This window comes from Seriola aureovittata, chromosome 23 (assembly GCF_021018895.1).
Source record: "Seriola aureovittata isolate HTS-2021-v1 ecotype China chromosome 23, ASM2101889v1, whole genome shotgun sequence".
NCBI lineage: Eukaryota > Metazoa > Chordata > Actinopteri > Carangiformes > Carangidae > Seriola > Seriola aureovittata.
In genome coordinates this window covers 12,774,879-13,020,551 of record NC_079386.1, presented here as the reverse complement: position 1 = coordinate 13,020,551, position 245,673 = coordinate 12,774,879, and the positions used below count along the sequence as shown (strand labels likewise).

The window sequence follows — 245,673 nt, the reverse complement described above, 5'->3', positions numbered from 1 at the left end:
CAATGTTTGGGGTCCGCGGGGCACCGGGGCCGTTTCCTGCTTTGCCTGACTTCGGTAATCTTGCGTTGATGTCTTTACACACACATCTGGACATACTGTACACCAGCACAAAAAGCAATTCATATACATGTCTGAATACACGTTTCGGATGCACAAAATGAAAGCTTTGCACTATCCAAACCAGCTGTGGTTTCCTCTCTGTGTCTCATTTTCTTTTTCTATTTGTTTGGGGTTTTTTTTACATTTCCTCGAGGAAGTGCAAAAGTTGATGACAAAAAACAGAAGAGAAAAAGAAAATGGGAGAGAAGAAGGGGACAACAAAACATTGAGGTCAAAGAAACGAGGAAGGAGATGAAGGAGAAAGAAAGGAGAGTTCAAATAAAGGAATAAAGAGCATTTTCAACAAGAAAGAAACCAGGAGCAGGCAAACTAATAAACAATAGGATCAGAAAGAAGGGAGAAAGATTCTACAGGATAGAGGGAGGAGGGAGGAGTGGGAGTAGGAGAGGGAGAGAGTAAGATGAGGAGGTCGTGTCTTGAGGCAGTGTGAACTGGATTCAGCCAGACTTCCATAAAAACAGCCTCAGCCAGGCAGCGCTGACAGTCGGGGAGGGGCTGGACCGAGCCGGGAAGAGGGAAATGAATATCACACACACACACACACACACACACAGACAGAGGCACACTTGCGAAAAAGAGGCTACTTCATTGCTTCGTGTGATTTTTAATATTTATCTGCACACATCCCTCTCGCTCTGAAAGAGGAAGTTGTGGTTATTGGGTTGTTTTACAAAAATCTACAAGAGCAGAAACACGCCCTGTCCTGTGATAAACTGAAGCTGCTGGCTCAGCTGATCAGGATTACTGCACATATCAAATCCCTTGTTATTGTCCAGGACTGCGTGCTTGTAGTTTTTGATACTGAAGGAAGAATAAAATTTAGAGTTTAGGCAGAAATCAACTATTTTACACTTAAATCTGTGTCACAACCGAGTAAATAGATATATTTTTTTTAAGCATGATTTTTTTCCAAGGAACTGTTTACACTGCAGTTTGATGTGCTTTTGTTCCAGTGTGACCCTGCCATGATGGCAATATTGATTCTCAAAGTCAACATTGATATCAGGGATGTGGGTAAACACAGAGCAGGATGAGAAACTTGAAGCGCGTCAGCTGTGGTGCAGTTTGAGGCGTAGCTCTGTGTGCGAGATGAGTGATAAGACGAGACACAGACAAGTTCAGACCGGCTCGAGTTTTGAGAAATCATGAACATGGATGGTGATGTTCTAACATTTACTTATGTACAGAAGGTGGGCCTGACCTACTATTTTATTTATAGCAGCCGATTGCCCGAAACAACTTTGTCAACATGCATATGAATACATGTGACGAGAACTTCCTAAACAAACAAGTAAACAGTCACACTGGCGTAGAAGGTAAAACAACCAGCAATAAGATTAGCTTTATGTAAACAGTAAACAGTAGCCCTGAAAGTGATAATCACCAGCCTCATTAATTATTTAATTCAGTAATACATCAATAACATCAAAACATTAACTGTGACACGAAATAAAATTAGCTGCACACTAATATGACAATTTTAATGACTATTTTTGTAAAGCCCTTTGTAACATTGTTAAGAGAAAAAAAACCTAAAGTTTAATATATTATTATAAGAGCAGGAGCAAAAACACCAACTGCTGACGTCAGAGTTGGCATTAGATTCTGTGACCTTTTAATCCATTATGCTTTTACTTTTAGAGGGTGATTAGTTTATATGGCATTTCCTGCACAGAAGAACACAACAAAACGGATTCTGAAAACTGGTCTGTAATTAGTAGTTTCCTGCTTGAGACGTTACACAAGTGTCTTTGCAAGTTTTAGCTACTTAATTACAAATCATAGATACCTTACAGTCTCAAACACACGCTGCACAGTTTCAGTGTTTATTGTGAATATCACGTTTATGTTGAATTATGTCAGTGTTTTTATTGGTGCATGATAATACAGTGATGTCATAACAACATTGTAAATTTGAGAACAGTTAATGAAGACTCGATGTTGCTCACTGCGATGAATTACGCAATTTAACGCTGCATTATTTATTTATTTATTGATTTATTTTTTGAACAATGGAGGCAACATTGACAATGGAAACCAATGAAGCATAAAACAGCAGACAAAATACATCAAAAATACTAAACATGTTTTGAAATGCCATGTATAGATCCCATTTTGAACGTTGACAAAGGAAAATGTTTTTTCTATCAAAATTACAGGCATTTTAAAACTGATTTAAAGTCAAGAAAAACACAAGAATAACCAGCCGTTACATCTCATGGATAATGAATAATAGATTTATTTTCGATTTCCTGTGTTCAGTCTCTCTTCAGCCTAAAACCAGGTACCAGAGTGAATCAGCTTGTTTGGGTCGTGATCTCAGCATGTTTTCGAACACATTGTCCCAGGAACTCATATGTTTCTTGGGACATGGTAAACACATGGCTCGAGTTACCATGTCCACTCCCATGCTCACACGCCCCCTTCACCACTGCTGCCCTCCTCCTCCTCCTCCTTTCCCCCAAACCTTCAATCCTGTCTTTCTATTCCTCTTTATTCTCTCCTCTTCTCTCCAACTCTAGCTGTAAATTTACACATTCCTCTCCTTCTCGCAGAGGTCACAAACTTCTTTGCTTTCCAAACATTCACACCCCCACAACCCACACTCCTCCTCTCCTACCTCCATCTCTCTCTCTTTCCTTACCCCCCCCCCCCCCCCGAGTTGTGTAACCCTATCTAATGTTTCTGTAAATAAGTGTTTATAGATATACATGTATAAATAAGCTGTACGTCACATCACTGACCCATATGCTGCTGAAGGAACATGTGCTCCTCCGGACTGGAAGACATGGACGTTTTCTAGGAAAACAATGGGCGGTGACATATCCACACGGGATATGTGCAGAAATAGGCTCTGCTCCTTATTTAGTGTTAATATACAAAGCAAAGGAACCATGCTGATGTCTAAAAACAAAACATCTGTCTACAGCACATGTGCACTGTACATGTGAAGGAACAAATTCCAGACGTTGCAGAAATACACTATTCCCTGTTTAACGAGCTGGAACTGTTTGAGTTTTTGGGTCTGAGCTGTTTGCTTGTTTTGTTATCCTGTGTTCCCTATGATAGATGGGAACTTTTTTGTTGTTGTGATGACTTAATGGCTATGCCTCCTCTCCTTCCTCTTCCTCCTCCTCTCCCTCCGCCTCCTCCCCTGACATCCTGTGGTTACCAGTGAATATTTGAGGTTGATCAGCGAATACCAGCGTAAAGGGCTTAATGTTGGAACACCTTTGTTCTTCTGCTCGCCACTCAAGTTACAGACGAGATCGGGTTTTACTGAGCGTACTGTGTGCAAATCTGCAACCAGTTTTTCAAGAATCTAATTAGGGTCGATCCTCCACCTGAGCAGCTGGAGAATGATATTTACTGTAACCAGAGGAAACTGTCATCAATCAACAATGTGCAGAGACTGAGTTAGATGAAAATAAAGAAAGGATGAAAAGGAAGATAAGGACATGCTAATGACCTTCTGTTAACTCTACCTGCCAATCTCATCAGATAAAACCATCACAGACGAACATCTCTGACCCGTTCATCAAACTTTAGTGATGAAAAGGCAACAGTGCCCTGATTAAATATGCACGTAATTAACAGCTGTTGTGCTGATGTGTCTTGTGATTTCCCAAATCAAACACTCCTTTATCCGCCTCTCAAAGAGCACAGTTAATAACTTAGAGGAAGGAATGTGACTTTAAAAAAAAAAAATGGTTGTACATCAGAAACCTAAACAGAAACCTAATTTTGAAACTGAGTCATTCCTCAGTATTGGATTTGGCCGTGTTTATCTGAGAGGCTCAAATGAACACACACATCATACTGTGCTTTTAACACTTCAGTGTCCTTTGGAACGAAACACATTTGTGCTTCTCTCTGATACAAAAACACCTACAATCACATTATAATGGGTATTAATTCACTGTATGCTGAGGTAAAGGGGAACCTTAATGAACTGACATGTTGAAAAAGAAACAGGCCCATGTGAGAGTGAGCAGAGAGCAGCAGAGCTCAGCTCAGCTTGGTGTGTTAGTGAGATGAACCGCCACGGCTCTGGCCCACTGCCAGGTTCTGTACTTAGAGGTTAACAGGACGTCAGCATAACTCTTCTCCCAGGTTTCCTCTGAAAGAATCTGGAAGAATGTGTGTCATTTGGTGTTTTAACCTGCAATAATCTATCCTCTTTCATCTCTCTTTTAATTGGCTTCTGCTGCGTCTGACCCAGTAAGACTCAGACAGCTCAGGGCATGAGTAATAGTCTTTGACTTAATCTCAGATTTCATCACATGATCACAATAAAGAAATGACTCAAAGCATTAAGTGTCAGTCAGTGAGAATAACAGTTTTTAACTTTAAAAACAACTCTACATTTCCTGTGTAGGTTTATCAGAGAGGAGTCCAGTATCTTGTCGAAAAGGAGATGGCTGCATTCTCCTCTTTGTATTCGAGGCATTTATTGAATCAGCTCATCAGACTAATGTTTCCGGCACCGTGACACCTACAGCATCAGTGAATTTAATTGAACAGCAGACGTGTTTCAGTGATATAGCATTATATTAGATGAGAGGATCGATTCCACTCTTCGTATGTGTTCGGTAAATGTATGGCTACTGCCAGCAACCACTTAGCTTAGCTTAGCAGAAAGACCAGGAACGGGGGGATAAAGAGAGAGACTGTCCAAAAAGTAACAAAATCCACCTACCAGCACATGTGAATCTCAGTGATTAACATGTTCATATCTTGTATCCTGTAATAAAACTGTACGAACGTCAGACGATGCCAGATGATTTCTTGGCCAGGAGGACTGTCCCACAGATGACCATGTGTTTTCTTATTTTTCATTAAATCTCTTTATACGCAAATTTGCGCTAGATACCTTAATCAATCTCTCTTAGTAAGTCTGTCTTTGAGATGCATTCTCACCCAAAGCCTGAGGACACAAGTCTGACACACCAGTGATTACTGTTGGAGACCTGCGTCTCCCGGCGGTCTGCCTGCCTGGCACCACGGCCATTACCTCCATGTTTGCATGTTATTGTTCCAATTTTCCAGCCACTGAGCAGCAAACAACCTGAAACAGCAGGGTTACTTATTAACAGCCTTATCTGGAGGATCTCCATGCCTTTCACTACCCGATCTGTCACCTGCCAGCCAGTTTGTGTGTATGTGTGTGCATGGACATATGTGATGTGTGTGTGTGTGTGTGTGTGTGTGCATATGTTAGAGAAGATTACGTCAGTCTCCATGTGATGGAAAGGTGGAGTGTGTGCGTGATATGTGAGGACCTGAAGAAAGGATGCAGACGTGTATGTGGTAATTAAAACTGCTTTTTGGTAACATAAGCCCAGTTAAGGTGATTTAAACATTTAATCAAACATTAATTTAAACACATCGTTCGTCTGTGGTGCTGAGAAAATCACACATCCTCAACTGAGAGAGAGAGTACAGGTATTGTTTGTGTCCCATGCACACATCCTTCACACACAGCTACGTCAAGGTGTGAGCCGCCATCAGAGTAAAGGCCCAGGGTCGGCTTTACCACGGTGATAAACTCCCTGTTACAGCTGACTCAGGACATGCTGTCAAAGTTCAAACTGCACTGCCACTCCTCCACATCTCCTCTGAAAACACTTGTCTTCCTTTTCTCCTCCAACATTTGTATTTCTTAGAATTTTCCCACAGACCATTAATCCCAACTCATCAAGACTCGGTGGTAAATGCCACCAAATATGCGGCTGTGCTTTGAGCTCCAGGCTAATGCCAGCCTGCTGATATGCTCCCAATGACAATGCTAACACGCTGATGTTTAGCAGGTTTAGTTATCTTAATGTTCACCATCTTACTTTATTGTGTTAGCAGACTAACATTTGCAGATTAGCACCAAACACAATGCGAAGTACAGCGGAGGCTAAATGGAGTGTCATCAGCTTTGCAGGTATTTAGTCATAAACCAAAGCACTGGACACATTTTGACCTGATGATGGCGCTAGCTGGAAAGTCAGGGGATCATGAGAGGTGGATGAAAAACACCCTCACATTAAAGCAGGAAGGTCAGCGCTGTCAGTTCTCCTTTTTAAATCTTCTGACTGTCTGGTATACACAGTATACATTAAGATGACTCATGTCTTGGCTCTGTCCTCCGTGTCCACCTCTCTCTCTCTCTCTGCACCCTGGTCTTCGTCAGAGTTTCCAGGGTTTTAGCACGCACCCTCAAGCCTTATCTTTTTGCTCAAACGGTCCAGCAAGCTGATGAAACATGCACACATACCCGTCCAATGAAACACAAGCCATTTATTGATGCGAATACCTGTGAACTCTGCAAATACTGACCTCTCCTTTAAGCTGCTAAGTGCTAACGGGCCACATGATGAGTAAAGTCAGTGGAATATTTCTGAGCTGAGGGGCTGGAGATACATATTGTCTTTCTAATTAGAGCTCTGTGAGTATCGTTACCAGCATGTTAGTGTGACATTCAGTAGCATTTCACAGCCTGTTGAAAAGGAAGGAGCCAGATAGAAAAATTGAAGATCGCTGCCATCAAACTGGGCTCATAGAAATTATGTTAAAGTTTTGTTGAATGTCAGTTTGATCAATCAGAAAGATATCGCTAGGGGTGTTGGGCTGGGACTGTAGCTCATTTCTTGAGAGTTTGTTGAGAGTTTTAGTTGTGTTTGACTGAATAAATGAAATGTGTTGGGGGAATTTGGACTTACCGCCTCAGTATTTCTGAAATCCTTCCTCTGTCTTGTGCCTAATCACATCATTTCCTCACCTAATCCCACCTTTCTCCAACTCAAATAAAAGTGATGCGGTCCATTTCCCCAAACGTATTACCTGTCATTATTTTATCAAAGCTCTTTATCCTGCTGTAATTGGACAGCAAACAATCTGATCTAATCAAGCAAACAATGCCGAATGAATGGAGAAGATGATCAGGCATGTCTTCCAACTCTGTAACCAAAACTATCAATACCATCAGAACCAAAACAATACGGGTCATTATGTTTGATCACAATGTCCACCTGTAAGGATACTGATCAACAGAGAATGGTGAAAATTTCCTGACACTAGATCAAAAGAGGACAACATCCATTTCCATCCCTTTGTGACATTTGAGTTAAAACTACTGTGTGTATGACTGTGTGATATTCTGTGATAACTGGATATAGCTTGTTCTTAACAGGGAAATACAGTGGTTGAAGGCCAATACTGAAACCATGCCATTACATTTTATAGTGTCAGTGACTTCATAAATATATAAAAATGCATTAACATCACATTTTCTTTTAGAATTTGTTTTGTTTTTTAATTTCTAACTTTAATTTCTTACACCTTAATCCTACATCCCTGCACATCATCATCATCATCAGGATGAAATAATGAAGTAAATAAAGATGTCAGCCTTGAATGATGCCACGATGATGGTTTACAGTGGTCGGCAGTTTTGACCGTCACATCAACAACACCACAACATGGTCATTCTTGTTGACCTACTAAAAATGCTCCGGATAGGTGCTGTACATCAGGAAAAAAAGTCAACAAACTGGTCCACTGACCTATTTCCTAATGGTGATGCATGTGAACTGTGAGTGAGCGGTATCACCACAGTGTGTTCCCTTTCTTGCTTCACTAAGTAAGTACGTTTAGAGTATTTTTTGACACTGCAGAGCCAAATGTTTCAGATCCACTCTGCATAGAGACACAGACAGGAATCTGGGTCAGAGGTAGCAGAGGTACAGCTCAGAGCAGAGCAGCATTTTAGTGTAGTCAGAATATATGCTGAGGTGATTCAGGTGACCTTGTTGTTCTGTCCACTCAGCAGAGAAACACTGGTTTGCCCAGTTTTGCAGAGATTAGTAGCTGTGTGTTATGTAACTCCTGCCTTTTTTGTTCTGCACTGGCAATCATGAGTCAACAGTTGTTCAGGAAGTGCGAGGGTCTCTCAGGTGAATCTAAGGTTTCCTGTAAAATCAAAGGACATGCTAATAAAGCAAAATATGTTAGACATTAACTGAAAGACTGTCTGCAAGCATCTTTCCTGCAGGAGTGTCCTTGGGCAAGGACACTGAATCCCAAACAGCTCCGGGGACGCTGCAGTCCAGTAGTGTTCGGAGCATAAAAACAAACTTCTAATGGTTATTTCAGAAGTGCATTGGATGGACTTTCAGTTCTTCGACCTTTAAAGAGACATGATCTTGTTATGCACAACAACAATATTCAGTAAAACGGAAGACTAAAAAAAAGCATCAATGCTCAGATGGAAAGAAGCATTTGCAAAATTAGTGTTAAACCAAAGTGTGCAAGACATGCGTATGAAGAAAAAGTCATTATTGCAAGTGTTGATACAGTAGATACATTAATTCTATGGTTTTACTGTAATAAAGTCAAACAACTATACTGAAAACTGCAATTCATATCTTGGCATCTTAACAAATGTGTCATCAAGAGGAAATAGCTTTTCCTCTTTGACAAAGTGTAGAAAGATGTTTTGACGAGCTATTTAAGGAAGTCAGAGGGGGATTTGCACCTACAAACGCATCATATCACATCGTTTCTGAGTGTAACAAGCATCTGTTTTGGCTTGTGCTCCATGTCACAGCACGGACAGTAGGCCCCAAAAAACATCTGCACGCACATCGGGGAGATAGTGAAGGACATAATAGGTAGGGAGCTGGGAGCAAACATTTGCATTCAGACAATGTTGGAGAATGGCGAGGTCATGAAACCAGACAGAGGACTCTCTCGTTCTCACACTGAAATGGCAGAAATGTTCTCTGTGCTGTTTTCATGATGTGGCGGGGAAACATTATCTTTCAAATCTTTATTAAACACTCAATTTTTTTGTTGTTGTCTTAGTGTAGGGACTTGGTCATAAATAGCCGGATTAGGAAATAACAACCTGCTACTACAGCAGCCACGCTTCTGACAACACTGTATAGAGAGTCTGGTTTCTCTGTCCTGTGCAGTGTGAGCACCCATATACAGGATGGAAACACACCAGCGCTCCTGCAGCATGCACAGCGAGGAGTGAGATGCATGAAGGGGCTAAATTTAGACTCTGGCTTCTGCTGCATGTTGGTGAATAATAAGTATGAATGAGTGAGAGTGAGTGTCTGCGCTGGAGAGAATAGACTGTGACAGTGAGGAAGTGGTCGAGACATAAGAAAGAAAGGCGGAGGCAGCGCGCTTGTAACCTAAACGTGTGTGTGGAAGGTCCACAGCGAAGAGGCAGGAGTGAATTTAAAATAACAGCTGATGGTTGGGGAGAAGAAGAAGAAAAAAAAACACAGATGGGAGGGTCCTGGAGAGGCTGAAAGAGGAAAAACAAGCCCATTGTCGGAGTAGGTGGGTGGGGGTGGGGGTTGGGGGGCAGAAAAGGAGGCGGCGCTACTGTACTCATATGAAGGAGAACGAAATGTGTATTTACTCAAATGCAACCTCTCCAGTTCAAGCTGAACACAGGTTGGATGTTTATGAGGCTGAACTGAGCGACTTTACAAGACTTTTTTTTTTTTTTTCTTTAACCGGAGCAGCTTGTGGTCTCGCACGCAGAGGATGCTTTTGTCTCTTCAGCTCACACCTGGAACAAGGAAACAGTGACGGCTTGTTGTTGTTATTATTGTTGTTTATATGAGCCTCATTGCTCACACAAGAATCAAAGTGAAGGACAAAGTTATCTCCTTTTTTTTTTTTTTTTTATGACATTGAAGGAATGCCATTGGAGTACGCGCTTTGGACCTGATGTGCGTGTAGACTGTGACCTGTAGCAACACCTGTGACACAAGAGACAGCGTGGTTTTGGCGGCTGCGCTCAGACTTTGAAGAAGCGATACTGGTCGCGCGGTGAAGGAAGGACACACAGGTCGCTGACTTTCCTCATCAGATAAAGTGCGGCACGTTTCAGCGAACGCGCAAAGGAAGACATTTGAGGCGCAGAGGCGAGACGAAGCGCACGGGCGGCGTCAGGTGCTTGCGAGGTGGTAGAGAAGGTAAAGAAAGGTAACCGATCCCGTCGAGCCAAGTCCAGCCATCACAATGACGGACGGTCCGAGACAACGAAGCAGCACAGCGGGCTCTGCCAAGGATGCTGCCGGTGAGAAGGAGTCCGGAGGAGGAGGAGTTGCGCTCAAGAAAGAAATCGGGCTTGTGAGCGCCTGTGGTATTATTGTAGGTAAGTGACCGTCACCGCAACTATACTAGACATGGTAACTGACATATGGTGCGAGGGGGTTGTCCAATTAACCTCACAACAGTTCAGCTTTCCCCCGCGCGTTAGTGCTTGCAGTTTAACAGCAGATGTGTGCGTCTGAGAAAGCATGGAAAGTGTGTTTGAGTGTGAGAGAAACAAAGAGAGACAGAGGGGTGAATAACAAATAAGGTGGAAAACACAGACTGTATTCAGGAGGGTACAAAAGCTGCACTAGGATCAGATTCCACCATTCAATAAAGGAGGTACAGTGAGGTCTAAAAGTCTGACACCCCTTTGACTTTTGGACCCCACTGTATATAAAGTTTAGGAGGCATATGTGTGTGTGTGTGTGTGTGTGTGGGGGGGGGGGGGGGGGGGTATTTTAGCACAGTAAGTGATATGTGATACTCAGACAGTATAGTTGATCCAAAGTGAACATGTGCTCACTCACACACACACACAGTCCTAAAGGCATATGCTTTCCCAAACTGGACTCGCTCTCACATGTGATGGCGACCTAAAAGGGTACACACTGGTGTGTTTGTAATTGAAACTCTGCAACTCATGGCAAAATGAAGTCAGGTGTTGCATCATGTCTCATGGCCCTTTACTGCTGTGGCTAATCAGCAAAGCTTTCATCATTTCTCTGTAACCCTGGCCAGTGCTGATGATGTCGTCACACTCACTCATCTCTGATGCTCGAGAGGATTTTGCCCATTCAGAGAAATTTGTAGGCTCACATGACTTAGCCTACTTGGACACAGTGAGATGGCAGGCTGGCATATTCTTATTAAAAATGAACACAGCACAGGTTTTGGTGACTTGGACAGAGAAATACAACTTTGAAGAGGCACTAAAGTCTGATAAAATTGTAGGAAATCTAGGAGCCAGTGTTTGTGTAGTTTGAAGCCAGGACATCTTGGCATCAACTGAGACCATTATTTCTCTAATCTGTCCCCTGAAAGCCTCTCAGCTTTGTGCTATTATACTAAAACTAAAGTACCAGCATTAATAGCTTGAGTAACCCTTTAATTGCATTTTAGAAGAGGCCACATGGCCCACCGAAGATCAATTTGTCTGCTTTTTTATCAAGGTAGAACAAAGTTTTCGGACTCTTTTCATATCCTGAGGCAACACAATAGTTTAAACTGATTGGTTCACATAGATATGGTCCATCCTAACTTTCTTAAAGTGGAGATACTGATGTTCACCAGGCAGCACGTGCTCACCGTTTGACCCGCATCTGCATAATTGTGATGTTTCATCAGTAGAATGAATTTATTTGCCAACTATGCTGGTGTACATGTAGACGTCATATACAATTCCAGCTCAACCTAAAACACCTAAAAACTACATCATACGTATATACTATGATATAAACTATTCGGTTAAAGGAGCTATTTGTAAGTTTTGCTATTGCTACATAGCTAGCGTCTATGTCATAATAGGGGTAAAAGGCAATACAGTGGCAGGCCAGTCAATACAGACAACAAGCAAGTAGAAATAAACGCCATCAGAACATACAGGGATGAAATATGGCACAAGTTGTGTCTGAGGAGTGTGTGGTCTTCGTGTTGACCTTGACAGGATGGAGAGAAGGGAGGGGATGACTCATTCATGCTTGTGTTTCCACGGTAACGGGAGGAGAGAAGCGTGTGTGTGTGTGTATGTGTGTGTGAACATGGGAATTCCCAAGAGGTTTTGCTGCAAGAGAGGGAGGAGAAAGACTAGGAAAAAGGAGGTCAGGAAAGAGACAGGAAGAGATGAAGAACAACCTTGTCACTAAAAATGTTGTTGAGACGACCTTGTTACTGCTCAGTTTATAACTTACTCCCTAAATCCCTGAGGTAGCTTTGGAAAGGCACTGCTGTAAGGAGCACAGAACCCAATTTGCACACATTTGTGTTCATGTTTTTACACCTTTCCAGAGTGATAATCGTGTTTCTGATGTGATTGCAAATCCTGACGGATCCTGCTTAGGCAAAAGATCCGTGTGCACGCTGCCAACATCTCTTCTCTTCAGCCCCACCCTTCAGCGTATCTTTGCACCGACATTTAGATCATCTAATCATTTAATTTATCACCCTCCAATCATCCACTTAAGAAACAGGCTGGCAGCATTGAGCCACATATGCCATCTTAGGCTTTTATGGCCGTCCAGAGTTCAGCGTAGTCACCAGACTCGTAATGGCCGGGGCTTTCGTCCTTGACCAAGTCATTCATTCATGCTCATTCAGCTCACATTGTCATGTGCGGGAGAGACGTGAGCTCAGGTGACTCGTCTGATCCTTTCACTGAGAACATGCCCCGCTGGGTTTCCATGAAAAGGGCCAAGCACACGAGTACATCAAACAGTTTTATGGCCTATTGTACAGTAAAGGCATTTATCAGCCACCCACCCACCCACTCTCTCTCACACACACACACACACACACACACACACACACACACACACACACACACACACACACACATATATAAATCCAAAAAACATGCAAAGCCAGGAATTGGAATTAGCTGTGAACTTTTGGCCACGTGGAAGAAAGCCCCGCCCTGATAATGCTGTTTTATTAGCTTGCCTGGCTTAGCGAAGTCTGAGCTGGACTCCAGTCTGTGTGCTTTGTAATAGAATTGCTGCATCGACTCTAATCCACATCGCTTTGATTAAATATCTAGTTTCAATTTTACCCTCTTGTCTTGTAAAATTGAATCGCGCTGCAGAGTCTAAATCCTTAATTGACAGAAATATAGATGAACCACGGTGAGATCCCAAAAAAAACAGGGTGACCACTAGTTTGTCTTCATATCTAATTGATCTAATTACTTTTATTACAACATTAGCCTTAGTGGTTCTGTCTCCTGTAAATTGCTTCAGTTTAATAATAGCTCACATGCATGGACACAGGCCTGCAGGGTCTGAGGGCCAAGCAGCAGGTTGCCTCGGCTTGGTGGCTGTTTGAACAGGGATTTAACGCTGGGAGGAAAAGCAAGAACTAATCTTACAGGGCTTTATAAAGGCTGATTAGTGTTATATCATAATGCTGCACAAACACATACACACTTGTTAATATGCATAGCCTGCTGTTAGTGCGAGTGGTGTTTGGCTGAGAGGTGGAATTCAATCATGTGCCATGGAGAGGCTCAATCAAGTAACACAACGGCTCATTTCTCTCTTTGGTTCCTGCATGTTTGGACTCCACTTAAGATAATCTTTGCAGGTTTAGCCTTTTCTTTAGCTTCATGAAATGTGTCTCCATGTATTCAGTTTCTGCAGCAAGTTTTCTAAGAAGAAATGTTCCAATGTGCCAATAATTGTTCATTTCAAACAGTAAAATCACAATATATGATCATACACTTTTTCATTTTCTCTATTCAGAGAAAGGAGTTACCTGCCCAAGATACTGCAGGTAACAATAATAATAAGTAGAGTTGAAGGAATCAGCTGTTAAATTGAAACTGATCAGCATCTGTTTTGATAATCAGTTAATCCTTTTTCTTTCTTTCTTTTATGTGACAATAAACTAATCGTTTTTGTGTGTTAGACAGTTTTAGACTGATTAAAGCAATTATAGCAAGCATTTTTAGACAAATGATTAGAACAAAAAAAACAAAGTAAGAACGTAAATAATATCATTAAATCACGATTAAAAGTCCTAATACAAAAAATATCATAAAAGATCACATCTTTCATCAACCTAGGAGCTGTCTAAGACCATCAAAATGAAGTCTGAAGTGGAGCCTCTGCCTGTTGCTGTCAGATGACATCAAACAATGTCCAAGAGGAACAGAAATGTGCTCAGAGAGCATGTCTTAGACCAAGCCTCTTCCTTTATGAGACAACAATTCAATAACGGTGCAGGATATCAAAGTATCCTGTGGTAAAAGAGGCTGAGTCCTGCAGCCAGTTGTACAAACAAGGAGATTTAGCTCAGAAATGTGAGAAAGAGACATGTACAAAGAGATACAACAGCTCCTAGTTTTTATACTCTGCTTCTTTAAGTTGATACGTCTAAGATCAGGGTCAAGAGACAGCCAGTGGTCTAGCAACAGCGCATTAAAAAGAAAAAAAAAAAAAAAAGATGTTCCCTCTTGGCCTGGTTGGAGACAAAAGGATGTAAAAACGATTGCGAGAACAGGAAACAGCAAGATTCCACGAGTCAGCATTAGTCTCTCAGTGGTGTGTGATGATGCACATGACACAAACACACAACATGCAAGCGTGCACATTTGCGAGTCTGCAACAGAGAAAAGTGCTTAGTCAGTGCACGGCTATTTTTTATTTCCTCGATGTCAAAGGTCACGCACCGAGGACCCCTTTTTACCTTTTACCTGCAATCGGAGTTACATAAGCGAGCGGCTGCCCTCGCCGCTCGCTCACATGATGCATGTGGATTCCGTTAATGTTGAACTAATTTGCATGTCCTCATGCTTCAGTTGAGCATCAGGGTTTGGCAAATGTTCAGATTTTAGTTTGGATTAAACTGATCTGAGAAAGCAGACACAGTTTTTTTTTTTTTTTTTTTGCAGACTGACAACTTTGAACCTCTTTAGCCATTTCCTCAAAGGACTGCTTATCGAGAACATGGGTAGTGTGTTGTTATTTGATTAATCTGATCATTTTGTTTAATCTATAGGTCTAGTCTATAGTAGTTTCCAGCCCTTTTGTCTTGTAGATCATTGAAATGAAGTTGTGTCTACCAGCTGCAAGTCATACACTGTGGACAAATGCAGATCAAACTCATCTAGTAGCTTATGATCTGCACACACCCAATCGCTGCACTTCATTTAACTCTCATGGCAGAATGTGACTTTATCATTCATACCTTTGACTTTTGTACTGTGAAGTGCCACTCGGCCTGTTACGATTCAAAACCTTCAACCTTTAGCCCTCATGCCTTTTTAATGGCCGCACATCCGGCTGAATCTGATTGGAGGCTCCTGACCTCTGACCGCGGCTTTGTCAGAGAAGTGAATCTTTTCATCTTGGACCGGAGCCCAATGATGCGTCCCGCCATCTTTCAGCTCCTGTGTAAACTGCCTGGCACGCTGATGCTCATTGAATATGTCAGGGCGTCCACCTCTCATCCCGCCTCCCTCTTTGCACTCTTTCAACCCGCTCTCTCTCTTGCTCCATCTCCTCTCAACTCTGCGCCTAGTCAGCAGATTACAGGTTCCCGCTTTCCCTGCTTCATCACCGCTCAAACTGTGCTCACTCTCTCATTTGTCTCTCACACTCTGTGCTCTCTCTCTCTCTCTGTCTCTCTTTGTACACATGACCTCATTCTTTTTCCTGTTCAGTTTGTCTTTTTCCTGTTCATTTCATCTGACTGACCACATCGCGTGCAGTCGAATTTACCCAGCAACCCGCAACAAGTGAACAGTTACATCAGTCGGCTGTTTTTACCATATTAAATACTATCATAGACAATTTTGAAAGTATGACACTAACACAAACTTAAAGAACCGTTCCAGTGTATTTGTTTTAGCTCATTAACTACAAATCATTTATACATTACTGGTTCATTCGCTTCAAAATCATATGGAAATTCAATCAGCAGACTCCCTCAATGTATCTTCATCTGTACATGAACAGAAATGCTGCTGTTGAAAATGACAGTTTGTGGTTTCAGGGGTTAGAGGTGTTAACAGTCTTGTTCAGTGAGTCTTGTCTCAGTGGGGTTTTACCAGGTTCGGCACAGTTACCTGAAACCTGTGAACACCTCACAGAAATGAGATACAAACATTTAACCTGTGAGATTAAGAGTTTGTCTGCAGGTGCATTTTTTCTTTACTTTGGCTGTTCGCCTCCGTTTCCAGTCTTTGAGAGTGGTAACGATTTTCTTATCTCTCATGAAAAAACAAACAAAACATATTTGTTATTTGTTTTAGTTGTTTCCATGTAGCACTGTTGGTGATGCAGTTTAAGTATTGATTGAAGTGCAAAGTCTGTTGGCTGATTTGAATATTGTACACAAAAATGCCTTCAAAATTTTTAAAACACATAAGTTAATGATTCGTTGAAAACATGCAAAAACCTCTGATATTTTCCTTTAAATGGAACAGTCTTCTTGGTACTCGTCAGCCATCGCTGACCCCATACAACACATTGTCGGCCTGGGTTTTGCTTCCCATGACGACTAAACTGGTCTTGATCAGTTTGTACTGAAACCTAACGCCTCTCCGTCCTCTGTCCCTTTCTTCCCCCAGGTAACATTATCGGCTCAGGTATCTTCGTCAGTCCGAAGGGAGTGATGGAGAACGCCAGCTCCGTGGGCGTGGCCCTGATCGTCTGGATCATCACTGGCGTCATCACTGCCATCGGAGCGCTGTGCTACGCGGAGCTGGGCGTCACCATCCCCAAGTCGGGAGGAGACTACTCCTACGTCAAGGACATCTTCGGGGGGCTGGCCGGGTGAGCAGACACTGCACATTCATGAAGACTTTCAGTCAGACAATGAAAAGGGACGTTCAACTGTAGTTTGATATGACACTTGAAGGTGTGGCCTTCGGAGTCAGTAATCATGATACATCAGGGGAGGCTGCGCTATACCAATAACAATTTGATTTAAAAAAGACTTGATTAAACATGTACAATAAGCAGGAAAAACAGGATTTCTTTTGGTTGATTTTTTTGTTTGTGTAGACTCTGAGTTCAGTAAGGTTTGATAACCCCCACCTCACCGTGCCCAGAAGTATTGTCTATTAAGTATATGACCCAGTTTTCGAGAAGATGGGGCCTCTCAAGCAAATGAAGTTAATTTGACAGGGATTTAGGTGAGCATACCGACATGTCTAGATTCCTCTCTTTATCCTGGTGGATGAGCTTTCCAATATAGGTCAGACATCTTGATCCAAAGCAGGGGGTCTTTAGCTTGTAGTCAAGTACAGAAATTAAAAAGTAAAAAAGATATTAAGACTCAAACTTAGTCATTGTACACATGCCCGCAGACAAAAGAAGAATCATAAACAGACTCAGAGATTTGGAAATGTCACGCTGCTGTGGGCGTGTTAACTTATTTTAAAATTCTTTCAACAGTCAGCCGCCTTCCATTCATCCATAAATGGTTAGGTTTAAGGTAACGCAGCTTACAGTAAATGCTTGGGAACCACGCTAAGTTAATTTCCTAGTAAAACAATATTGTTTGTTAGCGTAGATTTCACACACACTGTGCCTTTGCCCAGACTGTAAACACAGATTAGACCATTGTTTTTTTAACTATCAAAAGGTTGCATATTATCAGGCTGCTTTGGGAAAGGAATTCAAGCAGACAAAACAGCCAATGATTGTTTTTGTCCCTTTGTACAGCAGCTATCAATACACATCAATGAAGTTTTACCTCCAGAGACTTTGTAGTTCATTGCTTCAGATGCTCGGTTTGAAGTGTTGGGGCCACACCGTTTCCCTGTGCCCTCTGTCTAGGATAAATATACTGTGTTCAAGGGGCGTTTGTTTTTTGTTGTCCTGAGCTGCTTTTATCCCTATGTGTGTGTATGTGTGTGTGTGTGTGTGTGTGTGTGTAGGTGGGCGGGTGAGGGGTGGGGGTTGGCGGTGGGGGGTTGCAGTTGTGTTTGCATGTGCGCATAAGTCAATAACGGCAGTGGCGGAAATACTTACATCACCTTGTCGCAGCTGGATGAAGGCGGGCTCGTAGAAAAGAGGAAGCGCTCGTAAAGTTGTACGCTCAGAGACGACTTGATTGGACTGTGTTTAAAGTACAAAGGGCTCTTTGTTATGTCAGACTTATGAGGGTTGTGTTACACGCCTAAAGTGCAGTATAGAGACTATACTATACTAATATCTCCTTTGTGTCCTCCTGTATTAATTCTATGTCCCGTTATTCATATGTGTCTACGAGTGGAGGAAGACATTCGGGTCCTTTACTCAAATAAAACTAGTAGAAGGGAAACCAATATTTGCTGGTTTTCAGACAAAATAAACTATTTGAATATGCGGATTTAGCAAAAATAGTTGTTATTTAAAGCCCTAAAAAGTTGTAATACCACTAAATCCTTTGTTAGTCCCCCATTTGAATGACTAAAAGAGTATTTAAGTACAATTAGAGAGGAATTATTAGTCATATGTAATGAAGTGTTACAAGTAAAAGTATGTATTATGCAGAGGGCCTCCTGATCAGTGTGTTATCAGTTATTGATACATTCACCTGCAAGATGCATTTTAATGTTGTAGTTGGTCCAAAGTTGTTTCTACTTTAAACTACTATACTAGGACTTTTAGTTAGTTTAATACATAATTGTTTAGAGTTGATTATATTTTTAACATTTAAAAATTGTATATGCAGAACAAAAGTAGATTTTACTTTTAAAAAAATGAAGCGGAGTTAAAAATAAAACGTTGCACAAAATGTAAAACAAACAAGAAACACACACATACACACACACACACACACACACATTCCAGCGAGACACAATCCCGTTAACGCAGTCAGGTGTAATGATCCCTCCATAAGCTTTCGGAGAATTTCATGGAAATACCGCACGTCTGGTCTCTCCTGCTACACTCGGCTAAACCCCAGCTCCCCACCCCGCTCTCCTACATGTCATCTCACATCTGTACAACCCCCTCCGCTCCCATTAATGTTCCTACCTTGTATAGATATTCAGGTTAGTGTTGGTATCCTGCTTTTATCCATCATACATCAGTGTGAGCTTTTTTTGGCAGATAATACCATTAACTGACTTTTCCTTCCCTGATGTTCCTCCGTGACTGTAGCTACTTCAACAGACCGTCACAGTTTGACAGGCTGAGTGACTCACCTCGGTTAAACCAGCTGCCAAACGTAAATTTTATTAGTCTGGTTGTTCACCGCTGCTCGGTTCTAAACACTGTTTGACTGCGCTGAATTTTAACATTAACAATATTCAATTTACTGTGGTATAAAACAGAAGAAAGGCAGCAAGTCCTCCTCATACTGAGAGGCTGGAAAAATGAATAAATGACTCAAATGATAATTTCATTATCAGCAATAAATATAATGTTAATTGTTTTATTAAATAAATTACACATGTCTTTTATAGCCAAATGACCGTGGATTGTAATAGAGCCAATAGAGGCCAAGCATAGCGAGAAAGAGGATATACATTTTCTCAACCAAAAATAACCTGCTTTGAATGGGAATCTGTAAATGGAAGGATGTATATGTGGTGTATGTACCTCTGTGATGTGTTTCCTCCTGTTTATTCTCACCTGTTAGTGCTCCTACACACTGTATTTGATCCCAACACCCCGCTGTTTCTCACATGCCTCTGTGTTTGTAACCGCGCCCCAACCCCCCTCCCCTTCCTTTTTTGTTCCAGGTTCCTGCGTCTGTGGATCGCCGTGCTGGTCATCTACCCGACCAATCAGGCTGTGATCGCGCTGACGTTCTCCAACTACGTCCTGCAGCCTCTCTTCCCCACCTGCTTCCCCCCGGAGAACGGCCTGCGTCTGCTGGCTGCCGTCTGCCTCTGTGAGTAGCACGTCAGGTCTCACATTTGTGACGCTGTCATTTTTTATTTTTTCCTTATGTGATTTTGTCCTCAATGAAACCTGCAAGGTTAAACGTCTTAACACAGGGTAACACAGAGTCCCTGCTATGTACAAAACGGTGTGAAAAATTTAACCCTTTTTTATTTGCTTCAGCTGTATTTCTGTGAAGGGACATGCCCAACATGCTTTGACAACAATCTCAACTCACTGTGCTCAAACATGACAGTTCTGCCTGGTAGAGGTAGAAAAATGAAATAGAGAGGAAGGCACATTTAAGGAATAGTCTGACACTGACAGCTTTTTCACAGGTTGCATATACGTCTGTAAATTGAGAGCAGCGCAACCAACAAGTGATGCTCCCTTCTCAGATTGTTTCATTCAAATAGTTTTAGAGGCTTGATTAATAAAGTAGCAAATATTGTAAAAAAAAAAAAGTCTGAAACAAGCTGACCCCTCAGATTTATCCTGTAATCCCTTGCAGAAGAAGAAGATGTCATTTGATTAATGCAAACTGCAAAATGTCAATACTGCACACATCAATAAAATGTTCACTGACAACATATTTCACAAAATATCCAATTATCTGCTAAGAGCAACTACAGCAATATTAAACATTTTTTATGGCTATGTTTAACGGCGCTATCTGTAAGTCTTGCTAATTGCTACATAGCATTACGTAGCATTAACAGCTGTTTATATAGCAGCCTTGAAGAAATGTTGTGAGTTCAGTTTCAAACTTGCTACTTACTACTACGCCAAGGGTTGTCTCCAGCGGTGGAAAGCAACACCAATGTTAACTCTTGTCTCTATCACATCTTTCCTTCAACTGAAGTCCGCATGCTAACCAGCTAGCCACAGCCCGTCTCGTCACTTTCCTATAGCGACTCAATGCGGCCTCCAACCTGCCCTGAAGACGCAGCTCTGCTCAGAGAGATAGATAGATAGAGAGATACTTTATTTATCCCTTAGGGGAAATTCATGTAGAGGCTTGTATTATAACTTGTTCTCTTAGCTGAAGCTCTAGTCAAACAACAATCACTAACACCAGCTCCCGGCGAGAAACCACATTTGGGCGGCAGAAAAAACGTACAAAATAGCCCCTTTAGACAAATTTGGCCCTAGTGTGATGTAAAGGGTTGCACTTGGAAATGGATCATCATGTATGATAAACGTTTTACAATTTATAGACACTTTCTTCATCAGTGGTACATTTCCCTGGTGAACTAAATAAAAGCTGTGACTTCTCACTGACTCAGTTTTGATTATGCGGAGATAAAGGAGCAGGGACAGACTGAACGGACCAGTGGAGGGACATAACGTTCTCTGAGTGTGCTTGTTGAGACACAGGTTCAGAAGGTGAAAAACTGCCAATAAATCTAGGACTACACTATAAAATAAATAAATAAAAACAAATGGGAATCAATGTAATTCAGCAGAAGTAATTAGTGCACAAATGCTGACACAGTTAAAGCCAGGGCTGCTGGACAAAATGTAAAGGTAGCGTAGATCCTGCACAGTGCAGTGTGTGACAGTACGTTTCACATTAAAGCAAACTTTCCTCTCTGTTGGTTGTAGTTACATGATCAAATATGTCTATAATACACAAGTTATTTAAAGCAGTTTGGCTGAATTATGGTTTGATTTATCCAGTTTAGGTCCCATTCTCCTACCAGTATTTCCCCTTTCTCTCCGAATCTCTCCTGTCTCTTATCTACCTCTCTGTCAGAGGTCGTCCAAAAGGAGGGGAGAATAAAAGAGGTAGCAGAGCAGCTAGAGGACAGTAGCAGTGAGTAGTGAATGCGTGAAGACAAATAGGTGGATGTGTTTGGCGCTGACATGCCAGCGGTCGATTTCGAATCCTTCTACAAAGTTCACACTTGCTGGTCAAATACTGCAGGCAGCCTTCAGACGGAGAGAGAGAGACAGGGGTGGACGCAGAAGAAGACTATGTTTATTGTCCGTGTGTGTTATGAAGCAATCCTTGTGGGCTGATTACAAAACACGACTGTCCTCTGTTAAAATCCTAATCCCACATGTCAAGTAAACATCCCACTGTTCCATAATCGCCGGTTACTGTGGGAGCTGCGGTCTCACCTCGCCCCTGCAACTGCATCAGTGCAAATATTTGTTTACTCATCTCTTTGACGTCACTTAAATGTTTTTTTTTTTTGTTTGACGGGAGAAGGAAAACAACTATGTCCTTTTTTTTTTTTTTGCTTCCAAAAAACTTTGCTCTGAGCTCAACTGAAAACTGTTTTTTCAATTTTTCCTCCAACAGCAGGTGAGTGGTCAGGGTCAAATACAGAAAAACAGGAGCTGGTTGAACTGGAGAAACTGGAGCTGTTATGTCCAAATATCTGCAATTCAGCGTGTCACTGGGTTTGTGTTTGGCTTCTTCGGTAGAAAGGTGGAATCTCGTAGTCGCGGCTGTATTTAAATATTTCTTCTCCTTCAAACTGATCACCAAAGGGTTTTGTTTTCTTTTTTTTTTTTTCCTGGAGCTGGGAAGCACGGGGGAACATCCTGAGACACGCTGTTCACTGGCAGATGGGCTCAGTCGGCCGCTCTGTTCAGCCTGACAATGTGAAAACCTCGCTGTCGAAAAGCAGTGCGCAATAATACACATTTGTACTCAGTGAACCAAGAGATCCACTACTTCTGCCAAAAGAGTTGTGTTTTCAGTTTCACATGTCTGTTTGTTAGTCATCAGGAACTCTCAAAAACTGTTAAACAGATCTCATGTGTCGCCTGAATCATAATTCAGTCAGTGTTTTGGCAACAAGGAAAAATGGAAAAAAACGAAATGTCAAAACACAGCAGCAACTCTTTTCAGACTTCTCCAACAAATTTGGTAAAGTTTGGATGAAGGTCTGTTTAGGTGGAGTGGTAGAATGGATGAGGTCTACTCTGATAAATATTAGCTTAAGCAAGGAATTTAGAAAAACAACAGCGGCTGTTTTCAGGCCTCTCCAACAAACCAAACAAATTTGGTAAAATTAAGAAGAAATTTACAGGAGTAAGTTTAAAATAACATCAAAATATTATATTCAAACTTGCAGAAATCTTGTTTAGGGGATAACTACTTTGATCGCTATTTGTTAAAGGGGAATAGAAACAGTTCATATAAAACATGAAGTGCTTCATAAATTTACATCATAAGTTTTCATCAAAAAAAGTGGATGCCTTGTTTCTTTTGCACTTCTTTTCTTGTTTTGTTTTGGGTTTTTTTATATGTCATGCCGGCTAACAGCCTGAAAACCTCCTTGGCAGAGCTAATAATGAACTTTCAGGACAGTAAACCTTGGCAGAGCTCTGTGCTCTCTGAATACTTTTTTAGTGTTTTCGTTTTAATTACAGACACTGACCTACATTCACCTGTGTTTCTTGTCCCACTTCCATGAGTGCCTTGAGGCAAAATGTGCTCAGTTCTGACAGGAACTGCTAGCAGTCGTTTCATTGCCAAACTCTGGGTTGTTTTTAGCGAAACTGGTTTTGATTGGCTGAGCCAGCGGAGTGATGTAGCTTCTGTCTTTAGTCAGCTGAACAGATGTTGTCAGGCAGCTTTCAGCCAAAAAAAAAAAAAGAAACTTGAGTATTTTTGTAGAAATTTTATCCTTGTTTTGCAGTTGTTGTTTTTCAGGTGAAAAGTGTGTGAGAGGTTGGCTGTTTCCCCTCAACGCTGATGTCATCCTTGTTGTTTATAGGGCCATGATGAGTGTGTGTGTATCTGCTTGTGTGATTAGACATTTATGTGAAGTCTTAAATTTAAATTTAGCCCTTGCTGAATATTGTATAATAGTTTGCAGGATATAACCACATACTTATTTACCCACAAATCCATCCATAACAGGATTGAGTGACAGTCAAACCAGATGCCTCCAGCCGCGGACCGGTTCGCTCATTTCAATCAGCGGGGGGAAAAGCTTTTTCAAGGGGTACCGTTTCAAAATAAAATGCGGCGGGATTCTCCCTGGGGTCCGACTCTTCCTACAGATGCCAGAGTGCGAGGTCATAACTCTTGTCATGTTTTCCAGGTGGCTTGTAGTTAACTCAAGTTTCCACACACACACACACACATATATAAATGCATAACACATTTTGTATACTCAGCTTACAGACAGCTGAGCGGCCCCACAGCTCAATGATTCGGAGACTGTGTCTGCAGGTGTTTAATCGAATCCCGCTGATCTACAAAGAAGACTAGGAGGGGACGTGTGTGTTGTTACTGTAATGCAGTATGGTGGCAATAAGATCATCTGGTTCCTAAAACAACGCTGTTTACTGGTGGTTGAGTTAAGAGGTTTAAGATGTATTTAGTGGACCAGTCAGGGGTAGTTTATTATGTCTGTGTGTATACAGTACACAAATCAAGTCATAAGCTGAATTGTGTGTGTTTCATTTCCATTTTTTTTGTGGGTGGGAGTAGCAGCTACAGGTCTCCCGCTCACCACAACTGTTGCACATGCAGTTTAAGCCCTAACTTTCCCCGCCTTTAGACACACGCTCACTTACCTAATGGGAAACCTGAAAAACGTCTCAGCATAGGCAAATGAGCTCAGTCTGCAAACCACACTCTCCATCTGCAGTATGTTCATATCAGTGCAGAGGCATGCATGTCTGTTCATGTGCATCTGCCTTTGTTCCCTGCAGTGGCAGCTCAGCCCAGAGTTATTTAATGTGATGAACTTAATCCCACAGAGTCAACAGGCCTATTATTTAATGGCACCCTATTGGCCTGAACCCACTGGCCTGTTGTACCCAGCAGTACAGATCAAATCCATTATCTTTGTCTGTGTTAGCTCAGCCTCGAGTTGGAGTCAGTTGAACGGTATTTCCAAAAAGTTTTCCAAATCAACAAACCTAGTAAATGATTTTAAAAAATGGCAGGTTGAAAAAAAAATTTAAAAACCCAAAAGCTCTTACCCAAAATATATTGAATGTATCTGTCACTTCAATATATATGAATGGGGACAATGTACAATTGCATCTTAAAATCATTTTAAAAAACAGAATTAAAACATGCAAAAATAAAAACTGAGTGTAATATTTGTTATTTGGATAAAAAAAAAAAAATTTCAGTTGCATGAATGGGATTATTATAATTTCTTAAAATCACAGAAGGTAGAAAAAACCATTTGAATCACTGAAGCATGTGTGGATATGAAAGACTTGCAGTACTTCAAAAGAAAAAGACAAGTGCTGCAGAAGTGGAGGAGATAACGGCTGAAGTTCAATGTGATGATGCAGCAACAAAGTCTAAGGTCGCTGCTGCGTTTATGACACGTCACATACGTTCAAGTATGCAGCTTTTAATCTTTCTCCATTTAAATGACCTGAGATCAGTTCACGTACTAAGGTTATTGGCTTTATCAGTGACAATAACCACTTTCACAACTTCTTTTCTTGAGCAATTTTACGAGTACTGCTACTACAAACAATCCAGTGACAGTTTTTTTTTTTTACAACACCAATTAAATACTGAACACATAAACCAGTAACTGCGTGTTGCACAGAATGTAGCTCAGTATGATTTTCTTCTACTAATTTCTCTCCATGACCTTCAACTCACAATCACGATCATTTCCCAACATCTCAGAACAGTCAGTCCAAAGTCATATTGTGCATTGAAGACATTATTCAAACCAGCGGAAATTTGATTTATTTAAAATTCTTGTGGAGATTCAGAAGTTTCCAAAGATATCAAGATTTCAGGCTGATGCGCAGAACGATGCACAAGATCTGTAGAATAAAACTGTCCGTGGAAAGGCTGCAAGCTGATAAAGAAAATATAAACGTGATAATGTCAGAACACAAAGGGAAAACCGGATTTTAAGGGGTTAAAAAAAGAAGAAAACCTAACCATGTGTTTTATTGTCTTTTGTGTGTGTCTGTTCAGTGCTGCTGACATGGGTGAACTGCTCCAGCGTGAGGTGGGCCACCAGGGTGCAGGACATCTTCACCGCCGGCAAACTGCTGGCCCTCGCCCTCATCATCGTCATGGGCATCGTGCAGATCTGCAAGGGTAAGCTGTCTAATGCCATCTGTGCATCCATGAATGCATATGTCCATAGTACATTCCACCGGGTGGGTCCGCTGTCTGCGCACAAATACACACACTCGCGGTCACTGGGGACATCTTCAGTCATGTGGGACAGTATAGACTCCCCCACGGACGCCATAGGGGTCAGTAAGTTGCTGGGGCCCTTTTGGTTAAAACTCACATTGCTAACATCAGCACGCCTGGGTGGGTTTGCAATTCAAACATGGCTGAGGGCCAGTTATTACAGGGGCCACAGAGACTAGGCCCCTGAAACAACAAAATGGGGATTTCTGTGTGTGTGTTTGAAGATAATGAAGAGTTCAGTGGCTGACTTGACGGGAGACTTTATGTCATATATGAGAGAGCAGAGTAGAAACACTTTCATTCTCTCTGAAGGGATTTAAGGAAAAATATAATGACAATTAAAAAAAAAAAAAAAAAAAAAAGATTTATAAAGATTAATGATGATTTAGACATTTACCCCAAACAGAGAATTTGATAGTGTCTCATAATTTCAGGGGATCACAGTGGAATCACCGTGTGGAAAGACACTGATTGCATCAGACAATGGTTTTCAGCTGGATTTCCTCACAGCAAGCCCAAACCTTTGTGAAAATCCGTCTGTTTACGCCCTCAGCAAAACGACATTCACAAAACCAGAGTGAAATTATCAGGAAGAGAAGTACTTAGTTAGGTCATGTCATTCAACTTTACATACAATAAACATTACAATAAAGGAGGGGGTTTTAATTGAAAGGAGTGTGAAAATATTTCCTGACTGCTGCACCAAACTAAACATTGTACCTCTTGTTTTGCATTATCTTCTCCACATGTAGGAGAGTACTACTGGTTGGAGCCAGCCAATGCCTTTGAGCCCTTCCAGGACTATGATGTGGGTTTGATAGCCTTAGCTTTTCTACAAGGTTCCTTCGCCTATGGAGGGTGGAACTTCCTCAACTACGTCACAGAGGAGCTGGTGGACCCCTATGTGTAAGACACTTTACTCTGCCTCTCACATATCTAGAAATATTGTGCCGTTGAGGTTAGAAAACAACCTTTCCGCAGCACTGAATGGGTCATTGCCATAGGAATATAGCTGATTTAAAAGCTGCTTGTAGCTATTTCAGTGATTAGCAGTCGCATACCAAGTAAGCTTCCCACTTTAATCCCTGTTCCTTCTTGTTAAAGCTCTCTGAAATTTATTCAATTTAGCATGAAAGAAACTCTCGCTATCATTCCTAATGTCTGGCCACTAACCTAGAGTGATGTCTCAGTGTATGAAAAGGTTTATTTTTTAATTTCCTTTGCATTTTCTGTCTATCTTTTTTTCTTTTTAACAATCTCACATTTTTAATAACCTTGGTATCCATTGATACACCTTCCCTAAGGTACCACTTTTAATTTCCTGCTTCAAATCCCCCGCTTCTCCCCACTGTCAACTAAATACTGTTTTTTTATTGTCTCCATGCAGGAACCTTCCCCGTGCCATCTTCATCTCCATCCCCCTCGTGACCTTCGTTTACGTCTTCGCCAACATCGCCTACGTCACGGCTATGAGCCCCAAAGAGCTGCTTGCCTCAAACGCTGTTGCCGTGGTGAGTGGGGTCTGATTGTGATGCAGGGTGGTCTCGTGACTTCATTCAAAACACACACCTTGATAGTAGAATAACTATGTCGCCCTCTAGTGGTCCCTCTTGGTGAATGAAAGCCAAATGCATAGTTGCATGATAACATATTAAAAACATGTTTAAATAAGCGGCTAACCTGTCTGTCTGCTTTACTCCCCTGTCCCTCCGTCTCATCCAACCTCCATCCCAGACATTCGGTGAGAAGCTGCTGGGAGTCATGGCGTGGATCATGCCCATTTCTGTGGCTCTCTCCACCTTCGGGGGAGTCAACGGTTCCCTCTTTACCTCTTCAAGGTTTGTTGGCTCATTAAAAACCTCCACCGCTGGGTCAAACCATCTCTGTATATTTTTTTTCACTCTTTAACTCACATGTAACATATTTATAATGTGAAGGCAGAGTTGTGTTATATAAATATGAAATAACCTTTAAACAGTAAACATGTTCTATATAATCATTTTATTCTACATTATCTTATGCACATAATTCCCCAAAGTTCAGTCTGGTTTATTTTTACCATCTAGTTTAGATGACTGACCCAGTCTATCTTTTTTTTTTCACTGGATCTACTGTAGATGCTTTAACTGAATGTTTTTTTCCCACTATGTCTCTGTCTTTTATAGATTGTTCTTTGCTGGAGCCAGAGAAGGCCACCTCCCCAGTCTGCTGGCCATGATTCATGTAAAGCGCTGTACTCCCATCCCTGCTCTGCTCTTCACTGTGAGTTGTGCTCTCACTATTACATTCCTCAACATTATCTCCTTCAGATGAGTCAGTTTCAGTCTCTTGAGATACTAGACCCAAAAGTAGCAAACCACAAACTATCCCTCTTTTCCCACAGTGCCTGTCCACTCTGCTTATGCTGTGCACCAGTGACATGTACACTCTCATCAACTACGTGGGCTTCATCAACTACCTCTTCTATGGAGTCACTGTCGCTGGGCAGATTGTCCTGCGCATCAAGCAGCCCAACATGCACCGGCCAATCAAGGTTCGTTTATGTGTTTAATGTGTTTTTGCCTCATTTTAGCTTCGTCCTTTGGCTTCTTAATTATATATTTGCACTTTACTTATGAATGCACAAGAGTGTGTTTTCAGAAGAGGTTGTATTAACGAGGCAGGGGTGAAAGCCACTGGAAAAAACAGCCAGTCTGCAGGGAGACACTGATAATGTGCAGTAATTCTGCTTTCAAGCAGCCAGACACTTGTTTTTTTTTTAAAGCTGTTCTCTAGTGGAGGGAAAGGTGTACTATCAGAGAGCTGAGAGTTGAGACTGCCATATCAGTGGTAAATGTAACAGCAGTGGAAACTGACAAGCTGTGTGAAGTGAAATTTAAAGGATTAATGCAGAAGTGTTCTTCAAAACTAACATGTATGTTAGATACCAAAGTAAACTTTGTACTTGACTGTGAAAATGTGCTTCCTTTGCTCCCTCCTCCAGGTCAGCCTGATATGGCCGGTCATTTACCTCATCTTCTGGGCCTTCTTGCTCATCTTCTCCCTTTACTCCGAACCCGTGGTGTGCGGCATCGGCCTGGCCATCATGCTGACTGGCGTCCCCGTCTATTTCCTGGGAGTCTATTGGGACAACAAGCCACAGTGTTTTGACACCTTCGTTAGTAAGTTAGCTTATCCTGGGTCAATTTTATTTTTACATTTTACAACTTTTTGAAATAAATGTATTTAAGTCAAGTTTACAGAACAGGTGGTTGGTTAGCCTAGCTTAGCAACGACTGAAAGCTGGAGCTAGCCTGGCTCTGGCTGGAGAAAAACACACTTTCTTGTGCCTCTAAAACTCTATAGTTTTAGAGGGAGTTATGCGGTGTAGCTGTTTTTGTTTTCAACCTAGCTAGGCTAACTGGTTACCCCTGCTTGGAGTCTGACCTAAGCTAGGCTAATCACCTGCTCACTCTAGCTCTGTCCTGAACGCACAGATATGAGAGTGATATTGCTCTTTTCATCTAACTCTTGGCAAGAAAATTAAACTGAAGATTTCAAAGTGTCACTAAAATGTCATTATGTTAGCCAAAGTAGCCAAAATGTTAACATTTGAATCCCAAAAATCACATATCCAAGTAGACAGAAACAAACCCGCACATACTGTTAATACATAATTTGAAAGCACATCACTGGCCCTGCCCTAAAACATTTTGTTATTTTCTTCCAGACAAGATGACGTATGTGGGCCAGAAGTTCTGTGTGGTGGTTTATCCTGCCGGAAGCGATAGCAGCAGCGGGAGTGGAGAGGAAGGAGAGGAAATGATGGAGGCCAGGTCTCCTCTGTCCAAGGAGGACGGAGACAACCACAAGTCAGCGGACTGCTAAAGTGCACGTCTTTATCACCCACCTTCCCCAAAAGTAAACAGGCATAAACAGACGCACATGTGGGCGCACACATACACAAAGACACATGCAAACATACATCACAGTTTGTAGTGGAATTACTGATCAACACTTGTGCCCCCACGTCTTGTCTTCAATATTTTTTTATTTGGTTTTCAGCATCGTATCAATCAATAATTTCTGTGCCAAATATAGGATGAGATGTTTAGAGTAACACGACCTCAAGCTTTTCTATCTGGGGTCCTTCAAAAGTGCAATAAAGAAAGGTTAACGCCTTTCAACTCCTCAGCACATGCGTAAAGATCTACATTTAACTATTCACTACTCTTCGTCATCATCATCCTCATCATCATCAACATCATCATCATCATCATCACCCTGCTTCTGATCATCCCCTCTCCCCCTCCACACACTCTCTGCACACTCCCACTGTAAGAGCGACATTTTTTTTAGTGTTTTTATATTATTATCAAAAGACTCTTACTGTACTGTGATGGCTACGCAAACCGTTTTTTTTTTGTTTTTTTTTTGATGCCACATTGTTAATTTTTGCTTTGTCATACATTCAACACCAAAGCTGTATTTTGATTGTCAAAGCAGAAAATCAGATTCAGATCAAGTCATTTCATGTTGTGAAGTACACTAAGTACTGTTGTTTTGTTTTTAAAGGTGACTGTGATTCCGAAATGTTTCTCTCATTTTTTTTTTTGTAATTGTGATAATTGTTTATATCATTTGCCTTTGTTGTTATTTTAGTTTTAATATGTTAATTTCAGTTTTGTTTGATATTCTTTTTTTTCTATTTGACATCATATTCATCTGGGCCTATTTTTTACTCTTGAAACTGCAAAGGTGTATACGTGAAAGATGATGTGTGATCTGTACTTTGTATCGGTTAATGTGCTGGTAAATGATGCACAGTTCTTGTTAATTGCCTTAATTAGAATATATTCTGTACTTGGGTGCCATTGTAGCTGTGTTGTTTTGACTGAGGCAGAGAGATAATTTACCCATTCAAATTGCAGGTGCAGCATAGACTTAGACAACTAGAAAGAATAAATAGGCAAGACATGATAGTTTTCACCACCACATTTGCATCGTTAATGTGCAAATCCCTACACCGACACATGTGAATGCCCGTGTGAAAACAGTTTAAAAAAGGCATTGATTGTCTTTCATGTTTTACAGCAAAAGTATTTTTGTAGCTTGACATCTAGTTGTGGTTAGATTTTTCTTTTTGCTTTATTTAGGGTGTAGAAAAGATAGTTTTACATTAAAAAAAACATTTTTTGATTCATATAATTCAATAGAAATTATTTTATAGTGCAATATTAGTACAGGCACCAGCAAAAACTGAACATGCACCACTGAATGAACCCATTCTGTGTTGTCTGGTTATAGGTTATAGTTTCTACACTTATGCTGTATGTTATAGTTACAACACTCCTTCATACATAAACATACATTATATACTTTCATGTCTTCAGTCTTTCTAAAAACCTAGTGTCTCAGGGCATCCCCACTGCCTTCTCCTTACATACACTGCCTAAAACCTCCAGACCATGAAAACTCAACAGATCTGAATTCATTGCTTCTTTGAAATCCAGTCTGTTCGTGATAAATGTCTGTACTGGTGCTTTTAGATATTTATTTCCTCAGGAGTCTCAATTTTACAACCAACCCCCCCCTCCCAAAAAAAAAAAAAAAAAATTCACAGAGGATGTCAGGTGTTGAACAATTCTGACAACGAAAGTACCATTAAAATCGGGCAAAGGTTGCTCTTATTAAACTCTAAGGGGAACAGGGTGTCTTGGATGTCTTTACAAGTACAATGATTGTGTGTTGTGCCTGTACAGTTGTTGTGTATTTACAGTATGCACAGATGTCATGACAGTCTGTATTTTGTCTCTTAGTAAATAAAAACCACTGACTAATGTTTGAATTTGTAATTCAGGGCCTCATTTATATAAAAAACGCTCCCTGTCTTTATCCCATTGTTCGATCATTTGAAATAAGTTGATTAAATTCTTTTTACATTCAGTGCTTTCTATAATGAGAAGACATTTTAACAGACTTATTTTACTTTTTTTTTATCAAGACCCTTACTGTACATAAATGAGGCCTGAAAATGTTTCCACCTCAGAATTCAAATGCTGCAACTTTGCGTCATATGGCATCACAAGTTCAATCAAATCCTGTACGATGCATCGCTTAAAATCTCAAGGAAGCTCAACAGTGCTGATATTTCTGACTCATGTCTTAACTTCCTTGCTGCTCAAGGTTTCCTTATGAGCTGCAACCTCCACCTCCTGCTTTAATTCAGACCAAAAAAGGCCTTCAAAGCAGAGGAAATATAGTTTCCTATGTTGGTGATCTAAGTCATCCTTATCTTGGCAATACATCATCGCATTACAATACACCGCCTGGTGAGGATGTTCATTCTCAATCATTTTGTGTGTAATTTAAGTTTGCCTTTTGCAGTCTACCTACCATACTGAGAGCCATTTTCACTGATATCTCTCAAACTTGTGTCTATTTTTGTGTGTAAAAATGTAAATGTACATATTGGTGGTGTGTGTGTGGCAAGAATAAAAAATATACATAAATGAAAAAGACTTTTCATGCCTCTTTTGTTCAGTTGTATCAAACATTTTGGATGAATCCACACAGAAAGACAAAGGTGAGGCATTTTTAGCATCAACATAATTTTTATTCTCCTCACAAACTAATCCACAGCATAGGCCAGTTTCACACAACTGTGTGAATTTAAGTGGGGTGTGGGGGCAGCATATAGGTGCATACACAGCAATCCCAAAAGTTAACACTGCTTCTCTGAACATACAAACAAACCTAACAATATCCATGTAAACTGAAGCCATTGTCAGACAGGACCATAGTCAGCAAGCCCCTCGTCTTCTTGCAACAGTAAAAATATGCAATCGGCACAAAAACAAATTACTCTTAACAAATTAAATTCACATGAAATGTTATAAAACATTATCCTACTGAGTGGACATGCTCAGTCTGTTTATGAAGCAGGAGTAAAGCACACTATGTGGTAAATGATTTAAGTGGCAGGAGGTTTTCCTGACACACAAAGCACATAAAACACGTTTAGTTATTGTTTTCCCTTATAGGAACAGTTCGACATTTTGGGAAACATGCTTATTCACTTTCTGGTGTAGAGTTAATGCTAGATGATGAGATCAATGCCACTCTCATTTTCTTCCATTAAGGCTACGGCCAGTTAGGTTAGCACCTGAGCCGTTTGTTATCACAAAGATTGGAAACAGATTGTCTGGCTCCAATGGTGAGAAAATTCAACTATCAGCACCTCTGAAGCTCAGTAGTTAACACATTATATTCTGCTTCTTTAATCCTTACAAAAGAAAAAAGAAAAAGTTTAAAACGATAATTCCATTGGCGGGTTACACAGCAGACCGTTTGTTGCCTGGTAACTGCCGAGAACCAAGAAACAGTCCAGCATATAATCCTCCCTAAAGCATCTGACAGTAATTTTAAAGTTTTTTTTTGTATATATCAAACGAACAAATTACAACGTGGTTATCTGTTAACTTCAGAAGTGCTGAAAGGATTTTTTTGCGTTTGACAGCAAGTATGTGCATTTCCCTAAAGTGTAAAACTAAACTTTTAAGCACACTGTTGCACATCCTTCACAAATCTAACTGAGCTACATGGGAGCTTCACAAGAGAAATTAACTTTTGATATGTTGATGCAGTAGCTTCAGTAATTATACTACGTGAGTGGGGGCGATTTGTAGAGAGCATGCATGAAGCAGAACAAGTAAACCTTAGTTTGTGTCACACTCTGAAGGCAAAGACTGCAATCCAAATGAGTTTCCCTAAAGCATCTCTATGCTACCGTTATCTCTACTTCACTGTGGGTTAGTGGAACAAAGATAACATTTCTGCTTAAATGCTTTGGGAAACTTGGCTTTTCCTGCTTCAGAGCTTTAGATATAAACAGAAAACTCCATGTACATTTTCCATGGCAGCCAAATTACTTCTGGGTTGTGATTCTATAACCAACACTTGTTTAATTTTGAAAATAACTTTGTCTTCTCCACCAGCCTAGCTTTAACATGTGGAGTGTCTCGCCATAACAGTGGGGGGAAATGTTTGCAAAGCCAACACATTCTTGGCTGAAAGGAAGAGGCTGCCACAAACAGAACCTGATCTAACTCTTTCTACCAATGGCTCTGTGTTGCCTACAGCGCCACCAGGTGGCTCCGCAACTGGTGGCTGTGTGTCTTCAGTGTATCCTCTTAGTGTAGGCATTGCAAAAGCTAAGGCATGTTTTGTAGTGATGGCTACAATGCAGGCTTTGAGTAGAGGCATCTGGGAGAGCGGAGCACCTGGCCTCCACGCAAAGCGAGTACCAGATGGAGAACAGAGCCTCCCTGGATTTTATAGTCTGCAGCTGTTTTCTCGTCGTTCCTACGCAAAGAGAGTAAAGGGATGCAGAGCAGAGGACGTCAGGCAGCAGAAATGCCCCTTTTGAAAAACTGAACTTTACATATTGACAGCATGGTTAATGACAGGACGTCACAATGACATATCTTTCAGAAGCCATGTCACCAAAAAAACAAAAAACAAACATAAATTAGCATAAAATATAAAACATTCTTACAGATATAAAGATATGCAACTTTAATTTTCTTATTGTCAATTAATCCCTGGAAAATTTCAATTCTATTGTATCTTTCATGTATTTTATTATGTTTTATGTATCTTATACTTAAAGTCTGTGGGTTTTCTGTTTCAACTGGCTGCACAGAAAATTTGCCCCGCAGGGCACAATAAAGTTAATGTTGAACTGAAGTTAAATACTTTCCCACTTCCCTACCGTGTCTGTGGCACTCACTCCAAACACATTTGTTCCTATCAAAGATGTAAATCTTGAAAACAGGTCATAAATACATAGCTTCACTCTTAAGAATGGCTCAATAATTTCCAAAACAGCTGTTTAGTAGTTTTTAACAAATTGTTAGTGGGATAATTCATTGTTGGTTTTGGTCTTTTAACAGAACTTATTGACAATAAGAAAAATATACAGAATGTCTCCAACTTTACGCTTTAATTAAGAAAGTGTTTCTTTATCTTACATCTGTTTTCCACTGTAGATCAACCTCTGCTGTTGGGGAGGAATCCCCTCTTTCTCCTCCACCCTTTCTTTAATCCGCTCCACCTGGATGGAAATTAATGCAAAACACTCAATGCTCCAACACATACTGGACAACTAATCCTCGTATGTTATTATCAGCACAAAGCAAAAGAGAGGAAATAATAAATGATCATATACCTTATCTGTGGGCTCTATGTCGATCTCTATCTCCTTGCCAGTGAGCGTCTGTAATAAAGATACTTTTGTGTTATTGTTAAGAAATTTATGACAATAGATACAACTCAGTGACTCAGTAATAACAACTGTTCAAATGACTGGCTAACTGTTCAACCGGGCTAATCGTTATACTTGCTATGCCTTACCTTCACTTTTATCAGCATCTTTGTTGACTTGTTTTTCTAAAATTCACTGAAGCGGGATCAGTGGCGTTATTATATGTTAACTGAATCTATGATTTGACCAACTGCGGGTTGATAGATAATGTTAATGCGGTATTTTATGAAGAAACTCGATATTCCCTTCCAAAAAATTCAATGGGTGTTTCCTGTGTTTCTCGGCGATTCCCACCGCCCCTTTTTTCTGTATGTCGACGGTTCCGCTTTAGTTGATTTCGGACTTAGCATCAGCTTCATGTACCGTCGAAAAAGCTAACAAATTGTCCTAAAATGATCTTGCATTAGCGTGAGCAATGTACCAACAAAAACAAGCCGAAATGTGTTTTTCTAAATACCTAAAAAATAATGCTTAAGGCATCAGCACAACGTGTCGTAAAGCGTTTCTCGTATTTGTAGTTTTTGCCTACGTATTGCTTACACGATGAAGACCTTAAAGAACTACAAGGTGGCCGTCAGTTGGTGTCCGCCCCCGTAAAACTTCCCGCGTAAACAGTGGGAAAGGAAAGGAAGCTGCAGCACAGACAAAAAAATCAATCATACTTTTTTAAAGGTAAATCTTGTCTTTTGCTAAAGCTATAAGATAACCCATTCTTTGACTAACTGGTAACTTATGCTAAGGTAAAGGCCAGTTTGCAAGTGGATTCAATTATGATTCTTTCAACTGGTTGTAACCTTGAATTTTGACGTGGGGGCTGAAAAAGCGACGCTGTTCTGATCAGTCGTATGGTTTAGTGTAAATAGCATTAGCAGTAGCATTTCCAGCAGCGTGTAAGCTAGCTAAAATCGCCTTGTTACACTTAAACAGAGTAGTATGCACTGTTCTGGCTATTGTTGTTTTGTCTTTTGAATGCGAAAAAGATATTTGCTTTCAATGGGCTTTCAGACCATACAGCATGTTTGCTTGTAGTTATTGGCATTTAGTGACCATATGTGTGTGTATGATTTTATGAAGTGGAGTTAGAGAAAGTGCTCCTTTTTTATTTTTACAGATTCATATTCCAGGACAAACTGCTTCATTTCACATTGTTTCTCACACCATCTCCTGTTTCCAAAATGCCTCGCATTGAGAATGACATTAAGCTGGACTTCAAGGATGTGCTCCTCCGTCCAAAGCGAAGCACACTCAAGTCTCGGAGTGAGGTGGGTTTTTTCCCCCCACATGAAACCTGTCTGATTTAAATATAGATTATTCCAGTTCCTGAACTTTTAGTCATCTTTGAGTAATCACAGTTCAGAGAGAAAAAAAAATGTCAGCTCTTATTCACCTTGTGAGTGGAGTGACAAACCTGCATCTGTAAAATACAGGCTCCTGCCACTGTTCTGTGACTGTAGTAACATCTAGTGAATCATGATGAGAATAAATGGTTTCCCTTAGTAGTTGAACAAATCTATTAAACTATCAAGTACACTAAGTTCTTGTTTTTCTTCTTCTCTATTTCAGGTGGACCTGATGAGGAGTTTCACCTTCAGGAACTCTAAAGGCAGTTACAGAGGGATCCCCATCATCGCTGCTAACATGGACACTGTGGGGACCTTTGAGATGGCCCTGGCCTTGCACCAGGTAGGCTATGCATGTGGGGTCTACATCAATCACTTATTATTCCACAAAGTGCTTCACAGAGCAGATGTTGAAGTCTCAGTTATTTGTTTTGTGGGAATGGAAAGTGACAAAAGTAGTCCAAACAAATAAGTCTACGTAAATTTAATGTAAGCTGCCAACACTATAATGCCTACAATTTTACATAGCAGGCTGATAAATGAAGACAGGCCCTAGTTCTCTTACCCGCCCTTCTCCAACGACCAGATTAAAAACAAGAGGTGATCAAGTCCTTGCGATCATTGTTCCCATATGCCAGAACTTAAGCACAGGTGGCTTTTGTGTAGCATCTTTTTCTATGCCCTTGTAATGATAATGAATAACACACACTACTGTATTTAATTCAGGACCCTCCTGGCCTTTTTAGCCACAGTAAAATAATTCGTATCTGTTAGATTAAAAAAATATGCACACACAAAGTTAATTGTTTTGGTATTTCATTCATTTATCTATGCCTTTACTCAATGATAGTTATTAAACCTGCCCCTCGTTGCCATTAGATTTCATTGCACTGTCCACAGATGACAATGTGAACCAGAATTGTGTCCTGGAATATAAATGTCTGCATAAATTCATTAATGTGTTGTTCTTTGTCTCCTCCACTAGTTCACTCTCTTCACCACGGTTCATAAACATTACTCTATTGATGACTGGGTGGAGTTTGCAGCAAAGCATCCCGAATGCCTGCAGGTACTAAATTATTATGTACCCTTTTTATTTTAGAGAGTTTTATTAATGGTGGTGTTGGTGACACAGCTCTCTCTCTCTTCTCTGTTTATCTCCCAGAGTCTGGCAGTCAGCACAGGGACTGGTGAAAATGACTTTGAGAGGATTTCAGCCATCGTGGAGGCGGTGCCACAGCTGCAATACATCTGTGTCGACGTGGCAAACGGCTACTCTGAACACTTTGTCCACTTTGTCAAAGACGTCAGGCAAAAGTTCCCCTCACACACTATAATGGTTTGTAGATGTCTGTTCAATGACTTTAAACTGCAGTTTGTGGGGTTGTAAAAAGGAATGGATGTTCACTAGTTAACAATTCTTGGATAAGTAATGAATAAAACATTTTTTATTATCATTTTTATTTTGCTCAGGCAGGAAATGTGGTGACTGGAGAGATGGTGGAAGAGCTCATCCTGGCTGGCGCTGACATCATCAAAGTAGGCATCGGACCAGGTGATCACAGCGTAACACTTACTAACACATTTCAACATCAAGAGAGAACATCATCACCTCATCACCTCAAGATGTTAACCTTGAACTTTTGAATAGATCTCATTCTGTCACTTTCTTAACACAAAAAATTCATGACTATTGACACATTAACATTATTAACTTGTGAGTGCATCACATCATATATAAGAACACATTCAATTAACAGAGCTGTATTTGAAAATAACTTTCTTGGAGTAACACATGGGTATCAGGTCAATTCAGACTGTGTTATATAAGTGGACTGTAGACTAGAAATCGTAAGCCTCATCCTTTTGCCCCTGTGTCGTCCTCTGCAGGCTCCGTGTGCACCACCCGCAAGAAGACAGGGGTGGGGTACCCCCAGCTTAGTGCTGTGATTGAGTGTGCAGATGCAGCCCATGGACTGGGTGGCCACATCATCTCTGTAAGTGATTGTCTTCTATAGTTATTCTATAATCAGAAGTTCTACACAGTTCTGCTTGTGCAGATTTATGTTAAAGTAATAGTTTGACATTTTCAAAACTGGGCTTTTTCTCTTTTTTGAAGAGAGGTATTTTTTCTATGTGCGGGACTATTTCTTGGCTGGGTGCAGTAACTTATTGGAGGCTTGTTGTCACCATGGCAACACGCGGAGACTCCAGGAAATTACTGCAACAGACCAAGAAAGAGTCTGATACATAGTTAACTGTAAGACAACAAATTGTCGTTTTCACACTTTGTTCTTTGTACAGTTTACACAAACAAGATATTACATGGCAATTTGAGAGCTTCAGCGCTGTAGCTGTTTCTAACTGTGTCCAGTGTTTAAGCTAAACTAAGAGACTGTACACATGCAGCATGATAGTCACTCTCATCACATGTTTGTTTTGTCTTTTCCCCTCTCTTCTCTCTCACACAGGATGGGGGATGTACTTGCCCAGGGGATGTCTCAAAGGCTTTTGGTTAGTTGTTGTTTTTCTTAAGCTGAACTCAAATTCGAACCATAGCAAGAAATATTTCTGTTAAAACTTTGTTTGGCTCTTTAAATGCGACTCTCAGGTGCCGGAGCAGACTTCGTGATGCTGGGTGGTATGCTGGCAGGTCACTCAGAGAGTGGGGGCGAGATCATTGAGAAAAACGGCAAGAAATACAAGCTGTTCTATGGAATGAGCTCCGACACAGCGATGAAGAAACATGCAGGCGGTGTGGCTGAGTACAGGTCAGAGTCACAGAAGTGTCTTTCTTCTATGTTGCTGGGTGTTTTCCTATCAGTACTGATCACTAAACACACAGTGTGCATTGATGATTGTTATCAACACTGTCTCCTGAGGATAATGCTAGTATGTTGTTTGTTTTTTTATTTCCATCCAGAGCATCAGAGGGGAAGACAGTTGAAGTTCTTTACAAAGGCCCGGTGGACGTGACAATACGAGACGTCCTGGGCGGGGTCCGCTCCACCTGCACCTATGTTGGGGCAGCCAAGCTGAAGGAGCTGAGCCGCAGGACCACCTTCATCAGGGTCACCCAGCAGCTCAACACTGTCTTTGGCAATGACAGCTGAATGTGCCGATCCTGCTTCAGATTGAAGGATAAGTCTGCATCACTGCCTGTCTGACTCCCTACAAGCTGTTTGTGCATTAACCATGTGTACACACAAGTGAACAGACGTATATATTAATACTTAAATACTGTCATTTTTATCCTTTTTTTTAACACGAGGAGACATTTTCTTCAAGTTGGTATTTCAATGCAATTGTAGTATATTAAGCATGCAGACTCCGAGTCGCTTTACGCTCTGAAGGTTAACTTTTTCCTTACAATTCCCAGAGTGTTTCAGGTCTCAGTGTCTCTACACAGTAAGATCTAAACTACAGCAGTAACTCTTCATCTCCCTGTGTCTCTCATCATTCCAATGCAAGGTCCTTAGTTGTTCTCTTTACATGTATGCATATAAGTATCTGTCTATAAACAGTATCTACAACATGTCTCCGCTCTGTGCTGAGATACTGCCTTTGTCACCCACATATAAAACAATAGCAAATTATTTAGAAAGCCTAAATATGTATGTGATTGCTGTGGCTAATTGGGAAACTAAACTGTTTTTAAAAATGCAATCATTCCCTCACTCGTGATGTTTTGCACTTTAATGATTTGAGAGCCTAATATTTAGTTTCTGTTATTGTCTCATGGAAATGTTTTGACACTATTTCACCTACTACTGCATATGTATCTTGCATAATTACATTTCTTTTAATAGCAGGTGAATTAGATTAGAGAATTTCTATATGAACCAGTGGACGCTGAATGCGAGTACAGTATGAGGTCGCATGCAGTATGTAGTAATTGAAGACTGAATTCATAGCAGAAGTGTTATTCATTATAATGTGCCACTTTTCTGTTCTGTGGTCCTAGCTTCTCCTGATGCATAGCATACATGTTTGTGTGAGCCCACTGAATTTATGATTCATAGCCTTTAAAGCAAGTGGTCATTCCTTGAATTAGCCTTGGAAGTTTTGCACCGTAAGTATTGGGTATGGTGTCACCTCACACAGCATCTGGTCTGAAGTAAATCCATTTCAAGCTGTTCTTACATGATCTATGTTGTTTCATTTTGTATTGTCACATTGGTGCGGAAATGATGTTTTATGTTGGCAAAACATAAAATTAAAATGCAGTTTATCTTTCAATTTTTATCATTTCACCTTTTATCCAGTCAATAAAAACATTCCACATTTTAAAATTTTACTGGCTTTATTAATGATTGGATCATTCACAATGTGTATATGATACAAGAGCCACAGATTTCCATGTTGCATTTCACACTAAAGACCAAAGCGCTGGAAGAGCCTGTATATTTGAGAGCAATGACGCATTCACCACCAGTAGATGGAGACAAACATCTTAAACTGGCAGGCAGAAAAAAGTTGAGTTAAATCATAATATAACATATATATATATATATATATATATATATATATATATATATATAACATAACGTTGTGTACATTAGCAAGCAACACTCCAAACAAACTAATTAATATTGCTACGATTAAAAGATATTCAGCTCAAGATATTACATTGCCCATGGTGTATGATAAAAAAATCACCTCATGGGCTTATTACTGATACTTGCACTGACAGCACTATAATTTTCATTAGACATCAACTTAACACTAATCAGTGAGATTTATACTCATGCACTTCTTAGCTTTGTGTAATGATTAGCAATGATCAGTGAGGTCCCACGAATTACAGAAGCTCACAAACCACTTCTGTGATGAACCGGCCACCAATAATTTCTCCACAGGAACATTTAGGCCTCTGAGATTGCTGGGACATTGATTGGTTGTATCTATTGACATCCCTGTAATGACTTGTCCCACAGCGGCACCTCCATTGCTGATTGGACCAATCTCCGCTATTTTGGGCATTTTCTGGTCCCAGTTGAACAAAGGGGGCTAGGTCCCAGTTGTTAAGACCCATCTTAATTGTGAGTATTTCTTCCCTCTGGTGCTGTCTGGTTCTTCTGAAGAACGACAGTGAGGAAGGAAGAAAGCTCCAAAACACTTCCACCATTTCAGGTCGTGGTACGGCCTCATCTCCATTTCCCCCCTGATGTGTGATTAATGCAGAGGAAACCCTGTGTTGTTTCTCTGTTTCGGTGTTTTCTCCTGTCTGCATCCCAAAAGCTTTTGAATTGGATGATACATCACAATTATCTTCATACTCTGTCGTGAGAGAGCTGAGCTGGTTATCTTTGCAGCAAAGACCGTAGACAGGTCCACCCCTCAAGTTTCGTGCAGACTTTTTGTCACATAAACCGATGATCCAATCAGACTCTTTGGGAAGACTGACCAGCCACCTCTGATAGTTAGGAACCGATTGGGTGCTACGGATGAGGAAAGTGGCAGCGCATTGCCCCATCCAACTGTTGTAGAAAACCTTCCTGTTGTCTTTAGACAGTGAAATGCTGGGGCCAAAAATCTGCGGCTCAAAGATCAGGTCTGAACCAGTGGTGAAGAGCTCCTGGTGGTTTTCTGGATCAACCAGAGTCAACAAAGCTCCCCAGAACTGGCCTGCTTGCTTCACCATTTTTTCACCATTCTGCCTGATCTCCTGGACTAGTTTGTCACGATCGCTGCCAGGCTCCAGCCCTTTTCTCAGATCCACAGCCTTGGCCTTCTCCACATCCTGGTGTACCTGTGAATACATCTGCAGGAATCTGAAGGTATCCTTCTCGTTCTGCGCTGCTTGCATGCTGCTCTTGCTGGTTTTGATGGCCACCATACGAGCAGAGACTGAACTTTGGATGCTGGTCAGTGAAATATCACGCAGGTTAGTCACAGCCTCAATGAGACGCACACTACAACGACCCAGCTTCTCTCTTTCACTCTTCTCCCACTTTTCCAGACTCACATTCTTGTCATCAGTTTTCACCAGTAAGGCCTTCTTCTCACCTTCAAACTTTTTCATGAGATCTTTGTGGGCGGTGGAGAAGGTCTTCATATTGTGTAGGCGGTGCTGGTCTTCAATGGCACAGGAAACACAAACACAGGTCATGTCATCCAAGCAGTAGTACTCCAGGAGTTTTCCATGTTGGGGGCATTTAGTGGTGCCACATAAAGCCATAGGTTCAGTCAGAGGATGAGTTTGTAGTAACACAGGTGTGGTCAGGTGGGCCTGCAGGTGCTGGACACACATGGAGATCTCACATTTCATGCAGGTCTTTCGTGCTGGTTTCCTGTCCTCTATACACATGTCGCAGAGGATTACTTGGTCCTTTTGTTGATTGTCAGACATGTTTTCAAAAACCGGAAATCCTGATTTGAATTTACTTGAAAAAGCGTTGAAGAAAGTCCTCAGGATCCTAATTCTTGCTCTTTGGTTGACTGTCTGTTGGCAGAAAACTGAAAATGAAGTCTGATTTTGCTAAATTCAGGTGTTCAACCGTTTCTGATCTCTCAGTCTTTTGTCTGAACACTTGGCCACATCCGCACTTGCTCAACAGTTTCGCTTTCAGTTCTGTTTTCTTAGAAGGTAGTCACATGTTGATTTTATTAATAATATGTAAACACTCACGGGGTGGATTTACCTGCAGGCTAAGTTGAGTTCACTGTTAAGTTTCATTTAACATATTAGATAAATAGATCAAGCAGCTCATTAGTTATAATAATTGATAATTAATAATAAACAATAATAGTTAAATTACTCCAGTTCATAAGCCACTTCCTTTGGCTGAGGTGTAATATAGCCTGATGGCAGTGGGGACAAAGGATCTCCTAAACCGCTCTGTTCTGCAGCTCAGCGAGATGCGACCTTGGCTGCAGCCGCAGCTGCTTCTCTGTCCTGCCTGAATGTTTAGGAAAGGGGGGTTGGTATTGTCCAAGATGGCCTGCAACTTACATTGTATGCGTCTCTCAAGACTGTCCAGACTCCTGCCAAGCACCTGTCCACTCTCCTTTTGTTCATGTCTGATATGCAGCTGCATAAAAAAGGATACTGACACTGAAAGGATACTGATTACAATTTTCTGAGTAATAGAATTATTAGTATTAGTATTGGTATATTAGTAGGCCAATTATTTGTATTAGTGCATTAGACATTATTAACACCCATGGGATTAGTAAACACATGTTAGTATAATCCTCATAGATTTTATGAGATTACAGTAAATTTCATTCCTGCAGATGTAACTACTGACTTTACATTTTTTATTTTAAAGAAAAGAAAAGGAAAAAAGAAACTCCACTTCAAGCAAAGTTAACGTAACTGGATCCACCTCCACTCCGGTTTTTATATAAAGATATGGATTGAACAGCAGTCAGCAGAAAAAAAACAAAAACCGAATTGAAATATAATAAATAAATAAATAAATAAATAACATTTTAAAGGTAGGAAGTCGAAGCCTTTTCAATAAGTTAGTCATAATGTCTTAATACTAATTCGGAATATATTAATAATTATAGTTTAAGAGAAATTAGCTAAACGTGTTTCAAAACAGCTACTGACCAAGCTAACCCGTCCTGTGCACTGTTAGCTAACTGACGTGTTTACCATTAGCGCCAACGTTAGTCAGTCAATCAATCAAATAATCATTTAAAGTTGCTGTATGTTTGTCAATGGTAAGAACCAACGTGAGGTTGAACTTTAGCGCGAGTTTAGCTTAAGTTAGCTGGTAAGTCGATATGAATTTCTCCCTAAAATAATGCTAATTAAAAACTCGTGTTAAGGTTCTTCCTTCCGTGCTAACGTTGTGTGTTCAGTGTCTAAGTTAACATAAGTGAACACGAGGCAGTGTTTATGTACGTTATCCTTCTAGCTAGTTAACCTCTTTTATATGTAAAATTTTGTTTACTATCTGAGAGCTTCAATTCATTTCAGTTAATCCGATTTGACAAAACTTGTGCTTAAATGATAGTCTGCTGTTTTAGTGATATACAGCTTTGATTACAGTTGAATACAGATACCTAGCAGGTTGGTTTGGTGCACCTATACACGAGATAGTTCAGAACAAGGTGGAAATGTTTACACATTATTACCTTTCAATTTTTGTCTTTCAATAGTTTTTTAAAGAATTTGGGAATAGGCGTACTTATTTCCCCTGAAATGTATGATGTTTCTGGCATGAACCATTTCTGTTTGTCTGCTCTTTACAGGAGGAATTACAACAGATGAGGAAGATGAGGCATATAGCTGATGGAAAGCTCAGACAAAACACGGCTGACGCTTGTGGAGAGACTCCAACAGAAATTAACATCAACCCCGTGCCTTTCAACATGAACCAAAACAGTGCAGTGTGTCTCCCCCTGCTCTCTGAGAGTCAGAAGCTTATATGGGTGCATTCAAACCAGATCGACGTACAGCTGGATGGTGCAGCGGAGCTGGACAAGGCCTTCGACATGTTCCCGTACCTGACACAGAAAGAGACAGCTGCACTGGCGCAGCGCTGCTCCCTGCTCCCAGACCAAGTGAAGGTGTGGTTCATGGCACAGAGACTCCGCTATGGCATCAGCTGGGACTACAAAGACATCCGACAGGTTCAGAAGAAGTTCAAGTCAAGTGAGGGAAAGGCTCTGAGAAAGCAAGATCTGCAAAACGGGATAGGGGAAATGGTAAAAAAGAAAAGAAGAGAGAAGAAGAAAAAAAAGAGAGAGGTAAAAGAATCTGACGGGAAGAAGGAAGGAAAGGTCAGGGAGGAACAGGGTGCAAATGAGGGAAGGATGATGGGAGAAAGTGTTAGGGCTAATAAGCGATTGGAGAGAAACATGGTGCAGGAGCAACCGTTGAATAAAGACATAAAAGTGGCGAAAGTTGAGGGAGACAAAAGGAATACTCAGAAAAGGCGGAAAAGGATGGCAGTGCCCAACACAATGGGAAAGAAGAGGATGAGGCAAGGCAATGATGGTATTTTGGGGAGAGCTGGAGATGTAGAAAGAGGTGATCAAGTCGAGAGGGAAGCACAAAAATCCATCCAGTCAGAAAGAACACGTCCCACCAGAGCGAAGAAGGAAAAAGCAAACAAATTGATGTCTGTCAACGAGTGGCCTGCTGACAAGACCTTTGTGGTGCCCGATGAGCCCCTGGATGTGAGTCCTCTGCTCTTTAATGTACCTCCACTGAGTGACAAGCAGACAGAAGTGCTGGAAAGAGTTGATGTCATTCCCCCTCCCACCCGCTATACCGGTATGACCACTGTAAACAGCGGTTTTGAGGGGAAACCAGAAATGGAGACTAGGCTAGAGAGAGAAGTCAGTGCAGAGTTAACAAACAACATTTTCGTCACTGATGTTGGCAAACTGAAGGAGCTCCTGACCATTAGTCCTGTTGTCGACAGTTCATCCACCTGCAACCCACAGCAGGCCTCTCATGTGATAGACGCATGCACCCTTCACAGTCCGGTCCACTGCAGCGCAAAGTCGCAGAGTCAGTTGAGGATGATGAAGATTGCTTTTGCCCGCTGCCAGTATCCAAAGAGCGAGGACTACGACCGCCTGGCGATGTTGATCGGCGTCCCTCGGTACGTGTTGGTTAAGTGGTTCGGGGACATGCGCTATTATGTCAAGAAAGGGAAGCCCTCCTGGTTGAATCGGGAGCAGCACAGCCGGGCGCTGGCCAACATCAGGTACTGGCAGTATGTGAATGCGCTGGTAAAGGCACAGTCCAGTGAGGGCAGGAGAACCAGGAGGAAGAAGCCTGTGAGCAAAAGCTCTGGCAAGGATGAAAGTGTGAAGGTGCCTCTACAGTAGAAACGATGCCACAGCCTGTCCACCTAATATCCCACTAAAGGGAATGAAGACGAATCACCTCTTATCATTTGGAAAGATGCATCAGAAGCCATTAAATGTTTTACAATTTGTGCATTACTAGTATTTTAGGGTCAAGCTGTTTGGCACGCAGTTGAACTTTTTGAAGTGTTTGTTAAAAGTTTGCTAAGTTCCCTCCCTATGCTTTTATTTTGAATTTAGTGTTGTTTTACTGTTAGTTGTTGGTGATTACTTAACATGTTCGTTAACATACATGCACAGTATTTTCAAAAAGTGAGTCATTTGCAATCCAGATGCAGTTTTACATCAACAAGTCCTCTTTATGCTGTGCAGATGTTTTTATTGTCATTCAAGTAAAGCGCTTTCATTGCTTGTTGTTCGAACGTGACTCGTCTTATGATTAGTTACATCAAAACATTCACAAACTACAAAATGAACAACCTTTTTTTTTTGTTATATCAGTACATGAATATTTCATTTTTCAAAGGAGACGATGTTTCAGATCAAAATAACAATAACCACATAATTTTAGAGTGGTTTGTCTGTGATAGAAAGACAATCATAATCCACACCAAATGAACAAAGATATAGTACAATCCCAGGATATTATGTAGAATATATTGCACAAAAAATAGAAAAATAACTTTAATAGCTGTGACACTATCATTACTAAGCTCCCTCTGCTGTCACCAAAGACAGTCTTTGACACTAAAGATTTGTTAATATATTCTGTTCATAACATAAAGTGCAGGCGAAACATTAAAGGGTAGAATATGGTGCGCAGTCATATTCTCACATTATATAAAATTATCACTGTTGACATTTACAGATATTGCTTTAACATGTTCATGTGTTTTATCCTCATCTCAAGGAAAGTAAACATCAGATCAGTTAAACAATACAATGTCTACTGAAAGAGATGCTTAATGATAAGAATGAATTCAGTACATCTCAGACAAACCTACCAGTTCTTAAATCAACTATGATATCAGACCTGGGTCTCTCTCGGCTCCGTCAGTTCCAGTTGGCTGTGTACTCCGTCCTCTGTGGCTGCCAAAACTCAGCACCTTCAATAATGCGACGGATCATGGAGGCGGATGTGATGAGCAGGTGTCCAGCGGCCGTAAGGAGAGTGGAGGCCATGCGCAGGGCTTCCCTGAAAAATAGGACCGAGATAAACTGTCAAGAACATTTTCTACTGACACTGTGCTGCATTGGCTCCACCCAAGTCACATTCAATGTTAAAAAGTTGAGCTTTTAATCACTGGTATTGACTGCAAGTTGCTCTAAATTTGCATTGAGTTTATTCCCTTCTCTTCTGAGCAAAATTTTTTTTCTAAAAACAATATAAAATATATAGTTGTCAAAGATTAAACCAGTGGTTCTCTAACTTTTTGGCTTGTGACTCTATAAAAGTTGTTACATCCAGCAATGAGTCATTTCCACTCTAAACTTTTAAAGATTTTCAAAAAATTAATACAAATCTGTGTAGCAGAATGTTATTTTTTCTTCTTCTCTACCCCGTTAATCACGAGAATAGGTTCTTGGTTGGTTGTCATTGGACCAAACTACTTAACTATATATTTAGTAAAGTAGCTTCACCTCAAATAACTTCAACAGTCAAATACTGCCGAAAAACTGTACACAGGAGCCTTTATTCCACAGAACGAGTGCTTTTATTTTTGATACTTTAAGTACATAACGTCCTTTGCCCTTTTTCTGAATGAAAAACTTTTACTTGGAGTAATGGAGTATTTTTACAGAACTGTATTAGTACTTTTAACAAATGATCTGAATACTTCTGCCACTGAAAAAAGGACGTAGCAAACAGCCTATAACAGCAAGACAAGTGCCGATGAAACTGTCTTTACTTCATTAAGTTGTGTTTTCAGAATGTCTTTTCTATAATGAGATTCACCACTTTCCCTTTGCCTTACCTGAGGACTTTTTTGGGCCCCAGACACTGGAAGTCAGCGCTCACCGAGTACAGGCCTTGAAATGTGGCCTTCACACTCAGGGAGCCAAACAAATCCTTTGGGCTGATCTTGTAAAGGTCAAAGGTGACACGAGCTATGTCTCTCCCGGTCCGAGGCTTGTTGTGGTCTTGGGATTTGAGCATGACTGCACCCTGGTAGGATCAGCAACGACGGTCACATATATTAAATATTGCATGCAATAATCAATATTATAATAGACAGCCTGTCCTAACCCCGAGGAGCCGTAAATCAGTACCCAACGTACCGGCTGTGGTCTCCATGTCTGCCCCGGCTCCAGGGCCATGAGCATGGTGTTGTCAGTCAGCGTCATGAGGAACTCATCGGAGTCTACCTCTGTACCGTCGTCTTCACAAACCAGACACACAGACACTGCAGACAGGGACAGCAGCAGCGCCTGGCATACCTACAGCACAGAGTAAAGTCAGTGTCACACCCAGAAAGCCTTCTGGATAAAAAGATAAGCTTTGCTGTCCTAAACAGGAATAAATCCACTTTTCTTTATTGTTATTTAACTCATACAGCATCCATGTTTGTAACCTTTAATGTCTGAATAACATAAAATGCAGAAAGTCAGAAACAAAAATGCATCCTCTATCACACTGACTAGAAATTTGAAGTCTGCTGCACTCATGGTCTTTATTAACCCTAGCATACAGCATTACTATTCAGTCTGGCTCTTAGCTTCACTGCAGACGTCTGTACACCAGCTCGAGTGCAGCCTTGACTCATGACTTGACTCATATGATCAATTGTTTGACATCATCACGGCCTTGAGATAATGTTACATCCTGCCAGCAGGTCTGAGACCATTATCTTTCAATCAACTTACTGAAACACTGTTAGTTGACTTTTTTTTTCTTTGTGAAGTAACTTCAGTTTTGATGCTTCATTCTTTCACCTTTTCTTACTTTTGTTTTACACTCTCACCCTTTCTTTCAGCTCCTCCAGGGTGCCAGCTGTGATGCCCTTCCTGGTCTCCCTGTTGTTACAACACACTCTGAAAGGGCGCTGTGGTGCAGACCACACGCGCTTGGTTACTGATCTGAGGACAGACAACACAGACAGGTAATTAAATTATATAACGTGTTGGGTTCCATTTAATAGACATAATCCCAGCAGACACTTTGACTTGACATAGCAGGAAAAGCTCTGATGGCTCTGTTTTATTCAATAATTCATGACAGTGTGACAGTGAGCCAGCATGAATAATACCAGGACTCTGAAACTGAAGCAGTTGAATTAAATTCAGCCATCTTTCATTTTATTATTTGCTTTTCTTTATATTTAGATGTCTTATATGAAAAAGGTCACATTTTCCAACCCTTGTCTCTTCTTGTTTTTTTCCTGTACAAAGGTTTTTCTACATTCAATCAGACGTCACTTCTTTTTTCTTTTGTTTTACTTGTTATTTTGAGGTGAAAACAGCAAATATTTGAAATCCTGTTTTTCATATCTCACTGAAAGCGTTGTTACCTGTTCTCTCGCCATTATAATAGGATGAGACTTCAAAATGTCATAAAATAAGATATCTTTGAATTACATATTATATCAATGAGTTAATTACTTATTTCAAATATATCTAATCTACATTAATTGGTGATTGTTTGTTTTCGTGATCAAGCTACGGGACCTTGAAACAAATCCACAAAATATCAACCAACCAAAACTAATGACAAACTAATAAATTTACTTACTTGAGAAATGAAGATGTGGTATCCATTCTTGTCACTGTCTGGTTGTCTGTCCTCACGACGTTACTCTGTTGTATGGGGTCTGGTGTGACAAACTGTAATAATGTCAGTAGTTCTTGTGTTTGATCCAGCAACTGGACTTTGCTATGAACCTGGTGATTACTCACATACAGAACAGCACAGGGCAAAGTTCATCTGGCCTGTGTGTGTGTATGTGAACGATATTTTCTTCATCTGACAAAACAGATTTATTACCTCTATAGCGCGACTGATACTAGATTTTGAGGCTGATATTGATTCTGATATTTAAAAGTTCTTTCTGATAGTTTTTTAAATGACCATGTAACATAGATTAACAGTTTCCCCAATATTTGTTTTTTTTTTTTCTTTTAAAAACTGTGACCACAGTGTATGTGACTGGGACATTTTACAGTTGAAAAATAAAGTTATCAGAGCTCTGTGGTGGTGATTCTGTTTCTAAATGCCTTCAGATGCAACTTCAGACATATGACTGTGGCACTGCAATTTCTTGTTAGGCTACTTATTGGTATGTATACAACAATACTGATGGGGTCCTGACAGGGTCCTTCTACAAAACAAGGTCACAGTTGATACACTACCTCAAGTACAAATTTCTAATTAATGATGAGGAATCAAACAATAAAAAGATTGATTAGGGGTAAACCTGGGGCTTTTGAGGCCCTTGTAATGAGCGATGTAAATGTTAAAACAACTTTAATATGTTCTTTTTTATAATATTCTAAGCAATTTTAGGACCATTGTAGGAATATAAACTAATATGGATACCCATTGACAGTGGTACTCACATGTTTCTTAGTTTCTTGTTTTTTATTTTATAATTATTTGTAAATATTTTATATTCCTATGCTCCATAAATTCGCTCATATTCTTCACAACATCCCCTCTTGTTTCTTAAAACATTTTCTTTTCTTTTTATACAATTTTTGTAAATAGATAAACAAATCAATTTTTCCCCTTTATTTGAATTGGAAATGTTACAAACAATCAGACATATCAAAAAAACTGATAAAATTTCAACAAAAAAGATTTAAATTATTGGGGTTTTTTTTATTTAAAAAACAACAAATACATAGATTAAAAAAATGACAATAAATAAATAAAAGAGACGTACAGCGGGCAAGTCACGTCACGCCATATCCGGATAGTGACATTGGGTGCCATTGTTTAAATTATTGCAGTGCACGCGTGGACGGAGTTTCCTCCTCTGAGTTTAATTCACAATCCCTGAAGCTCCGCCAATCCGGGACACCCAGGGTGAAGAATTGAGCGACTGACATGATTCCCGTGAAGGCGGGAGGATGAGAAGCAGAACTTGCAGTAGGAGCCTCTTTAGCTTTGTTTCTAGCGGGTAAACAACAACAGCGGTAGCGAAACTGGGATGTGGTCAGATACCAGCCTGCACCAGAGTTAAAACATCACCCCGGCAGCATTTTATAAACAACTTTGCCCTGAGTAGACTGTCGGTTCCTTGTCGGTTCTGTTGAAGCGTAGTCCGGGAGCAGTTTGTTTAAGTTGCTAAGCTAACGTTCGTTTTTTAACGTCAACTTTTGGTCAGTGAACGTCGCTGGCTTTGCTGCTTTTGACTGGTTCAGTGGAATGGCCACACGAAAACCAAAGGAACCTGGTAAGTGTTAAGATAATAGCTACGTTTAAACTGGGGTATGACACAGCGGGGTAACGTTAGATCAATCAATGTGTTTGACAGCTGATGGCAGACTGCTGTATTAGCATCATGGGTTGGGTTGGGTTGCGCGACATTGAAAGCATCAATCCACGGAGACCAGCAGGATATTTTAACCCTGCATGATTCAGTTAATTGAATGGACTCAGTAACCTGTGTTTTGTCTCCTGCACAGATGTCAGCCTTCCTTTTGCTGCACTTCAGCTCCTGGCCCCGCCTGTGCGTCTGGTGTCTGCAGCTCTCTGGAAAGTGCTGAAGCAGAAGGACGTGATGCAGTATGGGGTTGTGGAGGAGTTTGTGACATCGGCCTGTGAGTCTGTCCCTGGGCTGCTCACCGTGAGACACCAAGGCAAACTGGCACTGGGACTGAGAGGACGGGTGAGTCTTACAGGAGAAGAGAAATCAGCCTTTATAATGTGTGACTCCCATGATACCAGTCTCTCTCTCTCTCTCTATGTTTCAGCATCATATTCCTGGCTTGGCGTGTATATGTAGTGCGTGATTCATTGTCCTCCACCTTCTTTTCAGCTGATCTTGGAGCTGTGCTGTAAACAGCCTGATGTGAAGGTGATTGAGCCTCACCTGAAGAGGATCCGAGCTCCAGCTGCCCCCTCATCGTCCTCAGCTGCTGTGGTAAATTATATTTAATGCTCAGAATCTCACAAAAGTTGGGAGATTATTACAGAATTAAACACCACATTATTTTTGACCGTATACCTTAATACAGATGATATTACAATGTGCATTCATAAAATACTTAAAGTAGAGGACAGAGTTACAGATTAAGTAATGAAAATCAGTTGTAATGCATTTGGTATATTATGTTGAATCAGACTGAAACCCATTCACTCAAAACATTCATCTATGGTCAGGAAATGACACACCCGAACTTAAATTAAATAATACAATTTAAGATGTATTATAACGTTACAATAATCACAATCCCAGAGAATATCATTCTTTTATCATATCAAGGTGTGAATAATATGTCTCTATCATCTTTCTGCTTCACCACTTATACACAGTGTTTCAATATTTGTAGGAATTCCAAAGGATTGGCTGATTGATTATAATGTTAAAGCAAATGTTGATATGAGTCTGATACACGGTGTAATTTTTTGCCCTTTTGTCTCCTAGAGGAAGGATGTAAAAATCATGAGAACAGTCGAAAGTTTCCATTCATTGATTCACACACTGCTAACAGACCCAGAAGAGAGAGAACAATTCTTCAAGGTGAGACCCTTTCCTCCAAAGTGAAACTTTTACTCATTTTAGTCTCTGTTCAGGTGATGTACGCAGGGATGTAACAGCCAACGACTCTTATTCTTTCTTCTGACAGGTGGAGTTTCCTGTGGATTATGGTCCAAAGTTTGACGAGGAACTGGAGAAGCTGCTGTGGGAGTTTTTGATTCGACTGGATCAGTTGCTTCCAGTTCCCAACTTAACTCAGGTAGTGATTGTGTTTGAGATCGGCCTCCCTTGTTTTGTTCCAAATAAAACAAACAAATTTATGTATTGCTCTTTTCAGTACTGCTTTAACACAGTTTCTATACTTTATAGACTGTGTCATGGCTCAGTGATACCCCACCTGTGCTGGAGGAGTGTGCGCGGTCAGCCACCCAGCCTCAGCTCCTCAACATTTTGCTGCAGCATCAAAGCTGTCTCGGTCATCTGGAATTAGCAGGTTAGAAGTAGATAACTAAAACAACTGTGACAGCGAGACTTTTGGTGCAGATTCCTAATAATTCTAATTATCCATTGTGTTGTTTGCTTTTCATAGCATCCCTCCCTCCAAACATGGGAGACTCCATCCTGGATTCACTTTCTCTGCCACCGTCTGGAAGAGTACCTTCAAATCAACCAACAGGAGCTAAAACGTCTGCTGCGGACCAGTCTGGAGTCACACAGACAAGAGACAAAACACCATTTATTACGCCTGTTATCGGACTAATATCTAATGAAGATGTGCCAATCATGATCTCTGCCAGAAAAAGCGCACTTAGAGGTGAGGAGCCAGGCAGCTCAAAAGATGCAACAAAGAAGAGCTCAGAACCAAAAGAGAACTTGAATTTCACTGTGGTTAAACAGAGACAAAAACCCAGTGATCACGGGGTGAAAGCGGGGGAAGAACAGCTGGAGGAGGAGGGGAACGCCTCAAAAAGAAGCAGAGGAGTGAAACGCAAGCAATGTGACAAAAGACAAAGTGAATTTGAGGGGGAGGGGGAGGGGGAGGAGGAGGAAGACGTGTTAGGCGTGGCCAGATCTGGGAAAAAGAGCATAAACAGGGTCAGTCACGGTAGATGTGACCAGAGAACAAATGAGGGTGAAGAAGACAAAACCGTAAGAAACAAGGAGGTTAACAGAGCAGATCTGGCAACCTGTCTGACCCAGGTGGGTGTCAAAACCCTCAACCTGCCCAATGATCCGTCCCTCTGCTCCATCTTTGTGTCTTGTCTGAGCTGCCAACCAAGAGTTATTATCAAAAAAATGTCAGTGGCTTCTGCCAGCGACAACACCAGTGGTAGAGGAGGAAAATCCATATATAAGGGACAGCAGACTCAACAGAGGAAGTCACCAGTCAAAACACCAGTGCATAAAAGCATGAGCATCCAACTTCAAAAGCCTGACTCGGACATTTCTGGCTTGGATGATAAAGAGTAAGACACATGGTGCAAAGTATGCCTTTGTATTATTTCAAGTGTGTATTCAAGTGTGTGTTCAGCCTCAAGCTTAAAAACCCCTCCTGCTGTATTTTGTTAACTAGCTTCTCTTCATCTGTCTTGGGTTCCTGTAAAGAATAATATGATTAAATTATGAATGTAAAAAGATATTCTGGTCTGCTGATATTTCAGATTTCCTTGCAAGAGGATAGTAGGACATACAACACATGCAGTTGTATAAAATAAATGGAGAAAGTGATCTAGCACTGCAGCACTGTGTTTCAGACTTTAGAAAAACAACTAAAAACAACAGATTTAGTTCAGTATTTCTGGTTTGTTTTGTCCGTCTCTCTGTGAGACAGCATTCGCTTTTTAAATATGCATGTACCCTATATTATTATTCTTTTAGAAATGCACGTCCTATGAAGAGAAAGTTGTCCTTAGACCTGCATTATAAACAGTCATGGTAAAGCAGATCAATGCATTTTAGTGAATAATTTTCTTGTCTTTTTACATTCACTATTTGCAAGCCATTGAAACTGACTTAACGGTTAAATATGTTGTTTCTATTTAACAGAAATCATCCTGTATTACCGAGTGTAAGCAGCTCTCCCGTACTGCGGAGCAATGCAGGTGATTTAACAAATCATGTAAACTAACACAAGAATTAAAAAACAATCACCTGCACAGGTTTAAACTGTTTACTTTCATGTTTAGAGATGTTGGGCCGTCCTGGAGATGTTGAAGACTACGTCGCTGATTCTGAGGATGAGGCGACAAAGAACTTCAAAGGCAGGGTATGTATGCTCAAATGAGAAAACGGGCTTTTCATGGGCAATTTCAAACAAATATCATATTGTATCGTGAAGGACTTTAAGCCTTGGAACACTAGCAAGTTATTGAAAAATCTTTGGTTCAATAAATAATTTTCCTGTTATAGTTGCACTAATATTTCAGTCTTGTGTTTTTTAACTGACTGTCTCCACCAGCTGTTCATAAAGCGCTACTACAAGACCAAACACGGCACATACATTCCCACTCTGAGGGAGTTCTGGAAACCTGGGATGGCACGGCGGGACTTGCTGTCTGCTGGCAGTAAACGCAGATGATAACATAGATTTCCACTGCCACATTTTGTCAATACTAGATGACTCGGACTGTGGAAAAGCTGGATTTCTCCACCAGCTTCAGTACATTGAATAAATAAGAAAAATCATTTGAAATGCACCAGCCACTGTGGCTGACAGGCCTTTTTTTTTTCTTTTTTTTTTTTTCTCTTGTATTATGTTGTGATTGTAGCTGAATTCAGCTGATCCATCTAATTTCAACTTCAAGTTGTGTAATCATAGAAAACAAGCCCTGAAATGGTGCTGACGCTGATTATTGACTATATCATGCAAATAAAACTTTGTTACTTTAAAATGTTACTGTACAGTTTTTGTAAATAAAGATTAGACATTATGTTACAAATTGGTACTTTTTTATAAACATTTATGAACTGTAATGTTCAATTAATAAAGGTTTTTTGTGTTGCAATCATATTTTGTCACTTTGTACATTATTTTATATTTCGTTAACTACTTTAAAGTGTCCCTTGGATCACATTTGTAAACTACCCAGGTAATGGCACAAGGACAAAGAACTCTGACCTTAATGGTAGCATTTGGTGAATTAGTTTTATAAAACCTGGCACAACTAGGTTTTTCAATTGTATATAAATTTATGTACATAAACTTTTATTATCTGATAAAATGCACTGTCAAATGACTGAAATTTTCCCACTTATTTATAATTTGAATGTGATTCTATCACAGATGAACTGCCTGATCTGTGGGGTGTTATTTTAGATAAGCACTTTGTGAAAACTTTTACATATAGATTAGAAATCTTCAAGCAGAATATTACAAACATCACACCGGAAACTTCAAATAGTGGAAGTAATCAAAATACAAGACAAAATTAAGTACAAATTAGTTTTGTCGCCAGTGGAGGCTCAGAGTCGACAGCTCATCCCTCCAGTCACTGTGATGGTCTCTCCAGTGATGTAGGAAGCCTCCTCAGAGCACAGGAAAGCGATCACTCCACCAATTTCCTCTGGCTCTCCAATTCTGAAGGAAAATATGAAATGTGGTATTCATAAATTATCCACCCAAAGTACAGGATATTAGTGACAAGTTGCCATGTGAATACGAACTGTACCTTTTAATGCTGAGCTGCTTTTTGAACTCGTCCATGATGTCTTCATTTTGCCATAACTGGAATAGAACAAAGTAAAATATTACAGACATTCATCAAGAGTTAAAAAACATGGTTCGAGTGTATGATACAAAGAGAAATGTATTTTTTCCTCCTCACAGCAGAGCTGAAGCGAGTCTTAATAACTCCCGGGGCCACACAGTTGACTCTTATGTTACTCTGAGCCAGCTCAGGGGCCAGTGCCCGGGTCAGACCCAACAGGGCTGTCTTACTAACACTGTAAGGACCCAAAGCCTGCAGGAAAAGAATAAAATCATAAAAACATATGGTGTCTTCAAACCTTTAAAGCAGTCTAGCAGTCTGACAATGTAATAAATAAAATGAAAACTAAAAAGTCTTTTTCCAGTTTGTCATAGAATCAAAGACACACACTCAATCACAGGGGGAAAGTGAAATCATAATGATCATGGGAGAAATATTCAAATTTTACTCTCACTGACCTGCATTGGTTGGTATCCAGCCACAGATGACACAAACACTACATTCCCCCCTCTACAAGAAAAGTACAGACACTTCAAAGCATTTGAAATTAAAACACAGTGGAGAGTTTTATAGTCTTTATTGTTTGGTTCTTGCCAATTGCATTAAGCTGTGTAATCTTTTGTCACTCACCCCCTCTTCGCCATATGAGGCGCCACCAACTTGGTCATGAGGAAGGCTGATTTCACGTTTACAGACAGGATCTAGAAGTAAAAACAATTGGGCTGAATACATAATTTTCATTACTAAAAGGAATGACAGAAGGCAGAAGAATTGTTGTTCAAAGACAGAAGCCAAAGACTCATTAAAATAATTCTTCTGATTGACGTTTTTCTGCTTTATAAACGGGTATTTGAGCTAATTTCTGCTATGTACCTTGTCCCAGACGTCCTCTGTGGAGTCCATGATGTTTCCAAAGAAAGGGTTGACTGCTGCATTGGACACCAGGATATCAACACCTCCACACTTCTCCAGAGTCTATTCCAAATACAGAACGATTGTTGATGAGGTTATGAGTAAATAGAATCACCTACAGCCTCATTATTATGTGTATTTCAGCCCCGGGGCCCAAACTTGTTGCAGTTGTCTGAGATCTACATAATAGTGGTTGATTAAATTAAAAAGAAATAATAAAAATCATATACAGCAAAATTTGGTATCCACTATCCTATAATGTTATGTGAGAACTCCACCAGACTCCATAAATGCTCCTGATGACTCCCCAGATGCATCCCTGAGGGTGGGACTCACCATTTGAACCAGTTTTTCTCTGTCTTCTCCGTCGCCAACGTTACATGTGGTCCCAGTCACTTGGATGTTCTGGCTCTGCAGAAGTGCCACTGCCTTGTCCACATTGGCCTGTCGCCTACTGCTCACCACCACATGGGCTCCCCTCTTTCCCAAAGCCTGAGCTGCTGCCAGACCAATTCTGATGAGTTGAAGAAGAGCACCAAGACAGGGGACCTCTGAATTAGATTAAGCTTATGGCAATTATGATGAATGTGCTGTTTTAAATGATATGCAACTTACTACATACTCAGATCCCTTTAGGAACGTTCTTAATGTCTAGACTTTGCAAAGGTATAGACTGCATATCAGAAATTGGCAGGGCATCAGACAGGGATTTGACACAGCCACTTCCTCAGTTACTGTTTAGGGTATCTTAAATGGGCAATAAAGGAGTCATTAATATGATTCTTACCCATCTGTGGACGCAGTGACTATGGCTACCTTTCCAGCAAGGCTGCTTTGAGACATACTTCTTTGGCCAGCAACAGGGTTGGTCCTAAGGCACCTGAAAACACTCCTCAGCATCACCTGTGAACAGAGAACAGTCGCTGATATTTTTTTATGAAAACACTGGGTAACTAGGGTAGAGGTCACCTGAACTGTGGCAGCTGAGATATGATGAATAAAGAGTCAATTGAGATGGAAACCACTTTTTCACAAGTCTTCTAATCTTATAAAACACTTATCGATACATGTTGAGGCAACAGCAGTGATAAAATACTTGATCGGTATTTACAAAGGCAGACTCAGACAACTCAGTGCAAATTTATGCTTTTACCTAGTGGGCTACCTTGTATAATGCAATTATACAAATATGACCAGGAGCATTATCTCACCCTGCTGTTCGTGCAAAATTGAACACGAGGTTGCACAGAGGAAGAATTTGTTAAAATAAGTATTGTGTCAGGACCTTGGACTACTGACGGTTCATATGTCGCTTAAGTCTGTATTTTCCGGGTAGAAGTCCTTCTGTCAAAATAAAAGCCTCCAGCGAGCAGTCCTTCGGAGTTAGTGGTTGTTTGATTCACTATAACACCCATGTCTGTTGAAATAACAATGTGAATTTGTTTAACATAATTGCAAAATTTGCTGTATCGATCGATGATACTAATAGTGGGGCGTACATATGTTTCTTTTTTTTTAAATCTAGAGGTTAGTTATCTGATTTACGGCAAAAAAAATTCGATGGTCCTTAAACGCAACCCATAAAAACGAGCCAATCACACAAGCGCTGTACTCCGTGCTGCAGCTAACTGTGCGATTTCACAGATACTGGATTGGTCTAAAGCCTGGCGCTGACACTGAGGATAGGCTTTTAGATCAGCGCACTGCGTGTACTTCTGAGTAGGCGGAGATCATTTTGTTGTCATCGCCGAAGATGATTGAACGGCGATGGCCACAGATTTTCACGCTTGAAAAGAAGTGATTTTACGTATCATAGACTGTACGCCGATACGAAGTTTATCGGTGATAAGAAAAAAGCAAGGTAATTGTTTTATGACTACGGCTTTGGGTGCTATCGTTGGCTAGGAAACAACTCGGCTTTAGCGCTTTTACTCGGCGGTGCCATTGTTGTTTTGAACTGAACGTTAGCGTTAGCAGCGAAAGACGAGAAGATAACCAGCGTTAACATAGCTAACATTAACACCACCAAGCTAGCGTTACTAGCTAGGCCGCGACAACATACCGCACGGTATTCTAGGTAGTTACTGTTTAAATTAATTATCATTTAACCTGGTTACGCGGTTGTTAAGTGGCCAGCTATACATGATATTTTAGATAGAGAGTGCACACCACCCGTTTATCTTTGATGTTAAGTTAACGTTAGCTTTTTCTGAACTGGCTGCATTTAACGTAACGTTACTGGGCGTGGAAAGGATAGACAGGTGTTGCCGCTGCCTGCCTACCTTTCATTTCACATGTGTCTTGTATGAGTCTCCTTGTGTTATAAATAAGTCGCGAACAAAGCGTGAAAAGCGTTTCTACGTGGATTGCAGGATCCCTATGAAGGCGGACGACGAGGCACCCGGACTCTGAGATGTGTCCTGCCCAGATACAGCTGTGCCTCGGCACTGACTCTCTGTGGCGACCAGTACATCCATGAGGACCACCGCCGATCTAGATGGATGATCCTGACTGATCTGGAAGCTTGAGTTATAGTTTCCCTGAGACATAACTGATAATTTATCCACAATGTCTGTCTCCGTGAGTACAGTATTTATTTCTTTGTTTGTATGAATTTGCATGAATGCTTGTAATGCAATCACAATGATGGACAAATGTGATCAAAACTAAATTGTAACAAAATAATAATTAGCATGGGATTTTTTTATGATCCTATATTATCTCACCGTATCTACCTATTTTATCTGGACAGTCATTGCCTCCATTACTGTTCTAAGGGGGTCCCACATGGCTCAACTGAGCCTAGTTGTCCCCAGGGGGTTGGTTTAGAAAATGAAAGGGGTCTTGACTCTCTGGCTTTGGGTTGGCAATTAAACCCTAAACAGCAAGGGACAGATGTGCCTCTCATCCCCTCCCCCTCCCTCTCATCTCCCTCATTACCATTAAGCCCTTGTCCATTTGATTATTGATCCTCCCTGACTGTGCCCCTTTTTCTCTCTGCTTCCTGATTACTGACACAGCTGTGAATTTTGAGTTAGTCATGATGCTAGCTTTTGCATTTGCCATCTTTTTTTGTTCACCCATCCTCTTCCTGTCCTCTGTCTCTCACACATACATTTTACGAGATCTTCCCAATTCACTCCTATTCACGCTCCATTCAACAACTCTAAACAATCAAGCTTTTTATACTCCTGACTTAGCATTGCCATGTCAATGTACTTGTTTGTTTGTGGTGTGCAGATGTAAGACACTAGCTTGTGTGAATTTAGGCTGTTGATTAAAACCCACTTTCATATGGCTGTTTGGTGTGTGTGTGTGAATTACTGAATGGGTGGGTCTGTGTTCATGATTTCTGCTCTTGTCTCCTCCTCCCTCCCAGACGGTATTGGCAAAGGCACTGTTTGACAACACAGCAGAGAGCCCAGAGGAGTTGGCCTTCCGGAAAGGTGACATCTTGATGGTTCTTGAACAGGAGCAGGGTGGTGGGCCAGGCTGGTGGCTCTGCTCCCTACATGGAAGACAGGGCATTGCCCCTGCCAACCGCCTTCGTCTCCTCCAGACCGCCCCACCCCCAGGCTCAGAACTCCGCCATGGCCCCAGTGAGGACTCTGTTTACTTGTCACCTGGTCCTGCGCTGGCTCGGTCTGCTGTCAGCAGTAGTGCAGAGGACATCGATGGAGTGTATCGCTCCCCGCCAGGTGTGGGTGAGGGAAGAGGAGCGGGAGGTGCCTCAAGGCCAGGGGAGCTCCGCAGAGTTGAGGGTGGGCGCCCACGCTCTCACTCCAGCTCTGGCACCCGACCCAGACCCGACTGGGATATTGGGGTGGCAGGGCGTCCACGCTCGCCCTCTCTCAGAGGACGAGGCACAGAAATGACGGGCACACTTTATCAGACTCCAGTAAGTCCCATACCCTCAGCAGCTCAGCATGCCAGGCAGCCTGCAGCTCTCATGGCTTCAGAGTCTGTGTACCTCTCCCCTAGTGGAGTGCCGAGGGCGGCTGATGAGCCAGAGGACAATACATATTTAGTCCCTAGAGAAACACTAACTGCAGGACACTCGGATGACTGTTACTTGGTACCCAAAGGTACACCACTTGCAGGTGATGATGTTTACCAGTCCCCATCAGGAGGGGTTGTGGTTACTGCTGTCTGCTCTAATGGCCCCTCTATAATCAGTGGAACAACAGGTACCCCCCAGTCCAAAGTGAGCCAGGACACACCCGGGATGTATCAAACACCCACCCCTGTGGGAGCAAGCCTTCACAGGACTTCAGCCACAGTTTTGGCCCACCAGCACCCATCTCAGTTATCCTCTGCGCAGGCATCTCCCAGGCCTCTGCTCAAGGGAGTTTCACCCAACCCTGCTGTTGCCAGGGGCAAACCTGGTCTGGCCTGTCACAGGGGATCCCCTTTGCTGGTCAGAGCAGGTCAGGTCAGGGTTCCTGGATCACCAAATTTTGCCCGCAAACCTCCTCCACCAGCTCCTCCAGTGAGGGGTGTCACCAGGAAAGATGCACTACAAGCAGCACCAACATCAGTCGATTCTAACTCTGTCCCCAAACCCACTGCTCAGACCACCTCTGCAGGCCTGCAGCAAGAAGAGGGCAAACAGAAAAATACTTCTCAGAGTAAAGATGAAAGGATGAACAATGGGTTGGAGAAAAGCAACAATGCGCACAACAAAAAAGGAGAAAGCCAGGATTACACAGATCCAGTGGATGACCAGGTATGTGATGGCTACTTCACTTACAACTCTGTTGAAACAGCATGTTCTGACAGCTTTCGCTTGACCAAGGCTTGCAATCATAATTTGGTTTTGTATATTTATTGCCTTGGTAGGTGTATGATACTCCTCCCAGTGGCAGGTGGCAGCGTCCAGTCCCATCTGCCCTTGGTGGTGAAGATGATGATGGCATCTATGACACCCCTCGCAGTCTCCCACCACAAGCTGGTTCTGAGACAGAGGTAAAGATAACTCTAGTTACTTTGCATTCCTCGCTGGGCAACAGATAGACCCATGTGTTTTTTTTAGAAGTGAGTTCCCTTTCAGATCTGTCTTATCCTGTTTAATCTCCTCTCACACTGAGGGGTCAAGTCAGTGACAGTCGATACTTGAATTGTTCAGACTTTAAACAACAGCAGCTGTGTGTGTGTGTGTGATTGTGTGTGTGTGTTGCCTTACAGTAGGAAACATCTTATCGTGTTTTTATTTCCTTGCGATATTCTCAGGTCAAGTTTGAACTGATTAATATCTAATCAAAATGGCCATTTAAATAAAAGTTTTCATCTGGAGTTGTGTACAGACAATACTGTTTCATCAGTTTTGCACCTGTATATGTGATGTGTGTGTAATTCCAATCTTCCATTTATTAATATGACAAAATAGAAATCCAGAGTAATACATTTCCAAAGAAATAGCTGGGAACTGTGGCAAACTGGTGTTCATGTCTGTACAAGTGAAGCATTTCACCAACAAGAGATGACTATCAAATCCCCTGTCACCATTTCTTCTCACATTCCACCATTAGTGTGTCTCCCTGCCCCCCTTTAAGGCAAGGCCACACCTGTCTCAGTCTGCTGTGGGAGCCTGTCTATCCAGTCCAAATGCTGCTTCTATTTTCTCCCAGTCACACCCATCTGTCAGGGCCATGCCAAGGCCACACCACTACCATTACCCTACCCCCCGTGGTCTCCCCTTTAATGTTACTTGAACATGTCTGCCAGCTGCTGGATAATTTTTTCCATCGTTGCCTGCAATTACTGTATGTGGACTGCAGACTCACTGCTTTTACACTTTGATGTTAAAAGGTCCAAATGTGTCTCTCCCACTGGTGCTCAGAGACTCTGTTGCATCTACTTACAGATAGTTTTTTTACTTTCAGTCTGATCCTGTGACTGTATGTCACCCAGTTCACATGTATATGCCAGGTTTAAAAGATGTCTTAAGTCTTTTAAACATCAAATTGTGACATTTTATTGGTACAAATTCTATGTACCCACAGTGAAGTAGGCTCCGCGTTCACCATTTTCAGTCATTGGCACAGAAACCCCATTGTGAATGCATTGTGTTCATGTCTCACCGTTGTAGGTCTATGATGTCCCCACCATCACCCTGAATGTGTCCACATCAGATGTTCAGGCTGATGAAGTCGACGACGAAGTCTACAGTGTCCCCACACTTCCAGGTGTGCCTCTGGGGCCAGGAGAGTCCATCACCAGCCTTTCTGGTGAGGATGTTGTCCAGGTTGGGAAAGTGTATTGTGTCCCTGGACCTGAGAAACGAGCCAGCAGTGGAGATCATAAACGAGACTCCTCTGAGCCTGACTGTGGCATCTATGACATGCCTGCTCTTACAATTGAAGTCCTCCCTCACTCTTCCTCGTCCTCCTCCACCTCTACTCGCCGTCTCTCTGTCTCTAGTAACGGTTCAGGTGATGTTCAGTGGAGAGCCTCACTTTCCAGCCTTGTCCACTCAGTGCTGAGCACAGCCTCCTGCTCGGCCTCCACTCTGTCATCACGAGACCTGGCCACCTCATTGGCTGAAATCCTGTCCACCTGGAAAGCCAGTCATTCGGGTGATCCTCCACCGCCTCTTCAGCAGGCTTGGGCTCGTCTGTCAGACCTGCTTCCCGCCTTATCCGCTATCGGCAACGCTCCTCCATCCGAGGGGCTCTTGTCACTGGTCCAACGGTCCCTTGAGGAAAGTGCCCTCCTTTTGCAGGCTCAGGGTCGCCCCCGTCTGCCTTCCCAAGAATCCCTGTCCCGCAGGCCATTACCCGCGCTCCCAGTGCCTGACGGGAAGTCATCTGGAGGTGGCATGGGCTCCCGTAAAGGTAGCTGGATCCAGGAGAGGCCCCTTCCCCCAACCCCTCAGCCTGCCTTCCCCTTGCCTCCTGCTCCGTCAACTGTTACTCTCACAGTGGGGCCTGTTAATGGAGAAGATGATCCCAGTAACGAGTATGCTGGGATCGGCTTGACTCCCATCCCTGCACCAGTGCCTACTGGAGACAGTGTTGGATATGTCAAGCTGCAGGTCAGTTTTCATGAAGAAATTAATTTAATGTTATAAAGTAGTACAGTTATCAGTTATCTGATTAAAAACAGTCATTTATCTTCATATGTTTTTTTATTTGTACCTTTCATTCTTTTCTGTTTCAATTTTCTGAGGTGTTTTTGTGCTTCAACACATGTGCTTTCCTTGTAACAATTCATTTATGTCCTAAGTGCATGTGTAGTTTTATGGTTACAATACAATCAATACACAGACTGCAAATGTGTCTGTGAACACGCCTGACTGTTCTCTCCTTCCCACACCAGGGTAAACCTGAGCCACCTCCTAATGCCCTGGCTGAGAATGGACAAACGATCACTGCAGAACCAAGGGTGAGTCTTCCCTCTTTGTATTTTTACCTCAACATACACAATCCTATGCTGTCATTTTTTTTTTTGTAGCAGTACAGAAACAAACACAACAAGTCTGCACAGATAAGTCATTGATTCACTCTGTTCACAGTGCACTCTGTTTACTAATGAGCAGTGTGACTCATTAATCCAGACTGCAGCACCTCCTTGGCTCATGATTTGGTCTAAACCCATCTTCACTCGTTACGCCACCCTCACCATGTTTACCTAGCGTCGCACAACTTTATGTCAGATTCCCCTCTATGGATTTCTGACTCATGAATCTGTTCAGTCATTCCAACATCAAAGCCGACAGCTGGAGACATGTAACAACATATGTAATCAAAGTTACAATCATGTGTTTGTCTTATGTTATCTCTTAAGTCACTTCTGTCCTCTGCTTGACACTGATGTCATGTCTTTTTTATCGCTCCGTCTGCATTTTCTTCTACTCCTTGCTAGATTCATTGGTTACACCATAGACGATCAACAAGAGCTCACTTGTAAATCTTAACAACATTGCCTTACATTGACTGGATGCTGCAGGACAATAGGTGACAGAAAAGCACAGTCATTCTTTCAACAGTGACACTTGCTGACGTACCGTATGCGTGCGTGTTTGTGTCAGACTTTCACTGACTTTTTTTTCTGCCTTCGAGTCCGACAGTTTGTTCTGTAGCAAAAATCAGCTTGCACAGACTAGAACCTTTGGGTAACCTATTAGAGTTTCTTAATCAGTCACTTGACCATTGTGCAAATTGATCGGAGAAGTCTGCAAGTCTTCTGGTATGTGTTTACATAAGGAAGCTCTAATATTGAGTAGTTGGATATAAACGGTTGCAAAAGAGCAGGGCTGCAACTAATTCTTATTTTCATCATGGATTTATCTGTAATTATTTTCTTAATTAATTGTTTGCCCCATAAAATGTCAGAAAAATTAAAAGTGATTGTTATTATTTCCCATGGTCCAATGTGATGTCTTTACGCGTCTTGCTCAGTCCAAACTCTAAACACATTCTGTTCAATATCATATATGACAAAGGAAAACATTAAATCCTCACAGTGGATAAGCTGGAAGCAGAAAATTGAATAATGCTTCCACTTCTACTAAAGAATAATTTGAGTGTAGTGTAATTAAATGGCTGACAGCATGAATTGCATTTGTGGTTGTTGTGTATTTTTTCAGACAATGGTTGTCATTCATTTTCCCCTGATAAGATTTTTCCAGCTGTTTTTCCATGGTTTCAAAGCATAATCCTTTTTGTCACAAGACCACGTAGCCTCCTAAAGATACTAAAGTATTGTTAGTGACTTATTTGACACTGTTTCCTGACTCTTCCGTTTCATCTTTTCTTGCGCAGTTGACCCCGTCCCCTCCACTGCCGGTGTCTCTCTCCCTGGAGGACTCGGAGCTGCTGTCCTTCTACTCCTCTCAGAGCCTCGCCCACCTCTCCTGCCTGGCAGATGCCATTGATGTGCTCTTCAGCAGCGTGCAGGGGAACCAGCCGCCCCGCATCTTCGTCGCCAGAGGAAAGAGTCTCATTGTGACAGCACACAAACTGGTGTTTATTGGGGACACGCTCTCTCGCCTTCTCACCTCTGCCGACCTGCGGGCCAAGGTATCTGGAGAAATCCCAATGCACACTTTGTTTTCATGCCGTTACTTGTGTAAAATCACGAGAGTTTGTCTTAGTTAGACAAATGTCTTAATCTACAATAACAGGCTGATAATTCATATATAAAACATGTAATAATTGTGTTTTTATTTCTTTTCCCAACTTCAGATCACAACCTCGGGGGGGCGTCTCTGCCAGGCGTTGAAGGCAGTTGTGGTGGCAACAAAGGGCGCTGCACAAAGCTACCCCTCAGTATCTGCCACCCAGGAGATGGTGGACCGTGTCGCTGAGCTCTCCCAGCAAGCAGCTGGCTTCTCCACTCTGCTCCAGCGTCTGGCAGAAATATCGTCATGATATTTCATATCACTTGCGTAAAAACTTTGTTGACACTACACATATATTTTCTCTCTTTGAGATGCCTTATTTGTTGGTAGACTCTTTCATTACCTTTCGTTTCAATGGGATTGAAGCAAGTGAAGTTGAATCCTGAAAGTGTTTAGCCTTGCTGCAGCTGTTACTAAGCTGGGTTTTGACTGTGCTGGTTCTGTCCTCCAATTGTGTGTTGGTTTGCCTTTGTTTATATACTGACCTCTGTGCTTTCGTGCCAGGCACACTTGTCTTTTTGAGTGTTAACTTATTGAATATTTGAAGCCCATCTGTGGCTTTGAGTGTCTGTGTGGACTGCTTATTTTGGGAGCTTTGCTTTATTATGTTTGCCGCATTTTCTTTCCCTCACATGATAGCCATTTTTCCTTCCTTCCTCTATTTATTTAGCCATCCCCCCATTCCAAAAATAGCACAGAAGGAGGCCTTACATCCTGGATCTGGCCTACTTATTACTGTGATACCTGAAAGGCCTTTTGTGATTAACAGTCTGAAACTGTCAAAGCAGCATATCAAGTGTTTTGGGCTTAATATGGGAGAAATGGAAAAGGGCGTGGAGGAGGAAGTTTGCTCGACTTCCATCCAAAATCTTTGCAAGTGTGTGTTGTGTTTGTGTACTGCCCATTTCCACTAGCAAGGAAAGATTAGCTGTGGTACAGCTTGAAATCCACTCATTGAGGTTTAAAAGAAACATCTCTCAATATGTGTTCAATTTACATTCATGCAGTTTTTCACATCTCACGAAGAAAAATTCACAAAAGTCCTGTCTGACAGAGAGAGGTGATATCCAAGAATTGACACAGCGACTAATCGTGAGCGATGACATTCGGGCGAGAATTGCCTAATCCTGTTCTTTCCCACAGTCACATGACAGCCTGACAGTGGATAGGAAACCTGCTGACCAAGGTTACCTGTTTCCACATGTCCTGTTATGATCTGCATGGTTACGTTTCTTTGACTTTCTATGCTTTTTATCTTCATTTCCCATAAGATGCTTGTCAACAGTGCTCACTCACGTCTGCTCTGATAGGTTCAAGTCAGCAACCTTGCTGTGAGGGAGTGTGGTAGAAACTAAGGCTGGTTATTATATTCACAATTCATTATGAATGGAAAGCATAGCAGTGGAACATAGTTCACTGTACTGAACATCAGTATCATGATTTAACATTTGATATATATCAGTATTTTATAAAAAATAATAATAATAACCATATGGCCGAGCCAGAGTGAAACTGTGAAATGAAGCATATCTAACTTTTTGATTGAAATGGGAAAATTTCACATTTTAAATCCATTGAAACGCGTACCTGTTTTTCCGTCTGACACTAGTATATTGTCTGACCGCACATTTTCATTTATTCCAGTCATCAGGTGCAATGGTCTACACACAGACAGCTCAGTCTGAGGCTGTGGTGGAACATATAGTAGACTGGAAGTTGAACAAACATATTGTTTGACACACTTAACGCTACAAATCTTAACTGTGTAAACACATGGCCAGTTTGATCCTGGAGGGTGCTCTTCAACGTTAGATTATAAAGGTTTTGGATCTGTCTTCTCTGACGTTACTCATATTACTTAACCTGATATTCCAGTTTTATTTCTCTGATCCAAGTCAGTATCGTCAGGGCATTGCGTAATCATTTTTTCAGTTGTATGGCTCAGTTAAAATCATTCTTCAAGGAGTACTGTTTTCTCCTGCTGTTACATTGTCTCTTCTGCAGCGTCACCTTGTGGAGGTTTGAAGTATTACCCAATGAATACCTCCCTGCCAAAACACTCACGTATGAAGAGAGCATGTTCGGCATGTAAGCTTTAGTTATATATATTTATTATGGTCAGTTTTGGTTTATGTTTTTTGCTTTCCAGTTTGCATGGCTTTAACTTGCTTAGATTTTATAAATGTACAACCTTTACCAGGGCGATTGTAATTGATGATTTACAACGAACAAAACATGTTGGTTTTTTTTTTTGTTGGTTTTTTTTTTTGAAAAAATATCTTAAGTTACAATTTAAAGATATGGCTGTATTTTCTTTTGTACAAGAAAGTTTTTTACGCTATGTGAACTCAAATGAGTCTTATCCATATTCGCTGAGGTATAGAAATGAATCTTTGACTTTTCTCCTACAGTAATATAAACCTAAACCTCTTTACTTTACACTACATTTGATGTCTGTCTTGTATTCCTGTTCAGAATGCACAAATACAACTTTTGCAATTAAACAAATGTGTTTGGGTTATTTATTGCAGTTTGTGATTGTAAAAAAAAAAAAAAAAGTTATTTATCATATCTACAGGAAAAATATAGATACCGTACCAGAAACAATGATGAATTTAATACTACAGAGACCGCACTCCAGGGCCATTTAAGTGGGATAAAGTCGTCTTGAACACAGAATAAAGTTTGTCGAATAAGTGTGCCGAGGGTACTGTTATGTGATTCGGAGAGACCGAGCTTTTCCGGAAACTGCCGAGCTGTGACGCCGAGAAGCAGCCGTAGCGACGCTTGTTGGAGTTTAGACAAGCGGAGGGAGCAAAATGGCGGACGAAGATATTACGCTTGATGGGAAACCTCTACAATCGCTCCGAGTTGCGGATTTGAAAGCCGCTCTGGAGCAGAGAAACCTTCCAAAAAGCGGCCAGAAAAACACACTCATCAAGCGACTGAAAGGGGTAAGTTTTCTCGCATGTTCTGGACGCCTGTGTCGAGTCTGGCTAAGTTCAGTAGTAGCAGAGAGACGGAGGGGGGGGGTTAACATTAGAGGCCGTAACGGTGTGTGGGCTCGGAAGCGGGAATACATAAATCGCCTTGCACGCGTTATTACACATAAACAACACTTTTGGTTTTCGGTTATTTGTAACTGACAGTACAAAGAAACTGCCTACCAACCGACTTCCTACTTAACTGGTAACTACTCGTAGTGCATCGTGTTGCACACAGTTGAACTGTGCACCTGTCAAGTCGAGGCCTAAGCTGAGTGTAAGCAAGCGAGCAGCCGCACATAGTGTACAGTACATGATCGTGCCCGCGCTTTGTGTGTGTGTCTGTGTGTGTGTGTTGAAGTTACGGGGGCGCGCCTCGCGATGTAAACACACAATTTTCCGAGCTTCCCCGACGAGTAATTTATGCAATTTTGTTTTGACTTATTTTTTTTCATCAACACTGTTGTTGTTTTGCACAAGACCTTCAGCCCATGAGCAACCACAGGTTTCAGGGCCGTAGCGAGGATTTTAGTAATACTGAGGTCATGAGTCTTACGTGCCCTCTGCAACAGAAAAATGTTATCAGACACCAGAAATAAAGTCTGAACATTATTATTTTTAATTTTATAAACGATATGTTTACTCAGTTAACTATTCTCATATAATTTCTGGAAATTTTATTTCCCAAATTTGAAAAAGTGCTGTTTTAAAGGCCTCTCCACACTACCAGAAATAAAGGATGGAAATAATGAATCCTTTATTTATGTATTCGCCTAAAAGAAGCCAATGGTAATGGATTGTGAAAACAGTAGGCTAAACATGGGGATAGTGAGGAGAGAGTGAGGAGACTAGCATGCAACAAAGGTTGAGGGCTGGATTTGACATCTTAATTGCTAGGTTGCCATGACACCCTCAAACGTTAGTTTAAAGCCAGTGAATTTAAACCTTTCCTTGGTCGCGCAAACCCAGATAGGATAGAGTGGATGTGATCTCAGTGTCCTCAGTGGTAGTCATGGCCTTGAGAGGTTTCTAATAATGCACTTTTAAAAAGATGGCATATGATTACACGAGCAGGGCCAAGCAGTGCGTGCATATCAACTTGCATATCATATTTGATTTCAAAGATAATGAAATGTAAGCTGATGAAATATGTCACTGCAATTATTTCACCACACAATCACAATGCAGAGCCACTGGCATAATTTCTCTGTGGACACCAGTTTCATTGTGATTTACATTCAAAACACTTGTACCTCTGTATTGGGCCAGGTTGAAGCTGAGCCAAGCTTTCAATAGTGTGTAAATTACACACGACGCTCATGCTAATTTTAGTAAGTAATATACTTTTGAATGTCGATTAAATAGCCAAGATATCTCATAATTTACATAGGAAAAACAAATTTCTGTTCATGGAAATTATCTACATAATGTATATGTATGAAACAGGCATTTATTTAGTAGTATCCCATAAAAATAATTTTTGCTCATGCTGTTGTAAATATGTGAGAGGGTTTTTACAAAAAAAAAAAACCACTGGTTTGCATGCAAGAAAATTACGATTGTCTTGCCAGGTTTTGTAGGCACATTTAGTATTCATTTAGTTGGAGGGATGTTCCATCCACCTCAAAATGTATGCAAAAACTGTGTATCTTTGGGATTAAGATGCTGAACAGAACCGCAAAGTTCCCAGTTTGAGTCCAACCAGTTGCTTCATGAGCCAAAACAGTTTTTGAAATGGGAATGAGGTGCTGAAATAGCCTGTAAAGTAAAAGTAAAGTATCTGGTTTTGTTTTTGTATCTTAAATATAATGTTATGTAGTATAGTTTTACATTTTAAATAATTCCCCTTACTCATTCCTGGCAGGCTCTGATGCTGGAAAACCTACAGAAGTCATCTTCCTCCCACAGTGGGCTGCAGCCCAACTCTCAGGTAGGAGGAGATTTTTAAAGATGAGTTAGTTTGTTAATTCTTTGACAACATATGTGATGTCATTTCTATGTGCTGTTTTTTGGACTTTTCTTTGTTGTAGATAGGGGAGGAGATGTGCCAGAACAGCTTCATAAAACAGTACCTGGCCAAGCAGCAGGAGCTCCTTCGCCAGAGACTTGAGAGAGAGGCCCAGCAAGAGGAAGAGGCTGATGGTATAACATGGCACACACAATCACAAATCAGACAGTTAACTCTGCTACATGAACAACGTATGTATGACTGCACACGCTCATAAACAGGTTGCAACTAGCTACGATATTGGATTATTAAATAAAGGTTTTGGAAGAATCACACATTACAGAAGAAATATGAAAAAATAATCCCTCATCATGCACATATAACTCCATGGGACACAGATGTAGTCATATCATCCAGCTGCTATTGACATACATCAATGTAAAAATTACTAAAGTTATTTATAATTGGTTAAGATAATAATGTCTTTAAAAAAAGTCAGCTCTCATTATGTTAGGTTGTAGAACAACCTACACCTGAGATGGTGTAGAAGGAGACTCAGGAGAAATTGATCTCTTTTTTGATCGATTGAAAGGTTGCACTTGTTTAGGATCCAGTGGGTGTGTGTCATGAGTTTTAATCCTTACTTTGGTGCTGACCCTTAACCCCTGCCTTGTGTTCCTCACTGACAGAAAGCCCAGCAGTGCCAGAGGAGGACGAAGAGCACTCGGAGGACAATGACAGCTCTTCCTATGTCCCTGACAAGGTCAGCAATGTCCACACACTGAATAATAAAATGAGAAAAACTAAGGTTTTATCCCACCAAAGAGGACACACTAAGCTGCTGCACAGTGATGGAGAAATGTTGTGAAAAATCTTGTTTTCTCATGTCTCTCAGTGTTCTGCTTCTCATGCCAGATTATACCTGGTGCATTTTACATTACACAGATTCTTTTTTTTTTTTTTTTTTAAATGCTTAGGTGTTGAAACTTAAAAAAGCTGGAATTTGAAATAAAATGTCTATGCTTGTAAATGCCACAAAATGTATATCATATGTCATGTCAATATTTATGCACAGCAGCATTGCGCTATACCCTCTCAGCCCGCACTGACCAGGGCAGAGGAGAGAGGAGGAACTTCAGTGGTGGGTCATGGGATGATGGCATACAGTGCTGACATGGGCCCCGGTCCTACCCTCCACTGCCAGGAGTCCCCTGAGGCTCCAGGAGCTAGGATGCAGCGAGCCATAGGACATAAGGAGCCACCAGCCCCCTCTCCTCCCCGCGCTGTAGCCTCCCTGTCAGTGCGTGTCCTGGGTAAGCCTGACCGCCAGGGTGTGCCCCCTGCCGTGCCCCGAGCCCAGGAGAAGGAGGGCACCGCACCGAGTGAGCCGGGATCAGCTCATCCTGTCCTCCACCTTAGCAGATCTGCTGGGGTATCAGCAGGAGGCAATGTCCATAAGGATAGTGACGAAGATGACGGTGATGATGAGAGTGAGGATGATGAGGATTGGGGGCCTGGTCCTGGCACAGCACACCGGGGCAACAGAGTCCCTCCCCAGCCGCAGCAGATGCCCCCCAGTGTCCCATCGGCAGGTGGACGATCCAAACGCAAGCTTCAACCGCCGCAGCACATCCCACCACCACAGGTACACCACACCCCCATGCAGCTGCGCCATCCCACGCCTCCTCCTTCTCCACCCCCTGACCTGTTCCCCCTTCCTGATACTCCCAAGCAGAGCCCACCAGACCCAGACGACCAGGAGGGAAATGGCCCTGAGCCTGCACGCGGTCCAAGGGGAGCGTCGTTCCAACCTCCCACCATGCAAGGGCAAGACTCTGACTCGAGCTCTCGTTCCAGCAGTCCTGAGCCCCCTGTGAAGAGCAGGCGAGGACCGCTTTCTCTGCTTGCACACAAGATGGAGTCCGAGGGGGCTTTCCGTGCAGTGGAGCCCATGTCATCTGCGGGAATGTCAGGAGATGCAGCACACTCTACTGCTGGGTCTTCCAGTGAATCTCCGCTGCAAAGACTGGAGAGAAAGAGGCAACAAGAGAACAGAGAGATGGAGGAAGAGAGGCAGCTGAAGGAGGAGAAGGAAAGAGAAAGACGAAAATCACAAGAACTGGAGAGAGAGAAGAAACGCTTGGAAGAAGAGAAGGAAAAGGAGAGAAAACGACAGGAAGAGAAGGAGAAACAGCGTCAGAAAGAGGAGCAAGAAAAGGAGAGAAAACGTCAGGAAGACGAAAAAGAAAAAGAGAGAAAACGTCAGGATGACGAGAAGAGAAGAGAGGAGAAACGGCTTAAGGAGGAGCAGGACAAGAGGCAGCAGACAGCCATCAAAGACAAGGTGGTTGTGACTGAGGCACAAGATTCAGGTTCCTCATCAGATTCTGACTCCAAATCAGACTCCTCTTCACGCTCATCACAATCATCCTCCTCCTCTCGGGACAAACCTTGCCCTGCCAGGCAGCTGAAGGTCAGTGATCAAACTGTTGTAGGTGTCAGTCATTCACCAAGGATTTGATAAATATTTTTAAGGTATAGTGTTTGTGAACACGACGCCGTGCAGCATCACACATCATGGCTGATACTGACATGCATCTAAAACTACATCTCTGTGAGAGTATTGCTATTTGCTTTTCATTGTTTTTACTTTGAATAATTCCACAGAAGGTAGACCAAGGACAAGAGGCAGAGGAAGAGAAAAAGACTAACCTGGGTAAAGGGGCAGAGAAACGATTCCTCTCAAAAAGGTCAGTAACCATCACTGCAATACAGATAACCTTAATAACAAGTGTAAGTAAGTCTTCATATTATTTGTGGGTGGAGTTGAAAAGTTACACCAGCACAGGAATTAGCCTTTGCATCCTGTATGTGCCACCTTTTTGCTCTCTCTATCATTTCTTTAACTGTGTGCACTGTGTATGCTATTGAATAATGTGATGTGATGCATACACTCTGGTGGCTCCTTGTGTAATATCTTGCAACAAAGATATTCACTATGTTTCAAATTAATTTAGTGTTTTTCCAAGTTTCTATTCCCTCTATAGGCCTGTATCCTTTTGACACTGATGTGTATCCTTTCTTAAACTCCACTCCTTTAGCAATTTTCTGTGACTGTCTAATAATATTATGTTATATTTGTATATAACATTATTTGTATAGCACTTTTCAATACAAATAAGAAATGCTTCACACGAGTCAAATACAAAACATCAAAACTAATCAAATTGAAATGCAAATAAAATTAAAAAGACATTACACAATAAATTACTTTTTATAAAAATGTGTCTTAAGTGAGATAAAACAGGGAACTGACTCTACAAGTCTGATCTCGTCTGGTAGGTTGTGCCAAGGGTTTGGGGTCTTGACAGCAAAGGCCCTGTCCTGATTAGTGTCAACCATTTGAATTTAAACAATTTACCAACAAATCTGTGGTTTGCAGGAGAAAATGAAATTAAAATTTCATTATGAGTCTTAATACTAATAAAAAGTGTTGAATCTGCTGAGTAATTTGTCATAAGAAACGAACACAAGGCTGTATTTATGATTCGCCTTTCTGAATATCTCAGCTTACTTTTGACTTTGGTGGCAGGGGTAATTATGTATCAGATTTCAGGATTAACCTTCTCAGGGAAGCAAAATTAACACTGATGAAATCACAAAAACACTATTGAACATTCTTGCTGTGTTATTGATGACATTCAGGTGAGTTTTTCAACAAGGTTTTGGGATATTGTGGTTGATGATGACATGTTGTAGCCATGTGGTCTTGCCCTAAATTAACTTTGGCCCTCAGAGGAAAGAGCAACAGCAATGTGTATTTTAAATGCAGAGATTACAGTGCAACAAGATCAGGCACATAGTAAACAATTCCCAAAACCTTAAAAACTGTAAAAAAACATCCATATTTTTGTTGTGGCATATGAAATAATGTAAGATAATAGAGGACACGGTTTAGTCATGTGGTTATGGAGATCATGGTTTAATCACATTTATGTAATATTTAATATTTAACAGAAAGCACTGTGCCTGGTCTGAAGCCGAATATACTGACACTTATCTTGGGTTGTACTAATATGAATTTCTCTTAAACTTTGTAGTTAAGATATTTGTTCCTCTGTCTATTGCTCAGTAATTTCCTTTTGTGTATCATTTGTCAGCATGGACAGGCATAGAAAATGTCTGTTCCAATTAAAAACATTGGCCATAGAGCTGACAGCATGCCTCCAAGATGTTTTAAGCCAGACTCGGTTGTAAACACACCCTAGTGCTTTCTCTGTCATGCTCCTAATTATAGCAGGTTGTATTTCTTGTCACGTGTGTATTGCGGCAGCCCCTGCTGCTTCTCTCAAGAGATTTAAAGAGTCTTTTCCCATGTTCCTTAGTTTCCTTTCTCTGTTGTCCCATTCGTGTAATTTGTCTTTGTTGCTTGCCGCAGATTATTTTGCGGTTATATTTTGGAGTGCGCCACGTTTGAGCGTTTCACGGAGCTTTTATTTTGGAAATCTTTGACCGGAAGGTAGTTTTTCTTCCCACTCTGGTAGACTTGACACAAGTCTCGCTAGCCAACATGGCCGTCATGCATGCATTGCATCCCTGATACCGACGCAGTGTTCGGCTAATCAGCAGTGGAAACCACCGCGACCGGGTTTTTTTGTAATTCGCGTTCCCTTTTTCAGCCCACGCCTGTCCGGAATAAGCGGCAGCGACAGAGGGTCGTTTTATTTATTTTTTTTATCCCCGGGGGTTTCCTTTCAAGGCCGGCCATAATGCTGTCCGAAGGCAACAAAAACGGGTAAGAGTGAGCCAGAGTGCGACCCAAGGCTTCAGGTTGCTGGTTGTACTTTTACACCACTTATCCAGAAAGCAACGGGAATACATGAACTTAGCCGGTATCAGCCTGTCGTTTCCCATCGTCAGCCTGACTGTATATTACGCGACTGGTTAGCTAACTGCTCCTCGCTGCCTGTTATATTTCATGTCATTAGTTCACATTGGCCTGGTTATGAGCGTGTTACATGTGAGGAGGACCGGGGGTGGGGACGTCGTCAGACTCTTTTGTTGGATGAAGGAGCTAGGAAGATTTTTTTTTTAGGGGGGATGGGGTCTCCTTTCTTTGATCCGTGCCTAAAATAGCATTTCAATGAAGGAACATATTGATGAATAAATAATGGGCTCAGATTTCATAGTGTGATGGGGAGAAGCATGTGGACAGTGATTTTTCTTCCCTCCCTTCTCTGTCTGTCCTCTTGACCTCAACAATGTCTCTCATGCCAGGCAGCCAAAAGATAAAGTTAAATAAAAAAACGATAAAGATAAAGTTTCAAAATGAAAATATGGTTTTTGGTTGTCCGTTAAGGCTCAATCATGACCGTACTGTACCGCATCTTGTTGTCTAGCCTACAGAGGACTATTTTTGTATTTTTGTATTTGTGTGGCTGTAGCTGTTAATGATCTCACTGTTGTCAAGGGAGATCATTAAAGCAGACATCTGTTAGCTGTACAGTCAGTGTGAATGGGCCCTTATGGTGTGATATAATTCTCCCAGCTGGCATCAGTACTCACACTCTCCTTCCCTGGGAGCTGACTACATGTGTCATTTGACCGGTGACAATGTTTTGGTTCAGTTTATGAGTCCTGTTTGTTGATTAGGACACAACTTGAGTAATTCTAATGAGCTGCAATGAATGAGAATTGGTGCCCCGGGGTCATACTGCACTCATGGTTTCTGTTTGTCAGGTTTTTGAGAAGTATTGCATTTATTTTATGATACTCTTTACGTATTGTGATGTTGTTCCTCAGATTGAAGCTACACATCAATGTGCTTCCTCATTCCAGCCTAGTCATATGAATACAAAGCTGTTTGAAATGTAAAACGAAGGGGGTTCAAGGCTGTTATTTGAGAGGAGAAAGCCAGTGATCATTACATCACCTTGGCCTGGCCTTTCCTCTTTTCCTGATCCCAAGGGGTTGTATTTCTAGTTGACATCTGTCTCCCTTTATAGCCTTCGCAGGTGTGCCCCTGGCCTTGCCAAAGAACCACACACACATAGACACTGACATCCACACCTAGGGCAAATGAGGAGAAATGGTGTGGTGTGGAGGAGGGGAAAATGCTGTCCCTTTGCATACACTTCTGCCAGTGACTAATCTCTAGAGAAGGAGGTTGAATGGGCTCTCCTAACACTGTGGGTAGATTTCAGTTGTTCAGAAACCCACACTACAGGCCCTTGTGCTAAAGAAACTTTGCCAGTGGCAGTGTTGCATATCATGGAGAAAGAGAAAAGCTGAGCTTTGGCTGTCTGAGCTAGTCCTCAGAGACTATGTGCCTAGTAGTTTGCCAGCTAGGGATCATTTTACACTGAACATCAGTCTGAAAAGTCTGAAGTAGAGGGAATGACTTATTTTTGTAAGTCCAAAGCAGCAGTGCATCACTCGGTTGAAGAAGTGACTTTGATATCGTGATTTGAGTCAGAAATAATCTTCCTAGAGTCACCTACCAGATTCATCTTTGAGATTAGTGCTAGAGCTGCAACTAAAAGTAAATCAGCAAAAAATTAATTTGCAACGATTCTGATAATGGATTAATCACTTGCTCCAGATTTTCAAATGTAAGAATTTGCATTTGCTGCTTTTCTTTATCTTATAATTAAGTGAAGTGATTAATTCTGGGTTTTGGACTGTTGGACAGATAAAATAGGACATTTGAAGACATCACCTTGGGCTTGAGGAAATTGTAATGGGCAACGGAACAATTAATCGCAAATTAATTTAATTGCATTATTAGCAGATTAATTGGTAATGAACATAATTGTTAACTGCAGTCTGTGCATTGTTTGGGTTATTTACAGGTCCTCACATGTTCTGTTGACTTTGTTGCTTTTTAAAAATGACTGCATTGCTGTTTTTTTCTGCAATAACTGATGAAAAAATTACAATGGAACCAGAGACAAAACACGCTGCATTGATTAGTATTGGCACTGGATGACAACTAAACATTTCTTTGTTTGATACTTTTCAGCAATGAGAAGTATTTTTAAATGTATTATTTACTTCCATTTACTGTGACATGCAAAGAGCTGTGTAATGAATCAAACAATAGAGGGGAATGTGCACTGTGATGGAGAGAGGGATGCTAGAGGATGTGATCCTCCCACCTACAGGGTGCTGCCTCAGTGCCTGTGTCGTCACATGGAGGCAGCGGAGGAGGCTTTTGATAATGCTGGCAGAGGAAGTTGAGGGGGTAACTAAAAATATAATGATGATATCTGTTTGGTTTTGCTCCGTCTAAGATAACAGCGATAAAATAAAAAGTAAGGAAGTGTTTGACTGTGCGAGGTCTGACATAGTAATAGTAACCACAGAGAATCGGTTTCATTTCGTTAGTTAGAATTGTTTTTGTTTCGTTTATTGTAATGACCCAGCAAGGATCAGATTAAGACTACACACACAGAGTCAGCTGTGAGTGTTTCGTGGACGATGAGTTAGTTTGAGGAGTGTTTGTGACCCTGGGTGTCAGTTAGCTGGTGAGTTATTTATAGCAAGAGTGACCCAGATCATTGGCCTCCAGCACCCTTCCTCTGACTCTTCCAGTGTTTTCCTCTGTCTTGTCCTACACATCATTTTGTCTCCTCTCACACTAACCTTCACACTGCCCAGTCCTAAGAGTTGAGTTTGAACACAGTCTTCAATTACAGCTGCAACTAATGATTATTATCTATTCTTATTTACCTGCTGATTGTTTTCTTAATTAATACACTAATTGTTTGATCTATAAAATGTCAGATAGTGGTGTTATCTGTCCGAAAATTACTTTCAAAATGAGTCGATATTACTTTGCGGTTGGTCAGCTAATTGGTTAAATGTTTCAGCTCTATCTTCAATATGTGAGTAGTGAGGTCACCCCTCACCCCAACTGTCTCTTACTCGTGCAGGGAGGTGTCTGAGCCCAGCGCAGCCGCCGTGACAGAGGTGGAACCGGACTCGGAGAGCTCCATGGCCCAGCAGCCGGCCTCCGGGGCTGAGCCAGAGAACAACGAGAACCGTCTGGAGGAGGTAAGGCCACTGAGAGGGTGGGGGTGCCCGGGTCTTTGCTATGTTTCCCACTAACCAGCATTCTCATTCACATATAAGCATGTGTAGTTGGCAGTGAAAGTATGTAGTCACTCAAAACCAACACAACTCCAATGTTTTAACATTCATTACTCAAAATCATTGATGCCTTTGGCACCTGTGGAGAGCATCCTTTCGATTCGGACTCTGTGTGCAGTTTCTACACCGTTTAACTCCTTAAATGCTCAACAGAATTCTCAATCAGATGTTAGTACAATTGATAATAGGTGAACAAATGGAGGTTGAGTTGGAGTTGGGTCCTGAAGTAAATAGGAATGAACTAATCCTTTCATCCGTGTTTAATGCAACTAATATTTTATAACTAGCTCATTCAGATAGATGATCTCTCGCACACGTCCATTGTCTGGCTGGGCTTTTTACAGGGGTGTTTAGTGCCGATGCTGCTGGAATGCAAGTAGTGACGGTAATACTCTGTTAAATTAGACATCCATGCTACAGAGAGTGCATGGTCCTCATATCACTGTTGTTGTATGTGTGTTAGGGAGGCAGTGAGAGAAAGTGAAAACATTAAACCTCAGGGCCCTGACACTAAGTCAATTATCGATCGCTGTTTATCGTCTGTGGTCGACTATAGCCCTTAGTTTTTATGGTGCATTCGGCAATATTGGCACTAATCAGCTCTTTCTGACGGCAGTTCAAACAATTGAGAGCACTGAACCGATGGCAGAGGTAGTTGATGAGAGGGAGCTCTTTAACTGGGTGGTGTCCCACTTTTGGTCCAGTTTCGCTTTATCTTCTTGCCTCTGCCTTTTGTTCTTGTGACAATCATCTTTGCACTGTACTAAAGCCAAAGTCTTCCAAAAGCAGTTGCTCAGTCTGCTTTCATCAGCACAAAAATTCTTGTGCATGGTCTGTCAGGGACCTCAGCGTCATTGCATAAGACCAGAGTATTTTATCACATGTAGTTTCCCTTCTTTAAACGAAAAAAATGATAGACATTTTCACAATTACAACCAAATTATGCCACGGTATGAATTATGCGCAGTCTGAGGCTTTGTCAGATAAAGCCTTCACAAGCTACTGCTGTTGAAACCAGACGAAGATCAGCATAAGATACATTACATTGCATGTTCTTATCTAGAGTGCCTAAATTACATTTACTGGTGAGCTTCTATGCTATGGAAGTTATTATCAGCATGTGCCTTTTTTTTTACTCTCTGTGTGTGTATTTGTGGTTTTCGTTTCCCTCTTGGGTTTGTGTGAGTAATGGACCCTGACAGTGTGTGTAGAGATGCATCAGGGCTTGTTTCTGCTGTTTCTTTCACCCTGTTTTCATTCTCCCTGCTCTCTTGCTTCCTCCCTTCACACTGCCTCTCTCTCTCTTTTAATCACTGTCTCTCTTCCCCACTTTGTCCCCTTACTTTACATCTTTTGCCTTTGTATCCCATCATGAACGCTTCACTCTCACTATATATATTTATGGTGTGATTGCTGTTTAAAACCCCATTGATTGCTTTGTTATGAAGGTGCCCATGCCTCTTCCATTGCCCCTAATGGTACCTGCTGCGTACTACTACTACCACCACCACCACCACCAACACCTCCTCCACTCCTCCTCCTACTCCTCCTACAACTCCTGTCCCGCTATGCCCAAGTGCGTCGCTGGTACCTGAATTAGGCCCAGAGTCTGCAACTACATGGCACTGAGTAAAACCTGAGCCTGCAAGGCCTCCCCTGTAGCCCTCCAGTGATGCGCTGAGCCAGCAGGGACTGGATCTTGCATCAGACCACCACCGACAGCAGTGGCAGCCATGGTAACTGCAGCAGCACACAGTTGTCATGGCAACCCAGCCTCAGGGGTTGGAAGCCTGCTCGCTGATCTGAACCGGACTGGACTGTACTGCACTTGTGTGGTGGTGATGATTGATGGGGTAAGGGAAGGGGAGTGTGTTTAATGCTCTGTATCGCCTCCCCCTCTCCCGGCCTTTCCCCATCTGCCATTTTGAGGATACGCACAGTCTCCAAGTGTCGTCCCCCAACATCAAAGCCTCTGTGCTCCAAAAGCCAGATGCAACTCAGAGGAAAGACAAAACTCTTCATCAATCCAGTTTCAGTTTCTACCTCTACCTCCAATCCCATGCTGCCCTCTGCTTGTGGGGTGGAGTAATGACTTTGGACTGAGACTTGCTCTAATAACCCATACAGCGATTAGAGCTTTTATATCATCACTATTTTGAGTTTTAAACTTTAAAACACACTCCAGTGGAGCAACTGAAATAATCTGCTCTGAAAAGATGTTTGTGGGACATTTTAATGGAAAGTCTGGATGTGATTTGACATTGTGGAACTTTACTTTCAAACATCTGGAACTCCAGTATTGGTTAGGCTTGTAAGCCTAACAGTTATTCTCTGCCATGACAAGCTCACCAGCCTAAAAGGGATTTTTATTGTTCACCTGTGCAAGTAAAATCCTCAACTCTTTGACTGTGCATGTAATTTCCGTCACACATGCTCAATGTGATCATCGCAAGAGAACTGCTCCCCTGGACCCTGCACCAGCTCCACTGTAGCAGAGACTTTCAAAGGACATACTGCCACAACACAAGTAATGTGGCATACATTATGCACCGTGGCTGTTTGTGGGTATACACTGACATTGATTATCCACACCTGGGCCAAGAGAGCTGGATATGTCAACAAATCATCGCCTCTCCTTCCTCTGCAGCCACACTGTCAGTGAAATCAAGTGTGACTCAGTGGATTTTTCACCAGGAGATCAAGATATGCTGCTGCTGCTGCTGCTGCTGCTGCTGTGGACCTGGCAGATGGATAACTGCAGTTGTTGCTGTTATTTATTTATTTATAAATCCAACTCTTCACTACACCCACAACCTGGCCTTTGCATCTCAACTGACTTCATGTGAGTGCAGAGGCATTCATGCCAGCGATGCCATAAGCCCTCTCCTTTTGACTACATCCCTGGATTGTATTTTTAACAAAGCCAGATGCTCGTGGATTGTTTTTACACCTTTATTCCCATAAAGAGACTTAAGACAGACCTTCCTCCTGTGCTGCCAACCTGCAAAACAAACTCAAGAATCGCTTAGCAAACTTTCTGGTTATGGAAAACCCCATGAACTTATAAAAACAGGAACACAAATATCTTGGACAACAAATGAACATTTCACGGAACAACCTGTTTTTATCATTTTGACATTTCAGATGCACCCAAATGTCATAAAAGACTTTCCGGACTGTATATTTGAGACCATGGACATCTTTCACAATTAAAGACAATAAATTCAAGCCACTGGATGCTTTTACTCGTCAGATGTACCTCACAGATCATGGACTCTAACAAAGTATACCTCACCCTGACCCTTGTCAGAATCCATCACAAGACAGTTTGAAACTCCTGGCTTCCCTAAAGACTGAAACGTGACTCTGTGATCAGCAGTCAATCGAGAAAAGTTCTCCCAAGCCCCATTCAAGAAAAAAGTCCAATCCAGTGATAAGTTCCTGCATGGTGGCTAATCTGCACATTCAAATCGAGCCCTGCCCTCACTCCTCTGCCTTCTCTGATTGGATCCTTGTTGCCTAGATACAGTACACACTGTCGTGCGGTTGGGCCATAGTCGAGCCAGTAAGGAATCAGGTGTCAAATGGTACCAGGAAATGACTTGTCATTATTCCTCTATTTAAAATGTATAAACATTTAAATGATTACCTGTTTAAAAAAAAAAAGGAAGCATTTTCTTTCTTCCTGATCTTTTTTGTAAATAAGAGGGGTGAATTATTTTCCTCTTTGTAATTTAGTACAAAGTTTTGAACAGTCATGTGTACTGCAGTTTTAATTTGGTACTTTGACACCAGGCTGAGAATGCTCATCATGCATTTGACCACACTGTGCATCCACAGTTGTCTGTTAAATACAGTAAATAGTAAATCCTTCAAGGTGAATTTCAACTGCAGTATCGATAGTCTTGTGACTGATCTGTGAGTCTTCAGCACTCAGTTCTCCACCTCTGCGTCACAGAACTCATCAGCATGCTGGATTCAACTACATGTCATAACTTTGATGTTAAATGAACACCATGAGAGTGTGAGCACACTACCATCACACAATTTGCATGCAGAAAGCTCCATTTTGCTGGAATAGATATACATGGGGAGTTGGCTAATGAAATAGTTCCTGTCCTCCCTGTTAATAAAAGTCGTTCTGGACGACATTGAAGCAGGGTTAGGGAAATGAATAGAATAGACAACAACATCCATCACTGCCGTCTTAATATGATTCTTAATGTTGTATTATTTAGCAGTAATTCTTTAGTTTATAGCACTAATGTAGATGTTTCTGTCTGAATGTGGACAAGGCTGTTCTTTTAAAAGCGTAATTTAAAAAACGTTTTACAATACAACTCTGGATTGGATTTAAATTACAGAAGGAAAGTTACACAAAAGCATGAAATAATTAGGGCTGTGATAATTGGTGGGTTTGGTGGTAAAAAAAGATGTAGCTCTCCAGACAGGCTTGAAATCACTAAGCAGCCTGGTAATATTGAAATCACCGCCACCTCCTCTAGAGAAAATAAATCCAGTCAGTTTCGTGAAGTGTCAGGATCAGCTCAAACACGCTGACTGACACTTTGCTAGTCCTCTTTTCCCTCCTTCTATTCTCAGAGCACTCTGACGGATACCATCTTGTAATATCACACCATATTAAGATATGATCCAGTTTGAGTTTCACGCAGGCCTACTCATGTCCTAATGCGCACATCATGTACTCACTTTTGTCCTCTAGAGTCTACCTCACACACTCTCACACGCACACACGTTCGAACACAAGGAGAGAAGCAGAACGATTTATCTCAGTGTCTTTGAGCAGAGGTGGAAGGCGGAAATGTGTCTGGAGTCTCTCTGTATCGACTAAAGAACCCTCTTCTTAATGTAGTACAATTGGAGCCTCCAGGCTTCTATTACTTAACCCCCCTCCCCGCCCCCTCCTCCACTGTCCTGTTTCACCTCCTCTCTGTAGATGCCTGTTTGGGTCTTGACTCTTGGTTCTCATCTAGCCCCACACCCCTGGGGTTTCTGTATGTTCTCTCTCTGTCTCTCTCTCCTTCCAGAGCACCACTCCTAAGGCTTTTGCTGCTCGCAAGATATCCTTGACCAGTGAGTATACCCGTTAAATGTTTTCCCGACTCCTGGATCGTTCATCCTACATGAGGACTACATGAGGAAAGAAACAAGAATGAAAAAAGAAAATAACATGCCAATAGTATCTTAACCCATTGTGCAGAAGATTTTTTTTGAAGTCGCTTTATTTTTTTTATTTATTATAGGATAATTTGATTTTAAGAGATTGTAAGTATTCATTTTTGTAAGATGTCAAACCAAAAGTTTGCCTTAAATTTAAAAGAAATGGAAGAAAAGTCCCAATTTTAAACGTGATCACATTGCAGGTAGGATCCAAAGAGTTTTTCAGCAAGATTTTTTACACACCTGCTAATTAATTGGACTCATTGCAGTAGGACAGTACGCTCGTCTGATGGTGGTAGATACAGAGATGAATACACACTTTTTCATGGATGATAAAACAAAACTACATGATTGTGGCCTAGGTCCAGTTGGCCTTTATACAAGTACAATATTTATCTACTGCATGGTATTCCACACAAAGTATTGTGCACAGAACAATAAGATTAGAATAGCTATCAATGAAAACCACAACAAACATGTAATAACTTAAATATTAAATATTGCTTTAAATGAATAACTACTGGAAAATAGTTGCTGAAATGATTTGATGTCTCCATTCCATTGAAAACTAGCTCAAGCATTAAAGTATTTAAATTTATATTTCTGCTTGTAGACCATGAGCTGGCAGTTTCGGAGTATATTTTGTCTCTTCTCAACGATAAACTACATTTTTTTTGACTCCTGCAGGTAGTAAAACTTCTCCAGCCACCACAGATGGAGGAGCAGGAGAGCCTGAAACGGGAACTGCAGCAGGGAGGAAGAGGCGGTGGGGCTCCAGCACAGCAGTTACTGCTAAGAAACCATCGATCAGCATCACTACCGACTCACTGAAGGTACTGACACAGCACGATCAATCTGGGGAAAAGATTTCTTAATATATTTTATCTGTATTTTTTTAATGGAGCTGGTATTTTGTGCTGTAGGTCAATATCAAATAGCTGATCAACCTTTGTAAAAGGACAAGGACTCAGTCTTTCAAAAAAAACAGTTTTACAGGGTGGAAATTCTTTCTTACCATTAACTCCTTATAATTTCCACCCACGTTTGTATTGATCTTGAGACTCAACGACAACATGTGTTCCGCTTCCCTGTCGTTTCTTTTCCTCCAATCTACTCTTATCTGTGTCTGTGTCCTTCAGTCTTTGATCCCAGACATCAAAGTAAACCAGGAGGCAGTGGTAGAGCTTCACCCAGAGGAGCTGCAACTGTCTGGGGACGAGGAGAACCTGGACACCAGCCGCGGTGACCAGGACAAAGGACTCAAGATCCGACGCACCGTCACACAGGTAAGGAAAGACATATCAGTGCTGTCAGTTGAACACCTTTTAATTCTAGTGAAGACAACAAGAACATTCAACAATCAACACTAACAGAAGCTGAGGTTTCTTTTTGGACATATAACATCACATATTCATATTGACTTAAGCCTAATTTGAAGAACAGCTGAACAAGCTGCTTTTCTTTGTCAGTGTGTTTTGAACTTTTACATTACCTGTCATTCCTCCCCAGGTCGTCCCAGGTGACAGTCAGGAAAATGGCCAGGCAAATGAAGAGGAGGAGGTGGAGCAAACGGAGAGAGAAAAACAGCGCAGGACTTCCAGAGACAAAAGGAAGAACAGTCTTTCTGAGGAAGCCTCGGACACACAGACACCTGTCAAGCTTGATGGAGATGCAAAGAAAGGTAAACTGCCTCGCTGAAAAGTTTGTGGGATTTTAATTGCTGTAAATTGTTGGGTACAAATCTCTGTGCTGCTTCTGTCTTCCATCATCCCTCAGGCACTGCCTCATCTTTCGCTCTGTTCTTGATTACACACATTCCTGTTTTTCTACCTGCCCCACTCACTCTTCTCCCCTCTTCCTCATCTTTCCCTCAGTTACCCCGAGCGACAGTCTGGTGCGTCGCTCCATCAGTCAACAGAAGTCTGGTGTGTCCGTCACCATCGACGACCCCGTCCGCACAACTAGGCAGGCCTCGCCACCTCGTGGCAAAGTCTCCAATATCATCCATGTGACCAACCTGGTGGGTTTGTACCTCAGTACATTACAGTACAAGGCCCAAAGAAAGCCAAGTGAAATTTGTTTTTCTTTTTCCAAATCTGTGAAACTTGTGTTTCATTTTGGCAAGTCAGCATTAGTTCACAAAAAAAGATCCTGTTCTGTTCTTGTTTTTTGGCCGAATTGGAGTCTTGAAATTTCCTCAGGAGCTAAAATTATGTGGAGGGAAGTGGTTGTACAGAAAAATCCTGCATTTCCATATACACCATACACATTTTTCGTGAATGAGGCATATTATGTTGATGCCAGTGGAAACCACATCACCATCATACCCATAATTAGAGTCAGGAACACTTACCCAGGTATTATGGCTGTAGTCAAGCATCACCTTAAGTTGGGGGTGCAGTACGTGACTAAACAGACTATGACAAGACAAGACATTACACATTTAATGACTAGCATTTATGGACTCTTTTTTTTTTTTTTTTTTTTTACTTGTGCCATAGAAGCAAGACTTCAAGTCACACATGGATCAAAGAGTACCAGGTCTCGAATGCCACCCAGCCTCAGTTATGTCTAAAAAAAACAGGATCCAAACAAACAAAACCACCAAATTCAAGATATGGCGTGAGGCTGTAACGCCCATTGCCATTGTATTTAACAGAAACTAAAAAGCATTGCCAGTTTGGATGTATGTAAAATGTAGAAAAACGTATTTTATCTTCACCAGTAGTGAAAACATGTGATGTGTGGCCTGAGGGTGGCACCAGAGAAAGCACCATGGTGTTACTCAAATTAAAAGGGCTTATCCTCTGAACTGTGATGAGTTCAGGGACATGTCTCTGTTTGATTTACTGTAGCATTAAACTATATAAAAGGTATAGCATCAAAGTCATCAAATAAGGACCTGTTGGTGGTGCGGACTGTGAATATCTGTACCAGATTTCATGGCAATCCATTCAATAGTTGTCAAGACATGTCACCCTGGACCAACATGTTGAACAGACTGACATTATCATCTTTAGAGCTTCATCCATAGGTTCAGTATTTCTCTGTCTCGTCGTAGGTATTTCGCTGCTTCATTTAAATTAAAGTTGCAGGTCTCTCATCCTCATCAGGACATGTTCAGATCTGAGTTGGAAATCTTGTAACATATTGAAAAGCCCCCAGCTCTGACTGTAACAACTGAGTGGTTGTCTTTTCTTATCTCAAAGGTACGACCCTTCACTCTGGGCCAGCTGAAAGAGCTGCTGAACCGGACAGGTACCGTGGTGGAAGACGGGTTCTGGATCGACAAGATCAAGTCTCACTGCTTTGTCACAGTGAGTACCAGTAAATGAACCATTTCAAGTTGTATTGGGCATTTGTGCATGCACGATTCAGCTGCCAAAGCTGGCCTTTATTTTGAAGGATGTTCTTTTATCAAGTGCTGAACTGTTTTTAATGATTGGTGTTTGGTGTTGTGGGGGTTTTGGAGCAGGTGTGGGGGAGTAGTGTGAGAGGTGGAACACCACCTAGCTTACTTCTGTTATAGCTTTTGGAAATATATACTGTAATACGTACTATCTGTTTTTGCAGGAAGACGATTGAGTTCAGACATTAATAGAAACGTTTGTGTGATTATTTGTCACCGTCACTATCACCTCTGTGTTCGCCTCCATCTCTTCCTGCAACAGTCTGTTCTTTGCACTGTTTGTTAAGATGTGATTACCCTTTAAAAGGATTTTTGAGTCTGATAGCCTTTTTCCTCTCCTCCTGTCATCGTAGTACGCTACCACAGAGGAAGCTGTCGCCACCAGAGCTGCCATCCATGGGGTCAAATGGCCTCTGAGCAATCCCAAGGTCCTCAGTGTGGACTTCTGTGAGCAGGATGAGGTAATGAACGGCGTAAATGCCAAAATAGACTAATTGTATAGATGTCAACACACACCTAACGGACTATGAATTGCATTACTGTAGATGGTGGGGAGTATATGTCAGCCTTCAGATGAATTTCATTATTTTACAGTATGAAATTAATCATTTTCTCTGCCACTTTTGACGAGGGAAAAAAAGGGAGAAGGACTTATTCTATAATCATATTCTCTGGGGAAAAAAAATTACTGGAAGAACAAAATAATTTTACAACACTGGTAACATACTGAAATAACATAATATACTTAAAAGAACATCAGATTTTAGTGTTGTAAAAAACATAAAGCGTGCAGTGGGTCAAACAGTAGGCGACTATTGCTGTCCAAAGTAAAAGGTATGAGAAATAAAATATTAACAGGTTTATTTTTGGAGCCGTTTTAGATGAGCATCCACACACTACACCACGAGAGGAGTTTTTTCAAACTGTAGGCAGTGTCAAGTCATCCTCCAGATTTGCTTTCTGTTTAAACTGGGAAAGTATTTCAGGACTGTCCGTTATCTCTGCGTCATACTTCAAATTTCAATTTGGTTTTTCTACACACAACTGTCAGATTTGACTGTGTGTGATTTCTTTGTTATCAGCTTATAATCACTTAAATTTTGAAAGTACAGATTGACATTTCTGACGAGTCATCAAGCCTAAATGATCATCAGATGTTTGCTACATCTGTTTTTAGATTTGTACATTTAATGTTCTCCACACAATCAAACTTCACATCCCTGGCTTTTGTCTTTATATTTCTATTTTTTTCCGCAGCTGGACTTTCATAAAGGTATCCAGAAGCCAGAAAAGGAGGAGGACCATGTTGTCCAACCAGTTGGTCCTCAGACCCGTCTGCCCCCTTTGATGCCCGAGCGAGACAGGGACAGAGAAAGAGACCGCGAGAGGGACAGGGACAGAGACAGGGAGCGCGAACGAGACCGGGAAAGGGACCGAGGCGTGGGAGGAGTGCGTGACCTGTGGGCAGAGCGGGAGAGAGAGATGGAGCGCCGGGAGCGTGCCCGCGGCGAACGGGAATGGGACCGGGATAAGGTCCGGGAGTTTGCAAGACCAGGAGAGGACGGACGACGATCCCGATCCAGAGAGAGAGAGCGGAGGAGGAGGGAGAGGGGAAAGAGCAAGGAGAGAAAGACGGATAAGAAGGGTAAGAGAACAAGGAGAAATACGAGAGTGGGAAAGAATGAAAACAGAGAAGAAAGACTAGAATAAAGCTTGATAGTGGGATAGTCCCTCATCCAAAGTGCATATTAATAATTTAAAAAACTTCATTAATCCCTATAAAGAGATTGTGTTTTCAGCTTCTACTAAATGATCTATTACATAATTTTCGGGAGCTGAAAAATAGTCAGCGTTACAACCGACACTTTGATGTATTACATTTATTGTAGAACGTATCGAGAAGCAGGAGGAGAGGAAAACTGAACCTAAAAACAAAAGAAAAGAGATTAATCTACACTCGCTGCCCAGCCTGCACAAAGAAAATAATTATATTACATACAGTGCAGTTGTGCACTGTATTGCAACATTTACCAATTGTACAATCGATACGCATCATACAGAAACACTTAATGAACACACTCGTAATTAGTAAAAGGCTAACATGAGGTGTTAAGTAATATCTTGATTAAATATGGAACCATTACACAATTATTTTCTCAATTAATCATTTCATCTGTAAAATGTCTGAAAAGGTGAAAACACCTGTTAAAATTTCCCTAATCCCCAGGCGACGTGTTCAGATCGCTCCGTTAATTTGCCCAACAGTCCAAAATTGTATAATAGGATATGACAGAATTACTAAAACGTACCAAAGTTAATTGATTATCAAGTAGTTGCAGATTATTTTTTCTGGTGCTGCACAGACTGTAGCTAGCCAATAGTGATATGACAGCCACTGACAGGATATAGGGGCCTGACAAATACGGGGAATGGCAAGAAACCTGTCGTCTCCATCACATGTTGTTATTCTGTAATGATGAAAAGAAAATTCACCCATTTGTTTTCTCACTAACAGAGAAGGGAGATGAGCCTCCGGCCAAACTCCTAGACGACTTGTTCCTCAAGACCAAAGCGGCTCCATGTATATACTGGCTTCCCCTCACTGAGGAGCAGGTTGGTCCTACACACTGACACCTTTCAGTCTGACACGATGAGTGGTTCGAGAGTCTGGGTCTCGGTTGAGATTTCACGTGTACCATGTAACTTGACCACACTTTGTGTCCACCAGGCGGTGCAGAGGCTTCTGGACCGCACAGAGCGACAGAAGGAGCGTGAGCGAAGGCGCAAGGAACAGCAAGAGGAGGAGGACAAGAAGCGGGAAGAGGAGAAGAAGGAGAGGCTCAAGGGCCGGGAGAAGGACGGCGGCGTAGCTGTGAGCGCTGGAGCCGCCGGGCGAGGAGCTGAAGGAGACAGAGAGAGGGACCGCGGCCGAGACAGAGAGGGGGACAAGAAGAGGGACAGCGGTCACCGGCCCAGACGACCCTCGGCAGGCGCTGGCAGTGGACGGAGGTCTCGTAGCCGTAGCAACCCCAGGGACAGACGCCGCTGAGGGGTGGGCAGCTGCAGGGAAAGCTGAAAAGAGAGTAGGGAAGCAGTGTAGCAAAGGAACCGGCAGACAGGAAGTCTTGGGAGGGGGGAGTTTCCACTCGGTGAAGCATTTCTCTTGCCTGAAATTCAGGACTTGTGTCTGCTCCTCACTACCTGCCCCACCGTGCTTTAATTCGTCCACTCTGACGCCAGCGTTGTCTTCCACACACTTCTGCCATTTCCCCACCTCCTTAATGTCAATTCACACAGAAAATGTTGATTACATGTTTGGTTTATAGTAAAATAATGGTTCAGCCAGCTTCACTCCCCAGTCTTCTTTTCTCTTTCCGTCTTCCAGAAGCAAAATTCAGCCCCCCTACCCGTAGTTATGAGCAGCTTTCCTCCTTGTCTCTGTGTAGTGTTGTTAATTATCCTCCGTTGAAGAAAAGAAGCAGGGAGGGCGGTGGTTTTTTGGCTCGCCTCAGCATTTTGTCCCACTGAGGTTTGGGAGCCTGCCTCTTTATTTTAGTTCTGTGGGTGCACAGTTCCTTCCTCCTCAGAGCCCTGTAATAAAACCAGTCCAAAATAGATCCCTGACCTTCAAATATTTTCTAGGATCAGTTTTAGTGCTCCACTCTTCAGCACTAAGATTTTTTTTTTTTATATATATATATTCGACTAGGTTCACAAGCCGTCATGTTATTTTTTGTTGAAGTTTTATGGATCATGTTTATTTTTTCTGCCTTGGAGGCTTGTTCTGTGTTACAGCAGGTGATGTTTGTGTGAGCGTTAACCTTCACCTCCCACAAAGGTACAACTGGTACTGAAGTCTCAACACTGTAACCTAGAAAAGCGCGATAGGAAGAGAAGTGGTATTAAATGTTGTGGTGATGCGAGAGACATGTAAATGCCCAAGTTTGTCTTAGGTGGATTATTTACAAGGGGCATGAAATTCTAGTGAAGCGGAGATTTATTCTGTAACAATTACAGGAAGCTGACCTTCCCTGCACTGAAGTCTCCAGTTGGTAATCCCTCCTATGACCTTTCAATCATATATATTTAAGAGGAGGCAAAAAGGTTTATCTTCAAATAGAGTAATGGTTACAATTTTAATATTTTTAATTTTATGTTTTTAGTTCGAAACAGTTTGATTCTGTTGCTTTTTCTCCTTCTGCAAGTGCTGAATGTACCGAGAATTTAAAAACTGAATAAATTTAAAATTGGTTATCAGCTTGTCTGCTTGGATGTTTTTGTTTTTTTTTTTTTGCTTCAGGTCATTTCTCTCAAAGAAGCATCATGACCTGGCTGCAAGCCACTGATCTGATGTTTTGGAGTGTTTTTGACCTTCCTCTCTTTAATCATGAATATATTGGCAGAATATTTGAACCATGGACGTTCCGTGCAAAGGAAAAGCTTTAAGGCTGTAAATTCTGCTGTATTTAACATTACAAATTTGTAAGGTGCATGTACAAGCAGGCCAATGTCTGAGCACAAAAATGAAAATATTTATTACAACATACAGAAATTGCAGTAATGTTTTTCCCCAAATTGTACAGATTCACGTAACAAATCTCTTACAGTAAAGTCAAATTTAAGTGCAAAATGTTTGCTAGCGATAATATATGTACAAAACAGTTTAGCAAAATCCCTTGTTCTTCTACAGCAAACAGTAGCCACATTGGGGTAAAAAAAAAAAAAATAAGCAGTAGTTTCTCTCCCGTTCCCTTATAACTATGGTACAGTAATAGTACAGGAAGTACAGCAGGCAGTACACGTGACAAAAGGGACTGATCCAAGTCAAAGACAGTGAATCAGTGGAAATGTCTTAATATCAGCAGTTTCATCTTGGTAGAAAACAACGTATGACTGAGCAACAAGCACGAGAGAATGACAAAATGTTACGACCAGCTTCTTTTTTTTTTTTTTTTCCTCCACACATCCATAGCTGCATAACTGCACATCAGTGTGTGTTGTGAGGGGGAATGTTGTGTGTGGCGCACACTCTGCTCATGTGACAGGAGTGGCAGAGGAGATGAGAGTCCAGGGGGAAGCACTGCGAGCCGGGCTTATCGGAGAGCTGCTTGCCACACTCCTGCAGGGGGAAAAAAAAAAAAAAAAGGCGCAGATAAGGACAGGAATGCACACACAGGACGTTGAGTCACCTCGAAGCAAAAGCCACATCAGAGCAGTCCGTAGCTGTGATTTTAAGATATTTTAAAGGGAATAGGACAACATAAAGTGGAGGTTATTAGCTGAAGGTCGCTCACCTCGCAGTGGTAGCACTCAAAGTGATAGTCCTTGTTCATAGACACGACCCTGAGGATCTCTTCGCTGCCCTGAAACAACACGGGAGGAAAACGGACACATCAGCTTTTCAGTTTTCTTTTGATTCTTATTGGAGCACTTTCAGTTTCAGTGTTACACTCACACATAATATTAGACAGTGTTACAATTAAGAAGAATTAACATCCAGCCAGCATGCGTATAAAGAAAACACACACTGAAACATACTCGTACTCACCTCAGTAGGTAAGATGGGTTGTAAACAGGCAGCGCACTTGGGGGCAAAAGTCCTGCAGGACGACAAGAAAACGTTTATTTATTGTAAAAACTGGGAGCACTCACAGTTGAGTAATGTCTCAGAGGGAAGTGGGATGAGTAAGAGACATTCTTCAAATGTTACACATGTAAAAATAAATTTCATAACATCTCTGTCACATGTGAGAGCCGCTCATAGTTGTGGTTTCATCTGGACCTTAAGACCCGATGCTTAATTAGTAGCTTTAGTAGTTCACTGCAGAGGAAAATGCTCCGCTTCTTTAGGTTTCGGGTTTATTGTAAACAAAGCTCGAGTTGCCAAAGACGGCATTTAAACATGTCGTCTGTCTCACTTGTTGTAGTCTGCGACGCAGTAGATGTTGCTGTGCTGGTCCACGGTGAAAGGCACCCCGTCCAGAGCCTTGGAGCACACCACACAGCGGAAACAGCCGGGATGGTACGAGTTCCCGAGAGCCTGCAGGATCTGAGAATGAAAGCCAGTCATTTAAGCATTTAAGCAAGCAAAACATTAAGTCTTATTTTCTTATATTTCCACAGATAACTGGCCTAGACTGTATGTATATATATATATATGTTGGTGTGTATATCTGTATATGCATAAATATCATCACACATCCTTTAATTTGAGTTGGTAATCCAGCAGAGACAGGGAAGTAGACATTACGAGATATAAAAACAAACTATTATTTTCATTATTATTTTACAACTTAACTTCTGTAGCAAACATTACCAGCTCCTGAGCATTAAGTCATTCAAATTGTGCAGAAAATAATGCCTCACGATTCGCAGGCACACTGGTAGCCTTCTATTTATATTATGGGTATTATGTGGTTCAAATATGGTAAAAAGTTTTAGGATAATCACTACAGAGCCTGATTTCTTTATTTATCGGAAGCCCAAGGCAAACATTCCTCTGAAATCTGCCGTGGGAACCCGAAAAGGAGCCAATAAAAAGACGTCACTGAATTTCTCTATGCTCTGGGAGAGTGCATAGTGGGGTGGGGTGGGGTGGGGGTGCGGGGGGTGGTAGGTGGGGTGGGGTTCTTCAAAGGAATTTGGTCGCAAGTAACTAAAAATTACCCAGGGCAGGTTAAGGGTTGGAGTATAGTCCTTTAAATCTAACATAAGTCCAAGCGGTTAGAATGTATTAGTGCGTCTCTTCATGTGGCAAGTCCACACACACAAAAACACACACACACACACACACACACGCCACCCTTCTCACCTGTTCGAGAATAAGGTGGCCACACACACTACACTTCTCAGCAGCAGCCTGGAATCCCGAAAACTGTAATTAAAACAAAGAGATTACCATTAGCAGAAAATCAATCCTCTGACTCCGAGCATGACTGAGTGTGTGTGTGTGTGTGAGTGTGTGTGTGTGAATAAGGTGGATGACAAAACACGCCTTGACCTCAACTCTTACCATGTAATCCTCTTTACAGTACACAGAGCCACTGACATTGTAGAAGTCCTTGTTTCTCAGGGTGCGTCCTGCAGAGGGAGAGAGATGGCACACAACGCAGCGTGATCAACATTTTAAACCGAGAATGGTTTTAAGAAAAAAAAAAAAAAAAAGAAGACGTTTGGAAAAGGTGTGGCGGTGACAGAAATTCAGAATTAAGCTCAAACACTTTGAAATCATCATTGTTGTGTTTGGGGGTTGAGGTGGGGGCAACTCACCACAGGACACACAGGTGAAGCAGCGTGTGTGATAGAGGTTGTCCAGAGCCTGGCAAGCGTTATCCGCCCCGTACACGCCTTTCCCACACTTCACACAGGTTCCTGCCGGCACAATGGGGAGGTGGTGGAGGTGGGGGGGGGCGAAATGGACACACAAACATGCATTTAAGCTCAGCGGCTCTTAGCACTTCGTTTACGACGCATTCCGAGAGGATGTGTCTGAAATCCAACTCCACACAAAGTGTCAACACTTGTAAATCCTCTCGTTCGCACCACCTAGGGGATTTTCACACAGTTAAAACCCAGCTCCCCGTGCCAGCCTGTTTGCTCATCCACTCAAGTCTCTGTTAAAGCTCTGTTATTAAAGGGAAACTCCACCGGATCTAACTTTTTGGCAGTCGCTTCAGAAAATAGATAACTCTTTCTTCTGGATTTTTCTTCCTTTAAATTTTACTTCGAACCCGGCAATTGGAGCAATTTGGAGATTAAACGAGACTTCACTTTTTTCTTGAAGTTAGGAACATTAAGTACCTCGGGTAAAGGACAACTAGCAGTAGTAAATTCCAGAATAAGTGATCATTTTTCCCACTTTAAGTCAGAGGAACAGATACTTAGTCATCGCTTTCACTTTTTCAGCTCATGTTTTTCAGTTTAGGGTCAGGGATAAAGCTTCCATGTTTACTTACAAGAAGGTAAATAAACATTTCTAGGTCAAGATTAGCATGAGTTCTAGTTTTGCGGCTTAAAAAAACCTCTATGGTGCATCAACTTTAAGCCACTCAAACCTTTACAACTAACTTCTCTGTGTTTCCCATATAACAGAATACACTTTAGTACACGATGAGCGCCAGTCAGGGCTCTAAATGTAAAGTGGAAAATTGGTGGTGGTGGTGGTCCGAGCGTTTCTGTGATCTATTTAAGGGTCTGCCTGCATTTTTTCCTTTCTAATGTGGCTGAGGGAGTGCCACACAAATCCAGAGTTCCTACACTGCGCTGCTGCGATCCTGGACAGTCCCTTCGATATTTAGGAACAGGCACCGCTCTCTGCCAAAGCCAGAAACCAGAGGCCCAAGACTCAAACTTGAGGCTTTAAATTTAATGTCTGGAGCTGCTACATATGGAATAAGCTGGGAAAGAATTGGTTTAAGTCACTGGGGATAAGACTTTAAAAAACAAAAGTTTTGTAGAATAAAGTTCATTTTGGCACAAAAAGTCAAGAAAATTAACACAAATGCACCAAAGAAAATTCTAACAACTGCTTTTTGTACCTAAAACTGAATGACGGCGTGTAGGAATGTGTATTACATGACTAGTTTTGTGTGCGTCTCTCGTTCGTTTTACCTTATGAATGAATATCATCAGTCTTTCATTTGTTTTCGACAGATGAGCTCTGACTCGTTCTCCTCCGATTTATAAGGGAACAATTTTCATTTTTACTTTCTTTTTCATCAGAGAGGGGTTTTCTGCTGTTGTTCGGCATTACCCCGTTATACAGGTGTGTGTGTGTGTGTGTGTCGGCAGAGCTCAGAGCGTCTGTCTTCACGCCTCAGTGCCTCTGATTTCTTCCTAATGGCTGAGAGGAGTACAGTATTGTATGTCCCCTCCGGGCACACATACCTGAGCAGAAAAACAGGCTACAGCACACCGCCCCTGCACACGCCAAGGCAGCATTACACACACAAACACACACACACACACACACACACACATGACTCACACACACACACACTGCGTTACTGTGGCCTGAAGTCACTCGGGGGAAACACACCCTGCCACAGAGAAACAATACACACAAACACACATATTCATCCAACCACTGTTAACGCACTCCTACCTTGGAACAATCACACACACACACACACACACACACACACACACACACACACACACACACACACACAGATCCTGAGCCTTCAACTTCTGTGACTCACAGTAATGGTCGGACGTGTGTTGGCGTCGGAGTGTTACAGCAGAATTTTGCAGTTTAATGGCCATGTAGATACGCTGCATTAGTCCTCTGTGGTCACCACACTGTGGCAAATCGGCGACGCCTGCCTGAAACATCAGCTGACTTTGCCTGATGTTTTGAATACAGGTGTGACCCCGAATTATTACACACATCTCTGCACCGTTGGGGCTTTATTACTTTATTCATCTTTCAGTGTGACCTACATGTTTCTTCTCTTTAAGCCAAATATATGTACGTATCTGGATCAGTGTCTGAAGCCTGAGCGTTTTTTTTCTCTCCTCTTTTATGGCTTTGCGTGCTGCAACCCTGCATGTCTCTGCAGGTTCCAAGGCACCATCCATCCCTCCATCCATCCATACACTCTTTCAACTATTAATCTGCCCATCCATCCTTGCATCCATCCCTGCAACCCTTTCATTTAGAGAGAAACCTGTGATCTGACACCGGGCAGCGGAGAGGACAATAATAACACACTGAGGGCGGATGCTGGGTGACCCAGCGCTCCGTTCTGAATACATGGGATGCCATGCATGAACAGTGACTGCACTGGCTCAAATTAGGGATGTGATTGTACGATTTGTGTTAAACACAGCTCTGTTTAACTTGTATCCTTGCAACCCTTCTCCTCACTTTCCTGTTTCTACCGTGCAGCCTGAAAACTTTTGTTTAAAAAAAAAAAAAAAAAGAATCTCACCAAAGTACTCCTGGCGGTTCTCCGCGGCCCCACCTCCGACTCCTGGATCCTCCTGAGGTTTGACCGGCCCTCCAGCTGAGGAAGGCCCCAGTGTTGTTGCGCTCGGTTTAGAGAGAGCCGTCAGAGCTAGAGACTGCTCCTTCAGCATCAGGCCCTCCAGGAGCCCCTCACCTTCAAGCGCTGCATCTCTCAGGAGAAGTCGGGTGAGCTCTTCCTGATACCGGGTGCCAGGCAGGTCTGAGTAGCGGGCCCTCTCTCCCATCACGCCCCCCTCTTTGCCTTTCACTCCCACCTGCTGCTCATCCCACCACTCTGGGCCACCCTGGTAGCATGCTGCTCCTGGACTTCCAACAGCAGGTGGGTAGGAGTGTCGACTATCATAGGCCCCTGGGCGCATCCCTCCCTCCAGGTATTGAGTCCAGGCCTCCACAGGTGTTACTCCAGCCCTGCCTGGAGCGCCGTAACCAGCCACAGAGCCCCCTGTCTGCAGGGAGGGGGACTGCTGTTGAGGCGGGAGGCCTCCAGAGTTGGAGTAGCGAGAGTCGTAGCCCAGGCTGATGCCGCTGGTCCGGTTGCTGCTACAGCGGCTCCCCATGGGGCTCCCTCCTCCGCCGCCGCTGGCCGTGCTGGAGGCAAAGCTGGACCTGGGACTGACCAGCACCGACTCCTGGAGGCTGAAAGACGAGCATGGGCTCACAGTTGGCCCCGGGGGGTAAAAGAAGCTTCCTCCTACACCTCCTCCGGTCACATCAGATGGGCGATGTGGTGGATGAGAGAGGGACGCAGGCCTGGTGCTTTCCCACAGTTCACTACCCGTGCTCAGGCGTTTGTAGAACAGAGCCTCCTGAAGAGAGAGACGCTTGTGCCTCTCAGGCTCGGAGAGGTAACCAGGCTCGCCCAGGCCGCCTCCGCTGCCTCTGGGAGCTGATCCATAGCCCGTAGCAGCAGGGTACGGCGGAGGGACAGACAGAGGCGGCGGTTGGGAGAGGAGCTGCTGTCGTCTCACCAGCTGCTGGAGCTCCAGGGAGTAGCGCCGTTGATTGAGCGACGTCTTGGAGCCAAACGCCCCCAGAGGGTCACAGTCAGGGCCCAGACCAGACTCACGCCTCATGTGGGAATCCACACCTTCCCCCAGGTAACAGGAAGCTCGCTGTTGGGGGGAGCGACGCCTCAGCGGTGCCAAGGTGGAGGGGTGAAGCGGTTGCTCACCATCTGAAGGTACGGCACCCACCGTGGAGGAAGTCTGTGGTGGGGTGAGGAGCTGAGAAGGAGCCATTCCCATCCCTCCTCCTCCTCCTCCTCCCCTCCCACTCACTGGAACACATGCATCGCTTGTGGTTGCAGAGGCAAGCGAGAACTGGCCGGGTCTTGAGGGCGAGGCAGCTGCAGAGCTGGGAGCTGGTGGCAGACCGCTGCCCCCACCACTGTCTCCGGAGATGCCAGTGTTGGCGTTGCTGTTATTAGAGTTGTTGGCAGAGTCATGCTTTTTCTTTGAACTGTTGAATTTCACACTGCCCGAGTCCGTTAGCTTTAACTTCTCCAATAACTTACTTATCGGCTTGTCCATGATGAAACTTTCTTGTGTCTTTTTATAACCTGTCTGGGCAAAGTCAAGTCTCACAGCCTCCCCTTTAAGTTACAGATGAATGTGCTCAAATACAGTGTGGGTAGATATACAGCAAGAACAAAGATGTCCAAGTAAATCTACAACTTTCACAAAGACACTTGAAATGTCAGATTTCAAATTCTATAATGAGAAATTAAAAACTGGCCTTGAAACTAGCTCAAAGCTAAAAAAAAAAAAATTTAAAAAAATGGACCCCTTATATATACAGACAATAAATACAGAACAGATAAATAAGACTTCTAAGACATTTCAGGGTGGTTACATGACTAAAGTCCTATGAGTCATCTGGTTTGCCCTTATGTGGAAAATCCACAGGCACAGGTAGACTGTGGTGAGCAAGAATCCATTGGATTATTAGACAGTTACTAATAGTTCAACTCAATCCAGCCAGGAAGCAGGAGAAACATACATCCAGGACACTTCTGCGTGACCTATGGTCGTGGAGGGCCTCCTTTGTGGACCCTCATGTGGCTCCACATCTGCATCTTCTCTGTTGGTTGAACTGTCTTGAAATGTGGTTCAGTAAAGTCGCTTTTATAACGTGGTTATCCAGTGCGGTGTGTTTGTGTGAGTGTGTCTCCGTTTAAATTTTCTTTTTAAAAAAAGAAAAAGAAAAAGAAAAAAGGAAAAAAAAAAAAAAAACACAAAGCGGAGAGGTTCAGCAGGATGCAGGCTATCACCACTTCATGTGGGGTCCAGTGTAGACAAGAAAATAAATCCGTTTGTGCACAGATAGTCGACTCACCCGACTTCTGCCATTCATCCCAGGACAGAAATGTGCTCCGGACAAATTAAAACATGATTAAGTTGAACTCGGGCAACAGAAAACACACGTACGGCACTCCTCAGTCCGTCCGTCCATCCGCCTGTGCTCGGCTGCTTTTATCATTCCCGTTTTCAAAGGAGAAATCCGGTCCGGGACTCGGTGAAATAGTAGCGGAGAAGTTTGGAGACAGAGAAGGAAATGAGGGAAACCGGAGCGCCGTTACAGTCACATCCCAGCGGCCCGGCGCTGAACTAAACGAGCCTCTCGAGATAAATAAAATCCCTCCCCGTGTGCATTGCACGGTCGACAACTTTGTTTCTTTCTTTCTTCCCCCTAAATAATTACTTACCTCCCCCCTCTTTTTTTTTTTCTACTAAAGTGTCGAGTTATATTCGGCGGACAGAGCTATTTCCGGTTACAGCTTTTCAAAATAAACTCCTTCCTGACAACCGTTATATTCAAACGTAGCATAAAGTATATTCAAGTCACTCAGATACATCAGTTTCTTTCTCTGTTTCCCAACTCTTGTTTCTTATCCAGGTATCCCCAGGCCAAGGCTGGATTACCATCCAGGCAGAGAAGACATCTGCTCAGGGGCCACATACCCTAGGGACCCCAAAATTGTAAATTTGCCCACTGTGGGGCTAATAAAGGAATATCTTATGTTATTTTATCTTATCTTAATAACCAGGTTTACTACATGTGACTATTACTTTCATTATAATATTGCCTAATAGCCTGTAATAGTCTTGTAATAGATCCTCCACTGTTTCATAGAGGTGCTGAATTAACATTATGGTCATTTTGTTGTGCTGTTAAACTGCACTGATTTATAAAGAGAGGTGTTTCTATTATTTAGCCTAGTCTCATTAATATAATTGGGTTGGGGTTGGACAAAATAAGAAAAACACCTGCAACACAATAAAACTCAACAGCAGCACAAACTGATGCCTCCAAAATGTTCATACAGTTGAATCAACGCCTCTCTGAAACTGTTTCAACACAAACTGAACATTATAAAGATCTTTTTAGCCTCTACATATAAATGCACACACTTAGCCTACACGCGCGCCTTTATTATGAAGGTGAGGTGCGTGTCCTGTGTGAGTCAAGCTTGACGGCTCATTGCTCCTTTATCAGTCGGCGGCGGCTCGTTTCCCCAGCAGGCCGGAACACCTTTCCGCCAGACATGGCTGTTTCGTCATTCATACGCAAAACTCCTCAGAGGACGTGCCCACTCCGTCCAGACCTGCTCTAAACAGTAATGCTCTTAGAATATAAAAAAAAATGTGTGCACTAGTATTCACTTATCACCTTGGAACAAACAGTTTTGTGGGGTAAAAAAAAAAAAAAGATCAAGTCCCAAGCACTACATTTCTTGAGAAGCTTTCAACCATTAAATCTTGGGTTAACTCTTGTCAAACTTAAATAACAGTTCCTGCCATTTTTAAATGAAGACTTCCACCTCCCCCAGACTTCCACTGAGATCATGTCTGAAGTATTTTGACAGTCTGGATGATCTTTTAGCAAAACAAGTAATAGGCCTACCACAGTTTAAAGAAAAAGCATCACTCATGCTTGCAAAGAATATAAACTACTTTATATACTACTTTGTAATCTGTTAGTATATCATAATTTATGAGTTTATTAAACTTTTACTTAACCAGAAAGTCTTTCACACATTGTTAATTTCCAACTGTCACATATAAGACACAAACATGACCATTCAAAACAATTACATTCCTCATGGAATATTTTTTTGATGTGATACCTTGATGCCTGAAATGAAAGTTTTTAATCTATATTTTGTATGAATATTTTTCCACCACTGGGGGTTGAGTCTCCTGAAGCTGCATAGTTTTACATTATGACTTTTTTCTAAAGCTCTCATGGGGCTTTTGTGTTTTCAGACTGATGGATGTAACAACGAAAAGGAACTTGTAACTTTAAAATTTCAATAAAGCAAGAAGGATTATGTGCATCTCCACTAGGATTTTGTTATATGTGATTATAAAACGAATGCTACACATACTTGTTTGTACATGTATGTATGTTTATGTCTTATTCCTATATACGTCCTCTATAGTTGGGGGTCTTAAAATTCAGGTCGTAAGGCTTCACTTGCATTATTACTAAATCTTGAGGCCCATTCATTTAGAGGGACCTGATTTAAAATGTAGTTTTAAGGACTGTAGAGTACAAGGTACACATTTTTAAACGTTGTACTTAATCAAATTACTACAAACTAACTATTAATTAGCTACAAATACAGACACATTGCACAACAAGTGGGAGAAAGAGGGATTTAATTTGCCCCTGGAAAATGACAGGCTAACTATTAGGTTGATGTTTATTATGACTGAGCACTGGATACAGATGTATTCATGTGGCTGTGTCTTGGCACAAGGTTAAACAACAATCAAACGCTTCTGTTTTCAGACAGGCTCTTACTTTGGCTTTGTTTTCCTCACAGAACCATAACCCCCAAATCATAACCAAAACCAAGTCTTTTCTTTTGTGCACGATGAGCTAACCTCAATCTGGGCTTTAAACTGTAATTCTTAAACCATGAATGGTAACTAAGTACATTTACTGAAATAGTGCACTTAAGTACAATTTTGAGTATTTCCATTTAATGTTTCTTATCTCTACTTTACTACTTATCAGAAGGACTCTAGTGTATTTACTGACAACTATATTTACATTGCAGATTAAAATCTTCCCCTTCAAAACACATGATCATCATGTTAAATATGATGCATTGTTATAGATTACACTACAACAGCATATACATTAGTTAGAATTAGCTCAATTTTGACAAGCTATGACATAAAAATGATGCTCGCACATTAACACATACAGAATAAGACAGTAATGTATTATATATAATAATATAATGCCATTGCAGCTCAGTGCCCATTCTGCATAACTGGTGTTTTTACTTTAGAGGCCTAATCTATGTCCATTAATTGTAACTTACTAATAGGCCCATCTTTAATATTAAGCAAAATTTCAAATGCATGGTTTTTTACTTGCAATAGAGTCTATTTTCCCACTAGTTTAACAAATTCAAATGACCAGAGGTACTTCCTCTTCCACTAAATCTGTAAGCGCTGTCTTTCCACATTACAGTTAAAATTAGATAAAACTGCGTCGTTTAGGCAACGGCACTACTTTATTGAACCAGCAGCCTGTGGAATGCGCGGAGGGAGACGGCGTAGTGAGGCGGCTGTTGGATTTTTTCGCCGTGTCTGTGTTCTCCAAGGACGATACAGAGTAAACATCCCGCTACTATTTCAGGACTGGTCGGCATGAGTCAGTGCTGATTCCGGTCGTTTTTGTGGCAGTTAACGGACACACCAACACACAACAAGCCCTGATAAAGTACTGCTCTGTTTGGCCCGGCGTGTTTGGATAAGCTTGTCGGCTTTCTATCTGCCCCGGAGCCCCCTCCAGATGGAGCCTTTCATGGCCCCTGCGGTTCACCGGAGTCCCTGCAGCAGCCTCTGCAGACTCTCCACCTCACAAGGCTGCGAGTGGCAACTTGTCTGAAAAGCTAACAGAGAAATTCTTCTGGGCTTAGTGTCGGAGCAGTTCATACAAAAACAATACTTTGAAGAGCTGCGAGAGCGGCTGTGCTCTGTCTGCCTTTCTTTTCCAGCATAATACAATATTTACATTAGGACACATGACGCTCTCCTTCCACACCAATCCCCATCTTTCTCTGTCCGTGTCTATTTGTGTCATTATTTCTTTAAACACAACACTGATGTGTTCTGGAGAAATGAGACGTTTTATGCTCCCAGTAATTTCAGTAGACAACTGTCAACCAAACCAAAGGGGCAGTCGAGTATTTACTGTTCAAAGTTGTCACTGTAAGTGACAGAGACTGACTTTGAGTCTTAAATAAGTATCAAGCTCCAAAAACTCTAGACTACCAATTTCCCATCATGCAACACCACAACCTAGAGGTCAGGATCGCCTATGAGGCCCAAAATCAATCTGAGGGGTTGCAAGATTATAAAAAATGAAACCAGAAATACAAAGGAAATGGAAATATTTCTGTTCCATACATTTATTTTTTCCTGGCTTTTCATAATTGTTTGGCAATTTTGGGGGAAATTTTGGATCTTGTGATTTCACCAAACCTCTGGAAATCCTTGGCAATCTGAAAAAGAAAACAACTTGTAGGCTGAATTGGTCAAACAAATGTTCACATAAGGCCACAGTGACAAGGTGGTGACACATACAACATCCTGGTCAGAGTTCATGGGCCAAAAAAGGTTGGGAACCACCGCATTACACCCTCCCTGCTTGCCTGATAAACACATGCTTTTCAAACTTAAACAAATAAATAAATTCTCACTGGCTGAAAGTCAATAAGGCCAAGCCAAGATAACCCTGATGACATCACTATGACATCATCAGGGTTATTTTCTCAGACATGACAAAGCTCATCCACGAGACATTATAACTGTTTACTCACACTAGTCCTCATAACAAGTCGCCTGACTGACTTGTAATGTCATGCTCATTTAATGTTTTAATGAATATATCTCAGTAGTGTCTTTCCTTTCCATTGCTGCCTCATGATGGACAGTGATGATCACAAAAGGCATGGCTGGGCAAAAATCAATGTCCAAATCATATTTGTTTTCAGTAATAGCACTCAAGCTTCTGTGATTCAACAGTATCACATTTTATAGAATAACAGTGTTGTAACAGATAAGAGAAAGTAATTTTTCCTCACTCACTGAGAACAATGATATGCTAACCATATCCAATCTATCTGACAATTAGTGGAAGTTATGATTTACGAATTTTAAAAACAATCAAAAGATCCATTATCAGATCAATTAAAGGGCAAAAAAATTATCTATTTTATAAATTTTTTATCATATTACCCCGTGCACATTTTTAAATCTAATTTGCTTGTACATAATCTCATACAAAGAGAGGACATGCTGTTTTTCACATTTCATTTTATGATGAATAACCTTTGGTGTGATGGTGTTTTTAAATTATATGATATTTTATATCACTTGTATAGTTGTTGTTTTGTATATTATTTCAATTTGTAAACGTGGGATGGAAAGACATGATAAAGAGGGAATCCCGTTTGTTTTGTTTTTATTTATTTATGAGTTATAAAAAAAAAAGAAAAAAGAAGAAGAAGAAGAGGAGGAGAAGGAAGAAGAAGAAGAAGGAAGAAGAAGAAGAAGAAGAAGAAGAAGAAGAGGAGGAGGAGGAGAAGGAAGAAGAAGAAGAAGAAGGAGGAGGAGAAGGAAGAAGAAGAAGAAGGAGGAGGAGGACGCCCCTCACAGTGTATCTTTACCCCCACCTGGTGGTCGACACTAAGTACTGCAGACAACATGGCGGCCACCGTCAGGACATTGTGCTGTTCGGGTGAGACAGAGGTTATTCATTAAATCTGCTGTGTCAGAAACACGATAAAACTTTCAAGCTGAGTTCCGTTGCTGTTAATATCTGTTTTAATAGTCGCTTCCTTTGATACAGCGTCTGTTTGAGTAACCACTGTAAATCCAGTAACGGTCGACGAGCAAGGCTAACGCTAATGCTAACAGCTCTGTCATGTAAACTCTTGGCAGCATGATGTGCTACTTAGACGACAGTGAGGTTGTTTCTCTACGGACACGCTGAACAGACGTAATAAATACTCTTGCATGTACAGTCTCTTCCTCTGAATCCAGACACCATCTCACCGGAGGGTATCCTGTGGCTTTCAGGTGATTGTAGGTGTCTAGAGGTGACCTCAGAGGGTTGATATTGTTTTTCCTCTTGTTGTTTTCCAGTGTTGAGAAACTCCAGCAGGCAGTTCAGCACAACGTGTGGAGTACAGGCTGGAGAGAAATGGAGGAAAGAGTAAGTTTACTCTGTCGGAGTATTGTTTTTACACTAGAAAAGTGTTATTATATACTCAAAAACAGCTGATAGTGGTACTAAAAAAAAAAAAGTGTGCTGTTAATGCTCACCAAGGCTTGATGATCAACTGGGAATAACCTCAAGGGCCCCAAAAGCTCTTGTCTCAATGTGCTCCTGCTGGTTTGTGCTAATTTAATTAAAAATTAGTTTGGGAATGTGGACCACTAAACACATTATCAACAGGCATGATAAAGGCCTGAATGAGGCTGCTGCTTTGTTATCTGATCTTGAGGCCCTCTCTTAGAGAAGGTTCCTGTTAAACCTTCATTATTTCAAGTTTTTGTGCGTTTATGAATTTGCATTTAATCAAATTACCACACACAATACCTGGGGCCAGCTTAAAAAAAACCATTCAGGCTGCACAAAGAGTGAGTGGAACAGTGAGTTAATAGGATAAGGTGAACACAGTTGGGCTGCTTACACTTAGAAAAATGAAAACAAATTGTGGATGGTGGTGAGATAGCCCTTGGAAAAACCTTGGTAAACAAAACATTAACTTAAATCTCAACAAACATTTTTGCTATCTGTTTGTGAAGTTTAATTGGTAACAACCAATGTAAGTCTTGCATCCTTTTCTGTGTGCGCAAAGCAGCAAAGTACAGAAGTAAAGAGAAAACTGTATACTGTGAAAATGATTATACAATGCCTAGTGCATAAGATTAGTATGTAGAATGGAAATGGCACCATTGTCAGTAAAGCCACTGTCACACTGACTAACATGACCTCCTACTGGAAGGTTTCATACTTTATAATGTGTGTGTTTTCTTGCAGACATGGACTTTCTCGAAGCGGCACAGAATATGGACCTCTGACAGATCTGCCTGACTGGTCGTATGCAGGTATCTTTTATTTTTATTTTTATTTTTCATCAAGTCTCGGGTATTTGGACGTATTTCAAGGGACATAAGCTAAGATAGGGGATGTCTACAGTGATGTGCTTCGCCCTTTTTCTGTTACATTTCCATGTAGTGTAGTTGTTTTTACTCACACTGATGTTGGTGAATTCAGCATGTGGTTTGTTTATATGGTTATTTACATGCATCTTATTCTGTTTAGGCTATGTTGCATATCTGGAAGCTGTAAATTATACATGACCATGTTAATAGTTGATGTTGCCAAAACATTAACTCATGCAATAAAGTCTGTGCCGCACCTCCTTCACTCTGAACTCACAATAATGTGAGAAAGCTGTGACTGTGATTTGATAAAAATGTCATGTACTTGTAGCGTGTTTTGTAGTGTAATTCATAGTTTTTTATTGTGTGTTGTGATCAGATGGAAGACCAGCACCACCAATGAAGGGCCAGCTGAGGAGAAGGCAAGAGAAGGAAGTTTTAGCCGTGAGTGTCACACATTTATCTTTATTTTTTTAATCATCTCTGTCTGCATTTATAATTTTTACTTGCATTCATCTGTAACCTTTCATCTTTTCCGTCCTCTCACAGAGACGGATCGTGATGCTGAGTGCGGAGATGGACAAAGGAATAGAGATGTGGAGGGAAAGACAGGACGAGGCCAAAAGAGTGGAGGAGCATAAAAAGTCTCTTTTATTCAAACCTAAAGGGAAGTTATTAATGAAGAAAAAATCTCAAAGTTAGACACAGTTTATCGACGTGATCCTGTTGTGATATCCTTATTCTAAACAACATATTGACATTCTGCCTATTGGAAATATTTTATTAAGGATGTGTTGGTTTTCTCCTGCATTATAATTTGTGTTTGTCAGTATTCATGGATTTCTGAATTAAACGTTTGTTCTGTTTTTGATTTATATGTTGAACATGAAGCTGTTATGATCATGGCTCTGTGGGCTGCTCGAAGAATAAGCAAATGAGCAATAGATAGATAGATAGATAGATAGATAGATAGATAGATACTTTATTTTTTTATTTTACTTTCGAGTGTTAATGTCTCCCAGCTTCCACTAGAATGCAGCATTTCTCCTTTGAGGCGGTGTGAGAGCTCAAACGCCATTTTGTCTGGCGCTGGGCTCAGAGAGGAGTTTTGTTGGGCAGGCAGAGGAAGGGAGGAGCTGGCAAACATAAAGTGGCACTGATTCAGGACCCTCACTGTGTGTGTGTGTGTGTGTGTGTGTGTGTCTGTTAAAGAGAGAGAGTGAGGGGTTCACACCTTGGCATGCTGTAGTAACTCAGTGTTATTACTTGAAATACATGACGAATGTTTCGGTCAAGACCACCTCGGTGAAACTGCTTAGTTAAGTTTAAGTGGTCACCCAATAAAAAGGAAACCTTATGTGACACCAGCACCAGAGAAAAAGACAAATACAAACCCAAGTTTAATACAGGTCTGATGCTGGATGATGTTTGTAGGTAGAAATGGGTGGTTTTTTTTTAGCTCTAATTAAGCTTTGTGTAGCTCATTTAAAGCCACTTAGGTTTTATTTTCATGGGGCATCTCCGCCAACAAGAGGGGAAAAGCTGGAATTTTGACTGTGGCGCTCTGCAGGCCGGTGTCTGGAAAGATGATTAGATGGCTGCAGCTAAGTTGGCAGAAAGCGTGGTCCCACAGAAAGTGTTTTTTTTTTATGGTATCAGCTCAAATTTTTAAGCTGGAAAAAAAAAGTTAAAGTCATATTGTTTTGAGTGAGGAGCTTGGATTTTCTCTAGCTCTTTTTAAAATGATTTTGTCATGTCCAGACTTTGGGTCGTGTGCAGTTAGTTAGCGTAAAGGGACATTTTGCAGAGATGCTTAGGCAGCTGTGCCTTTGTAAAGTCAGCACAAATTTACTGTGACTTTGATTTATAAACAGACTGTTTACAAAGTGAGGTAAGCCTCTCCTGTCTCCCACCTCCACTCACCCTCTTTTTTTTTTGCTTTCTTCTCCCTTCTTCCTCACATTTTTCTCTCCCTACATCTGCCTTTCTCTCTCTCTCTCTCTCTCTCTGCCCGGGTCTTGTTGCAGACTTCAGCAAAGCCCCACTGTAATTAGGGCTGCTAGCCGCTGAGTTGCAGATTCTTTTCTGTGGAGATGGGAGTTTTCTCCCCCCACCCCACCTCCCCTCCTCGTTTTGACTTTTTTTTTTTTATACAGTTGACCGATGGAGCAGACTGTTTGTCATGTTACAGAAGTGTGGGAGTACACTGAACAGACCACAGAGGGTGTTAAAAGACAAGTTAAAGTGTTGTAAGAAATGTCAAAGTTGTGTTTGTAAGGGGACACAATTCATCCCGTTCGTCATCCTCGCACCTGGACCATCAAAGACCTCCAACTGCACCAACAGTGAGAAACGTAACCCCTCATTCTTTCTCTTGACTCACCATCTTTTCACATCCTGCTTTTCTGTGAATGTCTTTCCCCTCCTCCCCCCGTCTCTCCCTTCCTCTCTTCCTCGTGTTGTTTTGGTTTTTGTGAAATGAGAACCAGATGTTGCTTATTGTGCAGAAGTCAGCGACGGAGGGAGGGAGGGAGGAGGAGGGTGTTTTAGGGAGGTAGGGGGCGTTAGGTGAGGTCAGTCTGCTAGGATGGAGGGAGAAGGATGAGACAGATGTGGCTGCTTTTGAGGATTAGCTGACAGGCCTGTGTAGTTTTACCCACAGACCAGACAACAGGGAGGGTTTCCTGGCATATATATGACTGGGATGGGGGGTGCAGGAGGATGGGCAGCGCCCCCGGTGCAGAGTCGGGGCCGGGTTTGTGGAGCGTCTGATTCAGCAACTCCTTCCCAAAGACCGCTTCCTCCAACAGGTCCTCCAACCTGAACAATCATATAGTTCGTGACCTGGGTTTCCTGGGGTGTGGGGCACCCTGGGAAGCATGATGGACAAAATTACACAGCCTCGACATTTTGAACTGCACATGACAGTATGAGAAGTGGAACTGCAGGCTGCAATTATCTTTTGTTTGTTGCTCGCTGGACAGTAAACCACTTATTTGTTTTCCTTTTATGCAACTTGCTTCTGCTTAAGTGGAAGTTTGGTCTGCAGAAGTCAAAGACTAGATAGATAGATAGAGTTAAAAGTGCAGTATTTCCCTCTGAAATGACGCAGAGCAGAAGTATAAAGTAGCACAAAGTTCACTTCATGGCCAGGTAAAGTACAAGTACCTCAAAGCTGTACTTTAAACTAAGTGCACTTAGTTACTGAGAGTCAAGTAAAATGGGAAAATGAGGAGAAAAAGAAAAAGTGCTGTTAAAAGTTACAGTAGAAAGTAAATTGTGCCATAATGTAGGTCACCCAAACAAAGTCTCAGGTTGAATTGCAAGCAGCTGTCCTGGCCACTTCCTGCCTGGCATGGAGAAGGAGTGCTGAGCCCGATGGTTGTTCCTGCACCGCCCAGTCAGACTGTATGAGTTCAGCATTAAAATGGCTGACAGAGAGAGAGAGAGAGAGAGAGAAAGAGGGGAAAAAAGGGGAGAAAGAGGAATAAAAGCCAACATGGCTGCCAAAGATCTCATCTGTATTCATCCTTGTGACCTACAAAACAAGGAGAGCAGATGCTTGGCTCATAAACCAGGTAGCACCTCCAAACAGACATCCACATTACTGTACGAAGGATCCAGAGTTAAGTGAAAAAATGTGGCTTCTGACACAGTCTGAGGAGTTTTATGTCTTTTGCTCTGGACCTTCCTGATCAGCAACATCAACCATTAGACACGATTGTCTCTGGTCTGACTGCTCCTCCCACTGAGCGGGCATCAGCTGAGAGCTGGGAGGCAAGAAAGAAAGGGCAAGTCCCATACTTGCCTAATAATTTCCTAGAAAGGAGCAGTAAAAGGTTCCTGGAAAGAACATGCAATTTGGTTTTAATTATAGGGAACATATGATATTGTTAAATTGGTACGCAGCCAGTTAATTAATTCCAGTTAATTAAGAGCATTGCCAACCTGGGGAGGGGGGGTGACAACTTTCCAAAAATTCACCTAATAAATCTGAGGGGTTGTGAGACAAATAACAGGATATGAAAGCAGAAAAAACATCTGCACAAAATTAAATGTCCTATAAACTTTTTTAATTTGCAGGATAATTTACAGATCTTTATGTCTGAAAAACGACTCCACAACCAATTAGACTGCTTCATATTTAGAAATGTGTCTATAGTCGAGGATTACAGTTCAAGAAATATGGAGAGGAGTGCTTTTATTAATAGATTAATATTTATTCTGGTTTTAGTGATTTGCTGTCATTAATGTTTTCATTGCTCTTTCCAAGTTATTCTTTTCAGGAAGAGATTTTTCACAACCTGTCAACCCTCCAATTGTTTCTTATTAATGGCTCATAACTGATCTATAAAGCATGCAACCTTTATAACCGGGGGTTTTCTTAGAAAGCAGAAGTATAAACTATGCGGTGAGTGCTGGGAAGACTATTGCTGAAAGTTTACATTTGGAAACATTAAGCATTTAGACATAGTTCAGCTGCATCTACACATCCATCAGTGATCCAGCGGAGCAGCGGAAGACATTCACCGAGACAAATGGAAACATCAGGTGACACAGAAAGGAGAAGGAGAGGGTTTGGCCAGTGCAGGAGGAAAGTGGATGGCCAGATGTGAGGAGAAAAGAAAATAGAGAAGGTGAGGTCAGTCAGGTTAGTGTACAGTATTTTCATACAAGTGAAGCAGACAGGCCACATTTTAACAATGACACTTGGTGCAAAAATGCCTCTTTCAGTCTCTCATGAAATGACCCACATTAACTCAAGGTCCACTTACTTGCTAGTTCTGGAGCTTTTTGACCTCATTATAATTTAGATTGCAAATTAAACTTATTGAATGTGATAATAAAAAATAATAATCAAACTACTTTATGTCGTTGGCATCCTGAAAAATCAGAGGTCAGCTGTAAAAACAGCTTCTGCAGGTTAAGATCCAATTAAAACTGATATAAAACTGTGTTTTTATAAAATTTTTTATTTAGTAACATACACTGTAAGCTGGGCTGTCACTTTACAAACTGCGATAACAACTTTTACAGACATTTTAATGTGTAAAAGCCAAACCATCATGATGTATGTTCTGGAAAATGTCATTTAGATGAAAACAGGGCTTTTTAGAGACTAAACCATAATTGCATACCAACATGATTTTCAGCCATTTTCCTTTTATGCTGGTGGTTGTTTGTCCTGGCCTTGTGGTTAACCAGGTTGTTGTTGTTTACCGTTACACTCACAGCGTACAGTATGTGAAGAGTTAAAGCAGGGAGCACAAGGGGAGGGGAGGGGAGGGGAGGGGGGGGGGGGAGGGGGGAGAGAAAGAAAGAAAGAGCAAAAACAGACCAGAGATACTTGTGGCGAGAGGAGGAGTGGTTTGAGACTGAAGCCTCATAAAAAGAATAATTTTGCAATGGGTGAGGAAATAAGAGAGAGCAAGAGAGAGGGGAGGGAGTAGGGGAGTAGGGGAGTGAGGGGAGTGAGGGGAGTGAGGGGAGTGGGGGGGGGGGGGGGCTGCATGCATTAGAGTTTTTTTGGATAGAACTGTGCAGAGGGAAAAATATCCCCAAACCATTAAAAACATTTCTGTTTTACTGCTCCTCTCACTTCTCTCTCCTCACCTTTCCTTTCTCGCTTCTTTTTCTTCACACACTGTCCGTCCCTCCCCCCCATACACACACACACACACACACACACACACACACATTTGCTTACAATTAATTTTAAGAGGGGAGAGCCAGGGTGTAAACTTTTCTTTGCATGAAGCAGAACTCTCTCTCACACACACACACACACACACACACACACACACACACACACACACATACATACAGTATACACACATGCAGACTACAGCCGGGCCAAGAGGCTCAGATGTTTCAAGAATACCAGATGCTCAGCTGGAACGCACTTCTCTGAAAAATGTGACCGTTCAGTCACTTTTTCCAGCTCGTTCCTGCACACATGACTGCTGGCTCCGTGTCCAAAACAACCACCGGTGTAACTGCATCCAGACTGCTCCATCTGTGGCCCTGCGGTAGGCGGCAACCTGGTCTGTCAGGAGGAGGTGAAGATTAGTCACACACATCGCATCTCTTTGTTTAATCCTCTTTGTCTTTGCCCAACAATGATATTCCTCAACATGGAGGTCAGGGATCACGATGGGTTAAACTAGGCGGGTTAGTGGAGGTCACGCTACATTACCTCGACCAAAGACCAGTGCAAAAAGAAAAAAAAACTTTTACATAGAGGGCCACATTTGACATTAGATCAAAGATTTTACAAAACAGGTTAGAAAAGCCACTAAAGCTTTTTTCTTAAAGTCAGGCCTGCAAATAAAAAGCATAGATCTTTTAAAAACTTTATTTGCTTTTGCATATTCCTTGTAATGTTAATATATGTTTTAATATTGTTTTCATAGGTGGATATTATTGCTGTTAATATATTATGCACTAAAATATAGTTTATAATAAGGTAGAGGGGTAATTGTTGTCAAGGTAACAACTTATGTGGGTCCAAATATGCGATAAATAATGAAAACACATTTAAATGCCTAGAAAACTAGAAAAAAGAGTGGCAGATGTTGACCTGATGTAATCATCATCATCAAAAACAAGCGATGTTTCCAAACACTTCTCCCAGTTTTGAAAAATGAGTTTCAGCTTATTGTGACACTAATCATAACACATTAGTTTCCGGATACGAACTGTGGCGTCTAGCTGGGACTGAGGCTTGAATCCAGGCAATCATCACGTGAAGCTGCTAGAATTCAAACAGTTTCGTCTCCACAATGTCAACTTCTTAAAAACAACGGCGAACTGTGATGCTTTTGGCCGCCTGCAGTGTTTGTAAATTGTTTATATAGTGCTTATCGAAGCTTAATGGGGGGATTAAAGTAAAGAGTTACACTTCAGTATTTAGTCAAAAAAAGAATAAACAGACTTGTGGAGTGTTACAGAGACATTTCCTCGTTGATATCTTCTGAAACAAAAGTTTTTCTCTTACTTTTTCTTCTTTTCTTGGTAGCTAAAATTCAATATCCAAAAAATGGTTGTATTTGTTGTTGTGCTTTAGCTTGTGATGTGAAAGTGTGTGTGTGTGTGTGTGTGTGTGTGTGTGTGTGTGTGTGTGTGTGTGTGTTCAGACACTGGTGAAAAGATTCTGAAAGCACTGAAAAAACTGTTATGACTGTTTGTAGAAAATAGTTTAATTTCACTTTATCTACTGAAATACAAAAGTGAAAACAGGCAGAAAAAAAAATCTCATTGCATTTTATTGATATGATCATCATTATAAATATCATTACCATTATCATTGTTATTTATTAAATCAATTCACCTTCAATTTTGATTTGAGTTAGAGAAAAAAAAAAAAACAGAAAGAAAAAAAACATTGAGCACCATCTGTGTCAAAGTTCATAAATAGCATTGCTTGTTATTCTGTGCCGACGTCTGCGTAATTTCGGGTGTTTCAGAACAAAAAGAAACTCCCTGAACTCACATTTACCCTCTGATCTGATCTAATTCACCACACGCGAGTGTAAACTGGGATTCATTTCCATCATTGTCATGTTATGCCTCTGTCCAGCAGGACTCCAAATGACAACGTACAAAAGCAAAAAAAAAAAAAAAAAAGTCATTATAACTTTACCAGGAGAACAATAATAACAATAACCATACTTATAATAACAACAATTCCCCATAACAACGATAATAATTAAAAAATTGCACCATATTGTTGGAAGCTGTACCGCTTACTGACACATCTGGACAAGCAGCTCTGCTCGTCTTCAACAAGAAATGTACTGGAATGTTTCAAAACTGTCATCATCACGTTTTAACAAAAAAAACCAAAACAAAAACAAAACAAAAACCATTTCCCGTCTGACTGCTTGCACTGAAAGAAGAGTTTTGCCTGCGCTGTTTAAGTGTCTGAAGTTGCAGTTACACAGACATTAAAAAAAAAAAGATTAGATCCATCAAACAAACAAGGAGAAATCTCCTGCAGCAGCCTCATGTAACATCTGACTTTTGTGGACATAATTGAGGTTAAACAAATACCAATCAGAAATCCCATGTGTGCATGTTTGAAAGTCTGCATTGATCACTACTAATACTTTGCATTGGGGATGTGCTATTACACTCAGCTTCGTTAGATCCATCCAAAGATTAGGTAATAATAATGATAATAACTAAAACTGAACATGGTCGTCTTTGGGTGTTTAGTCGCAGGGCTGGGTATTGTTTTTAAATTTTTCTATAATAGTCCTGATGCGATACCTGAGCACCAGTTATTTCAGTACCTTACTTTGAGAGATATGAATGTTTTTCCTCCTTTTTTTTACATGAACAAAAAGAAGCCAAAGTTAAATGTTAAATGTTAAATGTCGCCTGAAAACAAGCAGCAGTACAAGTGCTAACGTCAGCAGCATGTGATTTAAATCTGGGGGCCTATTTGATCGAATGAATCTGACAACGCTACCTGCTGCTGTGACACATTTCTGGCAGTACTGAAGGAGTCTGAGGTTTGATACCCAGCCCTACTTAGTGGTAGAAAAGAAAAGCAGACAAATACGAGCGATATTGCGTGGCTTAACTTCAAAACTTTAACTTTAAGAGCAAATGTCATATTGAAACAAAACTTCACCCAAAAAAACAAAAAAGAAGAAAAAAACCCGAGGGATGAATTCCACGGCAAAAAACTCTCAACAGAGATGATGAATTTCTCAGTAAAACCCAAACTGAAAACACAGAAGAAAAAGTTTCTGGTTGGGGAATTTAATGAATCAGACAGCAGTTCAGCTGGAGTCGTCCAGTTGGAGTAGAGGGAGGAAGGATACGGGGATGTTTTTCTTTTTTTTTCTTTAATACCTGGGATGTGAGAGAGGAGAGGCGGGAGGGAAGTCGATGAAGATGACGAGTCTTTGTACAGTTCCCTTCTCTATGTGAGATTGTGGGTATGTTCTTTAATCTCTGAACACAGAACAGTACATGTAAATAGTTAAAATACAAATACACATTTTCCTGATTTCAGTTTCTAGGGCCTTTCTCTTTTTTTTTTTTTCCCCCCTCTTTTGTGGCACATACAAACCACCCAAAACCTAACACATCGTCCTCTTTCTATCCCCCACTTCTTCTGTCTTTTTCCTCTTCCAGTTCTCTCCTCCTCTTTCACTTCTTCCCCCCCTCTCCGTTTCCATCTTCACCCGGCCCCTCGTTCTCTCTCCCCCTCTCGCTCTGTCCCTCTGTGGCAGTCTGTCAATCGCCCATCGCTTTGTCTACACCTTGTCCAGGAGGGATCTCTGGCAGTAGAGGAGGCGTCGAGGCGTGCCGTACTTCCTGAAGAACAAAAGCGCTCCCAGAGTGACGACCACCAGCACCAGTAGCAGGAGAGGGATCACCACGGCCACCGGCCCGGCCCCGGACTGCGACTCGTCCACCTCGATGATGATCACCTCCTCTTCCCGACCCTTCTTGGGCTCCTCGCTCTCGCAGCCCATCCAGTCACTCAGCACAGACTTGGGATAGCCGGACTCCACCTTCAGGTACTGGTTGTTGAACTTCCAGTACTTGTTGGCTTTGTAGAAATACGTGTAAGCTGCGGAAGACGGGATCAGAAGTTAGTTTTGTGAGTTTTTGCAGTTTTCAGGGGCTGTGAATGATTATTTTCATAACCCAATCTGCCTTTACTGTTCTCAATGAATGGATGAATCTCTTTGTCTACTTAATACCAGAAAATTGTGTGGAAATGTCCAACACAGATTCCTAAAATCCCAAGGTGGCGTCTTGAAAATGCCATAATTCAATAACATTATTATCACTTATGACAAAGTAGAAAAGAAGCAAATCCTCACATTTCAGAACCAGATATGAAGAAATCTTTGGTATTTTTGCTTGAAATGGCTTAAAACTATTGATTAATTATCAAAATAGTAATTTCATTTCAATAATCAACTCATTGTTTCAGCTCTAAATGTCAACAACACAAAACCTTGGAATAATACACATCCGAATTCTCAGTTTGAGCACGAGCAAAACTCACATCCATCTTCACTCATGATGGCAGCTTTGATGTTGTCTGGCGCTCCGCTCCACGTGCTGATGGGCTTTGGGTAGCCGCTGTCCACGTTGCGAGTCTGCTCGTTGAATCGGTAGTACCTGCGAGTGACGCACAGACAGAACTATTATAGATCCACAGCATGAGAGACGGATCTGAAACAGCTTTGGGTGATTATCTCTAAAACAGAGGCGGGGCTTCTTAAGACTCAATTTATTTAAATTCAGCCAAAACTAAAAGAAGAAAGAGAATTTAATCAAATCAAATGAACGGCTTTACTGTTTCTCTACCAAAATTCAATAACAGAAGTGAAAATGTTTTTTTGGAGGCGAATCAAAAAGGGGCTGATGTTGGAGAAATTTTGACTCATGACCTCAGCATGTCTAAAAATCCTGGCTGTGGTCCCGGACAGAAGTGTTTTGTTTTGAAAATCTACCCTGCTGGGGCGTCTTGTGGCCAGCAAGGGTTTAAGATGCTGACTGTGTAATCACAAAGATCCTGGTTCAAGGTCTTTACAGCATCTCTTTCCTCTCATTTTCCATCATGTCTCTACCCTCAGATGTATTTGAACAGAGGACAGACTCACTTAGTGCCTCGGAAGAAGTACGTCTGTCCTGTCGGCGTGTAGAAAAGAGCGGCGTCAAGCTTGTCTTTGGGGAGACCGGTACCCAGGTCTTTCAGGCTCTTGGGAGAATCCTTGTCCATGGTGGACTCGCTGAAAACCCAGTACCTGTCACCTGGAGATTGGAAGAGAGAAAAATAAACCAGAGAGATGAGAAGAACGGAGATTGAAAACAGGAAGGATGACGGATCAGAGTAGATCAAAGAGGACCAGTTCGTCATCTGGTTTCAGTCTAATGGAACATGGAACCTACCCTTGAAGAAGACAAATTTCCCATCATCCCTTTCATAGGCGGCGTTGATGTTTGAAGGCAGTCCCCTCCAGAAGTGACCGATAGGCATGGGGTAACCTGGCAACACCTTGTTGTTACGCACGCGCCAAAACCACTTGTCCTGCAACACACATGGAGTTAGATTAGAGCTACAGTAGTTTTTAGTTGTATCAACCATTCCTGGATCTGCAAATGTCAAGTTTTGCTGCTCATTTCGATTTTATATCAAAGTGAATTGAATATTTTTGTGCCCGTGTTAGTTAAACACCACTACCTGCAACTATACAACACAGCACCAGCACAATCCAGCTCTGTCCTACAGATATTTATATTTGGTCCTTGAGTTCATTTTGAGAAGGTTTCAGGAAAAAAGAAAAAGGTCTCCTGTACCTTAAATACAAACTTTTCCCCTCTGAGGACAGCGATGGTGTCAAAGTGTCCCTCACAGATGTCTGGGCCGTGATCTGGCCTGTCAGGGGTGGACGGCTTCGTGGGTCGGGGAGGAGGAGGGGGAGCGCCAGACTTGGTTCCTGTGGTTCAGGTGTTGAGAGAAAAAGAGAAGTGAGAGATGGATCATTTGCATTAAGAGCAACCAACACATTTAAAATAAGTCTTTTTTCAATCGTTTACTGTATTTGCACACACTCAGATCTTTTATTGCACCCATACGCTTACGAAGTTAAAACTGTTGATATCATGTGGCTTTCTTTTAGGAAACAACATATCTTTAAAAGTTAATCAATACTGATAAAAAAGCTGTGAATTAGGCCTTAAACACCGTCCGCCTATGAATAAATTCAAACAAGTGGTTCTTGATCATTTGGACATCGAGTTTTCAAGGACTTTTTACACTGTTGGACTGCCAGACTGCTTCAAAGGTGTATAATCTGTATGTAATTTTTGTACTAAAAGTTGTCACAAGACCCTAAATGGGAGGATTTTTCTTTGGGAACATCACAAATATGTGCTGCCAATCAATTTCCAATTCTTTTAGGAGAACAACCCACCATAAATTGTCTGGATGCCTCTGCGGTCGTCGTCAGGGAGCTGGAAGTTTTCGGTGTCAAACCACTGGTAGAAGGGGGCCATGATGGCAGAGGGGTTGTTGGAGTGCTCCAGACCCAGAGCATGACCCAACTCATGGACGGCTACCAGGAAAACATCATTACCTTCAGAGAGAGAGAGGAGAGGATATTTAGTTCAGTCTGTTTCAGCTTGTTGTTAGATCTACCTTTGACCTTCGACTCTTCTTTCTCTTACCTCCCTGGTCGACGTTCCCGGTGGTCCAAGGCTCGGCAAGGTCAAAGTGCGTGTCTCCCCCGATGCCCTGTCCCGGGAAGTAAGCATGAGCCAGGAAGCCGCCTTCACCGTCGAACGGTGTGCTGTCTCCATGGAAACCCTCTGCGAAGGAGAGCATGATGTCCGCGTACTTGTCGACCTTGCCTCTGATGTGGCTGTAGGGGATCTCCCTGAAGGTGAGCGGGATCGCGCTCTCCCACACCTTGAAGGCCTTTCGAATGGCTTCATTCGTGGCTCGTTCTCCGACCTTAGGGGTGTAGTTCTGTATGCTGTTGTAAAGAAGGGAGAGGCAGAGAGTCAGGGCTGGGACGGTTGGACTCAACTCAGAATAATACACTAAAAGAAAGTTAGAGTTGCATGAAAAATCAAATCCACGTGAAAAACTTCAGCAGTAAAGTCAAACTGCAGATTAGTGAAGGTGTGCAGAGTGTGATACTGACCTGAAGGTCACCTCAGATTTGTCCCACTTCAGACCCTGCACAGCGTATCTCTTCCTCCTCAGGTTAGTTTTCAGCGCCGGGCCGAACTTGTCAGGGACACCACACCGCGGCCGGCTCATCGCCCTGGCAACAGCAAAATAATATTCCCAATTTTCAACTATGTAAAATACTTTAACTGCTTTGAAAGACACATCTTTTTGAGAACGGTAACCTTGATTCCTTCGACTCTCTCAGTTCGTCTTGCAAGTCATCAAATGACCTCCAGACTTTTGAATATGAACATTATATGAATATGAATATTTTCATTAATATGAATCCAAGCAGTTATGTGTTATTAAATCACCATCGTCAACCAGGACTCACTCTAACGTGTTGGAGTCTATGGAGCCGGTGACGGTCAAACCGTAAAAACTCTGCATGGCTGCTATCGCTGTTTCAATGGACTTTGGTGAGCGGATGGCCTGGGCTCTGATGTCACCTGGAGGCAGGTAGCCAAACTTCTGCAGCCAAGCCTGAGAGAGAGAGAGAGAGAGAGAGAGAGAGAGAGAGAGGGGAAAGAAAGAAAAGTAAATAATGTAAATAATGTGTATATATTTAGATACTGATTAAGAGTTTTGTTTGTGGGATGCTTTTCTTTTTAAACATAGACACCGCCACCGGACACAGGATGTTACCACCTACATACTAAATGACATGATGATCCCATTACACACAGTTTCCTTTAGCAGATAGAGATCTTGAAGATCTATAAATATATATATAGAACTATAAATAAAATGCATTTTTATTAGACCATGTAGACTGTGTGAAAAATCTGTCAACGCTAATATCAAATATATTCTGCTGAACCTACATTTTTAAACCACAAATTACACTGTACATATGAGTTCCTGACATAATAAGAAATTAAATTATTGGCACCATGTGCATTCACTAAACACGTAATAAATATCATTATTTTCATAATAGTGAGGGAGATTTGCTTCAATAATTTAATACACACAAAAAGCTGAAACTTTTACAAAAATATGAAATATATAGGCTCTTATGTACAATCTGAAAATGTGATATTCATCTTCTGATGAAGTGGACACCTCCATTTCCATGGTTATGTTTTAAACTAAAAGTGATTTGTGTGCTTAAAGAAACAATAGGCAGCCTGGTTTGTTGGTTAACAAGCTGATGAATCACAGACCCAACAATTAATTAAATCAAGATCAAGAAAATATAAACGATCGTGCAGATTACGACACTTGACGCAGGAGAGGAGGAGGGTGTGATGCCTCTAAAACAACATGCGAATCTTTCTCATCTGGAAGAGCAAAATAAAAAAAATAAAATAAAACTCATCATGGCTGCTACACTCGGTATACAGAAGTTCTAGTATGGGACTTTATATTTCCATAAAAACAAAATGCTACATGCTATGATGGGAAAATGACATTTAGCTGCATAAATACAATGAGGAGGCTTTTTATTTTGTATGACGCACTTATTGGGAGGTTTGCAACATAATTATCATTTATTTCTTTCTGTTTTACTTTCTTTGGATTTCTCAGTAGCTCAGGCGGGTCTCAGTAAGAATCGCCAGAAACAACAGGAAAAACATCTTAGCAAACATCTTAGTCAACAAAAACCAAGGGATTGGCCGCTTGTGTGAACATGTGGGTCTTTGACGACTTCCAGTCAACCCTCGGCGCTTGTTTGGACCTGCTTCTCCCAGTGCAGATGTGTAATAGAGATTGCATGGTGAATAAGGGGACAAAGGGTGTGGGTTTTTTCGTGTGCCAAGCTGACTTGTTAACCCACAGCAGCCAACACACACTGAGGTAACTCAGCGCGTTAAATTTATTGTCTTTTTCGTCATGTGACTGCGACTTTATCCCGTTTACAAACTACTAAAAACTAACACCAAATCCTCTCATGTCCCCTGATTTATGCCGAGCCTGTTACGGGAAACTTTGTTGTGGGGTCATAAGGAGGGATGAGAGAGGAACTGAGAGCCAAATAAAACACACAATCTGAAAACACTGATGTCATTTTAGTCACAATGACCCAGAACCCTGTCTAGACTTTCGCAGCCAAAGACAACTGGCGGTCATAACGCTGGAAAAAGTAACATTTTCAGCAACATTTAGGCTCCTCAAAGACTTTAAGATCTTCCTGCCGCTGTCTCTGTCTGTCCTCCTCCTCGTCCTCCCCCTTCTCTCTCCCTGTCTGTCCTCATGTCAACCAAAACCACCACTATTTATCTTTACACATGAAAGACCAGCCTATTCTTTCCACTGCCTGCTGCTGGTGGTCTAAGACTGGACGGAGACGCTGTTAAAGGAATAGTTTGACGTTTTATTCACTTTTTTACCACTCTCATGTCTGTCCATTAGACACACATGGCCAGGAGATTGCTTATAATTCTTCTTTTTGTTCACCAGAGGAAGAGTGTGTAATGTAATTTACATAATATTCCTTTAAAGCTCAAAAATTAACATGTTATTTCTTGCTCAAAATCTTAAGTGTAAAAATTACACTTTTACAGGAAGTGGTAGGCATATTTTATAACATTGTACAGAGCCATGCTAGCTGTTTCCCCCTGTTTTCAGTCTTTATGCTAAGCTAAGCTAAGCTAACCTAACTGGCTGCTAGCTGTAGCTTCATATTTAACAGATAAACGCAGGAGTGCTATCGATCTTCTCATCTCTCGGGCTGCTTGTTGGAGCAGTTGAGGCCTAACCGCGTCTCTAAGTGTGTGTTTCCAATTATGCATCTGCGCACACTGAGTTAACACACACATTTTCATCCCCACCACAAATTAAAGTCGGTGGAATTACCCCGAATTCCTTCGTTAGCGTCATCTAAACCTCAGATATCTCTCTTGTTCCACCATCAGTGCTGGTTTTCTCTTCAAGCCTTTCCTCCGGCAAGTGAAGGGGAAAAGCAGGGGGAGGGATGGAAATGCAGCGGACCGGGACAGGACTACCTGGCCATATACTGCCTGTGTGCACACACAGCTACTGTTAGTCATGTGGTGGGCAGAGAGGCCAGAGAACAAGGTTCACTTATGAGGACCTGCGGAGAGGCAACCTATCCCCCTTCTCTCCATCTCTGCTTATTCCCCCCTCACAATTTCTTCAAGATTTCTCTGGATTATTTAAGCATCTAGTTCATTTAATTTATCCCCTGACTCTCTCTCAGTCAATCTGCCTCTAACACCAACCAAATTTACTTTCTCTGCCCCGGCTGCTGAGTGCTGCTAGTGTGTCCTGTGGCTCCAGTGTGGTGACGCGTCTGCTTCTATAAAAACACTCCCATGAAAAAGTCTCCCCCACACCGTCAAGACCTCCACTTCTCTCCCCCTAGTCCCAAACTACTCCACACACCACCACCACCACCTCCGGTCGGGACGCCAGGTATCCCAGCATACACCCCTCCTCCCTGGAATTCCCAGCAGCCACCATCAAAGCTTCTATTTATTGAGACTTGTACATGGCCGGTATTGTTGGCCTCGGCGTAGCTGGGTAGCTCGCTACGCAGCCATGTGTGGTCAAAGGTCTGGCTGCTGGTTTGGTAAACACACCCCTGGGTCTGTGTGCAGTGTGTGTGCAGTGACATGAGGTCTGAATGTATAATGCACAGACAGTGAAACACAACCAGCGTGATGCAAACAGGTTGTTTCGCTGGAGCTGTGTGATGTATACATAGATTCTCTGACCCTACTGTGACCTTACTGCTAAATGTAGAGCTGAAACAATTAATCCATTGGATTTCTAATAACCTTTTAATCATTTGTGTCATTTTCAAGTCGGAAATTGCACAAGTTCTGTTGTTCCTGCTTCTTAAATATAGGGATTTGCTGTTTTTTCCTTGTCTTTAATTATAGTAAACTGAATATCTTTTGATTTTTTCATTTTATGAATCTACAACCCTCTCCTTCCCACTCTCTGTGCAACATGGACAGTTTTCTCTTTGCTAGAAAGCAGCCTGGCCCCAGATTTACTGTGTGCTGATTTGATTGAACAAATACATTTGGGAATAGGCAACATATAAGCACAAAACTGAACTACCCTCCTTAAGATGGGGGTTCAAGATCGCCTCGTTATGTCAGGTGATAATGTGTCTTCATCGTGCATAAAAACAAGTCGAAACACGGCGAGACTGGAGCTTCCACGGCTCCTCGGGGCAGTTACTTTTTGTAATCCATTCTTGAAAACTGGGACCATGGTGCCACCCATCACAGGGTGTCAGGGCCCTCTATTGTCACGCACTCTTACTCACGTTCACATGACACTGAGTTGCAATTTGCTTTCTGCAGGCACTAGGAAAAAAAAAAAAAGCCAACCACAACTTCCTACAAGAGTTATAAACAAAATGACACAAAATTCCCCTGTGCTTTTATAGATTTGTGGTAAAATAGAAACGTATGACACTTTCATAGGAAGCAAAATTCTCATTGTGTCAGTAAATGCATCACATGGGTGATTGTCTATTTTTATGCAGTATTAAGAAAAGGAACTAGAAATGACCTTTTATGTGCATATTTCACCATGTATACATTTTGCAGTGCAGTAATGTGACTATTAAACTATGCCAAACTATTTTGTGTATGGCAAGGCTGCCTGAAACTGCCTCTTGGAAAGATCCACAGCCTCTTTTTTGTAAATCTGTTTTTTCAAGCTCTATAAACGAGTTGGATACTTAATTTGCCGTCTTTAGAAAACTCTGCAGGGCCGAGGGAAGAAAAAGGGACGGACAAGAGGGTGAAGTACAGCAGAAGATGATCTAAAGTGCAGAGTTACATTAGGAGAGGGAGAGGTAAAGACATTAGAAGGAAGAGTGGTAAAAGAAAAGCAGGGAGAGAGAGGAGAGTTAGAGGAGTATGGCTGAATTTAAATTTGAGGGACTGAGTCAGATGTTCCTCTCGTTCGTTGCCAACGGAAAAAACAGAGAATTCTGCTCATGAGGGACTGAATCTCACATCACCTTCATTTCTTGGCTTCTCAGACTCAGTTCGCACTCACACCAGCGCCGTGTGATATTTTTTCTACATTTACACTTTTACTGGGTCAAACAGGTCAAATAATACAACCACTGGATGGTTTCACTCTGCTTCATGAAACCTTATTGCACTGATGCCTGCCAACAGTTCACTATTAAATACCTCTAGAAGAAATCTTCACTGCACTGTGGGACAGGTCACATGACAGTTTTGAGGTACTTGTACTTTACTTGAGTGTTTGTATTTTATGTTTTTTTTTTTTATACTACTACTGCTGCAGTACATTTCAGACTGCACTGTACTTTTTACACTACACTTGAAAGCTGTAGCTATTAGTTACTTTGCAGATTAATATTTCATGTACAAAATATATAAGAATCTTGGATAGTCATAGAATAAACTTCCCTTAAGGTATACGTATATATAAGATTACATCATTTATTTACCATTATAAATTGCTGAATGGGACAATTGGAACGGCTTAGTAGTAAAGAAAAACCACTTGGCTGGTAAATCCTGCTTTGTAATGATCCTTTCTGCACGATGAGTACTTTTACTTTTGATACTCTAGTGCATTGTGCTGACAAAGTTTGACTTTTGTAAATGTTTAACTGCCGTACTTTCACCTGTGATGGACTATGTTTACATGTTGGTATTGCTTCCTGTTTAAGGCTTGTTTGGGGGAGTTTTTAAAATGATAGAGGCGGTTTGCAGTACTTTAGGTTCTGAAGCACTTTCAGGCAAATTTATGATTTGTGACCATTAAATTCACACAACCTCTTGGGCTTTTGTTTCACAGACACTTGAGCAGTGGTGAATTAAGTATTTAGACGTTCTAATACCACAGTGTATTGCATTTTTTATGCAAAAAAGTAAAAATAGAAAAAGTATTAACATCAAAATATTCTATAGCATTAAAGGTGAAATTACTCATTAAGAAGTACGATTTATTAATCTCATCATTAATGATCCACTAACATCATTCTGCTGAGTTGGAGCTACAGCTATATAGTTATAACTAGAACTTGGGTCATGTGATGAAAACTGAGCCATCTCCACGACAACTGAGTAAACTCGAGCTGCTGATGAAGGCCACGAGATGCAGCTGAAAGTTCCAGGAAAAGCTAGTGAGTAGACATTGAGCTGCGATTGTTTTCGTCAACTCTTTGAACTCTGTTATGAAAACGATCATGAAACAATACATTTTATTCTATAATCTCCAGATGTCATTTATTTTAGTTCCATGTAGAAACTAAGATTAGTGTTGTGTGGTCAAAAGTACAGAGTAGAAGTACTGCATATAAAATGGAAATACAAATACCTCATAAACTTTAACTACAGTTTATGAGGTACTTGTAATTCCATTCTATATACATTTATGAAGTACTTGAGTAAAAGTACTCAGTTAATGTCCACTACAGGAAACTGACCAAGTCTTTCTCCCAGATCTCGACTTCAGTTAAACCCAAGCAGCTGAGCAGCTGAGACGAAAACAGTCCGAATGTAAATCTCGGTCCAAACTATGGTAGAAATGTATCTATCTTGCCTGAGACTCACGAGTCTACACTTATTAACGTTGCGGTGGAAACTTTCTCTCTTTGATGTCTTCTTTGTGACCAAGGTTGTTACCATTTACTTAGCTGCAGAGCAAAGATAAGCTCCCTCTCTCCCTTGAAGTCCATCGGTTTCTCATTAAGGCCGATCCTGCTGATTGTTTTTGACATTTCATAAGTGACAGCCGCTGCCTGTCAGAGCAGATCCTGAGCAAGGCTCTTCTTTGATGCTACATCAACAGCGACTCTACTCCAGATAAAGAGAATTGGAACCAGATGTGTTTTGACCAGATGTGTAACCCTCCGCTGCGATCACGAGACATGTGTCTGCGGACGGCAACGGGAAATCTCCGAAATGTTTTTTTGCCAGATATGGAGAGATCCTGTTTTAGACCCTGTTGTTTTCATTGCTGCCCACTTCCTTTACTCACAAGGTCCAACTAAGCATTTTATTTAAGTAAAAAATGTGAGACAAGGCAAAAAAAAAAAAAGGAAAAAAAAGGAGAATGAAAACAGATGTGGGAAGGTACAAAGGTACTCGACTTTAGCAGAAGTGGTTTCATTTTCAGAGAATTGTTGAGGTCTTATTCCTCTGTTGGTGGAGCTTCTCTTTTCCCTCAACATGGATTAAGTTGGTTTAGTTTGTCATAGTGAAGTCAGAGCGGGATGTTCAGATGTTGAGCAACACTGATAAACCACAAAATTCCTCAAAGGTCAGTTTCTCCATCTGAGTTCTGCTTGCTCAACCCCCCCCCCCCCCAACCCCCCACCCAGGACTGAACTCCATCAATGTTAATTAAACATCATCTAATGAAGTTCTGATTTTGTCTTTGTTTCTGTCCCCAGTTTAGTCTGTTTTCTCCAGCACACAGACAAGTCTATCTGTTGATCACAGGGTTCATATGCAGCTCTCAGGTGATGTCATCCTGAAGCCATAATTAAAGCTTATCCTCTTTCTGCATCGGGACAGAGTGGTAAGTCTGACAGCATCGCAGCAGCGTCTCACACTGAGATAAAACAGTGCGACACAACCTGCATCAACAGACCAGGCATTCACTTTAGATCTGATGCGTATCTACGCTGCCGCCGGGATGGAAAAGATATATTATCCCGCTGCTGCTAAAGATGACGCTGCAGCAAACAGCCATGTTTTCTCACTTTGTTTACAGACGTTCATCACTGTGTCGGTGTGTTCGCCGCAGGAGGGCAGCGGCCTGTGGCGTCTGACTCTCTGAGTTATCCACCATGTCTGGCTTGACTCACACGCCAGCAACTTGTGGTCAGTGACTAAGGTCTTCCTTCACTTCTTCATGCATCCTGTTGCCCTCCTAAAAACTACAGCTCAGACTCTTGCGTGTGTGTCTTTGGTGGGTTTTTTGTTTTTTGTTACTCTACAGTTGTAATTAATGAACTTTTTGCTCTGTGAATCAATTTCCTGTGGCAGAGAAACACGTCGTTTCTGCACTTCCTGACTGAATGTGACCTGTTTCTGATGTGGTGCTGTAAATGATCACATTAAACACCCTCTATGTTTCCATGCACTTGTAACCACTGGTTATTATTGATGTTATCTACCAGGTGAACTGGAACGCTCAGGGATGAAGGACTACATTTAGAGCAAATCTAAAATGGGCCGAGACCTGAGGCGCCCGGGGGTGCTCGTAACCAATCATTTGCAAAGCTGCACGAGACCTGATGACAAAATCTGTTGTTTAGATGAGTTAAACTGCACTTTAGTGTCTCTTCACAGCCCGACGCCTGAGGCCTATAACGTCTCCCAGATGGAGCCCCTCAAGTCCAGCTTGTTGTGAAGGCAGACCAACTTCCCGTCCTCCTGTCTGTGAAGTCTACACAGGCGGATGAAACCCCCACCCCTACTCCTCCCATACCACCACCTCCACTACCCCCTTTCTCTCAGAACAAAGCAGCTCAGCTGAGGTTTTTCTAAACTGCACTCTGCCCCTGCACGGTTGGATCTCCCCCTCCTCCTTTAAAAACCACTAAAGTTTAGAGTCATGACTTTTTTTTTCTCGTCTGGGTGAAGTTTCATCTGTCGTTACATTTTCTGCTGGACTCTTTTAAACAGTTCTTAGCAGAGGGAAAACAGAGATCAGGAATGTTTGAGGGAGGGAGAATAAACATGAGGGGAATATAAACAGTTCCTCCCTGGCCACTGAAAGATTAGAGAAAACCTATTAAACAATACAGATAACAGCTAAACTACAATCTCCAAGATCAAAAATACAATAAAATAAGATTGGTGTAAAGTTAATATTTTCTACTGCAGAATATTGTAAATGTTCAGCACACAGCGGGAATATTGTGGAAAACCTCAGAAAATGGATACAGTGCAAAAAAACACACGTTGTTGACACATTATAGCATGACACATTGCATATGTGAACAAATATCTACATATATGCCGATGCACGGTCTGAAGGAGTAAATGAATCCTGTTTTTCATGGCACTTACCTCGGCTTTTAGGACATTTGCAGTGACGGAGGTAAAACCAAAGCAGCAGAGACCACAGGCCACTGTGAGGAGCTGGGGCAGCATTCTGGTATCTGCAAACTATACCGCCCCCCCAAAGAGAAATAAGTTGAGCAAACTAACTCTCTACAACACGAGTCCCGCCGTCCTGACAGAAACACGACGAAGGGAGGGAGAAAAAAACAAAAAAAAAATCAAAACAATGTCGATCGATGCAACTCCGTTTTTAAAAAACGTGGCAAGAAAACTGTATCGGATTCCCGCATGGACACACAAAAGCGACTCCGTCAGAGCTGAGTGCAAAAACAACTAACACAATGCTACAGGCATCAGCTGGCTGCCACAAATGTTCAGCTGTTGTTAACTTCACTAAAGCTTCATAGTTTGGCTTCCTTTTTTCCTATAGTGGGACTGTCTGCAAAGTGTGTGGACGTGGTCAGAGAGAGAGAGAGAGAGAGAGAGAGAGAGAGAGAGAGAGAGAGAGAGAGAGAGAGAGAGAGGTGGATGGATTTTCCTCTGGGTCCTCCTCCAGATGTGCAGACGTCATTTTTTTTTCATAGCTGCGTAACGATTAATGATACAGATATCACCAGTGGTGGAGCAGCACTGGGATTTAAAAAAAATAATAACTTACTTAATTACACACTATAAAAGTACTTTATCACATGTAAAAGTTGTGCATTCAAAATTTTACTCAGGCTAGTAAAAGTGCAGAAGTACTGTCATGATAATGTACTTAAAGTAACTAAAAGTAAAAGTACAAATACAAATGGCAGCATTCATAGTGTTATCTGTATTGTTCATGACAGTGTCAATGTGGCATCATTTTAATAATTTTTTATACTGTTAATTAGTTTTCCTACATCAAAGCTTTAGATTTCACAAACTAATCTGAAAAATCCTAATCTGAAAAGAAACTGCAGCTATGAAATATTGTGGGATAAAACTTTATAATATGGTGGAGTAACACTTTACTCTTTGCAGTGTTTTTAAATTACAATTTTACATAAAGTCTCCTGCACTCGAAAATATGTTTTGTTTATACTAAATCCACCTGTATGTTTGACCTTCTCTGTGTAGGATAATGTCTGTGCATGCACATGTGGTTTCACGTTCAGCTGTTGAAGAAGGAAAGTTTCACTCAACTTACTTTGAATCTGAGTTTAAGGTGTGTACGAGTGAGACGATTTTGTGACATCACAACTAGTTTGGAGCCACTCATGGTGCAATATGCATCTTACACAAGTGTGATTTGGAAACTTGAAACCTCCAGTGCACATTCACTGAGAATGGAAGCAGGAGACATCTTGAGCCCCGCACTTCAACGTCTGAAATGAAAAATATTTGCATATTCATAGATTCTGGATTTTTCAGTGAGAGAGGAGGAGTTGACCTAGATGTAGTTTTAGGAATTTTTAATGAGGTAATAGAACTTTTTCTAATGGAAAAAACATATCAGACACAAAGTAATTTTCAAAGCAGAAGGAAGAAGTATTGAATTACTCTGCAAAAGAGCTAAGAAAGCATTTGTAAAGTACTCCAGTACAAGTAAAATTAGATGTGACCCATGTGACACTGTTTGAGTTTTTATACTTCAATGCACAAGTATCATCTTACTGTTGTAGCTGGTCAAAGTAACTAGTTTGAACTACAGATAGTGTATACACAGTTAGGTAGTTTAACCAATTGGTTCCCAGCCAATAGGTTGGACCCTTTCAAAGGTCACAAGAAAGATCTGGAGGGGTCATGAATAATGAGGCAAGAAAGAATCCTGTCTTGTCTAATCTTCGTTTTTTGTGAAAGGGGAAAGAAACCCTTATTTTCTTCCTTCCTCAATCTAATAAGTATTTCTTTTAAATGCTTAATTACTTACAAATACTTCAGCACAGTGCATGATTAAATTTCCCACACTGCTGTTATATGTCTTAAAACATGTCTGATTGGGATATTTAAGTGAAGAATCTGAATATTTCTTCTATTGTTACAGAAATTTAAGTATAAATTTACATAAAATGAAAATACTGTATTCAAAATAAAGAAACACAGTACTTGAAAGTAAATGTACTTACTCTGTGAGAGAAGTCCTGGAAGGCCTTGTTGCATTTTTGTGAATTAAAAGTGATGTATGACACTGACACCTTGTGTTAAGAAATAAACATTTCACTTTTTAGACTCCTTTTAGATATTACCCGCGGCCTGTATTAATACACGAACTTGTAGTGTTTAAAATAAGGAGGATTAATTAAGATTAAGTCTAAAACATTTGATTTGAAGGAACATTTTTATGAATGAGAGAAAGAAAAACAATTTGACATCACAAGCCCCGCCCCTCGTGTCATGAGCTAAAATATACGGAAGTCGCTCAGAACTTGTCAACAAGAAAGGCCGACTGACATGGTAACGTACTCGGCTCCTCTCCCTCTCTCTCCCCCTTTTTAAACCGTTTTATTATCCTTTTACCGCGTGTGACCTACATGTTATGATTTATTTGGTCACTAAACTACCAAGTATCGTGTTCGAAGCCGTTTTCTTGCGGTGTCGGGGCCTAGAAGAAGCGAACAGACGAAGAGAGATGGCAGGGTGTTAGCGGTTAGCTTGCCAGGAAGCTAGCTGTTAAACCTCTAAAGAAGGCGAGCAGCTGCTCCCTCCTCCTGCTCCAAACCGAAACTAACTCGCAGCGTTATCTCAGGACATAGTCTAAACTCGAAAGGGACATCATGAGGTATTAATCGAGCTGAACTGGAAATATTTGTGGTTTCACTTCAGTAGGAATAATAGAAAGACTCTTAAACTGTTTATTTTTATCACGGAAATGGTGGCGGTCCTGGCGTCATTGTTGAGAGGCTTATGGGAAGGAAATCGTTGTGTTGTGTTATGTGTGGGCGTGTAAACATTGTGTTGGAGATCAAAATAACCTCAGCATTCAAGAACCTACTCGTACGGTAACTTCTTGCCCGGATATATAACGTTATTGAATTGTTAAAATCGTAATTATGAGCCACTCATATTGCAGTACTTACTTGTGTTTGGCTACAACAATTGCTCCTGGGTTAACTACCTCATTTTATATTTTCTCATCAGGCTAATAAGTATGTCTTTGTAATGTATAACGTAGGAGCAGATAATCGAAATAGGTGGAAAATCAACTTTTATTTCAACTGAAATCAATTGCTCCTAAAAAGGAGGAAGGAGGGAGACCACTAGTGAAATTTACAAAATAGAGTTTAGGTCATTTATTTGAATTATGATGAAATAAAGTAAGAAAGACTAATTAAAATATATGAATAAAAGTATTAAAGTGTTATTCTTATGTAGAGGTCTAACAGTTGATATTGGTACTTTCAAACTAACAATTGTTTTTCTTATTGGTTAATCTTCTGATTATTTTCTAATCATTTGTTATGCAAAATGTGAAAAAAAAAAGCCTGATATGAATTCCCACAGCTCGGGTTAACATGTTCAAGCTGCTTCACTTTGTTCAACCGATGGTTCGAAACCCAAAGATATTTAGTAAGACTAAGACATCAGCAAATATTTACATTTGAGAAGCTGAAGAAGAATTATTGGCATTTTTACTGAAAACTTACTTAATACAGGTTATCAACTATCAAAATTGTTGCAGCTTAATTATCTGTATTTTGACTAATCTATTAATGGAGTAATTGTTTTCCACCGGTGTATAAAGGTGGAGAGAAGCCAAAGCCACCTTAGATGTTTTTTTCATGTCTATGGTATCATCTGTTGTGTTTTTTGATGCAGGGGGTGGTGAGGATGTTAGAAAGAGATATTGTGATTTTGTTTGTTTCCTTTTTAAAGCAACGATTTTTTCAGCTTAAACGTAACTATCAAATTCTATCAAACAAGACTGTTGTTAACTCACTGTTCTGATGTATGTGTTAGCCGACATATCTATAATTGATATAAGTCATGGAGTGATAATATTACGAGGCCCAAAGTTCGATTAGTTTTTGACAACTAGATCAAACACATCTTTCATTCATCTTCTTGTCTTTCACTTTGCAGGTGAAGTCTTCCTGAACAAAACCTGCTAAGATGGCGCCTCTCTGACATTTTCTTTTTACCCTTTTTTTAGTCTTCAGTTCTTTTTATAATTTCCAACTTTTTAGAGGAGAAGCATTACCACAATGACAGTCACTTACAACCTTTGTGCCCTCCTGGTTTTCACCATAATAGGTGAGTGGATACACATACTGTACATCTCTGCCCTTGTGTGTATCTCTCTAAGGGGCCTACTTTAAATGTTCATGAGGCAAAGGTCATGTTTTCACATTTATGATCTCTGTCAGCCGTGGTGATTAAACACTGGCCTGACTTGTTCTGTTTTTGCTTGTTTCCTCTGCAGCATGCAGCCGTTTTGAGTCTGCCCTCGCCTCTGGTAAGGAGACAATTACTCGGCACTCAATCTCATATTGTGTCTATGGATGTCAGGAAAGGATTTTTCAATGTCACTTTCTCGTTTCATACTTTCCTATAACCTACAATGTGTCATAGTGATGATAAAAGCAGCCTGAGCAGATCATATTTAACAGAACTTTCACTTGCTTAACTATTTCTCTGAACTATTTCCAACTGTAGTTTGAAAATAGGTGTTAGGAGAGGCTTATGGGTTTTTTACCATAAAATAACACTTGAAGATTCAAACACATTTTGACTTCCGAACCATTGCTTCTTTGTCTCAGCCCGCTGTGGGCATTCCCTTCAAGTCTTAGACGGCAAAGTGGGAGAGATCAGGAGTTCTGCTTACCACAGCTGGTCCTACCGCTTCGGCTCGACCTATGACTGCTGGGTCATCAAGGGTTTGGAAGGAGAACCCGTCGTTCTCAGGTAAGGCTGCTGAGGGAATTTCAAATACCAGATACACACGATATTGCTATCAGAGTTAATCAGATATGGAGTATTCCCCAGGATAATTATATACTTAATTGAGGTGAATATCATGTGAACATTTGCAGACTGGTTGTGCACTATATTGATTGTCTTTCTATAATTAATGAATAGAGCTTGAGCTTGCCTGATCATTTTCTGTAGTTAGGATGTAATGTATTATGGCTGGTTTAGAAGTTGGCAATATGAATAAAATCTTCTGGAAAAATCAGTCAGTAAAAATTAATTGAGAAAGTTTTAAGGATAAACTAATCAGGTAGGAAGGTCTGATGCAAAGGTTATATAAAAATACAAATACTATAAATTATATGCCAGCATTTCAGACAGTTGACAATTTATATGTTGCACTTTCTCTTTAAGTAAGGCTGGTGCTTCATTTCAAATATTTTTTTTCAGCTTTTCCCAGTTTTCAGCACGGTGTAGGAAGGAATGGGTGTCAATTAAATCGTCAGCTGGCGGTGAGCCGGTTGTCCTTTGTGGCTCCAAGCTGCCACCGCCCATGGAATTCCCAGGGGGAAATATTACAGTGATGCACCACTTCCTCCCACATCTGTTCCCTGTGTCATCGTTTCTGTTGAGCTATGCCAGAGGTATGATGGCATGGGGATTTTATTTTCTTGAACAATCTTTCGTTTGAGCATTTGCTAAGTGCTGCCTTCTTGAAACTTGTCAAGGAAACAAATGTCTCAGCGTTTCTGCTGCAAGTTCTTGTTCTTGTCAAAAGATCTTTATTCCTTTTTATCCCCTTCTGTTTCTACACATTCAGACTCGGGTGATTGCCCAGAGACGTCTTTTGAATGCCTGGGGGGGCGTTGCCTTCCCCTGTCCTGGCGCTGTAATGGCCAGGTGGAGTGTCTTGCTGAAGGTCCTGGCCTTGGCACCGATGAGCGGGACTGCAATGCAGATGTGGAAACCCCAGAACCCCCAAAACATGACATCACACTGGCAGAAGAGACAGAAAGGGAAATGTATACAGAGAAAAACTATGACTCAGAGAGGCGTAAGGCCGCAGATAAAACACAGAGCCCAGATAGGTCAGCTGAGATAGATACTGAGTCTGATCTGTGGGATCTGCTGAAGGAGAGGGAGGAGGACGAGGCCCAGGTGGATCAAGAGCAGCCACAGACTCATAAGGAGCTGGCTGTGACACCCACTCCCATTGAGTGGCCTTGTGGAGGCCTCCTCCAGACCTTTTACGGGACCTTCTCCCCTCCAGCCATTCGGGGTCCTGCTCTGTACTGTGTCTGGACTCTGGACCCTCAGGATTCCAGGCCACTCAGACTGGACCTGCAGCAGCTGGTGCTGGGGCCCGGTGATAGACTCACCATCTACAACAGAAAGGAAGGCAACGGAGACATTATAAAAATTGTGAGTTAACTTAATTTATTCAGACATTTCCAGTCCAAACAATCCTTTTTTTCTTTTTTTTTTAAGTATTGTGAAACAAACTCTATGGTAACGTGATGTTCCTTTCCTGCGTTTTGACAGGTCACCAGCGCCTCCAATTATAAATCAGTACAAGTGGAATCTCATACTGGCCTATTGTCGATGACGTACGAGACACTTCCCGGCTCAGAGGGAAGTGGGTTCAACGCCACATTCCACGTTGGGAGCTACTGCCCTCCGTGGGAAGGCCGGTGTGGGGGAACATCAGGAGGTTGCTTCACCCAAGAGCAACGCTGCGATGGGAAATGGGACTGTCCTGAGACGGGGAAAGATGAGGAGGGATGCAGAGGCTGCAGTCCGAACCAGTTTGCCTGTGGAGTGGCAGGACAGAGGGCAGTGGCATCCAGTCACTTCGCTGGCAGGCCGGTGTGTTACCCAGTCACAGAGAGATGCAACTACCAGCTGTACTGCGCTGATGGCAGCGACGAGAGGGACTGCACCGTGTGCCAGCCGGGGACCTTTCATTGCGACAGTGACAGGTGTGTTTTGCCTGTGTGTGTTTTCCTACAGACTGAAAACCTGGTTATCTGATTGGAAAGGACAGCTGTCTAATTGCTGTTCCCCAATTTTCTCTGCTCTTGCATGAGCTAAAATGAAAGATTAGAGTTCATTCTTGATCTTGGAAATAACAATTAATGAAACAATCTCACCTCCAGGTCCATATATTAGTTATTCTTTGACCATATCAAATGACTTCTGCAGATTGATTTTGCTCAGTTGCCATGGAGCTATAGATGTTCAAACCTTTAATCTCTAGGCCTTTTCACCTCTAGCTGTTAAAAGTTGATATTTAAAGCTTATTCTCGACCTTGAAAACAGGAGTTAACAAAACAGTCTCTCTCAAAGGTCGATTTAGTAGCTGTTAAGCTACTATTAGTCTGTTTTTGTCAAATGGTGCGTGTCTTCATTGTGGTCAGGTTAGTTAAGTGCTAGGTGTGTCTTAGTTATTGCATAAGTGTGAATCAGAGGGTGTGAGCAGAAACCTGAACATGTGAGAGTTTGATTGCATTTTCCTGAAGTATGAGGTTTATTTTGTGTTGCACTTAAGTAAAACTTACATTTTCTGGGAGCGTAATGAGTAAAAAAACAAACAAACCATAACATAAATTCAGTATGTTACAGTGTGTGATGATTCAGTCAATATTCAATAGATGAAAAGAAGGGCCTGAGATTGTGCAATATGTGCCCGTTTTCAATTTATTGTTGCATTCAGCGTAATAAAAGTGTGACTTTAAACTTGAGAATGGAAAAAAGGAGTGCTGTGGCCAATCTAGAGTGGTTACTCCACAGCATGTATAATACAAAAAACTGTACTTTATAACAAAAACAACCAAACATGTTGACAGATAACAGACATCATCTCGGCTAAAGAGGTTCAACACTACATTGTGAACAAGATTTGATTCATGGTGAATTGTTGAAATTAACAGTGTATGGAATTGACAGCCCTTACATTAGCTATTAAAATACTTTATCCATAATAACACTTACACATTCTAATACACTATTACAGTATCTGCTTTGTGCCATAATCATGGTTCACAATCTCTTTAGTTTTATTTCGGGTTATCCCCCCAGGCCTCAGGATGTGGAACAGAATCTCTCACTCATAATATTCCTGCATACTCTAACACACAAACGGGCCCATTGTGCTGTCTGCAGGTGTGTGTTTGAGAGCTGGCGCTGTGACGGCCAGGTGGACTGTAAGGACGGCACAGACGAGCTCAACTGCACCGTCATCCTGCCCCGCAAGGTCATCACCGCGGCAACGGTTGGCAGCCTGGTCTGCGGGCTCCTGCTGGTGATCGCCATGGGCTGCACCTGCAAACTGTACTCGCTCAGGACACGGGAATACAGGTAACTGTTTTGTACATCTTATCTCAATTACAAGCATATGTCTTCATTTTCTAATACTACCTCTTCTGCAGTTTATGCTGTATTCCTTTAGTCATTTCACTGTTCAGCTGACATGTTTGCTTTCCAGATATTGTAGCCTTCGGAGATTATTTTGGTTCTTTTTAAACAAGCATAATGAGCTTTTTCATGACTACTTCAGCCAGGTTTTGTGTTGATAATCTGACATAGTGAGTCACAAGAGGCAGACGTTGTTTTCCTAACCGCTACCTTCAGTTGCTGCCAACACTACCAGACAGCGCCTCTCAAACACCTCAGAACCTCCCACAGCACAGCCAGTACACATCGTACTCACTGTTTTTGATAAGACACTTAAACTACCAGTCTGCTGTTGTAAACAGTCGGCTTCCCACGTGCAGTTTGTCTCTAGAGCCTCCACAACAAAAACTAAAACATGCTGGTAGTCTGTGTGAGCGAACGCATCTTAATGTGTCTGTTTTCTTGCAGCCTGTTTGCTCCAATCAGCCGCCAGGAAGCAGAGCTGATCCAGCAGCAGGCTCCTCCGTCCTACGGTCAGCTGATTGCCCAGGGCATCATCCCCCCAGTGGAGGACTTCCCCACAGAAAATCCCAACGAGGTGAGAGAGAAGAGCATCACTGGGATAAACAGCTGCTTACAGGATGAACATGAGCTTTTTTTGTGGCAGATAAAGCAATAATCACCGTTTCAGATCATAACTGCTCTGTTCTCTTCTCGTGAACACAATATCTTAGTAACGCCATGATGGTTTGCAGCTCTGTTCTGATTGGTTTTGACTGTCTGTCTGTCCCATTCGCGTGGATGCGATACCTCAGTAACGCCTTCAGGGAATTTCTTCAAATTTGGTACAAACATTCACTTGGACTCAAGGATGAACCGATTTAGATTGTGGTGGTCAAAGGTAAATAAAAGATCTCCTTGCAGGACTAACTGGAAAGTGTCTCCTATTTCTAAGTATTTTTCCAAAAACCTGTGTTGTAAAAATCAGGGTTTTCCTATATTTGGTCCACTGTGATATATTGCACTCCTTAGTTCATGTACATGCAAGCTGGATTTGAGTCTTGTTTTGCATCTTTAATGTCAGTATGTAGTTGTTAATCCTGACAAAGGCCTATTTGTTGGGCACTTAAATTTAAAGCACCTGACAGTAATGTGAAAGCATGCCACACTAGAAATCAAACCCCTTAAGTAAGCTGTGTTAATTCCTTAGACCTCCCCTTGAGCCTCAAAAGACCATTACAAATTAATTTGATGCTCTAAAGTTTGAAAGAAAGGAGAGAGAATGAAAACACTGTCTTACAAACTGAAGATGGCAGGCACTAATAATATATTTATTCATGGGAAAAGAGGCCACATTGCTGAGTTGCACATTCTTTGACTCTTCAGCCGCACTGAGAATAATACAGCCGACAGGCGCCCTTGTGTCATCGGTCTTAAAGTCATGTGCTCCACTTTAGTCTTATTAATCCCCGGCAGCAGGCTTTGAGCTGACAAAGGAAGAGTGTTAAGGTAAACACTAATGTGCTGTCACCGTGCAAGTTCACATTAAAGTGCTTTATTATTAGCCAGGGAGGACAGCCAGGGTGATCGAGGAGGAGGGATTAACTGTATAAACCAAAGCGTGTGATGTCTGATGGGATATGCCCGAGCTCCCGACTTGAACTTGAATCAGTGTTTTGTTCATAAGAAACTTACTAGTTTGATTTTAATACCATTGTAGGAAATCAAGTTGTAGAAGGTGTTTTGAATGATTTGCTCTTTTCCACTCTCTCTTTCTGTACGTCTTCCTTCACGCCAGACCTCGTCACTTTCTCTGAGGGGAATTCTCCAGCTCCTCCGCCAGGATGCCGCCAGCTCTCCACATCGCAGACGCAGACCCCGATTTGTCCGCCGGGCTGTTCGCCGCATGAGGAGGTGGGGTCTAATCCCCAGACCTCCCTCCAGGCCGACTCAGGCATCAAGCTCAAGCCAGCAGCAGTCAGACGCCGCTCCCTCCGGTCAGGAACCAGCTCACTCCACTCCCACGAGCTCCTCGTCGGCTGTGGAGGCGGTCAACCGGCCGGTGCCTCAGAAACTTGGCCTGTTGGCTCAGTCAGAGCAGCAGCATCAGCAGCAGCACCAGCAGCAGGAAGTGTCATCTCCGCCACCTGTCGCTTCCCCACCTCCACCTCCGTACGCTCCCCCAGCTCCACCCCCGGCCACCCCACAGTCTCCTCCTGTCACCGTCCCCCCGAGCAGCCCCTCTCTGGCCTCCATCTTCCACACGCTGGGCCTGAGTATCTCCCTCTTCAGAGCCTCGCCCTCTTCCTCCTCGACCAACTCCATGCCCCTCTCCGCCTCCCCTTCTTTCTCCTCGTCCTCTTCAGATGACGAGGTGCTGCTTATCCCCCTGTCCGAAGACAACACTTCAGAGGATGATGTGCCCATGCTCACCTGAATGATTTCCTCACCCGCCCAGTAACCCACACCACCTCTTCTTTATTTCCTTTACCTGCTAATAACTGAAACCCAGTCTTTCCACATTTGTTTGAACTTCAGCACAGGAGCGGCCCACAGCGAGACTCACCCTCACTGTGCAAGTCTGGTGCCTTTTTGAAATTGCTTTGATTTGGATTTGTTGACTTATGGAATCAAGTATTTGACCATTTCTAGAGACTTCCTTAAGAAAGTACACGTTTTAGACGAAAAGCATGGCTGATGTATGTTGGAGAGTAAGTGTAGGTGAGTATTGGTTGTGCACTTAATTAATGCTGGGCTGCACATTGAAGGTAAACTTTTGCACAGAAGAATCTTCCCTATCCAGATACTGAGGCAGGCTACTGTCAGATTGAATGATTAGAGTTTTTATGATGGAAACTATTGTGTTTGTATGACTGCAACTGTGTGAATGCATTTGCATTTTAGTCTTACATAGACAGTGGAGTATGTTTGTAGACGTGGATTGTCCCGACATACTCCTGCCACTTGCATCCAGTCTCATGTTATATCACAGATATTATAGAAAAAATAATTTCCCCTATTTAAGTGCCTTTTGAGGAGTTTTCTGTAGATTGCTGGAGGTGATTGAGATGATTCCTGAGATTCCCACACTGCACACGTAACACACAGAGGCACGTTTTCCTTACATCACAGCACGCATCCACACGTCAGTGACTTTACTATAAAACATGAAAAGAGATGCATGTCTACTCTGCAAGCTGGCAATAACTCTTTGGGTCCCCTGTTTTAGTGCACAATAATTGCAACATAATCGCGTGTTTAAGTACACACACGTGTACACTTCCTAAGTGAATGTATGTAATCTACAAAAAGCAAATGTGTCAAAAGACAATCTCTTTGGTGCCTGATTTTAGGATGTGTATGTGTGTGTGTATGTGTATGTGTGTGTGTGTCTGAACAGGAAGATGAGGTGCCCTAGTGGTGAAAGGGGCCCCGAAATCACAAAATAACCTCAACTTGAATCTTCAGCCCCTGAGGGGAAGTGATCGCATTCTGTCACGTTTTGACACAACAGACTCGTGGTGTGCCATTTGTATTGTTGTACATTTTATGGTGTTTTTATTTCAGCAAGTTACTTATCCTTTTTCTCTTCAGTTGTTTTTTTTTTTCTTGCTTTGTTGAATGTATTAGGGTCAATGTGGAGTAGCCAGAAGTTTTAAATTTTGCAGTGTAATGAGGTAAATAAGAGAAAAAGTGATTTTATGATTTATTAGGGTCAACTTCACTGTATATAAGTAAAAATGTGGCTCAGATTAAACGATTTGCACTTTTAGGTTTCGTGTACTGTGTTGACATTTTGGTAAGTGAAGTGCATGAGGGACTGCTGACACCTCAGTAACGGAGTTGAAAGAGTTGTTGCTTTGTGCTTTGTATTCAAACGTGGTGTCGAAATTCACACAGACTCCTGAAAGAGCTCTTCAGAGGTTTTCCTGGAAAGAAGGCAGAAGTTGAGATCGTCACTCGGGGGCACAGGATAAAAGGTGAATGCTGAACACTGAGACTACATGGAGAGATGTTGCATCGAACAACAAGGTAATTCTAATGGCTGCATTTAATGTTAGTGATAGGTTCATGCTGTAGGAAAGTGATTGTTGGAGGTGAGTTTCGCTCTACATTGCTCTACATGCTATCCTAGTTTCTTACTGCAGAGTTGGACCACATGGTTAAAAACATACCACAATAATCTTTGATCTAGTCTGGGAGATTATGATAAAAATAAATAACTTTGTGTGTTTTCTTTAATGTATATTTTAATGTTTGTAAAAAAGTGGGCATCATGCTGTGAGTCCAGTACATTATATCTACCTTAAAGTGACCTGATAATCTATCCAAGGTCTAACATATATATGCATTTTTTCTCATTGGGGGAAAAAAGAAAACTAATTTGACATGATATGCTACATGTATGTGAACCATTTAAGCTAATGCATGATATTTAAAATGTGATTTTAAAATAGGCCAGTAAACAAGAAAGCTAAACAGACTAATGTAACACGACTTGGGTATAAGAGATTGAGCTTTTTTTCTTCATTTTCAATGGTTCCATATTTTCTGTTGAGTTTGGCAAACTCAACTTTGAACTCAGAGGATTTTAGGAATACTAAAGTCATGAGTTAACGTTTCTACAACACGTTTATTTAATTCATTCAGTTAACTGTTGTATTTTCTGTAAATACTGTTGCAAAGATCTTTCCACGCTGCTAGGGATAAAATTCTGGTGGTGCAATCAACGGATTCACAGTACTCAGTTACTAATTCATGTATTGTTGTAAAAATAGTAAAATTAAAATACACTGATCTTAAAATGTATTGCTTTTTAATTAAATGTAGAGTCATCTACTTTCAGGTCAATAAAACCTGAGGGTTAAATTCCTTTTAATCATGAAATATTGAATATAGAGTGAATTTGGAACCTTACACTATTTTACATCTCAGTATATAAATTAAAATAGTAGAGTAATGTTATCTTATTTTTTATTGTTATAAGGGCACCTCTTCTCTATCATAAAGATTAACTAGGTGGGATCCGCAACAGTCAGGAGAGACCTCACTTCCTGCCTCAGACAACATGTGAAACAGTTCACCATCGTCCTCATGTGACTTTTAAATAGGTTACAGCTGTAATTTTGGTTTTACCTCCATCCCAGAGACTCTGGGTGGGGATGTTGGCGGTACTGGTGGTGGTTGAGCTCCCTGGAGCCCTGCAGAGGTGCATCTTTGATGAGGTTCAAGCTCAGGTTGATGAGGTTAGACCTGCGCCCATGCATCCAGACAGCCCACCCAACAAGCCCAGACTCAGACCTCCGACAGGGCAATACACCAGTCATCGAGGGCGGAGGATGTCACCTCTGCGTGGCCTCTACACATCGCCCACTCCTGCTTCTCCACAGCCAATCAGGATCCACACCTGGATTCCAAGAGAGAGCAGCAACCTATCAGACGCTGAGAAAGACAGAATGATGTCAGCATTGGAAGAGGCTGTGAGGATGGTGTCTTCTTTATTATCAGGTGACTCACTCACTCACTCACTCACTCACTCACTCACTCACTCACTCACTCACTCACTCACTCACTCATATACAGACACTAATGTATATCAACTATTGACCTTAACAGTGAACAGAGCACCGGGTCCTTTGCTGCTCAGCAGAGACATCAACAAATACTGCAAGTTTCTCTGGAGCAATTCAAGAACTACCAACTACAACAGGTGTGTGTGTGCGTGTGTGTGTGTGTGTGTGTGTGTGTGTGTGTGTGTGATTGTGTTAGTGTGTGTTGTCAGCACTAATCCTTCAAACACACTCCTTCGACCAGATGTTCAACTGCTTATCTTTAAAATTCTTTCCATTCATAGTTTACAAACCATTGAAAAATAGATTTATGTTTGTTTTAGGTTGTTGACAGTTCATTTCTCTGCATGTGCGCTTTATTCATTCACCACAACATGACTCACTCCACACAGAAAGGCCTCAGGTGGCTGTTTCTGGATTTGAACCCAGGGCCTCCTTGTTGTGAAGCGCTCATACTTTTATTTCTTTAATGAAACTAAAATGATTTTCTCCAAATTATAAAAGATTATATAAATCTATTAATGTTACGGCATAAAAAAATCACCAGAATTAGAGGTTTGGCAATTTAAACAAACTGATGTCTTATAGTTGATGAGCAGTCACCCTCATCACTTTTGAGAATAAAGTAAAGCGGATTAGTGCAAACATCTGCACTGTAATACTCTGTAAAATACATTTAATAATGATTAGTAGTTTTTAGTGGATCAACATGTTTTCCACTGAAACTATTAACTTAAGGAGATATGTCATGAAATAGATATAAAGAGTTCGTTTTCTTCCTTCAGGTGTGGTCGAGCCAACAGCAACTACAGGAATGAGACCTGCCTGGATGTGACAGTAAGTATCGGTCTGACTGATTTTATTTTATTCCTTTGGTGAGCTAAAAAAAAAAAAAAGAAGTACAAAAACGTATGGAGTGTGTTTATCATGTCTATCATCAACAGATCCCAGATGATCACCTGGCTGGATGTGATATTTACCCGGAGCCTGATTCGCCTCGCAGGACTGTTCTCAGACCTGAAGGTGCTGGACTCCCTGACACCGACTTCCTGCTGTACCTCCACATACAGTCCACTGACAAGTGTAGAGCAGAGGTGAAGACCCACTGACAACACTGAGGTCTTTGACATTACTGTACAACATATCCACAAGTGTTGTATATGAAGTAGTTAAAAGGTTTTCAATGAATGATAAAATATGTTCAGACAGCACTTTTCTAAAGGAAGTAACAAGGTGTTTCACAATAAAACAGAGAGAAACTATAAAAATGAGAGAACAACAGGCAGCCTTTACTGCAATCACCTCTAGATTTTTATTGTCTTTTTGATTTTATTTACATCTTCAACACACTGTGCTTTGATTTTGATGCTGCATTAAAACATAAAATGTAGTTGTGTCTATACATTGCAGAAATTTCCTGGGATGAAATTACACATCAGATTATTTCAACAGCAAATATTTAAACTTTCCTTCATTAATGACTGAAAACTGAAAGAGAAATAAAACATGCTTTGTATATTGAAATAAAAAACGGTGCATTGCAACACTAAACTTTATGAACTCAAGGTGAAAAGTTGTGTGTCCTGCTTTGTACGGGGATCTCTACTCATGAATCTCTACTGCAGCTGTTTTATTATCATTCACTGCTTTACCTTTTTTTTTTTTTTAATTCTATATTTACTCTTTCTGTGAACCCAGCCTAATGTGTTGGCCTACGCTGTCCGCTGCCAGGCAGACACCCATGGGCGACCTGTGGCTGGGGTGGTGGTCATCTGCAGGGACAAATTAACAGCAGCCACATACAACCACCACGCTACAGTACAGGTATGATTTATTATATTAATAACTCTGCTACCTGAAGGTTTTAATTATATGCAGTTTCTGTTTAAAATTTGTCTTAAATATGACTGAAAACACCAAATAAAATAAATGATGCTACTGTGGGAATATGGGAAGCAGGAAGAAAAAGTACAGATTATAATGAATAATCTATTTTCCAGACTGTGATCCACGAGCTGTTCCACACACTCGGGTTCTCTAAAGATCTCTTCCACACCTGGAAAGACTGTTCCTCCTCTCCTCAAGGTTTTTAAACCCACGTTTGACAACTTTATATCACTATATAAACATACTGCAGTGGGTGCGAAATAAAACAAGTAGCTTAAGATATATTAAAAAAGGCAGCTGAAATTAGTGAAAAGTGATTGAATGAATAAAGCGAATAAAGTACTATTAAAGGGAAATAAAGATTAAAACTTTTCAGCTCTTGAAGAAAATACAATCAGAGAAATAAAAGTACAAAAAAAGGATTAGATGCTCAGAGAGTTTCCTCTGATTTGTGCTGCAGTGGGTGCTGGATGTTCACCTCGGGGGAAAGTGATTCACTCTGACGGATCGGGCCAGATGAGGATCTACACCCCATCTGTCATCTCAGCCCTGCAGAAGCACCTGGCATCAACTGACCCTGAGCTGGGAGGACCGCTGGAGAACCTGGTACTGAGAGTTCAACAAAGTCTCCCAACACTTACAACAACAGCTTTCCTCACCTGTGTCAAACTTCCAGCTACCTACCTGCCGTGCCTTCCTCCCTCAGGATGCACCTTCAGGCAGAGTGTCCTCTCACTGGGAGTCCCGGGTCCTGAGGGGGTCCATCATGGCAGCGGTGCTGGAGGACTGGACCACAGTCCGGATCGACCCGGTCACTTTAGCTGCATTACAGGACACGGGCTGGTACACGGTCAACCTGAGCCAGGCACAGAGTCTGGTCTGGGGCGACAGTAAGGGGTTGTGTGTTATGGAAAATCTGCTTGATTATAATAATAATGCTTTAATAAAACTAGTGTTTGCAAAGATATTACAAGGAGAATATTAGACATGCAGCAGCTACAGTTTAATTATAACTACAAAACAGCCTGACCTCTCAGAATGTGTGTTTCTGTAGGTGAAGGAGCCACGTTTGGTTCCCTGTCAACCTGCCAAGACAACTCCTCCTCCTTTTTCTGCACCGGCAGGTACGTTTAAAGCTGTATGTTTGTTTTCCTCTGGATTACAGGTCACTTTCTCTCCTTTTCATATGATATTTCCAGCACTAATTTTTCCATTATTTTTTTCTGTCAGTGGACGTGGGTGTCATTTTCTTCACCTCCACAAGGGGGAGTGCCAGACGGATCCATACCTGGAGGGATGTGGAGTGTTTAAACCCCTCCAGAATGCAGTAAGTTACATTTCCTCTCTTGAAAAATCATCTTCACCAAACATTATCACCCAGATTTTATCTGGACTTGTAGATTTACAATTTTGTAAAGCAGTAATATCTGTGTTTTATACATGTGTTTGTAACATGTGCTTTTTATTGCCATTGCGACACCATGTTTTGACTCTTTGTCCTCCTCTTGTCCTTCAGAGTGAATGTTGGAAAAAGGAAAACAGCGGGCAGTCAGCTGAAGACGACTGGAGCGGGGAGATTTTGGGCTTCAACAGCCGTTGCTTCTTCTCTAACCTGACCAGACAGGTGCCTGTGCTTGTAGGTGAATGCATGTCGCCTGTGTTTTCTGAACTCTGTCCTTTGTTAAACATTATTTCTTTCTTACTCCTCCTGCCTTTCTTTTACAACCAGAGTCAGTTTCTTGAGGTTAACAGCTCAGTGGAGGGCCGCTGTTACAGACACAGGTGTACTGGACCAAACAGGTTCCAAATCCAGGTCACTGGCTCTGAGTGGGTGGACTGTCCAGCAGGAGGCACAATTCAGGTAACATGACCCCAACGTGTGACTATAGAAAGCTGGAAATCAGTGGGGTTTGTTAATAGATGTAGGTATGTATATAATAGAACCTACCAAAGTTTTCATTTGACATTTAATCATCATTAATTTTTCTTTGCTGTTTTTACTTCCCAGATAAAAGGATTTCAGGGTTTAGTCTTGTGCCCTGACAGGAGGTTATGCCTGTACTCTGACATTACTCCTCCCTCAGATGATGTCAGTACATTTCCAGCTTCTTACACAAGGCAAGTATGATTTTAAAAAGCCCCCTCTTGGTTTACAATAACCTGTAACTCATACTAACCTAACTGATTTCTGTTCAGTGACCCCTATGAGACGTTGACTTCAGTCCAGGATGGGACCTGGTCTCCGCTCAGACCTCCTACACAGATCACTGTAGCCACAGCGCTCTGCTTCACTGCTGCTGTGTGTCTCCTGGCTGCACTCATGGTGTTTTACAGGAAATGTGGCTCCTGCAGGATCAGGATCCACACTGTCCCAGAGGATCACAGGAACCTTTAAAAACCTAAAGTGTTGAGAGACTTACAGCTAAACTGTAACTTTGATGGCTTTTTCCCCCTGTGTAAAATATTTCACGTATATATGATCATTTTAATGTGAAAAATAATTCATTCAAACTGTATTTTTTTATGTGAGGTTTTATTTAATAGGAGATAGAGTTAAGTCATAAATATTATTTACTGTGAACCTGACTTAGCTAAAACTGCCTCACACATAATGATTATACTCAAAGAGCATAATGAGAAAACATGGCCAAACAAACCAACTAATAAACAAAAGAAATGGTCAATTTAAAACTAACAGATTGAAGAAAGATGATATTTATTTTCATCTGACATTCATGTGTCATAGCTACAAAAAAACTGAGCCTGAACTGAGAGCATGTTTTTTTCTGTGTCATTGGGCGTGTGATTTTTTTTTTCTTTGTTTGTTTTGAAACGCATGAAGGAGCTAAAAAATAAGGTAGCTGACCTTTTTGGGTAGATATTGTTCTCATGGGAATTTCTGGAAACGTGTGGCAGAGATTGAAAGTGAAAATCAAATATCTACACCATGGCAGTGGTAAACAACAGCGAACTTATGTCCTGCAATCATGTGATTTCTGAGAAACGTGTGGCTCAGATTGAAAGTGAAAATCAAATCTCTGCAGTGAAAAACACAGTACGAGATGTTCTTGTATGTATGATCATAATCATTATGTGTGGGGGCAGAAAACAAGTTGATAAACAGTTTTAGCTGGGTCACGTCCACAGTACAATAATTATGTAATAATAATTATCTAATAATTATCTTTAAATATTAAAGGAAAATGACCATGATCTGATGAGAATCATTAATAGACCCATTATATTTATATATAATCGCCGATGACAGTGAAAGCGAAAGGAACGGAAAATAGTCTGCTAGTAGATGGTGCAGGGGATTTCAGGGGAAATCCGCTGGACCCCCCCACCCCACCCCCAGCCTCCACCTCCCTCGGCAAAGTACGGTGGAAGATCTGCGGATGATCTTCTCAGACCACATTTCTCGTCGTTTTCAGGAGCGTCTTTCAAGTGCGAATCTGAAAACTCAAGGTAATTAATTAATGTTGTTTCCTCTGTCCTGATTTGACTTTCATTTAAAAATCAGAATTGTATTTCATAGTTTGAGTTGGAATTTACAAATGTTATACATCCTGCTGCTGTTTGTCGATATTTCACAGGGGAAATCAAAATACAGCGACGTTAAGATGGGCTCCAATGTGTCGACTGAGCAGGAGTGGAGTCAGGCTGAGCCAAAGAATCAGGCTGAGCCGAAGAGTCAGGCTGAGCCGAGGCGTCAGGCTGAGCCGAAGAGTCTGGCTGAGCTGAAGAGTCTGCTTGAGCTGCTGAGTCTGGCTGAGCTGAAGAGTCAGGCTGTGCTGAAGCGTCTGGCTGAGCTGAAGAGTCTGGCTGAGCTGAAGAGTCTGGCTGAGCTGAAGAGTCAGGCTGAGCTGAAGAGTCAGGCTGTGCTGAAGCGTCTGGCTGAGCTGAAGAGTCTGGCTGAGCTGAAGAGTCAGGCTGAGCTGAAGAGTCAGGCTGTGCTGAAGCGTCTGGCTGAGCTGAAGCGTCTGGCTGAGCTGAAGAGTCTGGCTGAGCTGAAGAGTCAGGCTGAGCTGAAGAGTCAGGCTGAGCTGAAGAGTCAGGCTGAGCAGGAGAAGTGTCAGACTGAGAAGTGTTATGACCCTCGAGACTCGACACTTACATTTGTGGACAGAGAGGACGAGTTCGACTGTAAGTAACAGAGTGTTTTTGCAGTTTCCAAAGAAGTGACATGAATTATTATAAATTAGCCTACATATGGATTACTGTGAACTTTTTTTTAACAATAGGTATATACGCATTTAATGTTGTACTATAACGTAGTGTATTATTTGTGTGTGTGTGTGTGTGTGTGTGTGCGCGTGTGTTTTTCCTCAGTTCTGTGTGAAGGTTTCAAGTCTCGCAGAGCTCTGATGTCCTGTGGTCACGCTGTCACTCCAATGTCTCTGACCAAGTGGTGCCGCAGGTTACTGGATGAGGTAGGCTGTTCCTAATGAATGGTATGACCTTCATTTTATAATTCTATTTTTGAGATGGATGATTTGTGATGTTGGCTGATTGCAGTCCTAGAGAGTGGCTGTCACTGTAAAGGGTTAAAAATGTGTAGCCTATAGTGTTTGGTGGCTCGTTTCCAACTTCTGATAGGCTACTAATGAATAAATTACTTTTCCATATTTTAATAAAGGGTAAAAGCAGATTCACATGTGGCCAAAGTGGTTGTGATGTTGAGTGGCCTTACTCAGAGGTTCGTAAAATGGCTCTTCTGACATCTGAAGAAATGGAGTACTTTGAAGAAACCTCGGCTTCCAATGCTATTAAGCATCACTTTGATGCCAAATTAGTAAGTGTCTCATTAAAACTATATATTTATTAGCTGTATGTGGAAACCTTTTCACGACAAATTTGTTCTGCATGCTAATAAAATGGAAAATAAAATGGAAATTAAATGAAAAAAAACCTCTCTCTGTTTTCCCTCGTCCTTCACCTCCTTCCACATCACAGTGTCCTGGATGCAGCACTTCTGTGGTGAGAAAGGAAACCTCTAATCTGAGCGTCCGCTGCGCAGTGTGCACAGCAGACAAAGGACGGGCCTATGAGTTCTGCTGGCAGTGTTTGAGGGAGTGGAAGGGTCCGGCTCCACGCTCAGACCGCTGTGAAAACGATGGCTGCTGCAACGAACCACTGAAAACACTGAAAAACTGTTTAGATATCATCTTTCAGTCTGTGAGAGGGGTCACTGGCTGTCCCTCCATCCGAGCCTGTCCCACCTGTGGCTCACTGTTGGAGCATGACAGAATAAAATGTAAAAATGTTGTTTGTACCCAATGTAGGAAGGAGTTTTGTTTTGTGTGCCTGAAGCTGTCAGTAGAGTGTTTGAAGACAAGTAGTTATTACATACCATGCTCCAGTGGTGTTGCCCCCAGACAGACCTCTATACCTGTGTGGAAGAAGGAATAAAGTAAACAACTATTTCTTTAGATGTGTCTTTTCTCAAGTAGTACAAGTGCACCATTACTGTGTTTAATGTATGTAATTCATTACAATACAAATGTAATCTACATTTATTTTATTTATACATTTAATTATTAATAATATAATTTAATAAAACATATGATAATAAATATTACAAATTTATACATTTATTGTATCGCTAATTTATCAATGATTATTAACAATATAATTATTAATAGTTTATTTCATTTATTTATATCTATTTATATAAATAACATCTGAGATGTGCAGAGGATTTGTTGAGTGATTAAAAGATCACATCCTGGAAAACTGGTCGACAACAGTTTTCTCATTATGTGAATATTGCATTACATGATTGTTACGTCACATTTAATAACATATTCATATCATTTTACACAATTCCATAACTTTAGATTGTACAGATTATAATACAGTATATACATGTTATTCATTCATTCATTCATTCCACTGTACTAAAATTAACACAATATTAGAATAAATAGCAAATGAGGGGCTTACTAAGGCCTATTATTTTTTTATTTTTATTTTTATTTTTACATCTGTTTACTACAGTAAATAACTGTAAAAAAAAAAACACAAACATGAAAAAGATTTTAAGACAGTGTTAACTGTTGCATCACTGTGAGATCCACCTGCTATCATTATAAATGAGGCCTGTAGTTGTATGGTGGTATGGACCATGTATATGTGCTGCACAATTTAACATAACTTTACCTATTCTTTTTCTGTTTGCCACTGAGAGCCAGTAGTCTCAATTATTTATTTAACAATTCCAACTCTGTGTGCAAATCACATCACTATTGCCACATCCAGACCCATGCTGTGGACCAGCACAGCGGGAGAACGCACGCAGCCATGGTGTTATTTGCTATTTCCACCAGTTTATCCCCTTGAAATTAGAGGCCTGAGAGTTTATGTGCACACATCAGAAAAATGTTTCCGGATAACTCACAACAATAGCATAATTTTTGCCATTGCACTGGTTACAGTATGGTATCGGATGTACATTAACAAATGCTGAAAACAGATGCTACTTTAAGCTGCTCTACATGTAACTAAAAAGTAAACTAATTAATAATCACATTTTCACAAAGGTGGTTTGGTCTTTTAACATGTTTCAAGTAGCTACTTCCACTAGTTATCACATACTGTAATAATAATAATAATAATACATTTTATTTGGCAGCGCCTTTCACAGCACTCAAGGACACTTTACAGAAGCCTACCACTGTTGATGCCCAGATTATTTGTGATGTTGTAGGTGTATGCTGTTCGTTCCTTTATGTCATCAAACAAGTCTTTAAGATGACTGTTGATATGCTCAGTGTCAGGGTTTCCACACGTGTACCTGAACAGAATTCAGACAGGGGGTCCATGAGTGATAGAACCGTGCAGCCTCAATAAAATGTACACGGATAAAAACAAACATGGCCAAACAGTTTTGTAACAAACCTTTCCACAGCCTCTCTGAAGCCTTTGGTCATGAACAGCACCTGCAGCACACTTCTCCTTGGTTCAACAAGCCATGGTACTTGATATCAGCTGCTGGGAGGAGAGTTTTGTCAAATGCATGTAAACTGCAGAAATGTCTGTACGCCATTAACCCGGTCTGACAGCAGGTATATCTTACCTGGGGGGTAACCACACCAGACAAGCTTGCATGGTTATTAATTAGAAACATTTATGTATAATCATGGCAAATCATTTCAAAATTCAAAATTATAGCTGCAAGCGGCAATTTGTGGTTTCTAACCGTTTTTCGCTCAACTGAGAGAAGCCTACTAGGCCTCCTCCCCATAACAACCTGAAGATATCCAGCAAATCTTATGATGATCGAACAAATGGTTTATAAGTTATGACCAATATTAGCTAAGCCTCGCCCATTTTGGTCGTTTTTCGACCGATCTTGCTCATTTGTAAAGGAGATGTGCCTCTCTGTCGCCCAAGGCTGTCTATCAGATTTGGTTTTGATAAAGTAGAAATTCGAAAAGTTCTATTCATTTTAATGTTTTTAATGTAATTCTAATTAGCTCAGAATCCATAATGTTAGCCGCTTTTATCACAGAGTTTTTGTAACAAATATTGACCTGTAGCTTAGAGGTACATTTGAAGACTCTCTGAAGGGAATCTCTGTGTGGCGGGGGCTTCCTTTCAAATTTTTTTTTTTTTTTTTTTTTTTTACAATTTTGACTCTTAATTGTAGCGCCACCATATGGCCAAATGGGATCATATTTTTTGTGAAGCATTTACAGACCATTTGGAGTTAGGATACCAGTTTTCGTGTGTCTGGCTCATTCTAGCTCTCTGCAAATTGAGCAAATGCTTAAGCTGGCACATATTGACAAATAGGCCCCGCCTACTTTCAGCAATCAATACAGCAGTTGAGATTTTGATTAATACTTGCCCCCAGAACATATGTACCAAATTTGGTGAAATTCTGTCCACCAGGTTTTAAGGTACACATCTTTGGAATTTATGGTGCCCCCTAGAGGTCAGGCTCAAAATGCTTTAGTAGACCTGTACCCTATCAGGGCGCAAAGATATGCACTAAGTTTTATCATGATTGGACAAATGCTTAATGAGTTATGACCAATATTGGCTAAGCCTCGCCTTTTGCGAAGATATTTTTGTTGATTTGTTGACATCCATTTTACTGTTTTTCAAATTATGCAACCCCTTCGGGATTAAAACCCTAACAACAGAAAACTAATAGTACCAAATTTCAACATAATATATATTAATTTAAACTGCATTTGTTGCCCCTGTATAAATCAGCTTTCATACAGTCTAGAGGTTCAGCACCACTAAAGATCCAAGTGAATTAGATACGTCCTAAAGGAGAAACCACATGTCTGTCTTGCAGTCATGTGAATTCCTGTAAACTGAGGTAGAGATTGAAAGTGAAAGTGAAATCTCTGCGGCATATGGCAGTGAGACAACACAGTATTAGATTTGTGTTAGTGACTCGCAGGTGTCTGAGTCAGTGGCAAAGGCATTTATCACTCAAAGGATGTGTTCCTACAAAGTTGATCATAGAAGAAGATAAACCAGTAGAACAACGGCAATAACACTAATGAAAGGTACAGAAGACTTACTGTGTGTGTGTGATGTTAACAATTTTACAGAAAATTGTACAAAATAAAGTGTGATGGATCACTGCATCTTTTTATCTAGAAAAAAATGTGATTTAATTTTTTATTAATTTTCATTCATTCATTTTGTTTACATTTCTCAATACTATTTACACTTCCCACATTAAGAAAACAAAACAAAGACCTACAATCTCAACATCAAAGCTAAACAAGACAAGAGAACAGAACAAAACATAAACATACAACATACATTTACTCCATATATGTTAAACTCAGTAAAAAAAATTAAAATAGTAATAATAATATTCCATTCCTTTCTATCGAGTAATGCATCTTTTTATGTTTCACCAACTAATATTTCAACCACAATGCAATCTTTAGATTCTCGGAAAGAAAAAGGAAAAACAAAAGAAAAACTAATAAAAAACAGAAAAACAAACAACAAAAATCAAAAACACTCAAACCAGGTTTAATTATAAAAAACATGTTTTTTATGTACTCAATGGTTGTAATAACACTTCCAATATGATTTCGAATTGAGTTCATTTTATTCTTTTCAATGGCTATAGTCTTTTCCATGTTCAAATAATAAAACAGTTTACATTATAATAACATTTAATAACATTTTATTCCTTTTTCATCAACTATATGAAAAAAGAGAGTCTCAAACACTGGGAATCCACATACCCTCTTACACTACTACACTGGAAAAAACTGGAACTTAATTTCTCTTTGCATTTACATTTTCATTGAAATCCATTTCATTGCATTACTGTCTGACAGACTTATTGCATCAGTCTGTAATAGAACATAATGCACTTACCTTTTACATGAGCAGCTCTTTACATAAACGTGTTGCAAACAGGAAGTAAAACATTTCATAAATGAAATAAAAAAACTGGCAAAGGTAATCTGTTAAAGAGACTGAACCACACTGAAAAAGAGAGCAACCAACACTCAAACAACACTAACCAATAAGATCAATACTGTATATTTTATACAGTATTGTTCATACTGCCTGATTACTAAGTATCAAAAAACATCAAATAAAAACACAATATTGTGAACCACTACAATGTAAAAGAACAGTTTGTGTTATACTGGAAAAAGGATGTTCTTAATACCCTAATATGTTCTGTTATGTTTCATTTTTTTCATTTTTGAGTTGCTTTAGTTGGGCAGAGCGTTGGCTTTGTTTTCTGTTTTTGCTGTATGCACCAATTTTAGCCTGCGATATTAGAGGGCATTGGAAGAAAGCTTCTGCCTTTTTTTGGTGTAAGCATCTTGATTATGCAACTTACTCTTTTGCTCATTCCACCCCTGATAACTCTGTGATATTCTTTGATTGACATCAGCTCCACTGTCCTGTTGATGTACATTACAGATGCTGTCATGTGATAGCGCCACTCCTCCAGACACAACACTGACCATGTCTCTAATTCCTGTTTCTCCATTTCTGTCATTGGAAACATCCTCTGCAGTGTCATTACCCACTTCTACTGTCTCAACACTCTCCTCTCCCTCTCTTATCTTTCCAGCATCTTGACTCTGGTCATGGTTGTCAGCGGCAGCAGGGACCAAACCTCCACTGGTGGGCAGTACAAGTATCTGCAGTGTGGGCTAGAAAGTAGGATTAAATTAATTCAAGCAAAGTACCAAACAATTTGATGCAATCATTCACACTACATGTGAGTTAAATTGTCTGTGAATGCCTCTTACTTTTCTTTTTCCTGTAAAAAAGAAGATAAACACTCCAGGATCTAGTTGAGAGATGTGAAGAAACAAAAGTCATTTTCATATTCAGCAAAATATAGTAGAGTGGAGATAAAGGACATGGAATATAGTGGAGATGAAAAGATGCACTAAATCTTACCTCTCACTGTTATCCACCTGGAATGGCTGGTAATCAAGCTGTTGATGAAAACAATAACCAAACATTAGATCATAAATAAATAATCAGAAAAATGAATAACTACAGTAATGTTGGAGTTGAAGTGATCAATCTTACCAATGAGACTCTGGCATCATTGAAGTGATACCATCTCTCATCGTCCTCTGACTTAACTCTTGCAGTGTAGTGTCCACCTCTCAGACCACCAAAGTGATCCACAACTGCATAGAGTTCATACGTCTGATTCTGATCACCAAGGGAAAAGTGACAGAAATTAGGGTCAGGAATGAAAAAGAAATGTGTTATGATAAAATAGTAAAATATAAAGTTTATATACCTCTGGGATCTGTAGCGTTCTGGGAACATCCACATCACAGTTGTTCTTGACATACGTCTTGTAACGGTAGTTAAACTCAAACCTCTTCAGCAGCAGCATCAAAACTTCTGGATGATGCTTTATGACACATTTCTGCATGAAACACATGGGTCCCCAACACATGTTATCATGTTGTTATAATTCTCTTACATCATAAACTTGTAATGCTTAATGTGCACAAATCATAAACATGATTACTCACAACAGTAGCATCAGCTTTGGCATCACAGTGGTCACAGTACAGCTGATTTTCCCCACTGATGTGTGATTCTTTGAAAAACTCCTGAATGCCATGAACCTGAAAATTGCCTCTGAAATTAGCTCAGTGGCATGTACTCAAATGTATTATGTGATGAAATATATTGTGGCTAACCATTATGTATTATCCATGAAACATTTAACTAGCTGTACTAGCTAACACACACAGTAGGTGTCAACCAATACATACAGTGTTTTCTAGTTTTTGTTGCTGTTGACACATTTTTCAATCAGCTGATGAGATTTCTGACCTAAGTCTGATAAACCTGAAAGCTGAATCTGCAAATGTCATATTTAGTCTAGTAACAGTCTCCTAACAAAAGAAAGGTGCTGTGAAGTTTACAGGTTGTCAGATCCTTACCACACTATATCTGTGGGAATCCCCCAGTGCAAGAGGAAGATGCCAAGATGGCCCATTTGTGTCAGTGATGGTACCACATTCAGAACATCTGGTCTCATGTGTCAACTTTCCACAGAAGATCTGAAAACATTGAACCACAAAGACTGGTAACAAAGTGTTATTTTACATTTAACTTACATATTCCCCTGGATATTGATGATGTCTTTACCTGTGAAGCCTCAGGACTGGTCAGAGTTAAAATCTCATCAAAGAACTTGGCAGCATCGCGCTGTTCATACACTGTGGGAGGGGCAGAAATCAATGTGTCTTTCTTCAACAAAGTAAAGGGTAACAGAACCACATTTATTTTCAACAGATCCATTAATAGGTAAAATAACAAGTAGCTCTGGTCCTTTAACACACAGTCTATTCAAAGGCTACATGTTGTTCTATGTTCCAACTACTGTACCTCTGTGGATGCCCAGCTTCTGTGTGATGTTATGGGTGTATGCTGTTCTTTTCTTTAAGTCATCAAACAAGCCTTTGAGCTGATAATCAACACGCTTAGTGTCAGGGTTTCCACTGGTGTACCTGAACAGAATTCAGACAGAGGCTCCATGAGTGACACAAAGGTGCACTGTTGCCCTAATTTAAAATAAAGACATTATATGACATGGAGTTGGACTTTGTAACAAACCTTTCCACAGCCTCTCTGAAGCCTTTGGTCATGAACAGCACCTGCAGCACACTGTTCAAGTAACACGTTGCTCCTTGGTTCATCAACCCATGGTACTTTCTACCAGCTGCTGGGAGGAGAGTCTCAGAGCTCAAGTAACACGTTCTGTGTGCAGGTTCATAAACTCCTCTCTTCTGTTTCTTGTCTCCCTCAGCATCCCTCCTCTCCTCTCTCTGTTGCTCATATCCTTGATCCGACCCACTGCCTCCCTCTTCCCAGCCCTGATGACTCTGTGATCTTCTTTGATTGACATCAGCTCCACTGTCCTGTTGATGTACATTACAGATGCTGCCATGTGATAGCGCCACTCCTCCAGACACAACACTGACCTTGTCTCTAATTCCTGTTTCTCCATTTCTGTCATTGGAAACATCGTCTGCAGTGTCATTACCCACTTCTACTGTCTCACCACTCTCCTCTCCCTCTCTTATCTTTCCAGCATCGTGACTCTGGTCATGGTTGTCAGCGGCAGCAGGGACCAAACCTCCACTGGTGGGTACCTCCTTTATGTCTTGAGTACAAGTATCTGCAGTGTGGGCTAGAAAGTAGGATTAAATTAATTCAAGGAAAGTACCAAACAATTTGATGCAATCATTCACACTACATGTGAGTTAAATTGTCTGTCAATGCCTCTTACTTTTCTTTTTCCTGTAAAAAAGAAGATAAACACTCCGGGATCTAGTTGAGAGATGTGAAGAAACAAAGGTCATTTTCATATTCAGCAAAATATAGTGGAGTGGAGATAAAGGACATGGAATATAGTGGAGATGAAAAGATGGACTAAATCTTACCTCTCACTGTTATCCACCTGGAATGGCTGGTAATGAAGCTGTTGATGAAAACAATAACCAAACATTAGATCATAAATAAATAATCAGATAAAGTGTGAACTACAGTAATGTTGGAGTTGAAGTGATCAATCTTACCAATGAGACTCTGGCATCATTGAAGTTATACCATCTGTCATCGTCCTCTGACTTAACTCTTGCAGTGTAGTGTCCACCTCTCAGATCACCAACGTGATCCACAACTGCGTAGAGTTCATACGTCTGATTCTGATCACCAAGGGAAAAGTGACAGAAATTAGGGTCAGGAATGAAAAAGAAATGTGTTATGATAAAATAGTAAAATATAAAGTATATATACCTCTGGGATCTGTAGCGTTCTGGGAAAATCCACATCACAGTTGTTCTTGTAACGGTAGTTAAACTCAAACCTCTTCAGCAGCAGCATCAAAACTTCTGGATGATGCTTTATGACACATTTCTGCATGAAACACATGGGTCCCCAACACATGTTATCATGTTGTTATAATTCTCTTACATCATAAACTTGTAATGCTTAATGTGCACAAATCATAAACATGATTACTCACAACAGTAGCATCAGCTTTGGCATCACAGTGGTCACAGAACAGCTGATTTTCTCCACTGATGTGTGATTCTTTGAAAAACTCCTCAATGCCATGAACCTGAAAATTGCCTCTGAAATTAGCTCAGTGGCATGTACTCAAATGTATTATGTGATGAAATATATTGTGGCTAACCATTATGTATTATCCATGAAACATTTAACTAGCTGTACTAGCTAACACACACAGTAGGTGTCAACCAATACATACAGTGTTTTCTAGTTTTTGTTGCTGTTGACACATTTTTCAATCAGCTGATGAGATTTCTGACCTAAGTCTGATAAACCTGAAAGCTGAATCTGCAAATGTCGTATTTAGTCTAGTAACAGTCTCCTAACAAAAGAAAGGTGCTGTGAAGTTTACAGGTTGTCAGATCCTTACCACACTATATCTGCGGGAATCCCCCAGTGCAAGAGGAAGATGCCAAGATGGCCCATTTGTGTCAGTGATGGTACCACATTCAGAACATCTGGTCTCATGTGTCAACTTTCCACAGAAGATCTGAAAACATTGAACCACAAAGACTGGTAACAAAGTGTTATTTTACATTTAACTTACATATTCCCCTGGATATTGATGATGTCTTTACCTGTGAAGCCTCAGGACTGGTCAGAGTTAAAATCTTATCAAAGAACTTGGCAGCATCGCGCTGTTCATACACTGTGGGAGGGGCAGAAATCAATGTGTCTTTCTTCAACAAAGTAAAGGGTAACAGAACCACATTTATTTTCAACAGATCCATTAATAGGTAAAATAACAAGTAGCTCTGGTCCTTTAACACACAGTCTATTCAAAGGCTACATGTTGTTCTATGTTCCAACTACTGTACCTCTGTGGATGCCCAGCTTCTGTGTGATGTTATAGGTGCATGCTGTTCCTTTCTTTAAGTCATCAAACAAGCCTTTGAGCTGATAATCAATACGCTCAGGATCAGGGTTTCCACTGGTGTACCTGAACAGAATTCAGACAGAGGCTCCATGAGTGACACAAAGGTGCACTGTTGCCCTAATTTAAAATAAAGACATTATATGACAAGGAGTTGGACTTTGTAACAAACCTTTCCACAGCCTCTCTGAAGCCTTTGGTCATGAACAGCACCTGCAGCACACTGTTCAAGTAACACGTTGCTCCTTGGTTCATCAACCCATGGTACTTTCTACCAGCTGCTGGGAGGAGAGTTTAATAACGTTAAATTGTCTTTATAACAACATTATTACGGATGTAGATTAATCTACACGTTCGCATCTTACCTTGATACTCGTTTAAGTAATATCGTTGACTCATATCGCCAAATATTGATTTTGAATCAGCTCCGTTTCATGACTATATCAGTCGACTTATTCTCTGTAAATGCTGTCAGTTGCAAGAATTTGCAGAAAGGATCTTGGTGTAAACGAGTTCTCCGTCTCCTGTTAAATATAACTGTCCGAATACTTTCACTTTCACTGCCTGTAATGTTGCATTCAGAGTGCATCGGAAATATATAATTTTTTTGTTTTTTGTAACGAACAGACGGCTCATGACTAACACGGAAACTAAATAATAGCAATACTAAATGTATGGTTCCTGATGTCCCTGTGCTCCATAAGGTAATTTTGATTTGATTTGAACACAACACACACAGGCATTTTCTTGGAGGCTTTGTAAAACACAGTAAGCTACAGCCTACAATATGTGACTTACAGTACATTGTGTACTCTCTAATTTATGTCATGGCCACTATAAGAAGGACAAACACAACCTGAAACATTGGCTGAAGGTCAGTATAATATTGACTCATATGAAATACAATACCTCAAATCAAATATAAATCATGAACCACATGAGTCATCCATAAGAGTGCTCATAAAAAACTACTAAATAATAAAAAAAAATTGAGAAAGTTGTAAAAATATATGGAAAAATACTTAAAAATAGAGAAACTATTATGTAAAAAAATAAATATAGAAATAAAAAATGGTAATAAGTTATGTGCCCAAGAGTTTTTGGATTGCAGGTAAGCTCAGTCTAGCAATTAGCCAGAGTTTACTGACACTTGCAACAAGAAAGCAAAATCAAAGAAAGAGGCTGAAAAGGGGAGACTGTATCAGCAGGAATGAGTTTTTGGAAGAGACAAACATTAAAATATCTATAGAGAGAATCTGTCAATCTACCTTGGAAAAAGTTCTTTTTTCTTTTCACTTCTCCTGCCAGGTCACTGAGTGGTTTACAACCCATTTTAGGATAATGTTGTTAATTCCTGCTGCCATACCCTCCTTTCTTCAAGCCCATTGAAGAATATATGTATGTATGGCAGGAAATATGATTTGGTCTGATGTTAATGAAAATCTATGGCCAAAGGCAGAGGAAATGATGGAGAGACTATGCCAACAGTAGACTTCTGATACTGATAGGCAGACAATACATATGCAAATTACTGTATATAGTGACTGCTATTTGGTAGTTTCATGCCTCCGTGCTGATGACAGCCAGGGCCAGAGGCATTCTGTTTTTGGGTTGTCTGTCCGTCCTTCACATTCTTGTGAAAGCGATATCTCAGTCCTCAGAGGGAACTTCTTCAAATTTGTAATGAACATTCATTTGGACTCAAGGAGGAACTGATTAGATTTGGGTGTGAATGTGTCATTTGAAGAAAGGATAGGCCTAGATATTTGGGATGGCCGTCAGTCAAAACACAGAAAGTCAAGATTGAAAACTTTCAGTCTTTAGTCTAAAATCAGTGACATACTGCACAGCAGAGCAAGTCCAGAGTCATGTATTACCTGTACAAGTGGAAGATATGAAAAAACACACAATTTAACAATGAATTAATAATTAGAAATTGGTGACTGTAAACAGGAAACTACCTTTGTCCTTCCTACATCATTTTCATGTAAAGGTTAATTTTTTAAATTTTCGTTGCTAATAAGTTCACAATATAATTTTAAAAGACAATGATGGTCACAACGTGTTTCTCCTGCCCCCAACAGCAGCTTTAAAGTGAACTAAATTGACTACAGGAGAGATCTAGCATGGCCTCTGCACTTGGCAGAACCCACATGTAATGAAAGATGTATGTTTTACTTTAAAATGTAATTTTGTTATCATTATTATTATTATTATTTAAAACTGTCAATGTTATAACCTTCTGGGTGGGTGATGAGGACATCTGCTAGTATTTATAGATGCTCTTTATTTGGGTAGAGAATATGGAAAAGGGGTAACAGTTTCCACAATATTAATTAATACCACTCAACTCAAATAATATTATTACATATCACACTAACTAGCTAAACTTAGCTTAATCTGAAGCTTCAGGCAACCAATTCATTTGCCAAGTTTTCACACATTTCAATAAAGAAATTAGATATACATTTATTTTATTTATCTATTTAATTATTATTATTATAATTTAATAAAATATATGATTATAAATATTATAAATATATACCATTTATTGTATAAATAATTTATCAATTATTATTAATAATATGATTATAAATAGTTTATTTCATTTATTTATATCTGTTTATAAAAATAACATCTAAGATGTGCAGAGGTTTTATTGAATGATTAAAAGATCACATCCTGGAAAACAGCTTGGAAAACTGGTCGACAAGTTTTCTCATTATGTGAATATTGCATTACAGGATTGTTACGTCACATTTAATTACATATTCATATAATTTTACACAATTCCATAACTTTAGATTGTACAGATTATAATACAGTATATACATGTTATTCATTCATTCATTCCACTGTACTAAAATTAACACAATATTAGAATAAATAGCAAATGAGGGGCTTACTAAGGCTTATTATTTTTTATTTTTATTTTTACATCTGTTAACTACAGTAAACAACTGTAAAAAAAAACACAAACATGACAAAGGGCACAAAATATCTATGACGTACAGTGCGGTCTAGAAATCTGAGACCACTTTCCCATTGACTTGAACAGGTTTTTTTGTTACTGTGCTTTTGTGACTTTGGAGAAGATGCATCATTCAGCTTTAAACTGTGAGGACGCTCCACAACCTGGACGTCTTGAGTCGAAGCGTCTGCAGCATGCACTGGGAAAAAAACAGAGAGAGAGATAAAATCAATTCTGACAGACTATCAGTGTCGCCCAATCATTCAAACCACACCACAGTAAGCTTAATGAAAAAGTTTGGCATCTTACTTTTCTTTTTCCTGTAGAAAAGAAGATAAGCACTCTGGGATCTGATGGGACAAATGTGCGAAGGCAAGGTCATTGTCATATTCAGCAAATGTTTGGTGGGGAAAAAAAGACAAATTAAGTCTTACCTCTTCTTATTGTCATGCACCTGGAATGGCGGGTAACGAAGCTGTCGGTGAAAGGAATAACAGGTTCCCCATTATTATCATTTTTTACCATCTACCACCTGACTGCACAACTAAGTGTTGAAGCACTGCTGCTTTGGGATCAATAACACTGAAGAAAAGGTGATCAGTCTTACCGGTGTGACAGTGGTATCATTGAAGTTATACCATCTCTCATCCTCCTGGGACTTGATTGTAGCAGTGTAATGTCCACCTCTCAGATCTCCAAAATGATCCACAAACGCGTACAGGTCATACGTCTGACTCTGATCACCAGTGGAAAAATAGGACAGAAATCAGGAAGAGGAAATAAAAAATAATGAGTTGTGATAAAATAGTAAAATGTATATACAATATACCTCTGGTATCTGTAGGGTGTAGGGAACCTCCACACTGCAGTTTATCTTCACATGTTCCATGCGATGGTCGTCAAACTTAAATCTCTTCAGCAGCAGCGTCAGAACTTCTGGATGATGCTTTATTACATACCTCTAATTGAAAAACACAACACTGTTTGTAATGGGAAATGTAAACTGTAATTGTTACAATAGCAAGTCTGTAAGGAAGTGTTGTTATAACACAGATTTTAAGAAGGTGGTAACTGTTGCATCACTGTGAGATCCACCTGCTATCATTATAAATGAGGCCTGTAGTTGTATGGTGGTATGGACCATGTATATGTGCTGCACAGTTTAATATAACTTTACCTATTCATTTTCTGTTTGCCACTGAGAGCCAGTAGTCTCAAGACACAATTATCACTATTGCCACATCCAGACCCATGATGTGGACCAGCACAACGGGAGAACGCACGCAGCCATGGTGTTATTTGCCATTTCCACCAGTTTATCCCCTTGAAATTAGAGGCCTGAGAGTTTATGTGCACAAATCAGAAAAGTGTTTCCAGATAACTCACAACATTAGCATCAGTTTTGGCATCACACTGGTCACAGTACAGCTGTTCATCTCCGCAGATGTCTGAAGCTCTGAGAAACCTGTCAATCCCATCCATCTGAAAAAGACATTTATGTCACTGAAATTACCACTGCATTTAACAGCAACACATAGGCTACTACTATAGGTCTCACTTGATATATGGGATATTTCACATTCTGCAACATCACATCTTCTCACCACACTAAAGCCCTCACTGTCAGAATCCACCAACACAAGAGGTAGACTCCAAAATGGCCCATCAGTGTTTATCTCTGTGCCACATCCAGTGCATGTGTACTTGTGTGTCAACACTCCTTCAAATACCTAAAGATGCAAAATTACAGAAACTGCTGAAGTGGAATAATTTTCATTTATTTATTGACCCTTCACTTAAGACAATGTCTGCTAGATTTCATCCTGATAACAGGATATAATTACCTGTGAAGCCTCACGACTGGTGTGAGTTACAATCTTCTCAAAGTACTCAGCAGCATCACGTTGCTCTCCCACTGACGTTGAGATGAGAACAAATTAAATCTGCATTTCTACAGTTACTTTATTGACATTTTAGGAAACTGGTTACTTGTTTACCTGATCCTTTATTTGCTTAAAGCATTCTCACAAAAAGCCCACTTGCTATCACATACTGTAGCCTACCTCTGCTGATGCCCAGCCTCTTTTTGATGTTGTAGGTGTATGCTGTTCGTTCCTTTAAGTCATCAAACAAGTCTTTAAGATGACTGTCCATACGCGCAGTGTCAGGGTTTCCACACGTGTACCTGAACAGAATTCAGACAGGGGGTCCATGAGTGATAGAACCGTGCAGCCTCAATAAAATTCACACGGATAAAAACAAACATGGCCTAAGAGTTTTGTAACAAACCTTTCCACAGCCTCTCTGAAGTCTTTGGTCATGAACAGCACCTGCAGCACACTGTTCAAGTAACACGTTGCTCCTTGGTTCTTCAACCCATGGTACTTGATATCAGCTGCTGGGAGGAGAGTTTTATCAAATGCATGTAAACAGCAGAAATGTCTGTACACCATTTAACTGGCCTGACAGCAGGTATATCTTACCTGGAGGGCAGAAAAAGCGGTTGGAAAACAGCTCCATCTTGATTCTTTTCTGACGACTTTATCACTCCACTTCCGCACTGCTGCCAGATGCACGGAGATTTGCAGTTTCACGATCAATTTTTGACAATAAATCAAGTGTTTCAATCGAATACAAATAAAAGACAGAAGAAGAATTTGAGCCCACCTTCAGCTGTGAGAGTTTAACTGTGGAGACACTGTTCTTCTCTGTCTATTATGGACTCACACAATCAGCATTTCTGTCTCCTGTTGAAGTGTAACTCACTTTCTCTTTCGTTCTTTCCTACGTTCGCTGGAGTGGTGCATTCAGGGTGTATCGGGTTATTTAGCAGATGGCTCACATGACTAATAAAGATATTGAACATTATAATAATTGTGAAATAAATCGCAAGCTCCCATAAATTGCTTCTCTGTTCTGCTAATGGAAGGAGTTTTGTGTGAGACAGTTGCAACATATTTTATGTGACCTCAGCATTTGCAGTGTCTGGAGGACACATCATAGATCATAACATACATCCATATTCAAAACTTATGCGCATTACTGCACATTACAAAATCCCTTTTGGCACACCAGACAAGTAGTAAATTTATATACCTATTGAACTAGCAGTGTAAACCTTAAGCCAAAGTGCTGCGAGGAAATACTGTTTACTTTTCCTTACTATTCAGAATTTGTTTACATGGAATGAAATTTGTGGACTGGGACTAATTTGACACAATTACAATAAAATGCAGCACCAAACTTCTCATTTGACATTTAGTCATAGTATTGATTTTCTTTGCTTTTTTTAATTCTCAGATGGAAGGATATCAGGGTTTAGTCTTCTCTCCAGACAAGAGGTTATGCCTGTACCCGGACATTACTCCTCCCTCAGATGATGTCAATACATTTCCTGCTTCCTACACAAGGCAAGTATGATTTTAAAGGAGAATAAACCAGTAGAAGACCAACAACACCTGTGAAGGGTACGGCAGACTTAATGTGGGTAATCTGACAGCGTGAAGGAGGATGATTTCTAATCTTGAACACAGTCTCACAGATTTAGCTTGTCAACACCAGACTCTGCCCTAAATCAAATGATAAATTACAGAATTATTAATTATTATTAACACATTAACACAACTTCACTGTCAGACACAACTAATTGCATTTTTACTAGAGTGTCTATCATACACACTTGTTGTCAATAACACGTCTGTCAAGCTTAGAAAAATGATCCCTCAGCTGTTGGGATTTTTTTTATTGATTTCTTATTTCATTTTATTTCTTCATGTAGTTTTTTTTTCAGTTATTCAAATCAGAAATGCCTTTTTATCAGTTTAGCATTTGTGATTTTAGCCTGTACAAATTAAACTCTCTCCCATCATGACCCACTGTGACAACTCTGCTTATGGCTCCCGGTGTTTTTCACTGTTCTTTCCTTTCTGTCCTGTTTAGTAGGCTGTCAGGTGTTAGAGGTGTGTCAGGAGCCCTCCACTTCAGGGGCCATCCACTTCCCCTGACAGTTAAATAGAGGGCTGGAGAAATCAGCTCTCTCTCTCTCCTCCCAGCAAGCAGGACCCTGTTTGGTTGTGGTTTGGTTTTGGCTTAGCTTTATTTTTTATCATTTTCTTGATTACACATTTTACACTTCAACGTATTCATGCACTCGCCGTACCACTGATCTTACTGATATACCTGTTCCACCTTAAACCTGTGTTTTACTTATTAGTTAAAATGAATAATAATAATATAATTTATTTGCTTCAAAGCTTAATTTTTTGTGCAGTCTCCCTTGTTTTGTTGTGAATTTTGAGCTGGTTCATGACACCCAGGAACGAGTGATGTGTGTCCATCACTTAATTTCATTATTATTACTATTTCAAATTTTTCATTTAGTGTTATTCATACATATTTTTCATTTTTTAAAATGACCCATCAGAAGGTAAATGACAACCCAAAAGCGAAAAAGTGATAAACATAAATGACATTAATGACAGAAATGGTTCACAGGTTCAGTGTAGCCTGCTTTGCTGGTAAACAACACTGAGACAGAAGAGCAAAAATCAAATATACATAAAAAGATTTACATTTGGATTTTATTTTCACACACATTAACATGTCTGTCATATTAGATTCATTGCCATGTATTCACATATCTTTGAAAAATTAAATATAAAATTTGTAAAAAGTAAAATCTAACAGGTCAATGCATCATTTTATCTGGAAAAATCTTTTATTTCAAATTAACTTTCATCCCACATTTACATTTTCATTAGTCAGCTTCATTTCACTTTCTATTTCAGACTTATGCACTAAATCAACCCTCTCTGTTTCAAACCTTTTACATTTGCGGCTCTTTACACGATTCTGTGGCAAACAGCAAGTGAAGCATTTTATTAACATTAACCAAAAAGATCAAAGGCAAAATATTCAGTATTGGAGTTCTGTCCATACTGCCTGATTGCTAAAATGTCACTGGCAATATTGCTTAGTATCAAAAAGCATAGACAAAAAATGTGTGCCACTACAATGAAATCAGTCTTGCAAAATCACAAATTGTGTTTTCGTGGACAAATAATGTTCTTTGATTCATTCTGACTCTGAGCTACTCTTTAGTATTGGGTCTCAAACAACATGGCAATTTATTTTTTGTCTTTTTTTTTTTTTTCTTTATTGGTGAGTTGTCAACATCATTCAGCAGAGTGTCTAGTACGTCTGTTTTTGGATCAGATTTTCTTTTACTTTCTTCTAAAGTTTCTATTATTTCAGGGTTCTCCGCCAGTCTTTCCCTTCCTGCTGAGCTTGCTGCTCTCTTTGTCGCACTGTTTGGAATTTGTTCATCTACGTCATTTTCCTGCTTTTTAGCTTGTTCCTTCACACCAACATCTTTATATCCTCTCTCGCCCTGATCCCCTACACCTTCAGTGAGGGAAGGTTTGGTTGTGGATGTTTCTTTTCTTTGTGCAGCTTCTCTCTTCTGTTTCTTGTCTCCCTCAGCATCCCCCCTCTCCTCTGCAGTGTCAATGCCCACTTCTACTCTCTCAACACTCTCCTCTCTCTGTTGCTCATGTCCTTGATCCGACCCACTGCCTCCCTCTTCCCAGCCCTGATGACTCTGTGATATACTTTGATTGACATCAGCTCCACTGTCCTGATCCTCTTCTTTACAGATGTTGTCATGTGATAGCTCCACTCCTCCAGACACAAGACTGACCTTGTCTCTAATTCCTGTTTCTCCATTTCTGTCATTGGAAACATCCTCTGCAGTGTCATTACCCACTTCTACTCTCTCAACACTCTCCTCTCTCTGTTGCTCATGTCCTTGATCCGACCCACTGCCTCCTTCTTCCCACCCCTGATGACTCTGTGATATACTTTGATTGAAATCAGCTCCATTGTCCTGATCCTCTTCTTTACAGATGTTGTCATGTGATAGCTCCACTCCTCCAGATACAACAACACTGACAGTTTCTCTAATTCCTGTTTCTAGATTTCTGTCATTGGAAACATCCTCTGCAGTGTCATTACCCACTTCTACTCTCTCAACACTCTCCTCTCTCTGTTGCTCATGTCCTTGATCCGACCCACTGCCTCCTTCTTCCCACCCCTGATGACTCTGTGATATACTTTGATTGACATCAGCTCCACTGTCCTGATCCTCTTCTTTACAGATGTTGTCATGTGATAGCTCCACTCCTCCAGACACAACACTGTCCGTGTCTCTAATTCCTGTTTCTCCATTTCTGTCATTGGAAACATCCTCTGCAGTGTCATTACCCACTTCTACTCTCTCAACACTCTCCTCTCTCTGTTGCTCATGTCCTTGATCCGACCCACTGCCTCCCTCTTCCCAGCCCTGATGACTCTGTGATATACTTTGATTGACATCAGCTCCACTGTCCTGATCCTCTTCTTTACAGATGTTGTCATGTGATAGCTCCACTCCTCCAGACACAACACTGACCTTGTCTCTAATTCCTGTTTCTCCATTTCTGTCATTGGAAACATCCTCTGCAGTGTCATTATCCACTTCTACTCTCTCAACACTCTCCTCTCTCTGTTGCTCATGTCCTTGATCCGACCCACTGCCTCCTTCTTCCCAGCCCTGATGACTCTGTGATATACTTTGATTGACATCAGCTCCATTGTCCTGATCCTCTACATCACGGATGTTGTCATGTGATAGCTCCACTCCTCCAGATACAACAACACTGACAGTTTCTCTAATTCCTGTTTCTAGATTTCTGTCGTTGGAAACATCCTCTGCAGTGTCATTACCCACTTCTACTGTCTCAACACTCTCCTCTCTCTGTTGCTCAGGTCCTTGATCCGACCCACTGCCTCCTTCTTCCCACCCCGGATGACTCTGTGATATTATTTGATTGACATCAGCTCCACTGTCCTGTTGATGTACATTACAGATGTTGTCATGTGATAGCTCCACTCCTCCAGACACAACACTGTCCGTGTCTCTAATTCCTGTTTCTCCATTTCTGTCATTGGAAACATCCTCTGCAGTGTCATTACCCACTTCTACTGTCTCACCACTCTCCTCTCCCTCTCTTATCTTTCCAGCATCGTGACTCTGGTCATGGTTGTCAGCGGCAGCAGGGACCAAACCTCCACTGGTGGGTACCTCCTTTATGTCTTGAGTACAAGTATCTGCAGTGTGGGCTAGAAAGTAGGATTAAATTAATTCAAGGAAAGTACCAAACAATTTGATGCAATCATTCACACTACATGTGAGTTAAATTGTCTGTGAATGCCTCTTACTTTTCTTTTTCCTGTAAAAAAGAAGATAAACACTCCGGGATCTAGTTGAGAGATGTGAAAAGAAACAACGGTCATTTTCATATTCAGTAAAATATAGTGGAGTGGAGATAAAGGATATGGAATATAGTGGAGATGAAAAGATGGACTAAAACTTACTTCTCGGAAAATTGCAAAAAACCCAGATTTCGTACCATGTACTTTAGACTCAGGATTTGAGAAATGGACAAATAATGGGTTGATATTCAAAGCACAAAATTTTTAAGGGGCAGATTTTGAAATCATTCGAACAGCTCAAACATTAATTTGATTTACCAAATAAGGACTTTTATAAATATTTACAGCTGAGACACTACCTTCAAAAACACAGCGACCTACATCTTGATCCATCCTTATATTGGTATAATGCCTAAAGATCTGATGGACAGTGAATGCAGCTACTTGCTGAGAGTCTTGCTCCTAATAGCAAAGAAAACTATCACAACCTCTAATAAAACCCCCCAATATAAAACAATGGAGAGACAGAGTAAGGAAGGTGACCATTATGGAAAAAACTACAGCCAGACTACAACTGAAACTAGAAACATTTGAGAAGAGATGGGAACCAATAATACAAAGGATAACAGGAATCTAAGCACCTCTGTTAATTTTAATTTATTTAATTTATTTATTTTAATCATTTATCTCTTTTGAAATTATTTTTATTTATTTATTAATATACTTTTATTATTTTTCTTTGTATATGCATATTTATTCTCAGTAGCAAACACTGTTTCTGAGTTGTAGAGTGCACACGTATTAGACTACACAGGAAGAAGTTGGAGTATTAAACAAATAGTCTTTATATGTATGTAAAATGTCAAGACTTATACAGGCGTTATTGTGTGTATGTGGATTATTTGAATGGGCTGTAACTGAAATGAATATGATAATATGATTTTATGTACATCTGTTTTTCAACTGTGTGGAATAAATAATAAGTTAAAAAAACCAAAACTTACTTCTCACTGTTATCCACCTGCAATTGCCGGTGATGAAGCTGTTTATGAAACAATAACCAAACATTAGATGATGAATAAATAATCAGATAAATAAATAACTACAGTAATGTTGGAGTTGAAGTGATCAATCTTACCAATGAGACTCTGGAATCATTGAAGTTATACCATCTGTCATCGTCCTCTGACTTAACTGTTGCAGTGTAATGTCCACCTCTCAGATCACCAAAGTGATCCACAACTGCGTAGAGTTCATACGTCTGATTCTGATCACCAAGGGAAAAGTGACAGAAATTATTGTCAGGAATGAAAAAGAAATGTGTTATGATAAAATAGTAAAATATAAAGTATATATACCTCTGGGATCTGTAGCGTTCTGGGAACATCCACATCACAGTTGTTCTTGACATACGTCATGTAACGGTAGTTAAACTCAAACCTCTTCAGCAGCAGCATCAAAACCTCTGGATGATGCTTTATGACACATTTCTGCATGAAACACATGGGTCCCCAACACATGTTATCATGTTGTTATAATTCTCTTACATCATAAACTTGTAATGCTTAATGTGCACAAATCATAAACATGATTACTCACAACAGTAGCATCAGCTTTGGCATCACAGTGGTCACAGAACAGCTGATTTTCCCCACTGATGTGTGATTCTTTGAAAAACTCCTGAATGCCATGAACCTGAAAATTGCCTCTGAAATTAGCTCAGTGGCATGTACTCAAATGTATTATGTGATGAAATATATTGTGGCTAACCATTATGTATTATCCATGAAACATTTAACTAGCTGTACTAGCTAACACACACAGTAGGTGTCAACCAATACATACAGTGTTTTCTAGTTTTTGTTGCTGTTGACACATTTTTCAATCAGCTGATGAGATTTCTGACCTAAGTCTGATAAACCTGAAAGCTGAATCTGCAAATGTCATATTTAGTCTAGTAACAGTCTCCTAACAAAAGAAAGGTGCTGTGAAGTTTACAGGTTGTCAGATCCTTACCACACTATATCTGCGGGAATCCCCCAGTGCAAGAGGAAGATGCCAAGATGGCCCATTTGTGTCAGTGATGGTACCACATTCAGAACATCTGGTCTCATGTGTCAACTTTCCACAGAAGATCTGAAAACATTGAACCACAAAGACTGGTAACAAAGCGTTATTTTACATTTAACTTACATATTCCCCTGGATATTGATGATGTCTTTACCTGTGAAGCCTCAGGACTGGTCAGAGTTAAAGTATTATCAAAGAACTCGGCAGCATCGCGCTGTTCATACACTGTGGGAGGGGCAGAAATCAATGTGTCTTTCTTCAACAAAGTAAAGGGTAACAGAACCACATTTATTTTCAACAGATCCATTAATAGGTAAAATAACAAATGAAAACATTGACACTGGATTTTGAGAGTTTCTCAGGCACACTCTATCTGTGGGTCTGACATGACTGTATGTTGACACTCGTAGAACCAGGACACAGATCTGAATCACAAGAAGTTATTTTCAGATACTTCTCTGAGCAAAATTGCTCAACAGTAGCTCTGGTCCTTTAACACACAGTCTATTCAAAGGCTACATGTTGTTCTATGTTCCAACTACTGTACCTCTGTGGATGCCCAGCTTCTGTGTGATGTTATAGGTGTATGCTGTTCTTTTCTTTAAGTCATCAAACAAGCCTTTGAGCTGATAATCAACACGCTTAGTGTCAGGGTTTCCACTGGTGTACCTGAACAGAATTCAGACAGAGGCTCCATGAGTGATACAAACGTGCACTGTTGCCCTAATTTAAAATAAAGACATTATATGACAAGGAGTTGGACTTTGTAACAAACCTTTCCACAGCCTCTCTGAAGCCTTTGGTCATGAACAGCACCTGCAGCACACTGTTCAAGTAACACGTTGCTCCTTGGTTCATCAACCCATGGTACTTGATATCAGCTGCTGGGAGGAGAGTTTAATAACGTTAAATTGTCTTTATAACAACATTATTATGGATATAGATTAATCTACAAGGGCGCATCTTACCTGTTTGTTTATCATTATAGTCATGACTCCGTTTCATGACTACGACAGTCCACTTATTCTCTGTAAATGCTGTCAGTTGCAAGAATTTGCAGAAAGGATCTTCGTGTCAACGAGTTCTCCGTCTCCTGTTAAATATAACTGTCCGAATACTTTCACTTTCACTGCCTGTAATGTTGCATTCAGAGTGCATCGGAAATATTCATTATTTGTTTGTCTTTACTTTTTGTAATGAACAGACGGTTCATGACTAACACGGAAACTAAATAATATAAAATATCACATGAAGAGGGATAGATCCACAGAACTATCTGATAGATGTGTTCTGTTACACGAATGTATTGATACACAGTTGTTATAAAATAAATCCGTAGGTATTTAAAAGCGTCTTCTCTATTGAAATTCAGCAAATTGAATTGAAAAATATTGTGGGAGAACATGGATTCAGCTTTTGCAGCAGCAGGTAACATAATTATGTTGATGGTTAAAAACTGCCAATTTGAGGGTGTGTATGAAACATTTGTAGCCTTTTGTTGACGTATAGAAGAATTATTGATGAATCATTCGGTTTAATGTGATTCAAAATCAAACTGATCTGCATGTTCAAGCAAATACATGGGTTTAGAGACAAACTATGTTTGTATTTTGTACAACAATTGAACATTAGAACACTACATGTATTTTGCAACAAAAACAGCCCATACAGTAAAACCCTTGATTTGCAAGTCACTAGTCGTCATCGGCTCTTATGTAAAGCAGCAGCACCCCAGCACCGTGGTCCTCATAGAAACCCTCATAGGGGCCTTCTTTATACAAGTGTGTTTTGAGACGTGATTTGAACAGGTGCAACGAATTAGCACGCCTGACTTTGATTCCAAACTTTGGGGGCTCTTACAGCGACTGCGCAGTCACCTTTGGTTTTTAACCGAGATAAAAGGCCTTTCGACGAGTTCTTCAGGAACTTAAAGGTTCCTGTGACCCACCGCGCAAGTCTGCGTGTCCACCGCGGCCTAAAGATTATGCAAAATTATTACTTGACATTACATTATTCACAGCACTTTGATGACTCACTCGACCAGTCAGAAATGTTCAGCACTGCAGACCACACACCCAAAGTTCCTGAACCCTTGGAAAGTCAGGCCAGTAGCTAAGAGTGCAAAAAATGTGTTAGCGGCCAGGTCTACAGCTGAGTAATTGCTGACTGGAGGGTCGTGGGCACTTACATGCAGAGGGTCCAACCCAGAACCCACAGCGTTGAAATGGCTTTGGCACAAGGACCTCACAGAAAGAGCTTCTAGTGGCGAGACTTACTGGCACGAGCCACACAAGTGGACCCGCTGCCTTGGTAAGGCTTCGCTTGGTAGTTGGTGGTGTCTCTTTCACTGTGGCTCCCATGCTAGTAAGAATTCACTTAAATTTTTTCTTTGGCTATAAATGTTGTTTGGTGAGTTCCTGTGTGAGCGTCTAGGCCTAATGTATGGCCTTGCCATGCAAGGCACTGGGTTGCACATGCACAATGGCAAACCTGTCGCATATGTGTCACGCACACTGACCCAAACAGACAAGACACGCACAGATAGAGAAGGGGTTACTAGCACTGGTTTTCGCATGTTACAAGTTTTATGACTACATCCATGGCAAGCCAATTGTGATTAAACTGACCACCAGCCTTTGATCACAATCCACGCTTGCAATGCATGATGTTAAGACTGCAAGCATTCAATTTGACTCTCATATACAGAAAAAGGAAACAACTGTACCTGGCTGACACCCTCTTACACGCACCAAGGCGTGATGTCCCCCCCCAAAAGGAGGAACAGAATGAGTTTGAGGTAAAGGGAGGTTCAGCTGAAAGAAACAATATATCATTTTGCATCCAACATCAACATTTTTATATTCATTAGTATTAATCTAATAATGTAAGGCTGTTGACAGTAGGTAGCTAGCAGGTTTTCATTTTAAATCAGTGGCTTTGCTAGGTAGTTTGCTACCTGCTGCTGTGGATGGTGAAAATCTCCTGCTCTGTATTTTGGTGGCATGATATCTACAAAGTACGAAACATGTTGACACATCAGAATTATTTAATATGAGTTCATTCCAAACAGTGAGTTCACTCAAATATTGATAGGGACAATTCTGTCCTCCCAAAATATTGGTAAGGACATGTCCCCATTTTCCATATGCAAACCTACGCCCTTGGACATTAGCTTATTTCTCCTGTCTCAATTTTGTCTCCAGGAGAAAAAGTCACCTTTCAAGTTTTTTCAAACTCTGACATAATTCTGTTTTTCACAGCTTATGTGCGTCTTTTTGATCTCAGGCAGAGAAATCAGTCTCTGCATGAATTCTATGAAGCTCATAAATGTTAATATTAAGCGTTATCAAGAATTTAATGTCAGAACCCTAAATGTGCAGATAGGGGATAGAAAACTTGATTTCACTACACCTGGAAAAATGTAAGCTGAAAACATTTATTTTTATTTTTTATTTGTCTTCAGATACAAATTTTTGGGGGAAACCACACCCAACTGCAGTCATGTGAATTCCTGTAAATGTCTGGCATTAATTGAAAGTGAGTGAGATTTCAGTGAACTGTAAACAGCACAGCCAATCAAGTTTCTGTTTCATGCAGGTCGATGAGTCGTTGGGCAAAGGTTCTCAGAAATTCTCTGCCTGTTGTTTGTGTCAGTGGCACAGTTGTGTCTTAAAGACGTGTTTCCTGTAAGATGAGATATGGTACAAAGTGTACTTTCAAAATATAAATTATCTGATTTCCTGTGAGAACAAACCAGGAGGAAAAACAGTGTCAATATCTACTTTCTTTTTCGCTTGATGCCACACCTGCTGATATGAAGCATTCAAAGTTTTTCTGAAAGTCAGGAACAATTTGTAAATATAAATTACTAACACCATCATAAATTCTCCCTGCAAAAGGGTCTTTGTGTTTATCTATTATAAGACCACAGTCAACAAAAAAACAGCTTTTTCTGTTGTATCTTGTTTATGTAAACCCGTGTAATTATTTAAGCTCATAAATGCTGATATTAAGACTAATCAAGGATTTAATGTAAGAACCCTAAATGTGCAGATAGGTGAACATGATACTGTCAGAGGTAAAGGTACCGTCAATAGAGAATTTCCTCTCAGGGAATGAGGCAGCACATATTTTAACATTTACAGTTTGTCCCTCTAGGGTTTCTGTTTGTTGTCTCACTGTGTGCAGGTCAAGTTTTTCTGGTTCTCCCTCTAAACCAAGATACTTGGCAGCACCTGGTAGCAACATTGTTCACTCAGATCCATCATCTAAGATGGCATAGGTATCAAATGTCTTGGTTTTGTTAGAGAGTCTTACTTTAACTACTTTAAGTAGTACTTTGGGTGACATACTTTGTGGGTTCATATACAACACCCTAAATGTTGTTTGAGTTCTATTTACATCATGTAAAATGCCTAGGTGCTGGCCATTACATTTTGGGCAAGGTTTTTTTTGAGTACAAACTGCTGCTTTGTGAGTCCTAACACATCTCCAACATCTATTTTGTTCCTTCAGCCATTTTACCACTTGATCTTTCTTTGAGGCCTTTAGGTTTTCACAGTTTGTCAGGTAGTGGCAGGTCAACTGGCAGTATGCACATGGATACCTTATTTGAGGATGAGGCTCAGACTGTTATTCCTGGGTGTCTTCCACCTTCATTTGTGTGTACACAGTAGAAATAATGTTTGCGTGCGCTCTACAATTCTACATCTTAATAAGGTTTATTACAATATCACTCCACTACATAAACTGTCATATGCAAAGGATTTGTTCACGTTATCTGTGGTTTAAAATTGAAGGCCAATACAGGCCAGAGGAAACAAAGTTGGTCCATCTTTAGTCACCTTTTGAGTTTGCTGTTCTTGGGAATCTGCCATATCATATAAATGTAGTGGTAGGCCTCCTTTCTGTTTCACTTGAAGCCACACCCGTCCGAATGATGCAAAGTGAGTCTAGAGTTCGTTGGAGCGTTGGCAAGCAACTGCCAGGGGGACCCTCCCATCATTGTAAATAACCCAAACTATAAGGCCAGTGTTTACATCAACCCCTTCAGGGAGGTTTCCTACTCTGGCTGTTGGCAACTTTTTTTCTCGCCAGATTTGACAACTTTTAAAACCCTTTAGCTACTTTTTTTTTCATAAAAGCAGCTGCCGACAAATCTAATGACTTTTTGTACAGACCTTATCTCCTCTCCTCAGTGAATAAGCCCTGATGCAGCTGTGGACCGACACTGTTCAGTGGGTGAGACAGCGCAGCAGCATTTTAAGTCAACTAATCACCAACCAGACAAAGAACAAGCTGTGATTTTTTTTAAATAAACATAAGAGTGTTAGATTTAGATGCACATCGAGGCGCTTCTTGAAAAAAAATGCTATTTGTATGGGTAGTATGTCAGTTTAGTTTAATTCAATTATCGTTAGATTATAAAAAATAAATCTTGTATGTTGGCCTATGTGCAGGCAGGGAATGACATGTTGCCCCTGTAGGGAGGTTTCCTAGTGAGATGCCGTTGCGAAGAGGGAACCACTTTTTCAGGCACTGCTGTGGAGTAAACTTTGTCAGCCCCTGGGGGCCCTCTAACAGCATGGGGCCCCAAGCAGTTGCCTGCTTTGCTTGTTCACAACCTGCACCTCTGTCTGTCTGCTACCAGCCCCCTTGTAAATTACTCATCAGACAGTTAGTTCACCTCCTGGGTCTGAATACAGCTACAAGAGCTCATGTCAAGCATCCAGGACGTTTCAGATTAGGAAACACTATGCTAAGTCACTAACTGCAGGCAAACAAGAAGTTTCAAATGTAATGAATTAGATTTGAAACCAGATAACCCATTATTTGAAAAAAAAAAAAAAAAAAAATTCTGATGTTGAAGCAAATTGTTTAACAGTCTACAATATGAGGAAGAAACATTTGAATTAATGATTGGATAGATGGTATTATTTTGATCCTCATGATACTTGGGATGTGGTTTATTCGGGGCCCTCTGTACTTAATGCAGATGAAGAGACAGCGAGAAGTTGATTTTTTTCAGACAATTTATTTTTCAAACATCTCACAGGACATGAAAATTACAATAAAAGGCTGTAAAGGCATCATGATATATGACATAAAGCAGAAGAAGCATGAAATGATGATTATGGTCCCTCAGTGTTAAGATGCCAGTCCTCCAGGAACAAGTATCACCAGCTGGATAACAGATCTGTGCACGATTCCATGACTAGACAGCAGGGCAGAGTCATCATCCAGCCTTTTGTTTGTGAAGATCATCCGCAGATCATCCGCACCTTGCCCTGCTCTCACACGCACACACAGACACACACACACACACACACACACACACACACATACACACACACACACACACACATACACACACACACACACACACACACACACACATACACACACACAATTGTAAATTGGACATGAAATCAGGACAGCGGATCTACATTAAGACCTATTGTTGTTCCTCAGTTACTCAGGTTTTTAAGTTGCACAGCTTGATTGCAGCTAAAGAAAAGAGTGACAATTGCTGGTAGTAGTGAGTTAAGAAACAATTCAAAGCCACTTTATACGTTTCAAGGAAAAAAAAAGATTTTCTATTCGTGGAAAATATTGGTGATAGACAAAGTAGATAAAAGTGTAGATCATATGCACCCACTTAGGCTATGTCTAATATATATTTCAAAACCTATGAAATTATTTGCTATTATTAATACTCGCACATGCACTCTAGCTGTTCATTTGATCTTTTTTATTTTACCTGGGATCTTCTCCGCTATTTTCCCCCTCAGCTGCTTCACGGTCATTCTCTGCATCTGCTCGTCGGTGTCGCAGAGGTCGATCGTCTTTGTTTCCCCTGAAAGCCCCTGCATGATCACCTGGCGGACCATTTTATTTGCTTTGTATGTGTGTGAGGAGACACTGCGATCTTTCCCGTTTCAATGTCTTCGGTGTTCAGACAAGTTGAAAGTGAAGGTGCTGTCTCTTTTGAATGAGAGGCTGTCTCTTTCGTTTTCGTTTAAAAGAAAAAAAAAATCTAAGAGGCCATTCAACAATGCTCATCACCCTGATCTCACATTTAAGGGGGAGGGTTAGCACTTTATTTTACGGTGCATTGATAAGACGTAACAAGCCGTAGCCTACTCAGTTTCAAATTAGATAGAACAAGAACACATTTGTTATTGGACAGTAAACAACAGTCATACACTAACTAGAGTAGCCCTCTTAAATTATAATGCGATTAGAAACCGCAGGTAATTCCAAATCCGAAATAAATGATACTTAGAAACTATTACAGCAAATTATAGCCTCTAATCAGAAACTAAATAGGAGAGCCTTATATTACCGTTGGCCTATACTATGTCACTAACATTATGGAGGGTGTCAGGATATTTCATTTTTGTTTCCCACTGTTAGACTTAGAGAGTTTGCGACACATCAAACCGGAAATGTGCCATAAACAGTGAAATTCATCAGCATTTTTGGTTGTTTGTGCAGTTTGAGTGACTTCGATAACTTGTATTATTAAAAAAAAAAAAAAACATAGCCTATAGAATTAAATAATTGTTGCATTATAGGAGGTGATCAGGACAGCTGTCTCATATTAATGCTCATTACAAAAAAACCCAAAAAACAGACTGTCGGTAATGTGGGCATTAAAGACACAGCTAAACAGTAACCTGATAATGTTGGAGTGAGAGATAGGAATAATCATTTTATGTTGTTGATCATCTCCTGAGTATGTTTAAAACCCGTTTAATACATAACGGGGACGATGACAGATGATGCTGATGGCACGACAGATCAAAAGTAGAATAAAGTTACATTTGAAACAGGAAAGTAGACTATTATAAAACCGACCCTGACCCTACTGTTATAAAACATTATAATGAAAAGGAAATACTGACTCCTAATTTATCCAAGGGCACTGAAATGACCAGAAAACGTTACCTGACAGTTGACTAAAAATCACATGACCTATGTGAAACCTATTCGTAAATGAAACCAAAAGCGTTTGACACGTTTAGATTTGACTCGCCTGCCACTGCTGATTTCGCAGGAGAGCTCAAGACAGCGACATTAGATTGTCTCAAATATGTCAGCTAAGCAGGAGAAGTGTTATGACCCTCGAGACTCGACACTTAGATTTGTGGACAGAGATGATGAACTTGACAGTAAGTAACCCCAGTTTTAGATTTTTCCGTCCGTATGTGGATTATATTGTGTATTTTTCATTCACTGTAACATGTGACGAATTAATCTTACTAAAAAATCTAGGAAACCGATTGCCTTGAAGAAATTAAGCAAATATAACTATTAGTTTTAAATTATGGTGACTTCATATACATGCTAAGTTTACTTAAAATGTAATTGTGCAGCTTAAAATGACAACTAAAGTTAACGTGCTGTTAAGTGGTAGCAACTTAAGTAAAACAAGTTAGTCTGACTTGTATGGAAAGTTGTGTTTACTCAGTATAGTTTAGGAAACTAAAAAACTCACCTTGGATAAATCAAGTGAGCACATCAAAGATTGACAGGTTTACTTATTTTTATATATAAGAAGATACAATTTTGAGCATTTTAAGCAAGGATCAATGTATGAAGTAACAAATGGAAGTATTCAATGAAACAAGTTGATTGCAATAAAGTAATTTTATTATAAACTGTAGCTGTTTATTACATTAAAAGCAGGTGCGCCTCCAGGGAAGCTACTAGAAAGTAGAGTAATTGTCAAGAACAGTAATACCAATCACCATGCACAGTTAACATCCAGAACACAATCCACTCAATTTATGCCTGCAAACACATTACCCAAGAGCATGCTGGGAAACTCCATCCACTTATCCCGAATAAAAACTCCAGGAACACAAAGTTACAAGTCCAGTTTACTTACGTGACCTTAGTTTTATACCTTCTTCAGGCAAAAACAGTACATTACCCACATTACACGAGTTGAATCAACAGGATAGTGAGAAATAAGTAAACTACACTAATGTAATTCAAGTCAGCATAGGTATGACCTTTTACAGTGTATAACATGGTTTTTGTTTTTGTGCGACAATTTCTTCGTGTTTTTCCTCAGTTCTGTGTGAAGGTTTCAAGTCTCGCAGAGCTCTGATGTCCTGTGGTCACGCTGTCACTCCAATGTCTCTGACCAACTGGTGCCGCAGGTTACTGGATGAGGTAGGCTGTTCCTAATGAATGGTATGACCTTCATTTTATAATTCTATGTTTGAGATGGATGATTTGTGATGTTGGCTGATTGCAGTCCTAGAGAGTGGCTGTCACTGTAAAGTCTTAAAAATGTGTAGCCTATAGTGTTTGGTGGCTCGTTTCCAACTACTAGGCTACTAATGAATAATTTACTTTTCCATATTTTAATAAAGGGTAAAAGCAGATTCACATGTGGCCAAAGTGGTTGTGATGTTGAGTGGCCTTACTCAGAGGTTCGTAAAATGGCTCTTCTGACACCTGAAGAAATGGAGTACTTTGAAAAAGCCTTGGCTTCCAATGCTATTAAGGATTACTTTGATGCCAAATCAGTAAGTGTCTCATTGAATCTATGACATTTACTAGCTGTTTAGGAGAACTAAACTTGTTCTGCTTGCTAATAAAATGGTGAAATAAAAAAATCTCTTGTCTTTCACCTCCTTCCACATCACAGTGTCCTGGATGCAGATCTTCTGTGGTGAGAAAGGAAACCTCTAATCTGCGCGTCCGCTGCGCCGTGTGCACAAAAAACAGAAGACGGGCCTATGAGTTCTGCTGGCAGTGTTTGAAGGAGTGGAAGGGTCCGGCTCCACGCTCAGACCGCTGTGAAAATGACGGCTGCTGCAACGAACCACTGAAAACACTGAAAAACTGTCCAGATATCATCTTTGAGTCTGTGACAGGGGTCAGTGGCTGTCCCTCCATCCGAGCCTGTCCCACCTGTGGCTCACTGGTGGAGCATGACAGAACAAAATGTAAAAATGTTGTTTGCACCCAATGTAGGAAGGAGTTTTGTTTTGTGTGCCTGAAGCTGTCAGTAGAGTGTTTGAAGACAAGTAGGCATTTCATACCATGCTCCAGTGGTGTTGCCCCCAGACAGACCTCTATACCTGTGTGGAAGAAGTAATAAAGTAAACAGCACTATGTAAGTGCTTCAGTTTCTTTTGATGCATTCTTTTTGAAGTAATGCACCAGTGGTGTACTTTACATTATTCTCTGATTTTAAAGATCTGAATCTTATTTCTTCATAGAAACAAACAGAATGCATTTGTATTGTTAGTTAGAAATTGAGCCAGATGTGATGGTCATACCTGAAACCTGCCTGAATTATAAGGCTGAGAATTGGAACATATGATTATGAAGCATATATGAATTCATACATTTGAAATTAGGTATATATCCTTTCATATCCACCACTGCATTCTGTTAATTGTCTGATTGTGTATTGCTTCTTTAATGTAAGTGCATTGTGATTCCACCACCTTTTTGTTATGTGTTTTCAGCTACTACTTTACTGCCTCTTTGTGCTGAGAAGGCAATTTTGTCCTAATAAGGCCTTGTCTTTCTGGTTGAATTAAAGTTAATGTACAAAGATACTATTTGAGTGAATTCTTTCTGCCTCTCCACTGTTGTATCCTTCAACTGCAGCAGTCATGTTCTGCATCTGCTCTTTAGTGTTTTAAAGGTTGTTTTGATAGTCCTCTGGCTCTTAAATCACAATCTGGTATCTTGTACCCGCTTCACTTCAACAGGGAGGGGCTGACAAAATACTTTAATTTTCACCACGAATAATAATGATATTGATAATAATTGGGCATTCATATAACAATACTGTTTATTTATTTATTAAAGTTTATTGTTATAACGATATATTTTCAAATTATACGACATCTCTCTCTCTCTCTCTCTCTCTCTCTCTCTCTCTCTCTCTCTCTCTCTCTCTCTCTCTCTCTCTCTCTCTCTGTGTCGCTCTATCTTCCTCCTTCAAACTGCCGCTGGTATAGAAATTGAAAGTTCACAGTTACACGCCGGATCATCGGGACAGGCTGCAAAGTGAGTATTTCTGTGTTTTACCCTCCCATGTTAATACACAACAAAACCTCATGTGCTTATCGGACCGTAAGGGTTATAGTGTAGCCTACACGTGGCACTTTACTGCGGGTTTAGTATCGTGCTCTTGTAGCTTATGGCTTGTGGTTTTGAGGCGTGTGAGTTTCCAAACACAACAACTGAGTTCACTGGTCCCTGTCAAATGTTTGTCAAATCGGCAGTTGCTGTGTTTGTTTAGACTCAAAATGATTTGAGCTTAATCCTATTGTTGCCATTTTAAATGGAAATCGAACACCGTTGTGATTTTTGTAGAGAGCTTTCACAGCCAATTACTATATTTTACATGTTTCAAGCAGTGGTGAAATGTTGGAGATGTTGTACCTCAGTGAAAGTAGTAAACAGCAGTATAAAAATTCCTATTACAAGTAAACGTCCTGAATCTATAATTTCAATAATATATCATATATTTTCAGGAGTAGAAGTACAAACTTTGATTAATACTTGTTATGCAGCAGGATGGAACTTGCCATAGTGTTATATTATTGGATTAATATTACTCATGTATTAACGTGTAAGAATGTTTTATTGTTATATCTGGTGGCTGTGCTGAATATTTTAACTATTTTATATCGTTTGAATTTGAAAAAAAAAGTACATAATATTTTATACAGAGACCAGATGTTTTCTTAAACCCATGAAAAACCATAATCTGAAAAGTAACCATTGCCTATAGTTGTCAAATAAATGTAGTGGAGTACAATATTTCCCTCTGTAATGAAGTGGACTAGAATTATAGAATAGCATAATATAAAATACAAAATACAAGTAAAGTACAAGTATCTGTAAAAACTGTAAAACTTTAAGTACAGTAGGGACGTAAATGTACTTAGTTACTTTCCACCATTGGTTTTAAAGTATATTCTACATGTAAACTGATGCAGTGAACGGAGAATCAAAACTAGATTACAAGTATCATTAGTATTGTCATGTACATTAAACGTATAGCTCGGGTTATTTCACGTGGGGTTGTATGAGCTAGTCATGCAGTCATGCACCACATGAAGCGTACATTTCAACGGATATTGGATTGTTTTTTTTTGTTTTAAAGGTCCACCAGTGTGCCAGTACTCCTGGCCATCTCTCCTAACTGGCAGCGCGCTGATCTCAGTCTAGTGCAGGGAACACACTGACTGTGCATGACTACCTCATGCAACCACATGTCAAATAACCCGAACTATCCTATTCCACTTCACTTCACTTTACATCTGTGATGTACCATACAGCCAGGACTCATTTTTGCTGTTAAATTCTAGATACAAACATATAATAATGGTAATTTGGATATGTGTATGTCTTTTTTAGTGTAAAATTAGGTCTCTTCAGATATTCCATATGCAATTGACTTGATATTTGTCCTTCTGCAGGCAATTCAGTTGCTAATAAAAAAACTTTTGTAAATGTTTGTTTGTAACTTAACTTCTGCTGTATCTAATGTGTTTTGACAGGTTAAATCATATAAATTCAGTAAACTAAAAATGTCAACACTCTCATTCAAAGGACATCACTATGTATCCTGCCCGTGTACAAATGTTCAGAGAGAAACTAGACAACCATCTCAGGTAAGTGACAAAAATGATGATGCTTGCCATAAGCATGTGGCTTAAAGATTTTCTAAGATTTATCATAATGTACCAGTAATTCTTACACTTCACTTTCACTGTTTTGTGTTTAGATTACCATGGCCTGAATAGTCCAGGTCTAACATGCTATTTGAACAGCGTGCTTCAGGTGCTTTTTATGACTGAGGACTTCCGGGCGGCAATAAAACGGTTTGTTACTCCAGCTTGTCTTTATATTTTTAGACAGGTCAGACCAAATGAAAATCAGAACAACTGTTTCGTTAGCTCTTTTCAGTATATTAACGGAATAGTTTTACATTTGGGGGAAAGTTGAGAAGATTGATAATGATGTCTATGTACTAAATATGAAATAATAGCCACAAGCTAGTTATAATGACTGGACACGGAGAAACAATTAGCCTGGCTCTGTACTGAGGTAACAAAATCCACCTACCAAGACCATTAAAGGTCATTAATAAACAAAAATCTAATTGTAAAAAAAGTCATATCGTGGCAGTGGTGTGCCATCAGGGCAAGCAAGGCAAGCAGTGCTCGCCAAGTTAAAGCTAAAAATAGACATCAATTAGAATGATCTTGAAGTGGAAGCGAAATCTCCTTACATCTGATCTCAGAACAACAGGGTGGCAGTTGTCTGCTTGCCTATCTATGAAAGTCACTGCACGCCACTGTATTCTGGTGTTGCTGGGGATTTTGCACAGTTTGTCTGTGGGGATTGGTTGCCAGGCAACCAGTGAAGACTACAGGAAGTTACTGGTTTCAGACAAGAAACTGTCTGGCACATAACCCTCTGTAAAATGGTGACAGATGAAACAAACGAGATATAGATTTAAAATGGCTGCTTCTGCTAGAGATTTATTTCAAGAATAAATAATTGCATTGCTCCTCTTAAAAATATAACCCTCATAAAGATTAGGGCAGACTGGGTGGTCAAGTTATGAGATGACATGGGAGAGAACATCTGGAACTGTGCTCTGCAGAGAGTGAAGGAAAGTATTTCTTGTGCAAAACTAAACATAATACTATTCAAAGTTCTATACTGAGCTCATTCATCCAAAGTAAGACTAGCTAAAATATATCATTATGAAGAATCAAGTTGTGACAGGTGTTGAAATGCCTCTGCCAACTTAACCCATATGTTTTGGTCATGTCCTGCTCTGGGAACTTACTGGTCTGCGCTCTTTAAAATGATATTTCAGGCACTTAATATTGATTCCCAACCCAATGCAGGAGCAGCCATGTTTGGTATCACATATGTACCCTAACAGAATTTGTAATTCTTTCATGTTGCACATTTTGAACTTGTCTGGCATTCTACCACATCTTTAATTTTCACATTTTTCTAGAATTACCACCTCACATAATTTAGTTCAGGCCTATAGCAACGTCATCTTCGCTTAATGCTAACGCGACCTCTTTCATGAATTATCTTATAATTTATGTAAACATTACATACTCCTTTCAGCATGTATTACTCTATGTAACCTCTTTGTTAACTATTTCACTGGAAGTCCTCTACTGCAGTAAGATAATGATCGATATATCTCGCTCATCTGTCATTCTTCCTGTATTATAGTTATTATTAAAGTTATATAGTTTCCAATATTCCACACAGCCTCACCTGCCTATCACACATGATGACATCACAATGGGGTCTAACCGCCAAAGACTCTCACAAAGAAATTGAATTAGTGGTTTTTTTTTTTACCAAAATGTCGATCTATTCCTTCAAAACGCATTTGTCAGAAAGGACTGCATGATAGGATATGAAATCACTCCAGTGCACAGACTGTTGTTCTAAACCATGTTAAATAATGTGACTTTTTTCATTGGTTAATAAAGTTGCTTGTACTTCTCACTGTGCCACAGATGCTGCAGTGAAGATTCAACAACCATTGACTCACGCCTGGGAAAACTGTTTGATGAGTTAGAGAGACGTTTGGCTAGAACATATAGCTTTACAACAAATCTTGGGATCACAGATGGTAAGTTTGGATTTGAGACATTTAACTGCAGCTGTGGGTGCTTATGTGTTAAAATCCTACAGACTCTTGAACCTGGTACTGACTCTATGAGGCAATATATAGTTGATATGAATGATGTTATCTGACAGAAAAATCTAACTTAACCCTACTTTCAGTACACAGGCAATGTGATGCTGCTGAGTATTTTGAGAAGATCCTGCATTTAAGCAGCATAGAGGCATCCAAGGTAGAAGCACATTTATTTACAGTATTTATTTATTTATTTATAGGGGACAGTGTGCATTAATCAACACTGACGTATAAGAACATCAATGCATGTGCTGGGGTTAGCTCAACTGCTAAAGACTTGAAAGTAGAAAAACTCAAAGAAATTACCCCAGTGAGTATCTATAGTATTTTTTATGACATATTACATATACTTCTATATAATATAATTAGATTATTATTACTTGTGCGTTAATATTTAAGCAGCATACTAGTCTTGTATTTGGTTGTAGTGGAGAAATTTGATTTCGTGCTGCAACTAATAATTGTTTTTGGCATGTTCTTGACCAATCCCTTAATTGAAAAGCTAAAACTGTGAAACTGTTTGTCACTTTTACTTGAAAAATGACTTTAATGATTAATTAGTTATCAAAACAGTCACTGATAAGTTTCTGATTATGGACTTTAATAGTAAATCATTAATTGACTAATTGTTTAAGCTCAAATTTTAAACACTATTGTACATAGAATCTTAATCTGTAAAGTAACAATTATGTATTTGATACAGCACTAACTGAGCCTCTGCTGTACTTTTGTATGTAGATTTTCAAGGGAGAGCTGAATCATAAAACCACATGTGTCGCGTGTGAGAAGAGGAACAACTCCAGGAGCTGTTTTTGGATTTTGCCACTTACTGTGAACTATTTGGATCGTCAAACGTACAGTGTGGTACTGTACTTTTTTTAATGTAGTTTTTCTTCAAGGGAGAAAAGAAGAACTTTAATTATTAAATAAGATACTCTGCTTACAGGTGACCGAGTTGAGGGCATACTTTAAAGGAAAAAGAATCTGCGGTGACAACAAGATTTATTGTGACTGCTGCAATAAAAAGCAAGATGCAGACATTGTGAGTAATAAATTAGATCTTTTGACGTCTTTAGTGACAAGGAGTAACTTTGTTGCTACTTCCTGTTCATACTGTTTTATGTTTTCTACTAAGTGACAAAAGCACACCTAAAACATTATTAATAAGCATATCTTATTTACCACCGGGCCTAACTGTAAACAGTAACAGTAATTCTATTTACTTACAGTAAGTGATTAAATAAAAACTAAATAGAATTAAAAATTAGCTACATAAAAATAATATTAAATCATAGTTCTCATATATATTCATAAAGTACTGGCATTATTGTGTAGGAAATGGGCATAAAGGTACACAAGTGGTATTAAGGTATTAGAAGCAATAATTAAATGCACTTGCAGCAACTCTTTCCTTACCAAATCTCAGCTACAATAAACTTTTCTGATCTTTCCAGATGTTGTCTAGTATCATAATTACTGTTCGCAATATATCCTTCCAATATAAAGCAACGTTGGATGAACATCCTGAAACTGAAGTCGCCTCATAAAATCAGTATTTTTACACTGTATGTTAACCCCAAAACATCTTTTCATTATGTGGTTTAGGGCTGTGAGATGACACTTAATCCACAGATTCTGACCCTCCTGCTGAAGAGATTCAGTTTTGACCACAATCATAAGTGTTATATCAAGCTTCACTGCAAAGTGGATGTCCCCCAAACTTTGCACATGGAGGTATGTTTTTATATTTTCCAGCAGCAAATTATTTTAATTTCACATTTCTAAAATATTTTGAATTTGTTCTACTTCCCTTTCTTCAGCAATGCACCTATGACCTCTATGCTTTAGTCAACCACTTTGGTAACCTCAGAGGAGGTCATTATACTGCAGAAATCAAGTCTTTTGAAACTGGGGAGTGGTATCACTTCAATGATGCCATTGTTAAGAGGGTGAGGAGGCTTATTTTTTTTCTATATCCAGTCAAATGTCACTAATCAAGTTTAACAACACTATTATTTTTCATCTCTACAGGTCAAACAACCTCTATTTGGGGCTGGAAACACCTCTGTGAGGTAAATGGTTGCCCTTATGTTATTGAGTGCCATTTCTTTAGTGGTCATGGTGTCATTGAGAAAGCTTCATATGTACTTTATTAGGGCCTTAATATGCTTCAGAGGATCTGCTTGTCAGATAAACTCACAGCATCGTAAACCCCCCCTAACCTTTCCAAAGTTAGACTGGAGGATTTGCGTCCAGTGATTTCTATCATTTGCTGGAGCAGACTGTCCAACAATTCCTGTTTACTCCCACTTTACATAGCAATTTACCAGTTGTGTAAAGGTGTGAAGGTACATCTTTTCTCTCAAGCTCTCTTTTTGTTAATAATTCAGTTGGACAGCCAATCCATCTTTTTGGTCCTTACATAAATATCTCGACAAATTTAAGATGGATTGCTATGATGTTCATTTGTGTAATGATTTTGTGAGACCGGCTTTTTCCATCTAGCGATATCTTCAGGTCAAAATGTTTCATTTGTCCAATACTCTGGTTTATGACCAAATACCTGCAAAACTAATGATATTCTCCATGTGCGAAGTGCTAATCAGCAAATGTTAACATTCTAATCTAAGATGGTTAATGTGGTAAACATCATACATGTGTCATTGTGAGCAGGTTAGAATACTGATGTTAGCATTTAGCTCAAAGAACTGCTGTGCTCAAGTACAGCCTCACAGAGCCACTAGCTTAGCTGTAGACCTTTAGACCTTTAGAGAACGAAACCATGGATTAATTCAAGGATAGAAAATCTAAAAGTATGTGCTCTTCTCCTCCTTTTTACTCATTTACTCACAAAGACACACAAAACACACAATTCTTGGAGAAAGATCAGGTGGTCAAACAACAATGTTTCGAGCATACTGAACCCTTTGCTAACAACCAGAACTGGGGCATTTTTAGTGAAGCTGTACAGTCTGTAGCGATGCAGCTGGGGTTTATGTACCCCACTTTTTGATTATGTGTTTTTCCTCTGAAAACCAGGTCCCATACAGCATACCTTCTCATGTACAGGAAGGGTAAGTTTGCAAATGTACCACATTTACTGATACCTTAATAGATTTATTTTTGTTACACTGTAGTTACATATGTTAAGGTTTTGAATCAGTGCTTTACTTAATAGCAGGTTAAGTTCATAAGCTCCCCTCTTACTCTTCAAAGTGAGCGGACAAACTGATGAAGTCGACCAGAAAGCTGACTTCGCATATTCTGATGTCAAGGCTGAAGGAAGATGTGATGAGGCAGAGAGAGGAGAGGCTCTTGTTCCTCATCATCAACTGAAGGATGAAAGTTGCAGCGTAAGGGAAAACTTGAAGCGCTTAAATGGTGATGGTATTAAAGGAGAGCTATACTGATATAGTTTAGAAGAAATGGACAGATGGTCAAAGAGTCGTTGCCTCAAAGGGACACTGAAGCAGATGGAGACAGTCACTCCAATGGCTGCTCTTTCTCTTCACAAGACACTCATACAGTGTGTATGATGTGCTTAAATAATTACACGGGTTTACATAAACAAGATATAACAGAAAAAGCTGTTTTTTTGTTGACTGTGGTCTTATAATAGATAAACACAAATACCCTTTTGCAGGCAGAATTTATTATGGTGTTAGTAATTTATATTTACAAATTGTTCCAGACTTTCAGAAAAACTTTGAATGCTTCATATCAGCAGGTGTGGCATCAAGCGAAAAAGAAAGTAGGTATTGACACTTTTTTTTTTTTCTCCTGGTTTGTTTTCACAGGAAATAAGATCATTTATACTTTGAAAGTACACTTTGTACCATATCTCATCTTACAGGAAACACGTCTTTAAGACACAACTGTGCCACTGACACAAACACCAGGCAGAGAATTTCTGAGAACCTTTGCCCAACGACTCAAGCCCTGCATGAAACAGAAACTTGATTGGCTGTGCTGTTTACAGTTCACTGAAATCTCACTCACTTTCAATTAATGCCACACATTTACAGGAATTCACATGACTGCAGTTGGGTGTGGTTTCCCCCAAAAAACTATATCTGTTGTTACGACTGCGGTCATATTATTGTAGGTGGTTTGTTGTATATGTGTGTGTGTGCCCTGTGTTCCTGTTTTTTTCATTTGTATGCAAATAGGTGTGTGCCACAGCCGCGCCGTCATTGGGGAAAGGCTCTGCACCCTGGTTGGTGATTGGCTGCAACCCCCGATCACCTGGTACATAAAGAGCCAAGATGGCCGCCGGCTCCCTCTCGTTTTCCTCTTCTCCCAACTGGCCACACCGTTGCAGCAATTCAGTTTTGTGTAGTTTCTTTGTTTCATTGAGTAGTAAGGGTGGGCTGCCAGTTTTGTTTCTCTGGTTTTTTTCCTGTTTATTTAGTCAGGGAGGTGAGTTGATTGTTATTTGTTTTCCCTTGGTGAGCTTAGTTGTTTATTTTCAAGACAGAGGGATTATGTTTATGTTGGCCTTAGTCCACCCTGAAGCCTAACCTGAATATTTTTTTCCTATATGTTCAAAAGAAACTTTTATGTTAATAAATCATTTTCTTTATATTCAACTAATCTTTGTGGTGGCTACTTGGGACTTTGGGAAGATGGGGCTAATTCATGCTGTGTCCTAGGGCCCCCCTAGACTGGGGCATAACACTGTTTTAATTCTATGGTTCTTAAGTTAGATTTCAACTAGAGGGGTCAAATATATCTTAATTTGTTCACAATTCTTTGTTTTGAGTTTGCCTTTCCAGATGATTTGCCATGATTGTTCCATATTTTTGGTATGCCACCATAAATTCACAGATTGTTATGAATTCAAAAAGTGGTGCATGTCTGAGTTGTCACATGTGGAAGAGCTGGTCATCATAGCTAGCACTGTCGTGATCAGACGCCATAGATGTTGGGAATATTAGGTGACAAACTGTCACAAGTTAGTTTCTTCTGAAACATCCTCCTGATGACGCAGAATCAAAACTTTCTTTTTGTCTAGGCAAGATCTGAAATGTTTTGATGTTGGACGTAGTTATAGTTGAATATGTAGGCTACATTAAAATGCACTGCAGTTAATGTGCTGTGATTCACATCAGTGCTGCATTCATGGTATCAACAGCATGAAGCACCAGGAGACTACGTTTACCAGTCTTGTTCTTCTTGTTCTACTTAATTCATAACTCTAGTTAATTCATAACTGTAGCGTAAAGTGAAAATGAAAGTAACCCTTTAATAGTTTAAACAGTTTATTCTGTCAGTGATGTTTTCGCCAAAGAATTAGACACACAAAGAAAAATAAATGTTTTCAGCTTACATCTTTCCAGGTGTAGTGAAATCATATTTTCTATCCCCTATCTGAACATTTAGGGCTGACGTGCTGACATGCGTCATCAGTGGGCGTGGCATCAAGCGAAAAAGAAAGTTCTCTCGACGTTTACTTTCAAAGCAGACAGCCTGTTCATTGTTTGCCGTTACTTATCCAATACAACAATGCAAACATAACTTTCCAATTGTGAAGGTAAGCACATAATCTTTTTCCGTCTGTCCTGCTTTTGCATATGTCCTCTTCTGATCCACTGTGTATATCTTTAGAGCATCTGTTTCAGTGGAGGATCTCTACGTGTACTGAAAATTAAAGGGATCGAAATGAGTTCCTCCCGTCAGAAAGGGGGTGAGATATTCGCGCTGTTCGCTCAGTTTATCATCAACAGCGACAGTATTAAGACACTCTGCAATTCATATTCATTATTAAATACGTGCTACCAACAGGTAGACATCTTGCAAAGTACCATGGCTTGTTGAACCAAGGAGCAACGTGTTACTTGAACAGTGTGCTGCAGGTGCTGTTCATGACCAAAGACTTCAGAGAGGCTGTGGAAAGGTTTGTTACAAAATCTCAACCATATATAATGTTTACCTTTATTTCAACTCAGTAAAGATTACAGCGCACTTCTGTATCACTCATGGCCCCCATGTGTTCACTTCCAGCTACAGCTGTGACAATGATTGTATGGATCGTCGTCTTAAAAGATTGTTTGATAAACTGAGGACAGGCAAAACAAACACACTGGATATCACAAAGATATTGTGCATCAAAAAAGGTACAGTAAACATTCCCTTCATGTTGAATGGTTGAACTTATTCTTTGGGAAATTGTCCCAGTTTACCAGCTAAGTTGCCAGTTTCATTAAATACACTAATTGTACGATTGTTTTAGAGTCAGTAATCCAGAGTTGATATTTTACCTTTAAAAGAGGCAGATGAGTCAGAAAGGTCAAAATGGTCATTTTACCATCCACAGAAAGAAAAACACATTTGATTTCTTTTTCTTCCACAGTGCATGAACAACATGATGCTGCTGAGTGCTTTGAGAAGATTCTGACTTGTCTGACCTGTGCTCACGCATCAAACGTATAGACTTAATAATAAACATAACATTTATTTCTAAAACCTAAGGATCTTTACATTATGTCAAATGAAACACTGTTCTATCCGTCTCTATTTGTTGTTCTTGAAGATATTCCAAGGACGGCTGACACACGAGAACACCTGCTCTTCATGTTCTAACAAGTCAGTCACTAATGGTCCATTTTGGAGTCTGCCTCTTGAATTGGTGAAATCTCAGGAAAAGACCTACACTGTGGTAAGGACAGATATGTTCCTATCTTTAATACATTCATTTTTTGCCAGGAGATATAATTTATACTAATTATGCCATGATCAATTCACACCATTCACATGAGATGTCAAATTGTGGAAAATATTTTATGTATTCAGCGAGACTTGCAGTATCTGTTTATGAAAGGCATGGATCAATGTGTGAAAACTTTGCAATTCTGTCAAACCAAAAATGAAACTACTTGAACCCTTTCTCAGAGTATGTTTTAAATACACCTGGGGGATGAGTCAGATTTGAGATGAATTAAGGCAGAATGGCTCATGTAAATGTTGGCATGACATCATTGTTTGGGGCAAGTGAAATTTGTTTAAAAATTTTCTCTTTGAAAACTATGTAGAGAATTGTGTGAAAATAACCTGCTCAGGTTTTTCTGCAATAGCAAATCTCAGGAACAAGAGACATTCAATGTGTTTTTCAGGTGGAGGGCATTTCCAAGTATTTCACAGCGTTAGCTGTCAGTGGATCGAATCAGATATACTGTGACGAGTGTGCTGCAAAATCTGATGCGACTAATGTAAGTTATGAATAACTTCTTTTTTATTTGTATAAAATAAACTTTATATATAGTGATAGCATTATGAGTTTATATTGTTAAATTTAATGATACTAAAACACATGTTGAGGTGATTATATGACAATGCAGTGTTGTACTGCATATCACATTTTGCAATAATCTTATTGTTATGGCACAAGTAAAACTGGTGATGTTATTTCTTGTTGCATCTAGGGGAATTAATTATCTCTAAGCCTTACAGCTATACCATCCATAGATCAGCCACAATATATACAGGAAAACGTGAATAAGAGAGGGTGCAGGTCTTATCTAAACCCCAGTAAGCTTGACTCACTTTGTGACATGTCATGAGCTGAACACTGTCAGCTCACAGCTCAGCATTGGTTTCAGTTAGTTTACCTTAACATGCAAATGCAGATATAAACTCAATAAAAATGCTTCAGTAATGATACATCATTCATCACAGTCTCACCAAGAGATCTCTTTGCTCTCTGCCACACAACAACTTGCATGCATTGGCATCTCCTTTCTTTTCTTCTCACTTTCTTCTTTGGCATCTGCCCTCAGACAGGTTCATATAGGGAAGACCTGACACTCTGCAACCATTTAAAGATGTGTGACTTCGAACTTCTGTCCCTTCAAGACAAAAATAAACAAAACAAAAAATCTGTCACAGGACAGATTATTAGTTTTTCTTCTTATAACATGCATCTTCCTGTGTTCCTTGTGTTTGAGATAGTATCACAAACACATGTTAAGTTATTCAAGGAAGTCCTACCAATAAGGGATTTGGTTGCACTTTATTTTATGGTGTACTAATAAGACGTAACAAGCCGTACTCTGTATCAAATTAGACAAAACTTTAAATAATATGTTCTTTATTAGACAGTAAACAAACATAGTTATACCATATTTAGACACCATAGGTTACACCTAAATTATGCTGCAAAGAGAAACTGCCTATAATTGCATATTAGATCCAGAATAAACAATACACTATTACACCAAATTATACTCTAATTAGAAACCAAATAGAAAAACCTTTATATGCTATTAGACACCATTTTCCAAGATCATAGTCTAATGAGACATAGAACACAATGTCATATCTGATATATCCATGAAGGTTGTAGGTAGTTATAGTTTCTACTTCCATATGTCACAAACATTAGGCTTTGGAAGCTGCCAGCACATTGCATCTTTATTTCCCACAGCAACACAAATTAGACTTCCTTAGAGGGTAATTAGGCGGCACATTACAATAAAACTGTAAAGTAAAATAATCCACCTGCATATTGTGGTTGTTTTTACAGTTTGTTATTGATAATTCAAACAGAGTTGTTATTGAGTAGTTCCTTCATTACTTCATCATTATATCACAATAGGTTCCTTACAAACAAATGAGACACAGCACATTTCCAAACAAGTGTTTTAATCACAATGTTCAGGCCACATATATATAAACAGATGATCTCATCCACATTGTTTTCTGATGCATTAGTGATGACTTTGACTTAAAAATAGTTGCAATAAACAGAATATAATTTTAATTCATTTAAAATATTTAATCATGGATCTGTGTAGAAAGACAATCATATAAAATACAAACTGGTTTTATATTTTAAATATAGTCATTTGTAACAAAAAGCTCCGGAGTGACAAAAATAATGCATTGTTTAAAAATTAAGGGCACTTGAAGAGAAACAATATACTGGCCTTATACGGATGTTTGTCACACTGAAAGTTATCTTGACTGATCCAATTGCATATTTCTCCTAACAAATTTGTCATGCGTGTCTGTGGGCACAGCTGTAATGTTACAGTCCCACACTCCAGCAGAGATGGACAGACAGAAAAAAAAAGAAAAGAATATCCCCAAGCTGAGCGGGGGCGAAGCTTCATTCCAGCATCACATCGCTGGTCGCTTTAGTTTTTAAAACAGTTGAACAGGTACAGATGACTGGTAGTTAACACCAGTTGTTACGTGTGCCCTTGCTGTGTGGTGTCCTGTCCTCTCTCTCTCTCTGTTACTCTTCTGTCTCCCTCCTCCCTCTGCCAGGTGCACATCTGGGTGCAATCAGCACTCAGGGGGAGAGGGAGGGGCAGAGAGTGCAGAGACAGAGGAGGCACACACACACACACACACACACACACACGTGGACAGCGGTACCTGTGGTGAGGGTTCTTTGTCATCTTTTCCTTCCCCAAGCAGGGTTCTTTCTTCCACGCACGTTTAGGTGCTGTGGGGCTTTGTTATTTTAGTTTGTTGCATTAATTTGGGCTGGAGATGACCAGTAGTCCTGTTATTCGTTATTTGTACTGTTTAGGTTTAGTTTGGTTTAGGTAGTTGGGGGGGGGGGGGTACCTGCTATGACAATGATCATTGGTGATTGGACGAAAGCACGTCCGTCTGTTTAAAAGGTGGGGAAGTCTGCTTTACGCCATACCAGGTAGTTCACGGCACGGATGCAAACATGGCTACTACAGAAGAAGAAGTTATCAGGCATTATTTTGATGCGGGGCATACATATGAGGTGATAGTTGACATGCTGTCCACCTTTCACTACATCACAATGAGTGTTCGCACTCTTAAGACACGGTTACGAGAAGCAGGGTTGTTTAGGAGAAAGAATTATTCCCCACTCGCACAGGTGAGACGAGCCATATTGACATACATTGCCACAATGAGGGCAATACATCTTTGTCACTCTTCTAAATGAAGTCCGCCCGAGCCGTAAACTACCTGGTATGGCATAAAGCAGCCTTGAAAATACCTGTTAAACAAACGGATGTGCTTTCGTCCAATCACCAATGATCCTTGTCATAGCAGGTACCTACCCTTTCTGTTAGTAATTAATGTCGTTGTGTTTTTTTAATGTCGTTGTTTTTGTTAATGTCATTGTGTTTCCTTTTTGTTGTGTTTTCCTTTTTGTCGTTGTGTTTTTGTTAATGTCGTTGTGTTTTTGTTAATGTCGTTGTGTTTTTGTTAATGTCGTTGTGTTTTTGTTAATGTCGTTGTGTTTCCTTTTTGTTGTTGTGATTTTGTTAATGTTGTTGTGTTTTCCTTTTTGTTGTGTTTTTGTTAATGTTGTTGTGTTTTCCTTTTTGTCGTGTTTTTGTTAATGTCGTTGTGTTTCCTTTTTGTCGTTGTGTTTTTGTTAGTGTCGTTGTGTTTCCTTTTTGTTGTTGTGTTTTCCTTTTTGTTGTGTTTTGTTAATGTCGTTGTGTTTTTGTTAATGTCGTTGTGTTTTCCTTTTTGTCATTGTGTTTTTGTTAATGTCATTGTGTTTCCTTTTTGTTGTGTTTTTGTTAATGTCGTTTTTTGTTAATGTTGTTGTGTTTTCCTTTTTGTCGTGTTTTTGTTAATGTCGTTGTGTTTTTGTTAATGTCGTTGTGTTTCCTTTTTGTTGTTGTGTTTTTGTTAATGTTGTGTTTCCTTTTTGTCGTTGTGTTTTTGTTAGTGTCGTTGTGTTTCCTTTTTGTTGTTGTGTTTTTGTTAATGTTATTGTGTTTTCCTTTTTGTTGGTGTCATTTGCCCTTCAGGGCCACCGTATGATTGGGGTGTTGTGACAGAAATTGTAGTCCCAAAAATGCACCGGCATGAAATCTTCAAATTGGCACACGATAATCCACTTGCTGGCCATTTAGGCGTTAATAAAAATTTATGACAGTTTCCAGCGATGTTTCTTTCTGGCCAGGATTAAAACTGGACGTGCGCCAGTACTGCAAAACATGTCATGTGTGCCAAGTCTCTTGTAAACCAAATCAGATCATACCACCATACCCTCTTTATCCATATCACCCAGAGAGTCAGGGGGCAATTGAACATGGGGCGATAAAGTATTGGTATTGTTGCCCATTCTCGGTTCTGCTTCGGAGGCACGTTACACTGGCCCCTATGTAGCAAGGAAAAAGTGAGTGACCGGGACTAAATACTGTAGTTGCCACTCCGGAACGTCGGCGGTGAAGTAGATTGTGTCATGTTAACATGTTGAAGCCTTACCTGGGCAGAGAATCTGTCTCTTTGTCTTCTGTCTGTGAAGAGGGCAAAACTGTTATGGCGCTGTCCGGTGCTGAATTTTACTGATGAGGCTCAGTTTGCCGCGGCGCTGTCCAGTGCTGATCCCAGGGAGACACCCCTCGAGCCTTGTCTGATGTTGAGGATGTTGTTGGTCCGTCCAGTGCTGTTGTCCAAGGACGGTTGAAAATTTTTGAAATCCAAACTTAATGAGTATTTTCCGCATTTGACTCATGTCCAGAATGAGGATGTGGTCAGTCTATAAAACTTTCACGTCTCACGGGAGAGCTCTGCTTTGCAACCCCTGACACTTTCTTGCAGTACACAGTGATGCCATTTGGCGTGGGTAATGCGCCAGCTACATTTTGGTGCTTGGTAAACAGTCTTGTCGGGCTTGTCAGGATGCGAAGCATATTTGGATGACGTTGTGGTCTATTGGAGTTCGTGGGATGACCACATTCAGCAGCTTCCTGCAGTGTTTTGAAGGCTGCGTGATGCCAATCTCACACTTAATTTAACTTAAAAAGTGTCAATTTGGTCAAGCTACGGTGACATATTTGGGCAAAGTTGTGAGTTGGGGGCAAGTCAAGCCGGTGCATTCGACGCGACGGCCCACTGCATGGTTGGCCCATTGTCTTCCTTTCTTTGTTTAGTTTGGCCGGAGTCTCCAGTCCTTTTTGTTTACAGCGTTAGCATGCTTGCTTTTAGCTGAAATGTCAGCAGTCCAATACAAATCCACAAAAAGAGTCAAGGTCCGTGGGAGCGATTGGCTTTGCTGTAAACTGTCCAGAGTAAAATTGATCTGACCTACATTAAGGTAGTACTGCCACACTAGTAGCCATTAACTTTATTCTAGTGTTTGCAATTTTTTTTTTTTACTTTTCTTTGTTGAATTGAAGAATGACAAACGTCCCATGAAAAAGACAGCCAATTAAGAGGCATATTTTGAACTCGAAGCTAATTACTTAAAATTTTGACTCATTAATAAAATGCCATCTACACTGATTTTTTCAGTGCGTACACATTAAGATCCCTGCATACATTCACAAATCTGAGTACCCACATCAAACAAAATGAGACACAAACTTACAGAGATACTGTTTCACAACATTTGCAAACACTTTGTGTGGAGAGTATGATAATACTTCTACCCCACAACTACAGGCAACCCAGATGAGAGTTTCAATATATTTATCAACCCTCATCACAGGGCATTTTTAAGGAGATTTTCTTTAAAAATTAGAGAATCACAGACTAGAGAAAAGTGAGGGGATCATATTCCCCCATGCCTAGAACAAGCTCTTGACTTAACTAGCCCTACTACAATAAGCCACCCCATAACCATCAACTTTCTCAGCTGTACATTTTTGGTTACTTACTTCACCTACATTCATGTATATTTCTATTTAATGGGGAAAAACTCATGACTCTCTCAAATCAAATTAAAACTAAAACTCTATCGTTTTCTGCCTACTTATTAGCATCCTATAGATAATGCTAATGATAACTCTACCTACTGAGCACTAAACTCTGTAGATGAGGGTACTTCTGAGTGGATCATCACATTCATAAGGTGCACACTAGCTACACCTGGCAGTGAGCTCCTTTTAATGACCTTGTCATTACTAAAGGTATTATGCATGAAGAGGATACCAAATGGAGAGTGGATTGCCCCTCCTCAACTCACCAAGGGGTGGGATTGTGGGTTGCCCTGCTAAAAGTAGTACAACAACTAACAGAAATGAAACAGCTTAGAATGAGTGATATACAGTTGCTCAGCTTTTCAAAAATGCAGTAGTGACAATTCTCTATGGCCAACCAGTCTACAGTGATTTCATTTTTCAAATGTAAAAGAAAAAAATATACTCAGTGTGTCATCTTGCAATGATTGTTTTTTTGGTTTTTTTTGCATTTATTGTACTTTATTGCTCAAACTTAGCAATTTATTTTATTGTATTTGTGTGTCTCAATTAGGAATTTGTAATAAACGAGCATCCAGAAGTTCTGACGCTGCTGCTGAAGAGATTTAAGTTTGACGACCGTCGCATGGAACATGTGAAGATAAACTGCAGTGTGGAGGTTCCCTACACCCTACAGATACCACAGGTATATTGTATATACATTTTAATATTTTATCACAACTCATTATTTTTTATTTCCTCATCCTGATTTCTGTCCTATTTTTCCACTGGTGATCAGAGTCAGACGTATGACCTGTACGCGTTTGTGGATCATTTTGGAGATCTGAGAGGTGGACATTACACTGCTACAATCAAGTCCCAGGAGGATGAGAGATGGTATAACTTCAATGATACCACTGTCACACCGGTAAGACTGATCACCTTTTCTTCAGTGTTATTGATCCCAAAGCAGCAGTGCTTCAACACTTAGTTGTGCAGTCAGGTGGTAGATGGTAAAAAATGATAATAATGGGGAAACCTGTTATTCCTTTCACCAACAGCTTCGTTACCCGCCATTCCAGGTGCATGACAATAAGAAGAGGTAAGACTTAATTTGTCTTTTTTTCCCCACCATACATTTGCTGAATATGACAATGACCTTGCCTTCGCACATTTGTCCCATCAGATCCCAGAGTGCTTATCTTCTTTTCTACAGGAAAAAGAAAAGTAAGATGCCAAACTTTTTCATTAAGCTTACTGTGGTGTGGTTTGAATGATTGGGCGACACTGATAGTCTGTCAGAATTGATTTTATCTCTCTCTCTGGTTTACCTTCCCAGTGCATGCTGCAGACGCTTTGACTCAAGACACCAGAGACGCGTTGACTTCCAAAGAGGAAGATTGTGGCAAACAAAGACATGAGAAGATAGACAGAACTGGAGCTGATGGCGGGAAGAAGGCAGCATGTACTACAAAGGGTGTCACCTCTGCTCAGTCTTATACTTCACATCATCAACAAAATCAGCAACAGAGACAGGAGAAACAGATTGTGGGAGAAGTTCATGGCAAGACAGGTGGGAAGAGAGGAAAAAAAAAAAGGCAAAAAACAAAAAGAGAAAGTCGCTAAGAAAAGGAATGGTGAGGGAGATGATATTACCAGTTTCTCAAAGGCCTTAAAAGGTTTGAACCTGAAAGACTGATCTTCTATCTAAACAAATTCACAGTCAAAATCACTGAAAAAGGAAATGATCATGGAAACAGAAAAGGACAGAAAACAAGCACAAAGTACACATTTTGTCCAGGATGATGAAAATTGTTAATTTGCAACACTGCATGTTCGGGTAATCCACAAGATTCTCTTATTTTTTGGTGGACCCACAACGAGCAGTGCCATTGGAGGACAATAGATGTCACAGGAAAAGTAATAAACAATTTTTTTAATTTCATATTTTAATAGGCATTAAAAATAAGAATGTATGTATTCCCAGTTTTAAATTGCCTTTTCAAATAGTTTTTCAAATTTTATTATTTATTCATGAATTAAGAAATGTATTTCTGAAAGGTTCATTTAATGAGTGTTTATGCTGTTTTTGTTATTATTGATGGATTAATTGTTCATTTATAAATTATTTTTACAATTCTATTTTCATATTAAAATATGAAATTAAGGAAGTGCTTTATTACTTTTCCTGGGACATCCCTGGTCATCCATAAAGACCAGACCTATAAACACCATTCTCCATGACTGATTACCTGACTCATTAAGTGATCAAGTTACACCATTGGTCAACCAGACGAGTGTTGGATTTTTCCCATTAGTCACTGCCCTTTCAAAACGAATTGGGGCAAACAAGCAGTATTGCCAACTTGATGCCTTTGTCGCTAGATTAACAGTTTGTCCAACCTCTTCAGTGACTTTAAAAAAACAAAACAAAGGCACAACACTCTACTACTCTGTTCAGTCGGTGGCAGAGAGGCGGAGCAGCCGTTTATTACCCAAACGGAGGTAGAAGAAAGATATTCTGTTGCTTCTAACTTTCTCCTTGAGCTATAATTTTGTATGTAAATTTAGCCAAAATCTTCTTTTCTGTTGTCTTTAATCTATGTGTTTGGTGATTTTGATAGACAGCGCTACTGTTATACAACAAAATGTTGTCACTCTTAATGGCCCATGAGAACAGCTTTATTGGGAATTGGGCTATATTTAAATACTGTATATGTGGACACAGAGCGAAAGAGAGAAGTCAACAGACAAAGAGCTGATACCAGCTGACACTGGGCAGAATAAAACTGTGACGCAATGATGTCATTGGTTTACAGGTTCCACAACAGATTTCAACTATGTCCTCAATTTTGTATTTACCATACGCAGTCCAGCCGGATGCTAGATTTGGACCTCGTCTTGTTAATAGATGCTAAGCCATTCTGCACTGTACTTGATAGATATGTCTATTCTGACTGTCTGTAGATAGCACTCTTTGTTTAGTCTTGTTCAGTCTGTTTAACAGATCACCTTTTCTGTTTTTTCGTTAATGTAAAATACATAACTTCCTGCTTGCCACAGGAAACGAAAAGCAAATGAAAAAGAGAGAGGGTTGTTTCAGATAAAAGTGTGGATTTATTCCATCAGTTTGTAATAGAAAGTAATGCAACGAAAAGGACTTTAATGACTTCACTTGTTGTTCTCACTTTCTTCAATTTTGCAATTTATACAGTTGAAGTGTATTGACATTTTATTTTTTAAGAATACTTTTTAAGAATTGTTCAGAGATACATAAATAATACTGGATGTAACATATAAAATGGTTTCAAACAAAAGATTGTAGGAGGAAATAAAATTCAAATGTAAACTTGACTAGATATCTAGATATCTTTTAGTTTATGTGTAGGTTACTACATTATTATTATTATTATTATTACATTATTAAATTAGAAAAATAAATATAATGTGAAAGAAATAGAAAAAGAAAAGAATTATTAATCGAAGAGGCCCACTGCTCCCTTCATCCTGTTTATTCATCCGCTAATCTTCAGGTCAATCAGTGAGTTTGCTTTATTTCTGTGTCTCCCTCTGGTGTTTTAGCAGAAAATCCACACTGTAAAAAAAACAAACAACTTATTTTACAGTAGTTTTCTGTTTTTTTAAATTGTGTACAAAAGTCTGTAAAATTACAGAAATTATCCGTGAATTAACAGCCAAACTTTTATTTTTAGCATTATGCCAATAATAATGAATTACATTTATATCCCATTTTTGTAAAGAAAAATTACTGTATTATTTATACAGTTTTTTCTGCTTTCTTAAATTACATACAAATCTATGTAAGAAGTAATTATCTGTAATTAAAAATGTAGCTTGTTATTATAAAAGGTTAATGTCCATACTAACAATTAAAAGTTTTTCTCTGTAATTTTAGGGGTAAATCATTAGTTTTGCATTTATGTGCACTTTTACATTCAAACTTTGTAATTCTGGATGCAAATGTGGGAAACTTTTTTTTCATTACATCAAACATTCAAACTTCAAACAAAAAAAGTTTGAAGTACTGGAACATATCCAAGCATGTACTGGAAGGAAAGCAGGAAAATGGTTTATCACACAACACACAATCACGCACACTCACACACATTCAAACCTATGGACAATTTAGAGTCCTTGATTAATTAAACACAAGGAGAACATGCAAGCAACACATGCAAGAAAGAACCAGGGTTGAAGCTGAACCCAGGTGCTTCTTGCTGTTGTCTTCCTGCCTAGACTTTACTAAGCTGTGTATTTGTGTATGCACCATATACCATAAAAGAAAACAGTACAAATTTGACAGTGACCAATTCATTTGCTGTGGCCACCTGATTCATTCAGCTCAGGGAAACTTGTTCAATAAACTAGATATTCGGTCATTTTGCAAACACTAAAATATAGTATTCTATATACTGTACTCTGTGTTTTTGTCTGTGTAAACCCATAGGTATCAATAAAACTTTACCATACATTATTAATTTTTTATTCATACCCTACAAAAACAATATTTGACCTAATTGGTCAAAATTAAATAACCTACAAATACAACTAAATACACACATTTCTTTCATATTTCAAAAAAATCATATTTTCCTATTGTTGCTATGTTACCACACTGAAACAAATGCTATTGGCTGTCTCATCGTGAACATTTGAACATGATTGGTTGATCTGACTGTCATCAAGGCAACTGGCCACTGACAGCTGTGTGCGCCTCTCACCGGTCAAATTTGAGAATAAGTGTTGAGTGGGAGTGCTGCTGCTGGCCGACGGCACACCTCACTGCTACTAGGTCTGCCAAATTCTTATTTTGAGCAAGTTTGAGATGTAGGTTGTTAATGGAGAACTGGAATATTAGGAAAGGTTGGACAGAATCTGTTTGGTCACCTAAGAAAAGTTAAGTGAATTTATAGCCTGCAAAAATATCAGGTAAGAAAACATTTACTCCATTATCTTTGTGACTTTGTTTGAGTTCATGTTGTTTATTTCGGATTAAGTAATGCTATAGACCAGGGGTGTCAAACTCATTTTCACGGAGGGCCACATCAGCATAATGGTTGCCCTCAAAGGGCCAGATGTAACTTTGAGGCAGTATAAATGTAGCTAAATGTAATATGTCTGTGTAAATTCTCATTCGTCCAGGTCATAGTTATCTCTTTCTCAGATTAAATCGAAGGCAACTGGACTTGTATTTGTCTGTGGAAGACGTTTCGCCTCTTATCCAAGCGGCTTCATCAGTTCTTATGTATTGGTCTCTCTAGTCCGCACTAGTCCGCACTAGTCTCTCTAGTCCGCACTAGTCTGACTAGTCTCTCTAGTCCGCACTAGTCTGACTAGTCAGACTAGTGCGGACTAGAGAGACCAATACATAAGAACTGATGAAGCCGCTTGGAAAAGAGGCGAAACGTATTCCACAGTTAAATGTAATGTAAAATAAATGCAACTACTCCTTAATATTAAATAACTCTGGATTTTTATTATTCAACTTACAAATATTACATATGGACATTTTGGGATCATTGTTTGTATTTCTTAATTCGGAAAATGGCACTGATGTGGAAACACTGCAATATAGTGGGGGGATGCCGTTACTTCACGGGTAACATGATCGGCATGCATTATGGGAAATGTAGTTTATGGTCAATGCACCCTTTGACTGATTTATTATAAGATAATCAGACCTTTTAAGCTCTCGCGGGCCACATAAAATGACGTGGCGGGCCATATTTGGCCCGCGGGCCTTGAGTTTGACACATATGATGTAGGTGAATGCATGTCGCCTGTGTTTTCCGAACCCTTTCCATTATTTCCTTCTTACTCCTCCTGCCTTTCTTTTACAACCAGAGTCAATTTCTTGTGGTTAACAGCTCAGTGGAGGGCCGCTGTTACAGACACAGGTGTACTGGACCAAACAGGTTCCAAATCCAGGTCACTGGCTCTGAGTGGGTGGACTGTCCAGCAGGAGGCACAATTCAGGTAACATGACCCCAACGTGTGACTATAGAAAGCTGGAAATCAGTGGGGTTTGTTAAAAGTTCTCATTTGACATTTAATCATCATTAATTTTCTTTGCTGTTTTTACTTCCCAGATAAAAGGATTTCAGGGTTTAGTCTTGTGCCCTGACAGGAGGTTATGCCTGTACTCTGACATTACTCCTCCCTCAGATGATGTCAGTACATTTCCAGCTTCTTACACAAGGCAAGTATGATTTTAAAAAGCCCCCTCTTGGTTTACAATAACCTGTAACTCATACTAACTTAACTGATTTCTGTTCAGTGACCCCTATGAGACGTTGACTTCAGTCCAGGATGGGACCTGGTCTCCGCTCAGACCTCCTACACAGATCACTGGAGCCACAGCGCTCTGCTTCACTGCTGCTGTGTGTCTCCTGGCTGCACTCATGGTGTCTTACAGGAAATGTGGCTCCTGCAGGATCAGGATCCACACTGTCCCAGAGGATCACAGGAACCTTTAAAAACCTAAAGTGTTGAGAGACTTACAACTGACAACTAAACTGTAACTTTGATGGCTTTTCCCCCTGTGTAAAATATTACACGTATAAATGATCATTTTAATGTGAAAAATAATTCATTCAAACTGTATTTTTTTATGTGAGGTTTTATTTGATAGGAAATAGAGTTAAGTCATGAATATTACTTACTGTGAACCTGACTTAGCTAAAACTTGACATGGTTTGCTATGGCAGACACCTTTTGTTAGTTTTGTTTGGACTTTTCTCACTTCCTGTTTTATTTTGTAATTGGTTTCCTTGTGTGTCTCAGTGTTTTTGCTTCTTGTCTTGGTCCTGTTTCTGTGTGGTGATTGTCTGCCCCGCCCTAATGTGTTTCACCTGTGTTCAATCACCCTCGCCTCCCTTCTCTATATAGTCTTTGTGCTCCCTTTTGTCTTTGTTGGTTTTTTCTCTGTTGTCTCGCTGTTGATTTCTGGGTTTGTCCTCGTTGGTTCACGTGTCTGGTTGTCATCAGTCTGTTCATATGTGCTTTGTCCTCGGTCTGTTCATGTTGCCTGTTCCTGTGTCCTGTTTTGAGTTCACGTGTTTACCTGTGCTTCACCAGTGTTGGGTGTAAGTTCTTTTGTTAAATAAACCGTTCTGCACCGTCTCCCATGTGTTGGCTGCATTTGGGTCCAGCCTTACCCCTCAAACCCTGTGACAGTTGTGACAAAACTGTTTATCAACTTCTTTCCTGCCTCACACATAATGATTATACTCAAAGAGGATAATGAGAAAACATGGCCAAACAAACCAACCAATAAACAAAAGAAATGGTAAATTCAAATCTGACAGATTGAAGAAACATGATATTTATTTTCATCTGACATTCATGTGTCATAGCTACGAAATAACTGAGCCTGAACTGAGAGCATGTTTTTTTCTGTCAATGGCCGTGTGACTTTTTTTTTCTTTGTTTCTTATAAAACACATGAAGAAGCTACAAACAATGTAGGTGACCATGTAAAAGGTATGCCAACAGGTAGATGTTGTTGTTAACCTTCATGAAATTGTGAGTCAATGCATTCAAAGATGCTCAGACATCAGCACTACTTTTTAAATCCATTGATAATCTGTTAATTTATGGTGTGTAATAGTATGATTGCATGGTAATCAATAGCCTATGTAACTATTACGAGTAATCATAGAAATTGTCTCAAAATTCAAATTGAAAACAATGGAAAGCTAATCATTGTCATGGTTTGCCATGGCAGACACTTTGTGTTAGTTTGTTTGGACTTTTCTCACTTCCTGTTTTATTTTGTAATTGGTTTCCTTGTGTGTCTCAGTGTTTTTGCTTCCTGTCTGTGCTTCCCTTTGTCTGTGTTGGTTCTTCTGTTGTTCTCTGGGTTTTCCTTGATCTGTTGATGTCTGTTTAATCCTCAATCTGTTCACGTGGCCTGTTCATGTCTGGTTTGTCCCCGAGCTGTCCATGTCTAATTTGTTTTCGGTCTGTTCATGTCTCCTGTTGTCATCCCCTGTGGTTCCCTGTGCTTGTGTTATAAGTTATTTTGTTAGTTTAATAAACCTGTCTGCACCGTCTCCCATGTGTTGGCTGCATTTGGGTCCAGCCTTACCCCTCAAACCCTGACAATCATTCAAAATATTACAAACTAAACTGCATTTGTTGCACTTGTACATGTTAAAAGAGAAACCACATCTGTCTTTCCTGCAGTCATTCCTGTAAACGTGTTGCTGAGATCGATTCGATTTGTGTTCATGACTCCTGACGCATTCATTACTAAAAGAAAATGTTCTTCCACAGTATGCAAGATCATAGAAGACAAAAGCCAGTAGATCAAAGCCAACAACACATATGAAATGTACGATAGACTTGCTGTGGGGAATCTGATAGGATGATTTCTAATTTTGAACACAGTCTCACAGAGTTTTCCTTTGTGTTTCATAACAAAGAAAAAAGTCACACACCCAATGACACACAGAAGACCTGTTCTCAAGTTCTGACAGTTGTGACAAAACTGTTTATCAACTTCTTTCCTGCCTCACACATAATGATTATACTCAAACAGCATGAGAAAACATGGCCAAACAAACCAACTAATAAACAAAAGAAATGGTAAATTTAAATCTAACAGTTTGAAGAAAGATGATATCTATTTATCATTTTACATTCATGTGTCATAGCTACAAAATAAATGAGCTTGAACTGTGATTTTTTTTTCTTTGTTTGTTTTGAAAACATGAAGGAGCTAAAAAATAATGTAGGTGACTTTTTTGGGTAGATATTGTTCTCATGGGAATTTCTGGAAACGTGTGGCAGAGATTGAAAGTGAAAATCAAATATCTACACCATGGCAGTGGTAAACAATAGCAAACTTATGTCCTGCAATCATGTGATTTCTGAGAAACGTGTGGCTCAGATTGAAAGTGAAAATCAAATCTCTGTAGTTAAAAACACAGTACGAGATGTTCTTGTATGTATGATCATAATCATTATGTGCGGGGGCAGAAAACAAGTTGATTAACAGTTTTAGCTGAGTCACGTCCACAGTACAATAATTAGTGCCATGGGTGCTCAGCTCCGAGGCATCTATTAATATTCCTCAGGCTTATTATTATTCTTCCGCCAAATTTTGGCGCGTAACTTATTCCCAAAATACTGGGAATAAATAATGCATTAGGAATGCATTGGAATTTTCTTTAAAAACCCTCAAAATTTCACCTTTTTTCTACAAAATTTCACCTTTCTCCTACAAAATTTCACCTTTTTTCTGAGTCACCCAGCTCTCTCATACCTGCACTTAGAAATGTGATTCAAACTATAAAACGGAGGAAAACTTCTGCTCTCTCCAAAACACAACAACTGTTTTTACATAACATGTAAACTTTTCAAACTGTGAGCACTCAAAGGAGGAGTGCAAATCACTTTTTCTTCAAAGTTAGAGTGACAGCGTCAGTTGGCTAGAGTGTGTGAAGCAGTAAAAAATAACCTTTATTTTTATTTTTAACTCGAGCCATGTAAAGGCCAAATTCTGGGCAGGTTTTCTCATTGCCATGGCACCGGCAGCTCCTGACCTGTGTGCGTGCGTGCGTGCGTGCGTGCGTGCGCCTAGCAACCAGATAACCAACTCTCCAAGCTCCGCTAGCTTTACATTAGCCGCATGTTAGGTCTTAAAATATTTTACTGAGCGGAAAAGGCCATCAAAGTTACAGTTTATTCACGTCGGTGCAGTTTGTGATATATTAGTAAAAGGAAAAGAAAACATGGCAGCTCTGTCATGCAGCTAATCATTCAAAATATTACAAACTAAACTGCATTTGTTGCCCTTGTCTAAATCAGCCTTTATAGAGTCTACAGCTTCAGCACCACTAAAAATCCAAGTGAATGAGATACATTTTAATGGAGAAACAGTGTGGTAAACATGTGGCTTAGATTCATTAGATTTGTGTTTGTGACTCATGGGTGTCTGAGTCAGTGACAGACACATTCATTACAAAAAGAAAATGTTCTTCCAAAGTATGCAAGCTCATAGAAGAAGGTAGAACAATCAGATTTTAAAGGCCTTTCTGTCAGTTTTTCATTTGTGATTTTGGCCTGTACAAATAAAACATACTGTTCTACAGTATAACATGTCAATAAGAAATGTAAAACGATCTGTCCATACATTGTGAGCCATTATCAAGCAATGTGTGTCTAACCCTAACCCTTCATTTTATTTTGTCATATGTACAGTATATATATATATATAGATATATATACATATATCTATATATGCATTTATATATAAATATGTTATTATAGCAGCCCTATCTCTCATATTTGAATAACAAATATCAGAACTCTAGCTCTGTGGTAATCCTACCTCCTCATCCTCCTTATTTTATATATATGTATTTATTTTTCCAGAAGGTAAATGAGAACAAAAAAGCCAAAGTAATAAACATAAAATTACATTAGTCTGATGACTAATGTAGTTAGTTATGGCTTACAAATGCAGTGTACTTTGCTGGTAAACAACACTGAGACCAAGAGACCTATGTTATGAGAGTTAATTTAATACAGAACGTAACAGTAAAATAAAAAACACAGAATCAAATATCCATAGAGAGATTTACTTTCAAATTTTATTTTCTCACAAATTTTCTTGTCTGAAATTATATTAATGTTACATTCAGCATCATATATTCATATATCTTTGACCAATTTAACAAGAAAAGGGTAAAACAAGTAAGGTTTTAAAGTTGATAGCACATATTGATGCCTACATGAGCTGAATAATTATGGAATATCAGAGTGAGATAAAGCAATGCTTCATATAAATACTATATCTGCTCCATTGTCTTACTATTGATCCAGTGATCTTTGTGGTAGCTAAAGACCAAATTTGGAGTCAGTAGGAGATATTTTACTTGCTAGTGGCTTAGGGGCTCAAATACACCACCATACCGGTTAGCTGCCTGAGACTTTATAAACAGGTCAGATACAAATGTACAATCACTCTGTAAAGCAAATAGTTTGTTTTAAAAAGTCCTGATAATTTAATTTGCCTAACCGTACAGAGCTCACCAGTACTGAATTTAAAACAACAAACAACAATTTAAAACACAGCAAAGGTGTGTTTGTATTTCTTGAGCCCACACAACAGAAGTTGAAGCACACAGGAACTACATCTTGTGCCACACAGGTATGGAGGTCTGCCTGGGGGCTATGCTTATGGAGCAAGCTTCGAAATATGATTTACACATTTCAGTGAGTGTAGCTGCACCGGTTCAAGAAATATGGCCACGCATCATACAGATGTCCTTCATGATGTTTTATTCTCTCTCAAGCATCTCTGTCATCAGACACCGTGAAAACTACACACAAAAAATACAAAAACAACCAAATACACCCGTTAATTGCTTAAACTGAAAACATCAAAGGAACATACAAAAGGTCACTTTTAAACATAAATACCAAATATGAAAAACTAAATAAAAGTACACTACCGTGTGCGCCTCTCCAACCATGCAGAATATTGTCCTCAGTAGCCACGTTTGGCTCTCCTTCAGCACATGTAGGACCTCTCTTTCTTTTCTTTTTTGTAAAAATATCCCACAATGCCCAGGTGTGACCTCTGACCACTTGAAACCCCAAAAGGTTGCGTTCAAGATAATCTTATATTACAGTTTTAACACATTATAATGATTTCAAACTTAAATTTCAAATACATATAAAATAAACACTGAAATGAAATACCTGTCTCTCAGACAGTTACACTCCCACCAAGTTACTATGATTTATGATAACTTCTATGAAAACATTTAAATAAATCTGGTAACTTTCAGAAATAAACACTGATATCTTGTACCTTTTAGCTTACATAACTGATACTTTAAACTCTTCTCAATAGTAAACCTGGTTTCATTATCACACATTTTAGTTGTTTTCTACAAGTACAACCAATTTATGAATAGGACGCTCAAGAATGGATGAACTAGAAAGTCTTTTACCCTCTTTTCCAAGATTTTTGTTTCCTATCTGTACAGTAACTTTTCGTACCAGTCCATCTCCATCCTTACAAACATCTATCACTTTTCCAAGTCTCCACTCATTGCGTGGAATTTCATCCTCTTTGACAATAACAATGTCTCCAATTTTCACATTACGCCTTGAAGAGTGCCAGCGTTGTCTGAGTGTGATGTTTGCTAAATACTCTTTCCTCCACCTACTCCAAAACTGTTCAGTTAGGTACTGTACGCTGCGCCATCTTTTTCTGGCATACACATCTTCTGCCACAAATTTCCCTGGAGGAGGAAGTGGAACAGAGCTTTTCATGGTAAGTAGATGATTTGGAGTGATTGGCTCTAAACTTTTAGGATCGTTGATGCTGTCAGTTGTGAGAGGTCGGTTATTAACGATCGACATAGCTTCATAGAAAAAGGTTCTTAAGGAAGCATCATCTAATCTGCCTGTGCTCTTGGAAAGGACCCAGCTCATGACACTCCTGACTGTCCTTATCTGCCGTTCCCAAATTCCTCCCATGTGACTGGCATCAGGTACATTCATAATGAAATCACAATGTTTCTCAGCCAGGTAAGACCTCAGTCTGTCATTGTCCATTTCTTTTAAAGCCTTTGTCAACTCATTTTTCGCTCCAACAAAATTTGTTCCTCTGTCTGACCTGATTTGTCTTACAGCTCCACGAATAGCTATAAAACACCGCAGTGCATTTATGAATGCATCAGTTGTCAGATCTTCCAATAGTTCTATGTGAATTGCCCTTGAAGATAGACAGGTGAATATGAGACCGTACCTTTTCTGCTCTTTACGACCCTGCTTAGTGAGAAAAGGTCCGAAGCAATCCATCCCACAGAAAGAGAAGGGTGGTGAGGGCTCAACACGATCAGTGGGCAAATCTGCCATTTTTTGTGTTTCTGTTGGTCGGCGAGCTTTTCTGCACGTGACACATTGTTTGATGTAGTTTGCCACAACTTTGCTGCCACCAGCTATCCAGTAACCATTTGTTCTAAGCTCATTAAGGGTCTGCCCTCTGCCTTGGTGCTGACTTTTTTCATGACAGTAACCTAGAATCAGCCGTGTGATCACCCCACATTTTGGTAAGATTACTGGATGCTTCATGTCATGAGATAAGGAAGCATTTTTTAATCTCCCTCCCACCCTGAGAACACCATCTTGCAACACTGGATCAAGCTGGAACAACTGATGGTTATGTGGCGGTTTACTTTGACTCAGGGCTTCAATTTCCTCTTGGAAGGCATCCTTTTGTGCCAATTTCACAAGGACAAGACTGGCTTGTCTTCTGTCTTCCACATTTATGGGCTCTGCTGGTTTGACTCCTTTTAATTTTTTAATCCGAGCAACAACATTCACTGCTGTTTGCCATTTTGAGAACTTCTCGAACCTCTTTAGAAAACATTCCTCTTCAACTGCTGCCGTTTGCAGCACTTGTGTCATTTTCACTTCAGGATCTCCCACCATGAGCTGTGGCTTTGAATCAGCTTCCAGGGCTCTGATGACAGCGGCTGGTGTCAATGGTGGAAGTTCTCTGACAGATACACGATGGCACAGACCTGTCACCTCTGATGAATTTGCCACCTGTGATGAGTTGCCAACAATGCTCCAACCCAGGTCCGTTTTGATACCATATGGCTCGTCGTCACTTCCTGTAATGACATGTCGGGGAGCTAAGACTCTGGGGCAGTCGTAACCTATAAGAAGGCCAACCTCACAATCCATCAGCTCTGGTATTTCCTGTGCTATGTTGATCAGATGTTTCCACTTTTTGGCGGTACCTGGGGTAGGAATGTGAGAACGTTCAAGTGGGATGAAATCTCTGGAATAAGCAGGTGGCAAGTCAATGAAGCTATTAGAAGCAAACCCTCTAACTCTAAGCCCACTGACTCTCTCACTCTGTATAATGGAATCTCTTGCCATCATAGTGGTAAGCTTCAACTTGACTGGCTCTGAACCTGCTCCTATCCTTTCACATACTCCTTGATCTACAAAAGTGTTGCTACTTTGCGTATCAAGTAGGGCATACACTAATGTCTCACTTTCTGGGGTGGCTTCTAAAGAAATCCACACAGGTACTATCATGGATGTGCTCTCACCTTCAACTCTGTTAATGCTACAGGAAAGAGATGAGGTTTTTTCATCAGCGTTCACAGCATGAGAAGTTGTCTCTGCAGCAGGAGCTCTGCTCTCGTGAAGTGGTGTTGGATGTGATTTCTTACATATGCCACATGTAGATTTATTCCTGCAGTCTTTTGAAATGTGTCCTCTCCTGAGACAACCGAAGCATAAATTATTGTCCAAAATAAACCTCCGTTTTTCCTCTACAGGTTTACTGGACAGCGTTGGGCATTTGTGAATGGAGTGACTTTCTTCACAGCATAGACATGAGAGAGAATTTGGAGATACTGATGACATGTTCACTTTCTTTACTGCATTTGAACCTTTTGAGTTGCTCTCCACATCACTGCTAGTTTTCATCACAATCACTGGTTTATCTAATCCGTCTGCTTTTACACTTGTGCTGAATGCACTAGCCCTTTGACGTTTAACATCTCTTGAGGGCCTCTCCTCCACAGACTTCAATGCCTGAAGGGAAGTCACAGGATTGCATGTAATATCGGCTTCTGTTGCCACAAACTCAGCAAACTCTTTGAAATTGGGGTATTCCTCTGTTTTTCTCAGCTGTTTTGTTACATGACGATTCCAGCGAGAGATTAACCACTCAGGAAGCTTCTGGAGCATTTTTTGGTTCTCCTCACAATCATTTAACACTTGGAGTCCCTTGACGTGAGGCATGGCATTGCTGCAAGTGTTCAGAAAGTCACTGAATTGTCTTAATTTAAGGGACTCTCTTGAATTAATCTTTGGCCAATTGTTTAACTTGTCTCTAAATGCACGCTGAATTACAAAGGAATGACCATAACGAGCATTTAGTGCCTCCCATGCTTGATTGTAAGCATCCTCATCTTTCCTGTAGAAGCTTCCTTCCACAACAGATCGTGCCTCACCACTGATGTATCTCTGCAGGTAAAACAACTTGTCTGCTGGATTTGTGCATCGACATTCTATCAATGCTTTGAAGCTCGTTTTCCATTCTATGAACTTAAGCGGGTCTCCAAAAAAGACTGAGGGCTCAGGTGTTGGAAGTCTGGTAAGAACCATTGTGTCACGCAGGGCTTGTATCAAGGATGTCTCATTGTTAGCATTGTTTGCTTGTTCGTTGCTGTTCTGACATGTTTGTTCTTCTTTAATTTCTTTAAAGGGTACAGGAGGACTCCTGGCTGCTTTACTGTCTACTGATTTGTTTTCGCTGCAAATCTCATCTGAGTCGGCTTCAGAATATGCCTTAATCTTAGCAGCTATAACATTAAGATCTCTCTGATTTTCTAGTCTTTTAAGTTCATGTCTTTGTGCAGCGATTGCTTCTTCCATGTTCATTTCAGCTTTCTTTGCAGCCAACTGTGCAACGCACTCTGCTCTTTTTGCTGTGATACTTTGCTGGTCTGCAGTTCTGTTGGAATGTTGGCTACGAACAGTAGTCTTAGTCCTTGAAGATCCAAATATTGACTGGGCATATTCTTTGTCAAGAACCAAATGAAGCCTTGCATTTTCTACTTTAGCATCAAATTCCTCCAGCCCCACTTCACTCATGCGCACCTTCATGAGCTCCATCAAGTCTCTAGTTACTGCTGTGCAGGAGTCCATTTTCCTTCTGATCTCAGTGGAAGGGGCTAACTGAGATCTTACATTTTCATATGAGTCTCTCACTTGTGTTTCTAGACATTCAACAGCATCCATCATGTTACACAAGTTTTCATCCGGGCACTCCTCTTTAAGATTAGTACGTGCAGTTTTAACCTGCTCTTTCCATTTTTCATACAGGTTGAGGAATTTCTTCTCTTTTTGAGAAAGCTCTTGTTGCTGTAGCTCTTGCATTTTTGGAGTTAACTTTCTCTCCCGTGAGGATTTTCTGGTTTCTACTGTCTGGGATGTTGTGGGGATAGGCTCAGCCATTGTTACTTTTAGGATTTCTAATTTAGCAAGAATATCACCTATGCGTAACTCTAAGTTTTCCCGTTCATCCTCATTAGTTTGTGACAGTAGCTGATCATTCAAACCCTTTAGTTCCTCTTGAAGGAACTCTATTTGTTCATTAAATTCAGCACTTTCTGATTTTTCCTCATAAACTGACATTGTACTGTATAACACTGTATATCACTAGTCACTGCTATGTTCAAATGAATTCTTAATTACTATGTTTTTAGCAGTGCAATCAGTTCCTATTTCTCAAACAAAACCCATTTGATTAGCTTTTTAAACTCTCAGATCAAAAACACCATTAACATTAACAACCATTAGGCATAACGATAAATCAGGAACAACATTGACTGATGTAACAAAGATAATTCAGTCTCTCAATATTAAACCAGTGTTTTAACGTTCAATGTTTTTGTTAGTTTGTTTGTTTTTAAACAGATTAATGAATTACTGTCTCTAGAAATTATTTTGGTTTTACCCAGTCATTTCTTTCAAACTGTGCAATCCACCAAGAAGCACAGTTGCACTCACACATCTGACGCCGTATGCAGAGCCGCTTTCCCCTGTGTCCTCTGTGCCAGCAATAGTTTACAACAGTCACTGCGCGCTGTGGCCCGTATGGGATATTCGCAGAGCTGTGGTCCACGCTGGAGCTGCCGTCTAACAGCGGAATCGCGGTACTCTTCACCCGGTGACAGGAACGTGTCTCCCGTGATTCAGCACGCCACTTATCTCTTCACTCCTCCGGTCACACGCGGTGCAGGCGATGCTTCTCTCTCTCGTCGCAACGCGCACCGCTCATCACTCGGGACTCTTGGCCTGCTGGCGTTACGTTTTCACTGTAGCTGCACCGGTTCAAGAAATATGGCCACGCATCATACAGATGTCCTTCATGATGTTTTATTCTCTCTCAAGCATCTCTGTCATCAGACACCGTGAAAACTACACACAAAAAAATACAAAAACAACCAAATACACCCGTTAATTGCTTAAACTGAAAACATCAAAGGAACATACAAAAGGTCACTTTTAAACATAAATACCAAATATGAAAAACTAAATAAAAGTACACTACCGTGTGCGCCTCTCCAACCATGCAGAATATTGTCCTCAGTAGCCACGTTTGGCTCTCCTTCAGCACATGTAGGACCTCTCTTTCTTTTCTTTTTTGTAAAAATATCCCACAATGCCCAGGTGTGACCTCTGACCACTTGAAACCCCAAAAGGTTGCGTTCAAGATAATCTTATATTACAGTTTTAACACATTATAATGATTTCAAACTTAAATTTCAAATACATATAAAATAAACACTGAAATGAAATACCTGTCTCTCAGACAGTTACAGTGAGCCTCAGGCATGCAAAACAGAACTCCACCTCGCACCGGGGACAGATAATGTTTTTACATTTTGTTTTGTCATGCTCAATCAGCAAGCCACAGGTGGGACAGGCACGGATGGACGGACAGCCAGTGACATCCTTCACATTCTCAAAGGTGATGTTTGGACAGGTTTTCAATATTTGTAGTGGCTTACTGATGCAATCATCATATGCACAGCGGAATGAATGTGGAGATGGATGTTCCCATTCCCTCAGACACTGCCAGCAGAATTCATAAGTCTTGTTTTTGTCAGCTGTGCACAGTGTGCAGCGGACCCTTAAATTATTGAGGTCAGTCCTCACCACAGATGACTTACAGCTAGGACACTGTTGGTTGAAAAAAACAAAGATAGATTTATTTTATTTCACTTTTCTTTATATGTGAACAACATTATTAACAAAATTCAAAGTTAGTAAATTATTTAATTAAGACACTTACGGTTTTGACGTCCAAGGAATCTTTGGCAACTCTCTGAAACATTTTTTTTTCAAAGTACTCAGTTTCTTCAGTGGTTAGAAGAGCCATTTTACGAACCTCTTCATATGGCCACTCAACATCACAGTCAGTTTGGCCACACACAAATCTGCTCTTTCCCTAAGAGGTTGAAAATAAAACCAGATTCATTAGTTTCATTTTTGAAAAAGAGCAACTTTTTGAGTACTTGCTTTTTACAGTTCTCTCTAATCAATACTGATTTAGAGTTTAAAGAATTTATGGTATAGAAATACTACACATGGGATTTCACATAAATTTTATAGAAATATGTCAATTCATGTGCACAGGTTGGGCCAGTGAATGCTCAGTATAGTCATAGTGTCCATAAATTAGACATTATATAAATTCCATGTTAGTGCATATAAATGTAAGTGTGACTCGGGAGGATTCAGGAGATACAATGTGCTCCAACAATAACAACCAAAAAGCTCATTGTCTATTCTGCAACATGCACATACAGATATTATAGTTGGCTATTTCAGATATTTGCCTGACACTAGGCAAACACACTAACTGTTGAACTGACAGAAATGGCAGTTGACAAAGATCCTTTGCTTGTTCCAGAGCTTTCGACCAAATGAAACACTGACCTTTGCTGATAACATATGACAGGTGCATTCAGACTCAATAGAAACAAGAGCTAGATGTCATGAAGAATTGAGAGTGCACCAAAATGAAGCTCAAGGTGTTCAGGCAGCTGTGGTGAGAGTGCTTACTTAGATTTTTGACAGTTGCATGGCAACATATATCAATCTGTTAGGCTAATGAAAACCATGTGATACAGTTGAAAGATCTGGAGCGAGCAAGTTGAACTTGAGTGAAGACTGTTTTAGCTATTTGAATTTTGTCATGGAGGTGATCATAAAAATTCACTAATACACTACCTTGTCCAATAACCTGCGACACCATTTGGTGAGAGACATGGGAGTGACAGTGTGTCCACAGGACATCCGTGCTCTGAGGGACTTGTAGTCAGTGCACTCAACTATGAGACACAAAACCACAAAAAAGTGTTACTGGTTATTGGCTTTATCATCTTGGTAAATTTTAAGTTAATTGTTGGTTCTTTGGATACTTACAATCCATATCATCATCTCCATCGACAAATTCAAGTGTGGTGTCTGCAGGGTCATAACACTTCTCCTCTTCCGTTGACACACCGCTGCTTCCCTGTCAAGAGAAGAAAAAGGTTCGGTTATCAAATATATTCTCCTTTGTGGAATACCATGTCTTCTTTGTTCAATACTGAAAAGCATTCTCACTGAGCTATCAAAACCTATATGATTCTACATGTTCTACCAGTGGTTCAGAAGCATAAATTTCAATAGTTTCCAAATGGTTGCTCAGTTGTTAAGGTGCAGAATCATAGTTCAGTTATTCAGAATCACTCTGACTATGCTCAGTTGTCAACTTTTTGCTGCTTGGCTGTTGAGAACAACACCTCGGAGCCTATCTCAACTCGGTGCCTTCACGCTCTCCCATGAAAACAACAACAAATGAGCTTCAACGGTCAAATGATCACAGGTTTCATTCACCTTTCAAGTCACATGATTTTCTTTTGGCCTAGATGACCATTTTGTTTTTTAAAATCTCAAATCATAAACACCTTTGATTAAAGTTTTGGTTTCAGTTGGATCATTTGCACCTGAACAACACACCCCACACAATCCTCTGAGTCTCACTGTACAGTCTCACTGGCAAAAGGGCAATCCAGCTGAAAATAAGTGGACCCAGAGGAGAGGAGATCATCGATCTGTGTGATGTGGGCAAATGAATGCTCAGTATAGTCATAGTGTCCATAAATTAGACATTATATAAATTCCATGTTAGTACATATAAATGTAAGTGTGACTCGGGAGGATTCAGGAGATACAATGTGCTCCAACAATAACAATCAAAAAGCTCATTGTCAGTCTATTCTGCAACATGCACATACAGATATTATAGTTGGCTATTTCAGATATTTGCCTGACACTAGGTAAACACACTAATTGTTGAACTGACAGAAATGGCAGTTCCAGAGCTTTCGACCAAATGAGACACTGACCTTTGCTGATAACATATGACAGGTGCATTCAGACTCAATAGAAACAAGAGCTAGATGTCATGAAGAATTGAGAGTGCACCAAAATGAAGCTCAAGGTGTTCAGGCAGCTGTGGTGAGAGTGCTTACTTAGATTTTTGACAGTTGCATGGCAACATATCAATCTGTTAGGCTAATGAAAACCATGTGATACAGTTGAAAGATCTGGAGCGAGCAAGTTGAACTTGAGTGAAGACTGTTTTAGCTATTTGAATTTTGTCATGGAGGTGATCATAAAAATCCACTAATACACTACCTTGTCCAATAACCTGCGAAACCAGTTGGTGGGAGACATGGGAGTGACAGTGTGTCCACAGGACATCCGTGCTCTGAGGGACTTGTAGTCAGTGCACTCAACTATGAGACACAAAACCACAAAAAAGTGTTACTGGTTATTAGCTATAGCTGTAATAATACAATAGTGCACAAAATCATTTGGTAAATTTGAAACTAGTTGGTCTCTTCGGATACTTACAATTAATTTCATCATCTGCATCGAAAAATTCAAGTGTGGTGTCTGCAGGGTCATAACACTCCTCTATATGTATAGTCCTTTGTAGAATAGCATGACATCTGCGTTCAATTCTGAAAAAGCATTCTCAATGAGTTATCAAATATACCTGTATACGATTCTGCATGTTCTGCCAGTAGTTCAGAAGCATACCTTGTAGTTTCCAAAAGGTTTCTCAATTCTTCAACTGTCAAATCATAGTTCAACTCTTCAGAATTGTCAAAAGTTGTCAAATTTGTTCCGCTTGGTTGTTGAGAACAACTCTGTCCCTGTGCAGCTGACAAACCGCTGTTCAGATCTCCAGTATCACTCGTACTTTGCCAGGAGCCCATCTCGACCCGGTGCCTTCACGCTCTCCGACGAAAAAACTGAGCTGCAATGATCATTGGTTTTATTTACTGTTCAAGTCACGTGATTTTCCTTTGGCCTAGATGACGCATTTTGTTTTTCAAATCACAAATCATAAACACTTTGGATCAAAGTTTTGGTTTCACACACCCCACACAGTCCTCTGAGTCTCACTGTGCAGTCTCAGTCTCAGTGGCAAAATGACAGTCCAGCTGAAAGTAAATGGACCCAGAGGAGAGGAGAAGATCATCGATCTGTGCAGCACTCAAGAGCAGCTGGGGAAGATCGAAGTAGGGTACCTGAAAAAGAAGATTGTTGAAGAACTACATATAAGTATGTTTAACTTCTTTCCTCTTTATTGTGTAGAATTACGTATTTACATGTGATGATAATGTAATTAGCTACAGAAGCGACAGTTTCTAATCCAATGGTAGATCATTTAGACCATTTTTCTATCATTAAAATTAAGTGATATTGAATAAAAATGTTTTTATCACTTCATCAGCTGTTAGCCTATTAAAGACTAAATAAGGACGACATTAAACCTACAAACACAATAAATAAGAAAAAATGACCTAAATAATTAAACAAATCAAAAAACGGGAATTGAAATACTCTGGAATGTTATTCTCATAAATAATTTGCCTAATAACATATCAAAAAACACAGAAAGCTTTCGATTGAACGCTGTGAGGAATTCGTCGATAGGTTACAGTATGTGATGGATAAAGGACTTAGAGTTACAAATAATTGTAATAATAAAAAAAATAAAACAACGAGAAGTTCGTGCCTATGCATCTATTCATGAGGCAAAAGTCCTTGAAGACACAAGACAAACAAAAAACTTTCTCTGTTAGCCCCATAGCGAGCAAACCCTGATTCTTTACTTCTTTTTAGCTGGTGAATTCCGGATGATCTTTGGAATCAAGAAGCTGGAGGAATCAGACCTGCTGTTGTCCTATGGGATCAGGCACATGTCCACCATTCATACAGTGCTGATGCTCCCAGGAGGTGACGGATGTGGACAAGACTCCGAAGAACAAACCAACAGACTCTAAACTACACTGCACACTAAACTACAATTAGACCAATAATACATTATTATGTCCTTTTGTAATTATAAGAAACAGCTTATCAGACTGCAGGACCCAACTGTGTTGTACAATCACTTCAATGAGTGATTTGTCATTACTAAATGTAAAGTAGTCACCTGACAAGATAAGCAGCATTGTTGTGAGTACCTGATATTTTTGCTTCAAAACAAGGACTAAATTATGTTTTCCCAGTAAGAATAATTCAGAGTAATTAATGAGGCATGGGTTTCCTATAGGTTTGGTGTTATGTTTGGTGGGATGGTCAAAATCATATGCTTACTTGTCTGTCTCTTTTCTCATTCATATGCACATATGTATGTACATTCTCACATAAAGATAAGAAAATAAACGTATAAAAACCTGTAGGTGGTGTACTACTCTGTTTGAACCAACTATCTGCTGTTATCCATGTTCAGTTCTGAGTTTCTGTAGCTCTGCTCCCTAATTTTGTTGATTTTGGCAACACAACAAAAGAATTTAGTGACAGAACCACAACAATTCTCAAACCCATCTTTAAATCATATCAAAAGATGTGTATCATTTTTCAATCGGCTCTTGAACTTATGGCAAAGTCTATGATATCAGAGCTCACCTGAGAGTCTGCCGCTCACCTGTCTGTGTCTGAGTTGCTCAGGCTGCTGCTGACAGGATTTTCAAAATAAAATCATGCCTGACATTAACAAACATATCAATTGGACAAGCTGTGGCTAATTTACTTTTACTATTTTTTACTATGAATAATATTCATGTTTTAATGGGCCGTCTCCAGCAAGAACTCTGCTCTTGATCCACTAATGGAAAGGGAGAGGAGGGCATTAATTGGACTTGAAGTACCTGCTGTTGCTGCTTAATCATTATTTAATTACATGACCTTGTATATCAGGAACAAATGGGTTAACCAACCCGAAAAGATCTATGTTGAGTCAAATGTTGATGTTGAATCATGTGTGAGCTATGTGAAAAATAAATTATGTTCATATTGGGTGACAATGGACAAAGACAAAGATCTGGGAGAGGCAACTAAAATAATTTTTTTTTGCAAACTCACAGCTGATGAGATAAGTGCTGGAATTTTAGGTGAGATTTCATTTGATTTTAGCCAAAATGGCTAAAATCTAAATCAGGGTATGCAATATATCTTACATAAACTTTCCCTTTTGGAGTTGATTGGCAAATATTTCAATATTTGTAAATTCTTTTTTCATAGTTTGCATAGTGTCATATGATGCAGAAAGACCTGAGCTGATGGGAAAAGGCACTGACATAAATGTAGTTAGACTGCATTCTGTCACGGGGTGGAATTATTTTTATGACCATGTAGGTCTACTGTGTTCATTGTGTTGTGGGTTGGGTGGGTGAGTTGGTATTTACTTCAGTTTTGCTTTCTGTACCTTATTATAGAGAAAAGGCCTCAATATACAGAATTTATTGAATAACATTAGAAAGTTTGTGAGAGAAGAAGATTTAGTTGCAATGTGGACAAACCCTCGGGCCTTATAAAAAACGGAAATCATTTTATAGCCGATGTTAATGATTCTATTATTGATATCCAATTACGTTTTATTTAGTTTAGTTTATTTTATTTAAATTTCGACACTTTCTTGCAGGTTCCTAAACATATAATTGTGCTACTTTCATATTCCCTGTCATTTACCCGGGTAGGCTCATAACGTGACGTAGACTGCTTGTCAACAAAAGTTTGAGAGTGAAACCAATCCATCACTTAACCTCACTGATCTTATTGTGTGATGACCAACCATCGCGTAAGTATCACCAGATTTTATTTCTCTGATCAGGGGTTTTCAACTAAAATTTTCTTCTCTATAATATATCATGCAATGTAATTCTTAAGAAGCATTTTGTTACGATTCTTTGTGTAGTTCTTATTTTCAGATTGATGTGAACCGTCTTCCCCATTAGGCTGCTTCAGCAGTGGTCGCAGAAATGACTGCTGGGGTGCAGCGACAAAACAGAAATCTTTAAACGCAGTTGTCATACCTTGCTGAGTCTCTCATTCTTCCTCTTTGCTTTTTCCACGGCACAGAGTGGCTAATTATCCTAAAATATTGAGACTTTTAAATTTGTGGCGATACAAACCTACTTGCAGTGCTTTTGGGAAATGAACACACATAATCCTTATCAGGTTTTTACTGGACTGGGGCATTTAAATATTTAAATTGTTTACCGTGCGTGATCCTCTGGCAGACAGTAGTGTATACGATAACGGTAGAGCTACACCAACAACACTGATTTATAATCGGATCTAGTCTGTAGTATGCATATAGCATTCAATAAAAATACACTGTCAATAGGGAGATTTACAGTGATTAAATGACACTTCATTGTTTTTTATCAGATAAACTCGAGAGATTAGATTAAAAAAAGAGCCAGACCAGCAAAGCAGTAAAATTCAAGCAATAAAACATGCAAACACTTCTTAGTGTTAGTGATGCAGAAATATATTGTCAACGACTAAATGTTCCCTGTGTTGCCACGTCCCTGTACATCTAGCAGAGCTGAAGAGTCAGTATATGGACGGATGGCGCCATCTCTCTGGCTAGATTACATGCCACGAGACCTTAGGTGTGGCTGCCAATTGCAGTGTTTGCATTGTATCATTTCAGTGTCACAGCCCATGACCTTAGGATCACTGATCTAGCAGTGAAAACAACAATTAGAGTGGAGTTTCTTTCATACGAATGTTCAGAATGTACCACATTTATTGCAGCCAATGCATGCTGGGACAGGCTCTGGCCCCGGGAGGTGTTTAGACAATGGATGGTAAATGGGTGGATGAATGTTTAAGAAAATCAGACTTATAAAGTTATTTCCGTGTATATTATTATATATTATAGTTTTGCTTATTCATTTGCATATTGATCTCAATTAATATAGGCTTATCAGTTATTGTAATTGGCGTAATGTCAATGTGTTTCTCTTTCTTTTAATTACTGACTGACAGAAACCTCATTACGGCCTTGAGAGTCAAGGAGCCACTTTATCTCAACAGTATCCTGCAAGTTCTCTCCATGATGCCTGAGATCCATAACAGGTTTGAAATAATGCTTTATGTATAGCAAATGATCTCTTTAGGGAGGCTGTTCAACAGTCTATGAGCTCTGACTATGAAAATTTAGGTCTCGCATTGTAAAGGCTATTTTCTGGAAAATATTATGCTATTGAACATGAGGCACAACAACCTGCACTCCTTCGAGGTATACAAAGACTACACCAGTATAAAGTCATTTTAGATACATTTGGTTCAAATTTATTCTTGTTCAATAAAGGACCATAATGTTAAACACTTCCACAAAATAATTCAAGGTTCGTAAGACTTCATTATTTATCACTTTTAACGTTCACTTTCTGTATTTCATTCCAAATATTTGACAATGAATTTTTGGTTTAGGCTGGAGAATTCTGATGCAAGAAAGAACGGATGTTCTGCAAGTCTCATGAAAGTATTTGGTAAGTAATGCTCACCACTCTAAAATGTAAAAAGTAAGTTATCAATTTAATATCAACAAATCTTGCTAAATAAATGAAAGAATATCTCCTCCACTTCAAACCCACAGAACGTACCAAGTTATGTGGATGGAATTATTTACTTTGCAACCCTGAGTGAAATATATATATATAGAGCAACAGGAACATGTGGAAACAGAAACAGTAATCACCCTATTATGACATAAAAACCAGAATCAACAAGTTAGAAGAATTGAATGAAATGAAGGAAGATAATGCTCCTTTAAATTTTATTCTGTGCTCAAATGTAAAAACAGCTAAAGAGAAATCATTACTGTCTAATAGATAATTCTAAAATTTTGATTTATTCTGATGTTGGTTTTGTGCAATAAGGGACCAGTTCAGTTGTGATAATAATTTATTCTTGTTGAACATCAGGTACCACATCTGCTGCACAATATACAAGACATGTGGAGGACTCACATAAGTATTAATTCTTCTCTCTGAGATGTAACTGGTCTGGTTGCAAACCTGAATAAAAGGGATTGGTTGATGGTATAACCCTAATATAAATATAATTGGCCTGTATTTTGCTTCATAATGTATTTGGAGATCAAATTTGATAAAAATGTAATATTTTACCTTTTATGAAGACCTAAGAATATAAACTAATAAAGAATAAAGTAAGAACATGGTTAGGACTTCTTTATATTTTGCAGCAGTAATGTCTCAATATGAAATAAATAATGTGGAGAGAATCAATATGTCTTTAAGAAAGTGCACTGATGAGCCACATAATTATGTCATGGTTCATTTCAAGAGTTTTTTTATTCAGTCCACTAAATAAATGGAGACGGTGTAATGACACTGATTTTCTTTCTTAAGATACTAAATCACAGAGATGTCATTACGGCCTGAGGAATCAAGGAGCCACATGTTACCTCAACAGTGTCCTGCAAGTTCTCTTCATGACACCTGAGATCCACGACAGGTTTGAAATAATGCTGCTTAAAGAGCAATTTTAATTTAAATGAAATATAATGTAATATATATGAATAAATAAACTCCCCCCTTTCAGATTGGATCAAAGTTGCCAGACAGATTTGGAGCTGAGAAATGTTTTTACAGATCTGAAGAAAAAAACATGTGGAACAGAAGCTATCACATCAAGGCTTGGGATTACAAATGGTAAGAGGCATACAGGTAAAAACCAATGAGCAATGAATAGCAAAGTTACATATCTGTGTTAAATTAAGACATTTCAACTAAATCAATATATTATATTCTGTTTAATATATCCTTTTGCAGTTTCTGAACAAGGTGATGCAGCTGAATGCTTGGAGCTGATTTTGCATAAGGTCAGCCCACAAGTCTCTGAGGTGAGCGCGAATATAATCTACAATATGTACAGGGGAAATAAAACAGAATGATGTGTGGTGATAGCCTTTTTCTGTTTTTCTAAGGTTTTCCAAGCGAAGTTGACAAACACAACAAAGTGCACTGAAGGTCACATCATCAACGAAGAGACAAATCCATTCTGGACTCTTCCGCTGTCACTAAAAGATACTAATGATACAACCTACCATGTGGTAAGCAGCAGCCAAAGTCAAGAGGTCTAGTTTGGTGTTATCATGATGACATGACTTTAATAATCCAATTTATTAAATCTGTGTTTTCACAGGAAGAAGGCTTCAACAACATTTTCCAGTCAAAATCATATAGTGGAGACAACATGGTGTACTGCAACGAATGTAAAAAGAAAACAGATGCAACAAGCGTGAGCACTGGAATAAAGTTCAAAAGATAACTATAGGCTAGACCGGTCACATTTTATACTTGAAACTAATGAACTTTTTATATTTGTTTGCAATACTGAATGTTAGTTATACTCTCTAATAATCTCTCTTGTGTTACTTAGGGATGTGAGATGGAACAATGCCCTCAGATTTTGACTCTACTCCTCAAGAGATTTGACTTTGACTACAACACCATGTCAGATGTCAAATCAACCCGCTGTGTGGAAGTGCCACACACGTTACAAGTAAAGGCAAGGGCAAGGAGAAGTAACTTAACTCATAAATATTAATGGTGAACTATTAATTTGCTACACCAATCTACCACACCAAAATGTTCCACAGAAAACCACAAATATATAGATAAAATAATATAATGAGCACAACAGTCAAAAATGGTTTGCTTGTTGAACAAGGCATCACTAGCTGCATCTGATGACATGAACCTCTGTAAATAAATCAATTTACTTATATTTGTAAACACACACACGAATATATACACAGACCTGAAAATGGTTGCTTTTAAGATCTTTTTATATACCTGATTCTTTGTTGCAGAACAAGGAGTACAAACTGTATGGGATGGTGAATCACATGGGCAGTCTGAGTGGTGGACATTACACAGCTACCATCCTGTCCAGTGAGGATGAAAACTGGTTTGAGTTTAATGACTCTCATGTCCAAAAGGTGAGAATGAATTTAGCAGCATGCAACCAAAAATGTAAACAAAAAAACAAACAAACATTAAATTTAAATTTGGTGAAATTTTCCTCTTGTTTTTGCTGAACGGTGCAGGTTAAAGAGCAACCATTTGCAAACCACAGGCCTTACACGTATGTTTAGTCAAATATATTTAGTAAAATTTGAGATATATTCTATCTTTTTTGTAACAAAATAACAAAATTCTTACTGTTTATCAGATCAGCGACTGTATATCTTCTCACATACAGAGGTAGGATTTCTAAAATACACAAAGAAATGATAAGAGCTATGGGTGTGATATTAGCAGATCATTGCCAAATACAATATTTTTTCTTCACTTCAAAGCCGTGGAGTCTCATGGGCCCAGTGAAACCAATTCAGAAGCTCTGACAGACAATATCCTGCAAAAACAAAGTGAAAACAGTAATCTGGATGAACTGCGGCGAGACGATGTGGAATACATAGGAAAAGTAGAAGAAAGGGACACTGATGATAAAAAGAAGAGAAAGATGACCCATAGTGACGACACCAAGCAACAGATGGAAAGAAAATGTAAGGAGGCTATTGAACAAAATCAGTTAGATTCATCTTGTATGGATCATGATGTCTGTACAAAACATCATTGTAGTCTGTGAAATGGTGTTGAGATATTTTTGGACCAAAGTGGTTGACTGAGTTACCTAAATTACTTTCTCCAGAGCCACGCACTTACATCGCTATTAAACAAAACCGCCAAACCATATTTGAAATCCTAGGAAAGTTAAAGTATCTTCTTCAAAAGGGACACTACTTGCTTGTATGTTGACATTTATAACTTGTTCCAGGAAGTTTGTAATGAAATTGAAAATATTTTGCCTTGCTGATATCGATATTGGTAAACATTATTGCTGAATATATTCCACTTCAAATCCACAGTGCCTGTTGAGACTGTTTTAGAAAATCGGACAAACGAGGAGAAAGAACACCCGGATGAAACTACTGGTGACAAAGGAAACAGAGATATTGGACAGAGAGAAAAGGATGACGGACAGATGAGAATGGACTTGACTACCGATGATGCAGGAAATGTAAAGACGGACACATCAGAAGAAGAAACAAACCTTCAGGCTGCAGAAGTGGACGGTAATAAAGAAATATATAAAGACAAACATAACAGTAGGAAAAACAGGTCTTCAGGCTGGAGAGGAGGGTAATGTAGAGAGTGAAGAGGAGGACAAAACAGGAGAAGAAACAGGTCTTCAGGTTGGACGAGAACAGGGTAATGCAGAAAGTGCAGAGGACAAAACAGTAGGAGAAACAGTTGTTAAAGCCAGAGGAGAGGAGGGTAATGCAGAAAGTACAAAGAAAGACAAAACAGTAGGAGATCAACGTCTTCAAGCTGGAGGAGAGGAGGGAAATGCAGAAAGTATTGAGGAGGACAAAACAGTAGAAGAAACAAGTCATGACATAAATGTGAAAACTGGTGTAAACTGTGGAACCAAAAAGAAGTCAATATGAAGAGACACAGGAAAATCTGTGCATAAGTAAGAACAGTACACAGTTAAGCGTCGCACAAACAGACACAAATGACAAGTTGGAAGACTTGAGTAAAATTAAATATGATTCTTCTTCAAATCCTGGAGTAAAGATGCCATAATCCAACCTGCATATGGAGTCAGATTAAAAAGATGTAATAAAGCAGGTCATTTGGAGGAGACGGTTATTGACCACCTGGTGGATACAAAACATAAGTCATTAATAAAAAGCTAATGATGGCCTAAATTATCAACTAGGAAAATAGGTACGATGATAGTTTAGGTTCTGAGTTTGGCTTTGCTTAAAATGGATCTCATTTAATCTTATTATGAGCATTAGGGGGCTTTTTAACAACTATCCATTTTACTTTCTACTGCCTTATGTTATTCAACCAAAGGTTTTATGTTTTCTCATTCTTGGAAAAGCATTAGTTTTGCTGGACAATCTGCTGCACAAAGGACAGAATATATGGAGCAATCAAATTAATTACTCTATTCTCTGTGATGTGATAATTGAGGGGAAAATATGAATATAAGGCCAAATGAATATTTTGTTCATTTATGACTTATGTATCCATTGTGACCAATTTAGAAAATCGTTCAGATGAAGCTGAAGAACAAGAGGGTGAAGAACTGGAAAGAGACGAGGTGGAACACAGAAGACAAGTAGGAGAAGTGGACACTGATAATAAAGAAAAAAGAAATCTTTGTGGCTTACTTTTCCTGGCCAGAATTCTCTGTGAGCTGACCATAGTACATCAAGGATCAATTTCACAAGCTGACATCATATGTTTTGTCATTGTTTCTGGCTGTTTTTATTATTATCATTATCATTATTTTGTGACACTTTTTTTGATAACAGCTCTTAAAAAATTCTAACAGACTCAATACAAGAGGGAGGAGGTGGTGGGTGGGGCTCTCATTTAGTACTTATTCTTACACAGAAGCACTAATCCGCTCAACAACTTGATGTCAGAGTAATCAAGAATATGATTATATTATGATTTTTCTTCATCCTGTTAGATTTTGTCTTCCTTCCATTAAACAAGATGAAAACTATGTGATTAACTATCATGTGATAAGATAAAGTGCTTGTAAATGTTTATATGATTGTTCAGTATTAAATGTTGAATAAAAAGATCACATCACTATTAAAAGTCATAAATTATACACCTCAAAACTGGGGGCATTGGGGTTTTATTTTTTATTTCATTTTAATGGACAGTCTCTCATTTTATAGATACTGATACATATCAGCCATGTTTGGATGAATCTGAATTATGAACCCACATTTAAGAAATCCAGTATTATTTTTTACAATAGCTTTATTTCTCACATTTCACATTTTTGAATTTCAAGGACATTTTACGAGGTAAATTTTGCCGCATTGCACTAAAAAATGAGCCATGACACAAAAGCACTTATAACTGTATATGACATTTTCTGTCGGCACAAAACTTGTCTAGAGCGAGCTCTGCGTAAATGTAAAGAAAAAGAAAAGGCACAAAAAGAAGAACGTAAAGGTATGATGATGATGAAGTTAGTAAATATATTCTTAGATGATCTTTTGTGAAAGAAAAATAATGTTTTTGTAGATATGAAAATGACCTAACATTATAAATGATCTAAATACAGTCTAATAAAACACCTTTAATCGATACTGACCCTTCTTGTCATGTGCAGTTTAATATCTGACCAGAAGGGGGCAGAGTAGGGTCACAAGTAAAAATGATCTTCCATGTCCGTTGGTACAACATATGTATATCGTAAATAGAATAGAATCATCCTGCTTTTATTGTTGATTTCTCATTATTCATATTTTCTTTTAAATATCTAGTATTGCTTATTTGCCCATTAAGTAAAGACAGACCATTTTTTGTTTTCATTTTCTCTTCCAGGCAGGGATCGAGGTCTGTCTGGGAGCCACACCACTGGGACAGATTTTGTATGGTGAACTGGTCTGGCAGCATTCACGCTTTAGTTTCAGGCAGATGAAACAGAACTGCACGCCGCAGCGAGGACAGTTAATATTTTTGCAGTATTGCTGGTTATGTTCCACCCTTATGCCACATGTAGGGCAGGCTCGGACGGAGGGGCAGGCGGTGGCGCCCTCCACCTCCGGCAGACTGATGGTCTTGCACGTCTGCAGGAGTTCCAAGTCCCTGTTGGTGCAGCCGTCGTTGTCGCAGCGGTCAGATCGAGGGCCGTGACCTTTCCACCGCTTCTGACACTGCCAGCAGAACTGGTAGGCCTTCTTCTGATCGGCCGTACATATGGTGCACGTCACACACAGGTTGGACAGGTCCCTCCTCTCCACACATGTTTTGCACTGCGGGCACTGATGTAGAAAAACACAACAATGAAAATTACTTCACTTGATTTTGTTGTAAATTTCTGAATCAAAGAAAATCCAATGAGACGTCACTTACTGGCTGAACCTCATAGTACTCTGCAGCAGCCAGATGGGCCATGGTCTCTTCAAAGTGCTGCATTTCCTCAACAGACAAATCAGCCAGTCTGCGCACTTCCTCGTACGACCACAGTTTGTTGCACAGTTTGGTGCCCTCTACCACTGCAGGGCATCTGAATTTGTATTTCCCCTTCAAACAACAAAGAGAAGATTCCAGTTTAGGATTTTAGAAAAAACCGGAAGAGATTTGCTGATGGGTGTTTGATGTAAATATAATGGTGTTTCAAGAAACGTTTCTTTAAGGTTAAAGGATAAACCCCTGAAATTAAAGTTATGATCTTCTCCATGATCTCCAACTGTACATCTATAAATACGATAAATTAACTACTCCCACTCTCTGAGAGCGCTTGGGATTATTATACTTAGATATTAATATTTCCAGCAAGAAAGAGGACGATTTCAAACATTGATCCAGTCTCCTGCTCTCTCCCTCTCATCGGACGAATAGTAAAAAATAAAATTTACTGACAAAAAAAGAGTTTTCAAGATATAAGATACCTCATCCAACTGGCTGCTACACCACAGTGTTAGAGATTCAGGGGTGACCGCGTGGCCGCAGGACATCTCTGCTCTGAGGCCGCCGTCACCATCTTCTGAAGCTGAAGAGCACAACAACAACTATATTAGCGACTGGAAGAACTCTGAATTTATGAAATCCAACAGCTCATACAATGACACTTAAGTTTGATAATCAGTAGTCCTTATTTGTTGCACTTTTCTGTGCACGTGCTCAGCGAGAAAGGAAATGAATCTTACACACTGGGTCCAAGTCGTCCCTCCTGTCGACAAACTTCAGCGTGGTATCGAGTGGGTCGTATTTCTTCTCCACCTGCTCCTGCCTCAGAGAACTCATTTTGATTCTCCTTAGTGGAATAAACAAATGGCAAATACTGAAAGGTTTACAGATTTAATGTGAGAACAATGTTCATGGTTCATTTAAGCCGACATTTGTAAACATTTATGTTACACACAGTTATGTAGGCTATGCTGAATTAGCTGTTGGAAGTTCCTGTTTGCAGTGTACCCATGGGGTGTACAGACAGCTATCACTGGATACCTTTGATACTGAAGGAAACTTAAAAACCTGATGATTCCTGCTCAGGTTCTGGAGTTAACTGGAGCATCATGTTTGATTTATGATTTCTATGTGGATTTATTGGTGATGCACATCTGTAATGATGATATCTTCAGAGAAGTACAGGCCACACAGAATCTAAAAATACATGTATCATGTCAGTGTGTTCAGATTTGACTTGGTTAACATGCAGTTGGAGATTAGTTGTTTGAAAAACCTCCAGCCTGATGTATTGGAGATATGATGTTGAAAAAAAACAAACATCCGGGTTAACGACATATTTTATCACATGACTGAGCTGATGTCAGCACACCTGACTCACTCACCTGCCGGGAATTTTCAGTGAACAACTTAACTTGATGTTAGAGTAGGGTTGAGAACATGTTCATGTTTGCCCATCTGTTTGTAGTCTAATCAAGAAAATATTCAGGAAGAGGCCAATAATTTTTTCTTTATTAGACCTCAGCCTCTACATGCGCGAGTTACACCGTTGACATTTGATTTCATGTCACTAATTTTGTTCTCCTTTGCAGAGCATAAACCACACACACACACACACACACACACACACACACACACACACACACACACACACACACACACACACACACAGGCATTGAAAGAAATCCTAAAAGAAACAAAATGTCTAATCTATGGGTCTCCCTCAAACACTCAGCCTATACCCCCTTAGCCATTAGATTTTGATCTAACAATAAAGTTTAATAAAGTTTTAACCATTTAATGTGTCAAGTAATACACACGAAGTATGAGCTTGATACGTCAGTAAATCCTTATCTCTCACTCAACGTTTATATTATTTTATTTTGAAGGCGACATGACACCCAGTGAATGGATGAAACCTCCCTAAAACTTTATAGCCTGATGTTACACATTAAAACTACATTAATAAAAGAAAAAGGATGAATTGAATAGATTGTTTTGTCTTACCTTGATGTGAAAGTTCGTCTCTCTGTTGTTGTTGTTTTTTTTAAGGACTTCCCCTTTATTTTGAACAGGAAGTGTCGCACCCGCGCCTGAAACTACACGAAGTCTGGAGGATTATTTCAACACTCAATACTTCTGGAAGAAATGTCCAGGGTTTGTATGTAGTTTAAGCTGAGAGTCCTTCCTGGTGTTTGTGTGTGTGTGTGTGTGTGTGTGTGTGTGTGTGTGTGTGTGTGTGTGTGTGTGTGTGTGTGTGTGTGTATCGCTGTATCTTCCTCCTTCAAACTCTCGCTGGAATCGAAAGTGAAAGTTCACAGTTACACGCCGGATCATCGGACAGGATGCACGGTGAGTATTCCTGTGTTTTACCCTCCCATTTTAATACACATCCAAAGAAAACCTCACGTGCTTATCGGACCGTAAGTAGACACGGTGTAGCCTACACGTGGCACTTTATAGTGTGTTTATTATTGTGCTCTTGTAGCTTATTTTTAAAGTGTGGTTTTGAGGCGCGGGGAAATGGAGGATTAAGAGGCGGCTTGAGTTTCCATAACACCCAAACACAACAGCTGCTTTCACTGGTGCCTGTAAAATGTTTGTAAAATCACTACCTGCTGTGCTGATTGAAAATCCTTTAGGTTTTACAAATATAAATCTATAATATAACAACAACATAATAACAATAATGTGGTTTCTCATTGTGATTTTTGTATAGTTTTATGGAGTGATGGAAGAAGTATTGATCCCTTAGAGTCAATTATGATTCTGTTCATTCTTCTTGACTTGTGAATCTGATCACTCTCCATTAACTTCTGCTGTATCCGTTGTGATTCCACAGGGTGAATATATCCATACATGTGGGGAAAAAAAGGATCGATAATCTAAAAATGTCAACGCTCCCATTCGAAGGAGATCACTATGAATCATGAGCGTGTAAATATGTTCACAGAGAGACTAGACAACTTCACCATCTCAGGTCAGTGACACAGTGGCTCGTATACGGCTCATATATTTCAGAGTTATAAGATAATGTGGATTTTGTGTGTCTTTTTGTCCCTGTTGTGTCTTTAGATTACCATGGCCTGAACAGTCCAGGTCTGACATGCTATTTGAACAGCGTGCTTCAGGTGCTTTTTATGACTGAAGACTTCCGGGGTTCAATAAAAAGTTCTTCAAATTCCCCTTTGTAAGTGTTTTATTTTTATTTTTAGACAGATTAGATGAAGTGAAACTGAATGCAGTGTATTAAAGGAGTAGTTTGCACTTATTCACTTTCTTGCAGAGAGTTAGTACATGAGAAGTTTGATACCACTCCACGCTGGAGCCAGCAGCTTGTTAGCTTAGCTTAGCATAAAGACCAGAAGCAGGGGGAAACAGCTAGCCTGGCTCTGTCCAAAGGAAATACAGAAAAACCAGCACCTGTAAAGCTCACTGTGGAGTGGGGACTCCAGGAAGTTACTGGTCCCAGGCGATAAATGGTCTGGCACAAAATATCGAGCTATTCCTTTAAAACAGATTTGTCAGATAGGATATGAGATCAGTCCAGTTCACATGAACAGATTGTTGTTTTAGAGCATGTTAAATAATCTGACTTTGCTTTCATTGGTTTCTTCTTTAACAAAGCCATGTGTACTTCTCACCGTGCCACAGGTGCTGCAGTGAAGGTTCGACAACCATTGACGCACTCCTGGGAAAACTGTTTGATGCCTTAGAGAGGGGTTTGGCTGAAACACACAGCTTTGTAAAAAATCTGGGGATCAGAGATGGTAAGTTTAGATTTGAGACATGTCACTGCAGCTGTAGAAGCCTGTGTGTGTTAAAGTCCTGCAGACTCAGAGAGGCAGAATATACTTTAATGATGAAACGTCATTCTCTGTCCACTCACTCCCACATTCAGCGTACGAGCAACGTGACGCTGCCGAGTACTTAGAGAGGATACTGTGTCTCACCAGCCCTGAGGCGTCCAAGGTAGGGACACTTTAATGTACTGAACATATTCAATGGAAGAACAACAAGCTAAATGTGCTAGTTTACACCTGTAGTCCTCACGCAACTAAAAACCAACCACTACTAAACAGCATTTTTACATAAGAATTAAAGTAAATTTTAAAGGAGGAGAGTATTGTGTGTATATATATATAAAAAAACCTTTTTGTGTGTAGACATTCAGGGGAGAGCTGAATCATAAAACCACATGCGTCAGGTGTAAGAAAAGGATCGACTCCCGGAGCTATTTTTGGATTCTGCCACTTGCGATGGAGAATTCATGCGGTCACACCTACAGTGTGGTATTATGCTTTCCTTCAACCAGAATCAGAGTTCTGTATCTTTCATACTGAGAGAGAAAGAAAGAAAAAGGACACGCAGGATAAATAGATATACAATGTTTACAGGAGAGAGGGTTGAAGGCCTTCTTCAAGAAAGAACAAGTCTACGGGGATAACAAGATGTACTGCGCCCGGTGTAATAAAAAGCAAGATGCTGAGATTGTGAGTAATTAATTTGATCTTTATTAGAATATAAATGACTTTTTGACTGTCTGTTGTTAATGCAGATGTTTTTCTCTGTGGGATTTAGGACTGTGAGATGACACAAACTCCAGTGATTCTGACTCTCCTGCTGAAGAGATTTACCTTCGACTACAAGTGGAAGAGCTACGTCAAGCTTCACTGCAAAGTTGAAGTTCCCCAAACTTTACACATGGAGGTATTTAAAAAATGTTTTACATTCATCAGAAAATTGCTTTAATTTAACATTTCTTAAGTAGGATTTTGTTTTATTTCCCTGTCTTCAGAATTGCAAATATGACCTCTACGCCTTAGTCAACCACTTTGGAAACCTCACAGGAGGTCATTACACTGCAGAAATCAAATCTTTTGAAACGGGGGAGTGGTATTGCTTCAATGATGCCATTGTTAAGAAGGTGAGGAGGCTCTTTTCTTCTATACTCAGTCCAATGGCACAAATCATCGCACAGTTAAACATGCAACAAGTTTAACCGGAAATCAGCATTTAGGCTACTGTATTTTTCTAATTCCACAGGTCGGAAACTCCTCTCTGAGGTAAATATTGCCTTCAAGTGGTCAGGTGGTCATGATGTCACTGCGCACTGTTTGGGGCTCAAGCATCGTCTGATGAAAGTGCTCGTCACGTCAGCTGACATCATTTTAAAACCCCTCCAACCTTTATGAAGTCACAATGCACAGACATTCATGGTCCCCAGAAGATGAGCCCTAGTGCCTTTTGGTGACTCCCTCACCTTTAATCTAGCGCCACAATGAGGGTCACATTTGTTAAGTGAAATATCTCAACAACCTTGACATTTATACACATATACATGTTCCCTTCAAGATTAAGTTATATTAATATAATATAATATAATATATAAGATTATAAAATTAAGTAATAATTTGACAGTACTGTCTATTTCCATCTAACTTCATCATCAGGTCACAATTTTAATTTATCTGATATGTTGTTTTATGTCTGTACACCTGCAAATCTAATGACATTCCCATCAGCCTCAGTTATACTTGGAGTTCTTGGAGACGGATCAGTCTGACACAGGGAGGTGGAGATGTTGATGGCAGGTTTCTTGTCCCAAAATAAACACATGGGCTAAAACTACTTTGTTTCAATCATACTGAACCTACAGTCTTTAGTGATGCAGCTGGAGTTTATGTGGCTTGCTCAGGGGAACTTAGTGTTTCTGCTGTTGTAACCATTTTTCCTGTCAAACCAGGTCCTGCACTGCGTACCTTCTCATGTACAGGAAGGGTAAGCAAATGTACCGCATTTACTTTGGAGTTAGTAGATGTATTGTTTGTTATAGTGCCGTACCCCACTAGCCCTCTGGATTTTTAGATCAGACCAACAAAGTAAAAAATTCCTTTGCTGTTGCTCACTTGAAACACAGTTTGACACCAGGTCTGTACGCTTGCTGTTTGTGCTGATCAATAATGACCTCTGTTCTTTCTCTTCAAAGAGAGCACGCATTCTGATCAAAGCCATGAAGTCGACCAGGAAGCTCAGTGCGCACGATTGGACGTCGAGGCTGAAGGAAGACGAGATGAGTCGGAGAGAGGAGAGGCTCTCGCTCCTCCTCATCAGCTGAGGGATGAAAGTTGCAGCGAGGATGGAAACTTGAAGCACTTGAATGGTGATGCGTTAAAAAAGAGCTACGATGATGCTGTTTGGAAGAAACGGAAGGATTCTTCTGGGGAAGTGGAAAAACGGCCAAAGAGAGCAACGTGTGTGAGACCACGCAGCGACAAAGATGGTGGACATCATGAGCCCAACAAACAGCATCTTAATACAGACTCAGAGCACATTGCAGCGCACTGTGACCTCAGGATTCAGCAAAACCATAATTCCTTAAAGAAAAGACTAAAGCCTAATGATATTGCCTGGGACAGTACAGGACAGAACAGCATTGCTACAAAGACTGATAGTAGCCCTATAAGAATTATAGTGAATCCTGCAGAAACTAAAGGTGTGAGAAGTGAAAGAGAGGTAGTAGCGGAGGTAAGCATAGAAGGAAAAAGTATCAAACAGAGAGCGGAGGCCGACGTCAGTGAAAATGCAGGTGATTCTGTTGTAAAGTCATTTCATGTTTCCTCCAATAGCTGCTCTCTGACAAAGCATCCGCACAGTAACTGTAGAATGAATGAACCCAGCCTAGGCAGAAATTCATGCAGCTCGAAGAGAAACCAGCATGTTGTGACCTCAGGTGAAGGCTGCACACGGGACGCCACGCCAACTGTGAGAAAGGGAGAGAAACCCGTAAGTCTGAGGATGACAAAAAACACACAAAAAAGAGAGAAGACAGACAAACAGCCATGGAGGTGATTAAATGTGAAGGATGATATCTTTATTTTCATGTGATAACTGGTTGGATTTTTTAATCTGCGGCCTGTGAGTCAGTCTGTGATCAGGGATTTTTTTGTGTAGATTATATATGTCCTGCTTAATATTACTGGTTGAAAACTGTTACCATTCACTTTGATTTGTAACCATAGTGTCAGAACTGTCCTGGTATCCTATTGGTTAAGATGCATTCAGTATTCACAGTTAGGTTTCAGCCGGGGACTGTGTTGCTCATCTCTCCCTCATGTTTCCTGTCTGCTAAATCCAAAAAAAAAGAAAATTCAGTCACACACATGCGTGGACAATGTTTTTGTTTTGATAGGAAAACCTTGCTAATCGATGCAGCTATTAATGCAGTGAATACGGAACATATCTTACACTTTGGCCACTTTTTGCTCAGGATTTCGACTGGTATAACCAGAGGAAGGCTGTGAGCGTGCATCATGAATACAGTAGAGGGAGTGCACGTGAAAGTAATGGAGGCATGTGGTGTGTACAGGAAATTTAATACAAGGACTCATAAGTTATGCACACAGCCTTTATTATCTGCATATCATAGACAACGGCTTTTTATTTACATCTTACATGATCATCTTTTTGATACTGAATGTGTAATAAACATCAGAATAACATTTTAGTCATAGAATAATGGTAAAGTTTTAATTATATAGTAAACTTCATATAACAGATTGCCAAACAGTGTTCTTCACAAAACATAAACATAATGGTTAAAATGGGAATATGGACACATTAAGAGCAAGAAGACAAGTCGAAGACATTTAAACAATAAAATGTATTGTCATGTATGTGGATGATGATGATGTTATTTTTACTGTCATATAGATAATGATCAATTGAAATAGAAGGCAAATCAAAAACATTTAAAAAATAAAATTGATTGTAAGGAAATTTTTTGAAGGTGAGATTAAATTATAGTGTGTATTTAGGTAAGAGCACGTTTTCTCTAAGTAAAACTCTAGTACAGCATATATTTTGAAGTTCAAGGATGAAAGTGAAAGTACATTTTTACAGCTTCTTCCGGGAATATCATCGGACGCCATTACAGTCAGAAGTACTGCACGAAGAGAAGATTGTGGCAAGAACACCACAAACATGGTTATCCGGGTGTTGGTGCATGGTCTTAGAGGGGAGACGAAGTCAGTCGACCTGTGCGACACCGAGGAGCAGTTTAACAACCTGACGGTGCTGCAGCTGAAGCAGAAGATAGTAGAGGCGGGTTTTTGCCATGGCTTCGGTAAAACTACTTTCCATTTTACATCCGACCTACACACGATGTTCATGATTGAAATAGTCTCGACACTTACAGGCCTAAATTACACAGCTAACGTTAACGATTAAATGGTCATCTGTTAAACACACATTCATGCGAGTAAACGTGTTTTCTAAGTAAGGTTGCAAAGTCAATATGGATAAATGACATTTACTAACACTGATTTGTTTTGGGATAGATCATGGAGAACGGAGGTTGATCTTCACTGACAAGCATTTGGACGATGACTCAAGCCTGCTGAGAAAATATGGAATCCAACACAGGTCGGTCATCCAAATCGCTGTACTGGTGACCGGGGGAGGAGGATGGGATCCTGGGAGGGGAGATGGTGGTATGGGGGACAAGGAAGGCAAAAACCGAAGTATGGAAAGGCTCTCTTGTTTTTAAACCTCCTCAGGTTGTATCTGTTACTTTCAGAGACACATTTGACATGTAACATCACACCAGAGGGTTGCCAGAGCTGAACTCCAGAGATTGCCCAACAGTTGCCTCATGTGCCACTTTTGGTGCAACATTTTTAGTGTGACAAAAAACCTTCCTCGTAACCCTCTGTATGGAATTCATTCCCATATTGTCATACCCACCCTGGTATGTGCACACTCCACTGCCTGATGATATGCACCCACTGTGTAATAATCAACCATTTTGACAGTCACACATTTGGATGAATTGTATTTTCTTTTTATTATTTACTTTTAATGTTGTATTAACTGGTGTGTGACAAACTGACATGGCTGCAAACCGGGGGACAGATCAGATGAGCTCTTATCTGTATATTCGTACTAATTAATAGTTAGAAACAAGTTGTTGATTCTCTCAGTTTCTGTTGTTCAAACGATACGGTTGACGCTGTGCAACCGTTTCGAGTAAAACTCTAAAATGTGTCCCAACATTGTTTGTTTGACAGAACTATTGTATTCATACTGAACACATGACAATCTGTGCCAGTTCTCCTACTAGTTAATACTCTTTGCTTTGCATGCACATACCAGACTTTCCAGACCTTAGTCCTAAACTAAAGTCTTTTCCTGTCTCATGGAATATCACCAGTCTCTGAAACACCTAAATTAATGTTTAAAACGTGTCATCATGTATTTAGATCAAAGTGTCTTTTCAATCCTCAGTCATTTTTCTTAATGTCTGGAGACAGTCATGAGCGTCATAGTTGTTCTGTTATATTGGTTTTGACCTGTAGATGGTGCTACAGCTCCTTCTGGGCCTTTCATTGACTCTAACTCAGGTTTTGTTCCGTGTCAAAGGTTTCACAGGTCATCACATTTTTTTTACACTTATACAGTTTCCAGCTTCACTACAAGTCTCTACTGTGTGTAAAATATCTGTTTGATATTGAGTTTTATAAGATTCAGTATGAAAATGAATATTATTTTTGCTGTCATAGAGATTATGATCAAAAGACAATTGACAAATAGGACACACAATAAAATTGATAGTAAAGAAATAACAGTTGTATTTGGAGTTGAGATTGAATTATACTGTGTATCTTGGTAAGACGTTTTCTCTCAAGTAAAACGCCAGTATTGTAAATATTTAAGTACGTTTATAAGTAAGTAAATAAGTTTAAAGACGAACGAGAAAGTAGATTTTTACAGCTTCTTCCGGCATAATCGTCGGACACCATCATCACAGTCAGCAAATCTGCAAACACACACACACACACACACACACACACACACACACACACACACACACACACACACACACACACACACACACACAAAAGATTGTGGGAAGAACAGCAGAAATGGTTTTCCAGGTGTTTGTGAAATATAACGGCAGGGTGGTGGCGGCGATCCACCTGTGCGACACCGAGGAGCAGTTTGAGAGCCTGACGGTGCAGCAGCTGAAGGAGAAGATCATAAAGACTGGTTTTTACAGCAACGACGGTAAATATACTTTCTTTTATGGCTGCGTCCGAGCTACACGCGTTGTTCATGATTGAAACAGCCACCTGGAAACCGGATCACAAGCCGGGATTCATAGCCTAAACTATATAGTTAATATTAACGTTAAGTTGTCTGTCTTCGGTTAAACCCAAATCCGTGCGCGGAAGCGAGTTTTTTTTTGCCTGTAAGGTCGCAGGTCATTAAGTAAGACTACGAGTGCGAGATTTAAATGATATTGTTTTGATTTATTTTGCAATATAGATGCCTACAGGTTGGTCTTCGCTGGCAGGGATCTGCGCATAGACTCCCGCCGGCTGTGTGAGTATGGAGTCCAGGACTTGTCCACCATCACAGTGATTCACAGTCTGTTCGGAGGAGGAGAGGATCCCGGCAGGGGAGATGGTGGTATGGGGGACAAGGACGGCAAAAACAGAAGTATGGAAAAGCTCTCTGATTTTTGAACCCACTCATGTTCTGGTCCTTACCGAGACACATTACACATTCCACCTCAGCTTGAACTCCAAAATGTCCCAACCTTGTCTGTTTGACACTCAAGTATTCACACTGAACGCATAATCTGTAGCCTACCAGGTTTTCTACCAGTTAATACTTAATACTTTCCATCCTTTTTATAATTCAAGTCAAAGACAGACCTAAACAGTGTCATCATTAAGTATTTTATTGGGATTGGCCTATAGTTGGTGCTACAGCTCTTTCTGGGCCTTTGATTGACTGTGATTGATCTGTGTGAAACCTCATTTTTACACTTGCACTTAATTTCTACACTGTGTGGAATATGTCTGTTTTGATATAGAATTTTATATGATATGTGAATACATGTTAGTGTTTTGCTGTCATTTACCCTGTCCAACAATCAGGAAATGTATTCACATATGAACTTGTGTGACCTGACATCATGGTCTTCAGCAAGGGGCATGGCTAGTGTTTGAACTATTTACATCTGAACAAACTGACACTGCACCAGCTCTGCTAAACACTGAACATGAACTGAACATCCCTCTGAGACGCTGCGTTCTAATTGGTCAAGAGACCAATACAAAGAGCCAATCACAAAACATGATGCTGCTGATCCAGTTGTTAGAGGAAGGTCCCTGAGTCATTTCCAACACCGCCTGCTCTGTCACCTTTACTAATTGCTGCAGGGTTTTATTTTGTGTGTGTTTCCTGACAGTTACAAGAAGTCACGTGAATGCACGACAGAAAGTCTGGATTCCCCCTCTAGATATTCACCTTTCATTTTATTTACTTTTACATGTACAACCTGGGTTTGTTGCCTTGCTTGTGAAGTAATGTAATGGCTCATAGTTGTACTTTTTATGTTATTGCATTATTCTAAATATCCATATTCTTCATATTCTTTATTTAAAATAAAGTAATAATGTCAATACATGCGCTTGGATTCTTTTTCAGTGGGATTCATAAATAGATTTACAGCAGCTTTCAATAAGACAAACAGAAAGTGAAGCATGTTCACTGCCCTGTGCTCATGCCAAACACTGGTGCTGGTATATTCGGTACTTTCCTGTCGTCATATCAGGGACAACATCAGGACTTGGTGATGCTGAATAAGGAAATATACTCACAAATTTGCTGTTTTAGGGGAATATACTGAAACGCTGCCCAGGCTTTATGATGCAAAGTACAGGACAAACTCTAAAGTGTCCAAAACATGTACGAGGCTTTGCTGTGATCAGCGCTGTTGTTCTGGTTTAGTGGCCTGAACAACATGTTCAACTCACAAACCTGCAAGGAAACATAGTCAGAGGAAATGAAGTGGGAAAAATCTACCAATTTGTGGTGTATGTGGTGTTAATACAAGCTAAAAATATAGCACGGACATATCTTTTAATTATCAGCCAACGATGGAGCTGATAGCCAACAGCATTTGAAGTTTTGTTTTTGTGTAGTTCTATCTACACAGTGTTGTTTTAATCCAGCGCTCAGTTATCATTTTAATGTGAAACAGAAATAATTCACTCAAATGAATAGTATGTTTGTATATTAACATGTGTGACAAAGGAGCAGTGATGTAGTGATAACACAAGACAAAAAGGAGGCTGAGGCAATACACAATGAAACGAACATCAACATGTGGTGGTGGAATATGAAAGCATTTATGAAATAAGACAATTATGAATCGATAAACGCTTCAGACTCACAATATATGTGACAATTCAGATTTTCAAAACCAGAGAAGAATGTAAATTACAGCAATGGTGCAATTAAGAAAAGACACATAAAAAGAAACAGAAGCACTTACATAGTGTTGTTTATATCATTACTTCTTCCACACAGGTATAGAGCTCTGTCTGGGGGCAACACCACTGGAGCACTGTCCTGAAATTTTACTTGTCTTGAAACACTCTTCAGCCAGTTTCAGGCACACAAAACAAAACTTCACCCGACATCGGGGACAGACGATGCTTTTACAATGCTTTTTGCTATGCTGCACCAGTGAGCCACAGGTGGGACAGGCTCGGATGGAGGGACAGCCAGTGACCCCTGTCACAGACTCAAAGGTGATATCTGGACAGTTTTTCAGAGTTTTCAGTGATTCATTGCAGCAGCCGTCGTTTTCACAGCGGTCTGAGCGTGGAGCCGGACCCTTCCACTCCCTCAAACACTGCCAGCAGAACTCATAGACCCGTCCTCTCTTTGCTGTGCACACTGTGCAGCGGACGCTCAGATTAGAGGTTTCCTTTCTCACAAAAGTGCTGCATCCAGGACACTGTGATGTGGAAGGAGGTGAGAGACGAGGGAAAACAGAGAGACGTTTTTTTCATTATTATTTCACAATTTTTTATCACCATTCAGAACTGATTTTTGAGCAACAGATTTAGTTTTCAGTTACAGTTAGTGAACATCATATAGTTTCAATGGGACACTTACTAATTTGGTATCCAAATGTGTGTCCTTTTGAGCATTGGCAGCCAAGGCTTTTTGAAAATATTCTGTTTCTTCAGGTGTCAGAAGAGCCATTTTACGAACCTCTGAGAAAGGCCACTCATAGACACAACCACTTTGAGCACATGTGAATCTGCTTTCACCCTTTATTAAAATATGGAAAAGTAAATTGACAAAACGATTACAAGTTGGAAATGAGCCATAAAGGCAATATATTATTATCACATATACATTCTCTGAATGTATGAAGATATAAGTTGATAGAGAAATTTGTGTATGTATATACAGTAAATTAAAAATAATTTCTTTATATGGCACTATATGTTGCAACCATATATATTAACGATATATATTTATATTATTATGAATGCAAGTTTATCAAAACAACATACATAAAAAATGATCTCTGCTTGTATGTTTTTCTTTAACATACATGTCTATCTTTTAAATGTAGATATATAATAACATATATTGACGGGCTATTGGACGGATATAGCTACGTATAGGCCATATCTATATGCATACATACATGAACAAACATATTTTTATGGGCTAGACATACAGCCTATATGTTAAATATGAAACTGCCAATTTGTAATGCGTTTCATATTTATTATTTTTTACATATATTGTATGTACATATGTTTTTTTTTTTTTTTAAACATATATTTCATAAAAAAGCAATCTGATATATGTGCATATATTACATTTGCGTATGGTGTATCGTGTCCAAACGTATTTCGAGAATAGATGTATCATTTTAAAATGTGTTCGAACAGCCTACCTGGTCCAATAACCTGCGGCACCAGTTGGTCAGAGACGTCGGAGTCACAGCGTGACCACAGGACATCAGAGCTCTGCGAGACTTGAAACCTTCACACAGAACTGAGGAAAAACACGGAGAAACCGTCACACACACACACACACACACACACACACACACACACACACACACACACACACACACACACACACACACACACACACACAAATAAAAAAAACGCGACGCTTATACACCGTACACACTTCTTTGGACACTTTGGGGACATACTCGGTTACTTACAGTCGAACTCGTCCTCTGTGTTCACGAAGCGAAGTGTCGAGTCTCGCGGGTTATAACACTTCTCAGCCTGACACGTCGCGTGTCCATCATTAGACTCATTAGAGCCCATTTTAACCCGAGCGGCTTCTAGTTTCTCCACCAACTACAAACACCGAAGCTCCCTGTTGAGTTTCCTGCTTGTGTGTGTGTGTGTGTGTGTGTGTGTGTGTGTTATTTTCAGTTTAAAGTCACGTGAGTGAATAACGCTGTTTTGTTGTCTTATTTGTGGAGTGATGGTCCTGGGATTGATAAAGTGTTTCACAGGATGATCTGGTTCAAAGCAACATTAATATAATAATAATATATATATTATATATAATATATCTCCATATCACAGACACACGCAAACAACAACTTTCCAAAAATGAGGTGCAGCAGGTTCAACTTTTTATTTATCTCATACGCAATAAGTTGTCTTCTAGTGCAGTATACTCTGCCACTTGCACTTTGTTTTTCTTATCTTTATTCTCTTTTAGCTGTTTTATTCTTGTATTTAACAAGCATCCTTACTGTTTGAATGGCTTGTAAAGTATAGTTCCAGCACTTTTATCGTCTTATTTTTTGGATGGTGGGTTTATTGTGGCATGTTTCATGCTGCC

At 40.3% G+C, this 245,673-nt stretch overlaps 27 protein-coding genes across 51 annotated transcripts; 15 read left to right on the top strand and 12 right to left on the bottom strand.

The window, feature by feature from the left end:
* Nucleotides 1–9,476: 9,476 nt before the first annotated feature.
* On the top strand, nt 9,477–31,744 carry slc7a8a (solute carrier family 7 member 8a). The gene is made up of 11 exons (XM_056369364.1): nt 9,477–10,288; nt 16,514–16,718; nt 19,622–19,773; nt 25,690–25,815; nt 26,670–26,823; nt 27,305–27,428; nt 27,652–27,755; nt 28,083–28,179; nt 28,301–28,450; nt 28,901–29,078; nt 29,627–31,744. The coding sequence occupies exons 1-11, from the start codon at nt 10,153–10,155 to the stop codon at nt 29,782–29,784; spliced, it is 1,584 nt and encodes a 527-aa protein (XP_056225339.1). The 5' UTR covers nt 9,477–10,152; the 3' UTR covers nt 29,785–31,744.
* A 746-nt stretch (nt 31,745–32,490) lies between these two features.
* On the bottom strand, nt 32,491–35,528 carry nedd8 (NEDD8 ubiquitin like modifier). Its single transcript, XM_056369132.1, has 4 exons — nt 35,311–35,528; nt 35,126–35,173; nt 34,929–35,011; nt 32,491–34,260 (listed from the first exon to the last, which is right to left on the bottom strand). Exons 1-4 carry the CDS (start codon nt 35,326–35,328, stop codon nt 34,134–34,136), a joined length of 276 nt encoding a protein of 91 aa, XP_056225107.1. The 5' UTR covers nt 35,329–35,528; the 3' UTR covers nt 32,491–34,133.
* Nucleotides 35,529–35,787: 259 nt separating this feature from the next.
* Nucleotides 35,788–40,858, top strand: gmpr2 (guanosine monophosphate reductase 2). The gene is made up of 10 exons (XM_056369131.1): nt 35,788–35,893; nt 36,333–36,483; nt 36,785–36,904; nt 37,547–37,630; nt 37,727–37,900; nt 38,035–38,116; nt 38,452–38,558; nt 39,033–39,075; nt 39,173–39,332; nt 39,485–40,858. The coding sequence occupies exons 2-10, from the start codon at nt 36,397–36,399 to the stop codon at nt 39,672–39,674; spliced, it is 1,047 nt and encodes a 348-aa protein (XP_056225106.1). The 5' UTR covers nt 35,788–35,893; nt 36,333–36,396; the 3' UTR covers nt 39,675–40,858.
* A 134-nt stretch (nt 40,859–40,992) lies between these two features.
* On the bottom strand, nt 40,993–43,107 carry si:dkey-183c6.9 (tripartite motif-containing protein 16). Its single transcript, XM_056369130.1, has one exon. It carries the CDS (start codon nt 42,911–42,913, stop codon nt 41,363–41,365), a length of 1,551 nt encoding a protein of 516 aa, XP_056225105.1. The 5' UTR covers nt 42,914–43,107; the 3' UTR covers nt 40,993–41,362.
* An 870-nt stretch (nt 43,108–43,977) lies between these two features.
* homezb (homeobox and leucine zipper encoding b) lies at nt 43,978–46,760 on the top strand. 4 transcript variants are annotated; one of them, XM_056368604.1, is made up of 2 exons: nt 43,978–44,004; nt 44,770–46,760. In XM_056368604.1, exon 2 carries the CDS (start codon nt 44,785–44,787, stop codon nt 46,357–46,359), a length of 1,575 nt encoding a protein of 524 aa, XP_056224579.1. In that variant the 5' UTR covers nt 43,978–44,004; nt 44,770–44,784; the 3' UTR covers nt 46,360–46,760. The 4 variants fall into 4 exon arrangements, with proteins under 4 accessions (XP_056224579.1, XP_056224576.1, XP_056224577.1 ...); XM_056368601.1 differs by lacking the exon at nt 43,978–44,004 and adding an exon at nt 44,054–44,235; XM_056368602.1 differs by lacking the exon at nt 43,978–44,004 and adding an exon at nt 44,054–44,288.
* Nucleotides 46,697–50,216, bottom strand: cideb (cell death inducing DFFA like effector b). Its single transcript, XM_056368607.1, has 5 exons — nt 50,069–50,216; nt 49,302–49,416; nt 48,619–48,777; nt 48,315–48,505; nt 46,697–47,533 (listed from the first exon to the last, which is right to left on the bottom strand). Exons 1-5 carry the CDS (start codon nt 50,092–50,094, stop codon nt 47,392–47,394), a joined length of 633 nt encoding a protein of 210 aa, XP_056224582.1. The 5' UTR covers nt 50,095–50,216; the 3' UTR covers nt 46,697–47,391.
* A 1,055-nt stretch (nt 50,217–51,271) lies between these two features.
* tinf2 (TERF1 (TRF1)-interacting nuclear factor 2) lies at nt 51,272–55,984 on the top strand. The gene is made up of 10 exons (XM_056368600.1): nt 51,272–51,731; nt 51,964–52,166; nt 52,317–52,421; nt 52,926–53,021; nt 53,128–53,238; nt 53,349–53,472; nt 53,569–54,445; nt 55,026–55,081; nt 55,166–55,245; nt 55,438–55,984. The coding sequence occupies exons 1-10, from the start codon at nt 51,704–51,706 to the stop codon at nt 55,555–55,557; spliced, it is 1,800 nt and encodes a 599-aa protein (XP_056224575.1). The 5' UTR covers nt 51,272–51,703; the 3' UTR covers nt 55,558–55,984.
* Nucleotides 55,985–56,105: 121 nt separating this feature from the next.
* dhrs4 (dehydrogenase/reductase (SDR family) member 4) lies at nt 56,106–58,939 on the bottom strand. The gene is made up of 9 exons (XM_056368606.1): nt 58,810–58,939; nt 58,386–58,501; nt 57,935–58,112; nt 57,560–57,661; nt 57,317–57,387; nt 57,145–57,196; nt 56,804–56,938; nt 56,648–56,703; nt 56,106–56,556 (listed from the first exon to the last, which is right to left on the bottom strand). The coding sequence occupies exons 2-9, from the start codon at nt 58,496–58,498 to the stop codon at nt 56,442–56,444; spliced, it is 822 nt and encodes a 273-aa protein (XP_056224581.1). The 5' UTR covers nt 58,499–58,501; nt 58,810–58,939; the 3' UTR covers nt 56,106–56,441.
* Nucleotides 58,940–59,208: 269 nt separating this feature from the next.
* efs (embryonal Fyn-associated substrate) lies at nt 59,209–69,227 on the top strand. The gene is made up of 8 exons (XM_056368598.1): nt 59,209–59,459; nt 59,971–60,178; nt 60,978–62,324; nt 62,438–62,563; nt 63,687–64,631; nt 64,916–64,981; nt 66,361–66,618; nt 66,784–69,227. The coding sequence occupies exons 2-8, from the start codon at nt 60,167–60,169 to the stop codon at nt 66,967–66,969; spliced, it is 2,940 nt and encodes a 979-aa protein (XP_056224573.1). The 5' UTR covers nt 59,209–59,459; nt 59,971–60,166; the 3' UTR covers nt 66,970–69,227.
* A 279-nt stretch (nt 69,228–69,506) lies between these two features.
* acin1b (apoptotic chromatin condensation inducer 1b) lies at nt 69,507–92,649 on the top strand. Of its 3 annotated transcripts, XM_056368596.1 has the most exons (18): nt 69,507–69,673; nt 71,568–71,633; nt 71,734–71,845; nt 72,341–72,414; nt 72,727–73,296; nt 73,387–74,124; nt 74,319–74,401; nt 79,586–79,706; nt 84,851–84,896; nt 85,671–85,816; nt 86,123–86,269; nt 86,493–86,664; nt 86,858–87,003; nt 88,193–88,300; nt 88,746–88,853; nt 89,650–90,037; nt 90,908–91,005; nt 91,121–92,649. In XM_056368596.1, the coding sequence occupies exons 1-18, from the start codon at nt 69,539–69,541 to the stop codon at nt 91,439–91,441; spliced, it is 3,579 nt and encodes a 1,192-aa protein (XP_056224571.1). In that variant the 5' UTR covers nt 69,507–69,538; the 3' UTR covers nt 91,442–92,649. The 3 variants fall into 3 exon arrangements, with proteins under 3 accessions (XP_056224571.1, XP_056224570.1, XP_056224569.1); XM_056368595.1 differs by having other exon boundaries at nt 72,730–74,124; XM_056368594.1 differs by having other exon boundaries at nt 72,727–74,124.
* A 255-nt stretch (nt 92,650–92,904) lies between these two features.
* ajuba (ajuba LIM protein) lies at nt 92,905–101,131 on the bottom strand. Its single transcript, XM_056368599.1, has 8 exons — nt 98,325–101,131; nt 95,662–95,763; nt 95,405–95,472; nt 95,204–95,266; nt 94,311–94,441; nt 93,941–93,992; nt 93,687–93,755; nt 92,905–93,511 (listed from the first exon to the last, which is right to left on the bottom strand). Exons 1-8 carry the CDS (start codon nt 99,889–99,891, stop codon nt 93,380–93,382), a joined length of 2,184 nt encoding a protein of 727 aa, XP_056224574.1. The 5' UTR covers nt 99,892–101,131; the 3' UTR covers nt 92,905–93,379.
* A 4,865-nt stretch (nt 101,132–105,996) lies between these two features.
* Nucleotides 105,997–108,431, top strand: mrpl52 (mitochondrial ribosomal protein L52). Its single transcript, XM_056368459.1, has 5 exons — nt 105,997–106,123; nt 106,531–106,600; nt 107,432–107,499; nt 107,936–108,000; nt 108,106–108,431. The coding sequence occupies exons 1-5, from the start codon at nt 106,090–106,092 to the stop codon at nt 108,256–108,258; spliced, it is 390 nt and encodes a 129-aa protein (XP_056224434.1). The 5' UTR covers nt 105,997–106,089; the 3' UTR covers nt 108,259–108,431.
* A 6,303-nt stretch (nt 108,432–114,734) lies between these two features.
* Nucleotides 114,735–129,704, bottom strand: mmp14a (matrix metallopeptidase 14a (membrane-inserted)). Its single transcript, XM_056369639.1, has 10 exons — nt 129,256–129,704; nt 120,600–120,748; nt 120,237–120,359; nt 119,758–120,065; nt 119,505–119,666; nt 118,888–119,027; nt 118,480–118,618; nt 118,191–118,341; nt 117,590–117,705; nt 114,735–117,145 (listed from the first exon to the last, which is right to left on the bottom strand). The coding sequence occupies exons 1-10, from the start codon at nt 129,337–129,339 to the stop codon at nt 116,826–116,828; spliced, it is 1,692 nt and encodes a 563-aa protein (XP_056225614.1). The 5' UTR covers nt 129,340–129,704; the 3' UTR covers nt 114,735–116,825.
* A 1,884-nt stretch (nt 129,705–131,588) lies between these two features.
* Nucleotides 131,589–141,289, top strand: lrp10 (low density lipoprotein receptor-related protein 10). The gene is made up of 10 exons (XM_056369283.1): nt 131,589–131,670; nt 133,297–133,467; nt 133,637–133,669; nt 133,974–134,118; nt 134,575–134,768; nt 134,945–135,546; nt 135,667–136,103; nt 137,287–137,481; nt 137,986–138,115; nt 139,316–141,289. The coding sequence occupies exons 2-10, from the start codon at nt 133,419–133,421 to the stop codon at nt 139,952–139,954; spliced, it is 2,424 nt and encodes an 807-aa protein (XP_056225258.1). The 5' UTR covers nt 131,589–131,670; nt 133,297–133,418; the 3' UTR covers nt 139,955–141,289.
* Nucleotides 141,290–141,383: 94 nt separating this feature from the next.
* On the top strand, nt 141,384–146,150 carry LOC130164505 (ciliated left-right organizer metallopeptidase). Of its 2 annotated transcripts, none has more exons than XM_056369284.1 (9): nt 141,384–141,549; nt 142,665–143,025; nt 143,134–143,227; nt 143,873–143,924; nt 144,032–144,181; nt 144,786–144,911; nt 145,088–145,172; nt 145,435–145,864; nt 146,029–146,150. In XM_056369284.1, exons 1-9 carry the CDS (start codon nt 141,502–141,504, stop codon nt 146,030–146,032), a joined length of 1,350 nt encoding a protein of 449 aa, XP_056225259.1. In that variant the 5' UTR covers nt 141,384–141,501; the 3' UTR covers nt 146,033–146,150. The 2 variants fall into 2 exon arrangements, with proteins under 2 accessions (XP_056225259.1, XP_056225262.1); XM_056369287.1 differs by having other exon boundaries at nt 141,466–141,549; nt 142,505–143,025.
* Nucleotides 146,151–147,415: 1,265 nt separating this feature from the next.
* On the top strand, nt 147,416–150,406 carry LOC130164506 (uncharacterized). The gene is made up of 5 exons (XM_056369288.1): nt 147,416–148,442; nt 148,571–149,120; nt 149,307–149,407; nt 149,614–149,769; nt 149,931–150,406. Exons 2-5 carry the CDS (start codon nt 148,598–148,600, stop codon nt 150,384–150,386), a joined length of 1,236 nt encoding a protein of 411 aa, XP_056225263.1. The 5' UTR covers nt 147,416–148,442; nt 148,571–148,597; the 3' UTR covers nt 150,387–150,406.
* Nucleotides 150,407–153,603: 3,197 nt separating this feature from the next.
* Nucleotides 153,604–159,980, bottom strand: LOC130164710 (uncharacterized). Of its 2 annotated transcripts, none has more exons than XM_056369612.1 (20): nt 159,777–159,980; nt 159,584–159,692; nt 159,356–159,477; nt 159,116–159,186; nt 158,908–159,027; nt 158,491–158,586; nt 158,262–158,381; nt 158,042–158,170; nt 157,907–157,944; nt 157,753–157,793; nt 157,077–157,653; nt 156,849–156,970; nt 156,609–156,679; nt 156,401–156,520; nt 155,984–156,079; nt 155,743–155,874; nt 155,523–155,651; nt 155,388–155,425; nt 155,234–155,274; nt 153,604–155,134 (listed from the first exon to the last, which is right to left on the bottom strand). In XM_056369612.1, the coding sequence occupies exons 1-20, from the start codon at nt 159,808–159,810 to the stop codon at nt 155,076–155,078; spliced, it is 2,265 nt and encodes a 754-aa protein (XP_056225587.1). In that variant the 5' UTR covers nt 159,811–159,980; the 3' UTR covers nt 153,604–155,075. The 2 variants fall into 2 exon arrangements, with proteins under 2 accessions (XP_056225587.1, XP_056225588.1); XM_056369613.1 differs by having other exon boundaries at nt 159,584–159,689.
* A 2,337-nt stretch (nt 159,981–162,317) lies between these two features.
* Nucleotides 162,318–165,383, bottom strand: LOC130164711 (ubiquitin carboxyl-terminal hydrolase 47-like). 6 transcript variants are annotated; one of them, XM_056369614.1, is made up of 12 exons: nt 165,050–165,383; nt 164,866–164,945; nt 164,672–164,780; nt 164,446–164,567; nt 164,227–164,297; nt 163,987–164,112; nt 163,769–163,864; nt 163,212–163,343; nt 162,990–163,118; nt 162,817–162,857; nt 162,692–162,732; nt 162,318–162,581 (listed from the first exon to the last, which is right to left on the bottom strand). In XM_056369614.1, the coding sequence occupies exons 2-12, from the start codon at nt 164,900–164,902 to the stop codon at nt 162,355–162,357; spliced, it is 1,131 nt and encodes a 376-aa protein (XP_056225589.1). In that variant the 5' UTR covers nt 164,903–164,945; nt 165,050–165,383; the 3' UTR covers nt 162,318–162,354. The 6 variants fall into 6 exon arrangements, with proteins under 6 accessions (XP_056225589.1, XP_056225590.1, XP_056225593.1 ...); XM_056369615.1 differs by having other exon boundaries at nt 164,866–164,942; XM_056369618.1 differs by having other exon boundaries at nt 164,672–164,777; nt 165,050–165,382.
* Nucleotides 165,384–166,944: 1,561 nt separating this feature from the next.
* LOC130164709 (uncharacterized) lies at nt 166,945–172,786 on the bottom strand. 2 transcript variants are annotated; one of them, XM_056369610.1, is made up of 11 exons: nt 172,672–172,786; nt 172,479–172,587; nt 172,251–172,372; nt 171,858–171,928; nt 171,650–171,769; nt 171,233–171,328; nt 170,992–171,123; nt 170,772–170,900; nt 170,638–170,675; nt 169,640–169,680; nt 166,945–169,540 (listed from the first exon to the last, which is right to left on the bottom strand). In XM_056369610.1, the coding sequence occupies exons 1-11, from the start codon at nt 172,706–172,708 to the stop codon at nt 167,472–167,474; spliced, it is 2,964 nt and encodes a 987-aa protein (XP_056225585.1). In that variant the 5' UTR covers nt 172,709–172,786; the 3' UTR covers nt 166,945–167,471. The 2 variants fall into 2 exon arrangements, with proteins under 2 accessions (XP_056225585.1, XP_056225586.1); XM_056369611.1 differs by having other exon boundaries at nt 172,479–172,584.
* A 6,935-nt stretch (nt 172,787–179,721) lies between these two features.
* LOC130164578 (potential E3 ubiquitin-protein ligase ariadne-2-like) lies at nt 179,722–182,283 on the top strand. Its single transcript, XM_056369393.1, has 4 exons — nt 179,722–179,877; nt 180,786–180,886; nt 181,090–181,245; nt 181,368–182,283. The coding sequence occupies exons 1-4, from the start codon at nt 179,799–179,801 to the stop codon at nt 181,818–181,820; spliced, it is 789 nt and encodes a 262-aa protein (XP_056225368.1). The 5' UTR covers nt 179,722–179,798; the 3' UTR covers nt 181,821–182,283.
* A 346-nt stretch (nt 182,284–182,629) lies between these two features.
* Nucleotides 182,630–191,023, top strand: LOC130164092 (ubiquitin carboxyl-terminal hydrolase 47-like). Of its 7 annotated transcripts, none has more exons than XM_056368521.1 (14): nt 182,630–182,746; nt 184,301–184,362; nt 184,476–184,572; nt 186,250–186,365; nt 186,521–186,591; nt 187,173–187,298; nt 187,381–187,476; nt 188,040–188,168; nt 188,255–188,383; nt 188,466–188,506; nt 189,474–189,508; nt 189,651–189,787; nt 190,134–190,185; nt 190,604–191,023. In XM_056368521.1, the coding sequence occupies exons 3-14, from the start codon at nt 184,541–184,543 to the stop codon at nt 190,771–190,773; spliced, it is 1,134 nt and encodes a 377-aa protein (XP_056224496.1). In that variant the 5' UTR covers nt 182,630–182,746; nt 184,301–184,362; nt 184,476–184,540; the 3' UTR covers nt 190,774–191,023. The 7 variants fall into 7 exon arrangements, with proteins under 7 accessions (XP_056224496.1, XP_056224500.1, XP_056224499.1 ...); XM_056368525.1 differs by having other exon boundaries at nt 190,126–190,185; XM_056368524.1 differs by having other exon boundaries at nt 190,288–190,746.
* Nucleotides 191,024–191,823: 800 nt separating this feature from the next.
* Nucleotides 191,824–202,414, top strand: LOC130164969 (uncharacterized). The gene is made up of 12 exons (XM_056369988.1): nt 191,824–191,967; nt 192,042–192,120; nt 192,219–192,330; nt 192,438–192,550; nt 192,787–192,860; nt 192,967–193,092; nt 193,547–193,642; nt 199,635–199,766; nt 199,860–199,988; nt 200,122–200,162; nt 200,247–200,287; nt 200,400–202,414. Exons 2-12 carry the CDS (start codon nt 192,096–192,098, stop codon nt 200,684–200,686), a joined length of 1,176 nt encoding a protein of 391 aa, XP_056225963.1. The 5' UTR covers nt 191,824–191,967; nt 192,042–192,095; the 3' UTR covers nt 200,687–202,414.
* Nucleotides 202,415–216,442: 14,028 nt separating this feature from the next.
* Nucleotides 216,443–219,912, bottom strand: LOC130164883 (uncharacterized). Its single transcript, XM_056369876.1, has 7 exons — nt 219,734–219,912; nt 219,545–219,654; nt 219,326–219,426; nt 218,066–218,156; nt 217,871–217,971; nt 216,930–217,085; nt 216,443–216,817 (listed from the first exon to the last, which is right to left on the bottom strand). Exons 1-7 carry the CDS (start codon nt 219,910–219,912, stop codon nt 216,443–216,445), a joined length of 1,113 nt encoding a protein of 370 aa, XP_056225851.1.
* Nucleotides 219,913–224,207: 4,295 nt separating this feature from the next.
* On the top strand, nt 224,208–229,611 carry LOC130164882 (ubiquitin carboxyl-terminal hydrolase 47-like). Its single transcript, XM_056369875.1, has 11 exons — nt 224,208–224,256; nt 225,796–225,866; nt 225,951–226,076; nt 226,169–226,264; nt 226,406–226,534; nt 226,839–226,967; nt 227,076–227,113; nt 227,201–227,232; nt 227,328–227,534; nt 227,898–228,104; nt 229,089–229,611. The coding sequence occupies exons 1-11, from the start codon at nt 224,208–224,210 to the stop codon at nt 229,373–229,375; spliced, it is 1,371 nt and encodes a 456-aa protein (XP_056225850.1). The 3' UTR covers nt 229,376–229,611.
* Nucleotides 229,612–229,803: 192 nt separating this feature from the next.
* On the bottom strand, nt 229,804–233,125 carry LOC130164643 (E3 ubiquitin-protein ligase RNF19A-like). Of its 5 annotated transcripts, none has more exons than XM_056369507.1 (6): nt 232,990–233,120; nt 232,024–232,179; nt 231,723–231,829; nt 231,465–231,565; nt 230,926–231,096; nt 229,804–230,834 (listed from the first exon to the last, which is right to left on the bottom strand). In XM_056369507.1, the coding sequence occupies exons 3-6, from the start codon at nt 231,817–231,819 to the stop codon at nt 230,379–230,381; spliced, it is 825 nt and encodes a 274-aa protein (XP_056225482.1). In that variant the 5' UTR covers nt 231,820–231,829; nt 232,024–232,179; nt 232,990–233,120; the 3' UTR covers nt 229,804–230,378. The 5 variants fall into 5 exon arrangements, with proteins under 5 accessions (XP_056225482.1, XP_056225484.1, XP_056225481.1 ...); XM_056369509.1 differs by having other exon boundaries at nt 231,723–231,826; XM_056369506.1 differs by having other exon boundaries at nt 232,051–232,179.
* Nucleotides 233,126–233,215: 90 nt separating this feature from the next.
* On the top strand, nt 233,216–242,455 carry LOC130164642 (ubiquitin carboxyl-terminal hydrolase 47-like). 2 transcript variants are annotated; one of them, XM_056369503.1, is made up of 14 exons: nt 233,216–233,334; nt 233,825–233,962; nt 234,058–234,172; nt 234,637–234,752; nt 234,884–234,954; nt 235,149–235,274; nt 235,380–235,475; nt 235,564–235,692; nt 235,781–235,909; nt 236,029–236,048; nt 236,729–236,763; nt 236,972–239,107; nt 239,322–241,047; nt 241,309–242,455. In XM_056369503.1, the coding sequence occupies exons 2-12, from the start codon at nt 233,905–233,907 to the stop codon at nt 237,832–237,834; spliced, it is 1,758 nt and encodes a 585-aa protein (XP_056225478.1). In that variant the 5' UTR covers nt 233,216–233,334; nt 233,825–233,904; the 3' UTR covers nt 237,835–239,107; nt 239,322–241,047; nt 241,309–242,455. The 2 variants fall into 2 exon arrangements, with proteins under 2 accessions (XP_056225478.1, XP_056225479.1); XM_056369504.1 differs by lacking the exons at nt 236,029–236,048; nt 239,322–241,047; nt 241,309–242,455 and having other exon boundaries at nt 236,972–237,133.
* Nucleotides 242,456–243,080: 625 nt separating this feature from the next.
* LOC130164055 (probable E3 ubiquitin-protein ligase RNF144A-A) lies at nt 243,081–245,234 on the bottom strand. Its single transcript, XM_056368445.1, has 4 exons — nt 245,036–245,234; nt 244,757–244,857; nt 243,958–244,116; nt 243,081–243,796 (listed from the first exon to the last, which is right to left on the bottom strand). Exons 1-4 carry the CDS (start codon nt 245,142–245,144, stop codon nt 243,347–243,349), a joined length of 819 nt encoding a protein of 272 aa, XP_056224420.1. The 5' UTR covers nt 245,145–245,234; the 3' UTR covers nt 243,081–243,346.
* Between the last annotated feature and the right edge of the window lie 439 nt (nt 245,235–245,673).

Bases quoted from the DNA above. Each gene is read 5' to 3' on its own strand.
- slc7a8a (XM_056369364.1), top strand. From the start codon at position 10,153: ATGACGGACGGTCCGAGACAACGAAGCAGCACAGCGGGCTCTGCCAAG. The intron at 27,429-27,651 runs GTGAGTGGGGTC...CCTCCATCCCAG, and splicing joins CCTCAAACGCTGTTGCCGTG to ACATTCGGTGAGAAGCTGCT. The intron at 29,079-29,626 runs GTAAGTTAGCTT...ATTTTCTTCCAG, and splicing joins GTGTTTTGACACCTTCGTTA to ACAAGATGACGTATGTGGGC.
- nedd8 (XM_056369132.1), bottom strand. The intron at 35,012-35,125 runs GTATATGATCAT...ATTTCCATCCAG, and splicing joins ACATAGAGCCCACAGATAAG to GTGGAGCGGATTAAAGAAAG. The intron at 34,261-34,928 runs GTAAGATAAAGA...CTCTTTGCGTAG, and splicing joins ATCTACAGTGGAAAACAGAT to GAACGACGAGAAAACAGCTG.
- gmpr2 (XM_056369131.1), top strand. From the start codon at position 36,397: ATGCCTCGCATTGAGAATGACATTAAGCTGGACTTCAAGGATGTGCTC. The intron at 36,484-36,784 runs GTGGGTTTTTTC...TCTCTATTTCAG, and splicing joins CACTCAAGTCTCGGAGTGAG to GTGGACCTGATGAGGAGTTT. The intron at 37,901-38,034 runs GTTTGTAGATGT...TATTTTGCTCAG, and splicing joins TCCCCTCACACACTATAATG to GCAGGAAATGTGGTGACTGG.
- si:dkey-183c6.9 (XM_056369130.1), bottom strand. From the start codon at position 42,913: ATGTCTGACAATCAACAAAAGGACCAAGTAATCCTCTGCGACATGTGT.
- cideb (XM_056368607.1), bottom strand. From the start codon at position 50,094: ATGGATACCACATCTTCATTTCTCAA. The intron at 49,417-50,068 runs GTAAGTAAATTT...GTCTGTCCTCAG, and splicing joins ACCACATCTTCATTTCTCAA to ATCAGTAACCAAGCGCGTGT. The intron at 48,778-49,301 runs GTGAGAGTGTAA...TCTGTGCTGTAG, and splicing joins TGGAGGAGCTGAAAGAAAGG to GTATGCCAGGCGCTGCTGCT.
- tinf2 (XM_056368600.1), top strand. From the start codon at position 51,704: ATGGCCACACGAAAACCAAAGGAACCTG. The intron at 52,167-52,316 runs GTGAGTCTTACA...CCTTCTTTTCAG, and splicing joins CACTGGGACTGAGAGGACGG to CTGATCTTGGAGCTGTGCTG. The intron at 53,022-53,127 runs GTGAGACCCTTT...TTCTTCTGACAG, and splicing joins AGAGAGAACAATTCTTCAAG to GTGGAGTTTCCTGTGGATTA.
- dhrs4 (XM_056368606.1), bottom strand. From the start codon at position 58,498: ATGCTGAGGAGTGTTTTCAGGTGCCTTAGGACCAACCCTGTTGCTGGC. The intron at 57,388-57,559 runs GTACATAGCAGA...TTTTACTTCTAG, and splicing joins CAGAGGACGTCTGGGACAAG to ATCCTGTCTGTAAACGTGAA. The intron at 56,939-57,144 runs GTCAGTGAGAGT...CTTTTCCTGCAG, and splicing joins CTGGATACCAACCAATGCAG to GCTTTGGGTCCTTACAGTGT.
- efs (XM_056368598.1), top strand. The intron at 62,325-62,437 runs GTATGTGATGGC...TTGCCTTGGTAG, and splicing joins CAGATCCAGTGGATGACCAG to GTGTATGATACTCCTCCCAG. The intron at 64,982-66,360 runs GTGAGTCTTCCC...TTTCTTGCGCAG, and splicing joins CGATCACTGCAGAACCAAGG to TTGACCCCGTCCCCTCCACT.
- acin1b (XM_056368594.1), top strand. From the start codon at position 69,539: ATGGCGGACGAAGATATTACGCTTGATGGGAAACCTCTACAATCGCTC. The intron at 71,634-71,733 runs GTAGGAGGAGAT...TCTTTGTTGTAG, and splicing joins GGCTGCAGCCCAACTCTCAG to ATAGGGGAGGAGATGTGCCA. The intron at 88,301-88,745 runs GTGAGTACCAGT...CTGTCATCGTAG, and splicing joins AGTCTCACTGCTTTGTCACA to TACGCTACCACAGAGGAAGC.
- ajuba (XM_056368599.1), bottom strand. From the start codon at position 99,891: ATGGACAAGCCGATAAGTAAGTTATTGGAGAAGTTAAAGCTAACGGAC. The intron at 93,993-94,310 runs GTGAGACAGACG...GTCGTCCTGCAG, and splicing joins TGCGTCGCAGACTACAACAA to GACTTTTGCCCCCAAGTGCG. The intron at 93,756-93,940 runs GTGAGTACGAGT...GTGTTGTTTCAG, and splicing joins AACCCATCTTACCTACTGAG to GGCAGCGAAGAGATCCTCAG.
- mrpl52 (XM_056368459.1), top strand. From the start codon at position 106,090: ATGGCGGCCACCGTCAGGACATTGTGCTGTTCGG. The intron at 106,601-107,431 runs GTAAGTTTACTC...GTTTTCTTGCAG, and splicing joins GGAGAGAAATGGAGGAAAGA to ACATGGACTTTCTCGAAGCG. The intron at 107,500-107,935 runs GTATCTTTTATT...TGTTGTGATCAG, and splicing joins GCCTGACTGGTCGTATGCAG to ATGGAAGACCAGCACCACCA.
- mmp14a (XM_056369639.1), bottom strand. From the start codon at position 129,339: ATGCTGCCCCAGCTCCTCACAGTGGCCTGTGGTCTCTGCTGCTTTGGT. The intron at 118,619-118,887 runs GTACAGGAGACC...TGTGTGTTGCAG, and splicing joins GGGAAAAGTTTGTATTTAAG to GACAAGTGGTTTTGGCGCGT. The intron at 117,146-117,589 runs GTGAGTTTTGCT...CGTCTTCCGCAG, and splicing joins CATCATGAGTGAAGATGGAT to CTTACACGTATTTCTACAAA.
- lrp10 (XM_056369283.1), top strand. From the start codon at position 133,419: ATGACAGTCACTTACAACCTTTGTGCCCTCCTGGTTTTCACCATAATA. The intron at 134,119-134,574 runs GTAAGGCTGCTG...ATTTTTTTTCAG, and splicing joins GGAGAACCCGTCGTTCTCAG to CTTTTCCCAGTTTTCAGCAC. The intron at 138,116-139,315 runs GTGAGAGAGAAG...CCTTCACGCCAG, and splicing joins CCACAGAAAATCCCAACGAG to ACCTCGTCACTTTCTCTGAG.
- LOC130164505 (XM_056369284.1), top strand. From the start codon at position 141,502: ATGCTGAACACTGAGACTACATGGAGAGATGTTGCATCGAACAACAAG. The intron at 141,550-142,664 runs GTAATTCTAATG...CCTCCATCCCAG, and splicing joins ATGTTGCATCGAACAACAAG to AGACTCTGGGTGGGGATGTT. The intron at 143,228-143,872 runs GTGTGTGTGTGC...TTCTTCCTTCAG, and splicing joins AGAACTACCAACTACAACAG to GTGTGGTCGAGCCAACAGCA.
- LOC130164506 (XM_056369288.1), top strand. From the start codon at position 148,598: ATGGGCTCCAATGTGTCGACTGAGCAGGAGTGGAGTCAGGCTGAGCCA. The intron at 149,121-149,306 runs GTAAGTAACAGA...GTTTTTCCTCAG, and splicing joins CAGAGAGGACGAGTTCGACT to TTCTGTGTGAAGGTTTCAAG. The intron at 149,408-149,613 runs GTAGGCTGTTCC...ATTTTAATAAAG, and splicing joins GCCGCAGGTTACTGGATGAG to GGTAAAAGCAGATTCACATG.
- LOC130164710 (XM_056369612.1), bottom strand. From the start codon at position 159,810: ATGAGTCAACGATATTACTTAAACGAGTATCAAG. The intron at 156,521-156,608 runs GTAAAGACATCA...CAATGTTTTCAG, and splicing joins CCAGTCCTGAGGCTTCACAG to ATCTTCTGTGGAAAGTTGAC. The intron at 155,652-155,742 runs GTATATAAACTT...CTTGGTGATCAG, and splicing joins GAACGCTACAGATCCCAGAG to AATCAGACGTATGAACTCTA.
- LOC130164711 (XM_056369614.1), bottom strand. From the start codon at position 164,902: ATGGAGCTGTTTTCCAACCGCTTTTTCTGCCCTCCAG. The intron at 164,568-164,671 runs GTTTGTTACAAA...AATTCTGTTCAG, and splicing joins TTCAGAGAGGCTGTGGAAAG to GTACACGTGTGGAAACCCTG. The intron at 163,344-163,768 runs GTGAGTTATCTG...TTTTTCAATTAG, and splicing joins CCAAAACTGATGCTAATGTT to AGGTATGTAATAAAGCATCA.
- LOC130164709 (XM_056369610.1), bottom strand. From the start codon at position 172,708: ATGAAACGGAGTCATGACTATAATGATAAACAAACAG. The intron at 172,588-172,671 runs GTAAGATGCGCC...CTCTCCTCCCAG, and splicing joins CTATAATGATAAACAAACAG to CAGCTGATATCAAGTACCAT. The intron at 170,901-170,991 runs GTATATATACTT...CTTGGTGATCAG, and splicing joins GAACGCTACAGATCCCAGAG to AATCAGACGTATGAACTCTA.
- LOC130164578 (XM_056369393.1), top strand. From the start codon at position 179,799: ATGTCAGCTAAGCAGGAGAAGTGTTATGACCCTCGAGACTCGACACTT. The intron at 179,878-180,785 runs GTAAGTAACCCC...GTTTTTCCTCAG, and splicing joins CAGAGATGATGAACTTGACA to TTCTGTGTGAAGGTTTCAAG. The intron at 181,246-181,367 runs GTAAGTGTCTCA...TCCACATCACAG, and splicing joins ATTACTTTGATGCCAAATCA to TGTCCTGGATGCAGATCTTC.
- LOC130164092 (XM_056368521.1), top strand. From the start codon at position 184,541: ATGACTGAGGACTTCCGGGCGGCAATAAAACG. The intron at 186,366-186,520 runs GTAAGTTTGGAT...CCCTACTTTCAG, and splicing joins AAATCTTGGGATCACAGATG to TACACAGGCAATGTGATGCT. The intron at 186,592-187,172 runs GTAGAAGCACAT...TTTTGTATGTAG, and splicing joins GCAGCATAGAGGCATCCAAG to ATTTTCAAGGGAGAGCTGAA.
- LOC130164969 (XM_056369988.1), top strand. From the start codon at position 192,096: ATGAGTTCCTCCCGTCAGAAAGGGG. The intron at 192,121-192,218 runs GTGAGATATTCG...TGCTACCAACAG, and splicing joins TTCCTCCCGTCAGAAAGGGG to GTAGACATCTTGCAAAGTAC. The intron at 192,331-192,437 runs GTTTGTTACAAA...GTTCACTTCCAG, and splicing joins TTCAGAGAGGCTGTGGAAAG to CTACAGCTGTGACAATGATT.
- LOC130164883 (XM_056369876.1), bottom strand. From the start codon at position 219,912: ATGGGCTCCTGGCAAAGTACGAGTGATACTGGAGATCTGAACAGCGGT. The intron at 218,157-219,325 runs GTAGTGTATTAG...TTCTCTTGACAG, and splicing joins TTCGCAGGTTATTGGACAAG to GGAAGCAGCGGTGTGTCAAC. The intron at 217,086-217,870 runs GTAGTGTATTAG...TCAACCTCTTAG, and splicing joins GTCGCAGGTTATTGGACAAG to GGAAAGAGCAGATTTGTGTG.
- LOC130164882 (XM_056369875.1), top strand. From the start codon at position 224,208: ATGAGGCACAACAACCTGCACTCCTTCGAGGTATACAAAGACTACACC. The intron at 226,968-227,075 runs GTGAGAATGAAT...TGAACGGTGCAG, and splicing joins ATGACTCTCATGTCCAAAAG to GTTAAAGAGCAACCATTTGC. The intron at 228,105-229,088 runs GTAATAAAGAAA...TGACCAATTTAG, and splicing joins TCAGGCTGCAGAAGTGGACG to AAAATCGTTCAGATGAAGCT.
- LOC130164643 (XM_056369505.1), bottom strand. From the start codon at position 231,819: ATGAGTTCTCTGAGGCAGGAGCAGGTGGAGAAGAAATACGACCCACTC. The intron at 231,566-231,722 runs GTAAGATTCATT...TGTGCTCTTCAG, and splicing joins GGACGACTTGGACCCAGTGT to CTTCAGAAGATGGTGACGGC. The intron at 230,835-230,925 runs GTAAGTGACGTC...TTTCTACATCAG, and splicing joins AGTACTATGAGGTTCAGCCA to TGCCCGCAGTGCAAAACATG.
- LOC130164642 (XM_056369503.1), top strand. From the start codon at position 233,905: ATGAATCATGAGCGTGTAAATATGTTCACAGAGAGACTAGACAACTTC. The intron at 235,275-235,379 runs GTATTATGCTTT...CAATGTTTACAG, and splicing joins GCGGTCACACCTACAGTGTG to GAGAGAGGGTTGAAGGCCTT. The intron at 235,910-236,028 runs GTGAGGAGGCTC...CTAATTCCACAG, and splicing joins ATGATGCCATTGTTAAGAAG to GTCGGAAACTCCTCTCTGAG.
- LOC130164055 (XM_056368445.1), bottom strand. From the start codon at position 245,144: ATGGGCTCTAATGAGTCTAATGATGGACACGCGACGTGTCAGGCTGAG. The intron at 244,858-245,035 runs GTAAGTAACCGA...GTTTTTCCTCAG, and splicing joins CACAGAGGACGAGTTCGACT to TTCTGTGTGAAGGTTTCAAG. The intron at 244,117-244,756 runs GTAGGCTGTTCG...ATTTTAATAAAG, and splicing joins GCCGCAGGTTATTGGACCAG to GGTGAAAGCAGATTCACATG.